The 288,358-nt window shown below is 38.9% G+C and overlaps 5 protein-coding genes across 9 annotated transcripts; 3 read left to right on the top strand and 2 right to left on the bottom strand.

The window, feature by feature from the left end:
• The first annotated feature begins 45,896 nt into the window (after positions 1-45,896).
• On the top strand, positions 45,897-79,603 carry LOC144048437 (transmembrane protein 132D). Of its 2 annotated transcripts, none has more exons than XM_077560386.1 (9): positions 45,897-46,482; positions 54,030-54,909; positions 60,952-61,089; positions 67,403-67,589; positions 70,304-70,447; positions 73,576-73,781; positions 73,948-74,212; positions 76,728-76,919; positions 77,008-79,603. In XM_077560386.1, exons 1-9 carry the CDS (start codon positions 46,410-46,412, stop codon positions 78,325-78,327), a joined length of 3,405 nt encoding a protein of 1,134 aa, XP_077416512.1. In that variant the 5' UTR covers positions 45,897-46,409; the 3' UTR covers positions 78,328-79,603. The 2 variants fall into 2 exon arrangements, with proteins under 2 accessions (XP_077416512.1, XP_077416513.1); XM_077560387.1 differs by lacking the exon at positions 45,897-46,482 and adding an exon at positions 48,188-48,244.
• glt1d1 (glycosyltransferase 1 domain containing 1) lies at positions 79,294-100,439 on the bottom strand. 2 transcript variants are annotated; one of them, XM_077560391.1, is made up of 12 exons: positions 99,989-100,439; positions 95,916-96,067; positions 95,685-95,790; positions 94,996-95,047; positions 94,027-94,063; positions 91,639-91,695; positions 85,559-85,657; positions 84,551-84,600; positions 82,471-82,514; positions 81,975-82,095; positions 80,623-80,721; positions 79,294-79,835 (listed from the first exon to the last, which is right to left on the bottom strand). In XM_077560391.1, the coding sequence occupies exons 1-12, from the start codon at positions 100,054-100,056 to the stop codon at positions 79,689-79,691; spliced, it is 1,032 nt and encodes a 343-aa protein (XP_077416517.1). In that variant the 5' UTR covers positions 100,057-100,439; the 3' UTR covers positions 79,294-79,688. The 2 variants fall into 2 exon arrangements, with proteins under 2 accessions (XP_077416517.1, XP_077416518.1); XM_077560392.1 differs by lacking the exons at positions 94,027-94,063; positions 94,996-95,047; positions 95,685-95,790 and having other exon boundaries at positions 99,989-100,436.
• On the top strand, positions 100,393-120,846 carry slc15a4 (solute carrier family 15 member 4). Of its 2 annotated transcripts, none has more exons than XM_077560388.1 (9): positions 100,393-100,719; positions 100,936-101,564; positions 103,089-103,381; positions 104,579-104,720; positions 104,870-104,950; positions 107,165-107,345; positions 109,483-109,641; positions 112,520-112,678; positions 119,167-120,846. In XM_077560388.1, the coding sequence occupies exons 2-9, from the start codon at positions 100,980-100,982 to the stop codon at positions 119,316-119,318; spliced, it is 1,752 nt and encodes a 583-aa protein (XP_077416514.1). In that variant the 5' UTR covers positions 100,393-100,719; positions 100,936-100,979; the 3' UTR covers positions 119,319-120,846. The 2 variants fall into 2 exon arrangements, with proteins under 2 accessions (XP_077416514.1, XP_077416516.1); XM_077560390.1 differs by having other exon boundaries at positions 100,396-100,719; positions 100,936-101,042.
• Positions 120,847-127,259: 6,413 nt separating this feature from the next.
• LOC144049361 (transmembrane protein 132C) lies at positions 127,260-261,672 on the bottom strand. The gene is made up of 9 exons (XM_077562228.1): positions 260,886-261,672; positions 239,641-240,529; positions 208,461-208,607; positions 173,733-173,919; positions 151,570-151,713; positions 142,765-142,973; positions 136,392-136,665; positions 133,742-133,933; positions 127,260-128,777 (listed from the first exon to the last, which is right to left on the bottom strand). Exons 1-9 carry the CDS (start codon positions 260,929-260,931, stop codon positions 127,611-127,613), a joined length of 3,255 nt encoding a protein of 1,084 aa, XP_077418354.1. The 5' UTR covers positions 260,932-261,672; the 3' UTR covers positions 127,260-127,610.
• Positions 261,673-271,156: 9,484 nt separating this feature from the next.
• Positions 271,157-278,323, top strand: asb6 (ankyrin repeat and SOCS box containing 6). 2 transcript variants are annotated; one of them, XM_077562474.1, is made up of 7 exons: positions 271,157-271,292; positions 271,783-271,917; positions 272,029-272,201; positions 272,611-272,717; positions 273,403-273,511; positions 273,999-274,085; positions 277,190-278,323. In XM_077562474.1, the coding sequence occupies exons 2-7, from the start codon at positions 271,808-271,810 to the stop codon at positions 277,903-277,905; spliced, it is 1,302 nt and encodes a 433-aa protein (XP_077418600.1). In that variant the 5' UTR covers positions 271,157-271,292; positions 271,783-271,807; the 3' UTR covers positions 277,906-278,323. The 2 variants fall into 2 exon arrangements, with proteins under 2 accessions (XP_077418600.1, XP_077418601.1); XM_077562475.1 differs by having other exon boundaries at positions 271,172-271,292; positions 271,803-271,917.
• The last annotated feature ends 10,035 nt before the right edge of the window (positions 278,324-288,358 follow it).

The raw sequence follows: 288,358 nt of genomic DNA, 5'->3' as shown, positions 1-288,358 counted from the left end.
CAGCATATTGGGTAGTTGACAGCCTTTAATAGAGAGAAAGCTTCCTCAGATGACCTGTGGCAAAACATGAAAGCAAACAAAATTGGCTTCATTGAAGTCAAATTTAGACATGAAAGTTTGTTTATGATTCTTCATTTACCAGGATGTCAACAAGGTGTGAAGAGATGATTGAGGGTACAGTTGCAGGATTGCACGCCCTGTGAGGGACTGACTTCATCACAGTGACGATGTTTACATGCGGTCAAGAACACTATTTGAGTTTTGAAAGCCCGAAAAACACAAATATGATTTCTGGGTTACTCGAATATTTGGTCGAATAAAAACGATCAGAATACGTTCTTTGAAAGGAACATTTGTGTTCTGTGCACGCTCTATTCACAAGGAATGTTGGTCTTTTGAGTACAGGAAGTACTATATACGTGGCGGCCATCTTACGTTGCCACCTGCTAAGTGAGCCTTGAGTACATTGATTTCTCAAGGGCATATTTGTGATATTTTCTGTCTCTGTGGCGAATATGCCACAGAGTGTACATATACACTCATATGTATGTGTATAGGTTTACGCATTTGGCATGCAACCCACTGGAAATACACAAGCAGAAGTAAACAAAGGCGGAAACTGACTGCTTTTTTAGTGTGGTGAATGACATGAATATAATGTATTTTATTGACGGTAGAAAGAAAGAAGCGGGAATGACGGCTGTTTGCATAATGACGTCAGTGACTACGTTTACATGCAGTCAATATTCGGGTTAAGGTCTGAATTCCGTTTTCAGAAACAATCGAGGTAACACGTTTACATGTGTGGCGGAAAGAACTACTCCCGTTTACATACTCATTTGTGCTCAATTGGAATAACATGTTCGGACCGCGACGAGAGTAAATAACGTTATTTCCGCTTTTAACTTACTATACGTTCAATAAAAGACATATTTATGTCACTCCCCATGCTAAATAAAGTAGTCGGATTCCCTTCTCGCTCCAGAAGTGTGGTTCTTTGCTGCAAGCGTCATGTTTGTTTACAACGGCTTGAGTATTTCCTGTGGGATACTCGCCAGAAGCACGGACTCATATACTTGTATTTACTGTATGTGTATATAGACACAAACTGTGGCGTTTTCGCCGTAGAGACACAAAATAATGTGAAAATGCAGTGGGTCAATCAATGTATCCTTTAGCGAGTAGGACTGAGCTGCGCATACAAGTCGTAACTATATAGACCAAAATTCCTTGCAAATCAAATAAGCGAAGAAGAAGAAAAGAAGACGAAGAAAAATAGCAAGCATGCGCACAGCGAAAGACATTCCGAATGCGTTTATATGAGCAAGAATTCTGGTTGTGTTAGGAGTAACCCAGGGCTTTTATTCGGGTTTTACATGGCCTTACAAAACCCGAATATTGCCAATTTTCGGTTTTTAAAAGGGTTATTGCCTGCATGTAAACAGTGCGTCACGGTTTAGATCGGGATATTCCAATTGATCACAATTAGCATGCATATGGGAGTATAACTCTGTCCACTCACATATGTAAACAGGTTATCCCGAATGACTCAAACCCAAATAATTTGACATTTGATCTTAACCCAAATATTGACCACATGTACAGGGGAATCTCGGAGTTCAAACGTCTCGGAGCTCATACAAATCAGACTTCGAACCAAAAAATTCCTCAGAGTTTGACCTCATTCTCAGAGTCCGCGAACACCCAAGCAAAGCCGAACATACCTTGAACGGTTAGCCGAGTGAAGCCAAATGCAAATTTTACAGTAGTCGAGACGAGGCGCTGCTCATTTTGAGTCAAAGCGTGAACACTCCCGGAGGAGCTCCGTACATTCACGAGTGCATTTATATTTGTCCACGACAAAAACAAAAGTGCCAGCGGCAGCAAAGAAAAACAAAATGCTACGAACCACGGTGTATTTAAGGAAGGAGATAATGGACTAGATGCCACGGACTTCTGACTTCCGGGTTTCACACATCGACGCCGTTTCCAGTCGCGTTCCAACACTCCTGCCCCCCCCCCCCCCCCCAACCGCACGCTCAGTGCGCAGTGCGTCTCAGCTCTTTGAAATGCTTCGGACAACTTAGACAGACACACTACACACTCGCACCCGTCGGCGGGAACGCGCAACTGAGGGGCACAAGGGCGGAAGCGCAAGCACTGGGATGCGGCCCACACGTCGCAAACAGCAACCACAAACAGCAACCGGAAACAGCGTTGATGTGTGAAAACCAGAAGTCGGAAGTCCCGTCTCCTCCATGGCATGTACCCCATTGAGCCGTTGTAACTACCGTGACTACTTCCGGAAATACTAACGCGAAGACCCCAATTAGCTGTTCAACAATGTGCCTGACATTAAACAGCACATAAACAGTCGAACAATATGCCCAATGTACAATACACTGAACTAAAGCAAGCATTGACATAGCAATGAGGACAGGGTCCGTACATTTGCGAGTGCAATTTTTCATCCACTGATGCCATCACATCACAACTAAAAAGTTTAAATACCGTACAGGGTGTACATGTGTTTACATAAAGGGAAATTAAATTAAATTAGAGATAAATTAAAATATATATTTAATGTTTTTGGAGCTTGGGAACGGATTAATTGTATTTACATTATTTCCTATTGGAATTTTTTTTTCGGAGATTGAACAAATCGGACTTTGAACACTTCACAGGAACAAATTGTGTTCAAACTGCAAGGTACCACTTGTAAACGTAGTCAGTGAAACCTGAACATGATGAAAGACCAGAACCCGATTGTTTGTCATCCTGATGTAATTTTCCTTATTCTGGATCTTTTGCACATTCTTGCACATCAATCTTCATCCACAGAAGAACACCGAAGCCGAGATGTCAGACAGTTGAACAGAAATCTCAAATGTCTGTCAGCCGACACTGGGGGCTACAACGACTGACAAAAAGGAACATTCTTTGTTTTCGGCATCCAGAATACATTCCAGTTTGCAATTGCATATCCATCCTGCTCTCCTCACCTTGCTGTTGTGAGGTGTAACACCTGGCTGACCTGAACGGAACCCGAGTCACACGGAGGAAAATGTCTTTTAATCTGTTTGAGATATTGTTTCATTGCTGTAAGCGGTCTTACCTCATCTATGAGGCTTCATCAGCAGACAGGGGGATCACTGTGTCTGCAGGCATTCCTCGGGCTCAAATATCAAAACAGCACTAAATAACTTGTCATTCGCATTCCTCACAGCACGGTGTGTTAGTGACATTAGTGCATGATCAAGCATGCGGGTCAAATATTGTGACTTAACTTGGAAAGATATCAAAAGTCATGTGTGGGAGAATATGAAGTCAAATAGGAGTCATGTAGTGTCAAGAAAAAAAAAAGTATAATGCTCTACACATAATTTTTTGGGGAAAACATTTTACTTTCACAAATGAAAGTTCTTGTCAAAGCAAAGCGACAGCTGTTGGTAACCCAGTTACGGAATGTGCTGATGGGCTTTATTCCCTCTCACGCTTTTATTGCAAGTGCAATGGCTCTTTGACTTCTTTGTATGTGGTGATCAAGACGTGTCCCAGACACAGATACCCAACTTGGTATCAAGTGATTCTACATTGTGTCTTCGTGCTTTCTGAGTGATCAAATGAGGAACCTTAGACATGCTGAAGAAAGGAAGCCACTTAGACAGAACTAAACTTGTCTCAAACTGAGCTGCTTGGCATGCAACTTCATTACATCCTGTTTGATATGCTTGAATGTATTCTCTGAATCAAACTGGATGGAATCATTGGGGAATGAGACTTTTCTCGTCCTATCAAATAACTCGTGAAAATCTGTATCGCTATTGCATGTGTTAACTTTGTATGTGGGTTACAGGTGGTATCGGTGTTGGGAAAGTTAATTTTCTATGCAAACTAATTCAAAGTTCAGCTCACAATTTTTTTTAAATGAACTAGTTCACTTCATAGTCATATTTTTTAAACAATTTTTTAAGTAAGTTAGTTAGTCCCAAAATGAACTAGCTCTTTTTATTTAAGGACAATGAGAAATAATATTAGTAGGAAAGTAATATAAGAATAATGTACACTAAAATAAATAATGCATGATTTTGACAATTTTAAAAGAAAATAACAAAAAACAAAGACAGCTGATTCCTGTGCATGTTTGCCTCTTGTTGCCGTGCGTGCATGGAGTACAATGGGATAGAAGAAGGTCACATTTGAGCTCTGTTAATGCAAATCGTTTGTCACAGTTTAGGGAAAAAAATTGTGCCTTTGAGTAGTGTTATCTTGCCAAACCATTTGTGTGTGAATAGCCATTACTTGAAGGGATAGCACTCCCGAAGTTGATACTAATTTCCTGTTAGCATTTGAATGGGATCCGCCATCGACTTCCGCATTAGCGCTAGTGATGTCATTGTTTTATAAACGAAGCATATTTTGTATTCAAATATACGATGTGTGTATTTGTTTATTCTTGTGTGTTCCTCTTAGGGGTGGCAGAATCGCATAGCATGTAGCGTTTGCTACGCAAGCAACACACAGAGATGCTGTGAGTTACATCGGGCAAGCTAGCGTCACATTTTGATGACGTATGTGCTGGCGACAGATCGGCGCCACTGGCTTGCCAGATAATGGCATTTCCCGCCTAATTACGGCCTGTTTATAGTATCTTTACTTCAAAACTTCATTTACCACAGAATGAGCTTGTTCATAGAAAAATGCACTACATTCAGTTCACATTCGCCCCAAAATATAAACCAGTTTATGAACTTTCGTTCATTGAACTTGTTTATTTTGTCATAGAGGCTTTATTCTGTCATATAGAATTGCGCATTGCCCTAGCTGGAGTTTCTGAGTGACACTTTTGTCAGTACGTTAAGGTCTCTTAGCCGAGGTTTCCCTCAGTACGCTGAGGTTTCCTATCCCTCCTTTTCCATACAAGCTGCATTCCGTGTGTTCTGCATCCAGCCCTAATCGAGGTCCTTAGCAAAGGTTTCCATCTGAATCCAGTCCTGTTCTCTGATGACATTTTGTTTTTATGCATAAAGACTCTGTTTTCCAACATTCGTGTCTTCTCTGTGTTTGGACCCAAGTTCTGCTCCTCCTCACACTTTACCATCAAAGTCTACTGTATATTCACTATACTGCCACTAGGTCAGGCAAGGGCACATTAATACTTACATGCATGAAATTACAAATCCAAAGAAGAAGGATTTAAAATGTGATTTAAGCTAAAATGTGGGAAAAAAAGCAAAGTGCATTGTTTTTCTTTAAAAAAGGACACCACCAACCACTGACTTAGTAGAGGGAGTCCTCAAGTTATGGCAGAGTAACCCGAATTTTGATATTTACATCAAAATACTTTGTACAGTAATCTTAAAAAACATATTTGCGCGACCCGGAAGAGCCGGAACCAATATTTCATGTTTTCCGCACGGACATTCATTGCTGACGTAGGCAGAGCGCCGATAATTCAAACTTAAACACGGAAATGTGATGCGCCTGATGGCGAGCCGACCTGTTAATGGAGGTAACAACAACACAACTTTAAATAACTTTAAAATGCCGTGATTACTGTGGGAAACTAACTAAAAAGAAGCTGCCACGGGCGAGGCACGAGCGCCGTAAAGTCGAAACGACGTAGGTTGCATACGACGTAACTCGAGGACTCCCTTTATACCTATTATTCTTTTCAGTTGTTTAACAGGTTTGGGTAAACGTTGTTTTTTTTGGTTGTTGTTTTTTTAGCTACCATCTTCTTATCAAAAATCCAAAGAAAAAACTCGGAAAGGCTTTATTTTTTTGCCCATATGCTTTAATGACAATGGCCTTTGGGGGAGTAACAGGTCTAAAAGTGGAGGTTTTAGAAAAGACGTTGTGTCACGCTGGTAAGATGTCATGTTCTTTTAACTCTTTTAATGCCAAAAACGTTAAATGACGTTTAGTAAAAACCTACGGAGGAGCGCCAAAGACGTTAAAAGACGTTCACCAAGTTTTTTTTTTTTTGGGAAACGGGTGGATGAAAGCCTTGGCCAGCTGTGCTGAAAGTATCAAGCAGATCTAGTTAGTATAATGCCTATTTTTGGCCCCTAGATGGCAGCGATGACTCTCTTTGGACAAGATTGGGTAGGCGTCAGGAGAAGACGTGAGGCGGAGCTAGAGTGTTGAGGGGACAATGGCTGAGGAAGCCATAAAGGCGACCGGTTGCAAGCAGCTCACGCTTGAGCATTTTTTTCAAAGACGAAAAGCATCGACCAATGCTAAAGAGCACATTGATGACGACGATGATGATGATGGTGACTCCGAGGTTGACGTCGAAGTTGGAAGCGTTGACGCGGCGGCTATGATCACGTCATAAAGCCTCACCGGCTAGCGATGCTAACGCCGGAAAACGCGAAGCACAACCGAGCACGCTCAGGCGGACGTTCAATCGGACGACGAAGAGTACCCCGAGTCCAATGCATATTCATCAGAGGAGTGGGTAGAGTCTGAACACGGAGAAGACACTGTTTATGGACTACGATGTCACCATGAATGGAGCGGATAAGATGGATCAACCACCCGGTATAGGAACTGAAGGACATGAGGAAGCCAGACGTAACACCACCGTAACGTCACCGTATCATGATCCTGAGAGTAGACTTGATGGCAACATGGCCAAACACACACTGCAGTATATACTTGCTATTTCCCGGAAAAAAGAGCCAGCAAAAAAGTGTAGCGTCTGCAATCGCAGTGAAACTAATCTGTTGTGCAAATCCTGCTGCGTCTCCTTGCACGCAGGGGAGTGTTACAAAAAGAAAAACTGTATTTGAAACATCCACACAATTGTAAATAGTACCACGGTTGCACACATTTGTAAATAGTTTGCGAAATTGTTTTGTCAAATTGTTACACTGTTGAATGTAAATAAACGTATTTTGCTATCAAAAAACGTAAAGTAAAGCACTGTTTAGGTGTTTGTGGCATCATTCATGGGGAAAAAAATGTGTCAAATTCACTAGAGTGCATGAAATAATATCGTTTCACAAAAAGCTTGATTTCTCCGTTTTTTGTTTCAAAACAGAGCTTTTGGGTGAAACTAACCATTTTCTATTGTTGATTACTGAAGAAAGGAATAAGGTAGAAACAAACTTTTTTTTCTGATGAAAGATGAGAGTCCAATCTTTCATTTGTTAGTATGTGTGTTTCCATAGTCCCAACACAAAATTTTCTGTGGACCTTGAAAGATCAGTCAAAATGCTTAAATCGGCTGGCACTGACGGCATCCCTTTCCTGAAAACGTCTGGCAGTCAAAGAGTTAATAGATAACTAAGCTGTCCTGCCAACCTACCCTACTTGTGGAAACAGAGGATAGTAGGGGTAGGAATCTTTGAATGTCTCACGATTCGATTTGATTTTTGGGTGTGCAATTCGATTCAGAATAAATTTTCAATTAAGAACGATTTTTGATTCAAAATGAGTTGATTGACAATGATTTTTGCTTCAATTCATAGATGTGCAAGGAATTGTAATGATCTACTCCAGTCTGACTCGCTAATGCTAATAAGCGCGCTACTCGCGGCACTTTTATCACTCAAAAGGACGGCTCCACGCTGTAAAAAAAAACAACTTTTATTGGAATAACTTGATCGTGACTTTTTCCTTCTACTCTCTAATGTGGTTACAACTTAACAGTGTATCAGACCTCGTGCAACAACACTGCCCCTAAGTGGCCACATCTGGTATAGCATGAACAGCGCTCCCATTAAAGGCACACACAAAAAAAGGGAAGACAGTATAAGATAATTCAAATAAAATCGATAAAATCAATTCTGAATAAATGAGAATCGCAATTCTTATAATAATACATTTTTTGGGCACACCCCTAGAGGATAGATCCGAGATTACCCTTCCATCCTTACAGTGGAGAGAAATGAAACATGCTGCTTGGTGACAATTTGCTTCTTGTCAATGGTCTGCCTGTCTTTATGTTGCTGGGCTCACCCGTATGTCCACATTCATATCAGAAGGGTTGTGGCAGCAACATGAAAGGGATTCGCCAAAAGCTGTGACTGGGAGCGTCCTGAAACTGAAATATCATCTTATATGTCAAAACTACAGAGGCAGAAGTGGTGAGAGCACTCAAAGCAGTGAAAGATAGAGGTTCTTTGGTTGAATCCTGCCCGGTTGTCAAAGCATTTCCTATTTATAATTGTAGTATTGGGTCAGCTCCAAAGGAGATCTGGGGTCAGTGGAATTCGTGTTGACTCTCACTCCTGCTAACCCGCTTGAACTACAGAGAGCTGTCAGTTCTCACCCTGTTTACACAATGCTACACAGATGTCGACCGCCTGTGACACCCAAAACAGCCCTGACGACATCATCATCCCTTTGGTCTTCCTCTGCAGGCAAATGGGAAAGGCGTAGATCATCCTGACGTCTCTGCATCTGTAAGAGATGAAACCAACGCCAGCCGCCATTTCTGACTGAACTTGTCTTATCCCACCTAAACCTTAATTACTGCATTGTGACCACAACACCTTAAACTTTATGCAACTGTGACGACACAAAGTCCTAAAGTTGAGTTTTACCTGGAAGTCACCAAGCAGTGTAGTTTAGTTATTCTCACCATTTTTTTTTTACCTTTTCCGCATGATGTTACGACTACTGTGGGGTGGAAAGACAAAGTAATCTCTGATGGCACTACTAGTAAAGAAACCCTTCTATGTAATGTGACCAAGGCAGAATGATTGAGCAAACAAAATGAATGACTTGAATGAGGATTTTCAGAAACCAGTCAAAATCTGTGATAGTGAACACTTCTCCTTTGCCGAGATAATCCATCCCACCTCACAGGTTTGCCATATCAAGATGCTGATTAGACGCCATGATTAGTTCACAGGTGTGCCTTAGACTGTCCACAATAAAAGGCCACTCTGAAAGGTAAAGTTTTGATTTATTAGGGGGTGTCTGGACACCCAGAAAACCAGTCAGTACTGACCAGTTTTCACATCAGCATCTTGATATGGCACACCTGTGAGGTGGGATGGATTATCTGGTCAAAGGAGAAGTGCTCGCTATCACACATTTAGACTGGTTTGTGAACAATATTCGAGAGAAACGGTGATATTGTGTATGTGGAAGAAGTTTTAGATCTTTGAGCTCATCTCATAAAAAATGTGAGCAAATACAAAAGTGTCGCGTTTATATTTTTGTTGAGTATATATTGTAATTCAGATGTTTCTGTATTCATTTGTTAAGCTTGTAAATTGGGTGACAATGTTATCTTCATGTTAAATTAACTCATTCACTGCCATTGATGACTATAGACGTCAAAAATGTATTTGAACTTTTTCTATTAGTTTAAATTTTTTTCCACTTTTGTTAACAAGAGTATGAAAACCCAGAATTTTTTTATTGTACATTTAGAACAGATATATATATATTTTTTTTTTTATTAATTGTGAGTTAACTAGTGAAGTCATGCAATTAAATTATGATAAAAAAATGTAATCGCCTGACGCCCCTATTATAGACTATATTATTATTTATTTATTTTTTTACATCTGTTCTAAATGTAAATGAAGAACAAATGTTTTTTTTTTTTTTTAGGTTTTCGTACTCTTGTTAAAAAAATTGGGGAAAAAATGTTAAACTAATAGAAATAGTTCAAATAAATTTTTGACGTCTATAGCCGTCATTGGTAGTGAATGAGGTAAAGACTGTAGGTACTGTAAAAAAAAAAATGCTATTTCATTTCTTTGTAAGCATATAATTACAGATGGGGGGGGGGGGCATGTAAAATGTCTCCTGGGTGCCACATTGGGTAGGGCCGTCCCCTTTACCACAATAAATCACTTTGAAGCAATGGCAGTACTTTACATTTTAACTGGTAAGTTGATTCAAAAATACACATAGAGTCAAGTATAGTTAACATGATTATTGATAAGATTACTGATTAATTAGCTTTTCTGTTGCGGACTAATGGCACACAGATGTGCTGTTTTAGTGTTAAAATGGACAGTTTCTGCCCAAAATGGTCTCGGTTACTGGATGATGAGCTTCCCTGTTTTTTTAGATCTCATTACAAGTTGGAGTTGGACCAGAGTCACAAAGAATCCACCTACTTGTGAGCTGCGCTGCGCAAGGGTGGGGGCCTGTGGGCCACCACTTGCTCAAATCATTTTCATCTGAACATTATTCTTGAGGGCAGCACAGACATTCATGTGTTGACACACATCACAAGTCTTAAGAGTTTGGGTTCCTTTGTTTGATGCCCTCTTTGTTCTATCTTTTTTTGTGACATTTGCCGCAAGGGGGAAAAAACATATTTGGAGTTTAATTTTGATATTCCAGCTCCCATGGGAGATTTGGGAGACTGCAACAAAATGGAATTCATTTGGATAATTGGTAGAAAAACAACTCCATAAATCACTTCAGGTTGTCACAGTAGGACATCATAACATCCGGGTGACATATCTCATTAAGATTGTTTGCTCACTGGCCTAGTTTTTTACTGGAGAAATAACACAATTTCATTATATCGTCTGCAGCCACCATACCACAACACCACAAATTTTGGGGGCGGGAATTCTACGGTCCTTGTCAGTCAAGGGCCCATAAATCAGCACTAGATTTCCCCCGAGTTATGGAACCATCAGTATCACCTTCACTTTATTAGGCAGACATGCACAATCATTGAAATGTAAAAAATAAAAAAAAATAAAATAAAAAGATTGATCTTCTTTCTTTATAAACATAAAAACGATCACTGTTAGTATTGTTGACTGTGGTTGTGTAAAACAAAAATGCATGATGTTGATTCCCAGTGTCAGTTAAAAATGAACATGTTAAAAGCAACTATGACTATTTAATGTCTTGTATGCAAACACTGCAGTTGCGTGTCTGTTGTTCCTGCCCACCCATCAAGCATGAAATTAAACAACTAAGTAAATCCTTTACCTGTATTTTTCTAAAAATGTCTTTCTGCAAGCCTGAAACAGTGGTGTTAATTAACATAGCCACTACCCCTACACCAAGTTTCTCATCCAATGACTTGGCAGACATGCTGGGTGAAGTTTCAGAACGGAAGAACCATTTTGGCAAGGGGCGGGGGCCGAGGCACAATGATATCAAAGCCAAAAGGAGCTTCATGGTTTAAACAGTGACCACTGCTAGCTAACAGCGTAACTAGCATTAGCTTCTGGAAAACAACATTTTGCTTAGTTTTTAGATATGTAAATGTAGCCTACTATTTTGTGTTCTCATTTTTTGAAATATAAATGTAATGTTACTTTTTTTGTTTTATAATCTCCCCCCAAAATTTTGTGACTGAGCAAATTCGTATAACTTAAATCTTGCTTGAACCAAGTTATGACTTGACTTAACTTGCTTGTAATTTAGTGGCGACTGGAAACTCAACTTGACGTACTTCTTTTTGTTTTTCTCCCAGTAACTTTCAACTCAAATTTATTTTAATCGCAAAACAGTCTCAATGAGCTTCACACACGGAATATGAGTTATATGCGGCAAAATCCAGCTATTTTTATCTATCTCAGAGGGCAGCCATTTTGTCACTGAGCAACTGTGATGTCATCATTAGTCGACAGCAAGTGTCAAAATGGCCACCTTGTGATACTGATAAAAAAATAATAATAATTGCTTGAATTTGCTGCTTAACTCATATTCCACTAATGCAACCGTATTTAGACTAGTGGGGCTGCATAGTCAAGTCAAGTTTATTTATATAGCCCTTAAGAACATATAATTGTAAATTTTTTTTGGGGGGGGTTCCCCTTTTAACTCTTTCACTGCCACTGACGTTTAAAGACGTCAAGTAAAAACCTACGCTTCACTGCCAATGACGTCAAAAGACGTCATCCAATGATTTTTTTTTTTTTTTTTGAAACGGGTAGAGGAAACCCTCCCGCATGTCTGGTCAAAGTTTCAAGTCTGTCTGTTGTGCCTAAGGACTATTTTTGGCCCCTAGAGGGCAGCGATGACTCTCTTTTGACAAGATCGGGTGGGCGTCAGTAGAGGCGGAGCTAGAGCGTCGAGCAGGAGATGAGAATGGAAGACAAAGGAAAAATGGCGGCCGGTCGCGAGGAGCTCACACCCGAGACGTTTTTTTCAAAGACCAAAAGCATCGCTGAAAAAGCACATTGTTGACGATGATCATCATAGATGATGAAGATGAGGGTGACTCCGTGGTTGGAAAGCATTGACGCGGCAGTAGAAGACGTTAGATGGAGCTAGATGGAGGAGGGAACGGGCAATGGCGAGCGTTTGCAAGCAGCTCTACACTTACAAGACGAAAGGCATCGACCAACGCTAAAATAGTGCATTGATGACGACGGTGATCATACGCGATGATGATGAAGGTGAATCCGAGCTTGACGGCGAAATTGGAACCGCTGACGCGGCGGCTATTACGGTGTCGTAACGCGGAGCGCAACCGAGCACGCACAGGCGGACGTTCGATCGGACGACGGAGAGTGCCCCGAGTCCAATGCATATTCATCGGAGGAGTGTGTACAGTCTGCTACTTGCTTTTTATTCCCCGGAAAAAAAGGCCGTCAAGAAAGTGTAACGTTTGCACGCAAAACGGACCGATGTGAAAGTGAAAGTAAACTGTTGTGCGAGTCCAGCGGCGTCTCCTTGCACGCAGGGGAGCGTTACAAAAGGAAAAACTGTATTTTAAACATCCACATAATTGTAAGTAGTACCACAGTTGCACACATTTGGAAATAGTTTGCGAAATTGTTTTGTCAAATTGTTACACTGTTGAATGGAAATAAACGTATTTTGCAATCAAAAAACACTTTTTCATTGTTGGTGAAAGCGTTTTACAGAAGTAAAGCACTATTTAGGTGTTTGTGGCATCATTCATGGACAAAAAGAAGTGTACAATTCACTAGAGTGCATGAAATAACATCGTTTCACAAAAAGCTCTTTTTCTCCGTTTTTTGTTTCAAAAGAGAGCATTTCGGTGAAAGTAACCATTTTCTATTGTTGATTACTGAAGAACGGAATAAGGTAGAAACAAACTTTTTTTTTCTGATGAAAGCTGAGAGTCCAATCTTTCATTTGGTAGTATGTGTGTTTCCATAGTCCAAACACAACATTTTCTGTGGACCTTGAAAGATCACTCAAAATGCTTAAATCGGCTGGCAGTGGGGACAACCCGTTTCTGAAAACGTCTGGCAGTGAAAGAGTTAATTTCAATTTTCCATGCTAAAAATTGCACTGAGGTTGAAGGTCTAGGTTTTGATACAATTTGAATTGAGCTTTATTTTAGCGGTGTGCCAAAAAATCGATTCTCATTTAGTACAATTCAGAATCTATTTTAAATGTCCCAAAATCGATTTTATTTAAATTATTTTATACTGTCTTGCCTTTGTCTGTGTGTACCTTTATTTGGAGCGCTGTTAATGTTGTACCTTGTACCCGGTTTGGCCACTGAGGGGCAGTGTGGTTCCACGCGGTCTAATACACTGTTAAGTTGTAGCCACATTAGAGAGTAGAAGGAAAAAGTCACGATCAAGTTATTCCAATAAAAGTTGTTGTTTTCAGCTTGGAGCCGTTCTTTTGAGTGATAAAAGTGCCGCTAGTAGCGCTTTAATTAGCATTAGCGAGTCAAACTGGAGTAGATCATTACAATTCCTTGCACATCTATAGATTGAAGCAAAAATCATTGTCAATCAAATCATTTTGAATCAAAAATCGTTCTTAATCGAAAATCGATTCTGAATCGAATCAAAGATTCCCACCCCTACTTTATTTCCAGAGACATCCTGATGCTTTGCGATATTCACATGTGGTTGTGATGGCGCTACAGGATGAACAGACCCTCTATAATGAACGTGCACATGCAGCTTAAATGTATGATTTGTGTGGTGCCAATCATTTCATCTCTCCCTACTGGCATGTAATAAGTCAAAGCATTAAAGTGATGAATCAAGATCTCATTAACTATCAAGGGACCTACTTCAATCGGTGGGGCAAACAATAAATGGCATCCTGTTTATTTGAAGCGATTATACTGGGTTTGTTCCCATCTGCCTCGTGGGAGGAAGTGGAGTCCTTGGTACAGATGCTGTTTGTCAGAAGTCAGAATGGTGTTGCAGCAGCCAGCCAACGTACACCGGCGGTGATTCAAGCAAACTGAAATAGAACAATAGATCTTCCAAGCCTGTATCCCATTTCACAGGGAACACTGTCTAGTTTGTTCCATTTTTTTTCCATAGGCATGAAAGACGAGTCATTCTTCTATAGCATAAAGCACTGTGCATATTTGTGATATTTTAGTTATAGTCTCTTTGAAGTCTGTTTGACAATAAAGATGCTTCTGCATAGCCTCAAACAATTTGTTCCATCTGAAGGATTTATGATGCTGATGAAATCCTTTAATACCGGACTGAATTTTAATGGGTTACATGTATACAGTACATTTATGTTCCACTCTGGGATCTAAATCAATCCTGTGGGTCTACTGTAATATCCTGTGTTTTGAACATTATGTTTTTTTTCTGGTTTTATTATAGACATGATTGAATTCAAGTCACTTTGCAAATGCCATAAAATAGAACGCATAAATTGTGCAATGACAGTACTATCATTGTTTTTTTTTTTGGGTCACTTTGATAGTTCTGTTTATGATCCCAGATGTTGGCAGAGGGGCGCAATCCTCCACAAAAGACGATTGCAGCTGTGACTGCTCTGTTCCGTGTTCTGCTGCTGAAAAAAAATGAGCTGGCAAGCTGAAGAACGGTTCCACATCAGCTTGTGGCAACCTTTTCTGCTTTTTCTCAACCAAAACAAGTTTTTGGATTACGACTAGCTCATCTGTCAGTGTAAGCGTCATTTACATGACTGTAAAAGTCATGTCAAAAACATTGATAATCAAAAGACAGTTTTGAATGAGTTTTGTTCCAGAAGATTTTATGTTGTAAAATTTCAACATCAGTCTAAGTTCACATTTACCAATCCCGCCGAACGCAAATAATTTGTCACATAGTGTGTCAGGTTTGGTAGCTACATTTCATGAGTATGGCCGACCGTAGGTCAATAGTTGCTGTGATTGAATTTGAATCGCCAAAAAAGAGCATTGCAAAATCACAGATCCATATGCACATGAAAAATACATATGCACATGTAGACTGATAGAAGTCAATTACTTTATTTCTCATCTGTTCTTGAATTTCTCTCTCTCTCTCTCTCTCTTTTGTCTTGCAGCCTTTCGAGATATTTGCTGTCTTCATTTTGTCAGACAGTTTCTACTTGTGCGATTTCTTGTTTGAACAGGTCTGGATATAATCAGGCTTGGGTGTGGTCAATGAAAATGAGCTCATGTGACAAGCTGCAGTTAAGGGGGGAAAGCACCCTAACACAGCACCTGTTAGCTTCAAAAAAAAAAAAAAATTGGACATATAAAATTAACATCTAAAAACGGCATTTTTTTAGTTTACTCGGTTTATCTTTGTATGATATATATTTTTTTTCAAGTATATAATTCAAGTATATTATACTATGTACTGGTTTGCCTCTAATGCTAAACAACATGCTTATCAATGTCATCAAGCAATGTTTTTTGTTTACTTTTGAATGGAATGCATTGAGGTTGGACCTCGGAAGTTCCAAGTGGGTTATTTCCTACTATCCTGCACTGTGGAATGCAGTATAAGGCATGGGATGATGAGGATGATTTTGAAAATGAGAACTATATCAAACCTTGTGTTTACCAAGCACTAAAGTTTGGCTCGGGGTCATTTATTTTTTCTTAATGTTTTATATTTCCACATTCAAAAGGGTACAGAACTAACTGATATGGAGGGAACGTCACAAAATGTGCCATTTCAAAAATATCATGGCTAAAGATACAGCGAGGAGGTTTACATCATATTGTATGATGTAATTATATTTATATACTGCAGCTGATGCCAAAACAACCCACAATGTCAGATACCATTTATTGCTTATACAGGCCTAGCTTGCCCACCACATTCTGACCTGGCATCTGCTTGTGAACTCTGCACCCTTTATGGCTCCACTGTATTCTGGGTCCTTTTTGCACAAATTATATGACATGTGTGAATGGATCCGTTTTAAGTGTCCCTCAGGAGGAAGAACTATAACAGCCTGTTATGGCGGACGAGAGATGGCCCCGGCAGCTTCTTACCAGTTACCACCGATCAGCAGTGAAAGAGTAGCGGGAGCCGGAGGCGGCAGTGGGAGTGGAGCGTCTCTGTAATTACAACATGGTCCTAAAAAGCAAATACCAAGCCCTAGCAACCTCAACTGGGAGACAGAGAGAAAAGGGGGTATAGTGCAGAGGAGGGGGTTGAAAAAAAAATAGGCAAGGAGAGTTAAGAAGCGCCACAGAGAGAGACCCCGCAATGACCCCGGCTCTCCAACAATCGTCCCCTGCCAGCTGGAGCCAGGGTTAGGAGCGAGAGCGAGGGGCCGGGCGGGATCCCCTCCGATTTATGACTGACTATAAGGCCCCTGAAAGAAACCCAATCACCCAGGATTCCTGCGCAGCATGACTCTGGCTGGAGAGAATAGATAGCCCAGGAGAGTGTGGGACCGGGGGCTTCAGCGGCGGAGCCAATGGTTCATATACAGCCACTGACACAGAGGGAGACTGCTGCGGGGAGGGCCGGTGGGCATTGGCTCCATTATGAGCGGCTCTCCACATTGAGCATGATATCATTACACTGCGCCGACATCAGATGACTGCCCAAACTCATCGTCTGAACTCCCTTTGTCTAACATATTTCACAACCTGGAATAACATGCACCCGGTTAATTGCCCTATCTGTCTAATTAGTAGAAATGTAATGGTTATTACAGTTCAACCTGCTATCAGTGTCGAGTGGGAAAACGAGAGGCAGGCTGAGAGTAGGGCATGAAAAGAAAGGGAGAAGGCAGCTGTCTTTTAAAGCGGGGTAAGCCGCGCTCCGAGCTACCCCGCTGATCCATTAGCATATCTGAATGATCCTGTTCCTGCACAGCCACCACCACGCTGCAAGGTGGCACATCTGAAGAAGGCGCCCTTTGAATGCGCTTGCAAGCTGGGGAAACTCTTATTTTTCAACCCGTTTGAAAATCCGGAGACAACTTGATATTTGAGAAGCCAACAAAAATAAAAGTGCGAGGAAAAGGGAAAGAAAGTTTCATATTTTGAGGAGGACAGACTTTTACAAGTCATTTGAAGCTGGATACTTAATAATTCACTTGATGCTACAAGCGGCAGTATGGAAAAAATACTCGTGCACAACAACGGTGTTCATCACCTGTGCATTGTCAAAGGAGAAGTGTATGAGAACCTCCGGATTAGGAAGCAGAATTCAGCTTTTATTAAAGGCACATTTCAAAGCAAAACTATGTCAAATAAGAATAAAATAACCCTTTAATGATCCTTCCACATTATAGCAGCACACAGAACATTGACAAATTAAAATAGAACTGATAACCTGGAAATCAGTATCAGATACTGTACATACAGCATCTTTTTAAACAATGTCCCACGCTGCTGTTGTACAGTCTGATGGCGGTGGGCAAAAAGTAACACCTGTAACGCTAAAACAGGAAGTCAAGTCAAAAATGTTCTTTACAATACAAGTAATATGTTCTATGTGGCCCCACTAGTCTAAACACGGTGTTCTGATTAATATAGCATTTGTGGAATATGAATGAAGCAGCAAAATCCACCTTTTTTTTTTTTTTTTTAGCTATGTCAGGGGCCGGCCATTCTGCCACTTGCTGTCGACTGAAAATGGCAAAATGTCCGCCTCCTGAGATAGAATTGGCTGGATTTAGCTAAATTCATATTCCACAGGGTTAGGGTTAGGGAGTGGGAACACATACAACATATTATTGTAAAGAAAATGTGTAGGTTGACTTCCTCATTATCCATAACATTATCCATTTTGTCACAAGCTATCAACTGGCAGTGTGATGTCATTTTCAGTTGACGACAAGTGCCTCCTGAGATGGACAAAAAACGGGTGGATTTTACTGCTTAGTTCATATGAATCAGAATGCTGTGTATAGACTAGTGTGTGTGTGTGTGTGTGTGTGTGGGCGCTGGGCCGTTTTTGACTTGACTTCCTCTTCAATTGCGCGTGTAAACATTGGAGTGTTGTAAGAATCTGTATTTTCTTAAACAACAATCGGTAGAGAAAATGGATGGATGGAATAATAAACCATTTCAAATATGCTGTGCTCACTCTACAAAAAAAGCTGTGCAACTTGCAAACCATTACGTGCATACTGTTTTAAAACAGGTTTGGTTGGATCCCTTGATTTTGTGCGGCACACCCATTTATATGTATCATCGTATTTGCAAGTAACACTGAACTAACGCCTTTGGATTTTGATCCTCATTCTATTTGGTAAATGTGTCAGAGCTTAGTCTTTCCCCCTTTTTTGATCAGCCTTGAAGTTGGTCTCCCTTCAGCCACAAAGCGGGCTTCTATTGACTGGTTCCAGGCAGCGTATTGATGGTTCCATAATTTGGGCACAGGAACACAAAAAGGCAAACCCCCGCTGGGCTCAGCACGACAGCCCAGTCAGCAGGGAGGCTTGCATTTATTAGCCTGGGAGAGGAGCTCCTGCGGAATTAAAGCATATTCACCCGCCCATTGATCTCTGTCATGAAAACAATACTCGCCTCCATCTTTGGCAGCGTGCTAGGCACTGCACGCTCAGGGGTAATTTGGGGGCCACAGACAACCACAGACTCCAAGTTTACTATTTAAAACTGAGAGGAACAGCATAATAAAAACAAAAAACATACACAACGCCGTATTAGATGATAAACGCCCCTGCCTATTTGAATTATGCGATGGTTGGGAGATGGGGATTTTAAACTATGGCATCTACAACATTTTCAATGTTATTGTGGTATCCAATCAATTTACAGGTGGAGGCGGTCCTGCCTGTCTGTTTATTGCCTTATAGGTCAGGACTCGGCCTCATGCAGCTCACTGAACTTCCTTCTTCTTTTTGCTTTGACCTTATAGTCATATGAAAGAAACTCTGGCTTCTGACTCTAAAAGGGATCTCGGTCAAGGGTAATATGTCGGATACAGGCGAGCAGGAATTAGAGCGGTATGTTTAGCCATCTTAGTCTCTGCTAATCCACTGATAAGAGTCTTCATCATCTCCCAAAAAGATGTAGTGTGGAGTGGCCACGTGGCAAGAGCACGGCTTCTACTATCTCCTGCGTGATTTGTGGCATATGGCATATGGAGACGACTCAAGACCTGTAATTACGGCTTCCTTTAGATGCTCTGTGATCTGAAGTCCACATTTGTGGATGTCTGAAAACAGTTAAATTCAAGATTTCTTTGACTTCTTAAGTTGCGTTTTTACAGGCTTATAATCATTGTTAACACGAGGATGTGAATGGATGTCTGTTATAATTCGCCAAACCAGAATATGGTCAAAAACAGATATGATGTCATGGCATTATGTGCAAAGAGACAATTGATTCGTACAAGTTGTGTATTGAATGACATATTAATGGTGGAAAAGGTTAAATGATTTCTCTTGGTCTTGTTTTGTATATTTAAAAAACGACATTTGAACAGGGATCATTTATTTTTCACAATTTCAGCATGTGGCAACCTGTCGCTCACATGAGGCAACCTGAGGCCTCACGCAGAAACACATGTAAGGACACCTAGCCTGGACATTTTGTGTACTCAATGTTATTGTTCTTCCCACTCGTTTATAATGAAACACCAGTGCATGATAGAAATCAGTGATGGAAAATAGCAAAGTACAAATAGCCTTCTTTGTTACTCTAGTTTTTTTTTCATGTATGTGTACGTTACTTGAGTATAGTATAATTTATTTTAAACCCTATATTTGAAAACAGATATCTGATATCTACTTTAAACTCCTTACTTTGTCAAAATAGGCAACAGTGAAAGTCAAATGCAGTAGAGACTGTGAATTATTGAGAATCTTGGGGTCATACCAATCATGCAGTGAGTGATATGGAGGAACATAAACCAGGGAACATTAATGACGTTGGCCCAATAGATTCAGGAAAGCAAGCTATTTCCCATCCATGGCCTTATTTTAGAGAATTGTTTCATGTTGTGGTGAATGTGTTGGTTTTCTGCCAGCTCACAAAAAAACGCAAGCTTCTGGCGTTTAAAATCTGTCTAATCTGGGGAAAACACACACACACACACACACACACACACACACACACGTATAAGTAAAGAAAATCACTTTTTTTTCATTTATCATGAACTAACTAGTATTTTTGCTAATCAGTTCACAACAATAGCAAAGCTATGGGAATCCGTTTTGATAGTATAAAAGTTGAGCCGATGATAGCTCATGACAACAAAGTGCAACAGGATTTTGTTTCCTTCTCAGAATGAACACTATTTATAAGTTAACAAGGCAGAAAAAATATTTTTCTTCTCTTTGTCAAAGTCAAAACAGGCTGTTCATAACAAAATTGCAGTTTAGCTTTCTTACTAGTAGATTTAAGTCTGTACTTTTTTTTTTTACATTTACCTAAGTACAAGAGTTGAATCATTACTTCCACTTGAGCCAGTGTTTTTCCTTTTTAATTGTTCTTCGTATATGGTGTGAGTACTTTTGCCACCTCTGATAGGGATAACTAAAAAGATTTGCAATAATTTACTAAGTGTAAGCAATCCCAGCTGTGTGCAATTCATACATGACATACGTACGTGTGCTATAATAAATGTGATCGTGCAGTTATTGATGATGACACCACCACCTTGCAGACTAAAAATAAACCAAATGAAATGAAATGATTCATAAATCAGTGAAAGTTATGGGAATGCAGTTTTGTGATGGCAATCACAAACATGCACAAGTGCAAGTGAGTGTCGTGCAGTTTGCGTGTGGGCCATTTCAAAAGAAGCAGTTTTAAACTTTTGTTGTTTGCCTGGAATCATTTGTGCTGATATTTTTGGGTCGGCGCTTACGTCCAGTGCACTCTGACGTCCATTTAGACAAGCAAGTTAAGAAGGGCATTAGAAAGTAAATTTCAAGAACCTTTACTTTGAAAAAGATGAATGGTTATAACGACTTTTATCAATTTTTAGCTAAAAACTATTGTTTTGTAAACAACTTTTACTGTATAAAGCCAAATGTATTATATTAAATACAAGACATTTTGAGCCCTCTATTTCATTAGTAGGCCTATAATTTTTTTTTTCCCATTAAAACCCTTACCTATATGATCTGACATGCATTGCACGGATAATCCGTTAGAGGGCAGTATCATCCAGTTGATGGCTTTTCAGCGACCTACATATTAATAGTGGGAAATATTTTTTCTGATTTTTGGAAATACTAATGTTTTCGATATGTCTGTTTATTATTATAATGTTTATAGTTATAAATTTACAAATTTAAAGCATTGTGACCGGATGTATCAAATATGACACAAATCAAAAGTCATACGTGTAAGTTGATTTTCTTTTTTTCTGGTCAGCTCCTAACACACAGGCCGCAATGTCAACACAAGCCACAAGAAGACAGTGAATGTCACACTTCACACATAGAAGCAATGCGTCTCATTATGCCACCTAGAGCTTCTTTTGTCAACTTGGGTTTGATGTGTGGAGGGGAAGGGTTGACGAAGACTCTGTGGCCTGGTATGAGGCCTGCCGCTACCACCTTTGAAGTCACTGTCGGGACAAGGTCTTTCATATTTACAGAAAAGAGAGGAAAACTCAAGGGATCGCCATGATTGGCACACTGTTGTTAGAGCAATAAATGGCTGGAGCTAATCACCGCTTGCACCCGCCCCGTTCATCAACCCACACGCACCCCCAGGAGTTTTGAAAAGACTGCTTTGCACGCACATTTTCGGGCTTCTCTAACATGAAACTTCCTTTAATCTATTCTTACAAAAAAAGCCATTCAAACATCTTACATAAATTATGCTCTTAGCATTAGAATCAAAGGCATATGCCATCCATCCTCACGCTTTCAGTGAACTTCTTGATAGACAGTTATCAACGCTTGCATTATGGGCTGGGTATGTGTCTTGCAATTCCAAAGACGACTTTGAAACTTGACTGCATCATTCCTGACTCAGAGAACAAAGTCCCAACCCATCCCATCGTATTTTTTATTTATTTTTTAATGGAAGGAAATACTGTGTGGGGGGGAAATTTATGCTACAAAAAGGACAAAATCTCAGCTCAGCTGAGTGGGCTGTTTTTCTGTGAAGTGTGCAACAAAATACAGCATCTAGCTAGCTAGCTAGCAAGCTATCTTGCTAGTGATCTCAAAAAGACATGTGAAGACTTACAACCATATTTCTCCTGTTGCCACCCTTCTATTGTCAAGCCAAATATAAGTCAACAACTAAAGGATTAACTTGTGTAGCTCCACTATAAGTTTGATTACTATCCAGAATTCGTTGAAAGGTTAAGGCTGATTTATATGTTTGCAATGCTGGGGAGTGCACAGCTGTGTGTACCTACACCCATGTTGAATAGATGCTTCGACAAGCTTTTTGTTGGTTCAACCAGAAAAGAAATGTAAACACTCATAGTTGCGTGGCCTTAAATATAATGTCCTTTACTGTATATTTTCAAATTATACATCCATTCATTTTCTTCTTAAGGGTACACTGTGGACTGGTCAGCAGCCAATCATTCTGTTGTCTAATGTCGTGAAGGGTGCCTGAGTAACTGTCAGTAAAGTAACAGTTTTTAAAATTTATGCCGACCACAATAGTGTAGTAGGTCCCTAATAGCCTGGCAATCCACACACACTTTCTTTAAAGTGGGTGTGGACAAACTGGCGTTGGCCGCTGTTCGTCTGGTTCCAAACGAACCTTGCCATCAAATTTGTTTATTTGCTGTGACATATTCTTCGTAAGCAACATCACTCTTCGTTGTGTAAGTCATTACAAAATGGTGCGTGCGAGAGACAATAGTTTATTTCCTTTAGCATTAATCTCAGTTTTAAATGACCACAAACACATAGTCATTAAAATCCTCAGCAGCTGACGGGACTGGAAGCATATAGTGTATGAATGGACGAACAATGCTGCTTCCTCGCCGTCGGGAGAAGTGAAGCCACCAGCGGCCTATTTACATACCACTCACTAAGGCCACCTAACTTGAATACTTTGATTTTCTCTGTGTCGTTTTTTTTTTGGTCCCTATGTGAAGATGCCACCAATAAGACTGGGAAAAGCCCTACAAGCACATTTCTACGGTGAGAATAAGCAGAATACACCAACTACGGCATCTACACTAGGTCAAAATACGTAGGAAGTGCACAGAAGACGCAACTTCCGCTGATTGATTCTTTCCACAGTCTGTGTTGTTAGGTTTACCCCGCCTCAGAAATGCACTTAATAACAACTGCGTCCATACTCACTCTCTAGTAAAGCGATGAGTCTGGTTTCCAGGCTCGGTACATAAATGTTGGTACTAGCAGAGTTGTCATCACTGTCCAATAGAAAGCATGTACGGTCACTCCTAATTTTGTAAGCACAGAAAAAAAAAATCTGTTTTCTTATGCTAATAATAATTAATTTCTCTTATGATTGTAAGATCTGATTTTTTTTTCTGTTGCAGTATAGCTGCTGTAGATCTTTCTTTAATTATGATCCTTTACTTGTTTTATTTATAATTTTAGTAATTGTTTTTTTTTGTATATTATTCTGATTTTAATGAATTAGTGTTTAAAAGTTGCTTATTGCCTTCTTATTTCTGTGAAGCACTTTATATTGCCTTTCCGTATGAAAGATGCTATAGAAATAGTGCTGCCTTGCCTTGCCTTTTTGCTTCTGAAGGAAACATTTACCTTTTTGCTTCTGAAGGAAACATTTACATGTACAGGTTCTGTGTTCTACTTCCTATCTTTATTTATAGAATACTATATGGTGGTAATTATTTTTTTCAGCAAAATACAATATTGAAGATGCTTTGATTTTGAGATTTAACACTACAAAACAGTGTGTCAACTGTTTAACCTTATGCCTATGGAAGGTCATGTCTCTGTAAAACAAAGGATTCGTTGGTAAACAAAGGAGCGGGAGCGGGAGCGTGAGAGTGTATATGTGTCTGACAATGGCTGTGTAAACAGACTCTGCTCTTATCTTTGTTCAAATAGTGTGGAAAAGGAAAGTCGGGGCGGACACAAACGGGAGACGAGCTGGGTAAAAACAAAACCTGGTACAAGATAATGAACAAGGTCAAGTGTGCACTGAATGGCTCAGTTCAGTAAGAAAGGGATAAGGCCCAACCTGCTGACAAGGTGTGTGCAGCTAAGGCGACTGTTCCAACTGACTGAGTTGATGGTGTCTCTAACCTGCAGCACCACCTGCTGGAGATGATGAACTACAGCACGTGCTACTCAAACATCAACGCCACCTCTCCTCGAAAAAACAAAATAAATGGGAATCTAAAAAAAAAAAGTTGTAGTTGAACACAGCTGACTTTTGCAGCCAGATTGGGATCGATTCACGCTCAGTTAGAACTATTGGTGGTGTGAATGTGAATGGCCTGTCTTGTCTCTAGAAGCTTACCATTTCAGGGTGTAGTCTCCCTCTCCCTTCCCACTCGTCAATTCCCTGACCCTGATCAGGATACGCTGTAAGGAAAATGGATGGAACAAAATCACTCATACACAAAGACTGACTGACTTAAGTTCTGTCAAGATGGGATCAATTTTCTGCTCAGTGAATATGTGAATATGAAAGTAAATACGGCAGTTGTTTGTCTCTGTGAACAAAGTGAGTGGGGCAAAATAGACCAATATATTTGTTGACTTAAGTGTGTAGAGTCACTGGCCTGAGGCATCATTAAAGGTCTGTTGTTGTTGTTTTTTAAATTAATGATTGAGGTTTGAATTTTCAAACATTCTCTTCCTAATAGACTTGTAGCCAGTAAATGAATGAAGGTTTTCCTGGAGACACTCCAACAATGAAACTGCAAGTATCTCTTTTGCCTGCTTTGATTTTCTTCTGTTGCTTCTGTTTCTGGAAAAGTGAACTTTAAAAAGGCCCCAAGCTCCTCATCTGATGCTGAGCATGACATTTCATATGATTTCAAACGGCAGCAAATAAAGTGTGAAAGGGCGACAGGCTCACAGCTTACTCTCACAGAGCATAAAGGATAGGATTAGTTGAAGGCTATCTCTGATGTGTCACTCATCTTCTTGGAGAGAGGAGGAGAACACAAGATAAAACGTCTTTTGGTGGACCGGCAAAGCCATCAAGGAGAAAGAGCGCTATGCTTCAGTAGATATCTGATACAAGTGATCCAAACACTCACCTCAATCTTGGGCTGGAACTGTGATCTCATGCTTGAGAGAAAGAGATGAAAAAACAAAACCTTTGGAGAGTTTCTAGGCCTCGGTTAGTATACGCTGAGGTGGGCAGGGTCAGCGGAACATTCGGACGTCCGCAGGAATGATCACTACACTGTATATGGAGACTGAAAGACAGCCACGTTTAAAATAGGAAAGATAAATAGGAATAGGAAATGGAACATTGGCTTCCCAGACGGCAATGCGGATAGAATTGTCATGTCTCTAATACTACTTCCGAAGATGGCAAGCCAATCACAGTCAAATATAAAACAATTACAATTATTATTGTTGATTATATTTTATCCCAGTATGAGGCCGTGCATTTGGTACCTTGGCCTTCGATGGGGAATTAACCGACTTAATCCACCTTTTAATACCACTATAATCTTGTCACAATAATAGACACCATTACTTTCGTTCACCCTTAGTAATAGTCTGCAAAAATTGAATAGACTAGATATGCTGTGCTACATACATCAGAATCTGACAAATGTATCTGAAAACGTGACAAAAACATTACACATTTAAATAAAACACAACATACTCACCAGAGATACTGATTGTTAAATGTATTAATGTGTGCAAATGTAAAGTGAACAAGTTTTGCTCTGAAGAACATCAGAGGACGGTAAAATGTTAACGTCATTGACAAGCATGTGAGTTGGCGCTGTGAGAATGAATTTCAAATCTGACTAGTTAGAGTAACAGTCCGTTGCTATTAATTCAAGTTTCAACGACCACAACTAATAATTCTGAATCTGAAAGTCAATTAATCTTGTTGTTGTTTTTACACTCTAAAAACAGTTGGGTCAAAACCTCAATTGGGACAAAAAGGGACCAACCCAACGTATTTATTAAACCAAAAAGTTTGCTGAAATAAGTAACACACAAAACAAAACAAAAATTGGGTTGTAAAAAAAAATGTATTCATTTTTTGCTGTCAAAATGATTTGGCCACAAAAGAACCCAAAAGCCAGACAACCCAAAATATTGGATTTTGTATTATTTTTTTGACCCAGCTTTTTAGTTTACACGCATAACCCAAAGAACTGGGTCAGTCCCCCAAAATTGAGTTGTTTTGTGGGTTATCCATTTGACCCAACTTTTTAGTTCAAATAAATAGGCCAGAATGTTGGGTAGGCCCTCATAAAATGGATTGTTTTTTTTGTTTATTTGTTGGACCCAACTTTTTAGTTAAAAAAAACATAACCCAAAATGTTGGGTTGGTCTCCCAAAAAATGTGTTGCTTTGTGCGTTCTTTATTTGATCCAACCTTTTGTTTTAGAAGAACAAACCAAAATATTGGGTCGGTCCCTTTTTGACCCAATTTGGGTTATTTTTTACCCAACTGTTTTCAGAGTGTAAATTGAATAGATAACATTTGGATTACTGTATGTGCCGAAAATATGTCTTCTTCAATAATGGACAAGCATAGTACAGCATAAGGAAGACTGAAAGTGTACTGACAATGTTCAAAAGCAGAGGTTCAATAGAAAGTAAGGTCATATGTCATATTTTAGAATTCTGCATTGAAATATGCCCAGTTGTGCTCGCACCAAACACAGTTTATGAGTAATTAAGACTGTATATTTATCAGAATCATCTTTATTGACAGTTGAAAACACACAAGGAATTTGTCTTTGGTAGTCTGAGAAACTATAGGAACTGGGGTGGTGTGGATTAGTGGTAAAGTAGTCATCTCCCAACCCAGAGGTTGTGGGTTCAATCCCACGCCATTGTGACCATGTTGAATTACCCTTGAGCAAGTTACTGAACCCCCAGTTGCTCCTCATGCTGCGTCATCAATAAGTGAATGAGTAGTAAATGCAAAGCGCTATGAGGGCCTTGCAAGGTGGAAAGCGCTATATAAATGAAGTACTATTTACCACTATTGCAGCAACAGTAAACTAGAACAAATTGGTAATTTAGTGCATAGTACATAGAGTTGGCACATTCCTGAGGAGAACCATCCCCTTGGATGTAATTATTATATTATATTATATTATATATACAAAATGTTTTCTGGTGAACTTTTTTGCAGTGCTCTTGCAAATTGTTACTACTAAGCTTCATGGGATTTTTGTTGTGTGTTTTTAAACATAATCTCTACATTTGACTTTCTGATTCAACCATCTTGTTTCTGTAATAACTTGACTCAACCAAATCAAATGTAGCATCTCAAATATAATCAGAATTTAGTTTCAAACATGATGGAGAGGCAAAATAAAGAAAACAAACTTTTTGGATCTAGTGTTGCCATCTAGTGGTGGCATACATTACATCCTCATTTCCACAGGTCTAGATCACAGACATGCGCTGCATGTACTACATGATCATTTTTTGGGGATTAATCCTTCGGTAATATTCACAAACCTTTAGTCTAACAAGATGTACGCATGCACAAGCCAAGCAGATAGGACCTGGCACTGCAGGTCAGAGATGGAACATGAAATCTTTGCCAGCGCTGTTGCTCTAGTAGGATTAATCGGCTGTAGCAGGGGCCCTGATGGGGGAAAATAGTGGGGGAAGGGAAAAAAGGGAAAAAAGAGAAGGAACATGGATCACTGTTCTTTATCAATCAGACAATCAGATGCTGTGGCCTCGTTCTCCTTCTCAATGCCTAAAACAGATAATAAAAGGGTGCAGACCAGGCTACATCCTGGTTCTCAAGTCCACCATTGCTTTATAGATGTGTCCATTTTCTAGAGCATTTGTTCTCATTTGGGTCGTGGATCAGATAGATGTCACATGAAGATTTTTGGCCGTAAATAATGAACACTTTTAAGATTGTTGGCACGGCCCGTTTCGGACCCCATCATCACGACAAACTTTTAATTTACCTCAGGCCAAAAGGCAATCTTAGAGGACATTTGATGACATCAAATAGTTGGGCATTTGACGTCCTTGGTTGGAAAGGGGCAAAAATCGGGATAAAAACAGCTTGATTGTCTTTATGTGTGTGCTATTGAAAATGGATGAACACCAAATGGTGGTCATGGATATTAACAGTGATGATGATGTCACAGTATCACAAATGAGTCATTGTAACGGGCATAGTCTGTTTTTCATCGTCTAAAGTTTCATTTTTAAATTTCAATTCACATAACATAAGTAAATCTCCAGCAATGGTCCATCATGGGTCTATTTTTTAGGATGTAATCCTGACCGATCTAAAGATGCTGTTGTCAAATCTCTGATGCTGCTTAAATTTTAATATCTATAACAAATCCTTATGTACTCCCTCTTCAAATCCAATTATGCTCTAACATGGCTCCTGACTGAGAATTTTGTTTATTCGTGAGTTGATTCCCTCTTTTGTCTCACACAGCTGGGTTGCTGTCTTGATCAAACGTAGCAGTAGCAAGATTAAAATATAAATATTGTAACATCCTGACAAAAGCACTGAGAAATGGTTTCTATCAATTTTCTACACTGTTTGTACCCATTCTTAATGTTCCAGCATTTTATTCCTCTTCCCCTCACACTGATTTAGAGTATGCTTTGGACCTGTTTGGAGAATTGACCTAATCTTTTGCCTCACGTTTTGGATACCTCTGCCCAAGATGACTGATCGTGTGTTTACTGACTTGTATTTGGGTCCAACCATTTGTACTGTTTCTGACACACTTATGGAAACAACAAAAACTGACTCTTCTTATCCCATGTGTGTACACAGCAAAATCACCAATGTTAGATTAACACTGAGAGTGTAAAATCTAACATTTGTGACGTAAATTTGGAATTGTCAATTAAGACATCTAGATTGTGACAATGTAGAATGCTGTGCATATAGGAGAAGACCGCATTTAACTGTCAGGCTGTGGCTAATGCTATCAATGGTACGATCAACAAACAACAGCTCTTCATTTGCATGACCACATTTCTGAGGTGGAGTCGTAAATTCAATCACTGTACAATGTTGCCCTTTGATTGACTGTTGACCAGTCCAGTGTAGTCTGATTTCTGGTCAAAGTCAGTTGGGAAAAGGATCCTGCTCCCCGCAAACCTGACACAGATAAGGTGGGACAGAAAATCAATGGATATGGTATTGTTGCAAATGTGTCCGGCAATTTCAACATGGCCGACACGGTGCTGGAGTTTCTGTTTCACAGTCAAGAGCTTCTGGGTTGGAATCTCGTTTCAGTCCTTTTTATAACGTACTGAGTATTTGTCAACATACACAGACACACACACACAAGATGAGCCTGAAAAGACGGTGAGCACGTCTCACATGATTTCCCAAATGCAGGCTGCAAGTAGCAACTAAACCACAAGATGGCAGCATTGCAGCACTGACTGCAGCTGATTCCATTCTATTTAGACATCCCTCGGACACTCACCTGATTATTTGTATGACATAACATGATGATTACACACGCGTCTTATCTGTCCGTTCACCTGCACTGTTAGATTGCCAAGGTGCCTGCCCTAAAAACTCCTCGTGTGTTCACTGTCATCCTTGTAAGAAGAAAAATCTAATAACACGGCTGACTAACTGCTCAGTCTGCTTGTCATGCTGTTGTGAGCTTGGTTGAAAGAAATATGCATGAATTAAAGTTGAATTCTAGTTGTGGGTCGTCAACTCAACCTTCCTCTGGAGATGAAAGAAGTTGAACTTTTGGAACAAGAATATTTGTTGTAATCCCCTGGACCCGATTGCTGTTTGCCAGGTAATTCCTACAACTTGGCCCTATCAGCAAAGAGGAATTTAGGTGTAAAATGTGAGGCCCCTCTGGTCTTGCACGCTATTTTTTTTAGAAACACTCCGGGGCAAGAGCACGGTGTTTACAGTCTGTAATGCAGTTTCTGCTTCTGCTATGTATTACAATCTCATTTTTTTATTTTTTTATTTTTTTTAAAACGTCAATCACAGATTAGCAGACATTCAATGGTGAATAAAGTCCAGTATCCAAAAAGAGACCGTGCCATCCGCTTCCATGTGCTTCCTGGAGCATGAGCGAGAAGCTTATCATCTGTCTCCTCATTTCATGCCCCGTGGAAGTAAATCAGGATGGAGCTGTCATTGACGCACCTCCACTACTACACAGCACACTTACAGCAGAGTAGGGAGAAGCAAAAATGTAACATTTCTATTGCAAGCTTTTCAGAGGAACCTGAAACCTGAAAATGTCTTCTAAACTGAGATAACTCTTCCAATATCAGCAGCTAATGAGGCAGAAAGAGAAGCTGTATCAGACAGACACTATCATCTCTGACTCGCACGTATTTATTTATTTTTTTTATGTGCAAGATAAGCTTGGTCGGAGGTCACAAAAACGTGATAGTCTGACCGATTTCCAGTGCTATTTTTGGCGTGTCGTAAATCTGATGGCAAGCCGTGGTGAATCGGCAGCAATGTTTTTTTCCTTTCTTTTGGCTCGCAAGGGAAATCTGTATTTGCTGCTTAGGAGTTGAACCGCAAAACACTTTTACTCCTGGTGAGAAGATTACTCTCATGTTTTATTGAACATTGCCCTCAGCACCGCTCATCCTTGACAGTCTGATTCCAGGATGACCTTAATGTTTAACCAATGGGGTGTTGCAATTCACTTGACCCCTCCCGTAAACCTCATCAGCCTCATAGGTCCTTTGGGTGGCCTTTATAGGCCACTCTGGCAGTGGATTCATATCTTTGCCGGCCGTCATAACTGTCCTTGCACTTAATTAACCTGTTATCTTTGCCCTTTAGTTCACTGTACAGACAAGGCGGACTTTGTTGTGGACACTTGATTACCTAGCGTTTAAGTGTCCTTTTATTTACTATTTTTGTTTCACTTTTTTTTTCTCTATGCCTTTCAGCTTGCCGCTACTGAAATAAAACATATGTCTTGTCTCCTTGTTTTGTTCCCAAATCTGGCATCCAAACTGTTTTATATTCCATTGCCAAATCAAGTTATCACAATAACACTCCCATTAAAAAAATTAATAAAAATTTGACTTGTTGGCACCTCTTGGGAACAGATGCAAGATGGATATTATCCTTGAGAAAATTGGCAATCTTATTTTGGAAAGTTGCTGTATATTAATAAAGAAATAAATGATGCATGATTGAGATTAATGGAAGAAGTAATAATTATAATCGGTAGGGCTGCATTATTTAATTTGTATCTACTGCATCATTGATTTCCCCCCCTCAAGACGATTAAACTGTAAATTAATGAGATGATAATGAATAAAATATAATCATTGTGAAGACACAATGTACTTTTAAATAATTGCCTGAAACACATTAGCTTCTCCTTTTTGGGTAAAACATGTTTCCATAACTTGTTCTCGTCACTCTTTATTTTGAAGGCATCATTTATTTGTTTAACAGAAAATGTCAAATGGTCCTCATTAGGTCCAAAAAAGACTCTGGGTTGAAAATGTATTCACATTCTAGTCAGAATTTGTTTGAACAATCTGCAAGTGTCTTTTAAGACAACGCCAAGAAGACACACAAAGGTGACATGTGACTTTTCCTGTTTTGCCTCCCTTCTGTGAGGTGAAACGCATTGAAAAGTTCACTGTTTTGATGTTTTCTTCTGGAAATACATTTCTCCTGCAGAGAAGCTTTGAACGTGTCTCATTTTAACAGGCATATGACAAAAATCAAACACACATCACATTAGGTGACTCAATTCCCTTCTCAATTCAAACAATCTGAGTTGATTTATGCATTTTTTCCCTATTTGTCAAGACATGTAAACATCAATTGAAGCCTCAGTCAAGCGTGAGCAGCAATTTTCATGAGAAGTGGTTGCTGTCACCCTGTTAAGAGCGAAGATGCTCTCGTGTGTGTCATGCACAGCCCCGTCCGTCCCGCCTCGGTGAATCTGATGTCTCCGTTGTAGTGTTGGGATTACTCCAGGGATTATCAGGATACTGGCAGCCCACATTGATGGGACACAGATGACAGTTCCCATCATGTTGTCTCCCGCCTCAACCCTCGTTACTCCCTGGTTGGAGAGCGGCACAAACAGCAGATTATATGCGTGTATAGCAGGCGAAGAAGTTACACATCACCCGGTGGAGATTAGGCTAACTCTTCTTCACCCCTCCGGGGGGAATCACAAGTGTCTCTCGTGGCCCAGTTTGGGCTGGATTAGCAAAGGCACCGCCAGGGAATTGGTCTGAAAGAAAATGTACTCTATGCATCAACTTAATTTTCCCCCCCCGCCAGACGACACTGTTTTTTCTTTGTTTTCAATATATTTTTTACATTGAATACAGAGTAATGTTTATATTGCAAAATAAATGGATACAAATAGTGTTAAGGCTGACATTAGTCAAACTGTATAATTTTCATTTATTAATGAGAAGTTTGAAAGAATAATGGGAACTTCTAGCACAAGCTACAGTACAGCCTTCTATTAAAGTAAACATTGAAAGAAATATGCCTATATTGAGGGACTGTGAATACTTTTGAAGGGGAAATGAATGGAAATAACAACATTTTAAAAATAAAAGAAGAAATGTATCTCAAAACAAAACATCTCACAGTCTTTTGACACGTTCTTGTGTAATTTGTTATTTGTTTACCCAATAAAATGTATAACATGAAATTTGATTAGGGCATGTTATTTTACAACACATTTTGCCAGTCATTACAGGCAGGAATATGTTTCCGCTTTGCGTTCTGTGGTTCAGGAATAAAAAATAAAAAATAAATAAATAAAAATAAAACCATTTTTTTTAGAAGATGGTTATTGCAAATATTGCAACAAAAGTCTGCATTTTAGTTGGAAAATTTAATGGATTACAAGTGAAAGTTGACAGAAATAGAAATAAGGAATTAAAGTACAGTGCCCTCCAAAAGTATTTGAACTGCAAAGTCGATTCCTTTGTTTTTGTTCTATACTGACGACATTTGAATTGAGATCAAAAGATGAAAATCAGATAAAAGTTAATAATTGCAGCTTTTATTTCATGATATAGTCACATTCAAACGTGTTCATCATTTCAGGACAAAACACCTTTCATTTGGACCTTTTCAATTGAGTTAAAGTATTGGACCGGATTATTAAATCAATTTAAAGTGAATACCATTTAACATTTGGTGGCGTAACCCTTACTTATAATAATTGCATCAAGCCTGGGACTGAATGACTTCACCAGACTGTTGAATTCTTCATTCGAAATACTTTTAAAGGCCTTGACCACAACCTCTTTCAGTTCTTGTTTGTTTCTGGGGGGGGTTTCCAGTTAGACTTCTCTTCAGAAAATGAAATCAGAATTGTCTTTATTGGCCAACTACGTAGAAACACACATTCAAATTTGTCTCCGGTTGTATGAGTCACTCAATTTTTGCAGAAACAATCAAACATTTATCATCACCCCATCTAATTGGGGTGACATTTGTTCTCTGCATTTAACCACTGAGGGGCAGTGGGAAGCAGGAGGGGCTTGCGCTCAGGGATCATTTGGTAATCTAACTCCCAAATCCAAACCGTAATACTGAGTGTAAAGCAGGGAGGCAAATGGGTCCCATTTTTATAGTCTTTGGTATGACCTGGCCGGGGATTGAACCCACAGCCTCCCAGTCTAAGGGTGCACACGCTACCACTAGGCCACTGAGCTGTCACTGACTGTTGTCTTTCACAGCTCTCACAATGTTTTTGCCACCTGCTGTTGATACCCTTGGCCGACATGTTGGATGTCTGTTGCTCAGTACTGTACAGTACACCAAATTGTTGTTTTAGCTTTGCTCAAGGTTTGTGCAATAACACTGATCAGTTTTCATTTCTCAGCTTCAAAATGTTTTGCTTTTCTCTTGTAGAAAAAGCCAAAAACAAGCAAAATCTAATGTTTAAGCAAAGGTAACATCGGAGCAATTAGAAACAGCCCTCAGTCATGTTCCAATACTTTTGCTCACTTGAAAAGTGGGTGTGTTCAGACAAAAGGTGCTCTGTCCCAAGTCGAGAAACAAAAGTTGTAATTCTGATCTTTTGTCTCATATTCAGCTTTTGATCTAAAATCCAAATGTCTTCAGTACAAAAACAAATGAATTGACCTTGTCATTTCAATACTTTTGGAGCAGACTGTGCATGTGAGAACTCTACACATTTGTAGCAACAAAGCCTTAGTACTGCATTACATTACAAGGCTGACTTTCTATCTCTAAATGTGTTTAGATCGATAAAGTAGTCTATATGTGCACTCAGAACCATAAAACTAACGACTTCTAAATGATGGCAAATAAAATGTTTTCATTGCAGCACATGTGCGATATTTGTGGAAAGGGAGAGCAAGACATGCACTCGATTTAGATTCTATTCCTTTTTGACAAAACTTGTGGTTAGGGCGCACTCAAGATGGTCAGGAACTATGTCCTAATTTTAGAGCCATCGGTTGCGACTGCTTGGGGATCTCCCATGATGCACGTGTCCATCTCTTCGCATCATTTACTGTACCCGAGAAGGTTCTTCTTTCTCTCGAGCTACTGCCAAGGTTATTTTAGTTAACTAAAACTAACAAAAAAACTAAAACGAAAATCAATTAAAAACGAAAATAAAATAAAAACGAAAATACTTTTAAAAAACGATAACTAACGTGAAACTACATTTTATGTTTACAAAACTAACTAAAACTAACTATAATTATAGCAAAAATTTCCTTCGTTTTAGTAATAAATTGAATGCATGAGCCTTTGGGGATGATTTTAAATGGGATTTTAAGTTGATTAATTTTGATATTAACTGGAATAAGGACATTTGAAAGTGTCTCACACAAAAGTGACGTCATCTAGCAGCAGCCAATAGAAAAGCACCTTCAGATGACGTTGCTCCCATGGTGTTTTTTCAATATTGCGCACAAGTTATGCACATTTTTTTTGTTGCTAAACTTAATACTGAAACTAACTAAAATCAAGCATTTATGAAAGAACTAAAACTAATAAAAAATAACAGAACAACCTTGAAAACTAATTAAAACTAAATAATTTTAAAAACCAAAATGAAATAAAAACTAAAATGAAAAATTACAAAACTATAATAACCCTGGCTACTGCTGCCAAAACTAGATGCATGGCGAACTAGTGGTTAGCACTCATAATCAAGAAGTTCTGGGTTCCAGTTTTGACTTGGCACACCTTGTGAGGAGTTTGCATGTTCTGCTAGTTTAATTGGAGACTCAGACTAAGACTTAGTTGTCCATTGGTGTGAGTTGAAGTTGTTATTTGTCTATAACAGGGGTCTGCAACCTGCGGCTCGAGAGCCACATGTGGCTCTTTCATCCATCTGCTGTGGCTCTCTGTGACTTGGGAAAACGTATTTCATCTTAAATTACTTCCTTCATTTTTCAAATGACATTCTAAATTGAAAGATTATGGTGCATTGGTACCATTAAAATAAAACAAATCAAAATATGTGTCACAAGCGCCAAAGTACGACACCCAACGCCACAATTTATTGAGCTATTCAACCCCTGTATAGGCAAATCATGTATAAAGATAAGAAAAGGGTCTGAATAAAACAGACCATTTAACATTACACCTACATGAAATATGTTCAAAATAAATATGCCTCACAGATGGCAACTTGCGATCGCGTGTGAAAATGAAGGTGATGTGATGTGCTGACGCCGACACTGAAGGTTGAGTTTCAGGAGAAAAAATCACATTAACCAGGTAAAATACAGATTGCTTTGTGAAAACTTTTGTCCTTTTTTTGTTTTAATTTTTTTTAATTTTGTTTTTTTTGGTTATTTTGTCTGCGTTCAGTTTCATCTCCAAAACATTATTTTAAAAAAATAAATACATTCTAAATGGACATAAGTGTGTTTCACATAGCGACATTATTCTTTCTTTCTTTTTACCTATTATTATGAAAATATGCGTTATATCTTACATCTCTAAGTGAACGTATCTTTTTTTTTTAATTTGAGATGACAGCTGACAAAAGTCTCCCGACCCAATCAATTGCAATCAGAAGACAACATTTTTGATACGCTGCAAGTGGATAATTTAAGTCTGGCTTTCATTTCATGAGGCTTCTTTTTTTAAGAGTACAAAATGCTTTTGTGACGTGCAGAAATAACATTTTGTGTTCCCCGTAGCAGTTCTTTGATTTCTTTGAAGTCTTTATACATACTATGGCTCTGAGTATTTAAGCTTGTCGACCCCTGGTCTGTGTATGTACCCACTTGGCTTGCAACCAGTCCATGTCCGCAAAAAATGACCATAGACTCCGGCTTACCCACGACTCTAAGACCAACTGTAGAAAATAGATGTATGGATTTATATTAATGTTAATCTTTGGTATAGTTCCATGTTTCATTCCACCATAGCTTCACATTTTCATAAGTGTTCTCTGATGGCACCACTTGTAAACCAACCTTCCATGTCATTTGACCAAGGCAGAGCAATATGACAAAACAGGCTAAAATGATTTGTTTTTTGCAGGGTGGAACAGGAAGTCGACTTTGGCGTCATATAGTTTGAATGTGTGAAGTTCTCGTTGAAATGAAGATGCTTCATGAGGAAAAGTTTTTGACTGCTTAACCAATTAAGCCTTAATTGGTACATATAAAGGTACCCTAAAGGCTAGCATAGCATATTACCATAAATTGTAACTGAGCATTGCCTACCATTTAGTGGTCCTTTTGGCGACTGAAGCTGTTTGACTTACAATCTGTTAGGCAATAATGGATGGTCTATTTCCTTCTTATCTAACTAAGAAGGCTACGAGCTTGACTTTTTTGTTACTTGGATTTATGGCATCAGCGTGCTCTCTTGGCATTGAAATGAATAGCGTGCTGTCAGTTTGCTAAGCTAGACATTCACTCAAACTAAACTCACGATGATGATCAAACAGGTACCTCTGCCGGCACAACCCCAAACACAACCAATTTGTCATTGTTTCAGTTTCAGATCACAAGAAATGTTTTGAACAATTTACAGAAGCCAATGAATCTTTTCTGGTCACTCGTCATTTTACAACTATTATGACTTTACATTTGAATGGAATATTATACTTGCGCATGTAGTGAAGCTCCTGTCGCTCGAGTCCAGTGAAAGAATATAGTGCCAAAAATTCTTGACAATAATTTATTATATGTGACCTTACTAGTCTTAACATGACATTCTGATTGATATTTTTGTATCCATCTCAGGGGGCGGCCATTTTGTCACTTGCTGTTGACTGAAGATGACATCACTGTTGCTCAGGGCTCAGGCAACGACCAATCACAGCTCACCTGTTTTTGGAAGCTGCACTGTGATTGATTGTTACCTGAGACCTGAGCAACACTGATGTTATCTTGAGTCAAAAGCAAGTGACAAAATGGCCGCCACCTGAGATGGACCAAAACTCATATTCCACAAATGTAATATTAATCAGAATGTCATGTTTAGACTACTGAGGTCACATATAAATTTGAAAATTGTCAATAAATGCTTAAGGTTGACTTCCATTTTAACATTTTGTATGATTTCCAATTAAAACCTGATGAAAACACACTGTAATTGATATATTCATGTCGAATCAACCTGTTCCCCAGAGGAGCCTTGACCACCAGGTTTTTCAAAACAGTTACGTATGTTTGCTCAGTCCTCTGCTTTGCACCCTTAAACCTTTCCAGACTTGCCATTAATGTTCTGGAGGAGCCTGCAGCGGCTGCTATAATAGAAAAACCTCCAGTTGCCTCCTGCCTGTGAAGGACACAAAAGCCATTTTCTCTGTGGAGATAATAGGTAGAATGCGTCCCGCATATCAAATGTCTCTATCATTGTCGTATCCACGGAAGAACATAGACTACCAGAAAAGAGAGAGAAAAGAGCCTTAGCGACGTAAGCAGAGAGATCATTATTCATTGTAAGCTGAGGAAGATACACTTTTTGAAGGTTTAGTGGGTGAAAAAGAACAAAATCCTTGTGCAAGTAGAAGCATATCTAATTGCAGAGCGCAGATACAGTTTTGTGCAGTCTGGTTGATCTGCAGATTTAATGGGCGCAGTTTGACTTGGCGAACGTCGTTATTCTTATTATTATTATAGTCATATTCGACTGTATGCTGTGGTATGCGTCTTTTCGCCACAACCCACCACTCACTGACTGAATGCATAGCTAGTTTAAAATGCAACTGAAGGCTGAGTGTTAAATATTAACATAATGCCTTTTGAGTCAATTAAACAACTCCAGTAGATTTAAATACTGAGAAGCCACCTCAGAGGCACAGAAAAAACAAATCAAAACCTTTTGCCAACGCTCTTGAAATAGCTTAATTGAGGCCCAATTATTTCATGATTATATTACACAATCAGACCAAGACCAGACGTTAGACAATCACGGTAAAATTTTGATTTTGGTCCCTCTGTTGCTTTTTTTAATTTTATTTATTTATTTTTAACATCTCTTTCAACCCAGGCAGTGTGGGAGACTCACGTGAAGAGGAACAGAATTTGAGCCTTCTTTATTCTCTGGTTCCTCATTCTCAGTTAGTATCAATTTAAAAATAGATTTTAAGGCCTCTGTGAAAATTCAATGCAGAGTATTCTGAACTTACGGGGTCACACTGGGTTATGACATCATTATGGTTTATTAGTGTGCACGGTGCTGTTCGTACAAATTCTGTTAATCTCAGAACTGCTTTCGTAGAGCCGAGAGTTTTCTGCTCTTTCCTCTTGCGGTAAACACCAAGCAACTTTGTTACTTTATTAAGTTGCTGAAGTTACCTCAGCAGGTTAAAAAAAAAAAATCTCTCTAGATGTTGCAAGTCGACCGCAATTCTCGGGTTCCCCAACCTGCTGAGACCTGTAGAGAGCATCATCCTGCCATATACATAGATGTGTAATTCACTTTAAAAACTCTACAAATGATTTACTGTAAATGAACACTGTACTTATGGAGCGGGTTACACCTGCACATATTTAGAATTTTCTTCCCGATTAATTGTACAAAAGCGCATTTCTGCCACAACAGAAAAAAAAAAAAAATTTGGTTCGTTTTTGTTTTTTACTTCTGGTTCAAGTCACTGGTAGAGTCTTTTTTGCATCTTATAAATGGAAGTTGCTAGCTACGTAACTATGCTGCTCTTCTATTATTTTGTCCCAAAAAAATAAAATGAGATTTCAGACTTAAAAAGAAGACACTCAGATACTGGTTTGTATATGCAGTGACTGGAACTTAAAAGAATGGCTTTATTTTTTGTTCTGCTGGGTGTTGAAGCCAAACATATGATATTTTCATGGGACACTTTACCACATTTTAATTAAATGAGATATTTTTATATATTCACGTAAAAATGTGAAACTTGATTAATGTTATTTAGTGATACACTTCTGTACTTTTGCCACTAGATGTGAAGACAATAACATTGTAAAAAAAAAAAAAAAAATTTTTTTTTTTTAATGATAATGTCATCCCACTCAGTGACCTATTCAGTCAACAGCAGTTGACCGGTCCATTCTTTACTCAAACTCAGCTAGTTTAGGATTCCGCCTTGTGCATAACTAAACATCACAGGCGCTATAGAACGTGGATGGATTAAAAAGAAGGGGGAAATGATTCTGGTGGGGCAGGCCCCTAAATGCTGACTCATTGCATGCAAAATCCTCACAAAGAGAGGCCTTGCTTTAGAGCAAGCCAATCTTTACAAATCCATATACAACGATGAACGATAGCTTACAGTTTACAGTACAGTATGAATAGACCATGCAACAACACAAATAAATTATTTTACTTCAAATGAGCACATTTAACCGAATACTAACTCAGAGAGAACCAGGGGGTCAATCAGTTCAAAGCATCCAAGTTATATTCGAGTCTATATTATATGAAACTGACTTTGAGTTTTCTTTCTGGAGAATGGCAATGAAGACATTAGAGAGCTGTATGTGGCTAAATGCGCCTAAGCAGATGCTACATCCATGTATCAAGCAGAGGAGAGTTGCACATTGAAAAAAACACATTGCCTTCCTTGTGGCACTCGCATCTATCACCGGTTTATGGCTGCTCTTCCTCCACTTACGCTACTCCCCTGTGACATCCATCTGTGTCAACACAGCAACTTGCATATATCCTCAGGCTTTATTTAGCTGTCTTGTGGTGATAACATAGTCTGCTTTTACCGTGTGTTTTCTCCGCAAGTCAATGTGGATGTTTCTTACAAGAAGGAAGGTCACAAAATAATTCCCCCCTCCTCCTCCACAGTGTTATATAATGAAAAATGATGGAGAAATGCGTGACACTCCTGGTAAGTGATTCGCGCCATGTGCTACATCAGGTGACACAACAAACATCTTAAGCTTCACCACTTTAATAAATGATTCACTTGACAGATTATTCCGTAACTAGGACCTTTTTTACTTACACACAAAAGCAAGGGAAACGTGCCACTGTGTGTTTTTAGATAACTCTATTAGAATGGCATGTTAAATACGCAATTTGGAGAAGATATTGAGACACTGACACTGAGCAGTGTAGCCTACAATATATGAGCATACGCAGTGCAAAATAAACCCTTTTCCAGCCCGATTTGGCAGCTGATTCACTTTTTTAATTCGGGACGATTTCAAGGCATCGATTGCAACGAAAAGCGGAAAATGAGATGATTTTCTGCTACTATGATGTCGAACATGAAACAAGTCAAATGACAACTGGATTTCCTATTTGGAGTCCCTTTTCTTCCCTCACTTTAACTTATTCACTGCCATTGACAACTATAGACGTCAAAAATATATTTGAACTATTTTTATTAGTAAAACATTTTTTCCCACTTTTGTTAACAAAAGTTTGAAAACCTAGATTTTTTTTATTGTATTAGAACAGATATAAAAAATTGGGATTAATCGTGAGTTAACTAATGAAGTCATGCAATTCATTCTAATTTATGATTTTGTTAAATAATCTTTTCTTTAAAAAAAAAAGATTATTAATTTTTTTGTGTAAATTAGGGGCATCAGGCGATTAAATTTTTTTAATCGTAATTAATCGCATGACTTCACTAGTTAACTCACGATTAATCACAAATTTTACATCTGTTCTAAATGTACAATAAAAAAAACTTCCCAGGTTTTCATACTCGTGTTAACAAAAATGGAAAAAAAATGTGAAATAGAAATAGTTCAAATGAATTTTTGACGTCTATAGCCGTCAATGGCAGCGAATGAGTTAAATTGTCCTTTTGCGTGTATACAGATTGTGTACCTGTGTGTCTTTCTTTGTGTTGTCAACAAAAAATGACACAAACACAATTAAGCACATTTTTAAAAGCGTTGTTACCTTGAATCCAAAGATAACAGAAACGTCTTGTTCTTCTGTTAGGTTTAAAACATGCACTATGACACCTACAGGACTGGAATGAAGTCATGATCTTCAGGACGATCATGATGTTATTGCAACTCACTTATGTGAGTTAGGATGCAGGATGACCCCTATGCAGTCTATGCCCCTGACTTCAGGAAGACGAAAATTAAGAAAAACAAGGAGTTTTTCTTCGTTGACCAGTCTCTGGTCTCTACTTTTCTTTTTTATTCATTATTTCATAGTGTTTGATGGGGTTTAAGTTGATGAGTAGGTCATGTTTTTTTTTTTTTTTTTTTTTTTACAACTAGCTCATCTAAGCATGCCTTTATGCGCACTGAAAGATTGCAGTAGCACAAAAGATCTGAGAAAAAAATAGGAATTAACATTTGGAAAACTATGATCTAGTCCAGATGTGTCAAATTTAAGGCCCGGGGGCCAAATCCGGCCCGACACATCATTTAATGTTGCCTGCAAAAATAATCATGTGTGACATCTTCCATGATCCTTACTATAATCTGTATCGAAATCTTAAATTGTCATGTGTAGTAAAAAATGATGGCGAGATTTTGAAAAGAAAAAAAAAGTTACCTTATTTACCATTCAATATAGCCAACTTGAACAATAATTCAACAAACTATTATCCTTTGACTTCCGATTCAAAAAACTACTAAGACATCAATTTGGTGTCTATATGTAATAATATGATGAGATTATAAAACTTTTATTTGGTTACACCATCATAACGACCCAGTGAGGTAAACCGTAACTACAAAGTGGTCCACGACAAAAATGAACTTGACACCCCTGATCTAGATCAACCCCCGAATGAGCCACAACCTGAGGCCATTGAGTTTCTAGGGCTTGATTTCATATTATTCTTTTTTTTTCATACATAAATGGTTGTCTTATAATTTTAGGTTTTTATTTGTTGAACAACATTGTGGACGAGCAGTTTGTGGAAGTTTTCGTGAAATCACAGTGCCTATGTGGGTCTCATCCGTGAACTCATTCATAAACATGCATTATAAATTAAATTAAAAATTTTCCATAAGTGTGATTGTGAATACCCTTTTCTGTATGTGTCCTGCGATTGGCTGGCATCCGTTGAAGGTGTACTCCTCCTTTGACCCAAAGTTAACTCGGCTGGCCTCCAGCTCACCCCCACTGTTGGATAAGCGGTATGGAAAATGGATTGATGGATGTGCATGTGCCACCGTCATCCGAAGGTGAGCGGCAAATAGAAACAGGAGTGGATGTACGTAAAGTGGCACACAGCAGTTGTACAGCACACTGGGCAACCTGAGCACACAAAAGCTGCTGCTGCTGCTTATCAAAGTGCTGCAGTGAGAGAGAGGAGCTCAAATAGGCACACAGCAATAGCTCGTGGCTGTTGTTGTGACTCTCATGATTGTCCGTTCATCTATTTTCTGTCCCGCTTAGCCTGATTAGGGACGAGCGCGAGCTGGCTTCGCGGCGGGGTACACCCAGGATTGGTCACCAGTCACACTCACATTCACATCTGGAGTCTTCAAGTAACCGATCATGCATGTTTTTTGCAATATGGGAGGAAGCCACATACGACAGACCAAACCTCAGAAATGTGAGGCAGACGTCTCAATGACTTCAAGTTATGTTCAAAAGTGTCCATATGCAACTAAAAGATAAACTGGCAAAACAGTTTGTAAGTCTTTTCTTAAAAATAAACAAAATGAAATGTTAAAATAAAAAAAAGAAGGTAAAAATGTTATTTCTGTTCAGTTCTTCTACATGAATCTTACTTCTTACTTCAAGCCGATAGGTGGGAAGGCGTGATCCTCCGACAGACATGCTGTAGCAATTAACAACATTACTGATGTGCTTCTTATTATTGTTTTCATAACAGCAGATACCGATAAATGTATATTAACCCACACAAGCATGGGAGGACTCCACTCACAAATGAGAGTCAAACCCAGAACCTCAGAACTGCAAGGCAGATGTTCTAACCACTATTGTGCCATGCTGCCATTGTGGTGTTGTATGCTGGGTAATTATATCCAATGCATCAAGTGGCATTCGGCAATGAAGTCACACATTTATTTTAATGAAATACAGTAAACCTCTTGACCTTGGATTTTTTTCATCCTGTTAATTCATTCCTGACTTCCACCACATACGCTAAATTTGAAAAAGTGTTTACATCCCATTTGAGTTGCACTTACATATGAAACTACTTAGATAGTTGACGAAATAAGGTAAATAACAACCTTACATTTCTGACTGCCAGAAAACTAAAGTCAACTTTGTCTTCACAGTACTTATTTATGAGCTCCTTTGGCCATCAGGGGGCACTAAAACCCACCTGATGCTCTCACAGCGAGATTCTGCTTTACTGCCTAAACGCCAACTTTTTTTTTTAATTTAAATTAATTAATTAATTAATTAATGTATTTATTTTTACGATGGCTTGCATCTAAGAAACATCTATGGATAGTTATAATACTTATTATTTCAATTCTGGATCTCAAAAGAGATCAGTTTTAATGCTGTAAGAATGGTGCAATAAGGACACAATCTAAATTGGTGCCACCTGTGGATGAATACTACTGTGCTTTGACTTAAGTGGGAGAAAAGTCAAATAATTCTCCATCAAGAAAGAGATGCTATGAGTAAATGTGCTCGATGGAGATTTGGGAAAATCAGATAAGATAAAATAAAAAAACAGTGTCTCTCCATTAGGTCAACAGGCACATTCTGAATGGGACATGCAATTTAAACATAACCTTGAATATCGCATGTAGTTTTGCTTCACTAGTACTGGTTTGCTACAGTTGTCTTCTAGTGTACAGAAATGTAATACAGAATGGTGAAAGCAGTACTGAAAAACATAGTTCTACTAGTGCGCCCTCGTAATGTTGCTAGTGCGTCCAATTGTCCTACTCATGAGGAAAGAGTGTACTAGTACATGGACCTTAAATTTGATTTAAGAGAGTCGAATAAGTGAGGAGATGGTTACCTTGCTTTTATTATTTGACTATGTGATATGCGCGGAATACTGTATCACAAACAATAGGCTATAACCACATTAAACCTATTGTTACATTACTGTGAAAATGTTGAGTACAGCCCTTACATTAGACACCGATACTGAGTAGGCCTACTGATACCGGGCATCGATACTTTGTATTATTGTCATTACTTCTTTCAAGTTTGATTTATTTTTTAAATGCTGATTTATATAAATCAAAACATTGTTTAAAAACAACATTTTTATGGACCGTTGAGTACATTTCACACAAATATAACGGGAAAATCCAAGTTCACTTTGCCTGAATGTGTTTGTGCTGCCGTTTGCTGGCACGATTTTATGTAAAAATGTCAGTGCCCATACTGAAATGCGCATTGGTAGTGCATCCCTCCTTAAAACATTTTGAAAAGTGATGCCATTTGATTTCATTGTGCATGTGTGATTTCAATGTGCATGAATAGCAAATGCTATAGCAAAAAAAAAAAGGATACATGACTCATTTAGCCATCTTGCGCAGGAAAAAGTTAATATTTTGTCTATAATTAATTTGATAAGTTCATTATTTTTAACAGAAAATTACATCAGAGGTGAAAAGGTGAAACCGGTAACGGCTCACCTGTTTTCTGGGCTTAGTCATGTGACATTTGCAAACTGAGCCATTATTGGTTGTTATCTGTTTCCTGAGCCCACGTGACGTCATCTTCAGTCTTCTGTTTTTAAAGGTGTTAATTGAACGTAAAAAAAATACTGAAGTTATCACATTAATTACAGACAAAATCTAGCAGTAGTTTTGTGCCTGACTCTTTCCTGGATGAACACATTTATTGATATATAATTAACATATTATATATTTCAACCCTCATATGTGATTAAAGGACGACAAACATGTTTTAATCCCACAAGCAGTAACAGAATGCAAATTCATTCAAGAGCTCCTATCGACCACTCACACCCACTCCGCATATTGACTGCACCTCATTTAAAACAATGTAAGCTTCAAACTGATTCATTTTAACTTAATACAACTATAAACATTTTTATTTTATTTTTTTTACAACAATTTACAAGCATTCATGCGGAAGAGCGTGGCTTCACCATAACGACAGAATGAATAAATACACACGAGCGGGGGAAGAACAAGATAACAAATCAGAATAAGTGTCTATATGCAACAAATAAAGTATGAAGAGAGCACTTAGATAATGGCTGGATTGTCTAAACCATTTCTAATCAGCCTCTTGTATTGGAGCCAGTGGGGAAGCCATAGTGAAGTGGCTGGCTGAGGGGGAGCCTCATTAACGTGCGATCTCCCACGAGAAGACAAGAACTACGTCACGATTGGCTCTCCAGTGAAGCCACGCAGGGTTAATCCTACCAGCTGCGCAGTGGCCGTGCTTTCCCGGGCGGATGAACAGTGACAGATGATGACATTAGTGCCCTGGGCTTTGAGCTCAAGACACTCGCTGATCTGCTGGCAGCTCCGCAGAGTCCCCGGCCACGTCGGCGCACTGGAATTATCGATCTGGAGCACCTGAGGAGAAATACATTTACCTTCGAAGTTTAACATCCATATCGGAGCAGCCTTTCCTGATCTATTTTGAAACCCAAGGATTTAGTCAGTCTTGGTCTGACGCCTCAAGGAGCGCCATTTCCGAGGCTCGTTTCGCGCAACTTTACGCACGGCGGCGCCACGGATGAGCGGATCTCGACGTGCCTTCCTCGTCACCTGCGCAACGCAGGATCACAACAGGTGTGATGGCAGGCAGTGCGCCACGTGTACACATGGATGAACACGCAAGCTCCGCAATTTACTGAAGCAGGAGCGAACTAGCGAGGCTTGAAAGTTCTCTCGAAGGAAGAGTCGCGCCGGGTGCCAAAATGAGCTGTAACTGCCTCAGTTGGAGGATTTTACACCTGATATTTGCCACCTTAACAACTGTTGTCTCCCAAGGTAAGACTGCTTTGTGGGACAATAACAGTTACACTTTTAATTAAGTCTATATGACTTAACGGGCTGGGTTTCAAAAATGGACCAAAAAAAGACAAATAATAGCAATGAATGAACTGTTTATTTTGCGCACGTTCCCGAGTGAGGGAGATTGTGATGTCATGCAAGCCGAAAATCAGCTTTTCCTACAAGTCTAAATAATAGATAAATGTCCTCATTTGTGACACAAACTTACATCTCTCGCTGCAGTGATACAGCATTTCAGCGACCTTACTTACACATGTCACACTGTGTCAAAAGCTATAATTGCACATAAAACATTGAACATGGAATAAGTAAAGAGCGCAATATTTAATGTATTGCAACTTAAACCATGCCTAATGTATAATTCACAGCTTCTCTATGGGAAGCAATAATTTCCCCTGTAATATGTCTTAACACACGCACGCGCACACGGCCACGTTCATGAGGGGTGTGGGTGGTGGGGGCAAATCACAACAAAAGTCAAACCTAATGCAAAAATATATTTTCCTAATGGAATCTGGGTTAATTTATATGGCTATAATGCCAGACAATAATGCACTGCAAAATTACATATTCTCTAAATCAGCTTTAAAAATCTTATTGGGCAAGGCAATCTCGTCCAATCACTCTGCAAGCTTAAGCCCCACTCAGACTGCCTCCCCCTCCCCTTGCTGTTTATCTTCTCCAGCTTCTCACTTTGCAGCCTCCAAGGGTGCATGCTGTTTGAGCACCATATACATCATCTTATTTATGATTTTATAAAGCACCTGCTAAAGCACGTAAAAAGATCTATGTAGAGTGTATAAGGCTGTCAAATGAGCGTTTGATGATTCGAGAGGATTTGACTTGTACTTTCTGTTATGTTTTTCTTTTTGAGAGCATCAAGACTGTTAGTGCATGATTTATAATTTATGGCAACAACAAATCAGATGTAGTATCTTCAAGTCAAGCCAGGATTTTTTTTTTTAAATACTTATTTCAACAGCTCATATAAATGATCATAAACACCCAACTGTCACATTACATAAACAACCTAATAAGATTCAGTAGGCTATACAAGAGATTTTACAATGATTATGCTCACTTTGGATGCACACTTTTAGACATAAGAAAATAACACTATCACATTATTTTATTAATTGTTGTGATCTAGTTTGCTGTTTTACAGAACTGCACTCCATCATACTGTGAGCTGTTTCTAATATTTTCCCCCAATTGTGTTAAGTAAGGTAGCCTGAATTAAAAGAATCAACGCTCAGTTTATGTCACTACTGAGTGACAATGTCTTTGGAAAGCAGTCATCATTTACTGCATTTATACTGCATTGCACAGTACTGGTATGCGCTTTAGTAGTGTGCATTCAGGCATTTCCGCAAAACACCCACATTGAAATAGCTTGTCAGTGGTTGAAAGAGGAGAATAGATTCACAATAAATTTAAACTACTTTTTTTTTTTTAATACTTTTTTAAATAAAGATTTTACCCAGTTTGTAAGTGTCATGTTTGGGTTCTGTTTTTCCTTGCGTGTCTCCCTTGGTCTTGTTAAGTGTAATCCTGCCCTTCCTCGTGTCAACCAATCAGTGCCCTCAGCCACGTGTGTCTTGCCCCAGGTGTGTCTTGTTGTGTATTAGTGTGTGTATTTAGTCTCCTGTCTCCCCCCTGTCTGCTTCGATACATTCTGTCATGTGGGTAAAGTTTGGTGAAGGACCCAAACGCAGGGAAGCAGGGCAAGGAGGCAGAGGTAACGTTTAATAATAATAATAAAAAAAGGGAATTTAATTATACAAAACAAAAGAGAACTCCAAATGGCAAGTGTAAACAAAACGTGGAGAGGACAACAAGGCAAAAAAAAAAAAAAAGGGGCAGCATGACGGAAGAAAAATGACAATGAATCGATGACAGAGGGGAGACCGGAGACTAAATACACACACTAACGACACAACAAGACACACCTGGGGAAAGACACAAGTGGCTGAGGGCACTGATCGGTTGACACGAGGAAGGGCAGGATTACACTTAACAAGACCATGGGAGACACACAACCAAAATCAGAACCCAAAAATGACAGTAACTAGCATGGAAAATATTTCTGAACTGGTTGATCTGGAATTGGAAACGAGATGAATAGAAAACAGCCATTAATATGGGGATACAGTATATCGGTATTTCTTTAAAATGTATTTTTTTTGGGGGGGGGGGGGGGAGCTTATCGAAAGTTCTAGTGATATTGGTACCTCGTGCTGGTTTCTGTCAGAAAAAAGTGGTTGGCTACTGAACATCCCTAAACTTTTAATCGTTCTATTGTATAGAAACTTTATTAAGAGCAAAGTAGCATCTTTGCGCGTCCTCAAAATGACTGATTGACAGCATGAAAGACACATTTGTATCCATTGTATCTGTATTAGCTTTGAAAGCAGAGATTTGTTTTTGTCTGCAGTGATGCTATTGGGAGTCAATTGGCGTATGCCAGCTGTTTGCTACATATGGCGAAAGCCATTATGGCTCATTAGAATTCCCAATGCTGATTCAAGGTTGTAGTTTCCAACAGGCTAACATAATTATTGCAATGTGAACATTGCTTAATGAAAAGATAAGAAGAAGAAGAAAAACTTTAAAGAAGGAAACGGAAATTATTTTTGTATTTTTTATCTGCCCTCCAGGGCGAAGTATACTGATATGCAAAATTAGTTGTTGATGTGCAACGTTATTTGTAAATGCACCTGTGAGAATTAATACATCATTGAATAAACTTTCAACTTTTCCCGGGCTGCATGATTACTTACTCTTTTCCATTTTAATTGAAGAGATTTAAACTAGGAGTGAAATTGTTCAATGCAAACAAGCTGCTGATACAGTACCCACCTGAATCTCAGTTTCTGGACTGTCCACTCCAATTCAAATAGACAAGATTCTGCATTTGTTTTTATCCATGTAACATTTTCGTTTGGGATCAGTACAAGCTAAGTAGCAGCTTGTTTTCTTAACCCCCGTGGGAGATGTTATGTTGTGCAAAACAGGAGAGGTGGCTTTCAGTTGCTGTTGTAACTTGTGCATGGCAACGCTGAAGCCTTCAGACCGGGCCAAAAAAAAAGAGGAATCTTCTGGTCTTCGGAATATGACAGATATGAGAGATTGGAGCCGCTGGGGCAACATATTTGCGCTCAGGTTTGTCAGATGAAAGCAACACTCGCATTTCCCACAAAGTGGCAATGAGGAATAGTGCTTTTTAATCTTACACAGAATATGATAAATACATCTTTGGAGGGATTTTGGAAACGGTCCTAAGATTAATATTGTGATGTTTGTGCATTTGAAAGTAGGCGAAGCCCTGATAAGGGCACGTACATGCTGTAAAGGGAAGAGGTTGCATGTTAAGTACCTTGTTGCACTGCATTCTCGCTCGGGAGACGGCGACCCCGTTTATATTCCTCTGGCCAGAGATGCTGCCAGCTCTGGTATTAAACTGCACATCTGTCACTGTGGGCCCTGTTGGGCTAAGTCAGGACAACCTTGTTCCCAGCTTCCTTCTCTGTCTCCTTGCACTTTTTTCGACCACACACCGCAAGGTGAAAAGCAAGCCGGGGGGGGGGAAGAAGCCATTGTGCTCTTCTAAAGGCTTGTGGGCTGTCACGAGGGTGACACATACAGTACTGGCGTGTCCTGTGAACTGTCAGGCGCCATCGCGGGCTTTTTGGGTGAGTCGAGATGAAAACCGGAGGTGAACGCGGCAGACGAACTACTTAAATGTCAACTTCCTTGGAGGGGCATGATGACTGAGTTTGACACAGAAAAGCTCTGAGCTTTCATTCACGCTTTTGGAGGTTGACATCCTACTAATGCACAACATTTAGAGTTGTGATGCATTTAAAGGCAGATTTGTTTGGGTGTGAGTTGCCTCCAATGCTGCGTTTCAAATGCAAATACCATGCTTAGTACGGCTTCATCCATTTGATGTTAATCTGCAGAGTAAACACCACTGTTTTGTTCTTAATTCACTAAGTAAGGAAATGATCGGTTCTGTCAGTACAGACATAAATAAAATGAGGCTGTTCGATGCAGGATACATTTAAGCGCTAATAGCAGATCACATATCAGATCATATATTTACATGACTGGTTTGTTTTTACTCAAAAGCCTGTGTTATCCCTACTTATTTAATAAAAGGACAATCTGAGATTACAACGTTCATTCTGCAAAACACACATATACCATATTTTATTAGGTGCAGAGATCCAGTGCTAGAGCTGCATTTGTCAAATTATAAGTCAATAGTTTGTTAACAATAAAAGTTAAAGACAATGACAAGGTTGACAGCAATTTCAAAAGTCAAAGTCAAACTTTGTTGACATACAAAGCAATCGAAATTCCGCTCCTTGCTTTCCCAGGTGTCAGCAAGACTAAAAACAAGAAGACAGACAATAGTAAAGTGCTCACAGCTAAAGGAGTATGAAAAAAATAAAAAGCTAATATGTAAGGTGCAAGTGGTAAGTTACAGATGGCAAGTTCAACACAGGCACAGTGTAGCAGAATGTACAGGAATATATAAATCGCTAAGTATTTGAAACCTCTCGAGGCAGTGCATCTTGAGGAATATTTTGGCACAAGTGGTGGTAGAGGTTATCAGTCAACAATAGTAATCAATATGGCCAGCGAGGCTAGGACAGTCCATTCAGTAGTGTGCAAAATCGCATAACGCAATTTCGATGGCAAATGCAAAATGTTTAATATGATTGTGAGAATTAGGCTTTACAAGATCAGGGTTTTTCAGCGATCAACTAGTTTGAGAAAAAAAAACAACTATTGAAATACATGTGGAGAGGTGGGGGGCTCATAAAAAAATGCTAATAAAAAATTAAAATAACATGTAATGTCTTATTTCGCGGAGCCATCGCGCAGATTAAGACATTATGGCCAATCACCGATTTTGCATAAATAATGCAAAATATCGTCAAGCCGATCAGATGGGTGTAAAGTCTAATGAAAATAGACAAGTCCTCCAACAATAACGACCATATTGGTCGTTTTACCACGCACCAAAATACGACCTAGTGTCACGTATTGTTGTTTAGCGAGCTCTATCGGCCATGTTGAATGGTGCAAAAATCCAAAAGTTGAACTCGAACCCTGCCCATCTGATCAGAAGACGAATATATAAGTCCAGCTTTTGGCTTTTTGCGCTATTCAACATGGCCGATAGAGGTCGCTAAACTAAAACACTTGGTCGTAATTTGGCACATTTCCAAAACGACCTAGGTGGTCATATTTATTGGAGGACTGTCTCAAAATAGAATATATCTGACCAAAATAACTCATTTTATTTAAAAAAAACAAAACAAAAGAACTTGTGGTCAGTAAAACCATGGGAAAAAATATTTAACTACTTAGTATACACACTGTAGTTAGCAGAGTAGTGTGTGCGGGACATGCTAAAATCATGTACATCCAAATAAAAAGTTTAGAATAGGGATGAGCAAGTACCGATGCCAGGTATCGGTATCATACTGATACCCAACCTTATTTCAAGGTATCGGTAAATACAATGGCCGTTTTAGGGAACTAGAAATTAGAACAATGGAAAATTACCATTAATTTCATATATAGATTTTTCTTTCAAATTATCTGTCAGAGTGTGCAATACCACTTTTTCTCTTACCAATACGAGTACTCACTCCTTCAGTAGTCAACGATACCAAGTAGTGATACCACTAGTAGTTTTGATACATAAAATTAAAACAAAACAAAAACAATGACAACGGAGAAAATGAGACTTGAATGAGAGAGACTCAACGTGCTGGTATATGTGCAAACGTTTGGCCACTTATAATTAAACCTCAGAGTTTGATTATTCTAGCCCTCACCAAGCTTTATTGCATGAACTGAGGCTGCCTGCTCAGGTGAGAGGTGAAACATCTTCTAAGACAACCAGAACAGTCCAATTCAATGCGCTGAGAATACAATGACATGGATAAATGAGACTATTATTATCATTATCATCATCATTATTATTCACTATTATTATGCAACATTTTCATGACGACTGCATGAAGGCGCTTTTCAGCGCTACTGACCCAGTGACTCATATACTTAGTTATGACCATGCAACTCACAATATGCCTACTGTATTTGATCAGCTCAAGTGTCTTAATATTCCTCGTCACACGTGAGCGTGGCCTTCACACGATGCTGCTTGTTTTTGATCTGATGGCTATTCACAGTCCACTAAGTGAATCTGAAAATCTGTTTTAATCCCGCTATATGATGGTTAACTTCATCTTTGAGCCAGATGTATCAGATCCCACCTTCAACCAATCCCCTACTCCGCTGGCCCCTCCCAAACTCCGTTTGCACGCACACACACAGACACAAAGAGCAAGCAGATCATATGTGTGTGTGAGGAAACTAGGGCAGCAGAAAAGAAAGAGAAACTATGGAAAATGAATCACTTGATGAATACAGTTTAGACATTAAGTAAACACATTTACTTGAAAAATTACGTTCTACCAGAATTATTTAAGTATTCATTGTTGTCTGTGGGATATAATTTGCTCCCTGGGTGATAATTAGCAGAATCCTGTAAAATGCTGCTTCATAAACCCAAACATAGTTTCTTGTTATTTGCTTCCCATTTGCAATCATTAACTTCTGACTGGGCCTGGGTATCAATTATAATTTCCTCAAACGATTAAATTTTGATTCGTAAGAGTTCAGTTTGATTTAAATTCGATTTTTTTTTTTCTCACCAACACATTTCTGGCAAGCAGGTGGATCGGAGCAAGGGATATCATTTCCCTCTGCTCCTGATTTTAATGCACCACACACACACACACACATACTTGTATGTACACTGGGTGGGGTCACAGGGTGTAGGGGTAGAGTTCGCCAGTTGGTGAGCTGGCAAACTCAGTAACAGGGTTAGTTTTCACTAGGCACGCTAGCGTGACGACCGGGACCTTTCCCCGCCGGGCCTGGGGTCTCCCGGTGCTCCCTTCTCCCCAGGATTTCTGGAAATACTAATATGTTTAATATGTCTGTTTATTTTTATATTTTTGACAGTTAGAAATGTACACATTTACAGCATTGTGACCGGATGTAACAAATATGACACAAATCAAAGAAATTGATTTAATTTTTTTTATTTTTATTTAAAAAAACATTTTTTTAAAGGACAAATAAATACTCTATTTACAAAGAATCTGATTTTTTTCTCATATTTTTCATGGTTCAGGCTTTACAGGGTGAACAGTAAATGTCAAGAAAACAGTAAAATACAAAAAAAAAACACACACACATTGGCCCTTAAAATCCTATTTCCTTATAAATTTATGGGAAAAAAAGAGATTAAAATAATCTATTCATGGTTTTATGAAATACCAGGTTTGAAAAATAAAACAGATTCGATATCAATTGATAAATTTTTGTCCAGCTCTACACCTGACAGTACCCTTCGTGAACTAGATTAGTCCTTTTTTTTTCTAGATAATGTTTCACAAAACTTACTAATAGATCTTTTTTCCTTGACTTTCTAGAATTCAACACTAAGGAGCTGAGTGACACAAAGAGCCCAGTGCCTTTCCCCATCTTCTTGCCAGTCAGCTATGAGGTTCGGGATGCTGATTACCTCTTCTTAAAAGAAGCGGGTCAGGACTTCATGAGGAATTTCAGCATGGAGAGTAACACTCAACCCTTCGTTATCTTGCGAGCAAGCCGGCAGCCAGCTGTCAACGCCAGCTACGGCCCCATGTCCACAGAGCAGCTCGTGCCTCTGGATCTGGTCCAGGCTGTGCAGGTCTTCAACGCCCCGGACGCCTTCACCTTCAACTGGAAGATTCAGGCCTTTGTGCTCACGCCTCGGGTCTTCTCCAGCAAGCCTAAAGTACGGGTGCTCTTCTACGTGGCGGGAAGGGACTGGAACAGCCAGGAAGGAGCTGAGGATGCGCTACCATGTGTGACAGTCTACGCCTTCTGGCAAACCCAGGAGGTGAGATGTTCCTGTGCCATGGGAGGTGAGAGGGGAACTTGCATGGCTGAGCTACTACCTTTGCCTGGCTGGTTCGGTCAAGGTTCTGAAAGCACCAGCAGGGAGAAACAGGAGCCACCAGCTGGGAATCTCGTGGAGCTCTACTACCAGGCGCAGCCAAAGGTCAGCGGCGAGTGCAGCACCCTGGAAGGGAGTCGTTGGGGAAACTCGCAACAACAGCGGGCGGAATATGTTCCCGTCACTCCCATGCAGAGGATTGGCAGTGTGCGACTCCTGCAGGTGCCTAAAGGAATGGCCACACTCTCTCGACTCAAACTGGGCAATTCCATTGTCATACGGACGTCCTCTAAACCGCTGAAGAAGACCGACATCGCCACCTTCTACATCCTCATGGCCAGCTCGGCTCAGCTGACTAACTTCACTCTTAGGTAAGATTGTGGTTTCTGTTGCCTTTCCATTGATCCTGCTTATCTGGATGACGTGATTCAGAGCTCAGTTTTTAGAATCTTCAAAAGCTCATCTAGTATTCCCAAAAGCGAGCCAGTCATTATGAGCACGATAAGCCTCATGCAGCGCTTTGAAAACAATGGAAAATTACAGGAAATCAAATGAGGCATTTCTTGGAAACTAAGATTGGGACTTTTTTATTCTTCCTGGAAACGAACATTATTACATGCAAATTTCATGAATTCATTTTTGAGTTTGCACAGCCTGATGACATTAAGGGCTTAAACGTCATCGCCTTCAAGATTGACACGGCTCAAATGAAATCCCGTAGAGACTTCTGTTCATTAAAACTCTACTTGAAACCGTTTGCTGGGACTCTGGTAAATCGTTTAATGTTGTTGACCTTATACTTGGATATGGAGATTACCTGCCGCACTGCGCTGGAAGGCTCATTTCTCATTTGGAAATGCATTACTGATTGCCGAATTGTGAAACAGTGTGGAACCACACCATTATCGCTATGACAAATTTTGTGATGGAGGTGTGCGTTTTTATACCGAGATTTTCAAAGAAATGTAGCCCACACCTTTCCTAAAAGTTGATGCATATCCATCAAATCATCACAACGTTTTATGTGTGACTCATTAATCTTGCAAGGAAAAAAGTGGAACAGATTTACAATGCCCAGTACGACGCAAGACTTCTTAGCTATTGCTTGATGTTGATCAACGAAGAACCTTTATTCAGATTCTATTAATAGTACCAATGTTTACATCAACAACAAAATGTTGGCAACAATTAAGAAGATAAGTGTTATAAGCAGCCTTACAAAAATGTGACTATAGCATTAAATGTGGATCTTAGCTAATCCAAATATGACATTATTTATGCTAAAGCCATCTGCTGTTTACCAAATCTACTATTTGCCAAGGCAAGGCAAGCATCAACAAATACAACAGTTAACCACATTCAAAAACAAAGTAGAGAAAACAAAAGTAGCTTTAAAAAAATAAAATAACATACATTGACAATGTTAAAGCATATTATTTAAAGTGTAAAGAAATAAGACTCGTAAAAAAAACATGAAGGAAAGGTACAGGGAAAATGAAAGTTTTTTACAATCGGGGCTGACTTTTGACATCTGACGTCTGCTGGCAGCTTATTCCATTTGCGTGCAGAATAACCGCTAAATGCAGCGTCCCCATGTTTACTTTGTACTCTGGGTTCCACTAATTGACCCGAGTCTGCAGATGTCAGAGCCCTTCTGGGTTTATATCCCATCAGCTTTTCTTTAATGTATTCAGGACCCAACCATTCAGTGATTTATAGACCAGTAGCAGAATTTTAAAATCCATTCTATGTCTGACTGGGAGCCAGTGTAATACAAAATAAAGCCTTTAGGACGGGAGTGATATGCTCTTCTCTTTGTTGTAGTCAGAACCCGAGCTGCAGCATTCTGAATGAGCTGCAACTGTCTGATGCTCTTTTGAGAGAGGGCGGTCAGAAGACCGTTACAATAATCAAATCGACTGGAGATAAAAGCATGGGTAACATTCTCTTGGTCTACTAGTAGCACATAGGTAAATAGATTGACTGGCTGTCTAAATGTGTGGAATGGCGTCACAATTTGCAGTGTCATCATGTTCCACCACCACAAAATAAAATTCTCTAGAGTTAAAAGTTGCCCTTTTAAAGGTGACAGGATGCAGCTGGATGATGTAACCGTTAAACTACAAGCATGACTTTTTTGATGTCCTTTATCAAAGTAAACCACACTGACATGCAAAGATGGTTCTATTATTCCAAACACCAGCTGCATATATAAGTGATTAATGATCTGTCAAGTGGTGTGAAATGAATTTAATGAATTTTATGCCTCAGTCAATGATTTACTTTGTTTTGCATATGTATTTGGATCATGCACTCTAAAAACAGTTGGGTCAAAAATAACCCCACTATGGGTCAAAAATGGACCGATCCTCTACTTGGGTCGATTTGATCCTACTTTGAGTCAAGAAATGGGTCTAATTGATCCATGAAGTGGATCGGTCCTTTTAAAAAAAAATTTTTTAATCCATAATTGGGTTACTTTTGACCCAACTGTTTTTAGAGTGTGTTAGGCTGCATATAATAAAGAGTTGTCTTTATTTGTCAGGTGCTTCAGCATACTGGTATAAGGTCTAAGATCCTTATAGACATTATTGGTGAGACTATGGTGTTCCCAAAGTCTGTTTGTGTTGGCTTCTGGTGTATTTTCAGAGTGCATCCAGTTAGTTGAAGAAACAATCAATGCATCCTCAAAGATAAATTATGTGTGTGTTACCAACATCTCAGTGTGATCACATGCTTCAATAGAGGTGAAGAGGTGAGAGGACAAGAGGGCATTCATGGATTATTTATACATCTGCAAATTATTGCTCCAGTCAGTCACTTGATTCAATTGGGAATGACAGCATGCATTGATTCATCCTTTGCACAAAAAAAAACAAGAAAAAAAAACACCCCAGCTGTAATAGTAATATTTTTTTAAAACTTGAAAATAGATCCAGTATATTTCCTCTTTGTTTCAAAACAGTAGTCACCGTCATTAATTCATTCACTACCATTGATGGCTATAGACGTCAAAAATTCATTTGGACTATTTCTATTAGTTTCACTTTTTTCCCACTTTTGTTAACAAGAGTATGAAAACCTAGATTTTTATTTATTTATTGTACATTTAAAACAGATATAAAATTTGTGATTAATCGGGAGTTAACTAGTGAAGTCATGTGATTAATTACAATTAAATTTTTTGCCCCTAATAAAAAAAAAGATTAATAAAATAGGGGCGTCAGACGATTCAATTTTTTAATTGTAATTAATTGCATTACTTCAATAGTTAACTCGCGGTTAATCATACATTTTATATCTGTTCTAAATGGACAAGAAAAAAATTATAGGTTTTCATACTCTTGTTAACAAAAGTGGAAAAAAAATAAAACTAGAAATAGTTCAAATGAATTTTTGACGTCTATAGCCGTCAATGGCAGTGAATGAGTTAATATGATATGACATCATCAACATTCAAAGTCCTCTGTACTTTGGGTCCTTCTTTGATAAAGACTATAAATTTGTCACGGCCGTATGACTTGTACTTAAAAATAAGACATTATTTCCGTATGGTCATCAAGAGGCCTGACATTGCGCGAGTAATCAGTTCCAACAGGAAGAAGCCTAATCGTTTATCTATGTGACAAATGTGGCTTTTACAACCATTTTTAGAGCTGTGGCGCTTGCCATCTGGCAGCAATGTTGGCATAAACGGGTTCTCAACCCCCTAAACTGCTCCATAAATACAATAAGCACGATGCTGATAGCTGGCCATCAGAATGGCTAAACACTGGACGTTTGCCTGCATAAATGATTGCATCTGTTCTTTACCGTCTACTTGACTGGCCCTGCAGTGATGCATTCACAAAAACAGAGATGGGGACCACAAATAATTTATGTAGACGTGAGAATAATTACAAACCCACTGTAGCATCTTGAAATTAGCCTCTGTGATGAAATGATTTTAGCGCATTTGTACAACAATAGAGATCTATGTTGTATTCAGTTTTGTGTGTTTGTTTTGTTTTTTTGACTACATATTTTTGGGCTGGCCAAACTGTAACATAAAAAAAAAATAATAATAATTGGGCAGTGGTGCTCTTATATTTAACTGAGATTTTCCATACCAACAATTTATTGTTAGCATTACACAATACTGTTCATCTAAAATAACAACACCAAAAATGTATATTAGGGAAAATAGATTATTTTCAATTGTGTAAAAACTGTTGGTGTATTTTAAACCAAGTATGTTAGCGTGCACATGCAGTGGACTGTTTCAAAATTCTGTATTTGAGAAGATAGAAGGTGAAACAAGGTGCCACTCATGCCTTGCCTGGTCAGAAGTGAGATGGATGGCAGGTGCAGCACCTGAGAGCTGTTTTTCCTCGCACACTGTCAGCTTCAGTCTCCATGGCCATCCATCTTGCCTGCCCTGGTGCCTCCCTCTGCTTGCCGCCTCCTCGAGGCCCACTAACCAACGCCATGGACACTGCTTCCTATTCCCCACCGCTCATAAAAAAACTTCTCAAATCACAAGGGATTTTATTCTTCCCAGGGAGGGAGAAAAGGGGAGAAAGGGCGGATAAGTCTTCTTGTTGCTGTCACTTTGTATTAGTTAAATTCTGCTCCTTTCGGCTTAATACACAACCATGCCTGGCTTGCTTTTCTTCTTTTCGCATTAAGTCCTATGAAAATGGCATGAAAACATTTTTTTTTAAGCACACAAAAAAAGGAGGCTAGATGAGAAAAATACATTGTTTCACAGGAAGCCTTACTTACAGTGCATTCCCTAAATACCCACTTTATTATTATTATTATTGTAAAAAAAAAAAAATTCAATTCAAATATTATTCATAAATAATATTCAATAACAACAGTCACACATTTTATACAATTTGGTCAGTGCTTTGATCTCTTCATATTACCCAGAATGCACGGCCGGCGGCCATATTGGGAATCAAACTCCACTAACAAAACGTCATTTGTAGGTCATGCCTTGTAGGCTACGTGTGTCATTGTTAGCTGTAATAGTCGGTTTGGGGTGGGGGGCTGGCATCAAAATCATTACAAACCAGGGATTTGACACCCTGTTGCAAGGCACAAGCATCACTGTCGGGCATCGATTAGCATTCTGGAGTGTCACATTTAAATGCAGACGTGCTGTTGTTTACCGACGTGTTTACTGTTCAAAGTCTTCAACACCCTGGACAGCTCTCGGTTTGTTGTTTGAAGGTTTATAATTTACCATTAGGGTGCTAAGTTTGATTGGAATGTCTGCCTTTTACTGTAAAATAGCATTAAGATAGCTGACGTTTGTTGTTTATTCAATTGCTTTACATGATAACACATTTAAAGGGGAAGTCAACCGTAAACATTTCTCGACAATAATATGTTATATGTGACCTCACTAGTCTAAACATGAGATTCTGATTGATATTACATTTGTGGAATATGAGTTATGCGGCAAAATCCACCCATTTTTATCCATCTCAAGGGATGCCACTTGCTGTCGACTGAAGATGACAACACAGTTGCTCAGGCAACGACCAATCACAGCTCACCTGTTTTGTTTTTTTAAGCTGAGCTATGATTGGTTGTTACCTGAGACCTGAACAACTGTGATGTATTTTTCACTCAACAGCAAGTGGCAAAATGGCCACCTTCTGAGACTGATAAAAACTGCTGGAGTTTGCTGCTTGGATTGACTTCCCCTTTATGTTCATTTGCCTCCTACATCACGGTAACACTGTTAAACTGACGTGGGGGATGTTGGTGGGGGTGGGGGGTATTTAGCAGTGGCTCTCCTGAAGTGGAAGCATGCAACGTCATTTCACAATGTGATGATAGAGCAGAAGCCTGCATGCCAAGTTTACTTGTCACTTGAGACCTCCTTTTGAGTGCAGTACAGCTGAACATTCAGAAGTCACACACACAAACACACAAATGTGCAAAGAAACTTGGCACAAAAACATCTTCAGGTTACGTTGAATATTTTAAATTGAGAGATAATGCGTTGTCAAGGAGCACTGTGTCTACTTTATGCTGGACTTGCTACAGCTATACTTGAACCATAATTGCTGTTGCTTCTAACACAGATTACACCCCCGGAGAGAGTCATAATGTGATCAGCACTTAAGTCCCCATGATTATCTGAAAGTTTCAGGAATAAACCGCACACTGTAGCTTTGCATGCAGATGAAATACCAGGAAAAAGGTTGCTCTGGAAGGACTCTTGGGAGTGAGCCTTACTGTGTCTTTTGGGTATTAAAGTACCATTGCGCTAAGATGTCACACAGTATTCCATTTTGATGATGGCACAAAGTCTAAATGGTCAGTTATTTCCTTCTATTTCATTGGCTCTCAACGGGGGATGTTTTTATTTATTACATTCTTGACCTTTCCATTTTTGTTTTCTTTTGCTTTCACAGAGCAACAATAAAGACTGGCGTGACCTTTCGTACAGCAACACCAAGTAACTCTTTACTGTGGGACATCACACTAGATACGGCTGCAGATGGAGCCATCTCTGTTATTTGCCAGAGGAAGTCTCCCATTTCTGGAAAAAGGTAAGTCTGACTATTTTCCACATTGCACTTGAATATCTGTGAGCTGCTTCATCAGTTGAAATTTCCGTTGCCTAAATAAACAAACACTCCAGGAGTCCAAAGGGAATCTTTGAGAAGCTGTGTCAGGCGTTAAAAGGAGTTCTTGTAATGTACCTCTTGCGGCGCATATCACTGTTTGTTTGTTGGCAGCTGTGGCGTAAAAGACAAACCACCTGTCCCACCTGACAAGAGCCAAACACAAAATCTTACTGTCCCAGGAGACCATCTCTTACACTCTCAAAGCACATAGTGTTTGTAAGTGCTGCAAAGTGTCAAGATCTACTTACTTTTCCTCAACACTCACATTACAGAAGTTCCAATACCCCCCCCCCCCCCCCCCCACCCCAAAAAATCACATTAAACGCATTGTTTTGCTTTATGGCAATTATTCAGCTTGTGAGGAATGTTGAAATGAGATGAGGTGTTGTGTTGGAGAGCGCCTGGCTCACAATCCCTGTTGCAGTTCATCCCAAAGGTGTTTGATGAGGTTCTTCCACACCGGACTCATCCAAGCATGCCTCCTTTATAGACCCAGCTTTGAGCACAGGGGAAGTCACGACACGCTACAACAATAAATGGCCTTCCCTGAACTCTTTTAAGTTATGAAAATACAAAATGTCTGGTGTGCTATTTCAGTGGAAATTAAGAAAGGTTTCCATGCTTTTGTATGGTCTTTCGACTATGAATAGCAATAATGTTACACATAAGCTTTCAGGTGGCACTTAACTTGCTTTTTAACCTCGATAAGGGGCATATTCTCCCATAGGCATAGGGCAGTATTAAATTCTGGCAGTGTGATAACCATGATATATCACAGTATTAAAATTACAGCTCTTTTTTTTTACAATATTTGAGTAAATAAAACCAGATTTCCCCCCCATTGAACACAATCTATGTTATTTATTCATTTTCTGAACCGCTCTTTAAACACAATATAGACTATTTGGTACAGAAGAAATGCGAACCATGTTAAGTATAAATAAATAAATGTTAACATTCTTCTTAGTCCCAGTGTCCCATCACTGGTGAGGTATTTTTAAAACAGACCCCTGGGCTACTCATGTTGTCCTTGGGGCTAACTAGTACACACCGCCGCATTTTTTGTTTTTTTTTAGGACAATGCACATGAACAGAGAAAAAGGCATGTGTGTTTGCAGTGTCTCTTTCATCTTGCTTACTCCTTCCGAAGAAAAGAGCTCATTACGGGTGACAGCCAGCATTAGCGGTTATTGAAACCTTGACTTTTTAAATCCACGGTAAATTGTTAAACCGGTAATCAGCCTATGCCTATTCCCCTGTTTGCTCTCAACTCAATTTCTTATATGTACTTTCAAGGTGCCGCAATTCTCCCGTCTAGGCTTCTGACACACCCAACACGCGTAACTTGGAAATTTGTGCGCAATCCCCAAGGAGGCACGATTCGGTGAAGTCTAAGTGTGGCCCTAATTTCCGGATCGTGGAGTTTTCATGAGACAGTATTTCACACTTTGAATATGAATGAGCCAGAAGTTACTGATTCTACTCTATACTGATTCTCACCGGTGATACTTGTGTGTTTTCAGAATACTGAGCACATGAGTGAAATTTTTTTGGGACGTAGTTGTAATCAATGCTTCACCTTCAACTCCTTTTTCCAATCAATACAATATAATATCGTCGTCGTAATATAGTTCTGACACACATACAGCCACCCACCGCCTCCCAGCATTGCACATTTTCTGATTTATGAGCACACGGGGGAATATGCCTCTAAATGGTTCTGCAACAGTTTAGCAGATTCAGTTGAGTGCAGCTCTAGCTACCTAAACAAAAAGTTCACTCAAATGTTCAGTTATTTTTTTTGTACCAAATGTATGCATATTGTATGCAAATGTATTATCTGGAATGTACAGTACCATGTCCAAATAAACTAGCGGTAAACTAAATGTAAAAATGTAAATTGGTAAAAATCAGGAACAATATGTGCTAATAGTTGCCCACTAAATGCTCTTAAATATGAATCACATTGAGCATATTGTAGTTTCCCTTTATGTACAGTATTCACATTTTTTATTCATGCAGGCTCATTCAAGCTTACCAGTATTCCTCCAAAAGAGCTCTGCTGAGGTTCAACGGAAACTGCAAGATTAATTCTGCCTCTGAGAAATACGAAGGTCTAATCTGTGCATGAAGGTTGGCACTCGGGGAAAAGACAAGTTGCGCAGAAAGCCGAAAGAAAAATAATTTGTAATACTTTACACCTTGAAAAGAATATGAAAAGGCATAACTATAGCAGTAAATCTTTTTCATGCATGTTTGTGAATTTTTTTTCAGGTCATACTACAAAAGGGATACATCATGGTTTTACATTTGACCTCATTACGTTGTTTTCTCCATTCGGCATGGATAAAAACATTGTTTACCACAACTTCTTTATGGGTTAACATATAGTTCATTTTGACTAATCCCGTCATGAAACAAACAGATCCCCTGCAGAGTAACATCACACCACAGATGGAATTCCCTCGACTTTGTGTCTCTAAATGCATTTGCAGTGTCCTTGCATTTAAAGCTGATTTATCCCGCATCTCAGTAGTTTGAGCTTATTGTTAAGGACAGCTACTCACAGACCATAAACAAGATGCTGTGGCTGCTTTGCGCTACAAGCTTCAAAGAATGTGAATAGAGCAGCCTCATCCCATTTGATACACATCTGTGTTAATGCATACTTAAGGGGATAGATGCATGCTTATGTCAAGTCCATAGCTTTTCTTGTTGTGATACTTCATTAGAATTACATTATCTTTTAATACCAGGTCTTGGTGCAATATGCTGAGATTATTCAATTATAGTAAGACCCTGTTTTTTCTTTACTAGAGCCAGACACAATGAATCACAGAGTGAGAAGAGAGGGAATACATAGCTTTGCAGTTGTTGTTGAGTTTGGAACTAATGGAGGATTAACAAATGATCACTGGTGTTTTTCCATATTGTTATTCTTAAGTAGGCCGGTGGTTAGCCCATCAAGTTCATTTGATGAAATAAACAGTGCGGTGGGTCTGATTTTTTATTATGCGAGTGAGTAAATGTGGATTAATAAAATGGTTACAAAATGTATTTTTTCAAGGGTCCTCCTAACCCATCATAAAACTTCTCAATACTAATTGCGGTTATATATTTTTCCTCAACCTACCATCGACCACATTACGCGCATGCTTGTGTTTTCATCAACAATTCTAAGTAAATTTTTCTTGTTCATTGTTTAACCAGAAATTAATCACACAATAGGAACTTTGCTACATGAGAAAATTGAATCTATAGCCAAGTCACCATTCAGGCTCACATCCTTGAGAAGCCATTATACAAAGGTCACAAAGGCATAATGCTTTGCTGCTGTACTCCAACCAGTTATTATTCCATACTTATTTCACAGTGCCAGATACTACAAGCTCACTGCATTTTATGCAGGTGGTAGCCTATATATTTTTCAAAGGACCTGCAGAAGAGCATCATTTTGTCTCATGTAGTCGTAGCATTAAGTCTTTACCTTTGGACATACACAAATAATTTCCTGAAACATAAGAATTCAATTGTTGCCTAGGTCCCCCCCCCCCTTTCTGCTTACAACTTATAATGTTTAAATTCACAACTGTGATTCATTCTGAATGCATAGGCCTAAATATTTTAGCACGTTACTGTATACATTTATTAGCCGATTTTCTACCAACAAGCCCAATATGTTTGAGTTCTGGGTAAAGGGAGTTCTTGGTTGTAAAAGTTTCGCAGGGAATTTATAATGATAATTGATGACGCATGAGCTTGATGAGCCCAGCCGATGTAAAAATAACGCACCCCCAAAATTGGCCAATCAGCCTTGGTCAGTGCATATGGAGGATCAAAACTGCCATATAATGACAAAAAAAAATAAACAAATGTCTAAAAGTGAAACAGTGGACAAGATAGTCTGTCATTGCTGGAGCTCTCCAATGCAAGCTGCTCACTCGACCAATGAAAGGCAGTTGGCAACGGCGGGGTCCAAACCAAGACACGCTCAGGACACCCCCTCATTTGAATAACATTTCCTCCTGGCAGACCGTCTGCAGCATGAAATAAATGTGAGAGCAGAGCATTTTTATTTTATTGATTGATATTTAATTCTATTTATGTATTTATTTTTGTATTTATTTAGACATTTTTATTTAGATTTATTTTTTGAATCTCGTCTTTTATTTTTGTATTTATTTTTACTTTTATTTATTTATGCATTATGCATATTTTTTGTTATTTGTAATTCCATTAATATTTATTTAATTTAATTTTTAAATTATAATTATTATATCTGTTTTTATTTTCACTTTTAGTCATTTATTTTTATTTATGGCAGTTTTGGTCCTCCATAAGTGCAGCTTAAAGTTCCAGCCTGGCTCAGCAAGACCCAGCTGCTGCCCCCTGGGGATGTGAATTACCCCGGAAATTGTTGTGGAAGGAAAAACGTGCAAACTGAATTTTACCAAGGTAAATTGAAAAGTTCTCCAAAAGTTCCAGTGGTGGAAAAGCACCTAATTGACTGCAATGTAATTGATATTGCAAGTTTCCTTTTTTTTTTTTTTTTTTTAGCTTAGCAACATTAAGGAACTTTTAAATCTTGATAAAATATGTTCATAACTCTTATGATGAAACATCGACTTACAACTAGTTGAATGGCACATTTGTCATGGCCTGAGAGGTCTGTATTGCTTTTAGTGGCACTGAGCAACTTTGAGTAGGGTGGCAGGAACCAAAAGAAAAAGTGAGGCTACTTGGACTTGAGTCAGGTGAAAGGCACGGTGGGGGAACACGGTACAAAACCAAAGTTAAACATTTTTTTTCCAACATCGTTATATGACATTGCTAAGACACAATTAAATGCATTACCTCATCGCTAGTCATCCTTCACACAGCCACTAGAAACAGAAATGTCATTTTGATTTCAAGATTTTACGACACTATGCACTGTTCTCATGGACAATGTATGTGGTCGCCCATATGGTGCCACAATAATCAACGAAAACTAAAGTTTTGCTTTAAGAGCCAGATTAGAAATGTGGTTCCTCCTCAGGACCTGTAGTTGATCAAATACAGTAGCCTTCATCATCAAGTGTTCACACATTAATTGAACTCGCAAGCAGTGATTTATTATAAACATTAAATCCCAATGAATAAAATATGCATATAAATAAGAATACATTTTACTGGTGACTCATCCATCCATCATCTACCGCTTATCCGAGGTCGGGTCACGAGGGCAGTAGCTTTAGCAGGGAAGCCCAGACTTCGATCTCCCCAGCCACTTCAACCAGCTCCTCCGACGGGATCCCAAGGCGTTCCCAGGCCAGCCGAGAGACATAGTCTCTCCAGCGTGTCCTGGGTCGTCCCCTGGGCCTCCCGCCGGTGGGGCATGCCCGGAACACCTCTCCAGGGAGGCGTCCAGAAGGCATTCAAACCAGATGCCCAAGCCACCTCAACTGGTCCCTCCCGGATAACCGAGCTTCTCACCCTATCTCTAAGGGAGAGCCCGGATACCCTGCGGAGGAAACTCATTTCGGCCGCTTGTATCAGAGATCTTGTTCTTTCGACAAGCCCACAGCTCGTGAGGGTAGGAACGTAGATCGACCAGTAGATCAAGAGCTTTGTCTTTCGGCTCAGCTCCTTCTTTACCACAAAGGACCGATACAGATTCCGCATCACTGCAGACGCTGCACCGATCCGCCAAACACAAATCCAGTTCCAAACAGAACAAAAAGCCAAAGGTTAAAAGTGCAGAATATATTCCTGCAAAAATCCTTAGTGTTACACAACCGTGCTTATCTAAATAGGAATGCACGTCAGTGGTTAAACAATATCAATGTAGGCACTTTAATGTTACTACAGAGTAGCAGCCAATGAAACAAAATGAATATCTTAACAAAGACCTGCAGTTTTATTTAAATGACTTCCCATAGAATTAGTAAAACATTCAAAGGTAGGAAAGATGCATTACATTTCGGTAAGGAGTTGGATAAAGATGTGGATAGAGGAATTTGTTTTCACCTTTTAACATCATTCTGGCATCAATGGAACTCCCCACCGGCAAAAATCATAATGGAACCTTACGTTTGTTTGTCATCCTCCATTAACCGCAAACAGCCTGCTAAGTACCGAGCAGATGGGCAAACACAAACAGGATTTTTTTTTTTTTTGGGGTGGCGGTCTGTGCTCTCCTGGGTTACATTCAAACTATATGCCAGCCTAATAAGATCTGTCCTTCCGCTCTCAGACTTGAAGGCAGTCTGCTGGAAGTGCTTCAGATGGACTTTGAAGTTGATGATCTGAACAGCCCTGTCAACAGTCAGGTGATCATATGGAAGTTGGAGCTCCCATCCAAAAATACAGCCAAGACTGAAGGAGCAATGACCATCTACACCACTCAGAGAGACTTTGTCGGCCTGGCCCCTCTTATAACGGTGAGTTGGCATCAGCTTGCATGTCACATTATGAACCAGTGTTGATATTACTGGCGATAACGTTTAATAATAATAATAATAATGCATCAGATTTATATAGCACTTTTTCAGACACTCAAAGATGCTTTACAATGGAATGGATACATTATTCATGCGCTCACACATTCACACTGCGGTGGCGGTAAGCTACTTAAGTAGCCACAGCTTTCCAATAATTCCAAAGCTTGGATGGCATCCTTTGAGCATCAGCAGCACATGAAAATATATAATGCACTTTGCTCTGATCCATTCCTGTCTGGCTGACTACGCTTTGGACTGTTCAGCAAATGGGTTCTATTTTAAGCAAAGAATGACCTTGTGTTGTTGACTGACAGCTAGCTGATGTCTTTCTTCTGCATTCAGACATGCAGTAATGTGGTCATCCGCTCCTTGCTTCCGTGTTTCATTTGCTTCTATTTTAGTGCTCAGCCTTGATCGTGCTACCTTAAAACTAATACAGTGGAACCTCAGAGTTTGAACGTCTCGGAGCAAGCTAAGCCGAACGTACCTTGAAAACGGGTAGCCGAGCGAAGCCGATCAATGCCGAATGCTCACTTTGCGGTAGTTGAGACTATGCACTTATAGTCAGATCGTAAATACTCTCGGAGGTGCTCCATACATTTGCGAGTGCATTTGGATTTTTCCACGACAATTTTCTTTGCAATGGGCTCAAAGAAAGACAACAGTGCCAGTGGCAGCACAGAAAAACATACAGTGCTACAAACCACTGCGGAATTAGGAAGGAGATTATTGCACAGTTCTAACTACCGTGACAACTTCTGTAAATACTGGCACGAGGACCCCCCTTAGCTCTTCAACAATGTGCCTGACGTTAAACAACGCACGCAGGGACCGCTTAGTAGTCCAACAATATGCCCAATGTAAAATATACAAACTCGGCACTGAACTAATGCTAGCATTAACATAGCATTTATCATCCACTGATGCCATCACACCACAACAGGTAAGCTAAGGTATTTTTATTGTTTAAATACTGTACTATACTGTAAATGTAAAAAACTAATAGAAATTAAAATAGGAATTCTCTGTTTTTGGAGCTTGGGAACGAATTAATTGCATTTACATTATTTCCTATGGGATTTTTTTCCCCCGAAGGTTGAACGCTTTGGACTTTGAACACTTTGCAGGAACGAATTATGTTCAAACTCCGAGGTACCACTGTACATAAAATCATAACTTTCCAATAAATTACATGGCTTTGAATACAATAGCATTGAACCTGATTTGTCCATTTGAACCAGTAGCCATATTGGGTCATATTCACATTGCTGTCTGAAGAGCCTGAAGTTATGAAGACACGTTATCCCTATTCGTGAATTTGACATAGTCCATATCTATTAAGGATTACAAGTTGACCTCAGGCGGTGGACCAAACATGTGATTTGCTTCAGTTAGGGGCTGTACATCTGCTTTTGAACTATTGTAATGCCAGTCACAGAAAAAATAAAGACAAGTTACTTCTGCCTCATTTAGACCAGTTTTACAGTTCAGAGACAATCATCCATCTGCTTTATTCTGTCCTCTGGGTGAATTTCACTGATCATTCATAGAAGCCGACCCGGCTACGCTCCACTACTCTCAAACTGTCATGCACGTGCGCACTTACACACACGGCACACGATTATTTCAACTTCATTTGGACAACGTGATTTTACACAGGAAAGACACACATCCATCTGCTTCAATTTGATTATTCATGACTGCACGCAAGCATTTGCGTCATGCATATATTCAGTGAGATATTAACAATAACTATTACCTCCCACAAATTGCTATTCCCTCTATGACTGAATGTGCTGAAGAATGTTTGCCAAGTTTCAGGAAACAAATGAAAAAATAAAATAGCATGTTAGTTGAGCCAATAACATTGCGTTGTCAACACTCAAGATCGGTCAAAAATAATAATAATAAAAAAAAGCGGACCTACTTGGGGTGTGACCAATTATATCGATTTGTGAAAAGCTATAAAATTAACCATATCTGAGGTTTCTGTTAAACAAAAATCGTATGCAGGGCTGGACTGGCACAAAAAAAAAAAAACGGCCCTGGGATTTTGACGTCGGCCCACCGGCCCAAGCCAGCCAGTTTTGTCTCACATGTAGTTCTGCCTGCCGTTGACGTTTATTGATGTTTCAGTTTGCTACCTATATTCAAAATGGACTGGCCCTTCTAAATTGTGGGCCAGTCTCTTGTGGTAAAATGTAGGAATATAATCATGAAAAAGCACTGCAACGGCCCCAAAAGAGGCCGGCCAGATGGCCAGTCCAGCTCTTATCACATGTTCCCTAGTTGCTGTGAGTGGTATAGGAAAGGCGCCAGAGCAATTTGATTTAATTTGTATGCTCTATCACTTGCAACACACTAAGGTCCTCTCGCAAATTCTGAAGACTTGTATGACGTCATTAATGATGGCCGTTTTATTGTAATACATCCATTATTGCAATAAAACCACAAAAAGCCAAAGAAAAAGCAAAACACAAGCATGAGGTGATATCACACACTGCGGTGACACCCCCCCCCCCAAAAAAAACAAAACAAAACATATGCACAATAAAATGAGTGCGCATGCTCAACATAAAGATCCTTTGCTTTATTTATTTTTTACCAGGCAGCCTTCCAAAAGACTGATTGTAGTGGTATTGTTTCCATTGCAGGACACTGAGGTGCTGAATACTGCAATCCTGACCGGAAAAAAAGTGCTGGTGCCTGTAAGAACTGTCGCTGTGGAAGAAGATGGCCTGGTCACTGATGTTACTGGATATACAGAATGCAGTTCTACTGATGAAGATGCTCTCAAGGTATGGTTCAATCAGCACACTATTTCAAAAATAAATAAATAAAAAATCAGGGTTCAAAATTAATTTACTTTCTTCCCTGATGCAAAACTGGTGACCTTATGTGACAAAAGAAAAGATTATTCACGAGAATGGCGGGCCATGTATGTGACAGCAATGACAACAGTAGACAAATATGTTCTACCAAAGTCACCTCCTCTCTCCATCTCTTTTCCACTCAGTAAAACAAACTGTTAGTCGGGCTTCAACGCTATCACCCATCAATCTCTTCCTCAATGAACAGCCGTTGAGCTAAATCGCTCAGCACAAATTACCTTGCAGTCTGCCACACTGCTCTCTCATCCTGTGACTTTTCCTTTTTATCCCGTGAACCTGGGCATGGCTGACTGCCAGAAACGGGCTTTTTTGACTGATGAAATTGAAAGTCAGGGCCTATGACTGTGGGGTTACAGAATGTAAAAAAAATACATTAAAGAAGGACAATGGACTCCAGCCTCAAGCAAACATATTGTACGCTTTTGATGATACAACGTGTTAAAGAGCTTAGGCAAATGTTTCTCCCTTGTCCCTCACTTGATTTTGTTTCATGGGCTGAACTCAAAGATCAGTCTTTTTCTATATGTACACAAAAGGTCTAATTCTCTCAAATGTTGTTCACAGATCCTTTCAACAAGGGGCCATGATGGTTGTTGATGTTGATGAATGGCACATCAATGGGACTTAGAAACACTTTACAATATCTCTGTGCATTTAAAATGCCATCATTAAAATGCACTTGTGTGTTTGTCCATGTCTTAGCCTTTATTCGCACGCACCACATCTGGTGAACATTCTTAGGCTAGAAACCTGGTGGGGCAAACCTGACCCAAACAGACAGTTAAAAATAAATAAATAAATAAATCAGCGAAGAGCGGGCGTGATGTTAGAAAAGTGACTTGTGGGCATCTGCTGCATATTTTTGACCTAGTGCAGTTTCCATAATTGGTGACATATTTAGCATTGTTACCGATGAAATGTGCATGTCGTGCATCTTCCAGTCTTATCACATGTGCACATGTAAAGTGGATGGATTATCTCAACAAAGGAGAAAGGCTCAGATTTACAAGTGTAAAGTAAAAGTAAAAATAGTGGTGTACAGTATTCTGCGTTTAAAAGCGTTAGTTGTAATACAAACAGGATTATGCATCAATGTAAAGAGAAGGTCTGTGCACTAAATCATCCTACGTGGATTGTTGTTCTAATCCTTGTATTGCTTTCAGTTTAATATCTGGCCAGACAGCAGCTCCAGTGAACAATATTTCAGATAATTCTAACATCTGGCTATCTTTTTTCCGTCCGCAGTGACTGAAAAGAATCAAATCTGTTGGTGCTAAATGGGAAGGGTTCGGTTATGGCATTAGCATTATAGACAGGAGATCAACAGGTCATCTCACGAGTTGTTTGGAGTGTATATGTGGACTGTTTTATGGATTTGTGAGTAGTGATGGGAAAATTAAGCTTTATGAAGCACTTGCAATTTGATGGTGCTCTTGGTTTATAGACAAAGGCTAGTGCAATGGAAATTGATTACATTTCCACTGCATCTTTAAACCAAGAGTGTCATCTAGAGGAGTCAAAAAATATCACTGTAAGTGCTTCATGAAGCTTAATTTGTCCATCATTATTTGTCAGGTCAGAAGTGAACAACCGATACTTCATTAAAAGCTTCTTGTCTTGTATGACTTGTCAGGTCTTTATGGTGTGACTCAACAATTTATCAGGGTTGAACTGAATTTGACCAATTGCTTAACTTTGCTTCCTGATAGAATAACAGAAGATTCTTTCAACCTTTAAAATATATTTTCAGTAGAAACTACAGCTCTAATTATCAGGGAAAGCATGCCTTTCAGTCTGGATGTACTGCCTCATGAAACTAAGATAAAATTCAAAAACAAATATAAATTGATGACACAAAAACCCATGGCGCTATTATTGTTGACAGAATGAGATTGTGACCAAGAAGAGTGGGCGGCTGCCACATTAAAATATATTCCATTTTAAATGATGTTTTGAAGTGTTATTTGAACAAGGCTCCAAGTTCAGTTTAAGCGTGAAGCTCTTGGATGACGTTCTCGTTAAAAAGAAGAAATGAACAAAGTGTCTCAGAATATGGATGAATGGATGACTGCATTCACAATGAATTAAAATATGAGGACTCCATACAGCTTGAAACACTTAAAAACAACTCCATTCGTGTCTATTGATCCATGCTTGCATTAGGAATTCTCCATCACTGCCACACTGTAAATGCACTATTTGGATGGAATTCATGCATGAGATTATTTGTCAGGAAGTTAGGCCATAGCAGGATGACACACAGTGACGTGGTCATTTAAAAGCTTTAGCCGTGGACACGGGGGGGTGCAGGATGATTCTGAAATGCACTGATGATCCTCTCAAAAATAGCATGTGCACATGGCAGCACACCGTGTAGCCAAGTGCTGGATTCGTGCAAATAAGAGCGAGATTTGCTATTTGTATTCCTCCTTAGGCTATCAGTCAAAGTCACATTATTTTTTTTCCACTCCTGTGTGCATTTCCAGAGGCTGGTGACTGAATTTAAATGTGGCGTTATAATTATCCTGTTTGTTGTGAGCGGTGGCTGTTGAGAGGACCGACGAAAAGCTCCTGATTCATGTCTCAGATTGTCCATGTGATCTTTTTCAGTAGTAGCTTAAACTCTCCAAGGTCACTTTTGAAATGATCATGTAATGAATGCACTTGGCTGTGAAGGACTGATGTTGAGCGCGATATTTTGATTAACATAAAATTGCAATGCCGCATCGTCCCAAAGCTTTGGAGCAGTGATCATCAGAGTAGTTTATTGCAGCTAACTGACATTACAATGGTATCACATGCAGTGTGAAAGTGCCACAAGGACATTTAGTGTGGTGAGAATCCACCATTTGTTAAAACATTGACATTTATGAGCTTGTTTGATCGTGTTTGTCATTACTTAAAGGACATAACCCCCACTGACAACCTGGTTGACTATGGCTGCAGTTTGCTCAGAAAAAAAATAGCTGGATAAACTCGTTGATATAATCAAGACATCACAATGATAAAGTATCCCTATTTCTCTTCCTCTGCAGGTCTCGGACAGGTGTGACTATGTTTTTGTAAATGGCCAAGAAACAAAAGGCAAAGTCAAGATGGTGGTAAACTTTACCTACAGCTACCTCAGTGCTCAACTTGAGCTGAATGTGTGGATGCCCCGACTCCCCCTTCAGATCGAGGTGTCAGACACCGAGCTGAGCCAAATCAAAAGCTGGAGGGTCCCTATAGTAACTTCCAAGAGGTGGGTTACACATTTGTGTCAGTAAAAGACAACCTTGTTTGCCCTCTACATGTTATGATATGATGTTCCTTGCATTGCCTTAATATTCCCTCAGATCCATCCAAACAGAATCAGATCAAATCTATGAGCAAATTATCTAATAGTCTGTGTGTTTTCTATGTCTCAGATCTGGCTGGAACGGTCAGGTGGATGAAAAGAAGGGAAAGGGCTGCACATTGCAGTATCAGCACGCCCTGGTGCGTGTGCTAACCCACTTTGTGGCCGAGAAGGCGGACCCTCGAGACTCTAAGGCCTATTTCCTGGGCTCTGACTGGCTGGTGGATGTAACAAGACTTGTTAGATACTATATGAAGGTGGAAGATCCTCGTGTGGCACGGCTGCAGGGGGGGAGGGTGCTATCAGGCCAAGACATTGGGACCACTGCCATCCAGGTAACTAAGCATGAGCATCAAAACAGTAGGCCTATGTGAACCCCTGAGCAGGGAAAATAGTGTCAATGTGTCTGTCTATTAAAGGGGAAGTCAACCTTAAACATTTCTTGACAATATGTTATATGTGACCTTACTAGTCTAAACATGACATTCAGATTCATATTACATTTGTGGAATATGAGTTACACAGCAAAAATCTAGCCATTTTTATCAATCTCAGGGGGCGGCCATTTTGCCACTTGCTGTCAACTGAAGATGACATCACAGTTGCACATGGCTCAGGCAATGACCAGTCACAGCTCACCTGTTTTCTGAAGCTGAGCTGTAATTGGTTGTTACCTGAGACCTGAGCAACTGTGATTCATTTGACAGCAAGTGACAAAATGGCCGCCTTCTGATATTGATAAAAACTTCTGGATTAAGCTTCTTAACTCAGAGAGGTTAGAGGAAAGGAGGAGGAGGAAAAAAAAAAAAGCACCACAGCGGGTCTCGAACCCACACCCTGTTGCTAATGGGGCAAGCGCACTATCCACGCAGATGGCACAGATGTTTTACTTTACACAGCCAATGGTTTTTAAAACAGCCAATTGTCATTTCATTGCACTTTGCCATTGCAAATGTGAAGAATAATTGATTGCTTTGAATTCATTTGGTCAGAATGTTTATTGATAAAGGCTACTTTTGTCATTATCCCATGGTGGGAGGTCTCAGAGAAAGTGGCCGTGCGTTTAGTCCGTAGAGGCGGTGCGGGGGTGGGGCCGCACGCAATGACGTCAAACCGTGCCAACAGCTCGTTTTCTCAGGTTGGGAGGGGCTGGTGCTTGGAGAGCAGAATAACCTAGAATTTCTCATACAGGGGCGAATGGAGGAAAACACAACTTTGGTCATGTTTTTTTTGTGAGGAATTAGTATTTTAACATGGCTAAAAGCTCCAAAAAGTTGATATTTCATGTTGCAGTCCCTTTAAAATGTCAGCGGTGCTCCTGTGACTGATGGTCCAGTGATTCCCTGAGCAGTACTGAAGTGTTGGCTAATTAAAGTAACATCAAGCAGCAAGATAGTACTTAACTTTGTTAAATCACCCTTGGCACAAATTCTGGACATTCTCTAGTTTTAGGTAAAGAAAAAAGTGGATGTTTTTTTGGGGGGGATTCTTCATACTGCATATTTTCTCATGGATCTCTCCAGCCCTGGCTCAAGCAACTGAATCTGATGGACATTGTAGCAAAGCACGGAAATGGCCAAGCATTTTCCGCAAGCCGCTACAGTGCCATTCTGACTGACCGACTGACATGTTTCTTACTTGCCTCCATGATTCACATAGTATTCACCGACTTGTGGGCAGGACTATCATGCAAGGGTAGGGCCCTAGATACTGAGGTCTGGGTGGCCTTCATTTTGGCACTTATGATCTCTACGTAGCATTTTCCTGGTGACATAAAGTAACTTAAAAATAAGCCCATTGAAGGAAAAACATGTATTGAAGCATTGAGGGGCCTATTGAGCAACATTTTCAACAGACAAATTCTGACATCTTTTTATTTACAGATTGCTCAAAGAAAATGTTCATTTAGGGTATACAAATATGTTTTTGCTATTCCATGCAATTTTGACATAATGGTGAAACGCAAAAGTAAGCTCAGTAGTAGAGCAGCATTCCCGGGCCTGAAACAGCTGTCAAAGTGGCTTATGCAAATAGAATTAAAAGGGGACGCTGAGAGCAGACAAGACCATGTAAAGTCAATTACAAAGTAGGGATTATGAATGCCAAATAGTTGTTTATTCCTAGAAGACACGGACGGTGACGATGCAGTCCTGGATTCACAATTGACTATATCACTATATGACTATATTTAAAAACATATATATTCTGTCTGTAAATTTCCGGTGGGTAGTGCACGTGCACACGAGACGGTCAGACTTTCTGTACTAAAAAGACCAAGATTCCTTGTGAATAGAGTGTACGGAAAACACAAACCAATTCCACGTTCAATCAAGGCATTTCGGTCACGTTTACATGAACAAATATTTGTGTTAGAAAAGGGGTAACCCCTAGAGGTCTTAGTCCATATTCGTGCTTTTGCGTGTGGTTACATTGCCTTTTAAAATCCAAATATTGCCAATCTTCAGGGTTTTGGAAGTGACTGACCAAACATAGGCTCCTTATTGTCCGAAATTGATTAGAATCTTGACAACCTTGGCCCTATAATAGTCTTTGAATCTACTAAGATAATCATATACAAATATTAATCTTTGCTCACACAAATGTCGACAATGTATCTTTATTTGATCATGTTTGTTGTTATATTAATATTTAACTTTTTGGGAGTTACTGGGCTAATCTGGGACCTCGGGTATCGAATTTCGTGTCTTATGTGTAAATGTGTGTTGGCATGACAAAATTAAATTCCTTAAATATGACATATTGGCAAGTACATAAACTGACCCCACAACACATTTACAGCCTGATGAAACAAACTGTGCATTTACGGTATGTGATATTGTTCTGCGACAGGTGTTTTCTCCACTCTCTGACACAATCTTGGCAAAAACAACAGTGAAAGTCACAGATGAAAAAGTGAGCATTACTGAACTGGGTGTCCAGATGGTTGCAGGTCTCTCAATGACACTACAGCTCAGCCCAGGAAGCAACAGGGCCATTCTGGCAACCACAGCTACACAGGAAGTTCTGAGGTTGCCCCAACAGGTTACATTCTCAATCAACTTAACTCCAGCATGACTGAATGGTTGTTCCAAAACACAATAACAATTTCTTTTGTTTTCTCTGCCATTAGGAAGCCATGGTCAGTGCATGGGTCCAGTTCAGTGATGGCAGCCAGACACCTCTTGACATCTATGATCCTGCCTCTTACCGTGTGATGGTGTCATCCTTGGATCAGGGCGTGGTGTCAGTACGTGGAACCCCCCCAGCTGTGGTAGCAGAGGGAGAGGGTGAAGGAGTTCTGGTCCGAGTGGAAATCTCTATCTGTGAGGCCTGCCAGAAGTCTAAACGTAAAACCACTGTAACTGTGGGCAATGGCAGTCTTAAGGTCAAGTTTCAGATGAAAAGTCGACAACCAGACAGCAATAGCCGAAGTTCTGACAGCACCACTGTCAGCAAAACCACAGAAAAAAAGAACAGCGGTGGGGACTTCAGAAATGATGGGGAAGAGATTGAGAGTGACAGGGAGCAAAGGAGACCATCACAGGTTCCTTCACGCATCACAACATCAGCCAAAGACGAGAGTCCCTTGGCGAAGACCACAATCAAATCTACAGAGAGGACGTTTATGACCAGCGGCAGCCTTGGAGGCGTAGGGAAACCTAGCATTTCGGGAAGCAGTCCCACCAGCATGGTCAATATCAGTATGATGAGCAGCCCCGGTGACAGCAGTAAAGCATACGGCTCTGACAATATGATAGTGGACAGTGTTCGTTTCACGAGTACTGTTAAGGCTCCCGGTAACCTGGTCAACTCCAATAATATTACCACTAAAATTGTTGTTCCTGGACAAGAGTCAGTGGAGGTTGAGATCAGTGGTGAGGAAGATATGTTGACAAACAGACCCCTTACAGACTTAGAGATTGGTATGTATGCTCTTTTGGGGGTCTTTTGCTTGGCCATCATGGTATTTCTTGCCAATTGTATATCATATGTTGTGAAGTTCAGACATAAGAAGTCTCCGTCACATAGCCAGGAGCCTACAGGTCACAGGCATGACTGGGTGTGGCTTGGTACAGATGCTGAACTAGTGATGAGCGTCCCGGGAAGTCCTGTTCAACAAGACTCGCAGACGATGACCACCGTGATAGACATTGGGCCTGATAAAACTGCTTCACTGTCCAGAAGGCCCAGTTGCCTGGCATCAGTCACAAACTCGCCTATTAGCTGTGTGGGCGCCTTCAGGAGCAAACCATTGCCCGCAGAGTCGCTCCACTCACCAACCAGCAAGAGGAAGCGAGTCCACTTCACCACTTTTTCCACAATGGAGCACCAGCATTCGCCGCGTCTCTCACAAAGGGAGAATGGACATGGTATCCATTGGGTTGGGAAGGAAGACAGTTGTGAGGAGGGACCCCAAGTGCCCGTTGCAGAGCCCCGGGACAGTGTATAATAGTGAGTCTGATCAGATCTCACATTGCAGAAAATGTGGCTTTGATCACCTCAATGCCTTTGTTGACAAATATGAGATGGACAAAAAACACAACCCTTTTCATTACCTGCAAAGGCCTTTTAGATGTACTGTACACATACTGTATAATACTGTTAATACTGAAGAAATGAGCCCATGTCCTACTTTACACAATGAAAAAGCCACCAAATGCTATGCTGCATGTGGATATCCATGTGCTATTCTTTAAATGTTTGCACTTCCTAATGACCAACATACCTTGCAGGCATTGACGAGCTTATAAAATGAAATCATACAGAACCCACATGGGTTTTAAATCCATATGATAGTCACAAGTAGAGCTAGTAGCCATTTTTTTCCTCTTTATAATTTTGTATTTTGTTAACCCACTATAAATTTGAAATGTATTTGGACTGTTTTTATCTGAGTAATTTTAATGCGCAGCATTTTGCAAAGTACAAAAATGTTCATGTGTTCATAATGGTGGTCAAATTAAGCGATATGAAGTGCATTATGTTAAAATGTGTTCCAATGTATTTAATCCAGGATGCTACTAGATGAGAAAGAACCACGATTCAGGTCATTAACGCTGTAAAGTTTAATGTCAAAAGTAAAAATGTAGATTAATTAATACCTCTGTATGTCAATCAAAAATTTGAATTTTTTTTTTTTACCCATGCAAATTAATAATTGTGGCAGATCAGAGTGTTACAAAATGTATCCTAAACTATGTTTTATGATTGAAGTGTAAATATATTTTATAGCTGCAACAAAAAATATACTTTATGTCAAAGCAGATGTTGCTCCTGTGCTTTTGGAAAATCCTTGTAACCCTTCAAACAGGCACTAGCTGACTTCATCAAACAAAAGTGGTTGTGCACAGTGTAAACAAAATAAAAATCTGAATAAGAAATACAATTAGAAGTCAAATAATAAAGAGACAGCGAATGGAGTGCACCAACATTTATGTATCTGAATAAATAGTACAATATCAAATGTATAAAGTACATTACATTTTGCTGTTGTATTGATTTACAGTTATCCCTTTGGATCCAAGTACGAATAAAAAAAATATTTTGCTACATGTTTACAGCATGTTGTAAATTATTACTAGTATATTATTATTGTAAATACAGCAGTTTATGAGGAATCTATCCACCAATGAAATGTGTCCTTAAAATTCCCCAATCCAGCCACATCAACAGTGTTTATGAATCTTAACACAATGTGATGTCATGCAAATGAGACAAAAGAAAAATCCAGCAAAAGACCAAAACCCATACAAAAATATTCATGTTTGTGTAGACATGCAAAGTAAACATAAGGAGTTGATCAATGTGGCCTTAGTGCAGCGTATCCACCAACCTCTGGTAGGTTTCTCTCTCCTGTTTCAGGCTGTGATGCTTCACCACGTAGACTTTCCCATTCCTTATAACTCTCTCTCTCAGCTCATGATCTGACAACAGCCTCTGAGACTGATGTACAAATTCCTGGCAGGGATAAAGGCAAAATTAATCTCATTGACTGCCAATGGACACTTGAGGCCTGCCATTGAAGTTGCCTGAAGAGGTTTTTAAGCACAAAGCCTTATTACAAGACATGAGAGTAGAATGCAGATAAAAGTATTTGCATTGATTAAGTAAATACTTCAAAAGGATTGAGCTATTTGGAGCTCCAGGCCCAAATCAAGCCCAATAGACTTTTTCGGTTGATCCTATAATGGCTGTCACTTGCAATTTTCTTATGAAGAAAATTAAAAAAAAAACTGTCAACTTTGAAGACCATTACCTGACCATTACCCACCATCTGTCACAGAGACCTGCTGGGTGGGAGGTTGGGAAAAAAACTAGACCAATTAAAATGTGATCAATGCTTAGTGAAGCCACCACTACTTGGCATATGGTGTATCCACACTGCATTCCGCGGACCTAATGGCGCAGCAGACTGAGAAACACTCCAGCTCAGCCCATCTCCACTAACGTGAGGCGAGGCCCTACGCCCAGTCACCACCCGTGGAGAGGGCTTATCTCCTACTGCTAGCGTAGAGTATCTCTCGCAAAGCTATATCAAAATTTCAAATTCCATTGACTTGTGTGACTCTACTTTTCAATCCCAGTTTAGCTCCTCTGGTGAATTACACAAATTGCAATTGAAGTACAAACTGGGTTAAAAAGGCTGAAGTTAAGAGACTGTCGGACTGAAAAGATAATGTTTGAAAAGAAAGGGACACGCTCATTGCCAGTTGTGGCTTCAATGCTGCCTGCTTCTGCTGGATACCTGAGGGGACGAATATAGCAGACCGGTGACCTCATGTTGAACCACAGCTTTATTTCCTGGAATATCCCTGGCCACCACAGGTAGCCCCAGATCCATTGCCTGTCGGAAGGACAAAGCAATTAGATTCTATTGTCGGTGTAGGCCCAGTCCAGTTCATTGCTAGCTTCCTCACAAGTACAATATAGTACTGCATGTTGTAACTGCTTGTGTTGTTAAAGAGAAAGTCACAAACTGTCTTCAATAATATGTTTTTAATGGTGACTCCACAAGTCTTCTAAACACATTTTTTCTTATTAACAACACATTTGCGGAATATGAATTAAGTGGCAAAAGCCATGTTTTTATCCATCTCAGGGGGCGGCCATTTTGTGACGGACCTGAGCCTGGTGCCATGAGACACTATGATGTAATTTTCATTCCACAGCAACCTGACGCTTTGTGGCAATTTCAAGAATGTTGTGCTTGAACTAACCGGTTTCCCTATATGTATTTCACTTTAAAAGCAGTTTTCTTTTTAATGGTGACTTTTGTGCTTCTTCGTCCACCATAGATTTTCGGACGTGTCTAGTTTGTCAAACAATTGTAACGTATACTCGGATGAGCAGGACCTAAGCATCCAGACTGCACTATTGGATATATGTGTGACTTATATCCACATACGAGTACTGTTTCTATTGACATGAAAAAAATCAAATCAGATGTCACAAAATGGCATAAAAAACATTACGTAGAAAAAATATATATGATCATTCCACTCCAGAAAAACAAAAGGTTCAGATCCATCATTATAAACCGAAGATTAATATGACATACTTGGCCACGATAAGTGACGGTTTCATCAAGGACATTGGGGAAAAAAATCAGTTACTCTTTTGTACTTGCTGATGCCGATACCACTGTTTTAATGCAGTGTATCTCTCGATACCCGCATCGAAACAACACTAATATTAAATGTGTGTGACACAGAGCCTTTGTTATGCTACCATACATGTTTTTATGCATGTAGTGTCGTGCTGGATATGCTGACTCTTGTCACATTTAAAAAGCATACCTTAATGCGAATACATGAAATTGGGGAACTTTTGGGAAAAAGCCCCACAATTTAATTATCCTCCTTCAGAATGAAGAATTTGTGTCACCTCATGCCTTCAGCAGGTTGTTGAGACAAACACGCCAACATCGTAATCCAACTTTAAGCCTACAATGGATTGTCTTAAGTGTGTTGAGAAGAGATAAAGTGGATTTGCTCCATCATCACAGTGTTAGTTTTGCATTATCAAATGTGTGATGATATGTTCATATGATCATGTGATTTGAGACACAATTACCCCTGATGCCTATAAGTTGTTTACCTCCAAGATGGCTGCCGACATGCCCTCTGAGATGGAACTGTTGACCACAGCAAAGCACCTTTTCATGGCAGCGTGGAGCTCCGGCTGGCTCCTCTCCCGGGCTAAGAAGACCCCTGCTGTTCTGTGGAAGCAGTGACAAAGCTCAGTTCTGGCGTGACTCAGGGCTCACAAAAGCGTGAATGATGGTGAGCAGGAGCGACAAGCTTAGGGCAAGAAACACGACTGCACTACTTGTGAGATGACTACAGGTGAAATTCTAACCAAAGAGTTGTGGTGAAATGTTATGGCCTAAAACAGAAAGGCCAGGCCAGATCATGAAGTTGGAGGATGTGAAAAAGTGACTCTTTAGATTTGCACTCATTTCAGCTTCCTTTTAGCTTTTTTTTCTGCCTATGCGGTCAAACATTTCAGGAGAAACAAAGTCACTTTTTGAGCAGTTTCCCAAATCCCTTTTATATAGTGTGCAACTGACTATGAAAATTAAATGGGCACTTACCTCTTCACAACAGCTTCAACTTCATCAGTAAGCACGGGATCGATCTGGCAGAGACAAAAGCTTCATAATCATTAAGAACGCACGGAGGACAAAATAAACAATGATACGATGGCTTCTACCGAAGAGCAAATCATTTTCTGAAAATCCTGTTTTTTTCCAGAGATTGGGGTCAGTGTAGGGTGGATGGCCAATCTGATTAATTGCAATGTGGGATTTGTGTGCATTAGCTTAACCTCAGAAAAGTCACATATCAATTTAGGTCAAAGATGTTGCCAAGCAAGTTTTTTCATTATAGCGTATGCCATGTTTAATTAAATCGAAACGGAAGTGAGTTAACATTTAAGAGTATAAACACAGCATTTTAGCGTCCTACCATAATCTAGGATTTAGCATTTATAGTTGTGCCAGCAGTTGAGAGTTGCATGAAAGTGCATAATAATCGAAGAAGAATCAACTGTAACAAATATAGGATTAGGATTACAAAATTGTTTTTCCTACAACTTTGTAAGGGCATGTAATGTGAAGTGCAGTGACAGAGTGAGATGCATCATCAGTGACAAATCGACCTGAATTTTTCATCCTGGGAATTTATACTGCAATTTGAGCAAAACACGCATCATTTGGAGAATCACGTCCTTTTTTTCTTTCTTTTTTTAGATTTCACAGTTACCTCATTTGACTACGGAGCCCCCTAAAGTGACATGGAGGGGAAAAAAGTCAAATATGTTTCTCATTAGGACAAGAAACGTTCTCATCCTAACAAGAAATCTCTTTACATACGAGCGGTAACTTGTTTAGCAGACTGCAAGACTTCAGGCGATTTAAATGTCTCTCAGACAACATAATGGTGATGAATTACTAGTAAAGCAACAATGTCCTTATAATAATGGCACAGGTGAAAATATAACCAAACTAGGTCCTACACTGTTATTCTCCATCAGAAATGCAAATGAAGTTGTAGAGTCTCCCATGCTAGCATGCAATGGACTACTTTGTCGTCCTAACAAGAATGTTTTTCGTCCTAATAAGAAACATTTTTCACTTTTTTCACTTTAGGGGCTCTGTATTATGCAGTTTGATGACTTATCTTGACTTAACTGCGAGAGCCCAAAACAATTGTAGCCAAATGTGACATTCATACAAACAAAAATGTTTCTCCTTTTCATTTCTCATAGAAACAAACAAACAACCTTTCAATGTGATTCCGGCATCTTGAGATGAATCATGCATCTCTGCTTCAACTGAATCATTTTATCATAGGGGACAATTTTGTGGCAGGAGACAGTGGATAAGCCCTTGGCCATGTCTAATGGTGTTGTTTTCAAGAAGGAAAAAATAACTTTTACTTGACACTAAGGTTTAAAATGGAGGAGTCAGAGAAATACTGTACACTGATGTCATGTCAAGCAGTTAGGGTAGAGATGAAGACACAGTGAGAAATCAATGAATGAACAATAGAAAATGAAATCGGTGAGAAATAGAGCAGCTTAAGTGGCTGCTGCTTTCCACGGATGCATGACTTTGTGACTTCACAATTCAGGACACTAACATTACCGTGCTATGAGTTTTGGAAAAATAAACATTGCATTGTTTTTTTCTTTTTTTTTTAACATGAAGTAATACCATATGAAGGACAGAAATGATTTGTGAGGCAGGGCAACATGTGATTTATGTCATATCACATGTCAGTGCATGTGCAGATAGATCTAGGCGCATCCATCCGTGCTGAAAAAAATAAGATAGAGCCCTACTGTATACATGGCTAGTTAGGTGAGTGCTCATCTGAAATATTTAATAAGCAGATGGCAGTTTGACACAAAAGGGAATTGAACAGGCACTGTGCCTGATGACTCTCAGCCTGTGTGAAGAATTACAGTGCTCAGTGCTGCATACAATTGCAGTTAAATACTTATAGCAGTATCTCCCCTACAGTATGTCCAATTAGCAGCTGCCTGAGGTCCACTGGCTATGTCTCCGAGTGATAGCAGCGATATGTAAAGTCATGATACAAAGAGAAATATACACTTGACTTTTGTTGCAGGAAAAACACACAACTAGACATTTAAGTCCGTGCACTTACCCTTGGACCAATTATAACAAACACATTCTGGGGATTCTCACTATGCCACTCTGTAAGAAAAAAAACCCCAGTCAATTTGGAGAGAGGAAGAACAACACCTCAATCTTTCTGTTGTCACAAAAAATATGAGAAAACTGAAATAAAATGCAGCACCTCTGGAGACATTTTTTAGACCATAAATTAGCGTGTCAATAATGTTGATTCAAATAAAATAGTGAGTGAATTGGGCTTCAGTACGGTACGGAAGAAATGGCCCAAGTGTGAGTGTGCCCTAAGAATCATGGTAAATGTAGTCAAAACCGAATGCAAGCTGCTTCTGGCAGCGCTGTTTGTTTTCATTTAAAGACATGAACACACTTTTGCGTCTTTAATGATCGATAGCTGTGTGGAGAATCAAAAGAAAGCAAGTACTATAATCACTCTTGTTCGACAGTTGACGTGAGGTGAATTTAATGGCCACTCACACAGCAGGAGATCTCAAACATCCATTGAAATACTCATTAAAGGTGTGAAACAGCAATGACTTGTATGTGAGAAAATTGCAGGGAGTAAACAGTTGATATTTGTTTGACGCACCAAAATCAGAACAGACGGAAGTCAAATCAAGTTCCAGGAGATACACATTTTTTCGGGTGTTACTACATTACCACAACACCGGAACCGAGCAAAAAAGGTGAGTGCATTCACTAGTTTGGCACTGTTGAACTGTCAACCAAGATAGCATCTAGCATTAGCTAAATTATTAAAACAGCCACCAGACACCAGGTTGACTAGCGAGTCCCGACTAAATCTAGATAGTTCCTGGTGAGAAATGAGTGTATATTTGATTTTAAGATAAATTGTTGTGTCGCGGTTTTAAATTTTTGAAGATCTAGTCACCCTAAATGTAAATGATCCTAAAACCAAGATTTGAAACAACATTTAAACTCATCCACTTAAATTCAAGGATTGTGATGCCAGAAGTCCTCAGTTTAAATAATGGTGAGCAAGTTTCAGCGTATGATGTACCTGAAAAACTTTCCACCAAATAGAGAGGGTCCTTGACTCTTCTGAGGCCACAGATCAGCAGGAAGACGTGGAGCCGTTCCACATGCCCACCACTTACACCTGGAAAGAGGCCAGACACAGAACGACAGTGCTAAAATAACAAAACACTGCATAATGAACATCCGAAGTACTGGCAGGTAATGAAAGTGATACATCACCCAAGGTCATGAAGAAAATAAGACAGTAGTGACTAATGTGTGTGCGCAATTCCTTGATCAGAGTTGTAATGCTCAGCAGGGAAATTGGGAGACATGGAAAGGCTGTGGCCTAATCAGTGTAAGTCATAACTACACAGCCACAGCGCGACAGTGTCAAGAGCAGCCTTGAATTGCTGGAAAAGAAGTAATGCTGTCAAATTGTTTGAGGAAACTACTGAGTCAGCACTTTGGCCAACGCGTCCGATGTTGGATGCAATCCAGAGATTAGAGCCCAGCTGGAGAACAATGCCAATGGCTACTGTTCAACAGCTGACCTTCAAAAGGCGTAAATCCTTAGAACGCGACCACACACACAGTATGGTTGACACACATTTACATGTACGCACACAAACACAAACACACACCTGTATCAAGCTACATTGCATGCACTATTCGAAACAGTTCAAGCTATCATGCAATAACAGTTCAGAAATTCTGCACACGATAAGAACCCTTTGACAAGTGTAAACGTTTGACTTATTGCTATTTAACTTTGTCAGAAATAAATATAAAATGGATAGCTGCTACATGGACTTGCTTGATGTGTTTTGGTTCATTACAACAATAATTTGCAAACAAGCTAATTGTGTATGTCAGAGATAAACGTCTGCCTATTAACAATCGAAAGTGCTACATATTTCCCTTGATTTTGGCAAGAGTCCCTTGTAAATAGCCCACACTATTATGATACCCCAAACTCACACATGCACATGTTAAAAGTACCATGACGGTCTGGAGAAATCCCCTGCTGCCAGTTAAGTCCAGATCAGGAGGATGAGGCAATACTTTAAAGCTATTAAAGAGGATCTAAACGTGACAGCGTGGAGTCTGGGCATTGACCCTGATCCTTGGAGCCTATTGTCAGTGGAGCGCCGCATTCTCTTGGGAAGTCCTTGCATTGACGTATGTGATGAAAAAGCACATCAACTTACACCCAAAACACCTAAATTCTACCACCAGAACAAGGTGAAAGAAAATGTTTTTACTCAACCTTTATTTATTCAGGTAAGACAATTGAGAACAGCTATTCATAAAACATAGCAAAAAAAAAAGCAATTTTTTTTTTATACATGTATACCAAATTGTACAATGTGATGCAGTTATTTATTTACCTAATACTTGACATTACATGATGAGTAAATGCACAGACTAAAAAGAGCTGCAACAATCAACTACATAGTATGCCTCACTAACTATTTAAAGGATTTGGGGATTAGGTGTGTTTTCTTTTAATATTTGTTGTAGTGTTTCAGTTGTTTAGGGCAGAAAATTGAAAAGAAAATCAAAAGCAAGGTGTACTTTGTGTCACGTGAGGTGAGGAATTACCCAAACTCAGGCAAGGCACTAGAATTGGGAAACGGAGTATAGCAGGGCTGGATTCCGCAAAGTTTGGACCCAAACGCAGACAAGACACGGGGGACTTGAGGAAAACACTTGACGGCGAGAGCGGAGCTTCATGCATGGAAGCAACCTCAAACATACCGATCAGGGCTGGATGCAGAACACATGAAAGAACAGCTTGCATGGAAGAGTTGGGATGAGAAACCTCGACAAATGTCATTCAGTAACTCTCGCAAATTGCTAAGGTATTGCACAATTATATGACAGAATAAAGGCATATATGATAAAAAAAGAGTGACTAATAAATCATCATAAGTGCCATAACTGCATAGCAACTACAAATATCAGAAAGGACTAGACAAACTAAGAATGGCTAATACATTGTCATCATCATTAGTGACATAGCAACTACAAAAATCTCCACGTGGGACATAGCAACTGACAACATTATAAAACAATGACCCTATGACCCGACCCCAAGAAAGTCACATATGACCCAATGACCCAACCCATAACACAATCATAATACTTGGGGAACAAAGGAGTTAATAAAACTGACTAAAATGTAGCGTGCGGGTGATGGTATTCAAAGTGAGTAGAGAGTGAAGATAAGGTCTTGCCAATGAGTGTTTTATAAATAAACATGGACCAGTGAATTTGTCTGCATGAGTGAATAGAGGGCAAATTAACCAAGGAGTACACTTCAAAGTGGTGAGTGTTAAAGGGAGCACCGATGACAAAACTGATTTCAGGATAGTATACATACAGTATGGGGTCTATCAGGTGGAAGAGAGTTTTTCAAGCTAATCTATATACCGGTACCTGTAGTGCAGCTCCATAATGTAGAACTGGGAGTAGGTAAGAGTTGGAAATATAATGGAGACCTGTCAGAATGAGTAAAAAGAGTAAAAAGCCGCAATTCATTTTCTCAAGGAAAAATTGTATAAAAAAAAATAAAAAAATCTGCCAGTCACACCACCTCCCCCACACTTTTGTGCAGTTCATTGAGCTCTGTTTTTGTTTGCTTGCCTTTGACTTCAGAGGGGCTTTTTGAACAATCCCTTGATGCGCTGAACAGAAGATTAGATTGGGTATGTGTGTGCATGAAAGGGGTCCTTATTTGAACTGCTAAAATTAATCTCTCCCTCGCTCCAGTCATGCAATATGGTTTGCAAGGACTTTAAAAAAAAATGACACCGTATGTCATTGTAAGAGACATTTTTGGCATAGTGACAATAATGAAAAGCTGTAATCAGGTAAAACACTGTGTAATTTGCAGACAAGCTAAAGTGTTTGTCTTGGTTGCTAACTGATGCCCATTTCAACCATCATGAGAGATTTGTTTGCATGTTTTGACATACTAAACAAAACAGGCAACAACTTATTAAAAGGACAGACTGATTCACGAATGACAGATAAGACCATATAGATTTACAATGTGAGTCACTATGCATGACTTATATTGTTCTAAATAGTGGTTGTTCTGTTATCAGGCATACACACAGTCAAAATATCTTAAATAACTTACATTGTAGTTCCATTTATATGGATCACTTGCAACCAACTACATGAACAAGGTAACGTGAAGTGCTTATGTCCCCTGGCCTGCAGTCCTTTAAAAACATGCATACTGTATGTGCTTAACAGGACCTGGACTGAGAACTTACTGTATGTCTACTCCTAAATCTGTGCCTTTGGGAAATTATGGCCCACACCATATCATATACAATAGTATCATTCAGGCAAGACTGCGCTCAGAGGAGAAGGCTCAAATAAAATGTCCTCCTGCGTCCAGTCAATTTAGCAATGATTCATTTATGTCACTAGCAACGGATGACTGACCAGCGAAACCAATCTAAAAAGAGTGAGCCCCGCTGCAAGTGTGTGAGACACAGATGGAGAATAACAATTGACACCAGGTTTGCACTAATGGATTTTTGTTAGGTTGCCTTTCAACATTTGTGGTAAACTAAAAGACCAGATGCTTAAGACTATATACATTCGGCACTTTTTTAGCTGACATCCTCTTTTGAACTTTGACCACAAAGTTCAAAAGAGGATGTCATGAACACTTCAACTGGTAGAGATCAGTCACCCAATGACAATTTGACAAATAAACAATATTGACAGTGATGAACACAGGACAATGACAGTACAAACACACTGGTAGATTTTAGATGATAACAGCAAAAGCAAAACAAGTCATAATATGGTGCCTTTCCTTAGAACTACCGGTAAGTACTTGCGAGTCAGATTTCAAGATGGGGAAGAAACTTAAGGCAATTAGTATGACTTGCACCAGTTGTGAAGTGTGGTGACAAATGGCCCAAGGCTGGAGAGCTATTAATCAAGTGCACAAAACACTGGAGGTACCAGGATGGATCTCATATGCTGAGTCCAAGTTAACCATGCATAAAGTATAAAAATATTTAAATTGTACCTAACAAAAGTATTGTATTGTAATGGCAGCAATTTATATTTTAGAACTATTGTGATGTACCATATACCTGTTAATTATAGGCTTACAGATGAGTGTAAAAATGTTTCCATAATTGTGTTCTGAATAGAGCCTCTGCTGCTTCCATTTAGCTATCTAACAATCTTCTACTGCTTATCCTGTTTGGAGTCTCACGCGAGCTGGACCTTATCCCAGCTGACTTTGGGGGAGAGCAGCAAATATAGAGAAACAACAATCCACACCTATGGCCATTTAGAGTCTTCAATTAACCTTCCATGGAATGTGGGGGGAAACCAGAGTACTGGTACTTTTAAATTTGGGCATACTCATATTCACAGGTGTCAAACTATGGGGTAGAGGCCACGGACTTCCAACTTCCAGGTTTTACACATCAGCGCCGTTTCCGGCCACTGCTGGCCGTGTTCCAACACTCGCACCCACACCGAGACAGACACTACACACTCGCAGCCTCACACCCGTCGATGGGAACGCGCAACCGAGCGGCACAAAGGCGGAAGCGCAAGTACTGGGATACGGCCCACACGTCGCAAACCGGAAATCGAAACAAAGTTGATGGGTGAAAAACCGGAAGTCCCGCCTCCTCCATGCCATATAGTCCATTGGCCAACATTATCATATGTGGCCCGCTAAAGCAAATCATGTGTGTCTACTTCATAATTTTTGCTCAAAACCGTAGCAAAAAACGCAAACAGTCTTCACTTTTATTAATGCAGTGATACTGTAAGCATTAATTAAGTTACAAAACCCATTTTTTTAATGAATTGAACAATAACTAGCCTGATACCATTTTCCTTGACCACAGATTTCAAAATTAACTGGCCTGGACATAAATTTTTTGACTATATGTAATACGACGAGGCAATAATACATGGTTTCATGAGGGAATTAAAGGCCATCTAGGGAAAACCATAACTAGCCTACAGAGGTGTCAAATCAAGGTGCACAAAGTCTAAACCCTGCCCCGGTTTGGCTTTAGCCACATGTGTTTCTACTCAAACGGTTTGTTTACCTGCCAGTTGAGTAAAAGCACCCGTGGCAGGGTTTTTGCTTTTTCTGGACCTGGATTTGACACCTCTAGTAACCCACAATGTGTCCAGCAACAAAAAATAATTTGATACCCATTAGTTTTGAGTTATTATTATTATTATTGTTGTTGTGTTTATCATTATTATCGTGCTGCGTAATGAAATACCTCTCAATCAGTTTAATTGCATTTTTCTTTAAATTGGCCCACAAAATATTTTAGTAGACTTTTAGGTAATTTTGCTACTTCAATCATTTATTACATCAATGAAGAAATGAAGCTATACAAATTGCAAACAAAAGCCATGACATTACTTCCACTGTGCATCACAGTTAAACTGGTCGGGTTCATGAGCCAATTTTTTCTTTCTTTAAACTTCAATCTTTTTGTCAGCTTGTCTCAGCACTTATCACCCTTCTTATTTTTCTTATTAATAATCACCCGATAGCCTCAATCCCGCAAACAGTACCTGTAGATCATGCCACCCTTTCTTCTGCCCTCTGGAGGTTGTTGTTGATTTCTTTAACAGTTGTTTTGGGGTCTTTCTTTACAGCTCTCAAAATGTTTCTGTCATCAACTGTGGTTGTTTTCCTTGGTCTATATATTTGACATCTGTTATTTTAGTACACCAGTATTCTTTCTTCAAGGTTTCACAAGAGAACTGTTTTGGAAAAATATCACTATCAGTTTCAATAAAATTAGGAATTTTGACCATCATCAAAAGCTCAGATGCTCTTCATGGTAGGCGAGGCAACAATTGGCTCCCGTGTAACTCAAAGCCTTTATCATGTCATGTCAACATAACCAATTTTTACCAGGCAAGGGCTGTTTTGTGAAGTTTTATTTCATATTTTACAGCCCACATTAGGGATAGGAATAAGATACAATGCATATTTTTCTGGCAGATATTGCAATTTTGATTCAATTTGCCATTTTCTTCAGCCTACAGTTTACAAAACAATATTTTCAACAAAGACTGAACAAAAAGAAAGAGTGGTACCTGATCTCCGTAAGAATTCAGACCAGCTGAAATCTTCTGCCGCTTGGGTCTCAATACCTTTAACAATAATGCAGATAAAGAACAACATAAATATCATGAAGCAGTATCTACACATACAGTACATCTAATCAAAACACATTTAACAACTTGTGTATTACGGTACAAAAATAACCGTACAAAGCATTTGCAGTTATACTTACATCATCATATCACAAACAAACTTTGTTTGACGATTATGGGACTTTTATGTTAAAAACTACTTAGGAAGTTGCATCACCCACAATTTTCCTAAGGACTGATTTAAGCAACAAGCAGGTCTGCAACTCCCTAATTTTGGGGGAAATACACCTTGTACCACCTGTTGCCACGTTTAAATGCCAGGCAGTATGACCTAAAAAAATATATTTTTTTGTTAGATCATCCCATGTCTAAAATTTCACCAAACTTGAAAACATCAGGTGGTGAAACCAACCAAAGTTGTTTTCAATCACAGTTAAATGTGTATGAATAGTGTAGGTTTGTGTGCCTTCTTTATTAAATTGATAATTGAGCCATCTAAAATACTTAATTTTGCTATTTGTAACTGTCAATCAGTTCAGGGTGTACCCCACCTACTGCCCGAAGCCAGCTGGGATAGGCTCCAGCGCCCCCCGTGACCTTTGTGAGGACAAGCGGTTAGGAAAATGAATAGAAGGGTGGATGGATGGAATTTTTAGGACATTTTAGCTATTTTGCTAATGTTTCAGTAACAACAGATACAGAGCATGACATTCAGTGTGCTAGGAGAAAATAAATCTGTCCTTTGCTTCTCAATCATAGTTACGTTTCAGGAAATTAAAAAATATCCATCTTGTTTGGGTTACCAAACAGTGCTTCGTTCAATTTGGTATTATACCCTATATTGTTCTTTAACACAACAACACCCCAAAATTCAAATTCAATTGCAGTTTTAACAGACTAAAAAAGCTAATTTATTAACACTGTGATTGACCACAATGATAGAATAGTCACTGGGCACCGTCCCTGTCCACGCAACAGCCAGTTGAAATAAACTTGTTCATGTGGCTACAAACTGAGATCATTTACACTGGTTGAGTAACCCAGACTGGGCTGAGTTAAAGAAATAAATAAATCCTGGAGTCAGACGAATCTCTTTCGGAAGCTGTTCAGTAAACACTTATGAATTGTTAATAAAAATTTGTTTGGTATAATTTTTGCATGGAATGTATTTATATAAACATTTTGAACAAGATCTCAAAAACACTAGAGACAAATGACTAAATCACATTACTATTTGAAATGATTTCCCCCCCCTCCCCCCAGCATATTTCATGTGATAGTGTTGTCAGGTGGTACAACCAATATTCATCTGATGGTGCAAACAAATTAAATAATAAATGAAAAGGTTATAGTGACCAAGTAGTAATAGCAAAACTGTGAACGGGTGTTTAATGTGCCCAATGCACAACTGCCAAATGTTATGTAAATCACTGAATGCTAACTCGTTATCATACCAATAATTGTTCCGGATATAAACAGAGTTGTTGCCGCTGCCAGAGGCTTTTATGTTTTCCCTCTGCTTCCTAAAACGCTTTAATTAAGCACTGAGTGGGGAACTCGGGAGGTGGGGAGCACAGCAGGTCCTCCATAACCCTCTCCCCCTCGCGTATGTGTGATTACATGAAAAAGAAAACCAACTGATCCATTAGTAAAGTGAAGTGAAATGTATTAAGTACAAATATAGTTCATTCAAATACACAATGATTCAACTGAATTTTTAATAGGATACTAGAACACTGATATACTAAATAGTTGCTGCCCAACTTTAACTCCTTTACCAAATGTAATTTTGTTTTGTAAGAACAAAAGATCTTAAGACATTCATGAACGATCTCAAAAGTAGAACAGCTACTCCTTGAAAAAAAATCTTGCAAGGAAGTCAGAGTTGTGCAGTTCTAGATCCAAGTATGAATGTCAAATCATGTCAAACTTACATGTAAAATCTGCTTTTTTTAAATGTATGCATGCATTGCGTTCATTAAACAATCATATGAGCAGCTGCCAATCTCTCAGCATCATTTGATCACACCAACACTTAACGAAAGTGAATAAGACATATGCTGACACAGCATTATATGCATAAATACAGAAGGGAGTACAATACTGTATCTTAGAGGCATTGGACAGAGTTTGATAAACAAAGCTCATAGCAGGAAACAACATGGTGAAACGACTTAAGATGTCCACCATGGCATGCTATCCAAACGTAAGTCTGCAACTTAGCATTGGTAAAAGCACGATAACGGGAAAAAAGGTAATATGAGATAATTAATGCAGAACTTGAGTGAGTCAGAGATGCAGATGTCTGACATGAATGTTCTAACTTACCTTGCGGCTGAACAGAGATTTTGCTGCTCTGGGAGTGCTTTAGGGTGGGGTCGGGGTCACAGGGGGCAGATAGAATTAGGTTAAAAATAGCACTAGGTGAAAAAATAAGACTCGTTTGCCTTATTTTTGCATTTGCATTTAGATCGCATCATCATTAGGTACAGTAACTGCTTCATACTATGTCTGAATGAAACGACAGACCAGGCAATTATCTTGTATTGTCAAGATTTTCTGGCTAAATTTGTCTTTTAAAAAGATAAATATTGGTAGAGTAATTGGAATTTCTACATAATAAATCAAGAGTAGATGCGAGAAAAAAATGACATGTTATCACACTGAATCCAATAATGTGTTTTTTTTTTCTGTCAAGTAAAACGAGTGAATGTGTGTCCTGTCAACCTATTGCTAGCACAAAATGACAGATAAAACATGCCGCAAGCCTCAATTTGCAATTTATTGCTAGAATGTAATCGGAAAATAAAACAATGTAATATTGTTTTTAATGCCAGATTGGCATGGGGTATGCAGCCTATTGTCTGTGCAATAAAAGCCCTTCTGTTATCTTTATTGAAGTAGTCAGGCTCCTGCTTTGTTGATGCGCCATAAATGCAAATAAATAAATAAACAGCATTTTCTTTCACTATATAGTGGCTTGTAATGTACTATGAGTAGTCTAAAGTCTATATTTGATCCAAATTAAAATACCATCTCTGGCATTCATTTTAGTTACATATTTATGTTAGCTGTACCTTTGTGGAAGCATGAACGATAATGTATACAAACAGACAGACAGTAAACATAGTTGTGAATAATTTAGCACATGAATAAATCATCTTTTAAGAGTGAAATAGTTGCAACTGGTTGGGCAAACAAAAGATCCATCGGACACAGAATAGCATTGAAGCAATCACTGCACTTTAAATGTTGCAGATGGTCCAATTGAATAAAAAAATAATAATACAACCCTACCAAATATAGCTGAGCATCTTTTTTCAGTGTGTCTGTAAATGCAACTGCAAACCTGTTCAAAAAAACACATTTTATTATTAGGTATTTCAGTAAACTACTTGGTCATAAACTAGCCTTAAAGCCCCGTATAAGCAGCAACAGGAGATGAAATGGAAGCAAACAATATTAAAATTCCTCGGTTGGGGGGGGGTCTGTGATTTGAAACACAAATTAGGTAGATAGAAGAAAACTTGAAAAAAAAGAGAGAATAATAGAGATTAATTTGCATGTGTGAATTCCATAAAGAGGCCAGTAGGCTATGACAGCATTTCATAACCAAGGTTTGCATGTCAGAATACGAGAAGGAAATTGCATAGATTAAGAGGTTTTCTTCCTTCCTGTCCAAACTTTACACAGGGCAGTTAGATTTGCATGACATACCTTCTGTCTGTTTGTGTCTGAACACAATAAGAGATTATTGAATACGAAAGAAAATAACTGACTTTAAATGAAATCAAAGAAGAAAAATGAACTCTAGTTCTAATGCTTCTGTGACCCATTACTACAAGTCAATGTACTGCAGCCCCAAGAACAAGGTTTGCGAGGCCAATCACCTAGTTTTCCACTTTTTGCTCACTGAGAACATTTTGTGTGATGTGTCAAACCAAAAATGCGATTCATAGATTCACATTCAAATGGGGCAATTTCACCGTGCTTTAAGTAGAACTTTTTCCATAACCACACGTCTCGTCTCAACTTTCACATCTTCATTGATGTCTGTTCCACCAAAGATAATGCCAAAGGGTACTTGGATGTCTGTTTTGAAGGTTACACAAAAACAGATTTGTTCAGGCAGATACGGAAAAGGAAACGGGTTTCCTGATCTTTTTGATGGTTGTACTGGATGACACAATAGAATGAAAGAGAAACATGCATTTTACCTAGCAGAAGTCTGCCTGCTTTGAATAGATGAATGGCCAGTGCACCCTCAAATTGAGGATTTCGTGATAACAGGTTTGCCACGTCAGAAGACGACTCAAATTCCTCTGCATGTCTGAGCTCACATGTGTGTCCTGCCGATTCAATGTAGGACCTAAAAATGAGGGGAATTAAATATGTACAGCTCCATAGAAAAGTATTCTTAATTTCATATTTTCTTCACATACTGAATCACATTTAAATGCTTAGGTAGGATCATCAAGGCAATCTTAATGTTTCACAAAGACAATTAATTCATAAGAATGCAGTATATAAATGATTGTTTTTTACTCCGGAACAAAAGTCCAGACCTATCTGGCCCTATGTGATAAAGTAACCTCCCTCCTTGTTAAATCATGAGATAACGGCAGCCAACTAAAACTACTGTAGAGTGAAATGGCGGCTAATCCAAGAAGTCACAAAAGATCCCAGTACAACATTCAAAGAAATAACGTCCTTACTGGACTTCATTAAGGTCAGTGTTCAGAATGAACCATAAGAAATACACTGGGCAAACAATAACAAAAGTTTTAAGTTGAAACCCACTGCTGACAGAAACTAACACGAAGGCTTTCCTCCCATTTGCTAAGAAACATCTCGATGATAGCCAAGAGAAATATACTGTGAACTGTAGAGATGAAAGTTCAACATTTGGATGGCGTGTGGCCCATTACATATGGCATTAAAACAATTTAACATGGTGTTGTGATTGTCTGGGGTTGCTTTGCTCATTTAGGACCTGCATGACTTGCTGAGATTAATAGATACATGAATTCTGCTGTCTACCACAAAATCCTAAAAGTGGATGTTCTGCAATCAGTTTGTGCCCTGAAGTTCAAGTGCTCTTAGATTAAACAGGGGACAACAACCCAAAATTTACCAGAAAATCCACCTCTGAATGGCATTTAAAAAATTTTTTTTTTTTTAAAAAAAGCTTAAATCCACTTCTGGATTTGAGTTTAAATTACGGAAACAATTCAGTAAAGAAGAACATTAATTTTCATCGATGCGAAAGACTCATCACAAACATTTGATTTTCCTTAATTGCAGCATGTTCAACCAGTTAGGGTATTCAGGCTTTACCCCAGCGTTTTATTAGAACGGGCGGCCCACCAGGCTGCACGTAAAAACGTAATTTGCACTTCAAAATCTTCTAAAATCCCACATAACAGATAAATTAACAAGAAAGCAATTGCTGACTAAAGTGCACCATCTATTTCATTTGCTCATTTGACATTAAAAGTAAAAAAATTTAGGGCGAGTGACGCAATTTGAAACATCACAATAATTTTAAGAAGCCCAATTGTCTTGGAGCACACCAAGGAATTTCGGTCCATATGGATGTGTTTGTGGATATTTTTGGCATAAACTTGTCAGCTATTGGAAGAATGGGCTCTCCGGACAAAATTAAAGGATTGATTGTAACTGTGGACATCCGTACCAGAACATCAAAGTTGATTTTGCTTGGGTGAGTAGTACTGACATGTCTTCCTCATTAAGTATATTGCTTGAATCCGACAACAATTTACTATCCAAAATGTGGTGTACCACTGAGTTTTTAGTAAGTTTTTAGCTCGTGGTAGAACATAAAAACAAGTGATTTTGCAAGCTGACGTGACTCGCCGCACGTCCCTGTGCACCAGCGTAATATTGAATGTGCAGACGGGGTCCCCTCAATTATTGGAGTGATCCATGTCTAACTCAGTAATGTTTGTTTGCCCCTTACACCAACATAGCACTTTTAAATAAAGAAAATTTATGTGGTCGCGTCTGTCTCATCCTCACTGTCCCTAATGGAGCGGTCATCCCAACTGCTCGCTACTTGAAATCACCACGGAAGGAAGAAAAAAATGGTGTGCTGATCTAGTTTACTTTGCTTGTGGTTGTTAGTAAAACAAATAAATTATTGTGTAGTTTTGTAGTTTTGACCACGAGCATGAACCATGCTACGTAAGACCACAAGGTCCACACTGAACTCAAGTCATGACGTGGATGAATTTGCTTGAATGCTACTACTAGAATGTCATCAACCATTTTGCACGGAGATGGACCGACCATGGAACCCAGCTATAAGCAGAAACAGGAATTCAAAAAATGAAAATCTGTCAAAAATATGTACTTTTGGAGGGGACTGTAGCTGGGAAAGCTTCATGAACATTTAAGAAGCCAAATTATTCCATAACTTTAGTACTAGTGTACATTGCATCAATTTTAACCATTGTTTACATTTTATTTCTGTTAGGTACTGAAAGTGTGAAGTCCGGATCAAATTTGAACAGGAGAATCTATTTGAATAAATGTGCCCCTTGTTTCAACACAGAATAAGTACAGTGGCTTGTAAAAGTCTTCATACCCCTTGAACATGTCAACATTTGTCACATCACCACCACAACTTGTATGTAATCTATTGAGATTTCATGTTGTAAACCAACACAACGAAGTGCATAATTGTCCAGTGTAGACAATTGGGGATGCACCAAGACCAAGACCAGTATCTTTGCTGATACCGTTCGTCTGCACTCTTACATGGACTCACAAAAAAATGCGGCAACAGAGGCGGTTGCCCCATGAATTGTGGCGGTAAACCATCCAGAAAGCAATTTTCTGTGTGTATCATGTCCACAGCAACTTCTCCCAGGACTTTCCTGCAGGAAACATACGTACTACATAGAATAATACAGCTGAAAAGCACAGTACTCGCCAAAAACATTCTCAAAATGGCCAGTGCATTAACAGAAGCATTTTTTTCAAACTGGCTCACATCTAGCTCAAAAAGCCTTTCGCCGATGGCAGGATCATTAACTTAACTATGACTGCGGTGGTGGGATCATAAAACAAGACTGAGTGACATATTTGTGTGAGTCTGCCTTTTCTGACATGAATGTCATCAAATCGTCTGCCTTTTCTGACATGAATGTCATCAAATCTAAGTTCACGACCAGACTGACAGATGAGCATTTAACTAATTCAATTGGAGTGAATCTCAGCAGGGACACTCCTGCATATAGTTCTATGGTTGAATAAAAGCAGTACCAGTTCTCTCACTGTCTGAAAGGTTTGATGTTTGACAACGGTTAGGATGCAGCGTGCATAATGTTAGTGAATATTATTTGAGTTTTCAAACAGGAATGAATGTATTCAAATGCACATACTCTGTATACAACAAAATAATATAGTACTGGTTTATCTGTTTGCACAGTGTAAGTCCAGTACCAACAAGCATGAACTGCAGATGAAAAATAGCCTTTTGGCTAATTCTAGCATATTTACTGAATTGTTTATTAATATGTACTGCGCCTGATACAAATAAATCTAAGCACATTTACTTATGCTATGGAAAAAAACAATGTTAAGAAGTCTTACTAAAACGTGATTAGTTCTCCAACAGTGTTAAAGTAGCTCATAGAAGAAGAAAAAAACTGATTTAGAACAAATTGCATGGTTGAGAATCTGTGGACATGAAACGAAAACTGCTGTTTAGATGTGTCTATCCAAACTGTGTGTCAAATATTTTGCCAATTTGAATGGCAAAATGTGTGCCAGTGTGTTAATGACGGTGCAGCTTCAATTGCAATAAAATATGGTTGTACTGTAAGTATTGCTCAGAAAGGCTGAACACTTTTGTACGCCACTTTCAAATTTGTATTAAGGAAAAAATAAAAACAGATGTTGGTCCGTCAACATTAAGTACTAACACTAAAATTAGATTTACGTTATTGGTGGACTACTGCCACAGTTAAGTTCAAGGGGTATGAATTCCTTTGCCAGCTGTAATTTATTTTGTATTAGAGTGCCCGTTAGATAGATTAAGATAATAAAGTTCCCCTCATTTTTGAAGCACTTCCGTATCCGTACACACTACCTGAAAGAGTCACAATCAGAAGCACAAGAAGCAGTAGCAGTGTGGAGAAACCAACTTTAACATGCCTGGGTTAACAATTAACTCGTGAGCTCTGCTCCATTGCTTAATGCGGGCTCACCTGAATTATCAATGCATCACCTGAAAAAAATAATTACTGTAAAAGGGGTGAATTACCTGATTCGCTCAGCCGTGGTGTGGTTCCCTGATTTGGGTTCGAGACAAGCAATAAATAGTAATTTCATTTTTTTATCCCAATAATGGCCTAGTATACACACATATGCGTCAGTAAATATGAGGGGGACGATAACCTGTGCGTGCTAATACTGCAGACTAGCCAACCTGATAAAACACGTTTCCTGGTGGCTTACTCATTACTTGGGAATTTACTTAAGACTGTTTGTGTCCGTCTCAGATATGCTTCCCGAGAAACACAGCTTCGGAAACAGCTGACTCTGGGCGAAAAATGTTACGGTTTGGTTTCCCCTTCAAAACTGCACGCTATTCAGGCGGCGAACAAAAAAAATTGAACTATCGCGCATGCTCGACGTTTCTTGCAAGCTTATCGCAGCAGCAAAGGTGGCGACATGAAAAACGTGTATGCGTGTAAACTTGGAAGTTCCACTTCCTCTTTTCGATTCTGTGGCGTCAGAGGCTTCTTAGCAGATACACAAACGACATGGATGCACTACCCAGCAGGAAGCATGGTGTAGCGCTTGTATTATAAATCGCTTCTAGAACCACGCGCATATCCAACAGCTTGTTGACTGCTTGTGTGTCACGAGGTAGTGCTGTGACACTTTTGGTCGACTTCCATTCTCCATTGACAAGTAAAAAATTGAAGGATAAATACCGTAAAGGTTAATGGAGCTAACCCACCCCTTTTACGCGTGTCAGTAATATTGAAGGTAATGTATATCTAAACTCGTACCGAACTGTCAGTATGCTAAAGTTAGCTTACGGTTCATAATAAGTTGACGACTGTTATGTGCCAACATCAACTTGAGATGACGATGTATAATGTTTCTCTCATCTAGGCTATTTAGATAGTTAAATGTCGACGCTGTTTAGCAGTACGAGTTGATTCGATCATTATTAAATATGGCTTGTACTCTTCGTTGCAGGACTGAACTCTGTATAAGGAAGGAAGCTATCAGTTCAGTAGACGATGGCTATCGACAAACATACCAACGAGAGCACCCCTCTCTTGGACTCGGATAATGGGACAAATGTGAGAACGTCACCCCCATCAGTTTTCCAGGGAAGAAGACTAGCATGTGCTGCTATTTTGCTGGCTGAATCATTGGAAAGGATTGCATTCTATGGCATCACATCCAACCTTGTCCTCTTTTTAAATGGTAGTCCTTTCTATTGGGAGGGCACACAAGCCAGCCAGGCTCCTCTGATGTTCATGGGGGTAACTTACTTGATATCCCCATTTGGAGGCTGGTTGGCTGACGCATACTTTGGGAAGTTTTGGACTATTGCCTCAAGTTTGATTTTATACTTTATAGGTATTCTATTTTTTCCTTTCATTTCAAATGAAGACACCAGGGTAAATATATGTGGCGAAGAGGCAGCATTTCCAGTGCAACCTGCCGAGTGTCTCAGCACAAACAGTACCCTTCCCAGCAATGTGACCTGCCCCATCCGTGCAGCCTATTGTGGCCCTGTAGTTTACAGTGGACTTTTTTTAATTGCATTGGGTGTAGGGACTGTCAAGTCAAACATCACTCCATTTGGGGCAGATCAGGTATAGTATGAATAGCATTTGTGAGTTCAAACTAAGTATTCAGATACTAATTCCATCCTTGTAATATCTCTAAATAGGATTAGTCTTCTGCTGTGGGCCTTCAGTCAGACATGTGATTTACTTTATCTTTGGCATGAGGGTTCACTTAGACAAGCACATCCTTCACCACAGCCAGTTAATTGTGTTTTACACGCACACAAACTCACAATCACATACATACATACATACATGAGAAAAGAGTATGCCGATTATGGTGGGGAGAAAAACCTTACTGCAAATATACACACTAAATGTTGAAGAAAACAGTAATTGTCTTTCTAAACATAATCACACCAGCCATGAGTACATTTCCACAGGAGGGCTCATAGCATTGCCTCAGATCGGCTGCTTCTGTGCTCATTACATGTTTCTGAATTTGTGTTTGTTGATGCTTTTGATCATGAACCAACCAACCCACTGCCTCAAATAGGACCCTTATACTGCAGGGAAACAAAAGAGAAACTTAAACAAATATATATTGGTTTGTTTTCACAAACATAACCATAATGGAGATCAGTCAGACATTTGCGTATAACTGATTGCCATTAGAATGATTAGTCGCTAGAGGCATAAATGTTCCTTTTGGTGGAGCCTTGGAAGTGTATGGTGTCACTAAACGATTTAAAATTGCTTTATGAACTTTATACTTCTGTTTAAAACATTTTTTGACTTGTTTTCTGTTTAATCTGAAGCCTAGTGAAAATAACAGTAGGTTGAATTGGAATCCCTTCTGTCTAGTCAGTGTAGTTGTCATAATTACTCATTTTGACATGCCACACAACAGCATACTTAACATACACCTCCATTCAGAGAAATGGAATAACCAAAACGTCATTCCAGACAACAGATAACAAGCAACCCACTGGAAAACAACAAACTCCGTGAAGAGATAATGGACTTCACACCGCCTACAAATTAAAAGTTGTACCAGTAGTTGGTATAAGACTGATCATATTGTGGTCAGAGCACATTTTTAACTCCACGTGAAAACAGTAATGGAACTCCACAAGTTTTGTAACTCCGAACCACTGCCTCTTGTTTTTCCTCCACTTTATCACATATAGATAATATATTTGTTTCCTCCAAAGGTGTAGCTCCATGTGGGTCACTGCTCTCACAAGAATATTATCATTTGCTTGCACAGTGAACCGAATGTACTGTTTTCCATTTTCAATACTGATTATGCTATAATCGCAGGCTACTTTACCATTTCACCGCTCAAAATAACCCAAATGTTTTTACACAGCAGATGTGAAGTTTTGTCTTTTTGAGTACAGTAAGAAGATAAAGCTTTATTTGATATACAGTATACTGTAGATGTTTGTTCTTCTTTTTTTGCCCAATGAAACCACTAATATTTGACTTACTTGCCACCTGCACAGTTAATTTATTAGAGGACACGGGCATTTGTATGAGGTTGATTTTATGATTTATTAATACCAGTGTACCGTATGTGTAACAGTGATGCTTTGTTGTTTCGAATAGGTCAAAGACAGAGGACCGGAGGCCACACGCCGATTCTTCAATTGGTTCTACTGGTGCATTAACCTAGGTGCCATCTTTTCACTGGGAGGTGTGGCCTATATCCAGCAAAATTTCAGTTTTGAACTTGGCTACATCATTCCTACTGTGTGCCTTGGGATTTCCTTCCTTGTTTTCCTCCTGGGCCGCACAGTTTTTATCACCAAGCCTGCTGATGGCAGTGCTTTCACCGATATGTTCAAGATACTGAGCTTCGCTTGTTGCTCCTCAAAGCCCAAGGAGCCTGATTTGCTACGGTAATACGTTACCTTTATATGTCTTAATAGAAATGAAAGAGCTGTATCATTTGACTGCAGTGGGGGTGGTAATGTAACAAAGCTAACTAACACGTCTCTACAACAGAAGTTTGTGTTTAAAATAATGCACCTAGGCGCAGTTAAAACTTTATTTATAGCTCATTTGAGCCTGTGTTTTCTTCTGTAGCTGACATCTTAATTTTACTCTAGTGCAATGTTCTTCTAACTTGCATCTGTTTGACTAAAATCCAAAACTAGTTAAAACTGAAATGTCCCAAAACTTGACACTGTATCTTAATTTACCATCCCAGTGACTTTAAAGAAAACCTTATTAAACCATTTCACCCGAGATGGTGATTATAGGCTTATAAAGTCTGTTCCATCTCTAAAAGCACTTACTTAAAAGTAATATTTACTGTCAAAAAATACAAACCTCAAAGTTGGGACATTGTGAAAATTGTAAATAAACACAACAATTTTCAAATATTTTCAACCTATGATCAGTTGAAGACATTACAAAGACATGATAATGTTCAAACAGAAACGTAATTATTATTTATTTTTTTTTAATTTATTTTTGTGGTTGGGGGCAAATATGCAGTCTTTGTCTCTGCAAGGCATTCCATAATAAGCTGGGACAGGGTCATGTTTACCACTCTGGTACATCACCTTTCCTTTTATCAACATTTAAAGGGATACTTAACGCATTGAGCCATTTTCAGCTGTAAAAAAAAAAAAAAAAGTATTTTGTCCAGAATTAATTTGATAACTTCATAATTTTTCTTGTACAATTACATTTTTTTATTATTATTTTTTGCACACATACAAACATGGTTTGCCAGGTTGGGAAGCAAACCCACGCCAACTTGCATCGTAGGCAAGTGACGGTACCACTACACCACCTGGAGCCCTAATAACTTTAAAACTAATTTTTCCACTTGCTGTCGACTGAAGATGACATCCCCCTCCCTGTGTTGAGGAAGTAGGTAACGACCAATCATGGCTTTCTGGGTTTGGTCAGCAAATATCTTGTCTTTGTAATTTGATGACTGTAATATAGGTTGAAAGGGATTAGCAAATTGTTGTATTTTATTTACCTTTTATACAACATCCAAACTTAATTTAAATTGGGGTATGCGCATTGATCCTCTTATACTGTTAGGCACACTTACAATTTGTATAATTTTTGTTTTATAGAAACAAACCAACTCTATTGGAGGGTGCCAAAGTGACCTATGGAGGAAAATTTCCAGAAGAGAAAGTGGAAGAAGTGAAATCTTTGGTGAAAATCCTACCAGTTTTCTTCGCCCTTATTCCATATTGGACAGTGTATTTCCAGGTAAATTGAGTTTAGAAGTGATGAGATGTATTTTGTGCAGTGGCAAAAGTGAGTCTATACAAAATGCAAAGAAAGCCCTGCCATGGGTAAACACAAGATTGGGTGAATAGAAACTGAATGATCTCATGATAATCTCCCTATCATTGCAGATGCAGACAACATACATTCTGCAGGGCCTCCACCTAAAGATTCCAGTTGCTGCCTCGAATAGCACTACTGACTCCCACGCGGTAACTAAACAATAATTAGTAAAACTATTATACATTATTTAGCAAAGATTGGATATTTATACTAACACAAAGTACTGGATGCGGAAAAATGGGTAGTGGGTTTCCCGCAAAGCGTAGTTCTAGGCTAGATTGTTCACATTTGAAACTGTAGGTCACTGACACAGTGACAGCGGTAGGTAACAGCTGGAGGCAGGCAAAGGTTGTGGTAATGCCTTGGGGATTAAGTCAGAACTTTACTTAACAGACTAATACCTTGCAGATTAGCAACCTGTCTGCAGTTGGAAAACTCCACGACAGTGCCTCCATCTGACGGCTCTCGATTAATAAGTCAGACATATAGGTTACCTATGTTTCCATCTTCACATACTATGTTATATGATGCGATGTTGGAAAGATGAAAATGAGGCATGTCCAGATACATCGGCAGTCTTGCTTTCTCATCTATGACGCAGAATTAAAGCATACAGAGAGATTGTATATTATAGTGCAGCTGTTGTTTCAGGTACCGTTTCAAGAAACTGAGTGATTATAACAAGTAGAATGGAATTTGTCAATCAGTTTACCTTAATATTTCATCAAAATAAGGTCTAGTCTTAAAGTTAATGCTGACTGCTGGTAATTGTATAAAAACCACCAAGGGAGATTGTTTTCTGTTTCCATAGACATTATACTGTACACGCTATCAAAAATGAAACCCAAACTTTGTTTGCTACAAGTCTTGACACTTCTCAAAATCAAAAGGGAAACGAGATTTGATGCTGCAGTGTTTTTACTTCCTCACCTGACACAGTTCAATGGCACAACTGAACAAATGAGATCTATTCAAGGAGACAGAAGGCACTGAAAGTGGAGCTGCAAGCGAATGAATGCATTGTAATTATTTATGGTGCGTTACATTCAAAGCTAAATGCAATTGTTTCATCTTTTCAGCTACTGTGTGTGTATCTATCTTGTTCTGTCTTATCATCTGTCTAGCTATCTAAGTGGTATTAAACATACAGTAGATGGATGGATGTTATATACAGTATATCTTATTTTGAGGCAGGCTGGAGAATATAGAAAGGGTATGCACTATGCAGTTTTTGTGCTGTCAATATATTTATTAAATGTATTCCTGAGTGCACATAGTGAGCGCGCCACTGCCATCTAACCACAATTTGTGTTACTCCTAACTGAGCAAATCAATTCAATCACTTGCAATGCTAACTAACAAACAGCAGTTCAAGGTTTAGTGATCTAAAAATAGACATACGGTATTAATATGCATTCCCCTGCTGTTTTCATAGATATAATAGAATATAAATCAGATTCTCCTTATGCATCCTCATCCTCTTTGCACGAAACCCACGCTTTTCTTTGGGCCCTCTAGTGAATACATATGCATGAGTAGGAACAGAGCAATTTGTCATGTACTTTTGCAGCAGAGTCAGGCATGTACATTACGATGTTAAGCACATTGCTACAAATGGAATGGAAACATTGAGAACTTGAAGAAAATACTGCATATATGTCTGATTTTTCATCATCCCTCAATACATGATTTGCAGTCACTTTTTCTTTTTTAGTTTACGTTATGTGGCCAGTCAAATGTATACATGATACTTATATACAATCATAGAATTTAGCTGAGTTAAAAATTGCGTCTTGTGCATTCAGTAGTCTTGTTTTTACCTCATCCTAGAAATTGCTGATATAACACAATGGATAAGTGAAAGGGAACTCATTACTGATACATGGTTTTATTTAGAAAATAAAATTGATCCATTTAAAAAATTATAATATGCTAACAATAGACAAATTGAACAAAAATTAGTTTAGCTTAGAGATACATAATTGTGAACCAGAGGCGCACCAAACCTCAGATGACACTGACATTTCAATTTAAATGTTTGCAGGTTTTTTGTTCATGGTTCAAACTTCTAGATGTGCTTCATAAGTACAATTTGATTTTGTGTCTGCCTGGTTGGTGGTGTAGTATTTCACAAAGTTATTCTTTTGATAAACAGAAATGTTATGGCAATGCATCCAGATGTGTTGACATGCAGTGCAGTTTTCAGTCACATTTAAATGTGACCACCTGGGGGTGCCAAAGTAATAGTAAGCCAAAAGTGCAAATTTAATCAGCTGTTAGACTGTGACAAAATTCTCCACAGCTTTCACACTTTATTGAATTTTGTACAGTTTTATCTCATCTATTTCCTCTGAAACCTCCAGATGACATTTCGCTTCCCGGCAGCCTGGCTCACCATGTTTGACGCTGTGCTCATCCTCATGCTGATTCCTCTTAAGGACAAAGTGGTAGACCCGATTCTGAAACGGCGTGGTCTGCTGCCCTCCTCTCTGAAGAGGATTGCAGTGGGGATGTTCTTTGTCATGTGGTCGGCTGTGGCAGCGGGTGAGTACACAAAAGATATGTCCTTTGTGCATTCCTACTTATTTCTTATAAATTGATCTGGGGAAACAAATACAAATCTGGATTATTTTGTGTAGTTTCAAAGCACATACATGTGGGAAATACCTCCACATTCATGACTATAAAAACGTGATCCTTACCGCAAAAATTGGGACTATGGCACCAACATTTTTAATGTGTTCTGTATGATAAATGATTTAGTAAATATGTTTTGTCACAGATGGATGAATAATCCCTAAATGTGAACATCCATCCACTGGCAGGCTATATATGTTTACTTACTGGAGCAGTTGAGGCATTGCACTGTGTTGACCTGAAGATTGCATCCTTGCCACAGAGTCATTTTCAGTTCTAGCCTGTGGATTATTTGAAAGTGCAAGTCCAGCATGTCTGGGGAGAAAGCGACTGCATTGATACAGCCAAGCAAAGAATTTTGAGAGAAACAAGCCACAAGGCACATTTCTGAATAAACAAACACATGCAAGATGTTAAATTAATTTATAATTGCGGCATATTTTATTAATGGGTACACCTGAGACTATAGGTAACGAGCATAGGATGACAATCTGAACAAAAATGGATGACATGCGATGCGACTTTTGTTTTTGCTAGAGAGAAGTGTTTTTGATATTATGATTATAAGAAGTGGCCTGTATCTTTGTTCTATGTTTGGATGAAATTGGGAAGTGCAGAATAAGACGTATTGCTGAGGGAGAATATTCTAGACTATTTACCATCAGTGATGGTATGAAAGGTGTATGAAGAATATGTATCTCATTTTAAGGCATTTTCTTTTCAGAGGTCATTGGCATTTCTAGATGTAAAGATGTTCAAACAAATTCAGTTAGCTGAAAGACCATTCTCGGTATCTGCTTTTATCACCTCACTTCTTTGGGGGAAAGTAAAGCTCTTTCACAGCAAAATAAATTCTGAGTATTGCAGCGAGCAATTCCTGGGAGTGGAGAGAAAGGGTTTATGAGGGAGCAGAGGTGTGGGCATTGGTCACAGAACAGTGAGTTTACACACGAGCATTATGGCTGGATTCAGTCACTGGACAAAGTGATGACATGTTGACAATAATGAACTTTATACTTTCTATCCATCCATTTTCATTCTATTCCTCACTAGGGTTGTGTGCAAGCTCGAGCCTATCTATCCTATGTGCCCTGCGATTGCCGGATTGCCAGTTCAGGATGTATACCGTCAGCTGGGGTAGACTCCAGTACATCCGTGACCCCAGTGAGAATAAGTGGTACAGAGAATGGATGCAGTCTAGCACATTAAATCTTCAGCCTGCAAGTCTCTCATAATGAAATGGTTGCAGGGTAATTTCATGGGGTTTGCTGTTAGGCATGGAGAACAAAGTGGGGCCTCCAATGCAGTACAAGAGGCCTCCAAAAATCTGCCGGCCTGCAGAGAACCATTGATTTATTTTATTTTTGTTTGTGTACAAACTGAGGGAGGTTGAAGAAAAGCAGGGCTCACACTGCTTATGAAGTATTTTTTGTACAATATCTTGCACTATACCGTATGCTTTTAAAGTGTGAGTTCTAATGTGCTTCTTATGGAGCTCAATTGCCTTTAGATGTCCACTACTAGGGATCATGTTGGGCTGTGTGATGTTTAGCAAGGAGGGGGTAAGCAAGTGTTGTGCGTTTGTAGTGAAGGACTAAGTCTCTGCAGCCCAGTCGCCGCATGGACTGAGATAGACAGCTGGTATTATTGCATGGTCGGATTACAAGACTACAACTTTTCTCCAAGTGCAGCATTAAGTGTAGTTATGATATGAGGCAGCCTTTGGGCGTTATCTACAAATACTGCAGCTGCTGGTTGCATGATAATGGCCATCAATTAAAGTTAAAAATGCAGTAGTGGTTGATGATCTACTTACAGTAGCTATTTCCATAAAGGAGTTCTAATAGCAGTTATAAATACAGAAGGATGTGGATGTGATCTTAATGAAATGGATGAAAATAATCCAAAATCGCTGAGTCATTAAATTGGCAGTGAGGCCACAGTGTAGTACCGGCCGGGTGTGGGTGTGTTTTGTTGTTGTTTTTTTGCTTTCTACTTGTACTCACATTTGCTGTCACACTGCTTGTTTTTGTCTGCCCGTCAGGTATCCTGGAGACAAAACGCCTGGAGATCATCAAAGCAAATGGTCCCATTGATCAAGTGCTTGGCAACGTAGTCTACTATGCAGCAGATTTACCCATTTGGTGGCAAGTGCCTCAATACGTGCTGATAGGCATCAGTGAAATATTTGCCAGCATTGCAGGTACTCAATTTGGTGCTCCTGACCTGTTCAAGCTTTAATTTCAGATAAGCATAATGAAGTGCTAACTACCATTCTGATTCACTGAAACTGGATTGTCAGCTAAAAGTGACCAATATTGTCATATCCTCACATACTCATGTTATCATATTAATTACAGCCACCATGACTCCTATTAAGGACATAATGTGCTTCAATACAGGAGGAGATTTTATGATTGCCAGATGTTAAATGCTACTCTTAGTGCTCACCCTGTTTCACTGCAGCTGACTAGGTCTCCCCTAACAATCTCTTGGGCATCCACAGCAATCAGGGCTTATGACATATGCCCATCCTGTAACGCTGCTTTGTCTTTCAACCATCCAGTTTTATCTAGTCACCTGAGTAGAGACAACAAGGGCCTTCAAGAACATAGTGTAAACTAGTTTTACAGCAGAACTTCTATTTTTAGGTAAGGAAAAGGATCAAAACAGATAGCCAGAAGGACTAAGGCACATATTTTATTGCAAATTCGTTGCCACAAAAACTGCATCAAAATTATGTACCATGCTCAGACTGAGCTATTGAATCCTGATTTTTTTTTATATAAAATTAATGATTTGTAAAATTTGTATGTAGCTGGTGTAGGTACTCGTCCATCCCTACCAATCTCCCTCACTCAACAAGGCTGCGTTCAGACTGCAGGCAAATCGGATTCCTCCTCAAATCCGATTTTTAGGGCTGACTGTCCAGACTTTTTTTTTTTAGCAAGTGTCCAAATCCAATCTGGCCCTGTTCAGACTGAGCCACATTATTGACCCATCTGACAGGTTTCTGTAGCGGCGCCCAACGCGTGTAGTGTTTGGCGTCATGTGACGCTGTGTACCGCTCCATACTTCCCGTTCCTCGCAAGCGCGTTAAGCGGTTTTCTTTTCTTTTCTTTCTTTTCGTTCTTTACTTTCTTTTCTTTTCTTTCTTTACTTTCTTTTCTTTCTTTCTTTATTTATTTAAACGACTGTATATCTATGGCTATGATCGGGCACTATTTCGCTATTTCCGGTTGCGCATGTGAAGCTCTGATGGGGTAGAGCTCGAGACCGGCTTTAGCGCAAGTAACGCAAACTGTCACTGTATTTCCGGTTGAGCATAACAGGAGCCGATGGGGCAGTGGAGCCGTCAAGGCGACCGAGCATGCGAGGAAACAGCCGGGCACCGATTGGATATTGACAGCGCGGGCGCATTGGTTTTGCACACGTAGAGTGACGTCAGGACAGTCAAATCCGTTCCGAGTGTTTCAAGCTGATCAGACTGAGACACATCCTGTCTAAATCGGATATGAAACTACCTCCCACATGTGGTCTCAATCTGCCCCTCATAAATCGGATTTCATGTGCTTTGTGACTATTCAGACTACAAAAGAGCCATCCCCATTCAATCTGGATTTGGGCTGCCAGTCTGAACAAGGCCTACGACTTATGAAACTCTTGTAGAAGAGATCTTAAATGACTTTTACTCCCCTGGCTAAATAAAGGTGAAATAAAAAATGTCTTTGCATTTTACTTAATTGCCATTGTTTAGCTTTAGCCCATTGTGATCTGACCGAACCCTCTTGATATTAAAATCTATAATTATAGTGCATGGATGCAAACCTTTCTCCATAGATGAAACCACTAGAATCTGAAAAGTGCGTCATTGGACTGTTAGACAGAGGGAGGGTTCATCTCCAATCCAAGCACAGATGAAGCTGTACTTCCCCAAAATCATTAAAAAAAAATTATCCCTGTCTCGCTCTCTCTCCATTCTTTAGCGCTTACTTCAAGGAGAATAGTCTGACAGAATTGTGACATTAAGTATGGTGAATGAAAAGAAATGTTTTCCCTTAGTCCTCTTTAGTTTGAATAAACCTGACAAAAGCCACTGCCATCAAACATATTCCCCTGACTTAAAAGATAAAAAGGAACATTTATTTGTTTGTCATGCAGGTTTGTTTTTATTTGTTGTCTTGGAATGATCCCTGACATTTTGTTTGCAATAAAATCATTTTTACTTGCTCCTTTGTAAGAAAAAATGTGCAGTGCATTTGAAATCTTATGTTTGTTCAGCTTTTATTATTTGGCTCAAATGGTTATTTGGTTCATTCATGGTGGACATGTCAACATCAGACATGATCTGAAAATGTCCTCGCGATATCTTACCTAATATTTAAAATTTGTGGGGTTTTTTTTTGCTGCACACATTGAGTTGCAATCAAAAGGTTATCCTTGGATACAAATCTACCATTGACAACATCTACAAAGGTTAGAGTTTACAATGCTCTAATCCCAACATTTTTGTAGCCCCTTTTCCAATGCATGCATAGGTATCTGTGAGGAAGTTGTCCATAAAGTCTTAAATAGCAAACCATATTCAACCACCATTCTGTAATCTCCCCAAACAGATGTAGCTATTGGGCCTTATTTGAAAAATCACACGAGGTGCCATGAAATTATCAATGTCAGCTTGCAGGCAGACAGGTCTGGTGCTGGAAAATAAGACTTCCCACCACCTCTCATGCTTTCCGTCTTTCTCTGCAAGTGTGATTTATCTTCCAGAAATGTGGTTGTCTTGCAGACTATAGCATCGCATAGCAGATAGCCAACCGAAGAGAAATTGAATGAAAGGCAGGCAATATACAATTTCAAAACTGTTGTGCATGTTTTTAAGCCTCAAATGCTTCAAGAAACATTTATTCTTCCCCAGACAATTATTACCAATTGATAATTGATTCATCATTTATTGTTGTAGATCCCATCTACATAGCTACCTACTGTTGCACACATCCTTACAGTCAATACATCTACCCGCCAAGCAACCTACTGTTTTCATTCACACTAATGAAATAATTGTGTTCTCTTTTCTGCAGGACTGGAGTTTGCATACTCTGCTGCACCCAAGTCTATGCAGAGTGCCATCATGGGACTCTTCTTCTTCTTCTCTGGGATAGGCTCCTTTGTGGGCTCGGGTCTGTTGGCCATCGTGTCACTCAAGGCGATTGGATGGATGTCATCTCACAAAGATTTTGGTAATAGCAGGGGCACATTGTATAGAATATATATTGTGGTAATATTTATTTGTATTTTGTCTTCATGATCATACTCGGTATTAGAGTAATTCAAAGTAATCAAGTTACATTACTTTTATATTATAGTACTTGGATTACGTTACTAACTAAATTTTTTAGCAGGTAACTTATAACTGTAACGGAATACATTTAAAAAGTAACCCTCCCAACCCTGCCTCTAACTTAACTTAAACCTTTAGGACAATGCATTCTGGGAACAATATATAAATATATATGCAAAACAGGTAGATATAACACACCCAGAACTCATAGGGGCAAATGTTTCTGTGTTCCATTTCCATTTGTTTTTTGGAACCATATATTTACAGTTGAGACGCGCTATTTAGAGCTGACCTGCAAATAGCGAAAATATGTGTATAATTGTTTTTCAGTTATAAACCATGATTTTACTGGTCCGGCCCTCTTTGTAATATATTTTCCTCTATGTGGCCCCTGAGATAATATGAGTTTGACACTCCTGACCTTTTAGAGGTATATCAACTCAGGTTGCCGAAATGTATTTTACCAGGATAGGACTTAGAATCTTCAAAGCTTGTGGTGATTTAAAATCCACTTAAGGAGGTTGTAAATTAGTTGTGGAAAGGGTAGCAAAACACCCGGTGCAGTTTTGTTGTTTTAAGGGAATTTTCCCATAATAAATAGACATGTCAGCCTAACGACGCAACGTTGTGTAAATCTGTCCAAGTGGCAGAATGAAGAGAGAGATGTTGGTAGCAGATTGATGGGTTCCTACAATCAGAAGGTTGCCGACCCGGATCACATTTCTCTGAGCAGGTGGTAAAGTTGTAAATAACATACCCGCAAAAGCCTAATAGCCCATTAATACAGTGTGCCTCACGAATGAGTGTGATTTTGATTATGTTAGCACTGGAAGGTTGGTTACACGCTTCATAAATCCCATCAGTTTCTCATCTTAGCTTCATTTAAGGGGCAGTTAAAGTTGAGCCAGATTGCCTGAAAGACATCTTTTGTTTGAAATGGAACAAAACATCCTCCTGGCCACAAATAAAAAAAACAAATGACACAAAGCTTAAGTATTAAAGTAGGGTTAGGGTTAGGAATTGTATAGTATGTTTTGTGGCCGTTTTCCACAGTTTGTAAGATGTTAGTGTATTGAGTCTTCTTAGCTGTTAAGGTGGAAAAGATTCAACTCATTTCCATGGCTTCAGGCATAATGGTGTTCAGTAAACAGCTTCCTAGGTGAACTGTTCGGAGTTTTACTGAGCCGCACTGGCCTGAAGATAGATGAGGAACATTAATCACAGGCCGGGGGTCTGATTACACCTCTCTGCTCAACTTGAGTAAAGCTGTCCCTTGAGCATTAACATGGAGATGGAACTGCTAGTCTGGCATCACACGGCTTGATGCTGTCACTCAGTCTACACCTGCTCATCCTGGAAAAAGTCAGCTTGTGTGTGGAGTGTTGCATTTAAAAGTTCCAATATCAAAAGTGTCTTTCCATCATGTTGGAAAAAGCTGAAATTCCATGTTTGATGTTGTTGGCAGGTATGTTTACAGAGATGCAATCCATCATTTTGCAGACAGTTTGGATGTTTGGATTCGGAGAACTTGCCTTTATATTTGTAATAGTACAATACATTCTGCTAATACACATGTTCACACAGACCAACTGAAATGTTTGGGTACCAAGTAGGTATAATAAACATTGGTGAGGTTAAATCTTCAACATATATTTTTATTTTAACTGCATAAATTAGAATAACTATGTTCTGATGACTTTTTCTAGCTGTGTTCAGTAATCTGAATGGCATAGAGAAGTACATTTTTTTTTTTTTTTTTTTTTTACTCTGTTGTAGCTTGAACTCTGGAGGGGACGTCCCTAAAAGTGGACCAGTGCTTTATATTAAAAAAATATATATACATATATGTGTATATATATGTAAAACATTTAAATAGGGGCAAGTAAAAAAATAAAATAAAATAAAAAAAGAGGGCAACAACAATGTATTATTATATTTGATAGAACTTATTTTATATCTAGTACTAGTACACAGACCATCCATGTATTTTGTCCACTTGCACAATATAATGATACCCAGTCAAGAAAAACATTTTACATTACAAAGATAATAATTTAACATTGTGATTGAAACTGCCAAAGAGGTATTCGTTCAACAATATCATACTGAAATTTGTTCCTAATATATTTTTACTCGTGTTAACTGAGGTAACCAAAATATTCTCTCATGATGCTACTTTACCGTTTTGTGTCATTGTAATCAACCATAGTAATATATATTATTAATCCTTTTTTGACGGGCAGTCAAATTTGACCATCATTATCTCTGTAAAAGCAAAATATTTGATTCATTATTGGGAAAGTAGTGATAATAATGTTGCGACTGTTCAGAGTATTCTTTCTGCATATTGTCATCAGATTTTTTTTCAGTCATTTCCACTTTTAAAACTTTAAATTAATGTGTAAAAATGACTGCTTATCTCATCCCACCAAACATTGTTTCCCCATATGCTTTCTGTATTATAACTCCCTCGTGCCCTCCAGTACAATCCTTTTTTACTTTCACAAGCAGTCTGTTCAGCTTCACCTTTTACACTTTGCGCAAACGTGTCCTTCACATACAAAGCTTTTGTTTCCTAAAATACCATTTTCTGCATTTAATTTGAAACCCTTTTATGTTGCTGAATTTATTTCCGAATGAGCTCTTTTCTCAGCTGTTTTAGTCCCACGATGGCAAATGGTCTTTCGTTTGACCAGTGTTCAAGTTGTCAATCTAATATCTGATGTCGAGGACTTTTTTTTTTTAAGGACATTCAGAGCAAGATGACATTCGCACATCCCGCTGAAGCAGTTTTGGGGTCACATTGTGCAAAATGTCAGTGTTTTAATGGAGGCCTTTTATATCACAATTGGCTAACTTAACACAGGCTATATTATAAATGGAACTTCCAGTACAAATAGAAGACTTGGAAGGGTTTAGAAGGTGGTTTTCAGCACAGGTTGGAGGGCCAAACTAGTCTTATGATAAATTGAATGACTACAGAAAATTACAAAATTTATAGCTGGAACCAAACATCCATTGATTTCTGCAGCTCAAGGTGATATTGAATGTGTTAAAGCATTAAAATGTTGAGTCATGACATTTCTGGGTTTGGATCAATTGATCTATTGTCAAATGTTAAATTGATATTGACCACTTTCTTCTGGGTTCCCGTGGTCAGGTGAATTATCACGCATTGAGGCTCACTGTGGAATCACCACTACCTTGAAGACCTGTCAAATATAGTAAAAATAGTAAGGCCTAGTCCTTGTGTAATTTGGGCCATGCTTGTGTAATCGCCTGGCTGGGGTCCCTTGTGGGGCAGACTAGAGTATTTAAATGTAACTTCTAATGTACTGCTGACGAAATTAGAGTTTGAACATTTAAAAGCTCTCAAGAAGAGATTAAAATATCCTCAAATGATTTGTCTCAACAATTTACACAACAGATCGCAAATTGGTCTTAGCAAAATAGTTCGATGAATGTTTTCCTCTTCAGCACTAAGAATATAGCAGTTTGCCAATTAAGACTGCAGCAGTTATGACTCTCTTAAATTAGTTTATTGAATGCTAATCCAATAGTCTTAACAGCAAATGTGCTCCCCATTTCCCACCATTTGTCTTCTGTCAATCGCATTGTTTTACGTTTCGTAAATTATTTACAGTTCTTTGTTATTTTGGTCCACCTGTCCCAATCTAAACATTTGACCAAATTAAGATGACAGAATTAATAATGGCCTGCGACAGATTTTTGTCTCTGCCTGTTGTCTTTTCTGAATGCTGTGGCACTTCACAGTCATTCACCAGCGCGCCTCAAAGATCAAATGGTTCACGCGCTCTTCTGTTGAAGGCGCATCGGCAGAAGCGTCGGTTGTGTACGCTGCATCCTGTCATCCCAGATTTTCTTTCTTCTATTGAATGTCTAATTATCAACAAGGGTGTGCTCACAACAGAGAGACTGGCAAAATAACCTTGTGCAAGCACATTGCCATGTTGTGATGCCCTACTGAGATCAACTGATCATGCAATGCTTGAAGATCTCGTTTCATACGACTTAATCCTGTACTTTGATCAACAGGGTGTTAAGTCATATACAAGAACATGAAGGTTTTTGTGTTAGCACAGACTCTTATATGACACCACGCCTCCGATGCGGGGAAGTGAATATTAGCGTGGTATGCCTGCTGCATGGAAAACATGTGTGACACAAATAGTACATATTGCTTGTTGGAGAGTAGCCACCTTGATTGGCTAGTCTTTGCACAACACATTTCCATGCCTATGGCAGGATTACTGTGAATAAAACTATTACTACAAATGTTGAAAGGTTTTGCTGTGGAATTCAAGAAAATAAGTATAGTTGTATCAAAAATGCTATGCAAGAGTATCTCCTATTTTTTGTGAAACTCTACATGTGAAAATTTGCGGTTAACAATAATGATTATATTTTAGTTAAGCTATTCCGCTTAAAGAGCTTCTCCATACTGGTATATAAACCATTAAAACAACAAACAAATGATCCACACCCAACATTAAGGGCATCTCACATTATCCTGTCTGCATACGTATGGAAGTCATTCAATGCACTTGATTAGCCAAAACAAGGCCCTATCCATTACTGCACTACTGTCAGAAACGGTAATTAAAGGCAAATTATTAACTTCCATAAGCACAATGAACAAGGCAAGGCAAAACTTCCTTGTAACAACGCTATCCTCAAAAGTAAAATGTGTTTTTTCATTGATGACTATTTGGAAAAGGCAATTTAGAGAAACCTCAAGATGGCCTCCTGTGCTGTATTTAGTATGTATATTATATGTAGTTCAAATTTCTGCATCATTTGACAAGGCAATGTATAGACTCAATTGTAATGAGCTTTAAGAGTGCAATCTCTGCCGAGTCGTACACAATTACATTCAACAAGTCAGCCAAGTCAACAGCACAAAGTTGGTTCTGAGCAAATAGCCAATCATTAAATTGTCAAGAAGCTCAAAGTAAAGTTTTCTGTATCCTGATCCAAAGACTCAATAATATTTGTTCCTGAGACATAAGATGCTCACCTCATTCGACAAGTTCTATTGTTGAACACATTTAACATGCATTAGACAAATGACACAATAAGATGATAGTCTATTGACATCATTGTGCTCATAAGTTTACATACCCTAGTAACTGTACATGTACAAAAGCTAAATGTCGCCTAATGACACAAAAATGCTATTTCATTAATTCCTTTATTCAACCATGTAAGAAACTCATGCTATGAATCGTCACCAAAATTAACATGCACATCTCTCTTCATGTCAACTTCAACCTCTGAAAATATCAAAACCATTGCCACAGTATATTAGATATTATGGACATTAAGCTTTTTTTCCACCAAACAGTTGTGCTCATAAGTTTATATAACTGTATGGTATGTAAATTTATAAGCACAACTGCAAAATAGTCTGTCCCAGCTAGCAGTTTCATAAGCTTTAAGGGAATCTTAAACAGTTTTATTGTAATTTATTAATAATCCTCTTTCCATGTATTAGCATCATGATGGTAAATAGGGAGAAGTTGCCACCACATTTAACCACCATCAAGCTTGAGTTGTTTTCTCCAACTTCATTTGTAGTGACAGCTCCACTTGGAGAAGCTAATAGGAGTTTTCTGAGCAAGACAGAACATCGCCTTGGGGGGCTTTACATTTACATTGACAATATTACATGACAGAAGCAATCTACTGTATATACAGTATCTACTCACAGGAGAAGCTGTGCCTGAAGCACAGCTTCTTACACAAATTAAATATTTGTTTTTGAATATGCGACTACAAACCGGTCTGTCTAAACCACCTCCAATCTGATATATGTCCAGGAACTAAAGATTTACGTGTTGTGTCCACCTCCCATGTACCTTATTTTGACCATATTTGTTTTTTTCACTGTAGCTTTGATGTAAGGTGGGTGTTTTTTTTTTTCTTCCTTCAGTTGAGTTTGAGAAATTGAATCAATTCATTTTATTGTCCCATTCTCAGGGGAAAACAAGTATTGCCTTTAATAGGTATCAAAGACGCTCACGTTGACGCGTATGTTCTAATTCTTCAGTCATGACTTTGTTGTAGCTGAAAAGAGGGAGATGAACCGTATTTGTTTTTGAAAAGTGAGTGGAAAAGTAAGAAGCCAGCTTGCTGAACGGTACCACCTGACAGTCTTGTCTTTGCCGAGCCTCTCGCTACAAAACTGAATGTTATCTGTCAAAAACGTTACTGCGGTGTTCTAGCGGAGGAACATGGCAAGACGACCTCGTTTGATCTTCACAATTTACCTGTGTCATTTTGTCACTCATCCACTCTGTTAAAAAGTGTCACAGACCTGAACTTGGGAAGAATAAAGACTCTTGTTTTCTCTCACCATCTCTCTAGGAAACATCAATGACTGCTCACTGCACTACTACTTCTTTCTCCTGGCCGGGATTCAGGGCGTAACTCTTCTCATCTTCCTTATCGTCACTTTTAAATATGACAAGCAGAGGGGCCGAGCAGGAAGCCAAAGACAAAGGCACGTCTCGTCTTGACCGTGACACATGGACACCGCCTGCTTCCAGTCTAATCAGCATTTGAATACGTGCTTATTAGTCCAATTCTTGCCTTCTACACTCACTGGAATCCAGAAGTGTTTATCGTGTCTTTTAGTGGTTCTTTAAAAATGCATTCATGAGACTGCATAGCTGGAAAAGCTCCACTGCAAAATGTTGAGCCGAATGCAGGAGCTATGTCGTGTCTACTCTTATGTTTACTGTGTTGCCTTCATTTGCACGAGACCTGCAATGGTGCCAGAAGATTACAGTGTAAAGAAGTCAACACACCCCAGTCAAATGCAGATTTTGTATTAAGAGTTCAATCATTTATAATCTTATTCGCCATTAATGTGACCTAAAATCTATAAACCTGTATAATAATAAAAAAAAAAATCTTTATTTTTTTGACTTGTGATGTCAAAATGTTGTTTCGGCTGGGTGTCAAGATGGAAGAGTCATCTTACAAAGAAAAAATGAAACCAAGGTTGGAATTTTTTGGCCATACCGTTCTGCTCAACACCAAAAGAACACCATTTTCTTCAACTCGGAACAAGTCAAAATGGAAGGAATCGTGAAAGTTCCAAATATTAGTGTAGTGCAACCACAATCTCAGATTAAGAAGTTGTACACGTTGTAGGTCACATTAATGGTGGAAGAAGTGTAGAAATGATTTATCTCGGTCTCATTTTTATGTAACAAAAAAAACATGCTTTTTATATCAATTATATATTATTTTAAAAAAAAAATGCTTATTGTAGTTGAGCAGTTTTTATTATTCAGCAGTGCATTTTCTAACCACTTTTTTTCCAGAGCTTGAAGTGATCAGTATTTAGATCTTTAAAATGAGTGACCATTCTGTAAATGATGTGTTGAATGTACTCCTAAATATACTTTAGAAGGGCTATTGGAGAGGGTCAGGTACCGACAATATGCAGAAAGGGGAACTTTCAAATGCAAATTATGTTTTGCAGTTTGTGATTAAGGAGGACCTCATCAATGTTCACATTAAGATTCTTGTTTGGGGAGACATTGACTGCACACGTGTTTATATATTTCAACATTTCTTAATTTTTTATATTTTCGATCTACTAGCTATACTGAGAGCAAGATGTTAGAATGTCCATCCTCCATGACTCCAATGAAGCCTTAAAGATTATTTTGTTTTAGGGGCGTAGCTGCAATAGTCAAGGTCAGTTTGATGAAGAAAGAAACCGTTTGAAATAGATGTTGAAACTGGAACTCAAGATGCCATCAGAAATACTGTATTGGAAAAAGGCAAATGTTGATACAAGAAATACATCCACAAGCGTAGGCTTTTTTTTCTTTTGACTGTACAGGTATGTGTTGCCACAACTCCCTCAAATTGTCTCTAAAACATCAGTGTTTACTCTCTTCATTTAAAAATGCCTTTTGAGAACTTGCATCACGGTTAATATCGTGGCGCTAATGTGTTGCATTTGTAAAACTATGTTGGCCTTAAGCATCATTTTTGTTTGTGTTGGATCCATTAAACAAATACAAATAATCTTTGTTACATTGCTTTACTTTTTTTTTGCTTCTATTCCCTTTTAGAATTCTAACAGTATAATTGTCCGTTAAAATATTTCAAATTGAACCAGTTGTGCTTCAGTCCATTTGCCATTTGATCCTTTCCAACTCGGAGTGTCCATTGATTACTAACTTGCTGGATGTAAACAAACATGTTAACTCAGAACGTCATGGTAGGGGCATTATGAGACATCATTGGGATGAAGTCAAAAGTGGAGTAATAACATTTTATATAGCAAATACCCCCTTGGGTAAGCAAGCTGTGGCGTCCATGGCAAAGGGTGTAGAGACGGAGTTTAGTAACCAGAAGGTCGGCTGTTCGATCCCTGCTCTCCGCAAGTCATGTGTTGTGTCCTTGGGCAAGGCACTTCACACACATTACTTCCAGTGCTACTCACACTGGTGTATGGAAGGTGTGAATGTTTGGTGGCGGTTGGAGGGGCCGTAGGCGCACACTGGCAACCTCGCTTCCATCAGCCTGCCCCAGGGCAGCTGTGGCTACTTAAGAAGCTTACCGCCACCAGAGTGTGAATGTGTGAGCGCATGAATAATGCAAACCACTGTGAAGTGTCTTTGAATGTCCAAAAAAGTGCTATATAAATCTAATGCATTATTATTATTATTATTAAGCTTGCAGCCACAGTTGGGAATTAAACCTATTCTTGGTTTCATCAGATACAGATTGAAAGAAATTTGTCACCACAAATCATTTTTCAACACAAAGCCTTTAAGTGACGAGGCTCAGAGAGGGCTCTTTCCCGTTTAATATGGTCAATAAGTAACTGACTGAACAGACAGCATGATGTCTGAAAGTCACATTAATGCCTCAGGCTCAACAACAGAGTGTGGCAGATGAATATTGGACAAATGGATATGGTCATAGAGGCAGAATTGCATGAAAACATCACTCCAGTTATTCTTAAGAGGCTTTGTCTTTAACTCAACATTTGAACTTTAAATGACATTCCCAGGGCCCATTGACATAATGTATATGCTTTTAACAGTAATTGTAATACTGACTCACCTGTCTAATAGAGACAGCAGATACTGATGACAACATTTCTTCAGTAATTGGGGGATTAGTGGGTATCAGCAGCACGTTAATTAAGATAAACTACTGCAGATGCAATGTTTAAGAATATAGCCGAGCAGACGTAACCATTATGTATGCTAATCGCTTGCATTTACAGAGGCCTAATTATCTTATCAGAGCTGTCTTTGTTCATCTGCATCCCGGAGGCTTTTTTCTCCGACTGGTGAAGGAGATATCGTCGAGAGTTATACAAAAGATTCAAAGTAGTGTTCGTCGAGTCCTCTTCACAGAAAAGTGCTACTTTTGTTGCTTGAAAGCCAATGTGATGTGACTCTTGATAGACCACAATGATACATTTCAAGGGAAAATGAAGTAAAAAAAAAATAAAAAAATCCTTTACAATAAGTTCTGTGCGCACCTGCTAGTCCAAACACAACATTCTGTTTAAGATTGTGCTTGTGGAAAATGAATGAAGCCGTATCCATCTCACTGGGCAGTCATTAGAGCAGGATTCTGACTATTTTCAAATTTACGAAGTATGCTTTATCTGGATGGGGGTGGTTGGGGGGTGGATTCCATGTTTCTGTGAATTTAAGCCACCCTCAGCTGCCAGTGAATCACACCTCTTTAGCGTTTCGTGTTCATTCCCAGTTTATGCGCAGTAGCTGTGTCAATAGTCTGGACGGGAGAATATGCGTAAATGAAAAGTTTGCAAGCCCAGGCGCATTAAAAAGGACTTATGTGGGAAAATGGTCCTCTGTGCCCTGCAATTCAGCCCTACCTATTCTTAAAAAGAAAAGAAAAAGAAAAAAATATATATGTGGCAAACTTCTTAACTTCATATACACACATGCAGGCTTGGGGAGTAACGGAATACATGTACCGCCGTTACGTAATGAGATTACAATTTTTTTTTTAAACTGTATTCCGTTACAGTTACAGGAAAAAAACATGTAATCAGATTACAGATACATTTATTAAAAATGGGGATTACTTCGAGGGATTACAATTTCTACAATGAGAGAGAGTGTGAAAGAGAGAGAGAGAGACAGAGCGAGTGGGACCGTTGCTACATGTCAGGGAGGTGACTAGTCGTGTCCTCCACACCCGGGCAGTTTGAAAAAGCTTCACGTGACAGGAGGAGGAAATAGCGACCGGTATTCCCTGGAATTTACTCGAAGTGAAAGTTTGAGCTTAGAGTCCAGCGGCATGCTACACACTGTAGCTTCTTGCTAGCTAGCCCGCTAGCCTACAACCATAATGTGAGTTACACCTTCCAAACAAATCTTCCTCCCACCAATTCACTATTTAAACATCATACACAACTTATACACGGCTAAACTTGTGACTAGGATAAAAGTTCCTCTATCTATCTATCTATCTATCTATCTATCTATCTATCTATCTATCTATCTATCTATCTATCTATCCATCCATCCATCCATCCATCCATCCATCCATCCATCCATCCATCCATCCATCCATCCATCAAACTGAGAGGTGTGGTTGCTTTCAGTGACAGTTCGAAAACAATGGCCTTCAATCAATCAATCAATCAATCAATCAAGCAATAGCCTACATGCTTTTTAATTTCACAAGGATTTTTGCTATTTGTAGGTTGCCGGGTCCATATCACCCACAAATAGCAGGGGCACATTGTATAGAATATATATTGTGGTGATATTTTTCTTTTTTTCTTCATGCGCATACTCAATATTGGAGTAACCCAAAAGTAATCCAATTACATTACTTTAATATTATGGTACTTGGATTATGTTACCAACAAAATTTTTTAGCAGGTAACTTGTAACTAACGGATTACATTTTAAAAGTAACCCTCCCAACCCTGCACACATGCATGATTTTCATTGTGGAGCTTGACTTCCGTAAGAAGGCACAGGCCTCAAGATAAATATATCTCAACCCCTTACCATATTCGTGCCAGGTGACTTGACTCTCGGTAGCTCTCTGACCTTCTGTTGTGTTCCAGCAGGCGGAAAACACCCTGATTTGTCTTGTTTGATACGTTGCTCCATGCACAGTCCCACTGGTGCTGCAGGACTGATAGTGACATGGTAGATGGGGTTCTAGCCTCAGCTGCAAGAAGGGTTTAGACAGCAAATGCAATTGTGTTTTTGCCTTTGGCTTTTAGAGTCAGGCCTGATATATCTTTAGGTGAGTACAGTTGCATGTCTGCTCTCCAGCAGTCAGCAGGAAAGGTTTGCTGGTCATTTGAAGTGTTTTTTTTCCTTGTCTGATGATACATTCGAATCTTTTCCTTGGCGTATCAGCACTCGCTGAAGCTGTTTTCACAGAATGCTCTTTTAAATATCTTTGTACTGTAAAAAGTTTCCATTTGTTTGTGTATGTGCATATGATTGACTGGCGACCAGTCCAGTATTTACACCACCTTTTGCCCAAAGTCAAGTGGTATAAGCTCCAGCTCAACCGTGACCCTAATGAGGATATGAAGTATAGAAAATTCAGTCGATGCAATCGTGTCGTTTAGGGTCAACTTCCAGAAAATGCAATACTTCAGTGAAGAAGATGTGGTCTAAAGCTTTGTTTGAAATAATTGCATTTTGTGATTGCCAGTGACTTTGCCATCCTTCTTTCTGTGGAATTTGTAGTTATACTAAAGCTGCCGTGCGTGCACTTATTTTAAAAATGGCTCTGGAGGAAAGAAACAAATCAGGCAGTGAATCATTTGGAAATTGCAAACACAGACCACAGGGAGAACTGCCAAGCATTAGTGAGAGCTTGTTGTACTCACATCATTAATTTCATTAAAAGTCCATTTAAGATTGAGGCCTCGGGGAGGTCCTGTTCACTTTTATTCCAGGGAAGTCTAGATGTAGCTGAGCAAATGTTCGGTTTCCATCCTCCAAAAATGGAATCATTATTCTCCAGCGCTATGTTTTAAAGCAGAACCCCAGGGGGTAAAGACGTTGGAATGCTTTATTCTTACCTGAAGATGTTAAAGCCACCGGTCGCAGTGATTTAATTGCAGCCGGCCCCCCATCCATCATGCCCCTTGCGGCCGACACTTAAATCCTCCCAGACCTCACAGCGGCGCTCCTTGCCCTTCACCGTCTGCTGGTTGAGCAGCCACTGTCCCAACACTGCACATTCTCTTCATGGGTGCTACTTTTGCACAAAGGACAAAATCTTTTTTTTTTTGGGGCAGGCTTTGTGTGTGTGCAGTTTTCATGAGTATTCACATTTGGTTTAGACTTTCAATAGGTGCATATTTTTCTTTGCAGACAGTGTTTTGCCAGGGCAACAGCGTGCAACAAAATAAAGAACTTCCCCCTTTTTTTTTTTTAAATCGTAAACGTTTTCTACCAAACCGTCTTCAAACTTGATCAGATATATTCTGTAGGAGGAGTTTGTTAAAATATGTAGCTTCATGTAGCACTTGCAATATTTGTTTACTCCTCTAGATGGTGCTCTTGGTAAAGATAAAGGCTAGTGCAATTAGAAATTGATTATTTTCCACTGTATCTTTAAACCAAGTGTTTCATGAAACTTCATTTGTTCATCACTACAAAGTTTTCATTCTTGTTCCTCAAAAATTTGAATATTTTTACGGAAAATAACAATATAATAATAATAAAAATAATGCTTTAATATTTATATGGTGTTGGGTTAACACCCAAATAGACCTTTTAGCATATTTATTATACTGAAATGCTTTCTTTAAAATACATTTTTTTATTATAGTTTATCATTTTGTTAATGTTTTTGGTTGATAATGTGCTTAATTGCAAGAACACTGAAGGAGATAAGAGAGAGCCAACAAGCTGCTTGAACTAATTAAACGAGTGCAAAAGAGGCCGCAAAACTTACAAGTGTGTTTGTTTAAGTGCGTATACATGTGTGTGCATGCGCGCATGCATGCGTGTGTGTTTATTCCCAATTATCCTCACACTAATGCCTGCTAAAGTATCTCAGGTCTCTCGTCATCCAAATTGTATTATTGTGAGTGTTGCTGATTAACAATCTGAGCCACAACTGCGGCAACAGTTAACATAATGGGAACATTTCTCGGCTTGATGGAAAATAACACAAAGGCAGAAAAAAACAAAATAGTTGACACCACTGTGACGGTAATAACGTTGACTGAGAAAATACAATTTTTCAGACGGCTGCGTTTGTTTGGGACATTTTGAAAGATGATTATTTGTGCAGTTATGAAAAAAAAACGTGCTCGTAATTATCCCTCTTTTCCTTTCTTGTGAAAACTTGCGAGCACACGCCCAGTTTGTCCATCAGTATGCTCTCCTGGCAGCTGTGGGCAGAGGTTAACAAGACCTTAATTGGTATTTTCTTCAAAGCTCACAAAACTCAGGGGCAGCATAAGAAATGTCACATTACCATGTTGCCCAGCCATTAAAAAGCCCTTCAATGCTCTGGCTGTCCTGTGAGGACTGATTTTTAAGGACAGGGTTGCTTTAATGGCCACTGTTTTCCTTCATTGGTCAGCAATAAAGGACTAAAGCTGTTGCCGTGTGGCTAAATTGCATCACATAAAATACTCTTAACGCAAGCTTATGCGTAATTTGGTCCCCATTCTCAAGCCCTCTGCTTACAAAACAGCAACAGTTATCCAGACAAATGAGATGTTTGAAGAATAAACGCTGATACACACTCTTGACATTGTTGTGTATTCCTTAAATGTTATGAAAATACAATATACAGAGCAACGATACAATGCTTTGTAAGAGGTTGTACACTTGGCCTTGTTTGGGAGGATGAGGAACAAAATATTGTGCCTATTTCTTTCCTACATGCACACATTTCGTTTGACCTTTGATTTTGCTTAAACAGTAACAATTTTGGTAGTAGAAATTAACTCATTCACTCCCAGCCATTTTCACTGAAGCAAACCCCTTCGCTCCTGGCTGTTTTACTGGATTTTGACTGATTTTGCAAGGCCCACATAATATTTTGTTCTATTGCTATAAAAACATGGAACCTACCAAAATAAAGACTAAAGTCTCTTCTTTCACCAGGAAAAAAAAGCATATTTGTATCTGTTTCAGTTTTGCAGTAATTGCCATTAGAATATTGCCAAGTTTCATCATTAATCACAAACCTGGGAAAAATAGCTTGTTGCAACATGGCCCTGGTTGATCTCTTATACTCTGCTGCCACCTGCTGGCCGTTTTCGTAATTACTACAATTTCTTTAAGCGACCTCTTCAGGTCAGAGGCTGCATCAAAGCATTCAGTATGCTGTAGCATAAAAAACAACAACATAAAAATAGGCCTATGAATACATTTTTGTGACCATGGCAATATTTAAAATAGAACGTTTTTAAACGTTATTGGGAGCAAATGAGTTGAACCAAAATGTTACACAACGCTCCAAAACTGTTTAATGTGCATAAACATTCTGAACATCTAACGTTTCTTTTAAATTCTACATGCCATCTGAATTTCACAGCTTCATCGGCAGCAGATCATTACAGGGAAAGTTACTAATCCTGTAATCATGAAACAAAAACTAAGGAACAAAAGAAAAAAAACGCCACCAAGTCCTCATTCAATGATGTTTTTCATGTGTCACATTACATTTGTGGCAAAGTGACAAGCCTTTGGCAGGTTGGGTAAGGTTCTCTATCAAATGTCTTGAGTTCCGTTTAAATCCAAACCCACTTTCCCCTGAAAGGCAAAAGGGTGAGTTGTTATGAGTGCATCAATGTGTTATGCCACCTCTTTCGAAGCACTGTCATTTAACCTTTCCATGTAATTGCGTAACTCGTTGGAGTTTGCGAGCGCCACGTCCTGACACACCCACTTAATGTCCTGGTTGTGGCATCGGCTCAGCGTGCTAACAGTCGGGTAGCCGCTGTCCGAGGGCATGGTGGTGAACGTGGTGAACTGCACTCGCTTCCTCTTGCTCGTCGGCGATTCTCCCTTGCCTTCCTTGGCCAGGCAGCCCGAGTCGGCCGCCCGGTGCACTTGGCTCTGAACGTTCTTCTGGGCCGAGCCCCCGTTCAACAAGTGGCTGCCTTCCTCCAGCCCGCTGCTGGAGTCTATCATGGAGGTCTGCTCCTCCTGCTGGGGCGACAAGCTGATTTCGCTCTCCAGCAGCTCCACCTCGTTCCCCAGCCACACCCAGTCGTGGGCGTGGTTCATGTTCTCTTGGCCCTCGATGGACAGCTCTTTGTGGCGGTATTTCAATGTGTAGGAGATGCAGTTTATAAGAAAGACCAGGATAGCGAGGCAGAAGACCCCCAGGAGGGCGTACATGCCAATCTCCAGGTCTGTGAGACCACGAGCGGTCTGTATGAGGTCGTCTTCCATGTTGCGCCCACGGGGAAGGTCCACTTGAGCAGGGAAGTCGGCAAAGTCTATCGGCATACTCTCACTCCCATCACCAGAGAGTTTATCCCCATTGGGTCTACGCATGATTGCGCTTCCAGTCGTGGTGGCCCCAATCAAAACCCCTTGCTCCATGTCAGATATTGAGCTGCCATAGTAGTGGGTGTCGAGCCCAATCCTGTCGGGTGAGGGCGGCCTTCCTCTGCTCTCCATCTCCTCGCCATCAGTGCCGTAATCATTCCCCCCTCCCCTGGAGTTGTCGCTATAACCAAACTTCACCTTGACATTACAGTTGCCCGCCGCCAGGATACTACGCCGTTTGAATTTCTGGCAAATTTCACAAACGGTCATTTCCACCCTGACCAGCGGGCCTTGGCCCTCTGCCTCTGTCACAATGACGGGCCATTTCCACGAGGGGTTCTGCTGCACCGTCACCACGTCCTCATCCAGGGACCTGGCTGTCAGAATGAAAAAGTCGGAGTTGTACAGGTCTAAAGGAGCCACAGAGCCGTCGCTGAACTGCAACCAGGCACTGATCAAGGCCTCCTGTGAAAACACCAACACACAACAGTCAAGAGAAAGAATTTAACACTACCTTAATACAGTGTGGTACCTAAATACAATTACCAACGTAATTTCATAAACTGGCATATAGTGCTGAGCATAAATGAGTACAGCTCAACATTTGTTTTTTGTTTTTATGGGCTACTATACTACAAAATACTCCCACAAATGCGGGCCATTGATTGCAAACAAGATTTGTTAATTAGTATACACAAAAAGTCATTTTTTTAAAACAAATTTGTTAAAGACAGTTTTGCACAAATAAGTAGACACCGAGAAAAAGACTGACAACTTGTTAATTCCAGGCCTAGCAGACATGTTTCTATCCATAAAAGTAATTGAGGTCATAGAAAATACTAGATGTAGTCATTTTTCTTATGGGATGCATTCATTTTTTGCACTCGTTAATTTGATTAAAATGAAGATTTTTTAACCTATGCATTATATTATCAACCTTACTTTCATGCTGTGAGTTAACAGCATATTCTACAGAAAACATTTAGTACACAAATTTGGAAATTGTTCTTATGTTCATTGAGATATTGAACAAAATCTTTAAATTTTACTCATATATGCTGACCTCTGTATACTTGACTGACTAATATACACTTATTTTTCACTGTAAAAAAAAAAAGTAATATTACTTGAAAAAAAACAGTAACGTTTTTTTTCACTCAGAAATTTAAAGATCGGAGAGTTTTGAGTACATTTTACCAGTTTATTACAACAACAAAAAAGTTACTCAAGCATTGAGGAACAAACTCATGACCTTCAATTTGGGAGACAGCCACTCTGCCACCTGAGCCACTCTTGCTGGTGTGTCCAAAATGAAACCAAAAATTGGTTTCTTGGATGTTCAAGAATTCTTACCTGACACTATCAATATACTAGCACACAGCAGGAGAAGCATGGCTCAGGTGGTAGAGTGACTGTCTCCCAAGCTGTAAGCTTTTAATAAACTGGTAAAATGTAGTCAAAACTCTCCTTGTAAAATGTCCTTAGAATTTCTGAGTGAACAACCCCCCCCCCCCCCTCGCTAGTAGTCTTTTTACAGTGTATTAATAATGTGTTCAATATTACTTTCCCCTAATACAAGCCTGCCATATTGCCTGTGTGTTTTTGAGTCATATTACACACACCATGTTGATGTTCACCCCCAATAGACGTCATTTAGTTGCACACAACTGTATTTTTAAACACAAATACATACTGTTTTGTGGTGACCAGTAATGCCAGTAACGCGTAACGCACAAATAACGACTAATCTTTTTTTTTTTGCTTTTTCTGGAGAGCTCAGTATTGTTCATTCGATTTGACATGTCATCATTGCTCTCCTTTTTTTAATTTATATATATATATATATATATATATATATATATACAGTATATATATATATATATTTTTTTTTTGTATGTGGATGAGTATGTGTATGTGCGTGTGTGTGTGTGCGTGCGTGCGTGCGTGCGTGCGTGCGTGTATTCATTAGTTCACCTAAAACCTATTAAAAAAAAATCCCATACTAATAATATAATATAATAATAAATTGCCAAATGCAGAAACATCAATGTAAGTTATCACGATGTGGTGGCTCTCGCTAACAGGCAGAATTAAGTAACCAGAATTAGGTTAAAAAATTCTACAAATTCTTCAAATAACGACTAATCTAACGCATTACTAGTTTCAGTCAAGTAATAAGACTGCAGTTAATCTTCTAATATCAGCAAAAGTTACTTTAAATATATATTTTTTGCTTTTGGGAGTACTGTATTCAAATCGGCCGAGGGAGTGACATCATCGTTTTTAGCGCATTGACTACTCACATATCCATAAAAAGAAATGTAGGAATGAGTCAGAGATATTCGTGTTTTCATGCTGAAAGAACGGTCGCTATTAAGGCTATATAAGGTTTATTGCACAGTTTGTGTTATCTACAAATATTAGCTCTGATAACACTACGTCAAAAAAACAAAACAACAAAAGTGAGCGCAATATGTCCCCAAATTATTGTCATATTTATAAACAATGCTCATTGTAATTGTTGAGTTTTGCCATTACATTAGGACTTAAATATGTCAAGCAAAAAAAGACTGCCTTTAAAGTTTAATTTAATAATGTATTTATGTTAAGTGAAGTCAAGGAATACTGTCTTTTTATTCAGTTTTAATTAAAAACAAGTAGCCCATTGACATTAAGGGAAATCCGTAAAAGATTACTTAAAAAAAAAAAAGTTAAGCTATCGATTTTATTTTCTCATTGTTAAATCTCACTGTAAAAAATGCACTTCCAATTAAGTGGCAAAACCGGTGTATTTTTTATGTCAAGCAGAATTGTCTGTATTTGCCGAAAGTGACTATTAAAGTAACTTATACTCTAACTTAGTTACTTTCAAAATCAAGTAATCAGTAAAGTAACTAAATTGCTTTTTAAAGGAAGTAATCAGTTAAGTAACTATGTCACTTTTTTTTTTAGGGTAACTGTGGCAACACTGATGGTGACCTAACAGTAACACAGTTTTTGGCACAATACTGTTGTGTGGAATCGTAGACAAAACAATATAAATGGAAGTTACTGCTTCACATCGACTTCAAACCAGAAGACTTTGAACATGATGATAAAGAAAATACATGGTCTTTCAATATTCTCTGAAGTGGAGGAACAGAGTGGCAAGAAACGTGAAGAAGTAGTTCAGAGACGAGGTTTGATGGGGAGATCAAAGCGGCCACAATGACGCTAGCTTGGGGAAATGAGAAGTGGAAGCAAAATATGATTTGAGGGCCAAGTTGGGGATACAAGTCATATTTGGGTACAGAGACTGTGCTGTTGCAATTGCATGCACTCAGATTAAGCTGCTACTTCTATTAGCTGCCCAAGGAAACGTATTTGGTCACACTCTCACTTTCAGGTCTTGACTCAAGCGGGTGAGGGATATCTGGAGCAAAAAAATAGACAGCACATGCACATTTGCAACACCCTTTGGTTAGTTGAAAACAAACACTGAAACATCATTCTGTGGAATTATAAAGGTTCACGTATAGTTTATTTGCCTCACAACGGGTTTGCATTTTAAGACATCTGAACCATGATCTGTATCAAAAACGGTCTTTGAAAATATAATATTTCTTAGTTTTGATTGATGCTAGCAGGGAAACATTACTTTTAACTGTCAGCATTATTATTTAGTTAATTAACTCATTCACTGCCATTGACGGTTATAGACGTCAAAAATTCATTAGAACAATTTCTATTAAACATTTTTCTACTTTTGTTAACAAGAGTATGAAAACCTATATATTTTTTTATTGTATATTTAGAACAGATATACAATTTGTGATTAATTGTGAGTTAACTAGTGAAGTCATGTGATTAATTACGATTATAAATTTTAATCCCCTGATGCCCCGGTATTTTTTAATAATCTTTAAATTGCGTCAGGCGATTAACATTTTTAATTGTAATTAATCGCATGACTTCAACAGTTAACTCACAATTAATCACACATTTTATATCTGTTTAAAAATTTAAACTAATAGAAATTTAAACTAATAGAAATAGTTCAAATGAATTTTTGACGTCTATAGCCGTCAGTGGTAGTGAATAAGTTAAGCTAAAGGTCACTTTGCACACTGAAACATCCATCCATTCATCCAACCATCCATCCATCCATTTTTGCTTGTCCTGTTTATGGTGCTAAGAAAGATGGAGCATATCCGGGCTGCATTTGTTGCCAGTCAATCATACATATAGAAAGACAACCGTTCATAAAAGAAACAACAACCAAAAAAAAATCACATCTTCATATTCAATTATTTAGTGATCCCTCAAATTGGATCCTGCTTATTGTGATCTTCCAAAGACAAATCCCATCAAGGGAGACAGGTTTCCGCATTGACTTTACAGACAATCAATCCAGAAGGCCCCTTTATTCATTTTCATGCCATTCCAGAAAAAGACAGCTTGCAGCATAATGGGGAAGAATTCAGGTGCGCATAGTGTGTTCGGTGCACAATTCACATGCACTGAACAGGTCTATGATGAAGGATCACTTGTCTGTTCATATTTTTGCACACGTTTATTGCCCAGTGACTGCCTTTTTGCACTAGCGAACAGCATAATGTGCTACTTTATAATAAGAGCTTTGCGTATTGCAAGCCTAAAACAAATTTTCTCAGTGAATGTCAGCACGCTGTTCTTGCTTGCAGCCTGATGACGTCCTGCCTTGACATTCTCCTAATCATAATTATAACTTTAATTCCCCCCTAATTAAACTAAGTGCTTAAATAATTACTGCTTTCTGTTGAATTAGAAGCACGATTGTTGTCGGAGAGAGAGATTTGTTTTTAACTGCCATGGGAAAGATGAGCTTTAAAATGAGTCTTGATTTTGCACAAAAAGTCATTCACAATTGATTGTTTTAGTATGCGGCAAAGATACATTTTGGCGATAGTGGCAAAAAATCCAACATTGTTCACATGTTTTAGGAGACTGGGTGTTTTGTTTCAAAAGACTTGTACACAGTAAATTTTACTCTAGAAAGATTATATTCGGTCCCAGTCTAAACTTGAGTAAACTTTACACTTGGAAGAGAATAAAATATATATATTTTTAAAAATCACTCAAGGGTTGCGGAACGATCGCAGAACCTTCAGGTTGGGAGATGGCCAATCAACCCGCTGAGCCATGTCGGTCCGAGTGTCCATCTCCCATGCTGATGGTTGTGTGACTGTTCCTGAACCCTTGAGTGATTTATATTTTATTATTTTAATCATATAGAATATTTTACTCTCTTCCGAGTGTAAAGTTTACTCTGCTTAGACTGGGATCGAATATAGTCTTTTTCAGAGTAAAATTTACCCTACAAAATGTACTGTGGAGGCCATATATTTTGTAATAACTATTTTGATATTACTTTTTGTGAAGTTGTAGTCATTGCATTGCAGTGCTCTGACCTGTTTGGGGCTTTGCAGAACCTCTTGTGCTGTCGTGGTTGCGAGAATTGCTCTGTTGCTTCCTGGACTGAGCTCCAGGCTCATGGACAGTCCTGTGACCAACTGGACCCCCAACTCTGTGATAGTCACTTTGTCCTCCACCACCGTGATGGTCCTCTCTGCCAGGATTGAGTCTGACAGAGGAGACAGCACCTACCACAAGACAGAGACATAGTACAGCGAGTGCAAGAAAATTGTTTTCTTTGGCGTTTGCTGAATATAAATTCTCAATAAATCATAAAAGTGCCACGACTACAGCCTCTTCATGACATATTTTTAATTTCCTGTTGTAGACTTTGTGGATTTCTTTCTGTGAATAAACCATCAGAAAAAACAACTATGGCTACACAGAAAAAAAAAAACCTATAAAAACGTTGTCAAAAGAAAACCCAGACAGAAATAAGCCAGTGTTTGATTGACGTGCGATTCCTTGCAATGGAAGGCAACAGCATCACATCAATGACCACTTAGCTGTGGAAACGTCTCCGTCTTGAAAACAGCAGATTAGCGTGAGTTATAGGTGATTTAAGAAAATGTCTCTCCAAGTGTTTCATCTCACATAAAAGGCTCACAAGCCGGTGTGCAAAATCCAAAATGATACCCAAAACTACTTTTTATTCCAACCGTTTTCTCAAGCTGCGTAGCTCAGACAACAACTCTGCTTGGCTGCCGTCCAACCTCCAAACCTCCTTCAGGTAGGAATCAATTTCTTTGATTCATACTGGTAATCCAGAGAGGAGACACACTTTAACCCCAAATCAGAGGCAGGCAGTCACACTTTGTTTATGATGAATGTTGCGTGACGAAAGTGTAACCTTTATTTCCTCCATGCAGATTTACATGAAAGGATGTTCTTCTGTCAGTCTGAGGTGTGCGACAAGCAATCCCTTGCGTCAACTCTTGCGTCAACTCTTGCTCATTTGTGTTTGGTGTGTCAAAAGTGAAACAAAGAAGAATTCACCAATTAGGAAGCAGATTCCCTTCATGTAGATTTTATTTGGAAATGTGACACAGTTGCCATCGATATGCAAATGTCAAATGGGAGGCTGGTAAGTCCAAGGAAAAATACGGCTGTAATAAATTCATAATGTAATTTAGTAAAGAGCAGTATACTTAAAGGCGTGCTTTAATTTAAAAAAGTTTTTGTCAAATTTGTTAAACTTGTCACAGTTGTCAGTATGACCAGGCAGGAATACCTCTCTGGCCCCATTTTGTGCCTGACAAAAACAAGAAAATATGACTGAGGAAGTGTCACTCATTTGACCTGCACTCTTGGGTACACTCATAGGAGCCTATCCCTCATTTGCATTTGTGATTTGTGAAGTGAGAATTCATTCAAACTTGCTAGCAGTTTTAGCATTTCAAGCGCCCCCTCTAATTATGTCATTTTTCCATTTTCAATATCATTGGACTTAATTTTTAGGGATGTTCGCTACTTTTTTTGACCGAAACCGATACAAGTAATCAAATCTTCAGTACTTACCAATACCGATACCAAGTGCTGATACCATTAGTACTTATGATAGACAAAATTTCCACACAAACCCCCCCCAAAACAAAACAATAACAGATCAATTTTAAATAATGACCTATATATTCCAATTACAGGGAGTCCTGGAGCTACGTCGCACGCGACTTACGTCGTTTCGACTTTACGGCACCCGTGTCTCGTCCATAGCACTTTCTTTTTCGTTAATTTCCCACAGTAATCACGCCATTTTAAAGTTATTTAAAGTTGGGTTGTTGTTCCCTCCAGCAACGGACGTTCATCGAGCAGGTCAACTCGCCCTCAGGCGCGTCACATTTCCCAGTAGCTCCACTTTGCTGTCCGTCAACAAAGAATGTCAGAGCGGAAACAACACGAAATATTGGTTCCGGCGTCTTCCGGGTCGCGCAAATATGTTTTTTTTAAATTAAAAAGTCCTATATTAGCGTCGGAAATAATCGTATCGGCATGTTACTTGTTAATACTTGCTGATGCTGATACCACTGTTTTTATGCAGTATCAGGGCCTCTCCCGATACTGATATCGGATCAACACTAATCGATACCCATCGCGAGTACCGCTAACCTTGACATCGGCCTGAGACCGATACCTGGTATCGGTACTCGTCCATCTCTAATAGTTTCACCTTGAAGTACCAAATACAGTGATGCAATAACTAAAGGGAGGAGCTAGCTAGCTAGTAGACAGATGGATTTACTGGACCAAAGCGAGAAAAACACACTGGATTCTACCGAACGAGGGATCTTGAAAGCTGAAGTAAGCCATTTTAAACTAAAAAGAAAAACCTGTGTGCAGGTTAACGTTGCTGTGGCAACGCACCGGTGTACAGTACACTCTGGTTCAATATATATCTCATGGACATGTCTTCTAAAGAGTGAATGAGTGAGGCTTTGCAAAGCGCTTTGGACACTGTATGAGGTAGCTAATGTGCTACATAAGTGCTCCCCATTTAGCATTTTGTTCAAATTGGCTTTTTCATTTGTTAGACTATGAAGTGTTTTTTTTGTGTGTGTGTGTGGGGGGAGTATTTGTATCATACATTTGTGTTTGTATATTAAAATGTGGTGTATTTTATAATTTATTTAACGCTACTGCATGACATACCTGTATGGTGGTCATTCCCACACCGCGCCCCACAAGTATCCGTCGGTCCAGCAGCTTTGCGACCTGAGGGTTCTCCACCTTGACAAAATCCCAGACTAACTCTGTTATGTCCACCTGCCAATCCGTCCCCAACATGTAGCTGGTCTGGCTTCTGGGATCGGCAGATTCAGCAACAAACTGAGTCAGGACTCTGACCATGGCGTGCTGGTACTGCAGGGTGCAGCCTCGTCCTCGTCTGTCTTCATCATCATCATCCTCACTGTCCCGTGTGGACCTGGCAAGTACAAAACAGGACTAATGTGATTATTTTGGTAATGGTGACATTCACGAAAGTTACTGTGTTTGATACTAAGGAAGAAGCAGAATCTGCTTCATTCCATTGCTTTTTAGACACATTTTAATGACACCTGACAAACGTTCACACGCACAGCAGGCGAACATACAGCGGGATGATGAAGACCAAGAAATGTTGTTTTCAAAACTGTAGGAGGATCAATGCAGTGCATGATCATGCATAGCATTGTTCTTCCTCAGCATCTCACTGATGTTTATCCTTCGATTTTCTAGCCTTTATTTTTTCATCAATAACGGAATTATCTTGGAGGACAACAGTTGTCAGAAATCTTCAGTCTTGGTTTGTAATATTTGTGGACCTTTGTAATCATAAAACTGCTTTATCATTAATATATGAGATGAAATAGTCTCACCAATTATAGTTGTATCACTATTTCATCCTTTGTCTCAGTATTTACACACACTCAACCATATAGACATTAAAATGGCTTTTTGTGTGTTATTATCCACTCTTGAGAGATTTGGAATTCAAGACTCATTTTACATGCAGCTGAAGGACAGACAGAGATCCACATGGATAATAGGGAGTAGGAATAATTTCACATCCACTAAGGTTCAAGAGCAACAAGTAATCCAGCACAGAAGCGGGACGAGGCACAATACGAATAATTTTTGCATAGTGCAAAGATCAAGTGTGCTTTTGAATTTACCAGATGCTCAAACACGAGTCAATTTGACCTCGTGTTTGAACAGATGCTCCCAAAGCTGTCTGGAGTATAAGAGCAAAGCCCAGCACTGATTACCTTTTCAAGCAAAACAAGACAATTTTTATGCTATAAATTGTGATTCGTTCCGCAGCGTCAATGAAATTATCAATGGGACAAGAAGCGAAAGGAGAAATGCAAGGTCCTCTTGCTATGTAGTGGGGATGTGTTGGTGCAGTAAATTGGTTTGTAGAGCAGCTGTTTCCTCTTTACAAAACACTTTTGAGTTGTCTCAGGGTTGCAATTTCTAACACTGAATTAGAGATGCTTGTTGCTTTAGCTTAAAATAGCTGATCTGTTGTCTCTAAGCAGGCCTGCATGACACATTTATTGCATATTCATGAACGTTAACTCTCCTACTCATGATTTTTATGTCTTTTTCCTCACAAAAAAAGGAATGGTGTTCCTAATTCTGAGGCACGGACGTAATTTGTTTTTCTTCTCATTACATCATGTTTGTTATTTCAACTGAAAGGGGCTTTTCTTTTCTTTTGTTTAACCGATTTGCTAAAATAGCTAAATTTTACTTTGCACATTTTAAAATAGACAATGATAAACAATATTTGTGATTTTGTGATTTCCCCCCATTTATTCTACCGACATTATCATGAATCAACAAAGAGGGAAACAATTTGCCATCTGAAACTTATCAAATCAAATCAAATATAATCTATCCAGCACTTTTTATACGTAAAATGCAACTCAAAGTGCTGTGCAATTAAAACATCCAAACACAACATAAAAGTAAAACCTGCCCCATTCCTCAACATCATCAACACGCACATACACACAACCTGAAAAAATATGCAAAAATAAAACATAAAAAAAATACATGGCGTGGCACAGAGAAACCATGTGAGGAAAAACACCCTGGGGGAGCTCAGACACACTAAGAGGGATGACAGCCCAAGGGCACAGGGAGCGCCGCCATCCCAGAGAACCCCGGTCCAGATTGACTCCAGGCTCTACATATGGTGCTGTGCCACCCCCCTTAACCCCGCCCCCAGGGCTAAACTAATAAACTAAGATAAAACCGAAACTAATAGAGAAAGAATACTTAAAATGAAGACCAACCTGGTTCTTACACTATTTTTTAGTTTTGACTTAAGAGGATATATTGCATATTAACTCATTCACTCCCAGCCATTTTCATAAAAACAACCTCCTTTGCTCCCGGTTGTTTTACTGGATTTTGACTGATTTTGTAAGGCCCACAGAATATTGTGTTCTATTGCTATAAAAACATGGAAATTACCAAAAGAAAGATTAGAGAGTCCCTTCTTTCATCAGAAAAAAAGTATATTTGTATCTGCTTCAGTTTTTGCAGTAATTAGAATGACAATTTAGCTCAGTTTCATTGATATTCACATTCCTGGTGAAAAAGCTTGTTGCAACATGGCCCTGGCTGATCTCTTATACTCTGCTGCCACCAACAGGCCGTTTTTTTTAAGATCAAAAAAAATTGTTTACCTTGACTAGTTTTGGCGTCGACTGCAGATTTGCACACTTTTGTGGGCATGTTGTATTATATTTTATATGCTACATATATAAAAATATAATAGACTAATATAGAATATGAATCTAGACATTCAAAGACGCTTTACAATGGAATGGATGCATTATTCATGGGCTCACACATCCACACTGTGGTGGCGGTAAACTACTTAAGTAGCCACAGCTGCCCTGGGGCAGGCTGACGGAAGCGTGGCTACCAAAGTGCGCCTACCGCCCCTCCGACCACCACCAAACATTCGCACCTTCCATGCAATATATGCAAACATATACAGAACATATATATATATATATATATATATATATATATATATATATACACACACACACTCAAATGCATGTTATTTTGGTAATTGTTATTCAGTCGGGTCTCATTTTGTTTGAATTGAATTTGATGAGACAAGGTCTAAAATAAGAAAAACAGATTATTTTAATGGTACAACGGAAGGAAAAGAAGCTCAGTCTAACTATTTTTATGAAGTGTTATGCTTGGGTGCTACTTCTACACAAGTTTGTCGTCTGTGAGGGCTTATCTTGTCTCCATTTTGACAAGGATTAGGGAGGGAAGGGGTGAGGCATACATGTAGTGCCAGTCATAAAGTGAGAGGAAAGCTTTTGCAACAATCTGACTAACGTGCCTGATGTTTCTTATTTTCCCTCAGTGCAGCCACAGCTTTGCCAGCAAGTTCCATCGAATTAGTACCAGAGCTCCTTGGCTCACTTGCGTCTCGGCTTGTGAAAAGTGGACCATTGGCCTTTCTCTCCAAGAGACAAAGTGTTACTTTAAAAGGTCATGCCTGTTACCCTCTGATAAACAAAGACAGGCAAAGGACAAAGAAAACAAGCAGTTATGTTGGCATCAACAATTATAACACACCCCGGCTGTCCCTACTGATAAAGTCAACCAGCACACCTCTGGGAGTCCTTTATTTTCATCCCTTCATCCATTTTCTATACCGCTTGTCCTCATTACTGTCATGGGTGCAGCTGAAGTCTGTCCCAGCTGACTTTGGGCAAGTGGCAGGGAACACCCTGGACTGGTCGCCAGTCAATCGCAGGACTGTCACTTACTTCTGTCACTAGAAGGGGGGCACAAGTAATTAGCACACTGGTGCACAGGTCCAAATGTAATTAGAGCAGAGGTAGACTTATATTTTTTTCCATCAATTGATGCAATTTGTCACTGTTAGGGTAGAGGTGTTGGCAGATGCTGCTGGTGATGAGCCCCCCATATCTGACCTCGATACTGCTCTAATAATGTCTTTCCAACTGATGACTGAGAGGTGCAATGACAGGCCACCTTAAGATGGCTGTAATGACAAGCTGTATTGCACTGGTCAGCCATTTTCTGATCACCCTCGAAGTGTCAGTGGGCTTGAAGGTGGGAAGAGACAGCGCTCATCGTTCACACCTGCTATAATTCAAAATACAGTAGTTACAGTATATCACCAGTGAAAAAAGCAATTATTACTGTCTGAAATGAAACTAGTTTTTCCTCAGAGGACAATTATCCAGTGGCATGTGGTGTATTTGGGTCGCGGGCCTTCAGTTACCCAATGGTCCCGATCCACTGGCCCGTGGCCCAGTGCCATTTCGTATCGGTCTGCACAGAGAGACCTTTTTTATTATTATTTTTTTTTCAGCGCATATACGTCAGCCACGTCCCTACCTTCATCGCTCCGAAGAGGAATGTGCGTCACCCGCCTCAGCCACCGCCTCAGCAAAAAGTCCCCAATGGGCAACAATGTGGAATATAGGTCAGCAAACCTCTACATCTGACCTCCATCCCTGTTTGGCGATTACCTTCTGATCAGGTTTTTAAAAACCTCAATAAGACCGCTTTCATAAGCACACTCGGAATACATTGGACATTGGTTTGTGTTTTGTGCATGCTCTATTTGTAAGGACTCTGGGCCAAATCCACTAAGAATGTACTGCATCCTCTAACAGCGGCAAAAATAGCTTCACATCTGCACCTATTAATTAACGTCCTATTCACTAAGGATATTGCTCTAATGATAAATCATCGCAAACACGGCCAGAAAGTTTGACAGTTGGGAGCAAATTTGCGCCTGATTTACCACACATGGCAATGGATTTGCGCCAAGAACACGGCAGTTTAGTAACAGTTGCGAGAAAAGTGAAATTAACACAAAGCGGGCTTGAAGGTGCAAAAGCGTTTTCCTCATTTAGCGCCATTAAGCTGTGGACAGGATGACATCATTCATTCATTTGATGTTCTCAAAGTACAAATTATTGGCGCGATCATGTTTTAAAAAATATATTTTCAGAGGTTGACGTGGGCATATAGTATGCATCTGTCACGTGCAAATGATCAGATGTAAAACAACAAAGCAAATGACCTCATTCACGTACACGCAATAACCACTGGCGCACCGGGGGTTTGTGCGCCTGGCACACAAACCCACCGGAAATACACAATCAGAAGTAAACATAAAAGGCAGCCAAGTCTTTTATTGATTGTAGAAAGTTAAAAGCGGAAATGACATCTATTTGCGGAATGACGTCCGTGAAGAGTGGTTTAGATTGGAATATATATATATATATATATATATATACATGCTCATGCAACTTATTCTGAATGTTTGAGAAACTTGAATTCTGACTTTAACGCAAATATTGACTGCACGCAAACGTATTCAGTAGGTAAAATGCGGAGATTGTGTTAAAAGTGAAAATCCATTTAAGAGTTAGCATTTGAAGCCCCTGACTGCACAACACTGCAATTATCATGTAGGGCTTACTGTATATTACTGTGAGCTAAGAATTGAAGATAGTTAATTTGATCATTTCAGGAATTAGCCACATAGAAAAATTCTACATAGAAAGAAGTGGGTAAAATAGATTAGAATTGGTAAGGCACAGAAAAAAAAAGAAAAAGAAAAGATTTGAGTTTGGCTAATTTACCCTCTTTTGCTCTTGTTTTGGAAATAATTCTAACTTTAAAGGTAGTGATGCTAGATTCCAAATTGCTAAATGAGCAATGTCTGATTTGAAAATTGCGAGGTCCTACCTAAAAAAAAGTGTGGAAGAATGGATAAAGCTGGTGTCACCTGCTGTTGGTGCAGTGCCTAAAAGTGGCTGAAAAAGCCTACCACATGCATGCAAAATGTGATAAATCATAAATACTAAAATCACAATGAGTTTGAGTCAAAAGATTTGATATAATCTGTAAGTTTTATTTATAGGCCAAATACAACTGTTTGTATTTTCTCAATCAGGCTACATTGACATTCTCCAGTGGAATTGAGTTGGACTGACATTCTATTGTACTTTTCTTCTGAGAGTTCAGGTATCTACAACTTCACAGCCCTCTGGAGCGCAGCATTAGTTTCCGGGTTTAGCTAAGTCCGCACTGGTCCATGTTGCTAGCCACTTGTATTTTGCCTTTTGAATTCAAGTGAATCCAGGCTCATGCATAAAGTTTTTTCTTTTTTTTTGCCTGCCTTTGCTATTCTCACATCCCTGTAAAACCAGATAACATTTGATCATAGGAAACATTTGACATTTACCATCTGATATCCTTTTACATTCATGTAATTTCTTTGAGTGATTGGAAAAAAAAAAGGTCTGTTGAAATTATAACTGGGAACTCATCATTGATTTTTTTTTTTACCACAGCTATTACTGTCATTTTGTACCGCATGTCTATCAAAACTGGTTTTGACTACTAAAAAGAAGTGATGTACACGGAATCAAATCCGCACACACACCACATCAATTTTGTTCAAGTCGGAGGTCACCCAAGTGTCAGTTAATAAGAACATCTTGCAGCACTTTACCTGGGATTGCTGGCCGTGATGGGCACCCGCCACCCTTTGATCTGGCTCAGTTCTGTGTCAGACACTTCGATTTGGAGGGGAAGCCGAGGGATCCACACGTTGAGCTCCAGCTGAGCACTCAGGTAGGCGTAGGTAAAGTTCACCGCCATCTTCACTTTGCCCTTCATCTCTTTGCCATTCACAAAAACATAGTCGCACCTCTCTGACACCTGCAAAGGAAGAGGAGTAGGGTCGAAGAGTGACGTTATTTAAAGTTCATCTTTTGCACTAGAGCGGGGGATGGTCTGAAAAGTGTGGCTAGTCCACCCTCCAAGTTAATCGTAAGACTTTACACTCCTGAGCGCTCCCGAGCGTGGCTACTTTGAACAAGATGAAAGGTCCTCTATCTGCTCCACTCTTAGTAAAAAATGAAGAGAAAAAAGAAGGAGGGCAGAAAGGACATCTTTGAACCTCAAGGAAAAAACAGACTCTTCTTTTAAAGTTGTGCTTAAAGCTAAAACAGCTAAAACAGGTACCAACAGATGGGAACTGGTAAAAAGAGAGCCGTTGTCTCTTGATAAAATGACCAAACTCAAAGCCATCTGTTTCATAAATTGCTTTACAGAAAGAATGGCCAGTCCAATTTCGTGCTACAGAAAGATGCAACTCTTTCTCGCTTTGGCATATTGTCTTTGAACTCTCTCTTGGCTTCGTTCCCACTTATCCGGAATCCTATATTAAAAACTTTGATAAAGCCTTGCAAGCACTACAAACAAATGACACCTCATGGGGTATTTAAAAAAAAAAGCATGCACTCTTCCAGAGGTAATTAATCAACGAGGCAAAACCAGATATTGCTTGTTTTCTGGCACTCCGTCAACCTCATTGATCCTATTAAATGGCAACCTTCTATGACTTGAATTAGACGACCGTTCCTCCACTGTGCGAGACTTTGTACAAACAGCTATTCATCAACACACTTTGGCACGACATCTGTCTATCTCTCTGTGACCGGGATGCAAACTTTGTGGTTGTTGCCTTGCTGCTTCCCACACCTCCACAACACTTCTACAGTGTGGGGAAATACGGTGTGTCATTAGCAAGGCTGCGCCTTATGTTCAAACGCATCTTATGTTATATACGAAGTTATGAATTCAAACTTGCTGTAGTGAAGAGAGAAATAAACCATACATTAGTATAATATTACTAATAATAGTATTAGTAAGTTATAATATCATGACAGGTAGCACCCAAGTGAATGGCTACACCAACTGATAGCATACTTATTGATATAACAAAATCAATCTTCATATAGCTGGTGTTCGGCCGAAACCTTGTACCTCTAAAATAGTCAAATTTCAGGAGATCCCAAAAACGACGTTTGTTCAACCATTAACATTGCATCATTAAAGAGAGGAAGCCATTTTCAACACTAAAGATTGGTCAATAATTTGTAAAAAAATAAAATAAAAATGACATCAACACGTGGGAACTGACCAAAAGTACAGAAAACAATAAAAGAAAAAAGAAAGAAAAAAGAAAGCGATATGCAGAGTACAATATTATTATTCCGAATAAGATGTTAATATAGGCATATCGTTACCATATAACACATTTTTGTATTACTTACTGACAATCACCCAGTTATAAGCAGACAAATCCACCCATTTTTATCCATCTCAGGCAGCCATTTTGACACTTTCTGTGAATGGAAAATATCATGGAACTGTCACGGCTCACCTGTTTTCCATGTTTGGTCATGTGACGTTCACAAGTTGAACCCTTTGGCATTGTGATGTAATTTTCAATCCAAAATGGCCGCCCCCGAGATGGATTAAAACGGGTAGATTTTGCTGCTTAATTCATATTCTAATGTTCTAATATTCCACTAATGCGATAATAATAATCAGAATACCGTGTTTAGATTAGCCGGGTCACATGGAACACAATGTTGCGAAAAACATTTTCTACTTGACTCCCCCTTTGATGTGAACATTTCATTCCCAAGATGAATGATCTTTCTTTCTTTTTTTCCATCCAGCCATTTTTAGGAGACTTTGCTTTAGGTCCTAGGTACTCAAACCTATTCCAGCTTTCTTGAGGCGGGCACACCCTGGACTGGCTAACTAATGTATGCCACCCAGCACTGCAATCAAATATGGCCAAAGAGAGTTATTCAATGAAGCTTTTGAACATTTCTACAAGGGAGGTATCTCTCCCTTGGCTACAGCCAGTCATGGAGAAGATTGGACGCTCGCAGCGTGAGAGACTGTTTGAAATGATAAAGATGTCAAAGGGGCCCCTGCGTCTTATCACAACTCATTGTTCCGCTCACTGTACTCAGTCTGCTGAGAGTTAGTGTACCTTACACTTAATAATGTCCTTTCTGTGACTCTCCTGGCGGACTGAGTCACAAAATTCTTGAATAACATCTGGCCAAGGGCATATTGTGGTATGAATGACCACTTGAATGAATCAGTTGTCTTGATTGACTGCCACTTGCTTTGATAGCTGCAAGTTGTTCACTTAGAAATAAAGCCCTCTCTCCCAAATCGAGAACACAAACTAATATTTTAAAGTTTAACTGCTAGCCCAGCAGAACTTGGTTGCTAACCAATATTAAATAATTCATGTTTGGAGTCTTACAAGCCATTTAAACATTTTCTTCTTCCCCACACAGTAAAAAAGATCATATAGAGAATACAATTTTCTGGTGATTAGCATTCATTTCTCACTCATCATTTCACAACTGCTTTCACTAAAACTCAATTAAAAAAAGAAATCAAGGAAAGTAAAAATAAACAACCCGGATAATGTGGTAATTCGCACACACACTCTTATGAGCTAACTGGTGATGTGGCCATATTCAAAATCAACCAATTGCATTTAGGTACATGTTGATTTTTTAATAGGTGTGAGCACACACCTCCCACAATTTAATGTGCCTCCAATTAACCCCATATACAGTTTGTCTGTTCTAGTAGGCTTTTCCTGATGTCTGTGTAGGCACATGTTATAGCACAAAAGACATCAGAAGAAGGGTACAAAATAATTTCTAAGACCTTAAATACAAGAACAGTGAAGACAGTCATCAGCAAGTGGAGAAAATATGTCACCAAAGTGAGACTACTAACAACTGGACATCCCTCCAAAGCTGCAGAAAAGTTGTGAAGAAAAGTGGTTGGTGAGGCAGATAGGAGGCCAACAGCAATATTGAAGGATGAACAATTTGGCATTGTCTTCATATTTCTGGACTATGGTGAAAAGGTGGAAGCCTTATCTGACAGAGAAAAAAGCCTCCGGGCCCAGCTACATTTGTAAAAACAGTTTAAATCATGTGGGGAAATGTTGTACAGTAGGAGAGACCGGGGATAGTTGTATCACTTTTTATACTTTTAGATCGTTCTTGGAATCAATGCATCATATATAAACAAAAGTAAGTATATTTTTTGTATTCATGTCATTTTCATAACTTGTGTCAGTCCAGTTATAAGCATCAAATAGAGATAGTGAATATGTGACATGCTTCCCCCACTGATGGGTGAGTTGTCACAGTATATGGGGTAAGATGTCACACGAGATTTTGCAACTCATAAAACCAGAACAAAATTATCATCATTCTCCTCTTTTTGTTTGTTTGTTTCTTTTGTTTTTACAGCCAGAGAAATTGTTTATCATTGACCTTGAAAATTTACCATAGTCATTGAGCAAACCTTAACATAAAATATTCTGAAATAGATTAGCGTGCTTAGGAACTGCTGGCATGTAGGTCATAGCTCTCAGCCTCAAATGCCTGTTTTGCTTCTCTTTTAAACTGGAAATGTGAGATTTAAAAAATAAATGAATAAAACATTTTGGTTGTTGGATGGTTCATCATGAAACTTAAACCATTTCTGACGCGTGGGCATACTGTAGGTCCAACAACTTGAAAATCTATTTTTAAATAATGAAACAAAACCTGGCAAACTAATTTCTTCACTCTTCAGACTCAGAATTTGAAGAACAATTCTGGCATACGTAAACCGAGTTGCCAGAGGTGCATTTTTCATTGGCCTATTCTTTGCATATGTGACAACAAACCCCAAAATGACTGAGACAAGTTGCCCCAAACTACCATGTTGGCTAATACTTGCTCAAGTTTAAATTTAGCTTAAAACAGAGCAGTGACTGAGGCATGACAAGATGCCTTAATCTCTCCTCTAACGAGTGCACATGATTTGCTGCTAGAATTGATCAATGAACGACATCTGTTTCAAAATATATGAAGTTGAACATTTTTACTTTTGGTAAAACAGATAACTGGCAATCATGCCAGCTCACAATGTGCCTAACCATTTATACGAAGACAACTAGTATTTTACTTTTTCGTTGTGCCCTCTGGAGGAGTGGAAAATTGCAATGTGACAACTTACCCGTGATACAATTAGCCCCAGTCTCCCCTACAGTGAAACAAAGGTTGAACATTTTGGCTATAATTCCAAAAGGTATATTTGACACAAACACAAGACAGCGTATCACCAAAAGAATTCCATACCAACAGGGAAGCATGTTAGTGACATCATTATTATTTTTTATTCAAGCTCACTATGTGAGGACGCACTGAACAAAATGTGTTTGTTTTTGCAAATGAGAAAAGCCATTTGCCCCTTGGGCTAACTTTACAGTTATTAAATCAAAGAGTGCAATATGTAGATCAGAGAAAATGAGATCAACCACAGTAAATCAAAAAACACGGTGGTTCCCCTCCCTTCGATCTATTTCTGCATTAATAATATAAGCGAAAACAATTGTGAAAAATATGTCAGCTGATACGCAGTACATACCACTTCATGTGTCCTGCTTACATACCTCCAAATCAGACTATTAACATACAAATATGTGCCGCCTCTTTAATCCTTAACTCAACCGCCAAGCACAATGTGAAGTAGACAGTCTCGGTCATTCCATTTCACAAAGAATCGTAAATGTCCGGGAGGATCCACTGGCACATTAATCAGACACATTAGTCAGCTAACGGGAGAATACTTACAACGCACATTAGGGCTGTCTCTGGATCCAGCCCAGGAAATTAACAACGCACCAGACAGAGACAATCCATGGCAGATATGAAACAACGGGACCAGACAGCATGAAGGTGGGCTAAGGCTGTCTTTGCCTTGACAGAAGCAATTAACCACTCAGACTCATCTACACTGGCAACACTGCTCACTTCAATGCATTAGGTGCATGTTTAGTCCATGGAAATGGTGGTTGGAAGAGCCTCTTCATACAGTATAATGGCAAATGGCCAAATCCTTACACAGATAATAACACACACAGTAAGAGTGCGACATTGTACTGTGAACAGCATGACTAAAAATTAAAAGAGGCAGAGTTAATGAACAGGATTAATCAAACAAGGGCCTCTTGGGATTTTAATGTCTGTTGATGAAACCCACCAACCCTTTTAAATGGCAGTGGAAGGATGCGCAAACCTGCTTTCAAACAATGTATAAATTGTGGAAATAAGCTAATATTTGATATGTGCCAATTCAAAGATAAATAATTAGGTAATTGGAAAATTTACTATCAAATATGGTGTAATGTAGCCTACTCCTTACCAGAGACTGATTCAATTAAAACTATTTATTTCCCTCAGTATGACCTTTGTAATGCCAAAAATCACAATTTTCTATACAGATATTCCAAGTATTGCATGGCTATCAAAACGGGGCATACATGAAATTATTCTGACCAATCAGAATCATCCTTTCAGTATTAGCCTAGCAAAAAGAATGTTTTGTTTACACCACAAATGATTATATTACAGCCTCTTACATATGTGCAATGATGTAGCTGTTAATTAAATCTGCAGCTACAGACAACCCCAAGATTTCTGTTGTCATGATGTGTTTTCCTTGTTCTGCTACATCTGATTCCTTTCATTCATTTTTTTTTTTTACTTCTGTCATAGAGCCGTCACCACCCCCTCTCAAGAAAAGCATAAAAAAAAAAAAAAATCATATTAATTCTAACAGGGAAGCAGTGTTATTTTTGACAGTAAATTTTTGTTTAGTTTTAGATTTAATCTTTTGACTAAAATTTAATTAAAGATTCAGTCATAATTTAGTCACGCGGTTGTTTTAACCCAATTTTAATCGACAAAATAAAAGAGCAATTTTAGTTGACGAAAGAAAGAGCAATTTTAAATTTCAAATTTTGTTGATGTTTTCCTTCAGCATACATTTAAAAAAAAATTACAGAACATTTTAACATATATTTGTAACTGTAGTTTAAAGGATCTTTGTGCAGTTTGTCACTTTTTTTTACTCGTGACCGCCACCTCTGGCCTAAAGCACAACTGCAGCATCTGCTTAAATAAAAGTGAGTGTGCTCAAACAAGTAACAAATGGAGTCGTCAACATTAAAGAAATGAACTGAAGATTGAGATCACCGAGGTGAAAAGTTCCTCCTTTGTGCTGTGGGGATCTGTTCATTGTTAGAAGATGTACGTTAAAAGCTAAACACCTACATTATATCAAAAACTGTCAATGTATGCAGTTATGACCTGTGCAGCTTTGTCCACAGATTACTAAACTTTTGCTTGCCCCGCATGAAATACTAATGAAAACAAACAGTGTAAAGATATGATGTAAAATACGAGACTTTTGGGGCACTCAGCAGAAGCGCCACACTTGTCTTTTCGATGTAAGGCTGTTTATGCGAGGGGGCAGGCTGGATGCAGTAGTTTATACGCTCGGTCCTTGAGCTGCCAAAACTATAAATTTGGAAAGAGGACTGTTCGTGCAAAATAATGAGGCCAGGGCATTATTATTATCTTCACGTCAGACAAGATTTGTGGAAGCAAGACGAAACTCTACAGAGGTTAAAATGAACGAAAATGTGACCTTGGGTGACCTTTCCTTTTGCAAATTCACTACGATCACAAGGCCACAAGTGAGTGCGTCATTTTATGTGCACAGTGATTCATTATTCAGGTTTAATGTCACTATGTGTTTCCATTCACGGAGAGCAATGAGCATGCAGGATGAATGCTCTGACCCAAGATCCCACAGGCGGAGCTGCGACTTTTTCCTTTGCAACATCTTTGCCGACAGTTTAATTTCCCTGCGGAACTCTCCTTAACAATCCAAATTCCCATATTGGGCATGATGAAGTGGATCCGAGTGACAAAATATCCTCTTTTTTGACTTTGTGCTGTTATAGCTTTTTAAAGGGCATTACTTGAACTTGATCTGCCTCATCATGCTGTCCATTTGGAGACTGACAGTTTAAAAAAAAGCCAAACTAAAGTGGAAGGAGCTCTCTGCGCAGCAGGGTGGCACATCAAGATGCCGCTGTGCAACTTCTTAACCACTTCTCTCACCAGAAACACAGCCCCGGCACTGTTTCGCATAGATTATTCAGGAGTTTGTGGGAATCTACAGAAACAAAGTTGCTGATTCGAGGCTCAACTTTCCTCCGTTGTCAGGGATGGGTTGTGTTGTTGAGTCTTGTGACCCAGGTTTGAGAGGCCCTCTAAAAATACGAGACGACTGGAATAAGCTGTCAGCCGTGAATGAATATCAAACACTCTTTCATGTGCTTTCCTGGTGTTTGTTTTATACTTTCAGAAGAATTTAGACAGAATTGCTAAACATAGAAATCATTGCATCTGCAACATATTGATATCAAATGTTTATCATTGGTATTTGTCAGACAATGAATACATTTGTTTTTGACACTTACTGAGCTGGGTTTGATAGTGACAAATTACTGAATGTAAGATGTGTTAGTATCCGGTATGCTTATGTTATACGGTATATTTATCGCTGGGGTCGCGCCTATGCCACAATTTTGGTAAATGTCATACATACATACACACAAATCTACACTACTGACCCTTCTGTTATGTTAATTGTATTTGATTAGAGGAAAGTCTTTTTTTACTAGGGGTGTCAAAACTAGTGCATTCATTTTGAATTAATTAATTAATAAAAAAATGTAACACGTGATTATTGACTGCCCCTTACTTGAAAAGCCTGTATTTGCGGAAATTCCAGTCGTAACGCGGCAGACACGTCCGCATCAAAATTTATCAGTAATAAATTTAAAACGAATGCATATATTTGTGGAGACTGGGGTCAAATTGTATTTTACAATTTAAAAAATGTGTATAATTTCACAATTTACTTAATGTTAAAGAAAAGATAGTTCTTAATATGAAAAGAAAAATACACTTTGCTGTCACCAACATCCTACAAATGCAATTATGCCATCTAGTGGCAGAAAATGACCTCAACACAAATCAATATCACACTAATTACATCAATCTTATTAATTTTAACTCAATCATATGAATTATTAACAAATTACTCTCAATGACTAAAAGATGCAGCCATATTTCTATTAGTTTAATTTTTTCCCACCTTTATATTAACAAGAGTATGAAAAAATATTTTATTTTACATTTTATTGTAAATTTAGAACAGATAATAAATTTGTGATTAATAGTAAGTTAACTATTGAAGTCATGCGATTATTTACGATTACAAATTTTTATCGCGATGACACCCTACTTTTTATACAACTGGCATTTGATGAAAACAAACTGTATCAAACATATAGGACAGAACATGTAGAAACTCAAATGACAAAATAACTAGAGTTAAGGAGGATCACTATTGTGCCCCGTAAATCTGACACAACAATCTTCTAAACTAAATATATACTTGTATATCATGTTTGCGGCACTAAGGTGGTGTAAAAATCACATAAATCTTTTTTTATAGCAGAAAAATAAAACTTATATTTCATTATGGAATTGATGAGTATCATGTCACTAACCTTGACCACATCTTCATCTGTGGTGCGACACTGCACTTCTTCAGAGACATCAATAACGGAAGCGTCTATTCCGACGGTTACCACCTTCACAGGGACAGCAACAGTCTTCCCAGTCAGGACTGCTGTGTTTAAAATTTCAGTATCCTATGGAGGCAAAACAGAAAACATAATTAATGCAGTAATAGGAACACATTTGCCAGGTCTGGAATCAAACAGTATCAAGAATTTAGAGCTGGCAAGATCAGGCTCTAATTAATCTTCTATTGATATTTTACATTTTATTTTAACCTGCATTGCTCAGATTTGTGGGGTTCAGCGAGGAATATGAACAGTTATGCATACATCGTTAATATTTAAGACAATAATTATGAATACTTGTTTTCCACCTGCTACGATAACCTCAGCCAGTAAATTCACAGACATTGTTAGTGTGGCAATTTGAATGCTAAGTAAATATAATTATAGATTGGATGATAACGTTTAATTTAGATTTGACTCAATTAGCAGCAAGTACATAATTCATGTCTTTTTGTTTGCACATTTTCTGTGACTGACTCAGACATCACTCATAGAGTCATAAAGCCAGTTAATGTTTCCTGTTAAGCGGTTTGATCCAGCTTGAATAGATGATTTCTATAGAGGACGTCATTTTAAAGGGCATCTTTTTGTGAATTGCACTAATTGGGAGAATGTAGACATTTTTTCGTTATTGGAATGAGATTCCTATAGAATTTCAATGACACCTCAAGAGTTTGATGGCTGGAAGTAATATACCGAAGAGTAACACGGGAATAAAGAATAAAATGTAGCAAGTTTTACGACAGACTGTTCCTTATATAATTTATTAGTGAACTTAAATGATTATCTGTGATAGGGTGTTACTTGAATTTCAAATCTGAATCATTAAAAGCTCAAACAGCTTTCTTGAACAGTAGCCTTGTGAAGGACCACCGACAACCAAACCCTAACCACGTGTTCGCATTTGACCTTAACCACTTTGCTTTTCTTGTGGGAAAAAATATTGTCGTAAGAGAGCAACATTTTTGCCAGATCATCAAACAGGACTTATTTTAGTTCACTGTGAAAAAAACCCTATAATATATATATATATATTTTTTTTTTTACACAAGTCAGTATGCCTAAGTGCAATTGAAGCAATGCTCATTTTGCTATCAAATCTGATTCCAAAATTTACTGTATATTCTAACTTGTAGCAGTTCATATGACATTTTTCGCGAGTAGATTAGCGCGGTTACAATAAACCTGGTAAAGGAGTGCACGCATACATACACATCTATGCTAGTTGGAGAATTCAAAGAGCGTGTCACTTCTGCCATGTATTGACGCCTCTTTTCTCACAGGCCTTCTGAGTGATCATTCTGCTTCCGGGCAGACTAATACCCTAAAGCATCCATCTTCTTCAAGACCCAGGGGCCTCACAGTGTTTTGTCCCTGTGACTAGGTTGCTATCACAAAGCTGGACTTGTTATTGTTAAGTGCTGCAAATCTCAAAATGACTTATGGCAACACAGAGAATTTGATGAGAAGCAATGCAAAGAATCTGATGCAAATAAGGAGAGAATACTGAGCCTATCAGTTTTAATTGGGGTTTCTAAAAAGCACAAATGACAGCATCAGTTCTTTAAACACTGTCAGCTCTGCCTCATCATTCTGAACACAAATCTTAACCTTTAATCACCCATGCCCACATTTGCACACTGGGGTTGTCACAGAAGATAATGAGGGCCCATTAAGTTATGTTTGTGGTAACATTTGCTCTTTGCAGTCACCCACTGAACACCGATTCAGTCTCAGAGAAATTACTCCTCAATTAAGTGGCCGGCTATATAATTCTCGGAAGCACGGTAATGTCTGACCTGAAAGAATGCTACCAACAGACAACCTGGAACACGTCTCTAATGGAGTAATGCTTTCAGGATGCTCTTAAATTGACAGATTGTACTGTTTTTGCTCTTTTCTGAGGAGTTTCCGGCACTCTTCTTTTCGATTGAGAATCTTCGTGCACAATAAAAATCAAATATGTTGACATTGACAATCACAGTGAAACATTTTAAACACAAAGCTCTTACTATTTTGGGTTCACATACAATTTTCAGGAATCTGGACCCAAAAATATATGCAGTAGGAGTATTTGTAGATTAAAAAAAAAAAACATTTGACACTATAGATCTTCATGTACTAGTTGGGAAACTTGAGAAATATGGAATTAGAGAAGTTAACACTCAACTGGTTGACAGATTATCTAATAGGAATCAATTTGTGCAACTGGGTATTACTTGTGGAGTCCCACAAAGGTTGGTTTTGGGACCAAAATTGTTTATTATGTTCATAAATGACATTTGTAAGGTTTCGAAAATCTTAAAGTTTGTGCTATTTTCAAATGACACAAACATTTTCTGTTCTGGGGACAACCTGCAGCAGCTTGTGGAGATGGTCACCAAATAATTAAATCAACTTAAAACATGGTTTGATTCAAACAAACTTTCACTAGATCTGAATAAAACCAAACTGATGTTGTTTGGAAACTGTAAAATGAATACACAAATAATACTGAAGATTAATAACATTCAAATTGAACAGGTTTATGAAAACAAATTTCTGGGTCTGCAAAGCCCATATAAAACATTTTGGATTGTTGGGAAAGACCAGACACATTTTGTGACATATATTTTGTATTGTTCATTAATATTACCATATATGAATTACTGTGTAGAAGTTTGGGGTAATTCCTACAAAACCACAATACCATCATTATGCACACTGCAAAAAAAAAAGCCATAACACGCCGAATTTTATTTTATTTTTTTAAATTCCGCACACTAAAGCTTAGGGATCTGGCAGATTTTAAAACTGGACAAATAATGTATTGGGCAAATAATATAATGCTGCCCGGCAAGATGCAAAAAATATTTACACATAGAAAGGGGGGTTATTATTTGAGAGGGGAAATGAAATGTAAACAACATTGTGCTCGCACAAAACTCACAAAACGTATGTGGATTTCGATCTGTGGAGTGGTTTTCTGGAATGGTCTTGAGGGAAACATTAAAAGTAGTACAAATATTTGTCAATTTAAGAAATTGTATAAAAATTTCATTTTTGCAAAATATACTAGGGAGGAATAAAAATAAAAAAAGTGGTTGAAAGTACAATTTTTGTTAAGGCATTTATGAATAATGAGTTAAAGTAATAAGTGAGGTAAAATCAGGATAGGATTAGATAAGCAGTTGCTTCATCCAATTTCATTTCGAACAGTAACAGTCTTTTCTTTTGTAAATACATTTGTTTGTAAGTCATTACTATTATTTATGGAGAACGAAAACAGTAAAATTTTATCCTTGTTTTGTGGAATAACTTAAATGTCTCTGTTTGTTATTTGTTTTTGACACAATTGGGACATTATGCTCTTTTGTTTTATTGTCATTTTAAATGTTTCAAATAAAGTTGAGTAAAAACAAATATGTCATACAAGTTTTGGACAGTGAAATTATAACATCAACACATCAGTACACATTACTAGATTTTATATTAGTCAGCATCAAATGAGTAAATCTGTGTGTAATTTGTTTTATTTCATTGGCTTTTTGTGACACTTAACCACCCCCCCCCCCCAAAAAAAAGGACATTTGGCCTGGCTTCGATATAAGAAATTGATACAAAAATAAACTAGGGGTGTCAAAATTAGTAAGTTAATTTTGAGTTAATTTAAAGTTCCTTTAACACGGGTAATTTTCTTAACGCACAATTAATGGCCGCCCCTTACTTGGAAAGCCTGTACTGAGGGAATTCCAGTTGCAACACAACATATTTTGCATGTCAAAATTTAGCAGTCATACATTTAATAATAATGCATATATTTGTGGAGACTGGGGTCAAATTGTGTTTTACAATTTTAAAAAGGTGCATAATTTCACAAGTTACTTCATGGATAGCTCTTAATATGAAAAGAAAAATGCACTGAGCTGTCACCAATGTCTTACAAATGCAATTATGCCATCTAGTGGCAGAAAAATTATCTAAACACAAATCAATATCACACTCATTTTTATATTTTATTGTACATTTTATTGTACATTTAGAACAAATATAACATTTGTGATTAATCGCGAGTTAACTTTTGAAGTCATGTGATTAATTATGATTTTTTTTTAATTATTGCCTGACCCCTAAAATAAACATAACTTTCTTTTGTGTATATAATGCTTTAACATTTTACACTTGTCTGCCACTGAGCAACCAAAGCCCTAAATCATCAATTTGATAGAATCTATTTTGCATTTGACTGAGAATACCATTAACTGAGGCAATAGGTACAAATTTATAACAAAAGACACCACAAAGAGATTTTCATTGCACGAAGACAGCATAGAGCATGAAAGTTCTAATACGACATGGAAGGATGTACTGTATACCCATCCTTTCACGCTCCCTTGAGTCAATTCTCCTTTAAATGAATTCTTCATCTGCCGGGATTTCCAGAGGGTAGTCTATTATAAATGATTTGGTAAATGGTTGAGAAGTGGTGAAAGCCGAGGCTAATGTTAGATTAATGCGGCTGAAGATGACCCAGCAGGCTGAGAGCAAGCTGAGAGCGGGGCACTAATAAGCCTCGGTGGGATCTCACACTGATGCATCAATGGGCCACACACCAAGACATGGGCAGCACAATTAACTGCAAAAATGGGCACTAATGAGTGGAGTTGGCAGGGGTTCCCATTCAGCGCTTTCTGAATGAAAATGCAATAACACTGACGCCTGTGAAGGAAATAATTTTACTGCGAGACTAGAGTTCAAAGTTGCACAGTTCACTAAGTAATAGATGATGGTTTACATCTGCACTGCATCACGGAATAGCTCACTGTCATAAACTATTGTTATTTTTTTGGGGTGAGATTTGTGTCACACCATTTCAGTCCCATTGTTTCATGGAAATGATGATTCTCTTGGTGTTAACCCCCCCCCCCCCCCACCCCACTACACACTATTGTTTCCCAATGGATATACCAAAAAGTAGTAATTGGCCATTAGCAAATGTAATTTTTTTTCCAAACAGACCCGAACCGTACTACTTGAATTTGCATAGATTTAGAGTATTTTAAGGTATAAGCACACTTTCCACATCGCTTCCTTGTTTGTGCTGCTCATCCCAGCCAATGCACCTCACCGTATTAGAGATGTCTTTGTGTCTTGTAATCTGGGGAGAAGTGGCTGTCTGCTTTATCAAGGATCTCTTTTTTAGCATTCAGCACACCGCGGTTGCTGGTAATGTGTTCTGGGCCGTAATTTCTGCCGTGTCTCGGCTGGATCTGAAAATAAGTGAGATTTATGGTGTCAGCCTGAGTGACATGGGCAGCATGAGAAATAGCAACACCGCCCAGTCTGGTGTCGTGATTAGCTTCTCCTCGTCCGTTGTGATGCAGCTGCACTCTGACCTGGCCATCCTGGTTTCATCTGCTATAAATGAGCAAACATGGCAGAGCCAGAACTTGGATTAGAACTTGTGCTAGAGCTATGACCTCGCGGACGGGCTTGCTGAATTCGATCACAAACTCAAAGAGCTACAGTTTAGCGGCATATTTCACAAAATTCACTACACTTCCTTTAATTTCAAACATGTGTGAGTTATATTGGGATAAGCAACCTTTTTCCTGATTGGTTGTATTGATGAGTCACTGTTTGTAGTGGAGAACAGAAGAGCCATTTTAGGCCAAATGAATAACAAAAAATCTGTCTGGAGCCGCAAAACATTTGAAGATTGTGATGAGCGAAAAAGTGTGTTTATGTTAGTCTAATGTACTGAGGGCCCAAGAGCTAGTTAGAGCTGCATCATAACAGAAAAATATGCAGCGTCCACTACATTTAAGATTCCTTTTTTTTTGGGGGGGGGGGGTAATTTTTCATATTTTAACACATTTGTAAACTTTTCTGCCTTTTTCTCAAACGTCCACCGTTTTTGGCAATTTTACGGACATATGCTAATTTTCTGCCTTTTTCCTTTCTTTTTTTTGACATTTTAAGGCTTTTTTTATTTTTATTTATTTTTTACTTTTTTCTGACTTTTTTGGCAATTTGTGGACATTTTATGTAATTTTCGGGGTTTCTTCTTTTGTTTTTCGACATTTCAGATGTACTTTTAAACATTTTATTTTCTGTTTTTTTTTTCATATAAATTTTCTGACTTTTTCGCAATTTTGTCTACATTTTATGGCACATTTCAGGATTTCTTCATTTGTTTTTGAATTATGTGGCATTTTCATGGACATTTTAAGGAAATTTTCTGCTTTTCCTCTTCCTTTTTGGATATTTTATTGTCACTTTTTGGACATTTGTATTTTTTTTCTCCCCAACTTTTTCATACCTTTCATCTCTTTTTCTGAAAATTCAAAAATGGACTCAAAACATTTTTGAATATTTATTATTTTTTAAAATCTAAATAAATTAATTGAAATAATATTTTATTTAAAAAATTAAAATAAATATGTAAACAAATATTAATTTCTACTAGTATTTTTTCTCATATTTATATAAAAATACAAAGTCTCTGTTATCTAAAAGGATTGGAATTTAGTGCTAGCCTACTTTCTTAACCACAGCTGAGCCACAGCAATCATTATATCAGGAATGAATTTATTACCTGCCAGTGTTGCATGAGACTCCTTCATTGAAAACTTTAGTACAGACTCAAAAAAAGTCCAGGTAAAAAATTAAATAAAATAAATAAACGTTACATAAAAAAGATATAAGAGACACATAAACAAACCATTCACAACATATATTTACAGTGTAATTAGTGGCGACCACTTCCACACACAAATTTAAAAAATCATAAGACCTCAGAGGAGATTAACATACCAATGCTTCCAAAACTTGGACAAATACTGTGTAGGGCTCAACTCGATGCGAGTCAAAGCCATGATTATGGGATTCTCTGATTTGTTTAGCCGTCATATAAATTCATACATAATATTTCTCAACATGGCTTGCAGTGTTAACGCCTGCAGCCAGCCGCAAACATATCGCTGGCGCTACACCAACATGATCTCCTTAACAGAATTCTAAAAGCATCATTATAAGTTACCTGAAGTTTTTGCAGGCTTGTTTTTGGTGTAATGTGACCACGAATGTGCAGTATAGAGTGGGGTGGTGTGCTACCGTCACGCTGTCTGTACATGCACCAAACGTGCGGTGCAAACTGATGGCCAAGGTACTTATTTTTGGTCATGCATCTCAAATTATTGCCCGCCAATTTAAATGCAGGAAACATTAGATCTTTGTCATCCTTTGTTCTGCAGATCATGATCACCCAGTGTTACAGGTGTTCAGGCCAATTTTCACAATACATTTAGGAACACCTCTACTACTCACTTTGGCAAACAATAAAAAAATGATTAACCCGGTCAAAAGCCTTTAAGGCATCAATAAAACTCATTAAAACTGAGGAATTCTTATCTCTATACGTGTTTACAATTTCTTTTTAATGAATGTCTGTGCCATGCTTAGCTTTGAAACCAAATTGATGATCGGTAGAGGCAATAATCTCTACAATTCTGTCCAGCAAGATGCTCTCAAAAACTTTAGACAAGACGCTGGCAAGGGCTATTGGTCTATAGATATCAGAACAGCCAACTTTTCCCGCTTTATCCTTAACTCATTCACTGCCATCGCCATCTATAAACGCCTAAAATTCATTTGAACTATTTCTATTAGTTTAACATTTTTTCCCCACTTTTGTTAACAAGAGTATGAAAACCTAGATTTTTTTATTGTACATTTAGAACAGATATAAATTGTTTGATTAATCGTGAGTTAACTAATGAAGTCATCTGAATGATTACAATAAAAAAATTTAATTGTTAAATTAATTAAATTAAATTAAAAAAAGAAGAAATGATTATTAAAAATTAGGGCCATCAGGCAATTAGATTTTTTATTGTAATTAATCGCATGACTTCAATAGTTAACTCACGATTAATCACAAATTTTATATCTGTTCTAAATGTACAATAAAAAAATCTAGGTTTTCATACTCTTGTTAACAAAAGTAGAAAAAAAATGTGAAACTAAATGAAATAGTTCAAATGAACTTTTAACATCTATAGCCGTCAATGGCAGTGAATGAGTTAAGAAGGCATTCAATTGTTGAAGATGTATTTAAATAATGAGATAATATACACCTGTGAGCAAGGGGCCACATCTGTACCATAAATCTGTTATACATACTTCACAACCCTTGATGGCATTTTATCATTTTTCATGTCCTTTCAAGAACAAATGATATCAAATAAAATATGACAAATGTTTGGCTAACGGGCAATAAATGAAATATTTTCACTTCTGATCAACAGCCCCATCCCTTGATGATAAATTATAAAATAGAGAAGCAAAAGGACAGTAAAATGGGGCTGGAGGAGATCTGCTTATGAGCTTTGGACATTAAACACAAATCAGACCGTGTCCCAGCGCTTTTAAGATGACCTTCCATCAGTTTTCCTCCTCATGCACAACGTGAAACCTCTACTTCCTTATTCCAGTGAGTGTTTAATTGGTCAGAAGTAAGACACATGGAAGAGAGTGGGAATAAAGAACATGGAAGCCCCATGCGGAGTGATACATCACTGCATGACAGCACATTGAAGTAGTCGTGCTTGCAAAGAAGCCAACATGTTGCCTATTAATGAGTCTCTCTCTTTGCTCCACAGTATTCCCATTTCTTCCGATTGGTGCTCCTCCAAGGATAAACCCGTTTTCAGCTCCTAGGATCTAAGTGGCTGCAGTCAGCATATGGCTCACAAATAGACCGGGCTGCCTTATAAAACAGCTTAACCTGCTATTCAGTAGCGGACAGTGCCCTGTCTGAGGTACATGCCACTAAAGAGACCCGAGCTGCTCATTACTGCTGAGCAAGGTAAGGAGAAGATTAACTTAGTACATGGCCAGACAATGGTCGGTTTCAGAAAGTAGCACCAGAAGAGGAGAGCTAATGAGGCATCAAGATGATCATCACATGAACAGGAAGAACTGGCAGCTCTAAATTAGCAGGTGTGTCAAGGTTCACTATGGTGAGTGTCTCAAGCAAGAAAGGGACATCGCCGAAAGGTTGCCTAATTTCCCATCGTAGTTCACCTTAAAGGCTAACCATATTATTTTGAGAATGGGAGTGAGATGAACTGGTGTGTCAAGCCGCATGTACATTCAGTCACTCAAAAGTTGTGTCTTTCATTTTAACGTCATCATAAAGTTTGAATGTCTGCTCATTTGTCAACACATATCATCGCCAAGATTGAAATGAATGTTTCTCATTCAGGATCGGCGAACCATTCTTAACACAAATCAGTCCCCTTAATTACCCCCACCCCAGAACAATTATGCAAAGTCATTGCCAGAAGATCATAGCACGAAGCGTTTCATCAGCTTTCTCTGATGTCATCACAACACCCTGGGGGTATTTTTCCTTTTGTTTCAGAATTGTTGATTGTTATTATAATTAGATATTACCAGCATTATAGTCAATAATTGTATTTCTTCGGATTGCAGCTTGTGATTACGTGTTATTTAATTCACTGCCATAAATTCATTATATAAAAAAAAGATTATTAAAAATTAGCGGCGACAAACAATTAACAATTTTTAATTGTAAATAATCGCATGACTTCACTAGTTAACTCACGATTAATCACAAATGTTATATCTGTTCTAAATGTACAATAAAAACTCATTCTAGGTTTTCATACTGATACATAGAAACAGTTCAAATGAATTATTGACGTTTATAGCCGTCAATGGCAGTGAATGAATACAAAAAAAAAGATTAATAAAAACTTGGGGCGTCAGGCAATTAAAATTGTAAACGTAATTAATCGCATGACTTCACTAGTTAACTCATGATTAATCACAAATTGCATATCTGTTCTAAATGTACAATAAATCTAGGTTGTGGGTAAGTAGGAATTTTTTTTTAACGAAATGAAATAGTTCAAATACATTTTTGACGTTTATAGCCGTCAATGGCAGTGAATGAGTTAATAATATATTTTCAAATGTAAATTGCAATGTTCATGGCGTGAGACTTTACCCCATATTACTGTATTCAGTATCGCAAGGTCCCAAAGCCTCAGAAACAACTTTGTATCCTTTTCCAGACTGATAGATTTCAAATTCTTTCTTGTTCTTTCCTTTTGATCGTAGCATAAAAGGTTTGTTTTGTTAGATCCTTCAATTTATCTGACAGGTACTATTTAAGTGATTTCTTGATTCAACAAATCTGGTTGTATCAGGCACATCTAGTGTGTCATGATCTGTGTTTTTGCTGATTTGGTCTAGATTATATCCAGTTTTAGAATTTTCTCCCCGTGTCCCTTTTTCAAGTCTCTCTCTAAGCTTTTGTGTCCGCCTGTTGCCGTTGGTCTTTTGTGTCTTCCAATTAGCTTCCTCAGTCATTCATGTCTTGTCCTTGTCTCATCAGTTTCCTTTTATTTCGTTCACTGGTTTCTCTCCGTCATTGTTGGTTCATTGCGTCTCGGTCAAGTCACTTTGAGCCTTTTCCTAGTGCTTTTGACCTTTCTTGATTTAGTCTTTTCATTTCTCCCTGTTCCTTGGTTGTATTTTTGTTCTTTTGAAATGAAATACATTTTCATGCAAATGATTTTTAAGATAGGTTTGAATTTTTTTTAAACATGATTTGGAAACTCAATTTTGTATGTACTTGCGTTGTCTTTGTGAGATAACCAAATTTATTTTATTTTTTTAAATAAATAAAATACTGTCATCAGAAAACTGTCTTTTCTGTCTACTGTATGCGTAGCTATCGTTTTCTTACCTATAAACTTAGAGCTGAAATATCTTCATTCATTCATCTTTTCCACTACGTTATACACTTTATACTACACACTTAATATTTTATTGTCACTAGGTTGATTCAGCTGAGTGAATGTAATCATTTCAGTGACATTTCTGAGCAACAGGTCAAAAAATAAAAAGTTTGTTGAAAATAAGAAAATGCATTGTGAGTGGAATCTAGGGCTTATTAGATTCATTGGTGAACTTGAAATTCATGCAAGTTCTGCTTTCACTTCAAAATAAAATGTGTTTCTGGAATGCTCTCAGCATCAGTGAGTTTTTGAATATTGACATTTCATGGACGGTATTGATGGTTCAGTCACACCAAACTGCTCTCCAATGTAAATGAGTTTTGAGGGACATGATTTATGGGTAAACTTTGCAGAGAAGCATCATAGTGACACCTTGCTGACATGACAAATGCACCCGCAATTATTAATTCCGCTCTACTTTGTAGTCTGTGTACATTAAAAAAGCTTGTTGATTTCCCCTATTTTTATGCAGTGTTTGCAAACTAGCGGTGAATATACAGCATAAACGTGCATGGAGGGAGTTAGTGTCTCAAAAAGATAGTTTGTAGAATTGAGTGCGGGTTGGTGCGGAGGCAGTAGGATGCCACTCTCTTGATCCCAGTGGCAATGAATTGCACCTCATGCTGTGAAAATGAGCATGTGAATAAAACATAAGTTCAATTGGAAGGAGTACATCGTAAGTTTATAGGACAAATCCCCTGCAATTCTCATGAATTCCATACCTGTAATGCACGTGGATCAACGTGTCAGGAGTGAGAGACCCTTGTGAATGTCAACAACGGGGGGGTTTATCTGAGGCGGAATCAAGGTCAGGCACCAGGGACACGGACATTTCTCGCCTCACCTCATGAGTGAGAGCGCTGCGGGGGCTCGGGGGAGGGAGGTGCCTGGAGCTTTGGCTGATGCTGACAATGGTACAGTGATGCCTCAGTGGTGCTCCTGCTGATTTGCCCATCGAGCCTGGGCCCAGATGCCGGAAAACAACTATTCTCACACAATTCTTGCTCATTTCCAGCCCACTAACTATTTCGCTCGGTCGATCGAAAAAGAGTTCTTCACCAATAGCCAAGCACGCTTCTGGGTTACGACCTCCTGATCCCTGGTCGGATTTCTTCACCCGGCTCTGATCGAGATCTATACTGCCAGTTTAGCTTGATTTAGCTTGGCTTATCTGCCCTCAGGACATAGACCTCTCTGAGTGGGCACAAAGGTCGGCCTCACTTTAGAGTCCATTACCACCAAGAAATAGGCACTTCTTCCCAAAGCTCAGCGAGCCTGGGCATACATCAGCGTGAACACAAGTGGTCTGTTAGCAGCAGGGAATCAGATATGTGGTAGAATGTGTTTTTATCAACACCAGCATTCTTCGTACCTGTTTTTTGTCCTTCAGTCCAAACATTTCTCAAAAGGTGAAAGAACAGAAAATCGACTAAATTGGCAAAACAACACCATTGAGAGATGATTACTAAAAAGGCTTTCCTACGGGTACACAACTGAGCTTTTTTCTGTAAATTGTTGAAATGTAAACATGTAATTTTGAAGTATGGGATGTTGACTAATAATTATTTGCTGTCAATGATTGCAACTGGAGCAGCAGAACCAATTGAGTGAATCCTGCAATCAAATGCCAAACAGGGTTTGTGGGTGTAATTTAAAACATAAATCCATAGATTCACTTTTGCACTAACAAAAAAAACAAAAAACAAAAACATGTTGGCTTCTGTGCCCTTGTAGTTCACAGTGCAAATACGCATATTTGCAATCTACTTTTTTAGGTTAAAGAAATTGGGTGTAGACACACTCATTTTTTCAATTATTATGCTGTTCAGTCTCAAGCAACAACAGGAAGACAAAAGGATGAGGTTGACTGGTTTAAGTATAGGATGGGTGAGTTTATTTCATTTCATTTTCATTTTTGTATTTAACTCAGGCAACACATTCTAATTGACATTGGTAACAAAACTGTAAAGAAAAGTACATGCTGCCTGAAAGGGAGTGGGAAGAAGAAAACTTCTAGAGAAGAAGAAGAAGAAGAAAGTTCCAATACTAGGTATCAGTATCGGGCCAATACTTGACCTTATTTCAATGTACACATGACAAAGGCCGATAGCAATATCAGGAACTCGAAATTAGAAGGAAAAAAAATGCATTATTTTCATGCAATGTTAAAGAAAAATGCTATATTGGGGTATATGTCATTGTTTTTTGTGGAAATGTTGTCAAAATTACTAGTGGTATCGGTACTTGGCATCAGCATCAGTGACTACTCAAGAGTTATCGGACTGTAAAAAGTGTTATTGAACATCCCTTACATGGAATGTGGGACCCTGTTCAAGTGAGTGCTTCTGTTACATTACATTACTACACCACTTATGAATGAATACAGCCTAACACTTCATAATCACCCTCTAATCTTGACTGCAGGAATTCCGCTGAAAATCCCACTTGAAGTTTATCCATCAGACAAGTATTGAATTGCATTGTAGTAACACTGTGAGTCTGAAACAGCATGTGCAAGCCACTAATGGACCGTAAAGATTATAAACCTGACAGGTAAGATGCGCAGTGGTGTATACTGCGAAAAAACATTGCACAAAGTATGTCATTGTTGTTTTATATGCTACATGTCTTCTGGATTATCATATAGATGCTTGTTTGTATATCTGCCGATGTTTTTGACAAATAGCTTTCATGCGTTCACTCTCCTGTGTAGACAAGATGTGCACCGCAGAGTGAATGGAATCCTGGAATCAAATGAGACATTTCGTCGGCGGGTGTTGATCGATGACTTTACCATGGGAATGCAGTAGTGACCGCAGTCATGATGTCTTGTTTAAGGATGCATTGGAAGCCGCATGTGAACACCAACGGCTGCTTTCACTCGTCCTCATCTCCATGCATGCGCAGCGTGAGCCAGAGAGCACAGTTTGGTGCCCGGGCTGGAACAGGAAGACGGATGTGTCCAGATATGATGAATGTCTTGTCCCCCTGCTCCCTCTCCATCATCACACATCCACAGCATGGGTAATGATGATGAGGGCAGGCTGGACAAGAGTGTGTTACTCTACAATGGCAAAAGATAATGGAGCAGCCTCCTACTGTGCAGAGGAATCCGCTCAGACATCCAATTACTGCCTTTAAGATTCATCTCGAGATGACCTAAAAAAACACAGCTCCTTCAAGTATAATGAAATGCAGCAACACATGGGGGCGAAAGGTGAGCAGGGGGGGCGAGTCATCTGTAAATTGAATGTTTCTTTGTAAGGACAAGAAAATGGCATAAAATAGGGCATAATTAAAGAGAGCAGATTAAACGAAGGCAAGACGTGCATACAAGATAAAAAAAAAAAAAAAAACTTCGGAGGATGTGTACGCAAATTTGCCACTTTATAATGTCGCAAATTTGTCACTTTATAAAGTGGCAGATTTGCAAGGAAAAAAACTCCAAAATTTATGAGAAACACACATAGCGTACTCGGATATTTGTGCCAATACTTTTCGTTCGGGTTTTCAAATAAGGAAATAGAAATTGCTTTAGCAGAGACTAACCATATGATGTGAAGTATTTGCTCTTTGAAACGTTGGGTACGGCGAGCAACAAAGGCGCTTTGCGAAGGTCCACATCCTGAGGATTAAGCATTTAAGTTAATATGTTAAAATGTATATTTGCTTGTACATTTATGTTTCCAAAATTATTATTTACACATTCATATATTTTGGTATTTTTTTGTACAAGTAGCTAAGTTGATGTGTCAAATCTGCTGATCTCCGTCATTCACTTGCATTTACCTAGTATGTAAGTATGCTAGCTTCTGATTGATTCGTGTTAATCAGATAATAGGGGATCAGGTTGTCGCTCTAGCTGCCGTGTATGACAAGTAAAGTTTAAATTAAGAATGAATCCGTCTCCATTGTCCCTTTTCATTTTATAAACAGTGTCCCACATTCACATTAGTCTATCGCTACGCTACGTGTATTTCTCGTACGTTTCTGAGTTTTTCCTCGCAAATTTGCCAATTTATAAAGTAACAAATTTGCACTAATTTTTTTTCACAAATTTGCTATATACGTATACACATATATGGTTGATTTCTGACACCACACAGGAGACACTCTTTAAAGTTCATTTTTCAAAACAGTGCTGCTGCTCTCCCAGAGGTGTCACTTGGTGGTTGAATTGCAATCAACTATGTTGGTCAAGCAATCAATTCCAGCAAGGTTGCACAAATTTATGAGCCATCGTGAATTAAAGACAAAGTATAACATAAATTCTATGGAACCTCCAAATAAGCCTCATATTAGCGGTAGTCATCAGTTTTATTGTGTTACCGTCTTTAGAGACACAGTCAGTCATGAATCTTTTCTTCATTTGACAAGATTATTCCAGGTCAAAACCATGATTTAATTACAGCAGCTTTTTCATTACGACAAAACGTCTGTCTATCTTATTGGACTAATTAGTGCTAATCACGGATAAAAGGACCTTCTAGAACGAAATCAGAGAAGTGTTTTGTCAACAGATGCCTTCAGCGAGCTTTGTGAAGTCTCAGCTCTCAACTTGATTAAAAAAGATTGAACAATCTTTTGTTTCTCCGTCCCCACTAGCTCTGGTAACACCAGCAATCTTCCAAGTCCTTCATCTATGAGTGCTCAAGTGGTCCTTTCTTTACTCTATATCCTTTTTCCACTGCCAACCTCAGTAATTGTGACATTATTGTTCCACTTCACCCCCCTCAAAAACAATGTTTGGGGATTAGATGAAGAGTATGTTTTATAATTACCTCACATGTGATGTGCAATATAAAGTCAATGACATTACTGAAGAATGACTGCAGCGTTGCCTACATTGAAAAAGTAAGATGATTTTCCTGGTCGAAACTAGAAGTGAAAACAATTGAAGATCAAGCTGGAGTTCCTTTGAGGTGTTGAGAGCGGACCCTGGCAGGATGTCAATAGCAGTAGTTCTCTGTTGTTTCTGGATACCTAATCAATATTTAAAGCTTGCCACAATGAATCTACAGACTTGAGGTGATCTGGAATCTTTGAAATTACTAAAGGATTTAAAAGTGCAATGGTTCTGTGCTTTCATTTCTGCCAGCATGAAATTGCAAGGGAAAGAGTTACTGACTTGATTGACGTTTGTTTGTAAGGTTATGCAACAACAACAAAACGTCCCATAGAACCTTGCGCGCTCAGATGAAATGGGAATAGAAGAACATATTTTCTCATTTCTGTTTGATCCTAGGTTCGAAATATATATCCGTCCATCTTCTTAACCGCTTGTCCTCACAAGGGTCGCGGAGGGTGCTGGAGCCTATCCCAGCGGGCTACACCCTGAACCGGTTGCCAGCCAATCGCAGGGCACACAGAGACAAACAACCATCCACACTCACAAACACACCTATGGACAACTTGGAGTGTTCAATTAACCTGACATGCATGTCTTTGGAATGTGGGAAGAAACCGGGAGTACCCGGAGAAACTTTCTAATAGTCCCTCTCCTAATAAAGACGAACTTTTCGGTTATCCGGCACTATTGTGACGTTGCAGTTAGCTTGTTCGCTATGCCCTGAAAAAGCATTTTCATCTGATGTCAGAACAAATGTGTGGACAGAGCTTCATGCTGCTGTGGCTGCTTTAGAGTGCCTCATTGTCACGGCAATTAGATTTTTTATGATTTTTTTTTTTAATCATTCAAATTTAGCAGTGTTGCTAAAAGCTCTCTGTGGTTTACCGGAATTTAAAGATTTTTGTATGATGAAAGTTCAAATTTGAGTTTGTGTGTGGGTTCCTAACAGTGTAGGCCAATCATTTCCATCAATTGCCTCGTTTTTGTCAGATTGCTTCTGATTGCTTAAACAGCTGCTTTCTACCAAATACTCAACATGTACTCAACATTTGTATAATTTGTTAATAATTCAATCTTGGGGGAGGTCGCCCCTCTACTGAGTAGTATCCGAGTTCCTGTATTTGCACTAATGTGTAACAAACATGTTTCAGCATAAATATTTGATGATTACATGCACTGGCCAATCACATTTCATACACCATCTCTCTACTGCCTACCTTCACTCTGTTCCAATTACTTCACATATCTGTGCAGAGATCTGTTTTCTATTCCAATTTCTCTTGTTCTCCCTTCAGTGGGTAGAAGGTGGTGATGGTGGAGGCAGACGCGTGTGTGTGAGAGGTTTGACGACTGCTCTTACATTAACTTCCTTTCAGCGAGGAGCGTAGCAGTGTGTGTGTGTGGGGGGGAGTTATCCGAGGGCCTTTCATGCCACAGTGATCCCAAGTAATCTAATTCCGTCTTCCCTTTTTTCGCTTGTGTGCCTCTCTCATTTTGCTGCATGCAGATTGCACAAGTCTAATGCCGTGTATGTGTGTGTGTGCGTGAGTAGGAGTGAGGGACAGAGGAGGGACAAAAGGGGACAGGAGGAGACAGAGAGAGTTAATGAGTTCTGAATGTGTCTGCATGTTGAAGTAGTTGTGTTGTGTGTTAAGTACTCTGGAGTAGATGCAGATACTGTGCACCTTGGGAAGTTCAAGTGTCAAAAGAAACCCTTGGAGAAAGTGTGCAGCCATATGGAGAAGTAAAATTAAATGGAAATGTTGCATTGCAGTGCACATCTTGGGGATATGGAATGGGTCAGATTTGAGGGTAAAAAAAAAAAATCATTATGCACCTGTAATTTCTGACGGGAAAAAAGGCATTTATTTCTAGTGGATGACACACTTGGTCACTAATCCACTATTTGCGGATATACAGCATTAAAACATATAGCAGCGGATACAATGAAAAAAGGCCCCAGAATTGAACCCTGTGGAACGCCATACGTTCCATTATACGTGAATTCATATTGCACATATTCGTGCTGCCTCCTACCGGCTTGGAAGATTAACATATGACTGGTTACTTGTAATGCAGCCGGAGGGAGCAGTTGGTCGGCGGTGCACACGCTGCACGGCAATGTTGAAAAGTATCGATTCTTGCGTAATGGATCGATACTGCGGATCGGGCAGAAAAGGATCGCGATATATTGCCAAACGATATTTTGTCTCAGCCCTAGTATTCAGTAATATTTTTTTTTACCTTTATACCAGAGGTGGGCATCGAGGGCCAGAGTCCTGCAGGTTTTGCATGTTGCCCTTCTCCAACACAGCTGATATATGATCAGCTCATCAGCAAGCTCTGCATAAGCCTGATAACGATCCTGTTGATTGGAATCAGCTTGTGTTGGAAGTGAGAAACCTCTAAAGCCTGCAGGAGTCCGGCCCTCGAGGACCGAGATTGACCGCCTCTGCTTTATACTCTATAAAGGACTTGCAAAATCTTGTAGGATATAAGTTACATTAAATCTAATTATTTTTTCTTCACAGTACATATATAACAATTTGTAATAATCATATTCAATACATAACTCCCTATCCCCAAATTACCTGTTTCCGGGGATCAGACAACAGACGTTTTGGCAAATTGAAATTAAAATTGACAGAAGAAAGCATGTTTACACAGTTCTGTAGAAGATTCTATACTATTTATCTTTATGCCCTACAGCTTTTGTGCCACCAGCTCATGTGAAAAGAGAGTATTGGGTCCTTTGAATCTTTACAACTTGTCCTGGGTCCAGATGTTTATGACTTTATAGTGCCAACATAATGAGCATTTTCATATCGCCAACAAGCCAGATGGTTGGTTTTACAAGTTTGTTTTACAAATCCACCTGGCAGAGAGCCAATAAAAACAGTTTGCAAAAGAGCAGGTTCAAGTGCCAGAAGTTTGTTGTCTCCATGCAACACAGATGTGAAGCTGCTCTCACATGCGGTGATGAGGCAACAAAATATTACTTCAGTTATTCACAGGCAAGAAATGCATGACATTTTTTGGATTAGTTAGGGTTGCAAAGGTCAAATGCCGACACCACTGTGTTGCCTACTAATCATTATGTGGCATTTTGTCAAAAGATATAAATTAGATACACATTTCATTTCACTAAATATGTTCCAAATATGTGTGTATAAAAATTAAAAGGAGGTTGAACTGTACTAATCTTTTTAGCCATACTGCTATTATTCTCAACAGAACTACCTGCATACACCGTAATAGGGCCTGATGAAATTGCTATATTTGGGATATACAGTAGGTATTCTTTAAAATATTCTCTCATTGTTTTTTTTTAAGAAATGTTATTTACAAGTGGTATCGGTTGAATACTCGAGTTTAACTACTTGTACTGGTATCGGTCTGAAAAAATTGCTATCGAACATCCCTAGTATATACTGTGTATTCTCTGCAATGGCAAATTAGAAGACCTTGGTGAGATGTTTGTGAGATCTCCTGCTGTTATTGTTATTCACAGAGGTGGTGGCATTTTGTGTCAGGTTACATGCCACGTGGAAATGCGCAGCCCTGATGAGACTTGAGTGTGTCTCTAATCACATCATTAGCACAGCATTTTCTTATAAAGAGTGTCTTGCCTTCAGAATTCTCTCTGAATTCAGAGTACAGACCATGACCAGTTAAGTCAAACGTTTAATGGACTTTTTTTTATTACTATTAGAAACTGTAAAATAAAAAGATATTACTACTTTTTTCCAATATTTACAACATGACAAGAGCTGGGATTAGCTGCAGTATAGTTCTGTGCCACATTTTACTGGAAAATTTACAGAATCCAGCCATGGATATGGATCGAAAACAGCCGCACCGGTGCCAATATTGGAGGTGATAACAAGCACCTGGACCCAAATTAAAGTAGGCACAGGGAATATAAAATCCTTCTGTACATCATCTGTTATAATACACAGGAAGCACTATTCCTCATATTGGAGATCTGCTCCCAGATTATCCTTTCCCTAATTGATTTAGCCAGGTTTAGCAAATGGTTTGTAATATCAGATAACTAAGACGGATTGTGCCACAATGATAAAAAGAAAAAAAAAACTGCATGATTTATAGTAAGCCATAAAATCCCTCCTCAATGTAGAATGAGGAGAATAATAAGAGTGAAAAAGCAGACAGTGTTGGTATTGATTGATGACTATATATTTGAGACATGGAGTACGCTATCATTCAAGGAATTTATTTTACAGATTCAATAGTGGAATTACTTCTGTGTCTATGTCCTTGTACAATGGTCCCCTAAAGCTAGTTAAATATATACTTTATGAAAGGTGTAGCCGTTTCTCCTTGAGCAGAAAATCTGAGCCATTGCTGGAAATTATTTCAAATAATTGTGGCTGTTTGCAACCCCCCCCCCCCTCTTTTTAAGCAGCAAGAGTGGGTGCATACTATATATTCTTAGAGCAAGCTGGCAGTTGATTTATCAGTGACATGAAAGGATGCGAGCAAAGCAAGTCGAACAATACAGCATTAAAAGCGGCGTCTCAATTATCCTGAGAACGCATCGATGCTGGATACGTCGCATTCTTCTGCATCCAGGAACAGCCACCCACAGGCGTCTATTATCTTGTACCGCTATAGGCACTACTTAGAAAATAACACTGCAGTCAGGTTTGTAGTATGCAGCTCCGAAATAGAAATGGAAGCTGGCTTTGTTTTAGTAATCAGTGCTGATGTCTTTCTTCATGTGGTCGATGCTGCTCATTTTTCATCTGAATGCGCCGCATCGAAATCACAAGCTACACTTCCCTTGATCGCTCTACAAAGCTCCAGTGACGCACCAAAGACTTGCCCTGTGAGCTTCAATCGTTAATCCACGCAACAGAACCCGCTTTACCCTGCTGAGGGAGACGGAGCTACAGGCTTACCCTCCGGCCAGAGCCACCCCCGGACCCCATCTCAGGCATAATGGGACCCAGAGCTGGAATCTCTTCCTGTCTCGCTCCTAAACGCACTCTCACAGAACAGGATCTAATTATTGCTCTGTCGTCACTTTGCATTTGTCAGGGGGAAAAAATCAATAATGTCTGGATTTGCTCCTCAGAAATAACTGTACTGTACCCGCTTTGAGTCAGAATAGTGATGATTAGACACTGTTGTTAAATTCCTGTGAATTGTATTTTTTCAAACATGTAGCTTTTTGCAGCATTGTAACATGAAATTTACTTCATTGAAAATTTCCTTTGACAAATTTCCCTGTCAATAATTTCCCTGTCAATAATTTCCCTATATGTATTATCTTGTAAGGTAGTATATCATTTCTGAAAAGAAAGCGAATGATTTCTCACAAATCTGTGATCACAAATCTATACTAAAATACTATACAACAGGGTTGCCACAGTTACCTTGAAAAAGTAACTTGATTATTTTACAGTTTCTTTAAGTTAGATTATAAATTACTTTAATAGTTACATTTAACAGTTACCGACAACCCTGCTTAACATAAAAATGTGACCCCTGGTTTTGACTTAATTAGATTAATTGTGTTTTTAACAAGTTTGCTTTTATTAAAAATAAAATAGATAGCAAACTTTTTGGCTTAACAATTATTTTAACTTTACAAAATTATGATTTTTTTCAGGATTCCACTTAACAAATATGCTACTTTCTTTCAATTAAAAAAAAAAGAAGAAAAAAACTGTCTTTCTAGACTTAGCTTCACAAAAATTAATTTCAAAAATAATTTCTAAAATCTTATTTAATTACGAAATAGTGGCTTTAGGCCTACTTGCATCTTGAAAATGTGAATCGTTCTCCTTCCCCTTTGCTTTTCATGGAGATGCGATTGCGCTGAAAACGATTATGTCACTGCCTCAGATGTGAATGTTAATTTGAATAGTGCATTTGATTTGACCAAGTTCAACACCAGAGTTTATCTTTTTTAGTTTACTTATTTAATGTATAATTATTTGTCTAGTGACTTTCGTGAGTACTACTGTTAGGATACAATTAATTTCCAATACTGTTGCAGAGAAGTGTGTGCTGTGTTTATTTAAGTCTTGTGAATTTTTGCTCTCCCAATTTGAATTTGCACTAAATTGAAAACCTTAATTTTAATGCTTATACTTTCCAACCAATTCAGTAAATTGCCCAAAAGGGTTAACTGAAGTGGGAGGGGGCAGGCAGTGGGAAGACATTGCTTTAATATGTCACAAAAAGTTATATTTCTGGTTCTATGGAGGTCATTAATTTAATTATATCACTGGTACCTTTCTGAGGTGGCAAGACAGTTAGGAATGGCTGCATTTAGATGCCCACTGAGGTGAGGTTAAATGCGTGCACATTATTGTAAAGTATTTTTTGTAAAATTCCAAATAAATCATCCGTTGTAAAGCTCAACGACCACTTTGTGTGCGTGTGCGTGACCTCACCATGGCCAAGGGCACGATGCCTGCCACATCCTCTTGTGCCAGTCGGATCTCCGTGTCGGCCTCCTGCGTGGCAGAGCGGCTGGCCGGGTATTCCACCTGCCACGCCATCCAGCGGCTGCCCGGCAGCTCTGGGAAACTCTCGATTTTCAGATCCACCTGCAACACCCTCTGAACTCCTGTGTCCTCCCTAGTAGAGTGCAGAAAAGAGATGGTGCCAGTTAATGATGAAGCACAGCGCTGGGATGTAAATGATCAGCCAGAGTGAGTGTGTGTGTGTGTGCGTGTGCGTGTGTGCGTGTGTGTGTGTGTGCACAAACATATCCTTGTTCAAAACACCCTAATGATCTGTGACATTTTTTTAACAAGAGAGATTCTTCAAAATCCTTTTGTGTTCAACTCTCAGGACATTGTTCAACTTTGCGGAATTATATCACCTTTCTATTCCATTTCTCTCCCAATTGACCATGCACTGTAAACATTTTATATTTTGCGGCTGCTCCTTAGAGCTCTTCAAGGCAGTACTTTATACCTGTCGTTACCCCCAGTATAATGCTGATGCTGGCTTGTCACAGGTGCGCATTTGCCATAACAGAGTGTAAATACACAGTGTTCCTCAGTACGATCTACGACTGCCCTGAATTAAGTCAGACGAATGGAGAGCACTGATAATAAAAAATCCCCATAGTGCTATAAGTCTTGGGTGTTAAATAGCCCGCAGACAAGAAAGGTCAGCTTTAAATAAAGGTTGGGGGAGATGGTACAAGATCTCATGCTATACAGTACATGTCAAAGGGCCAATTCATTTCCAACATGTTGCTTACAAATAGCAATTTGTTGCAAGAAATTGAATGTGGACGCTGTGAACTGCAGCTGCAGCCTTGAAATGCCAAAGGGAAGAAGTATATGACACCGATTAATACATCATAACACTTATCATGTAATCACAAGATATCAAACAAATATGCTCCTTGGGGGCATATAAAGACGATAACAGACACTAAGTACTTTGAGATGATGGATGTCATATCATCATTATCATATCATGCCTCCTCTGTATGTGATTTTATCTTTGATTTTCCTTCCAGACAGGTCTATTTATTTAGCATCATTGCCAGGAATAAAAGTATGCATCAGTGCATTGTTTGTAAAAACTTAACAAGCTCCTCAGCAATCCTTATGTTAACTCAAGGATTAAAATAAATTCACATAACATTGTGATTTTTTTCCTGCAATAGTATAGCTTCATTCTTTTAACGGTTTAAAAAAAAAAAATCTAAACCATTTTAAAGGCACAATGTGTATAATTTCGTGGTGAACTAATAGAATGCAACTATTTTGAGGCACACGCACTACGGTGCCTCAGAGAGAGACCACAGATCACAAGGCTACCAACAATTACTACCAATAATAATTTGGATTGAGCGAGCGAGCCTGCAGCCGGGCGAGCTGGAGCGGTGAGCAAGAGTGGCTAGCGAGAACTTGCTGGAGCGGCTAATAAGTGTGGCTAGCAAAAGCTAGTGAGAGCAACACAGAGGGAGACAATCATGGGACTCAGCGACAACCACCTGCAGGCCCCAGCTTGGGTACAACACTAGCTGCAAGCACCACTAGAATGTAATTACTGTATGTTCGCAACATTTTTCAGAAATATGGCGGCAAAACATGCTAGCCTCCTGTAAAGTGCGGTGTGATATATGTAATATAATTAGCGATTATGATTTTTTTTTAAATGCGTTGATGTGAGAGAATAGATTTTTTTAATATTGCTGAAATTAATAGTATTTTTATATGAATTAATTATTAGTTCACCACTGGAATATTACACATTGTCCCTTTAAAAAACATAAGCACGAACATGAGTAGCTATAACTTGAGTATTGTAAAGTCATGGTATTGGTCTACTGCAGTTTTAGGCAAACATGATGTAATGTCATGAAGAGAGGAAATTCACATTTTGAACATCTTGGAAAGACAACAGTGCAAATGTACTTTGTAACATCTTAAATTATAGATACAGACCTAAAAACACGAAAATTATAAATAATGGAAAATGTTTTGTTCTTGTAGATTCCAATACTGTCTTACACTAATTTCACATGATTCTCATACTGTTCAGGCTTACTTTAAGGGAGTGAAATTTCTGTTTGGCAATGAAGCAGGAAAAACAATATTTCACATACAACAGGAAGCGTATAAATAATAAAGATGACACGCACATAACTTGTGTCACGTTTCATAACAGCACAGCGATTAGAAAATAGAGGGCCATTGTGCGACCTCACAGACTTATATAACTGCTCCACAATGGTGCAAAAGTGACAGATGATGCCCTCTGCTTACAGACCAGCTAAAGCCAGAAGTTTTGTCAGGCAAAAAAAAAAAAAAAACATGTCTGGAAATAAACCTATGAGCACTACAGAGTCGCTAAAACCTCTGTTAACTATCAGCTTGAATGCCCTACTTTCTCCAGCACATGTAGACACACACTGCTTTGTGAATATTGCAGAGACGGAACAAGAAAAGCCGACTGGGAAGAGCAAAGAGATTTTATTGTACTATAACTATGCTGTATTTGTTTTTTTGGTGTTGTTTAGTTTAACTCTCTGTAGGATGGCAGAATGCTGCAAACCAACACCATTTCAAATATTATGCTATGGTTAAACACAAAATTCAGTGGAGTGAGAAACCACTGCTAATGATGCTATGTTATGTAAACATGTAAAAAATAAAATCACCTTCTTTGGTAGTGGGTGACATTAAAATACAACAGAGACAACATCAGTGGGAAGTGCATTGGGGCAGCAGCAGTCAGTGCTGGCTTTCCGTATTTATTGTGTAATTGAGTAGTGAATTAATTGCTAAATGTATATGTTTAATGTAAATAAATTGTGCCACAGTACCGACAGTCTTGAGCAATGACTTTAATGTATGTCGGCATGATTTCCTGTTCATGTTCACCCCACTCTCCAGGGCACGATACAATCAGCCCCTAGTTTGTCATTCAAACAGCCTTGGGGATGCGACTGGCATATGACAGTTTTTCTATTGGCAAATAGAGTGTTTTCAGGTGTAGATTTGCATCATATTGTGCCACCTTACTATGTACAAATTTGTTGTGCCCATTAGTTCAGGCTATACAAAATAAATGAGTTCACTGACATTTTAATGGAGGTGTCTTAAAACCCAAAGCTGCTGGCAGTGAATCTAGATTGCCAATAATTTTGGAAACAGATGGCAAAAAGAGGAAGAAAAAAAACACGTTTGCCACACATAGAAATCCTAGTGGTTTTGTTTGCCGCACCTGACCTTTAATGACATGTTTCATTAAATAGAACCTCGCCTGAATGGTGCTCATGCAGAGACAGACTCCCATGTGGCAAGAGCCGACATCCTCCCTCCTAGTAAGCTAACCACACAGCCTCCTTGGGGAAAGTGTTAATTTTGCTGTCACTGCAGCATGGGGTCTAATTCAATTAGCAACAAAGAGGCCATGGATGCATGCCACGCATCTGGCCTCAGTCCGATAATTATCTGTGAAATAGCTGTGGTTTGACTAAAAGGGAGGCCAGGCGAAGGGCTGGCTTGAAAGTTCAAGTCGACTCTATGGGTTTATATCAAACCTGACGCGTCAACAAGAAAAACATGGTTTGGTGGTTAAAGCATATTTTGAGATGAATTAATAGTCACAGCATGGTGGAGCACGGAGTTAGCACCTTAGTCAAGTTATGTGTTCGGCTCAGGTCTTTCTTTGAATGTGCATGCTCTTCCTATGCGTATGCGTGTTTTCTCTTTTTCATTACAAAAAAATACAACTGAGGTTTATTGAAGACTCTAAAGGGTCTCCATATGAGTGTGAATGTTTTTGTTTTTTATTTGTCCTGTGATTGACAGTTAATCAGTCCAGGGCATGCCCTGCCTGTCACGGTAGAAAATGAATAGATGGATGGATGGATGGATGCTATAATAGAAAAGCAATTGTCACTTAATGTTTTCTTTTCTCAAATTATTTCCAAGTAAGAATGCAAATCTTAAACATTGGAATTTTCTTGAAAATACAATATAAGTATATGTGCTTTATAGTCAGACATAAAAATAAAAAAAAAAAGTTGCCAATTTGAGATGACAAGGCAGAGAGTTCAAAAGACCCGAACTTAAATTGCAAAGACTTTATCACCTTTGGAGACCAAATGTGATTCAGGGTCCCATTTGGGTTAGGGTTAGGTTAGGTTAGGTTAACCCGAACCCGTTTCTCTCAGGCAGTGTTCGGTTAAATACAGCAGCAATAAGCAGCTCCAAAATATAGGCAAATAACTGACTGTTTAGGGCTTTATAAACAAACAGAATCATCTCAAAATCAATGCTCCCACTCACAGGATGCTTGCGAAGGACAGCAAGAAACGGTGCGATGTGCTCATATCGGTTTGTGGAGGTCGTCAAGTGGCAGTTTTTTGAATGTATTGTAGTAAATGGATATTTTTGTTTAGCTGATGACAGTATACAATGCATTGCAGTAATCTAACCCAGGTTCAACGCATGGACGACATTTCCAATATCAGCCCATCTATAAAGGTGGACCACAATCTTTTTTCTTACTTGAGAAAATGTATCATGAGTATTCACCTATTTACTGTGTCCATCATTCAATTAAATCAATTCTTGAAACAAATCAAACAGACCAACTACTAGTATAAAACAACTGCTGAATAATCTGCTTTTAACAGACTTGGATGTATTTGTACATTAAAGGTTTTTGGCAGACCAAATGCATTGTCAAAAAGTTGTTCACCTTCTGAAATCAATCATTAGAAAGTGTAAAGACCAGGAAGGAGCTCTTTGAGGTGATTCAGATTCATATTAACCTTGGAAAAACTCAACAGGCCTATCTTGAATCCAAGCTGAAGAGTAAATTTAAGTGTCCAAAAGAATAAACAGTCACAGGAGAGACTTATTGGAAAGGTTTCCATTGAGAAGATTTCTCCACAGAAAGCCATAATTGAAAGAGCTTCTTTTGTCTCAATGATCAAACTCGTTGTGCCATTGTGACACTCCTTGTTTAATCCCAACCGCAGAGACCAGAACTATCTGTCCTCCACATTCAATTGGCTTTAGAGAATAAGACAGGGTTGCGCAAAGAGCTTTTGTCTCAAGAACAAAGTGACAATTTAAGATTATTTTCCCCTCCATCTGCTGGTGGTATTGCGTCAATAAGAATTTTGGTTAAACTATTGAAGGTCAAGGAAGGTCCTGTTTGGTATGGATCAATTATGTAGAAGACACTTTGCGCAAATACCACGGGGTGCCTGGGACAATTCTCAGCAGGCAGCACTCAACTGTGTAGATTTACAAAAACATAAAAACAGAAATGGCAGATGAAGATGACAATGGAACCAGAAGAAACAATGTGCACGACAGTGTGAGTGCACGTGAGTTGAGTGCTCACCAGCAAAATCCAAATGACTTGTAGAAGGAAAACTTTAAATTTATGGGTTCAGTGGTGCTTGAAACTCGACTGTTGACATGCGCTGTCAACTGGAACCAGCAAAAAACAGCCAGTAGAATAAAGCCGGAGCACACTATATACACGCACACACACACACACACACACACTGACACCAGCAAAGCACGGTTTTACATTAACAAGCATACGCAAATGTTAGCTGGTTGCGCGCATCAGTGGTCATCTTAAAATTTGAATAACCAGCCAAAATGTCCACTGAGACACAACACAGCACACATAGGATATTTTAGGGTCAGGCTTCCGGATGTGCTAAACGTGTCGTATCAACTAGACGGGCGTTCAAAAACAATTGCTGCCACGATAATTTACAGTTCTCTCCACCAAGTACCAAAATGTGAAGAAGTGTTACGGTGTGGGCATCTATGACTGATAATAAACCTTTTGCCTGAAGTAAAATGGGACTGGTTTCAACTCCTTGCAACCCTGAACAGGATAAGATGCAATTTGATGAAATGATTTTAGTTGTGATACGCTAATTATAAGTGATTTGTCTGCTAAGGGCCACAAGTTGGTGGCCCGTGCCATTAGCTCACGCCATTGAGCACAAAATGAACAGCAGCAAGACTCACAAACAAGCAGCAACTGAAAGGTGACTGTAATAAAGGCATGGTCAAATTATTTAATACGGTTATATGCTACAATTAATAATGGCAGAAAGGATAATGCGATTACAATGTCTATAATTCCTCAAATTGTATCTAATCTCTCAATCATGGTCTACTTACACTTGTAAATCACCAATTGTGCTGAAAATATGCAACTAGGGTTTAGACGACTTGAGATTTTTTTGGGAGGGGACCTAAACACTAGACGCCAGTTCCCCGTTTGAATTTTAAATAAAATCAGGACTAGACCAGTCTGGTATAACTTAATCCACACTAATCAAATTGCATCCTGAGTTGTTACTTAATTTGAGATTTACTACAGAGTAATCAAGTGGGACACAGGTGAGGGAGCCTGGAATGCAATATTTCTGATATACAGTACATGTGTGTGTGTGTGTGTGTGTGTACTTGTACATACTACATTGTGAGGACCAAAATATGTCTTTAACCAACAGATTGAGGACATTTTTGTGAAGTGAGGACATTTTGGCCGGTTCTCACAACTCAAGACCTCTTTTTGAGGGTCAAGACATGGTTTTAGAGTTTCGGTTTGAATTGGGTTATAGTTGAGGTTAGGGTAAAGAATGGGGGTAGGCAATCATTTTTGATGGTTGGGGTTAGGGGAAGGGGCTAGGAAATGTATTATGTCAATCAGATGTCCCCACGATGATACAAAGACAAGTGTGTGTGTGAGTGGAGAAAGGGAAAAGAAAGTGTTCCAAAAACTTAAGTGAAAGTGAGAAGATGCTTTTGACCCCCGGTGCCCCCATCTCCCTTTCTGCCCCCGGTGTTCCGTCCCTCCACGCGGCGGGAGGTGGGGTGGGCGCAGTTGCCCTCTCCGCTCCGCTGTCCGGCCCCTCTTCTGCACTGATGCCTGGGTACGGGGGGTCCCCGGTGTCTGGGGGGCCCTGAGGTGTTGCGCTTGCTCTGTCCTGCCAGGGGTCGACGGCTCCCCTCTTTGGTGGAGATTTTCATGCATGCCAGATCCACCACACCAGCATCTATCGAAACTCAGACACAATCTGCTTCTTCCTCTGGTCGTTGAATTGGTGAAGGCTGGTGTCTGTGGATCTCACTCTGCTTCGTCTGTCCTTCCTTCCTTTCCTCAGTCTCTCCTTTGTTCTCTTGAGGTCTCCCTGATTTGTTGGAATTTAGATGTTTCTGGGATTGGTGAAGGACTCTGGTTGGTGGCCCGGTGGGTGGTGGGTGGTGTCTGGTCGGTGCTGGATTTCACTTTCCTTTCTTTTCTTTGGTCCTTCATCGGGTCTCCTGACGGCCTCTCGACTCTGGCTGGATTCTGAAGTGTTCAGTTTAGGTGAACGGTATGGGATTTTTTAATAGGTTTAAAAGAAAAGAAAAAAAATAACCCCCAAAAAAAGAGAAGATGCTTTTGAAAGCAATAATTTCAAAATACTACAAAATGTACGATAAATATCATCATTCAGCAACAGAAATGGAAAAAAAATGAAACACACGGACTGTGATTTTAATTAAATAAAATTCAAATGAAAATGTTACCAAGACCCTCCAACAACTTCTGGAAAGGTTTATTTTTATGTTTGCTTGATACTACTTATCAATTACTATAACATATGTTTTCTCATATGAGACACACACAAACACACACAATCAGATTTTTCATATATTGCCTTGTAAAAGGGAAGGAGACGGAGAAGGCCATGAATTTGATGGTACAGATGGTTGGTTGCATAGGCCCACAAAATGAATATTACAATCACTCACATATGCCCACACACACACATGCAGACACCATTAAAATTGATATTAGAAATATTCCATTACAGGTTTTCAGGGTACCCTTACCTGTGTACAACTTGATTACCTATGTCAGTCTGAGACGCTGCAGTCTGGAACTAGTAAATCTCAAATTAAATATAATCTCAGAAAGCAATTTCATTAGTATGAATTAAGTTAAACCAGATAAATCTAGTCCTTTAAGTTTTATGTAAGATCGTACAGAGAATTGGGCAAAGATGTCCAAATTCTCTGTTGCATTTTAAAAATGCATATCCTTTTTATTAGCTGCTGTTTACAAAGAACACAAATATATTAAGTATAAGTATTCATTAAAAAATAAATAAATAAACATCACATCTAACTTCATGCACTCACTTATGTGGGCAACCATTTTTAACCCTAACTCTAACCCTATCTTTCAGAATTCACGAGAATGATAAAGTGATGTATATTCACCAATTTGGGCTTATCGTTCAGGTTTACTATGAAAACCATACAGAGTTTGTAAATATTTAGCAACGACAAGCTATTGTATGTATTGTTGCTGTCGGGTGAAATCCTTGCATCTCCGAAATCACTCCCTTTCTGGAAATCAAACAACAGCCATCTTACTTGAATTCTTCTATTATATCTGTTGTGCATAAACATCAACACAAAAACACCTCAAAATTATGTTCAATCACTAATTTAATACACAAATGTCGATTAAAATGGTAAATTATAGCAAAAATGATTTGTTCTCAACCTATTTTCAACAATTAGCATAATAATGGGTAATAATAATAATAATAATAATAATATTCTGTTCGTGTCCTGTCTGGTCCTTTTCCTATTTTATACTTACTCACAGGGTGTAGCACTACTCCAATATAATGCCGTAGTAGTCAAATAATATAGTTTGTTTCTCTTACAGTGTCCCATATTTACTTGTTGATCTCTATGTCCTCTCTTTTGTCTCTGTCTGTCTTGTATTAAACCAAGTTCTGTCCGACTGCAATTTCCAATAATCACTATTACAATAACTATAGTCATCGTAATGGCACAATGTTGCGTTAGCTATTGAAGCGTTGCAGGGCACTGCTGATCTATAGAATGGAAAGTCTTTATTGATGGAACTCTAAATATGCCTTCAGTATTCTGATTAAATTATTTTTAATGGATTTAGCTCATACAAAAAAACATGTTCTCCTTCAAAGTAAAGCATGTTAGACGGAACGACACACGTCTCACTAGCAACAACGCATCCGCTATAGAAGGTGTTTTCAGTGTGCTACATTTACATTTAGTTATCTCTGACATTCACAAGTACTCCATGCTCCATGACTTTACAGTCAGCCTTAGACTTAAATGTCCCACTTATTTGGTTCCACACAAATTTACAGGTTACGCTTAGTGAGTGTGTCAGAAATCTGGACTGGAGAAGGTAAAAGTTATGCAAGCCGGGCTTATACACAAATAGGAGAATATGGTTCTCAGTCGACTAGTTTGTAATATGTTTTACTTCATAATACCCGTAGTACATTTAATGAAGTAATGAAGTATACCTATTAAAACAGGATGGATTTTAAAGGAAGTGTAGTGAATACAATTCCAAAACTTTCAAATGTTTTTTGTTGCCGTTATTATTCAAAGAACACCCTCTATTGGTATCCCAATGTTAATAACATATTAGAATGCTGTGCTCTTTCCAAAGTACAAATTAAAAATATATATTTATTTATGTCATGCACGGATGTTCCACTATTGTATATTTTGAATATTCTAAACAGGTTTCTCTCAAACAAAGTGTTTCTGTGAAATGCGCATCGGGAGGTAGAAAAAAGCCAGAGGGCAGAAAATTGGGGTTTGCACAGTTGAGGAAAGAAGGTGGATAAGCACCTGTAGACTCATATCCCCAAAGGACCTTTTCAATTCCACCTTTCCAGAATAAAAATAAAGATAGTGAAGGCAGGAGATGAATGTGTAAACTTCACCTGAAACATTGTCAAATAAGGGCAAGGCAGAAATGAGAATGGTTGTGATGAATGCGGGTGCACTGGCATTTGAGGCTTTGCCGGTCCTTACTCATGCAGACACGTGGATGTTTCAAAGAAGATCAGGCTTGATAAACATGACCTTTTTTAAACTCATATGTGTAAAGAAAGCAAAGCTGAAGTTAATCTTGCAGTTTGATCTCATGAGACATGGTCTTGTCCCAGGATGGCATTACAAGCAGGTTAGTGTCGTCTTTCAACATGTCGTCTTCATTTAAAAACGTCATCCCAAAGAAAGACATCTATTTTTGCTGCAGTAGTACTTTCTTGTATAGTGGGTTGTCAAATCCAAGTTTATTTCATTATAACGCTGCCTCTGAATGCGTTGGTTTGAAAATGCCTGCGTGAGTGTTTGAATCACGTAGAAGATTGCTATATTTCAGCATGCTGAAGTGTTTTCTACATGAAGGCTGCACTCAATAGCTGAAGATAAAATCAAGCATGCTGGCGCATCCCTCATATTGCTACCATTTCCTCCAACATGCTAAACCAATAACATTGATTATGGAATGTCAACTGACATTCATTTACAGCACTCTAAACTGGCTCAACCAAAGAGGAGATAGTTACAAGATAGTTACGACTGTTACGAGAAACTCCTGCTTTAAAGGATAAAGACTATCTATTTCAATATATTTCTGGAAGAAATATCATGAGATAATGTCTTAAATAAAATAAAAATACATTAAAAACTATCAGAAGGGTTTATAATATGTTCTTTGCACCACAACTAGTGATTACATGGCATTCTGATTAATATTGTGTTTGTGGAACGTGAACTAAAAAGCTGTTCTTCCCCATCTCAGGGGCGGCCATTTTGCCACTTGCTGTCGACTCAAAATGACATCACAGTTGCTTAAGGCTCAAGTATAGACCAATCACCAGCTCATCTGTTTTTTAAGTTTGGTCATGTGACATTCGCAAGCTGAGCCATGAATGGTCGTTACCTGAAACATGAGCAGCTGTGATGTCATTTTCAGTCGACGGCAAGTGGTATAATGGCCGTCCGTCCATTGAGATGGATAAAAACGGGTGGGATTTTGCTGCTTATTTCATATTCCACAAGCACAACATGAACTAGAATACTGTTTTTAGACTAGTGGGGCTGCAACATATGTACTTCGCCTTTAAGAAAAGAGAAATGTAAAAAAAAAAAAAAAACATTATAAAAATCCATCAATTTTCTACAAAGAAAAGAAAGGCTAACAATTACATTAATTATGACCATTGAACTTTTTACATGAACAGTTCATCAAGTCAGCCTACTAGGTACTATACAGGTTACTGGTCGACAGTATGTAGTGATATTGAAACTGAATGCGTCTCCATCATAACACCAGTACATTTGTAAAATCCTATGGGGAAAAGTGTAAATTCCATATAGAGTTGGATAAAGGCATATTATGTTCATCATGCAGTTTAAAACATGCTTTACCTGTTACACATGAGATTTCAATGTAAAGGAGAAGAAATGTCATGGAATAACTAAACCAAAATCATTTGTTGTATTTTGTTCCTCAACTTGCCTTGAGGGAAAACAGGCCACGGCGGCTGTATTAGTCCATCTTAAACAGTATAGCATACCAACATACACCATACAAAATCTCATCTTGGACTTAATGAAATGCACCACGCCAACAACTGCCTAATCAAAACTAAATGCTTTTCCACAGTGCAACATTAGGGTCCATCAGTGGACGTATAGGCTCCAATGGTGTAATGGATCCCTAACGAGGATAGTTATCATCACGGGTGACCTCAGACCTGCGGCAAACACTACTTCCCAGACAGCTGCACTCAATATTTGTCTCATTTAGAGGGAAGCTATCTAAATAGCACATGGCAATGAAATAAATTGCTAGTTGTTCCCACAGTTGCAACCAATTTTCTGCCCAAAGCCGGATAATAGGCTTTGACCACTTTGGGAGCAACATGCAGAGATGCTGATATCTCAAACATACACGCACTAGGGGGCAGCAGACACTGAGCCGTATGTGTGCGTGTGCGTGCGTGCGTGTGTGCAAATTCTCATTTTGAATTTAATGACTGCAACACATAAAAAAGAAAAAGGAAAAAAAAAAGCTGTGGCCGGTGTAACAAACGACTGGGAAAGTTGAGGAATGGTAGATAATTGTTCCCTCATTTTTTGGTCACACACAGCCATTGCTTATCTTTCCACAGGGTGGCAAAACATATGGTACCAATGATCTGATCATTTCAAATCTAGAAGTCTTAGCTATGTCAACAATGGTAAGGCAAAAGGCACCAAGGTTGTGTAAATCCTTAAAGACATCTAATGACACCCTGGAGGCACGCAAAGAGTCACAGCACAGGTGCAAGGACAACATCCCCCACGGGCATATAATGTCATCTTCAGTGGAGAATGAATTTTATTTTAACACACACGCACACACACAAAAACGTTCATCAGTTGGAACTAGTATCTTGTCTTTGTAGTGTACTTATTTGAATATAGGTTGAAAATGATTTGCATAATATATATGCATTCTTTTTTTTAATTTTCATTTCATGCAATGTTCCAAGTTCATGGGAAATGTTTTGGGGGGATTTTTTTTTTCCTGCAGAATTTTTTTTTTCCTGCAGAATTTTTTTTTTCCTGCAGAATTTTTTTTTTGAAGTCCAGAGCTATAATATAAGTGAAAATGTTTGGACCATTAGAGAGGGTGTTTAATAAATAAAACACAAGAGTTCTTGAAATTACTGTTGGACAATCTCAGCCAATTTTGATTTGATACTGATTACTTGGGATTTTTTTGTGTTTTGTTTATAACATATTAGTGACAGCAAATTAAATGACTTAATGTTTTGTTTTTGTTTTTTAATAAAGGAAGTAAAAGTGTAAAGCTCCAAATGGCACACTAGACAAATCACCATTACATTCAATACAATGACATAGCCAGAAGTGTCATTAATAAATGCAAAAATTAACATAAATATGAAATAAATAAATTTGAAAAATGTTGGGGGGCGGTGGGGGCTTGGTCAACAAAATCACACTATACTTTTTCAAATGAGCTATAACTTTGGTAACCAGGATTCTTCATTAAAACAAATGTGTTGACAGAAAAGTAAATAAATAACACTGACATTCTTATTAAGTAATATAATTATAAAATAAAAATAAATAAAATAAAAAATAAATAACTTTTACTTTTTAATTGTACTTTCATTGTATAAGACTCATGTCCAGGAACAGCAACTCACATTTTTTCATACGGCCTGTATATAGTAAGTCATCCTAACAATTGTGGAAATGAGACGTTCACTTTTTTCATGTATTATTTAAGGTGCATTTGGAAATACAATCTGTCGCCCTAACTCTACTCTGTGAGTGTTCCGTGAGGTGGAGTGGGCTCTCTTTCTTTGAATTTACGAACACTTTGTTGTCAAATCCATTCAGATCCCCTGGCAGTCCACAACTCTTACAACATGCTTGTATAACTTTCATCTTGTCTTGCCTGACATTCTTACGCTCCGTGTCACCAGTCAGAGTAGCCACAGCGCACTCTGTCTGAGCACCCCCAAAGAGTGGCACAAAGAATAACCGAACTTTGGTCAAATGGTCATAGAGTAGCAGTGCATTTCTGATGGATGATTCCATGGAATCAATATACCCGTCACTACTTGATACACAGTATAGAAAACAAGCCAACTGTAAAGTGCATTCTCATAGAGCATATCCCCATCATCCACAATCTACCAGGCAGTCTTTGTCTAATAATCTAAAGAAGCTTGTATAAAGAATTTATTGCCATCGTTAATGGCAAATTCAAGGTAATGACCACAAGAGAGGTGAGTCATGCAAAGGCTGTGTGGGCATGACTAACTTATTTGTACCTCAGGCTCAATTCCCCATGAATCACATGCGGGGCTAGAACAAGTCAAACATGCTCAAGACCTACAGAGCTCCTCCTTAACTGTCTCAATTAATTAAACAATCAAAGAGAGGGCTTGCAGCAGTCAAATATTTGAGTGCTGCTAATCACTCAAAATTCACTTTAATATTTGGATCAAATATATTTTTGTTTGGTTAAAGAAGTAATTGTGAATACACCAGAGAAAATAATACATTTCCCTTAACCTTCGTCTTGTGTTAGGGTCGGCAGCGACCCGTTTTTAGGTTTAACATGCATAAAAGAACCATATAAATTTGTTTATTTCATCAAGGCTTTTTGACTTTGTCAGGAACCCCTATTTCAACAAAATAAACCCAAAAAAAAGTTTTTTACTATATTCTAAAATGCTCTGGTTGAAATTGTTACATTTGTGTTGTTAGGGTCGATTTCGACCCAGTTATAAAAATAAGATTATAAAGCAATAATTAGAGCCAAAACTGGATTCATAATTGCACTGTCAGCCAACACACTGATAGCCAGCTCCTCTCCCAATCCTGTGAGCTGTAGGGGATTCTCATTTTGCCGTGTTTTCCAGTACACCTGCACAAAAACAAAACTAACAGAGATGGGCATGTCCTGACATGTAAGGTCAATTCATTCATTTGAAAGGTCATTTGACTTGCAGAGCCTTGCGATTGACTGGCAACCAGTTCAGGGTGTACCCCGCCTACTGCCCGAAGCCAGCTGGGATAGGCTCCAGCAACCCCGCGACCCTTGTGAGGACAAGCGGTAAAGAAAATGGATGGATGGATGGAAGGATGGATTTGACTTGCAGAGTGCACATCTCCAATTTGCAGCATACAAACATGAGAAGAAGATTTTCAGCGACCCAAGTTCTGGATAATCTTTTTGATGAAAATGAGGAAGAGGACACAGTTTCTGAGGAGGAAGACAATGTGGAGTATCAACCAGAAGACACAGACATATCTGATGAGCTTGATGAGGAGGTCACTGGTGGTGAAGCGCCTCTCACTGAAAGATTCAAATCCAAAAATGATAAGATCTTTTGGAGCTCAGTACCTCATGATGTACATGGCAGGGCAGCTGCTGCAAATGTCATAAAAATGACCCCTGGAATCACAATTTGCTGTGACAAGAGTCAGTGACATCAAGACATGTTTCGAGCTATTCATGCCATTGTCACTAAAAAGATTCATCATGGCTATGACAAACGGTGAAGGAAAAAAAGTCCATGACGACATGTGGAAAGACATTGATGAGGAATATCTGGATGCTTACATTGGTGTTCTTCTTCTTGCTGGAGTGTACAGATCCTTCAATGAGGCCACTGGCAGAAATATTTTCCGGGCAACAATGTCACTTCAGACCTTTCGAATGATATCAAGAGTCCTCGGATTTGACAACCGAAATAGCAGAGCAATTTCTGACAAGCTTGCCCCCATCAGGGATGTCTGGGAGAGATGGACGCAACTCCTTCCACTGATGTTCAACCCAGGGCCAGAGGTGACAGTCGATGAACGTCTTGTCCCTTACTGAGGAAAACGCCCCTTCCGGCAATACATACCCAGTAAGCCAGGGAAGTACGGCATAAAAATCTGGGCAGCCTGCGATGCAAAAACCAGCTATGCATGGAAGCTACAGATTTACACAGGCAAAGCTGCGAGTGGCATTCCTGAGAAAAAACAAGGAAAACGTGTGGTCCTCGATATGACTACTGGACTGCAGGGTCACAATATCACTTGCTTATCATTTTGTGTTTATATTAAAGTTCTACTGCTGAAAAAATACTTTTTTGCATTTTTCTTGAAGTAAATATACATGGGTCGAAATCGACCCGTAACACCATAGATGTTACTATAGTCAATGATATTTAAATTAATAAATAAATAAAACAAATTAATTTAAGAGATGTGTTCTAATAGCCCCCAGTAATAGTCAGGTAACACAACAACCTTGTATTTATTTATATGATTCTCTTGGTGTTTATTTTATCAATTTTTTTTAATTGAAATCAAGGGGTATACTGACAAAAAAGGTCCAGAAGCCCACACCAACAACATTAAAACTAATATTTTCATGGATAAGGAAGCCTAACAAGCCAACCAAGAGATGAGAAATAAATTGGATGATATCTACTTGTTTTTAGTGTATTTTACAGCTGATTTAAGACACGGGTCGAAACCGACCCGTTAACATAAGAGATGGTAACAGAAAGTTAACACAAGACGAAGGTTTCCCTTAAAGGATGTTTGTTCAATTTGTCACTTGTTAACGCGTGACTGCCACCTCTGGCCCAAAGCATAATTGCAGCATCTGTGTCAGGCTCGTCCATGGTGCGCTTGCGAGTACGTGCACGATCTTAAAGTGACAGTTGACAAACGAAGACATGACTTCAAATGAGGTAAAAAATTAAAATAATAACTCGACGCCGAGATTTGGGATTAATTGTGGATCCATTGCACATTCAGATGTGCTTTTCGCTTCCAACTGGGGGGACTCGACCACCGGCAGTTCTGATCAGGTTTGTTGACAGGAAGAAAAAGATTGCTCTTTTGAGAGATAGTGACAAGCTTAAAGGTAAACATGACTACGTCAACAAAAATCTCACTAAACGAAATGTTGCCATTACCAAAAGGACGCGACAATTGAGAAAGACTGGACTTATCAAGAAAGCATGGACAAAAGACTGTCGGATCTTTATTCAAACAAAAGAAAACTCATCTGCTCGGAAGAAAATACGGATCGTTAAGAGAGTGGAAGAATTGGCGGAGTTTGGGAGACAATAACTACAATCAGTAAATCACATCATTAAATTGTGGATTATGTCTTACCCAAATGAATTTATTGTACCATATTACTAATTAACCCAAAACTGGAGTTGCTTTGATGTGAACAATGCAAATATAGCATATGATTACTTGCTGACACTGCCAATGTGAACTCTTGTTTATACATCTGCATTGATAAAATGTATTGCTGTTCCTGTAAGAATGTAAACATTGTCTGGCTCTATTTCTGTTTGGACATGTGATGCAACATGCAAGGCTGCCGTGATAAGGTTGTATTGCGGCTGCAATTAATCTGCTGTCAATATTCACAATGGGGTTGGTGAATTTCGAGGCTACTCTGCTCAGTAGGTGGCCTTAGTGAGCGCGAAGGAGTATCAAGATCTACAAGTAAGCATCATCGGATGCTTGCAACTGGTGCTGAGCTGACCAAAATGGAGTGAACATTGCCGTGGACGCAATGGTCCGAATGCAAGCAGACCTACTCTTCTGGAAGCCACAAGGTGTGTGAAAGCTGATCCAAGGTCAGCGAAGACGCTACTGGTGAACGAGAGAGCATGCGCTCGCCTTGGCTGCTCGCCTGGTGGGGTGGGCCTGTTGGCGGCGTCTGGGGACCGATTTACCAATTCCAAATGACTGGGGCTTGCCACAGCTTACACACGGACATTCACTCAAGATGAACTGAGTGAGGAGTGTGCAGACACAAGTCTGGGATTGATGGATAACGATATGAATCAATTACTACCATAATCAATGTATATAACTGATGCGTTTAGTAAGAATCCATAGGGACAGGTTACTAACAAGCCATGGCTTCTTCCCGTCAGCCTTTCTTTCGTATATAAATATTGCAAATGATGTGATGTGATTAATGTAACCTGTAATAATGTGTCCAAAAGGGGGCAAAAAAGAATAAAAACAAAACAAAACAATATTCAAAGTGTTTTTCCAGTTATATTCTTTCATGGAAGATGATTGTTGACCACAATCTTTGGAGTAAAAAAACTGAAGAACATAACATATTCTCTACGACCATATGCCCTTTGACATGGTTGTGTGATCATCCGTCCCTTCATTTTCTGGAATGTTTATCCTCTTCAATGTCATGGGAAGCTGGAGCCTATCCCATCTGATTACACTCCACTGCACCGTCAATGACATGTTGGTCAATAAAGGTTAAATAATTTGTTGCCATCTCACACATGAATCACTCCAGCAGTCGTCCAATGGATTGCTTTTGCATGTCCAGTATTTATTTTTCTTTGCACAATTTAATTGATTGACAGCCACTAGACAGTTTTCAGCAAAATACAATTTAGCAAATGTTTTGGATTTATAAAATCATCAGTGTCCACAACTGAATTCTATTATCGAGATGACCATTTTTAAATATTTCACGGTAACTCGAAAAGAAAAAAAAAAACAGCTTGAATTTCCTGTAATGTATTTTTGTTGAATGTTAAAGAGCGCCGAGAATGACACAAACATTGCCGCTTATTTTATAGTTCTGGACTTGAAATTTATTTCAGCAGTAAGAAAAAAATACCCCCACAAAATGACCCTGCTGACATCAACGCAGGAAGGAGGCATGTCAAGACATACTGTTTTCTTATTTGTCGGTTGTCATTTTCTAATGAAACAGAAAGAAATGGGATGGACAAAGCAGAGCGGTGAAATTTGCAGCAAATACTTTAAATGATTCTGACTGGGAGGAAGAAGTGTTTTGGTTGAAGTTGGGAAGGAAAAGACAAACTTGAACAAGAATCCATGGCCACCTCCCTCTGTTGTGGTGCTACCGAGCATCCGTACAGCTCCTCGTATTCGGCTATCGTTGGAAACCTCCTTGCGCGTACATCATTGTCCCTGTACTAGGACTATGGACCTAATGGCTGATGCTGATATCTTTCGGTTCTGTGAGGTTGGGTTTTTGTTTGATTTGGGGTGTTATTGTCTTTTGTCTGTATGATTAGTGTTTTGTTTTGTGTTCCTTGTCACTCCCCTTGTTTCGTCATGTGTAACCACCTCCACCTGTGTGTGTCTTCCCTTCCCCGTGTGGTCAACCAATCAGTGCCCTCAGCCACGTTTGTCTTGTCCAGGTGTGTCTTGTTAAGTAATTAGCAGAAGCCTCGTCCAGACGGAAGCAAAGCTGGCTTCGTTCCTCAAACAAATCTCGTACACACAGAATAATTTCAAGACTTGCGTGTGTCCAAAAAAAGACGCTGAGGACGTTTAACGGCTGTAATGTATATGCCAAGTCTAGAGTGGTGCTGTAGCGCAGCCACAGGGAGTAAACAGAAAGCGTAGAAGAAGAATCAGTGAGGAAGGCACTTTTTTCTAACTTTATTGCAATCTACAGTACAAACATGGCTTTACAGGTATCAAAACATGAAAAACACAGGAGAAGTGACAATGGCGGGTGATTCAAGTACAACACCGCTTGTTGAACGTGGGAATAAAGAAGCAAAATATTTTGCTGCTAAGGAGGCTGCGCAAAACGACGCGAGAATTGGCGCATACGTCATCAATCTGCGACAATGCGTCGTCATCGCGCTGCGACCATTACGTCATCACTGGAGGAGTATCCTGCATATGGCGTCCAAACGGACGCGTACGGGGCGCAATTTGAATCTTTCCACTCTGGAGCCCGGTTTCAAAAGTGATCGGTTTCAAGCTCCGAAACCGCGCCATCGTGTGGACGAACAGCCTAAATGGTAAAAAACTTGTGAGGATACATTGAAACAGGCTTTTGTGTGGACGGGGCCTTAGTTTGTGGGGTTTGTTTAGTCAGTGTGGGTGCATTGTTGTTGTCACGCCCTATTGGTTACCTTGTCTTGTTAAATTCCTTTTTTGACTTCATCCCTGTCTTTCGTTGCTTCCCTGCACTGGGTCCACAATCGCGCTCTGTGACAGCCCGGTGGCAGTAAAATTCCAGCCGCTGAACCCACAGAGCTAAGAGGTTAGCGGCTTAATGGAAGCCGCTAGCATCATTGCCAGTTCTCCTTTAGAATTGACATGGAGATGCAATCAAAACCGCCGGTTGACAATGGTGAGTCCGCTCAGTCCTGGTGAGGTTCGAACATTATTTGTTAATCTTTTTGCTGGCTTTGCCCTCCTCTTCCTCAGTTTCTGCATTCATAGTTTCAGTGTTACAAACAGTTTCCAGTTGACGCCCTTATCCAAGATGGTTTATTGCCAAAATGCTGATTAGACAGCATGATTATTGCACCCTACTGCAGATTAACAGTAGATGAAAATAGTTTGAGCCAAAAATTAAAGCAATGTGCTGCATTTTTAGCCAATAACGGTGACGGTGTTATGTTTGAAAAAGTAATTAATTCATTGCACCAAAAAAAGTAACGCTATTAGTAATGCTATTTATTTTTGACGTTCCTCCCATCACTGCAAGCACATTGACGCACACGCAATAGAATTTTTGTCATGTGATGTTTGAATTTGTGTATATATTTAAAAGAAATTTGAGCAAAGTGCACATCACAAGCCTTTGAACTGACAGATCTTTCATTGATCAGCAGCTAAGAGCTGTGACATGAACATGAAATGGCAGTGGCAAACCTATATGAAGCAATTTGTGGAAAAAAGTGAGGGAAATGAAGTAGGGTGAACTGCCTCCAGAAAGCCAAGAAGCAGAAATGAGACATTGATCCATAATCGGAAGCACTCAGACATGAAATTTGAAGAATAATTAAAGCAAGAGAGCTTTAACGGCCTACATTTACATATTCAGCACAGTGTGGATCACTGTGGCAGCCGCACACCAGTCCCTGCAAGAGATTGAGCGCTGATTTGGAGAGAGTTGAAGGGTTGAGTCAGATCACAAAATGATAGACTAACAACGAGGGCCTAGAATGTCGGGACAGTTTAACATCAGCCACTTGGATGGCACTGTGACTTTTTTTTTGTGCCACTGACAGAGACTATGGAGAGGAATCTGTCTGTCTGTCTGTCTGTCTTTATTTATCCATTTGACATTTTTCCCAGCCCTACGCACTAATGATACTTGCCTGCCTTTTGGCTGGTGAAAACCTAGTAGCCTACGTATATGACACGAGAAGCAATAATAATAACCAAGTTTTGACTGCTTCATCCAAATTGCGCATTTAGTATCAAATTTAAATTGAACTGGAAATGTTTTTTTAATTGTTGAGACACTCAGTACATATTGCTATTAGGCTAATTATGTATGTCAGTTTGTTTTGTTTTTTTCTCCCCCAAGTGCCTACTGAGGTAGACTTTTTTTATTATTATTAATTATATGTGCATGCACTGGTCAGAGTACTTATAAACGTTGTTTGAGAAGCCGTAGCAAGCTCATTATCTTGACCATTTTTATTTTTGGTATAAAAAAACAACAATTCTATGTAAAGCCCCCTAGTTAAGATTCCAGATGGTAGCGCATTGATTTTGCAGGTGAGAAATATTCAAGCCTTGGCACGTCTCCACCCTGTGAGTGCTGTTGTATAAAATTGCTCCTCAACCTGCATCAGTATCAATGTGGATGGCAGTGAGTGTAGTGTCATTGTTAATCTTGTGAGTTATTGGATATGTTTTGGTTGTGACCTTCACAAGGACAACTGATATGAGTGTGCACTTAGATGTTTACTGTGCGTATGCTGTAAGAGTGAACATGTACAAAGTGTCACATCTAATCTGGAGTGAGTCCACTGGTCCTGCTGCACTGAGTCACTCAGACTCCCGCTCCTCATCGCCTCTTTTGGCCTGCTGAGGTGTACACATGCTCTGATTGCATGTCAGAGCTGGTGAATGTTGCTCAACAAGCAGGAGGCTGTAGCAGAGGGCTGCCAAGTGTGGCATCTCTGGTGTTCTCAGCTCGAAAGAGTTGTTTTCGCTGTTTTAAATCTGGTAGACTATGAATGACAGAAGTGGGAAGAAATAGGATTGGATGTCAGTGTCACCGAGCACAAGTGCTTCAAGTCAAGAATGCGAGACAAGCATTGAACATGCCGTTTGTCTTCGTGGCAGATTAATTCTTCCTTGAGCTGGCGGGGTGCAGGAGCACGGTTTATCAGCATCTCTTTGGGGATCAGTAACTTATTTTGTTTTGTCTTACCCCAAAATAACACCACTACATTTCTCAACAACCCTTTGAATAGGTATGTAGTACACATTACAAAAAACAAAATTTGGTGGAATAGACGTTTTCACAAATGCTAAGCCAAAGTGAGGCTATGTGAGTAGTACTCTAAAGTAACATACTGTTCATACACTACAACATACTGTAGGTCAGGGGTGCTCAGGTTCGGTCCTCGAGAGCCCCTATCCAGCCTGTTGTCTGTTTCCCTCCTGCAACACAGCTGGATCTAATGATCAGCTCATCAGCAAGCTTTGCAGAAGCCTGATAACAATCCTGATCATGAATCAGGTGTGTTAGTGGAAAGAAACATGGAAAACAGGCTGGATAGGGGCTCTCGAGGACCGAACTTGAGCACCCATGCTGTAGGTCTTTACATATAACGTGTGTATACAGTACGCTGCTGCATTTTCATGAAATAGAATATCATACAAAATGGCATTTTTCAATGCCGTATTTCCCCAAAAAAGAATGAAACAATGAATTATGACTCATTACACACTGTGAAATATTTCTTGGTTAATTTTTATAGCAAAGATTAAGATTTTAAAATGTCACTTTGTAGGTAACAATAAATGTGTTTTTTGTTTTTAAAGAAATTAGGTAGTAATTGGCCTTCTAAAACTTATTTTCAATTGATTTCATTAGTTCAAGTCAAAAAGTTATGTTAATATTTGATCTTAAAAATTAATTATGTACAACTAACAATGAAATGTTTATGTACAATGTACAATGTGAAATGTATGTGAAATGTAATGGGGCGGCACGGTGGTTGACTGGTTAGCACGTCTGCCTCCCAGTGCAGAGGACGTGAGATCAAGTCCGGGCTTCGCCCTTCCGGGGTGGAGTTTGCATGTTCTCCCCGTGCTTGCGTGGGTTTTCTGCGGGTTCTCCGGTTTCCTCCCACATTCCAAAAACATTCATGGCAGGTTAATTGAACACTCCAAATTGTCCATAGGTGTGATTGTGAGTATGGTTGTTCGTCCCTGTGTGCCCTGCGATTGGCTGGCAACCAGTTCAGGGTGTACCCTGCCTACTGCCCGAAGCCAGCTGAGATAGGCTCCAGCGCCCCCCATGACCTTTGTGAGGAAAAAGCGGTTAAGAAAATGGATGGATGGATGGAATGAAATGTTTAATGATTTTTTTTCTTGATAGTTTGGATGATTGAAACTCATAGCAAACATTTTTTTTTCTTTACCCTTTTAGAGAAATGTTAACACTACATGACATGTAATTTTATGGAATAAGTTTTAAATGTAGAAATTACAATATAATTGACCTTCTGAAAATGATATATATATTTATTTATTTATTTATTTTTTCTGAGAGAGCTCAGTATTGTTCATTCGGTAATCTTACCGAATTCGACATGTCATTTTTTTTTCCGTTTTCTTTTTTTTTGTATGTGCATGTGCGGGTGTGTATGTGCATGTGTGAGTGTGTACTCATTAATTCACCTAAAACATATTAAAAATCCCATACCGTTCACTTAAACCGAATACTTCAGAATCCAGCTAGAGTCATGAGATTGTCAGGAGAACCGAAGAAGGATCAAAGAAAAGAAAGGAAAGTGAAATCCAGCACCGACCAGACATCACCGACTACCCATCGGGTTACCAACCAGAATCTTTCACCAACCCCAGAATCATCTAAATTCCAACATTAGGGAGACCTCAAGAGACCAAAGGAAAGACTGAGGAAAGGAAGGAAGGATAGATGAAGCAGAGTGAGATCCACAGACATCAGCCTCCACCGATTCAATGACCAGAGGAAGAAGCAGTTTGTGCGGTGGATCTGGCATGCATGAAAACCTCCACCAAAAAGGGGAGCCGTCGACCCCGGCCAGGACAGAGCAAGCACAACCCCCCAGGGCCCCCCAGGCCACGGCAGCACCAAGGCACAACCCCCGGGCCCCACAGGGGCCACCGGCCGGAGAGCAAACCCAGGAGCATGGCCCGCGCCCCAAGCCCTTTTATATTTATAGTTTCAGTTCTTGTATTGAACTACAAAATAGAATAACATATTGTTCTACTGAAATACACCTGCAGTACTAAATTCTAGGAGAACATTCCATAAACAAAATATATGAAGTTGTTATATTGCTGTCTTCTACTACAGGACTGTCATTATTGCAAGAGTATGTTTACTTATGTGGAAAAAAATGACAATATAATCACTTGCAAAGCAGCTCTCCAAACACTGGTAGCAGTAATCTAATCTCTCCAAGGATTAACCTCTACCTCTGAGAGCTGGATATTCTCTCATAAACCTTAATAAATCTGAAACACATGAACTCCTAGGGACACATGCAAACCTCAATCTGTCTCTCCTCTGTTGCAAATAAAAGCGTTTAGCACATGGTACTGTCAACATTCGCTGCACGAACGCCAACAACAAGCAATTCAATATTTCTTGTCACTGTGATAAGTTGTCTGGGACAGCATGAATACACAATGTCTTGTGAAAGAGAAATCTTTTAGGAACCTTGTGTGCTAAACAGCCCAGTGTCGCTATCAGTTGGAAAACCATTTAAGGGGAAAAGAATGAGTTACCTTTGTGAAGTAGAAAACAGGACACTGTGTAGAATCAGTGGAGTGATCAAGGCACATGTGGCATCCGCTTTTCAGACTATACAGTGTTCCCTCCACTTTACGCGGGTGACGTGTTCCATGATTACACGCGATAGGTGAATTTCTGCGAAGTAGAGGGCGAGTTTTATTTTAAACGCCTCTTTTAAGCCATTATGAAGGCCCCATGCAGTTTCCACAGTTCTAAACACTTGTTACACTTAATAAATGTAACTTTTAAAATGCGAAACGAAGAATACCGCCGCTGTAATTGCTTATGCGGCTTCCGGTAGAAGTTCTTCTTCTGTGTCCTCCATCAAGAAGTAGTAGTAGAAGAAGCAGCAGTAGTCATGGCTACAATGCGACACAGGATTCTGCTTAAGGTAAATTATTTTAGACTAAAAAGAACAACTTTAACGTAGGTTTTAAGCGGATGTCTTATCATCCTTGTGTGCTGCGGAAGGCAGAGCAATCCGCTCAAATTAATTTCTGAACATAGAACATAGCCTATAATAGTAGCTCGTGCTTCAACTCTTTACTTTCCTTGTACTGCCAGACGAACCAGGCTCCGGTATTCAGTTTTTTGGGGGACTCTGAATTAGGGATGCACAATAATGCTATTTTCAAGAGATACCGATAAACCAATAATGTGCCGTTGAAAGTACCGGTGTCGATAACCAATAAGTAAGCCGATAATTGTTTGCAAAATTAACTTGAATACAACTATATTTTCAAGTCCTACTATAAGTTTAACATGTACAAATACATTGAAACTCAAGAGACCAAAGGAAAGACTGAGGAAAGGAAGAAAGGATCGATGAAGCAGAGTGAGATCCACAGACGTCAGCCTCCACCGATTCAACGACCAGAGGAAGAAGCAGATTGTGTTTGAAACAACAAACTGCTATTGAAGAAGTGCATAAGCCGAAATAGCTAAAGTATGCTAAAATATAGCAGCACAGGCAGAAAAGCTGGGTTGCCATGGTGTTCCCTGGAGAAGTTGGCGGAAGGTTTGTTGCAATGACTACAAGCATGCTCCTGAAAACAATGGCGGTGAAATGACAGGCCTTATGCCAAACAGCGAAGTCACTTTTAGAGGCTGCGGAATGAGGAAGCAACTGGCTGTGGTTCAAGAGGAAGGACTTTATGAGATAACTGCTGAGGGAAAACAACCAGGTGTTGCTGTTGAGCCCTCTAGAGTTGTTGTGGGCCTAAATTACGAAACACAGAGGGTGGACGAGCCCATTTGATCACCCCAATGATATTTTTACCCCTCTCCCACTCAAGACATCAAGATAGAAACTGTGCTTATTATTGGAGGGTTTGCACCATTAAATCCTATAGCCTCTGCTTTAATTCAAATAAAAGCAACCAAGACATAGAGAGTTTAAAATGCAATTTGCATGTTCTTTTTTCATCACGCTTTAGCCTGTGGCTTCAAGTATGATTCCAAGAATGACGCGTCAAATCCCAGCTGTCACAAACAAGGTCTGATTGCACAATCATTCTTAAATTATGACATGGATTTTTTAATACAACAAAAATTATATATGTTTGAAAATTAACTGGAAAATAAGTGAACACAGTCCCAAATAACTGGTATCTATGTCATGCTTATTTTACTTAAGGGAATTATAGTCGTCTACTTGCATTTTGTCTGTAAGCTCATGCGGGTTACTTCTCATGCTGATAGAAGGAAGGAAATCACAGTGATATCAGATATGATTCACTTAAAAAAAAGATGAAAAGGAGAGAAAAATCTGGTCCAGGAAGCAAATCTGAATTGAGCATTAAAGACTTAAGACACATTCTAAAAACAATTCCTCACTTTTGCTTCAGTAAAGACATTCCATTATCAGGGAAGATTGGTACAAGCATGTATGAATGTTATGAATCTATTTGTTGCACCGCATCTTATGCAGAAAATGTTTGCTTCGTCTTTTTATATTTGGAAATGGGGGGAAAAAACTGTAAGGTATTGGCCAAGCTCACTTGTTATTTCTCTCACTTTGAAATAGTTTGCACATAAATGTAATTTAAACATTTGCTTCCCAGGAAGAGTAATGCATTTTCGATTAGTACACTACTGTTGGCCGTGCTGAAAGACAAAAAGAAGAGCCTCGCCTCCTCGGAAGTGGACAGCACTTTTGTGGCTGTAATGAGGAAACCGCGGTGCCAGGCTGGGTTTGGTGTGGTGTGGGCGATTAATGAAGTGGTGACTCGCCAGGGAAATCCATCTGCACCTTGGCACTCTTAATGAACTACTAGGACCCAGACATGGCACATTTACTGAGGACTCCACTTATAGCTTACGACATGCTGAGGAAGCAGGACTGCCTTTGTTTCGAATGGGCCAGCCTTTAATGGTGACAAAGTGAACTTTTCAATCTACTAGAGTGCACTCCAGCCAATAATATGTGCACCACACATAGGAAGTTTGTCCTTTCCAATAAAGACTTATTTAGATGTTTGATGTATAAAAAAGAAATCATCAGAGGGAATCTATTTTTTTCATTCTCATTCTCTTAGCAAGCGCTAATCCCGTTACACACATCAAACATTTTATATGGTGCCATGTTACAGAATGACAAGTAGCAAATAACCCCTTCCCCTTGTGAGATTTGAATATGTGTGATTGCAGATTGCTAAATCCCCCATTCAGCAGTATACAGCTGCTTTCCATTTTCACGTGACAGGAATGTGATCTGATTACAAAATCAAACAATTTGGTGTTTGTGCTGTACAAGCCCTAAATTGATGCTTTGCTGCCCAAGTTGGGCATTATACGCTCACCCAAAAAGTAAAAAAACGGACAAGCAAAGATATATTTTCATCAATAATTGGCATTACCATGTAACGAATACTGCCAGTCACCTTCAATTATTAATTTTTTTTGTTCTCCCTTCCTCAAACATTTCGCTCTTGGACATATGTGCGAGGTGAAACCTGGGGGTTGAGGTGAGAGATAACACCCCCCCCCCACACCCCCAACCTGTTTCACCCTCGCCAGACAAGGCCAAATGTGACTTCTACCCTTTTGAAGTCAACCGTCGCCCATGTCCCCAGGATGTTAATGTTTAATTTTCACCGCCAGAACCACAAGTTTATGGTACTAAAGTGTCTTATCGGGGGCTCCATCCTCTCCCCTGTAGAGTTGGGGAATTAACGCAACAGATAAGCCCCATACCAGTCGTTTAGTTGAACCCAGTCACATTCCAGCGTTCTTGAAAGTTACATGTGACCACAGCGCCTTCAAGTGGGGACGGTCGAAACAGCCCGCACTTGGAACACCTATGACCCACAAAGCAATCTTACACATTTCACCTAAAAAATAATTCATCACATACAAGTGAATGTGCGCACAACTGAATGTTTTACACCATGTATGTTTTGTTCCGCAAAGAACGAAATTACCTCGTGCCGCAGGATTAGTCAATATGTGTAACAATAACATGTTTTGCCTGGAAGAACTTGGCTTGCCAGCCTGACCAAATTTTAACTCTTGGACTGCCAAAAACGTTAAATAACGTTTAGTAAAATCCTACAGAGGAGCGCCAAAGACGTTAATTATTAGTTATTCATTTTTTTAATAATTTGGAATTTAAGAAGTCTTGGAGTTGAGTCAAGTTAAAGTTGGAGGGTGGTTCTCCTTTCCTGAAACACGCCCCGGCCCAACTTTAAAAAGCGTGCGCGGACTATTTTTCTCTCTCTCGTCTTCTGCGGCTGTTCCTGTTATCTTCTCTTTTTCGTCCGTCTGGCCCAGAAAAGACAAAAGAACTTCCCACGTGGCAATTTTTCTCTAGTCCAAGAAACGACCAAGTGTCTCAGACTTGGCAATCGTGCTTGTAGGCAGTGTATAGAAGCCGGCACGCGTCCGCACGGTCAGACGGACACATCCCTTTTGTTTGTTGTTTTCATTTTTTATATTTTCTTTTTTTTTTTTGTGCTCACCCCACCTCGGTGACACCAACTTTCCCGTGACCCGTCAGGGCCCAGCCACTACAGTTGAACGGACATGCGCCAGTCCACTGCTCTCCGACTTCCCATCATGGCGAGAGCGGGTCCAACGGCTGATCTCCCTCGGGACGCAGACACGTAGCGAATTTCGGCTTCAGGTGATTGGCCAGCTGAGACGCGGATCTCCCCGCGCGCCGAGAGGACAACTCCGGCTGGAGCCAAACGCACCTGAGCCGAGCTGTGTCACGCGCGTCCGACTGCTGAACAATTTTTCCTAATTTTTATTTTTGCCTTGGGTTTTTTTTTGGAGCATTTTTTTTTTCTTTCCTCTTTCTTCTTTCTTCAACCGATCGTCCCTCCGGCCGCTCGACCCACCTCACTCCAGTAAATTGCACGTTTTATGAGCAATTTGACATATCGCTGGTATAACTTCCATTTCAAACATCTCCCAGATTTGGCAAGTCAAACCTTTCCTTTCTACCTCGTTAAATTGTTCCTTTCTTATTTCCATTAGTTCACTTTTATTTTAATTTTTTTCACCGTATGATAGTTAGGTAGACAGTATTGTGATTCTGTATGTGTGACCGTAGTGAATAAATGCATGTTGTTGTTTTTTTAATCTAGTTCAGTCTCAATCGTGCTTGTGTCCGAATGGATTAGTAATTTAGTAATACAAAGAACCACAAACTTTGAATGTGGTGACTTCAGATTATGAATAAATAAAAGAGAATTTGGATTTTATCCGTTGTGTTTCTCCAAACTGAAAGTAAACAGAGCGTGGTGCCCCTATAAGCGGTTGGGGAAATTACGACTTCCTCAAGCGCTGATCAAATTACTAATTCGTCCAAATGACAACATCAATTATCGCTACAACCATAGAAGAAAAATTATTTAGGAAAAAAAAGAAAACTGTATGTTTTTTCACACTATGAAATTACACTGCAATGCTAATTATTAGTTTTTGTGAATACAAAATAATAAAGCAAGTGTACAATTTATCACAATCTCTTGAGCTATCCTTTCAACAAAAACTTAAAACTTACAAATTTACCTATATTAGCCCATAATCCTAACTGCTCAAAGCGAGAGAAAAGTCGCGTTGATTGCTCAGGGTTATCTTTTTTGAATGCTGCTGTCTACAAGATCCTAATTGATTGTAAACAATGTCAGCGAAGGATTCCTCATCGAATCTGCGGAACTAATCACTAACACTAATCCAATGAGGTAAGTGATGTGAATTTAGTCTATTTGTTTGAGACCTCTTTTGGCTCCAAAGTGGCCCGTCAATTTTCATGTTGCTTCAAATAATTTACTACCAAATTATGTGTAAATTGAATAACTGGTTAAAAATATTTTTGTGATTGATACAGCACCACACCAATAAATTTACTGGACAAAGCAAGCTGACAGCAAAATTGAGCTTGGTATCATCTGAAAACAAATGTGTCATTATGCTGATAGGAGAAATTGCAACGTGGACATGCAGTATACTTGTACGATGTCAACAACAAAAAGATATGCTGGGTATTATACTATCTTATTAGCAGGTCTGCTGTTTAACTAAATATATATTTTTTCCCCTTAACTTTCATATCTAAATAACATTACTGGAAGTATGAAGCTGAAAGTGATGTTCTGCAACTTGACCGGGAGAAAAAGCCACACATAGCAATCCCAGTCCAGTGAAGTTTGTGATTATATTTGATAAAGTATAGATACAAATTAGTGTTTTAATAAACTATACATAGTTTATCAAAACAAGACGTGCCTCTTAGTCCATGCTCGCAACATTTTCTGAAAATGAATTGTTTGGATTTCCTGAACTCTCTTTTCTTTCTCTAAGCAGCATAACCAGTCTGCACGCTGTAGCAGTCCTTGAAGAACAAACAATGACCTTGGAGTGTCTTTACAGGACTCAATGGCACCATTCAGGGAGAGAGGCAACAGAGAGAGAGAAATTTGCATTAGAGTATATTAGGATGATCCGAGTATCTGCAGTGGTGAGAACAGATTCAGTGAGATTATAAATAATGCTTTTTGATGACTATATGCAGTTATTCACAATTTACTGTTAGTCCAAATTGTGCCTGGGTATTAATTGAATTCAAAACCTGAGCCTTAGCACCTCAGCAAGAACAAAGAATGACGTGCACACCAGCTTTATTTCGAACGAGGACAGTGTGGCATAAAGCATCAGCTGTGAATGACCAAATTAGCTCAACTGGCATTGGAGCAGCTTTAAATCACTGAATGAACCTATACACAGTGACCCATCTGTTCAATTGTGTGTGTGTATGTGTGTGGCGGTGGCTTGCAGGATGAAGGGTGACATAGGCTACACCCAGGGTCCTATTAACTGCCCCAAAGCAATTACTCAGCATCATTTGGACTTGTCAGAGTGTGTGAATATTCTGTGTGTGCGCACGTGTCTGCTGATAAACGAATCATTACTGATGAACTACAGTACAACGTATGCTAGCTGGTGTCATTAGTTCAGCCACTAACAGCTGCCCACCCTGAGGCATCCTGTTTGATGTGTAAGTAAGTTAAGCACATATCAGCTCACATTGCCCTTCGAAGTCAAATGGCAATTTAAAGACCAAACAATCCAAGATATACTCACCATGGAATCTTGTTTCACTTAAATACCACATTGTGGGTGGCCTGAATGTGAAAATGGGTTCCCAAAGCTACACACAAAAAGCTTTTTCAAAGGGACACTGTGTACTACTTAACGCCACCTAGTGGTGAATTCATAATTCATTCATTTTAATAAAAAAAAAAACCTTATAATCTCAATAATATGCAAAAATATCTTATTATCTTTTATTACATAAGTCACACCACGCCTTACAGGAGGCCATGTAAAAATAATTTTAGTTAGCCTCTGGTGGTGCTAGCAGCTAGTAGTTCGGTTTCCATCCACCCATTTTTATTCAAATTTTCAAGAAATGCGAAAATAAAATTGAATTCGCAAAAAAGTTTTTACACATAGAGTGGGTAGATTTTGAACCGTATTGAAAATAGGGATGTAACCATATCCAAACATCATGATATGCTATTACGATATTGTGGGAAGGTTGGCAATACAAAAAAGGTCACAATATTGTAAAAAAATAGCTCATATAAAAAAAACACAATATTGTACTTTTGTACATTACAGCAATGCATATAAACAACCTATAATCTTTAATAACACTTAATATTGAGGCAGCTGCTAAAGCACGCCACATATTGAGTTCCTCCACATAGTGACTCGGTTCACAAGTATATTACGTTTCCCTTCATTTGACCAATAGCATGGATTTTAAACAAAGGGCCAAAACATGCTGTATGAAAATTAAACTGCACTATAAAACTAACAACCAGAGGACTACACAAATGGAAATCACACAAATGGAAATCAACTTGACTTTTTTTTAAAAGATGTGTTGCTTTTAATATTGTGACATGACGACGGCGATATATTGTGGCAGTTTTAATATCGCGATATTACGGTATTGCCATTTTCATTACATCCCTAATCCAAAAAAGGAAAATGCGAATTTTGGCTATGGAAACAGGTTTTGCGAATAACCGCTGGCAAGACCGGATACACGTTGCACGCCATCTCAGGCATTTTGGTGCTTCAAAAATTTAGCATTCTATAAGTTCACCACTAGGTGACACTAAATAATATACACTGCCCTTTGAAACAATGATTTTATTGTTTATCATTGTTGCTTTTTTGTTTATGTGCTGTTTTTCATTTACTTTTAGTCATGTTTTCAAGTCATGCATTTGAGCCCAGTTCACCATGGTTCAGCTGAATCCCTAAATGGGCGTGTGCTTTCCATGTGGTGATTCTGAAAAACAACACAAAAAGTTTTAAATTCTCTTCTTGAGCTGCGATTTAAAAGGCACTTTTGTGTTTTTGAACGGAATACACTGTTTAGCTCCACTTTTGATAACTATTTGTGGCTGGCTCCCCAACAGCAGGTGCCAAAAAGTAAATACAGTACTGATTGTTTATTTTGATATCTGTCAATTAAATAAATTATGACAATACGAACACAAAAATGAATGGGTTAAAACATTACTTTATTTATATATTATTTATTCACATCTATGTCTAACGTTATTCAAGTGTACAGAGGTATTGGTTGATGGTTACAATACAAAATAAATAACTCAACCAAGTTTGTTTGACCTACAATATACAACTTCCACACAGCCAGTCTTCCTTTCATCCTTAAGGAGGGAGCCATGACAGCTCGACAGATGAGATAGCGGCGCCTAATCCCTTCTAAAAAAGCCTCATTGTAAAGACTGGGATCAAATAGGGAAAGACGAAAGAAAGTAAAGCACCGTGCTTTGTATAGCCGTCACGAGACAGGTTTGTTTTTCTCTCGGCAGCGACTTTGACAACTGTAGGGATTAAGGAATAGTCCACCGTAAATGGCCTTAATGGTTGGAATAAGACTCCTTTCCAATCAATACAAAATAATTACACGACACAATGAAGCACACATGTACAATGGGTCGCCAAGGGTGAGGTCCAAACACAGCACAGAGAATTATCTCTACAACTAGAGAATGAATTGTAAAGGCAGACTGCCAAGTGGTTGCTGCTCACTTCTGCAGTTTGCTGACGGCTTCTTTCTGTGCGTTTCACGATGCTGCAGCTCCACTCAATGTCATGCCCATGCCTGGTGTTGGTGTATTACATCCACAGGGGTGTAAAGGCCAACAACTATCACAAATCACAGCCCTCTGACAAATTTGACTTGGCACAGAGAGTTTGTGACATTTTAGGTGAAAACATGTTTATTCTTATGTCAATGAGAATTCAATCACATCGGACAAGAAGGAGTCATGTGCTGGCCAGGCTCCTTCCAAATGCAGCCCTTGTATAAGAAAATGTAAGCAATCCTAACTTAAACCTCAAACATGACTCATTCTCAGGGAAGAAATTTACTTCCTGATGTAACAGTCCAAGTCAATAAATTGAGGTTTGAGATGTGTATAAAGCTGAGTCACACTGACACGTCACAATGCATTTTGTGTAAATAAAGATATGTCATGTCGAATTAATTTTCTTGTTCTTTGTTGGCTTATTTGTTTCAAGCCTGAATCATTCAGCGGCATATTGGTCAGTGTCATGTGCTGTGGCTTTATAATCATTTCTGGTCAATGCAGCATGTCTAATCACATCACACAGGATGTCTAATCACATCAGGAGACCGACACAATCAAATTACATCCCCTGCACGCTGAACTTACTATAACTCACCACATCATCACAATTTTTGATGACACATCCGCATTCTTAAGTATTTGGTTTTCACATTACGTCAGTTTAAACTGTGGAAGCGTAACAGTGCACAGGCTCTCGAACCACTCGTTAAATGTGTCTCTTTTACGTAAAGACTACTAGACTGCTGTTCGTCCTACAATTAAAGACACCTAGGGAGTAAATGGGATCAACTCAATTTCCTTAGTCCAGTGAAATAATAATAAATAGTAAATGGGGCAGGGTCAACCCTGTCTCGCGCAAGAAGCAAGGTTTGAATTGTCCCACATTGATCCAATGTGCTAATAATAAAAGCACTCTTCATGTAAGGAAGGCAGCAACAAGTCATATTGGTCTCTTTAGCAAATTAGCAGTCAGTGATTTGTTAGATGTACTATACTGTATGTGACCAGACTGTGACTTTTTTTTTTTAACCAACATGGAGTTGACAATGACAAACAAAAATAATGTAATCTACATGGCAAAGTCAGCTGTGCCGATGTGAAGGGACGTGCATATATCCTCCCACTGCATCCATTAGTCGTTGGGTGAGCATAAACAGTAGGTCCATCCATACATTCCTGGTCAGGATCGCGGGATGCTGGAGATTATCCCAGATGACTTCTGGCAAAAGGCGGACTACACCCTGGACTAGTCGCCAGTCAGTCGCATGGCACACATAAAAACAGACAACCATTCACATCCACATTCAAAGAGTGGGAACTGAACCCACGCTGCCTGCACTCAAGTCAGAGAATGTTTTATTTTTTTATCCACAGAGACAAGTTTAGCAGATGATATTGGTAATATGGTGTTTAAATAGAAAAGCTTTGGGTGATTTGTGATGGAAAATAAGTTAAATATTTACTTACAAGGTGCAGGGCTAGCCCGCTAGCTCCCCCATGAGAAACCAGCAATCGGTTTGATTTTGACAGCTCACTATGTAAATGCTATTTAAAATGAATAAGACCAGCACACCCACAACCCTAGTGAGGATAAGTGGTTCGAAAAATTTATGAATGAAGTCCTCCTGTTGATTTTAAACAGGCCACTTTTGAAAAACCCAACACATATTCAGTAGCCTATGTGCTTTGTCTGAATGGCCAACAAAAAAGTTTCCCAGGAAAAGCAAACGTGGTCGATTGGGCTGTATGTGACCAGTTATCCAAAAGGTTGCTTGACCATTTGGTTTGAGAGAGAGAGAGAGAGAGAGATTGGGAGAGAGAGATTTGTTTTGTGCTAACCTCTCCAGATCGAAGCTGGACTCCTTCCTGTGGCAACGGAGGGTCACTACACGGTGTCCTTCACTCCTCACATCCTGGCTGACGATCCACTGTGTGGGGTTGCCGGGACGGGCCCCGAGGAACGTCATTCCTTCTTTCAACTTCACTCTGTGGAGGGAGAGTGACATCTTTATTCATCTGCACAACATAATGATGCCGACATACTAGCAGAATATTTGATCCATGCATGACCGCTGAGACCAGAGCGCTAATGCTCCTGTCTAGCAATACATTAACCAGATGGTTGTTTGCCTTCAAAGGCTGTCCCAGATGCTACATTGGCTGTCTTGACATCCTATTTGATGAATGTTTTTTTTTTACATTATGTGTTTTATCAGCTTCATAACCAACAATAGGCTGTGCTTTTAAATTAAGTGTAAGGCAGTGTAATGTAAACATAGAAAGAGTGAAACTGATCTGTCAAGTACATTTGCTGTTCTAAAAGTGATTTAAAGGTCATGTTGAATAAAGTGTTCTGTTATGCTGTTGTGGGTGTTAGTTGTGAGATTTAAAAAGAAAACTGCAGTATGACAGAAAGGTAAATTTCCTAATAAAATAATAATAAAAAATAAACAGGTTAGACCAGAGGTGGGCATCGAGGGGCGGAGCCCTGCGGGTTTTGCATGTTGCTCTTCTCCAACACAGCTGATATATGATCAGCTCATCAGCAAGCTCTGCATAAGCCTGATAACGATCCTGTTGATTGGAATCAGCTTGTGTTGGAAGTGAGAAACCTTTAAAACCTGCAGGACTTTGGCCCTCGAGGACTGAGATTGCCCACCTCTGGGTTAGACTAAAGTAAAAATAATAACGTTACCTTGCTTTCATCTTGTATGTGTTCCTGCAATTCAAGCTGTATTATAAATTGCATGTCTGAATGAAAATAAAACAACATATATTCCCCTCACAAGCCAGTTTCTTTATTTGATGTAATGCTGTCCATTTAAATTGTGCTGGTTACTCTTGTTGTGAAAATGTGGCAGATGGTTTCCTTCCTGCAGATGTGTACATGTGCCGGTAATTATATTTCTGTGTTATAGTCTTTCTAGAATGGCTTGATGTAATTTTTGGCCAGCTGCTTCTATTTCATTTTTGTGTAAAAAAAAGAAAAAAGAAAAAGAGTGCCTATAAGTGTTTACAAATGTTATATATTACTATAATATATAATATATTTTGTGATGATGTCGAAAAACAGAAGTGTGAACATTTTATTCTAGTGCTCAATAAACAACAATCTTGTATTCACACCTAATCCAGATTGTCATCAGAATTTCATTTGCTCTTCTGTGGCTCATGCACCAGACCACTAAAATGTATTTTCTGTGGAATCCTGGTAACTTGATACATTTATCCATCCTACAAAACAGAAATCAGAGAGCTATAGTGGAACACCAAGGTGTTTTGGGATAAAACTCCCCTTTGCTCCCTTTTGCATTTACACTTCATAGGAAAGCTAAACCAAAATCAAAGTGTGCTCTCCTCCAGAAAAAAAGAAATTGCAATCCCAAGATACTTTTAAGTCAATGTACCTGTTCTCTTTAGTCTGTATATAGACCTCTTCTGAAGCTGAAGAGTCACAATCAGGGCATTCTGGATGCCAAGCATCACATAGCCCAAGGGGAAGGAAAAGAGGTGTCAGCCCACAGAGGGGAAAAGGGGGAGAGATGTTAAAAAGGCACCGACATTTAGCTGACAGCTTAAAGTTACACTCGATCCAACTCCGCAAAAGTGTCAGCAATCACGGGTAAACCTGACAGGGCTTCATCAGTGCAGCTGGAAGTCAGAGCCAAGCTGAGTTGAACAAAGAGAGTGAATGTGGCTACCAAAAAGGCAATCAGAGAGCACAGTGCAGTTCACTCTTAAATCTAATGCCAAAGCATTTTATAGCGACCCGTTCTTCGATAAAACTGTCTCTCAACTGTTTTAATGGCCATCCTTCCTTACAACTGATTGCATGCTTGGAGAAGTTTACTTAATAGTCCTGAGATAAAAGACTGTACCGCCTGTCAGAGAGACGGTTAAAAAATATGTCATGACAACACAAGTCAGATGGGCCCCCCCACGTGTGCGACCTGGTACGCCCAAAACAGTGATAAATTGTTATTTGTGTCAATGTTTTTAGCATCATCGCGAAAGCTATAAGACTCTTTGCATCTTTATCTCCTTTTGGCAGATGTGGAAAAGAAGGCATAGACATTCAGCATAATATTTGAACCCAGCTACAGTGAGATGGTCAAGAACCTGCTTCACTGTATTGTGCACATTGGTGAAGACGGAGTTGTGATCTATAATTCGCATTTGTATTATCTGCACTAAAACCTTGATTTGATCAAATAATGATGCAAATTTGTCCGGAGGCTGCGCTATGTGAGCTACAATCCCAGCAGCAGACTCATCCCTATTCTCAATGAAATCAAGCATTTTGACCCTATATTTGGGGCCTGTTGGGAGGGTCTTGCGAACATCACCCACTGCTTTGAGAGTAAGGACATCTTTAACCACATCTTATGACTTTCTTCTATTTATAGATTCTTTTTTTTAATGAGAATTTTTGAATCAGGTGAAATCTTTTGATTAAGGTTCATCTACAGTCAGCCCCATTGTAGCAGAGGTTGTGTTTGACTTGTATGAAACATTCCAGCTGCAGTAACCTAGAGGGGAGAAGAGGATCCCACTTGCCTCTTTTATGATATGAAAGTCAAGAAATTATCACTAACGCTACCTTATTCATCCAGAATGTGAACTTTTTGACACTGAATAATAATATATGATTGGAGGTTTTTAATCTAGGGACTGTATATAAGCTATATATTTAGAAATCTCACAGTTCCTCATCACAATTTGTATAATGTGTTAAAAAATGGTCAGATATTAGGTAGAAGATCATTCATTCCATCTTAATTAAATTAAACCATCCTAAACAATCAAACGACAATACTCTGCTAATGTAAACTCTGTCCATACACTGACATGTTATTGTGGCAAAAGCACAACCAGATAGGAAACTAAATCAATTGTAGCAATAGCATAATATGTCATACCGTATCAGCTTCAGAGATGATTGAGTCAAGAAACACTGTGACACCAAGGCATGGCTCTTCTGTGTTCATGCGTGTCTGCAGTGTTGCTCTGGATGCATAACGCTTGATGTCAAACAGCCCAGCATGAGTGATTGCAAAAACTCGCCAACACACTTTACAATTAGCTTTATGATCATCTCCATTTACGCTGTATAACCAAGGCTGAGCCTCTTCCAGGTCACGTTTGTATTTCTGCAAACATTTGCTCTTTTGTGGATGTGGTGGACATTAAAAAAGGAAAAAACAGTGGGAGTGAGCGGCTCCGCTGTGCGGCTCCACTTCAAGCAACCGTGAAAGCAGCAGCTAGCCAGGTACACACAAGACCAGAGCGGGGCTCCTGCGTATCCCGCATTCCAGCTAAATCGATTTTGTGGCTTGAATGTTTCCTGTGTTTTATAATTAATGCCTTATTGTCAGATTTATTCTATGAATGAAAATATGGAACAACCCCCATTCCATATTGTTTCAATACAAAACACATTTAACGGCTAAATAAGGATCAATTCTGTTTTTTACGGGACGGGTGTTAACCCTATTTCACCTCAGTGGCCACACCACCTCACATACTGCGTGAAGGGATCAATGACCATTTTCTCTCTAAAAAATCCACTGAGGACTAGCATTCATAATTAGTACAAACTTTCTGTTTTATTGTGCCATCTTACAAAATATACAGCAAGTGTGCACTGTAAAAAAAACACAAAAAAAACAAACAAACAAAAAAAACAGGCAGCTGTCGTTACCAGAAATGTTCTGTATAAAATACAGTGCAAATGTAAACAACTTTATTTTAGAGATTTATTTAATTAAATTTCACAGAACAACTTGTACATTACACTGGTATTTAATGTGTAATAAAACAAAACAAAACATGGATGTTAATTTGACTGGTATTGAATGTACAATAAACAAAATCTTAGGAACTTTGCCATAACTGTCATCACCTTTTTCGGACAGTCACGTGCACTTTGACAGTCGGTGATTCGGGAGCTGTGGCTCCATTTTGTCTTCTTTTTCGTGAGGTGTAGTGTCTGCGTGTTCGTGTCATGTTGCGTGTTCTTCCCATGTCCAGTTTGTCCATTTATTTTGTTCAATGTGCCCACTTATTCCATCCCTCCCCTCCTCCATGTGTGCTACCCGCGCCACAACATCAATTATGAGCCACCTGGCGCGTAACAATTGGATAGTGCACATCAGACAGATCAGTTTTTCTACCAAAGCCGCCTCAAATTCCGTCTTCTTATAGCCGGAAAACTGCTGTACCATCAGGAGGATATTTTTGGAAAAGAAGCTGATTTCGAGTGATCATTTAACAAAGGCTGCTGGAAGGTGTGTATTTGCTCATCCTGCACTGCAGCGGGCAGTCAGCTGCAGGCTAATCTGCAGATCAGAAAATAGGCAGATGCAAAGCCTTTCATTCTAAGCACATCAGCAAAGACTCTTAAAACTCAACAGTAGCATGGCACCGCAAATGCACTCATATGTGCCAATACACATCTGACAAGATGTATGTCTTAAACATGTATCTGTACAGACACATAGGAACATATGTCAAGCTGTGACAAGGCAAGTTCTCAAGAGCATTGCCTTTGGCAAGAGTTTTACTGTTGCACTTGTTTTTCCTCCTTTTCAAATGTTTTCGGTGTTGAGAAAATCGAGGGAACTAAAGAGTTGTATGCCCAAAGGAGGTTTTTACACAAGAAGCTGAGCTGAAAGCTGTGTTGTTCATGTGTCCGGGTCGTAATGTTAAATGTTTCATATAGAAAAGTCAGCAAGTACACAAAAAAATAAAAAAAAATAAATAGAAAAAATACTTTACTTCTCCACATGTTTATGAAAATATAAGTATGGCATATTTTACGGTTAAGTTGTGAAGCAAACATATGTATGATAACTGTGAGCAAAAGATCACGATATTAAAATTACAGCTCTAAAATATCACTGAAGCTCAAAAACTTTGGATAAATCATTATTTCAATTGAACCCAATCATTTTATTTTTAAACAAAATATAGACTTTTTTGTACATAATGAAACATGCATACCATGTGTAAATAAATAAATACATAAATAAAAACATTAAAAAATAAGCAATGAATAAATAAATAAAAGCATTCTTCTTCTGTTTTTAACTCTGCTTAGTAAGTCAGTGTCCCATCACTGATGCACAATTTTTAGAACAGACCCGTGGGCTACTCATGTTGCCCTTGGGCTTTTCAGGATAGTGTACATTAATCAACATAGCAAGAAGGCATACAGTCAATACTGGAGCACAGTGCCTAAATCTCTATTTTCTCTGTGTAGGGTATGCATGCTCACCCCTCCCCTCCCCTCCCTGCTCACCTGAGAAGGAGGGGGGGAAAGCAACTGACCGCTAATCATTAACTTCAAAGATTTACAATAGTTAGAATGTTTTCATCTCTGCAAGAAGCCAACCTCCAGACCTAAAACCCAGTTAAAACTTCTGTACTGTGAGCAAGAGGATGGATAACCACAAGCCATCAAATAAGCTGTGCTACTCAAATGATCTAAATATATATATATATATTTTTTTTTTAAACTTGGAATCCGGGTGTAATGTTGTTAATTGTACTCAACAAATAACTTCACTAAATTACTATGAGCAAAATTAGGTCACTTTATAATATTATGAATATAGTAATATAATATAATAATATAAAAAAAAATAATAATAATGAAATAAAAGCTGACTATTCCTGACTTTAAAACATATTGGTCAATATGATTCTAATCGATGACTGATTTGTTATTTACGACTGTACTGTGTCACCTTTAAGTAACTATGGGTTCTTTTAGGGACAGCTCATAATATTCAGTATGGTATTAAGTTCTTACTGCTCTCCTGACCTCATGGTTATTTACACCAGCCATGTGCATCATTTACGTGTTTCCCTCTCCAAAGGCGCGCAGTTGGTAAAAGATAAGCTTTGTATCACGGAAGCTGCAACTGACACGGCTTGAACAACACAAGGATTTAGCATGCACACGTCGAACCGCTGCCCTCCATGCGCAGGGACTCTGTGAGACACGCTCAAGCCCATCTGCTGCTTATGGACGCATAAAAATGGAAAGGTGCATGTGTTCATCTACATAATTCCACTTACATCTTTGTTCAAACAAACTCACAGAATGAAGTAAGAGTAAGATCTCAGCCATAAACAGATCCCATTGCACTGGCATTATTTAACCTGTACAACTAAAACTGCAACTATATTTGTATGAGAGAGTAGATGACTGTAAAACATGTTTGGAATTGTTTATTTTAGGTTAATGGGGTCAAAATCATGGCCCGGGTGCCAGATCTGGCCTGCTACTTCATTTTATGTGGCAAATCGTGTGTTGACTTAATGTAATGTTTCTTGCTAAATCCAAAATTGTAAATAGTCTTCACAACTATATAATTGAGATTATTTTAAGCAATTTTTTGTTACCAATCCCCAACTGAAAAACAACTTAACTTTTTTTTTTTTTTTTTACTTTCTTCTGATTTCAAATCTAGTAATCCATCAATTTGTTGGTATATGTGATAATATAAATTGATCATGCATTTCATAACTGCCCTCTGAGGGAAACCATAAGTACAATATGACCCGTGACAAAAATTAGTTTGACCATTGTTTTAGGTCATTTTAATTTTATAGTAATTGATAATGTTATCAGAAGTTAAAAAAAAATGCTATACAGTGTAAAACAGAGGTCACCAACTCTGGTCCTTGAGTGCCCCATTCCAGCATGTTTTAGATGTTTCCCCTCCTCCAACACACCTGATTCATATGATCGGATCATCACCCAGCTCTGCGGAAGCCTGATAACACTGATTGTTTGAATCAGGTGTGTTGGAGGAGGGAAACATTTCAAACATATTGAACAGGAGGACTCTGGTAAACTCTGGTGTAAAACATTGAGTCATAGGTCAATGTTTAGATAATTATTCTGTCAGTAAGTGGCTTTAGCATTTGATGTTGGACGTTCCTGAAAATGTATTGAAAAATAAAACTAACATCTAATAAATATATAAATAAAATAAAATATGTGTATTATTAAATTAAAATATTAAAATATTAAAATATTAAAATATTAAAATATTAAAATATTAAAATATTAAAATAATCAAATATACTAAAATAAACTGGGCATTTTTATACACAGGGAAATATTGGGCCCCAACTTCAGACCAGAAATGTGAGAATGAGAGGCTCCCATGTGCCACCAATAGCCCAATTTTTTTTTAGCCCTCCTGCTGCTCTGTGAGACTCCAAATATTAACCAATGACCCATGACAGTGATTTTGTGTCTCATCATTTTTGTGGCAAAAAGTAAAGGGAGTCTAATGATGTTGTCGACCATCAAGGCACTTCGGGATGTTGACACATGCCTTATTAAACCTGGTTTATACATGCTGCCATTGCACTGCCACTGAATCAAATTAAGATAAAAGGATAAAAAAAAGTGCTGCAACGCTTATGTCTCACACTGACTTAGTTACAGATTTCTGTCCTGATGGAAATACAAGGGAATGTTTTTAATGTCCCACACCCAACTATGTGTGAATTACTGAGTTTGTCCTGGATCTGCTCAAAGGAGAAAAAGTAACAAATCTGACACAGCTTCTCTAATAAAAACAACAACACCAAATAGCTTGACTAGAGTCCAAGTGCAGAGTGCAAGGCCACGTGAACAGGCAATAAGTGAGTGAGTACAGTAGCTCAGTACTCAGGTAAGAGAGCCCCCCCCCCCCCCCCCCCCACCCCACCGGCTCTCTGGGACTCCTCGCCCAAGGCTGCTCCTTTGATGAAAATTAGCTGTCAATCATCTGATATACAAAATTCATCTATGACTCAATGACCTTTACCGAGGAAGCAGTGAGAGCACGTCCCGCCCACCTTGGTGACACATCAACAGACTAAGAGATAAAACAATAACATCTTTGTGAGATGAGACAGCGAAGAGGTAACAGAGAGGGCTGCAAGAGGTGTGCAAATGGCTATAGCTATTTGAACTATAGCATTGCTGTGTTCCTGTTACAAAAGCAATTGAGCATCAAATGGATTGAATGAGCTGCAAGCAGACAAGTGGGCCACTGCTTTACATCACGACAGCTTTGCTATCTCTTGTATCGAACTGTCTTGTTACCAACTTTTTGCGAGCTTGAAACGGCACGAGCGGGCCTTAAATATTCATTTTGAAGACTCACAAGGTAGCAGGCATCAAACCCGGCCAGTGATGGCAAGTGAAGTGGGGCTGCTTCTTCCACAGCATTGGCTGCCTGTTCTTTCTGTAGAGTGGCTGCACTGGCACTTTTTTTTTCCTAACAAGTCAAATGAGATTTGAAAGAGACACCAGCTCCTAATGCACAACCACAGAAAGCCACGCACGGCCTGATGTAACATTGAGAGTAAATATAACAGGCTATTAAGGAATCAAATCACATCTGCAGGACTGACACCTAAATTACAGGGACTCACTACACTTGCTCGCCCTTGTTTACATAATGAATAAGAGGAATACTTTTTGTTACTACTGTAACTTGGGGGGGAAAGTCAACCAGTACAGTTGTCTTCCCCTATTCACACATATTTTTTTTTATTCGTCTTAATCCCGTTCAAGGTCATGGAAAGCTGGAACCAATCACAGATGACTCCGAGTGAAAGCAACAGACTACACTCTGGATTGGTCGGTAATCATTTCAGGGCTCAAATATATGAAAAAAATGTTTCAAACTCAGATTCACATTGCCACTAAGTGGGAATTGGGAATGTACCCCACGCTGCCTGCACGGCTGTCATACAAATGACAATGATTGAATTACTGGAAACAAAAAAATAAAAAAACACACAAATCACAAAATGTTATAAAATTAGATGGATTAACTGGAATCTCGGTTAGCGAACAAAATACAGGGAGTCCTTGAGTTACGGGCGAGTTACGTTCCTACGCTGGCTATCCAACCCAAAAAATCTTTGCGCTGTTTGTCACTTTTTTACTCGTGACTGCCACCTCTGGCCCAAAGCGTAACTGCAGCATCTGTGTCAGGCTCGTTCATGGTGCGCGTGCGAGTACGTGCACGATCTTTTTTTTTTTTTTCTTCTTTCTGGGAGATCTCAGTATTGATCATTTGAAATGTCATCATCATTGTTCTCCCTTTTTTTTTTTTAATGTGTGTTTGTGCGTGCGTGCGTGTGTGTGTGCGTGCGTGCGTGCGTGCGTGAGAAAGAAAAAAAAAATAATAAGAATTCCCATACCGTTCACCTAAACCGAACACTTTAAAATCCAGCCAGAGTCGTGGGGCCGCCAGGAGACCCGAAGGGGGACCAAAGAAAAGAAAGAAAAGCGAAGCCCAGCACCGACCAGACACCACCCACCGGGCCACTAACCTTCACCAACCCCAGAGACATCTAAACTCCAACAAATCAGGGAAACCTCAAGGGCCCAAAGGAGAAACTGAGGAAAGGTAGAAAGGACAGACGAAGCAGAGTGAGATCCACAGACACCAGCCTCCACCGAATCAATGACCTGAGGGAGAAACAAATTGTGTCTGAGTCTCGATAGATGCTGGTGTGGTGGATCTAGCATGCATGAAAATCTCCACCAAAGAGGGGAGCCGTCGACCCCCGCCAGGACAGAGCAAGCGCAACACCTCAGGGCCCCCCAGGCCGCGGCAGCGCCAAAGGACGACCCCCGGGCCCCGCAGGGGCCACCGGCCGGAGAGCAAACCCCGGAACAGGAGCGCCCCCCACCCCAACGCGGCCCGCGCCCCCAACCCAACGCAGCAGGACGGGGCACTGCAGGCCCACCAGGCACCCCACCGGCCCACAACCCCCGCTCCCCCCACGACCCCCCCACCCCCGCCACCCACCCCAACCCAGCCCCAACCGCCCCCAGGTCCCCAAATTAAATATCACAAAACAAGCTCACAGTGGTAGTCAAGATATCAGATTGCTGCATGCTCCCTCCTGCCCTTCAAGTATACTTGAGTTAAATAATACTTCTGCTAATAATGCCACATAATTACTGTATGAATGGCTGAGAACCTTGAAAGTGGAAAAGTGCTTTACAAATGTGCATTTTTTTCATGTTGTATTCACCCATTCTGCTTGTAGCTTCCCCAAAAGGATTCAATCAAGGCTTCTTCCAACCTCATCCCTCCTCTTGGCGGGATTTCACTAAAAGCCCTTTCCCTGAGACTCCAACTTCCCCTTGGTTTCCACTTCAACCTTACCCAGTTTCCACCATTCAACTCTGGCCCACTCTCAGCCTACCCCACAGTGAAGCAATTTTTCTCATCTTAGGAAGATAAAACGCTTTTTATCATTGATTCTGTCTCCGTGCTTTTCGAACCTCTGCCTGCTGTGCTGAAGTGATGCTGCTTAGCACCCAACAAAAGAATGAAGCTGCTGTTGCTCTGATAATGTGTCCAGATGCCGACACAGTCCGTGTCGACACTTCTACCTTCCTGTGGTAACATCAGTACCTTATAAAGCAGTGACACTCACAGCAAGAAACTGGTAATTACGATACGATATTATGATATTTTGATTGCCTTACTTGAAAACCTTTGATAAAGCACCAAAGGACATCATTTAAATCACTCGTGTATATATATAATTAAAAAAAAAAAAAGCAATAACTTTCTGATTCTACACTTACGAGTACCGCTGACAATTATTTGGCCCCAAATGTAATGGACTGAGTTCATTATCACCAGGGCTCAAGGCGACCTTTGCCTGTGCACTTCACAGTGCATTAATCAGGCTTGATTGACAGGTGTCAGAACCTATGACAGGCCAGGGGACAGTGCGTTGAAATGGGCAGTGGATGTTCTGTCCTTGTCCGGCGCACAAAGTCAAAGAGCAGAGGACAGCCCATAGACTAACTCACCTGTCAGAACTCACCGTGCAGCTCTCCAGGCACAAAACTCTTTGTCATTCCACCAGGAAAAGTGTCCTTCCTACTAGGACATAGAGCTGTATACACAGACGTGCAATGATGCACTGCAAAATCTGAAATCTTAAGTAAGATATAATTTCTGAAATTTAACCTAAATTTGCTTATTTTGCTTTGGCAAGTTATTTTTACTTAAAAAGACATTGTCAAACAAGATCATTGTGCTTATTTTAATTACTTAATTATCGTTATTAGTTTCAAGTACTGTGATGCCTAAAACAAGCATTTTCCACATTTTACTAACCAACATCAAAGGCCCTGAACTGGGGTTTCATAAATTGAAATTTCTTATTTTTAAATTTTGCATAATCTAGTAATAAGATAAATGGGGAAAAAATACAAGTATAAAAAACAATCCGACAAAAGTGCAATATAGCTTTTTAAGTGGTTGGTTTCGTTATTTTTACTAAGCTCATTTTTCCCCGTTCCAGTTTCAACTCAGTGTTCTAGTGATAGAGTGCCTACTTGAAGGTTGTGGGTTCAATACCTGGCTGGGTCATAGCAAAGACAATAAAACATGTTGGATCATAGCAAAGACAATAAAACATGTTAACTCCATGCTTGACACTCGGGCAAAGTTATCCAAGCGTAAAAAAAATACTTATGTATTTTAAGAAAATAGTTCTATATCTTCCAGCTTGAAAAAAGTCAATATTACTTGTTTTTAGTCTAATAATACTATTTTCAAGATTGCTGTGGTTGATATGGGCATAAGTATTATTTTCTTATTATTCAAAATCTTACAGGTACATTTAAGTACAATTTTTCTGGCTCTGTTGGCAGATAATTTTGCTTATTTGAAGTTATAATTTTCTTTTTTTATTGTATTGTTTTCTTTAATTTTCTACGGTTCTTTTTACAGTGTGTGTGTGCGTTCGTGTGTGCATGTGTGTGTATTTGTGTCTGTCTTCAAAATGACAGAAACAAGCGCATACATTTGTGATTACATTTCACCTGCACTACATTATACAATTTGTACGGTAGTTGTAGTAGTAGTACAGCGAGCAACCCTTGAAATACTGTAGCAACAGTGTTGTGGGGTTATATATCAAACTCTACCAAGAGTTATAAATGGGTAAGAAATTGTCTTGAGGGTTGTTTGTTGGCAGGAGGTTTATGCAAAAACTACAGAACACAAATGATTACTAATAACTGAAGTGTTTGCACGGGCATCTGATTAGGATGATTGCTGGACGCCTGGTGCAATGTTCTAGACACATCCCACAAGTAAGAGGCCTTAAGGCCGTATCCCACTAAGGGCCGTACATTTGACTCAGTTTAGAGTGGGACTAAACAGACTCAGTTTTAGAGTAGTATTTACACTTGCGAGTGAGAGTAAAATAAAGAATTGAAAAGTAGAATGAAATAACATAAATAAAAGTAACTCAAGGGTTGATGAACAAACTCACGACCTTCAGCATGGGGAAACAGCCAATCTACTCCCTGAGCCACACAGCTCCTGCTGTGTGTTAGTATGCCGGTTGTTAGCTGGAATCTTCGTAACTCCATTTTGATCTTGGATGTAAGCAAACAGTAGGAGTGGCATAGCTCAGTTGGTAGTGTGGCAGTCTCCCAAGCTGAAGGTTGTGAGGTCATTCTCCAACCCTTGAGTGACTTTTATTTGTATTTTTTTCCAATTCTTTATTTTACTCTCTTTCCAAGTGTAAACATCCCACCCGCTCTAAAAAGAGTCAAATCTACTCTAAATATAGTCAAATTTACTCTACTGAATTTACTGTGTAGAGAAGGATGATTTCATGCCAGAGTTTGTTCAAGCTCGCAAACGTTTGCCAGACTTCCGTCAGTCTTTTTGCAAGGAAATTTTGAACATGTTTATGTTGTGACAAGAAAAACTGTTGGCGACCATTAAAAGTGTTGGCGAACGTCTGGCAAAAGTCTTTGCAACCTTGAATGGATCCTAACGAAAAGCCGATATCCGCTACTCTCGTAAACAGAAATGTTTGCCTGTTAGTGGAACACAGGCTGTGAATACTTTTATAATATTCCCAAACAGATGGTTCTAAATTTCATGTTCACTCACTCTAACTGATTGCGAATACTGTTGGTATCAGGGGTGTGGTGACCATGGGGAATTTGCATCAGGGCTTTTTTTTTTTTTCTGGAAATAGAAAGAGAATGGTGAGAATAGTTCCTTGTTAGTATGTGTCCTGCAGTTGACTGTCAACCAGACCAGGTTGTACCCCACCTCTATGTCGAAGATTTCAGATCTAAAATTCTTTCACATAAAATGTTCTCTCATCTTTTTGATGAAAAACAACTTCACACACAGTTAGCTAGTTGACTAGTTAGCGGTCGGATTAACCAGATTGTTGGAACGTTATAGTTGTTGGATTAATGTTACGTTATAGCTATATCCATCCATCCATTTTCTTAACCTCTTGTCCTCACATGGGTCGCGGGGGTCGCTGGAGCCTTTCCCAGTTGGCTTCAGGCAGTAGGCGGGGTACACCCTGAACTGGTTGCCAGCCAATCGCAGTTCATAACTATAATTTACTTTCTCTTTTTTTTACCTTTCACTATTAATCCGCCTCCTGTCTGTCCCATGTGATTTGAAAGGGGGGGTGTCACTTGACTTGACTATGTGTCACATGACAGTGTCACAGTGACAGATTAGCAGACACAGGATTTTACAAAATCATATAATTTTCATTTCATCTTTGTTCATGAACTAGAATGTTCACAGATTTTAGTCCAATTTTTATAAGTGAAGTACATTTTTGCATTGTCTTCATTAGTCGACGAAAATGCATACTGATTTAGTCCCAGTTATTGTTCATTAAGGAGGGTTTAAGTCTAGTCTAGTCTTTTCGTCCGGTAAAAAATGTGTGCTGATGAAAATATTTTTGTTTGGTTTTCATTAACGAAATTAACACTAGGGTCCCACTGCCCATGACTTTGGACAAAATAAGCAATACTGCAAATAAATACGGATGGTCGGAAACAGTCTATTATATTTCTGTACTGAGGCTACTGTTTGTAACCTGCCAAATTCAGAGAACTGCACATTATTATTTTACATTTTAATCAGATTGTGGCTTTTGGACGACTTGTTCAATTTCTATCCACACTGCTATGATAAGCACTAATGTTTGAGGCGTAGCTGCTCTGATTAATGCTGCTGATTTTGAAGAGCATATCGCCCGAGGGTTTGGTAAAGCAGTCCTTGTAGAGAGGTGATCAAAAAAATCCATAATCTCTTTTCTTTGCCTTCAAGGTGACATCTGTTTTAAAGGAACTCTTATCTGTGCTGATATAAAAGGACATTCTAAAGCCATTTTACTGGCTTTTGTTGCGCGTGTGCACAAGAGTGCAATTTTGTGTGCGCATGTAAAGGCGTCCTCCGTTCCACTTAGAAAACCACAGTAAATGATCACATGAAAAGTTTCATCTGAAAGCTACACACGGGAAAAAGCTGAATATCCATCCGCAAAAAAAACACCTTTTATACAGACAAGAAGTCAAAATAGTCTGATGTACTTCTGAAAGCATCATTCCTAATCGTGAGTCTCTAAGTCATTTGTTACTGACAGTTTCTGTATTTCAATTTCACCCCCTTTGGGGTTATAGATACTAAAATAAAAGCATAGCATTTTTAGTTTGGCTATTTCCACTTTCTCCCAGGATGGACATTATTCCATTTTACTGGAGTGCAAAAGAGGCAGCCTTATTGCTACCTCAATCAGTCTTTGTCCCTGTGCTCGGCCCAGCCAGTGGACAACTCACCTGGACTGCTCCTTTGGACCCTCCCACCACCATGGGACAACTATCTCCCAGTATCAGCAGGGAGAGTGATGGATGACATGTGGAGGGAGAGTGAGCAGGTTTTCTTGGAGCATGTCAGGTTTCCTCCCACTTCCCATTAGTCTTCCATTTAGCCCCCCGCCGAGCCGGCCACTGTGATCACGCACTCACACGTGACTATCTGGTCAATGATGAATCCCTAAGCTTTCTGCAGCAGGGGAGGCCCGCAAGATCTGGAAATAAGGCCACCATGGTTCGTCTCCCTCAGCCTTTAGCCACTCAGACCAACCATTTTGCTTTGCTTCCCCTTGCCCAATGTCAGATGATGCACATTGCTACACAAGGAGTATCATTCATGTCTGCCCAGTCTGGTAAAAAGGTCAACTGCAGTGAAACAAAAGCCTTAAATTGCAGGCAAAAATGGGAACGGTCTTATCATGAAGACACATCTACAAGGAAGGACTGTGGTCACAAGCACATCCATCTAAATATCTACTGGCGCGGGAGTGGTGAAACCATTTGGATTAACTGAAGCAGCATTGATTGAATAGATAAAAGGGAAGAAGTAACACACAGAAAAGATCTTAACAAATAATTGACTGCCATTGTTGATCAGTCCCTTGTGCAGCACAACACGGCTCTGACTTAGGGTGACCAGATTTTCTAAATTAAAATCGGGACACTACAGTTTTGCTGAAAATCAAATATATACAACATATTCTCACCAGGAATTATTCAAAACAAATTGAATCGCTACTCAATCTGGTTGTGTTATTACTGTAAATAATGCTAAATGCAATACACTAAATACACTCACCATTATACAGCCATTTTTGCTCGGCCCCAGCAGCTATTAGAAAGAAGCTGGCTGTGCCGTTGAGCTTGCACCGGTACCGCACTGTAACATTGGAAATATGCTGCCAGAAAAGCTCAGCTTGCATTGGGCCTGACCGGCAACCGCAGCATTAGGCTAGTACATGGATAAGGAACTCTGGTTCTCGAGAGCCACTGTCCTGCATGTTTTCCATGTCTCCCTCCTCCAACACAGCTGACTCAAATGATGAGGTAATCAGCAAGCTCTGTAAAAGCCTGATAACGAGCTTGTTCATGAATCCGGTGTTTTGGTGGAGGGATACATGGAAAACAGGCAAGACAGTGGCTCTTGAGGACCAGGGTTCCCTACCACTGGACTAGTAGAACTACATTTCCCATGATTCTTAAGACACGGATGCATGAAGTATAGTTCTGTTAAGACGAAAACACGCCTGCTAGCGATTTGCAATTCCTTTTTAATTGCTTTATCATATGAATCACTATGACAGTTGAGGGATTGATGTGCATGTGGCATAAACAGTCAGTTTGCTGACTGAATTAAATAAAAAAAAATATATAAAAAATTAAAAAGGGTGCAACGGGACCTGCACAAAAGTGGGACAAAACAGTGGGGCTGGCGAAATCTGCTGGGACTTGGCACACAAGACTCAAAATCGGGACTCTCCCGCTTAAACAGGACGTTTGGTCTCCCTTTGACCTTTGACAAGTGCTCGGAAAAGCAGCAAATGAACACAAATAAATGCCTAAGTACAGTATGTGTGAAAAAATGAGACTCATGAGATACTCAAATCACAAGTGCTTAGTAAATGTGAGATTGTTTACTACTTCCAGCAGACAAAAATGTGCAGCACTCTTATCTCCATTTTTTTGCTTGATAGAGTAATGAAGCTACCGCAGGATTCAATTATTATGTTGAAATTGGTTGTTGAAATAAGATTTCAAAGTGCAAGCCAAATATTACATTATTCCATCCTATCTTCCTGGCATAAAATCTTATCTTTAAGTACTTTCACATTCTAGCTCTCTATTTCTTTTACAGGGTCACATCAGGTTAATAACGGTTTCTTCCGCAGATTATTACAGGAAGAGGAGGAGGTAATGTAAAGACAGGAGCTGCAATTTGATAATGCAGAACTGTACTCTAATTTCCATTTCAGGAGCCGGTAGATATTAAAATGATTTATCAAAATAGCAAACCAGACAAAAACCAATAGGCAGTATTTTTCTTACATGGACAAATATTGTTAGTTTCAAACAAACAGGAAAACATTTAGCTCTTTCAAATGTTCCATTTGGGCTCTACAAGCAATAAAACACACATTTTAAGTATGTTTGCTATGTACAGAGTTCCCTTGATTTACAGAATAACCTAATTCAAAAGTAAGGAAATATCACTTGATGACAGTCTACTGTAAATTTAAAAAAATTTAAATGAAAGCCCAATGGTATGAAAGCTTCCTAAGACAAAATGACAAATTAAATGATAAAATGAATCTATTACTACAATATTTAAATTTTCTAGATGGCGTTATAAAACACTGCTTCACTTTTAATGCTACAACTAATCAAATTTAACTTTCAATATAATGGAACCATCTCCACGTTGTCCCCTCTCATTAGACTCAAACAAATGCTTTCAAACTATTATGTATATTTATGTCAGCGAGAGAACCCTGTTGATTATGACTGATGTCTGGAACATAGCTGATCCAGCTGGAATCAAAGGTGCGTGTTCCTTGCGAATGCTAAGATGGCCACCTTCAAACATTCATGGATCATTGTTTGATGTCATATAAAGAACATTATTCATTTTTTGCTTGATTTGACCAACAGGGCCATTAATTTGTTTATTCATCATTGTGAAAACTGATACTGAAAAGACAAAGATTATAAAACAGTTTAGAAAATAAAATTGTTAACATGAACATTACTATTAAAAGTGTATGCAGTCTTTAAGGCCTTTTGAACACCTTCTAACAAAGTGTGATCATGACAGTGTCCCTTTCTGGCTGGCCACCGATTAGCAGGCAAACCACGACTACCACCAAAGGTGTTTATGCGTCGGCCTTGAAAAGGTCTGTGTTGCGCCCGATTTGTATTTGGAATGAATAAGAATAAATTGTTTAGTGAAATGATTGATGACAGCAATAAACCCAACAATTTTAAGTATTTCACTGGTGAGGAATTATGTTAGCAGAGAATAAAGAATTTTTACCTTGTGCTGGCAGGGACCAACGTACGAACCTAAATGCAAAACAAAAAGTTTGTACGATAAAGAAATGTATTTGTTTTTTGGAGGATGACCCAAGGCACACGTGTTTGACAACTGTTCCAGACAATGTGGAAGAAAATCAAATGAAGTGCTGGCACTGAATTTTTTTCTTTCCCCACTGACAAAAGCATACCAAAGACACAGCCTGGTTCGGTTGTACGGGTAGAAAAAGAAGAGACATGGCCTCAGCCAGAACCCAAGACCAAAAGCACTTTATCAACCTTATGCACTTTATTATTAGCTGTTTTATTATGGCGTTTTATTACTTTTTTTTCCTTCAAACTTTTTATTTGACCATTTATGACTGAAACATCTTCTAATTAGCAGATTGACACCTTAGCTGTACTTCTGCAAGCCTCTTTGGCCATAGTTTTCAGATTCGAATTTCCCGCCCTCTCCTTCTCTCCTTTCATTTTTCGGCCACACGTGGCAGTAGCGATTCGACGTTCAATTTCCTGCATTGAGCAGCTTTAAGTGTTTAATCAAAAAAAGGAATTTGTTGTGAGTTACTGGGGTTGTTAATGATGTGGAAAAACTGCAATTTTATTTTTAGGCCATATTGTCCAGCACTAATTAGTTTCATTTCAAATGTGAATAAATAAAAAATAAAAAAAAATTGATCATCACTTGTCAAATCACTGCACCGCTTTTTAATAAATGGCAAGTACGAAGGAATCTATTACCCTATGAATTTCTTCCATTCGCATACAGTAATATTTACCTTTTTAAAATTAATGTATCTTTGTCAGTGCATTACTGTAATGTAAAGATAATGCCGGCTATTTTACTGCCACAGAGAACGTGTGTGAATATGCTGTTACTATCATGATCGTTATTTTTCATCGTTACTAGGTGAATGTGGAGACTGTGAAAATGCTTGAAGGTAGACTAGCACTAAGTCCATTTAGCATTTAACAAACCCCTCTGTCACTTGACTGCATGGTATGTGTTGTGATGTGGGTAGCTCTGACATTTAAAGGGAAAAACAAAGACTGTGTGAGTCGAACCGAACCCCCCCCGAGGGACAATAAAGAATTGTTTTGTTGTTTCATACATTTAAATAACAGTTCACAGCAAAGAATATAAATACAAAAACAGAAATGGTTAATTCAAATACAAGTGTGTATTTTTGTTGATTTAAATGTTTTGATATAATTCATGAATAAATTGCCATTTTAGAAAAAGGATTGTGACAGTTATAAAGTCTGAATTTAAACATGACTAATGTCTTTGTTCAATTTTCGCATGCAGTTAAGGTTTTATACCAAGCCAAATTGGCAGGTTCAAATAGTCTTGGCAAGTAACAAATGGATTTGAATGGTTCCCTAAACAATATATATTTGCATTCACCGACTTTGTACTTCCATGCTTTTTCCTCTGGCAATTACATTTGGTGCAGGCATTCATGCTCTTCCCAGCATGACTGGTAATCACATTTCCACGCAGCGCCATCGTTTGAGTCCCTTTTTTTTCTTTTCTTCTGGAGATTTTTGAGTCCCATTTTAAAGCCATACATTAGAATACAAGTTATCAGCTGCACTCAAAAAAGCTACACAATTATCGAACGTTCAAATGTGGGCTAGTCCAAACTGTGTGAGATAATGTGGGTTTTTCTGCTTGTTGCTAATGTCACTGTCAGCATGTTTGTATGCAATATCATGCTGAGCCTATGAAGAAGCTGGCCTATCTCCTCCTCTGTTCACAGATAAACGTCTTCGACTGAGAGAAGTAAAGGAAATTCAGACACGCATCACTTAAACTTGCTGCAAAATCATGTCTTCAGTTACAATGTAATCAAATCCAAAATAAATTAACCTAAGGTCTTGTCCAGCATTCATCTCCTGGCAGGAAATTAGGATCGTACCACATACAATGATTCTGATGTAGACAATGATGTCTCATTATGTTAATGAACAGACGGATAATAAACAAAACAAATTACAAGCAGCTGTTAATCAACAATGGATGCTTTAGTCTTTATCTTTGCTTCGTTGTTCATTATACAACTTAAAAAAAGGGGGGGGGGGGGGGGGCTAAATTAAAGAAGAACTAGATACCTCATCAGACAAAAGGCAATTAACATTCAAATTAGCAATATATATCATGTTGAGTGGGAAGTTACCACTGTATTTGTTTCCCTCAAATCCAATACCTTTATCATTATTTAGCTTTTAAAATTAAGGATTATGTGGGTTGGGTAGCAACTACCAGAGGTGGGTAGAGTAGCCAAAACTTGTACTCAAGTAAGAGAAGCATTACTTCAAAATAATATGACTCAAGTAAAAGTAAAAAGTAGTCATCAAAAAAATCACTCAAATACAAGTAAAAAAGTATTCGCTGAAAAGGATACTCAGGTACTGAGTAACTGCTAGAACATTAAGTCTGATTAATTTTAAATAAACAATGTCATCAGATAGACAAAAACATAAAATTATGTGCAAATGCTGGCATCTTCAAATCACTAAATCAAGAATAAATAAATAACTTTTTCAGCTTGTTGTGTTCTAACTTCCGCCATGGTGCTAAAGCAGGCATGCGCAATGAGTAGTGTCCTCTTTTTTTTCTTCTTTTATGCTTGTTTCAGAGCTTAACGACTCACTTAAGTTAATTGTTTGATTGACGCTGATATGCAAAGATGACGCTCCCTCCAAAAGCGAACGCTGGCGCTCCGGGGTAAGGGGGGCGTTTGGGGCATTGAACGGGTCTCTATAAAGACTCGGTTCTCATCGTCACATTGAAGAGCCATTCAAATGACTCGATTCGTTCGTGAACGTCACATTACTAGTGTCCGTGGAAATGCTCCCACACAGTCAGTCAAGCGGAGCGCTTACGTGAAAATACGGTAAATCTAATGTATGAATGGGGCGGTGGGTAACGACTCTAGTGTAGCCCAATATAGCGGAGTAAGAGTAGCGTTACTTCAAAATAATATTACTCAAGTAAAAGTAAAAAGTAGTCATCAAAAAAATCACTCAAGTGCAAGTAAAAAAGTATTCACTGAAAATAATACTCAAGTACTGAGTAACTGCTTGAACATGAAGTGTGTGTGTGGGGAGGGGGGGGGGGGTTGAACGGGTCTCTATAAAGACGGGGTAAGAGAAGCATTACTTCTTCACACATTTACTAAAGTAAAAGTAAAAAGTATTGTGTGCTACAACTACTTTCAGAAGTTTTTTTTTTTTTTCAAACAGTTACTCAAGTAAATGTAACTCGTTGCTACCCACCCCTGGCAACTACCTACTATCAACAATTTAAATTCAAACTGGAGATGAAAAATTCATTAAAAGTACATATTGAATAACACTGAAACACCAAGGGATGATGATTAATTATTAGATGGACACTTTGTACATTGCTCATCTTAGAACTGAAGATAAGCAAAAGAAAGCAGATTGAATAAATTGACCCATTTAATAGCTTTGAAGAACAGATTATTTTAATTCTCTGGTGAAAAGACTACAGCTGTGTTCATGATGTAGAACTGTGATCTCCGAGGCACTCACTGTTCTTTTCTCAGTATATTCAGTAGCAACAACGAGGGCTTAACCTCTATTAGCCCTCCAGCAAGGTGTTTGATGGTGCCATTCAAATATTGGTCAATTATGGGCGCAGATGGCAGGGGAGACAAATGTCCCTCCCCACCTCCATGATGAATTTACGGTGTCCTCGCACTTTCGCCGAAAAAAACGGATACAGTATATTTAAGTTAAATACACAGCAGTAGCCACAAGTGCGAGCACATGATGTTGAAATTTGAGCTTAAAAGCATTTGAATTGAAAGGTTCTTCACTTCAATTTGTGATTACAGTGGTTGATATTGTCTGGCCAGAAATATATACAACTGACTTTAAACACAATACTTAGTCACGGTGCTGAATTAAATACACCAACAGTGCATGTTGTCCTATGGAAGAAAATGAACCAAATGAAATCATTTTTCTAAGCTGCAAAAAATATTAGCTGAAATAAGCACACAATCATGGAAGATCACAAACTACATGCAAAAACAAACAGTAGATGAAAGTAAAACCACAACCATTACAATTGAGTGCTTTCATATCACATACTTTCTGCAGTCTAATGTCCAGTTTTGGATTATTGCGAGGATCAAGTTAAAATCTAAATGAAATGGGAGTACAGCACTATTTGTGCAATTTGTGGTCCTAATGCCAATACCATCAACTCAGTATAGGTTACTTCTTCAAAATCAACAGGTTGAGAAGCAACAAGGTTCATGGATTGAATCTGAATCAGCACTCGCTTATTTGTGTTGAGTTTTGACATTATGTCTATGCTGGTACACTCGGCATCCAGTCTGTGGGTGTTTCTCTGCTGGATGCATTAAGTTAGATGAGATCAGCCACGAAGGCAGTGAGAAAAAGTATAAATTAGCAAGCAAGGCGTATTAAAATGAGTGGGCCACAGAATGGATTTCTGGGGGATACCACGTTATTGTAATTGTAAAAGACACTCACTAGGCAAAAGATCCTGCATAGCATCTGACTTCCAAAGTGGGTGCAAACTGGATTCTTCATCCAAACAGATGTGTAAACTGATTTACTCACCAGGCTCAAATGTGCAAAATTGCAGTGCAGTTCACTACACATGTTCTGGAAGGACTTTATGCAAATAGATGATTTAGCAATGGACCAGTAGTACAGAGCAACATACATTATTTTTTCTCTCTCTCTCAACATTCCACTCGAGACTGACTGCAAGGGGAAATGTAGTTTAGCACAATTTCCTTCCGTGCATTTAATTTGCATAGAACTGCCTGCACTAAGAGATTATAATTAATTATCAATACCATTTTACATCTAGATTGCTCACATAATTATACCAGAAAAAAAATCGAATTATGATAATGACTTTAATATCACTTGCAATATTTAAAGGCCACCGTGTCCAAAGTGCTTTTTCAGGGTATTTTTTTCCGTTTCAACAGTTGCATGATCTACTGCTGTGAAAAATTGTCTTGACTCATTAAAACACTATAACCTGCTCATAATCTAGGAGACCATTTTTTGCATGTTTTTTTTTTTTTTAATCTTTACGCTTTTACACAGGTATTTTGAATGTGTTCCACAGAAGCAGGCATTGTATACAAATTATTCATTATTTATTCTTGCCTTTAAAAAAATAATAAGAATGAGGACTGCATTCACTCATGAAAACACTGGCTTGTATAAAATTCAGTACACTATTAACAAACCCTAACTATTATTATTGTGGACATCACATATTGTCTCCTGGAAAATCTGAATACAATTTTGGAGTTTGAGTACAGCACATTCAACACAATGCATAACATTTTCGCAACCATGTAAGCCATCACAAATAAAAACTAAAATATGAAGCATTCTGTAAAGTGTTTCATTTTAATATTTTTTTATTTCATGCATGGCTAACTGAGGTTCAAGGGGCAAAGGATGATCACCATTCTTGCATCAACAAATTAAAACGATTTTAACATACTGAAGATTAACCTGACTAAGATAGGGCCATTAATCCCCTCCACTCATATCCATTCACTGGACTTTATATTTAAAGCCATAATACACGTTTAAGGATAGAAAATGTGTTATGTAATCTGCTTTTAAATACACAGCCTTACACTCCTAAATGATGTCACTTCTCTCCTGTGGTTGACATGCATGACAGAGGACCAGACACAAAATTTAAACGTACTGACGATATTCAGTTTGCAATTAAAAGTAGCAAGTGCTTAATATTCCAACCACCAGTCTCAATAGAGAACACTAAAATATAGTCTCAAACTTTTTGAATGACAAAGCATATAAACTGAGCAGTGAGTCCATCAAATTAAATGAGGCATGCCACATTAGTAGGAAGTGTAGAGAGTAGCAAGGCAGCATGCTGGGAATATGAAAAGCCAAACTCTGGCAAGATTTTAAGCAACTGAAAATATGTGACATTAGTAGTCATATTATAAATCCACGTTATTCTGCATAACATTTGAGACAACTTGAAATAAAAAAAATTTAAAAGCACTTGGAGGAGTATCACTCTGGCAACGTGGATGAGGTGACAGACTGCACTACTGACTACCTCAACTTCTGTATGGATGTTGCTGTTCCTGTAAAAGAATAAATTTTAAAAAAATGTAGACTAAGCTAATTTGTAAACAACAAACTCTGGATTACGAGTGACATGAAAGACCCACTGGAAGCCCAAGCATGTGCAAAAGGAACTAGTCCAGCCAAAGGAGCAGTACAAAAGTAGTCCAGTGGAACCACGTTATAGCAGAGACTGACCAAAAAAGCAAATTAGAAGGCAAGTTAAAAAGCTACAGAGTAAACACCACACAGACCCCTTCAAAGTGGAACGGAATTACAGCAGTACAACACTGCATATGTCAGACGAGAGAAGGGGTCAAAAGCTAGCATATTCATTTACAGCATAGTAGCCTATAATAAATATGACTGTAACATAAGCAATGTTATTTGCTTGTAACATAAGTGCTGAGTTTGGATATTGACTTTTGAAAGCTGTACAATAAATGTTCTAGATGTTGTTGTTTATATCTTTGCTGATACAACTCATTTAGATATACTCTCACTATAATTCTTATAGGCCTACTACTGGTTTATATGGTATATGGTAATATATGTACTATTACCATGAAGGGATTACATTTATACTGTGATATGAAGTTTAGGCCATATCACCCATTATTATTATTGCTTTTTAACCAAAACAATCTGAGTTCAATCGACGGGTACTTAGGCTACGTTCGTTCACACTGCAGGTCTTAATGTTCAATTACGATTATTTGGTGAAATCCGATTTTTGGGATAAGCATTCAAATTCCCTATTAATTATTCTGCAGTGTGAACGTTATGTGTCCCCAAAGTGAACAGCATGCGCAGAAGAAGATACGAAGTCACTCACAACTCTGTATTTGCGGAAGTAAATATGTATGGTCCAGCGTGTCAAGGCCACGTGGACTGTTAAAAGTCTGTCGCCGGGGCTTATATTTTTATGAGTGATGCGGGAGGAGGTAGAAATAATATTTTGTGAAAATGAGGCAAGCCTGTTCGAGCTCCTCATCTCATGGTGACCTCTCCTTTTTTTTTCTCCTCCCACGATGATGTCACATCATGTTCATGAGTAATAACTGAGCCGTCTGTGTGTCTATATTACTAATATCACCACAAATGTCAACTTTATGCTTCATGTTTCAAGTGGGATTAAATTAAAGTCAAATATAAAGTCACAACTGTTACTCAAACCAACTTTGCCGTTTTACGAATGCCTCCCGAGTACTTCCTCCACCCTTGTGCAGTGCATATTCGACTTTTGATGACGTGATATATGCGATCTGGCCGTTTAGACTGTGGTCGCATTGCAAAAATTTGTATACGTATCTGATCTAGGACCAAACATGAAAGCGACACAGGTCGGATATGGAAAAATCTGAATTGAACCGTTTAGACAGCCATAAAAAAGTCAAATACAGGTCGCGCTTGGGCAAAAAAAAAATCTGATCTGGGTCGCATTTGCCTGCAGTGTAAACGCAGCCTTAAATCGATCTAGCCATTTTACTGCACCACAAAGATGTGAGATAGTTAAACTCGTATCTCAAGTCACCACTGTATATCTTCATTCAATGTTCCTTCTTGTCAAATAAATAAAACAGATGCAACCCAAGAACAGCTTACCAAAATAAATCTAGTTACAGCACTAAATTAGTTTGAACAGAATTGTAACACTTGGAATATTTGCTGCTTTCTAAGCATCAGCCTGCTCACGTCACGTTTGTTCTACTTCTCTTAAAGGGTAGCTCAACAGGAAGCTAGACTGTCTTGCTCCACCCATCCCTCACTAAGATTTGAAATCGGCGCTCAAAGGGGGTGACGGATGGGTTGTGAATGGGACTGGCTGTGATTGACAACGGCAGTAAACCTACAATCTAAATAATGTCCATACTACGAAAAGCTATGCTAAATAAACTAACCAAATATTGTGCTAATAAATCACTAACCTGAAAATGGGTTTAAAAGTGTTTGCAAAACACTACTAACGAAGGAGGCGTTTAAGGAGGCGTTTAAGGAGGCGTTTAAGGAGGCGTTTAAGGAGGCGTTTAAGGAGGCGTGTACGAGACGAAGCCGGTGGGTGGCAGAGTGACTACCGTAACACTACAAGTGACGTAGCAAGCGACTTCTTCTGTAATAAGAGGACAAACAGCCAAATTGTGAATATCCCAATGTTTAACCTTAGGATGGCGCCAAACACACGGTTTTTGCCCCAAATTCAAGCTTTCAACAAACATGCAATAAACTGTCAAAATAATGACCACATGTAGACAGCAGTAGAAGACGGTTTAGTTAATCAGCAAAAAAAAAAAAAAAGAAGTTGATTTAATGTTGAGTACACCTTTAAGAACAACACTCTTAAGAAAAACATAAAAAAAACAAATGGTATGGTAATTTAAGCAATTTTGCTTATGACCTTAATGTCCACAAATTGTGTGACACGTTTTTACACCATTTTACAAGCTTTAAGGTATATACTCATGCTTTTACTTGTTTAAGTGTACTAAAGGAAAATAATAAGTTTCTGGCCTTTAATTTTTGTTAAAAATGTGTCAAACCTGTGATCGAACGAACCTTTTGAGAGTAGCAGAAGGTCTGACTGATTGGCTCCAGCAATTCAGAGCTGCCCAGCTAACAATGGCTGTCACAGAGCTGTGTAGTACACATGCGATAATGATGTTGTGAATGCAGAGATCAAAGTCGCCACGCTCTGCTGATTAAGTTTCCTAACGAACGCATATGCAAGGACAGCCTTATCACCGAGGCCCACACAAGCCTTTGCATATCTGTCACTCTCAGACGGCCAACCTGTGCCCGCTATGTTGTACGCTGCCAAATAAAAACACCACAGGCATTCCCTCGGTGGTCAGCCTGCTCAATTGACTCGTGGAATAAATCATTCACGTCCTCTCACTGCTAACCTTTTTGAAAAAGAAAAAGTTTTACACTGAATCATTTTTTTAAGAAAGTTGATTATTACATGTTTATGGAAGGACTCTGTTAAGATGTTACGTGTTTTACCTTTTAAGATATAAATATTCTTTGGCAATAAAAAAGAAGAGTACACGTGCATTAGCCTCAAAACATACCGAAAGTCGATGCTTTTCAATTTGCCAACGCAGAAACGCTCAGCTTGTTTATGTTTACATGGGGGAACAAATTGACTTGACCCCTCACCGCAGCGTCTCCCCTGAGTTATAAATGTTCTAAACCAGCGTAATTAAAATCAGCTTCAGTCATTACACTAATGGACATGTATTTTAATTAATCGCATCCTTATTTCTATCATATGTTAATTACCCAGATAATTCTAACTTCTCTGTGCCCCACAATTACCCCCCATGAAGCGTCTCCGGGACATAACCCGGGAACCTTCTTTTTCACTATGGAGTTAGCATTTAATTGAAAAGATAAGAAGCACCACTCGGTTCTGCTGAAGTTACAGAGAAAACATTTACAACCATACTTGCGCGCTTGCACAGTTGGTTCACCTGCACAAACTGATGACCTCCAAGCACTAGAATTGACTTGAAAATTGGTTTCACAAAGATGGTTAGCTCAGGTTTAAAAGTTTTTAATTCTAGCAAATATATTGATAATAAGAGAAGCAATAAAAAACTGACTAGAACTGAAAAAATATGTGTGTTTTGTGCAACCATATAATGATTATACGTTTGTCCGTCCATCCGTCTTCAATTCCGCTTATCCAGGGTCGGGTCGCAGGGGCAACAGCTTTAGCAGGGAAGCCCAGACTTCCCTCTCCCCAGCCACTTCACCCAGCTCCTCCGACGGGATCCCAAGGCGTTCCCAGGCCAGCCGAGAGACGTAGTCTCTCCAGCGTGTCCTGGGTCGTCCCCGGGGCCTCCCGCCGGTAGGACATGCCCGGAACACCTCCCCAGGGAGGCGTCTAGGAGGCATCCGAACCAGATGTCCGAGCCACCTCAATTGGTTCCTCTCAACGTGGAGGAGTAGCGGCTCGACGCTGAGTTCCTCCCGGATGACCGAGCTTCTCACCCTATCTCTAAGGGAGAGCCCGGCTACCCTGCGGAGGAAACTCATTTCGGCCGCTTGTATCCGGGATCTTGTTCTTTCGGTCACGACCCACAGCTCGTGACCATAGGTGAGGGCAGGAACGTAGATCGACCGGTAAATCGAGAGGTTTGCCTTTCAGCTAGATTATACGTTTGATTTATCATAATAGGTTTACCAGAAGTGGGCATTCCATCTATATTGACGGAAGGTCGGTCAATCCGTCAATGACACAGCGTTTCCGTTGTATTCTTTCAGCAACGGCGCAACACCTCTCCTAAATCCGACCCGCCACTCCTTTGAGTCAACAAAAAAAAGTGTGCCTTTTGTGTGCGAGGACTTCCGAAGACATTATCTTTCCAGCTAAGCTTACGGTGCAAATTTTGCTGTGCCAACGCGCGTTTCTGATTGGTGAGCGGGTTTCACGCTCGTTCCTGGTTGGCTGCTTCCTCAAGCCACTGTGAGTTTTATTGAAAAAGATAAGCTTTTAAATGAAAATCAATATGGGTTTAGAGAAAAACGGAACCACCTCAATGACAATCATGGAACTCTTAGAAGCAATATCTACTAACATAGATAATAAAAAATGTACTGTTGGAATTTTTATAGATTTAAAAAAAGCATTTGATACTATAGTAAATTCTATAGTAATGAATAAATTAGAAAAATATGGCATTCAAATAAAAACCAAATATCAAAATTTATAGAAACATGGTCTACGTATATAGACTTTTTTAACCTAATTCTGGTTACTTAATTCTGTCTGTTAGCGAGAGCCACTATATCGTGATAACTTACATTGATGTTTCTGCATTTGGCAATTTATTATTATATTATATTATTAGTATGTTTTTTTTTTTAATGGGCTTTAGGTGAACTGATGAATACACACACGCACGCACGCACGCACGCACGCACACACGCACGCACATACACATACTCACCCACATACAAAAAATATATATATATATATATATATGTGTGTGTGTGTGTGTGTATATATATATATATATATATATATGTATATATATTTAAAAAAAATAAAAAAAAAGAGAAAAAAATCTTTTTTTATTTTTTATTTTTTTAAAAAAGGAGAGCAATGATGATGTCAAATCGAATGAACAATACTGAGCTCTCCTTAAAAAGGAAAAAAAAAAAGATGGCATAAGAGGTTTGGCATATAAATGGATGAAAAGTTATTTGGATAGTAGATATCAGTACTTACAGTTTAACAATATACAATCAAAACACTTGAAGATTACTCATGGAGTCCCCCAAGGGTCTGTGCTAGGCCCCAAAAAACTTTATAAATATTGTGTCTCAAAAATATTCAAAAGTGTCTTATTCGCCAATGACACAACTCTCTACTGTTCAGGAGAGAACCTGAAGCAGCTTAAGACTACTGTGGAGTATGAATTTAACACATAGAAAAAATTGTTTGACATGAACAAATTATCACTAAACTTAAATAAAACAAAGTTTATAGTTTTTGGTACTGGACAAACCACACAACACGTCAAAATTATTATCATTATTATTACCACATCTGACCTATTGTCTGGGGAAACGCATATAAAACAAATACCAATCCTGTTTTCAAACTGCAAAAAAGAGCCATAAGAATTATTAATCGATCAAAATATACAGAACCAACTCATTCTCTATTTATTAAATCAAACACAATGAAATTTTACGACTTTGTTGAATTTAAAATAGCACAAATAATGTATAAAGTACACAACAATCTACTCAGGAGCTGTTTGAAATTAGAGAGAGTCCTTCTAACATAGTACAAGTGTCTACAAAAAAATTAAAACAAGAAAAAATATTAAGCAAAGGTGTGTTTCTGTAAAAGGTGTTAATTTGTGGAATCATTTTCTAACTGAAAAAATTGTATATATGCTGTAATTTCTTTGAATGTATCGGTATGAGCGTCAAGGAAATTGTATATGTGAGTGTGAGGATATAAATGTATTATGGTATATGCCGATGAATTTCATGTACATATGTTGCTGACAAATGTGCGTATGTTAAAGTGCAATTGTATATATGACTAGGTGTATACATTCTCTTTTGTTGAATTGCATTAACCTTATCATTGTATCAACATAAAACAAATAAGGGGTAGGGCGAGATACGTTTTTAACTTCCTCCTACCCCTTTTGAACATGTAAACTCTTTTCTTTCTTCCTATTCTTGTTTTTCTTTTTTACTTTAACATATATTTTATACTTGTAATGTGTTTTGTCTTTTCTTTATGTTTATATGTTCAATAAAACCATAAACCAAAAAAAATGGCTTAACGAGAAAGCGAATAAAAAGATATAAAATAAAACATCAGACTGCAGTGTGACCTCCTGTCCCCTGCAGTTCTTTTTGTCTACCCTGTTTGGACCCCATCTTTTTGGCGACGTGCAGCGGGCGCGGAGATGACCCGTACTCTGGCTGCAAATGAATAAAACAAAATACTGCTGGTGTTGTGCCAAAGTAGTTACCCCCGGGAAAAAAAACACTGGCTTCATTACTAAACAGCCGCATGGCAACAAGACTGACTCCGATAATGACGAGGGGGAACCTGGCATGTTTGATGGAGAAATTGCTCAGCTGTTCAATTCGGATACTTGGATGGATTTGTGGATGAAGACCGATCATAACGTGAGTACATTGTTAAATAGCAAGCATGCAACCCAATAACGCGGTGCGCTTTATGTATGGGTTACATTAAAGAAGCCCCCCCAAGGCGACCGGTGGATAAGTGTTCGGTTAAGTGTTCGTCGGTATTCCGGGCTACGTGAACCAATTACCTTGTTAACGCCGGACATCTTACAATAACAGCCAATCAGACACTTCTGTTAACTGATTTACTTAATTTTGTGAGACAGCTTCCTTGTCATCCACATTCACTATTTGATCAAGGGTAGAATAATATTAACCTTTCTTCGCAGGCAGCATTTATGAGCTGAGCTAAGATCTGCTCAGATGAAGTGGAAAAAAATAAAACACCCGCTGAGAAAAAGAAAGTGCAATCAGTCTGTGTCTAATCATTTATGATACAGAACAGACCTAAATATAACACACACCTGTGTCAGACACTTCATAACAGAGAGTAAGATGCTTCGTAACACAAAAAAAATTCATCCTTACCTGAGAGTGAACGTCTCCACAGAAGAATAGGCTGATACGGTGACATAAGCTGAGACCGTTTCTCTCTGACTGACTGGTGTGGCAGGCACCAAAACCATAAAGTTATGATCCAGTCTGTGTTCCGCCAATTGGAGTGGAATGGAATTCTGGTAGAGCCTCACACCGCCGATCCTTCTTAAAGGCGTGGAAGTATAGGTGCCAAACAGCCCTTCCTGGCTTGAGCGGAGGAAGTTTTCCTTCTTGGCCTCCTCTGAATGGCACTCACCGCCTTCTGTGGATTGCAGGATGTAGTAGAGCTCCACTGGGGTGCCCTCAGACGCGTCAAGGTTCTTTTGGCGTCCCGGCACGACACTTGGGGGGCTGAACCAGCTGGCCAAGGGCTCCAGCTCAGCCACACAGAGCCCCAACTCCCCTTTCAGCTGACAGGTGCCGTGCACCTCTTGGGTCTCGTGAAACGCAAACATGTGCACACAGGGAAGCTTGTTGATGGCACTGTAGTCATCCCAGTCCCTGCCTGCAATGTAAAATAGAACCTGAACTTTGGGCTTGGCCAGGTGGATCTTGGTATTCATGATAAAAGTCTGAACCTTCCAATTAACCGTAAAAAGTGAAGAGGCAGGAAAGGAGCCCGGGTTCTGGAGAAGTTCTAAGGGGACCGGCTGCTCCACAGAGAGGGGCCCATAGCTGGAGTTGACTGAGGGCAAACTCCTGGCCTGGTAGATGAAGAAAGACTCCGTGCGTGACATCAGGCTAGAGTTCCTCATGAAATCTTGATTGCTTTCCTTTAGAAAGAATGCCAAGTCCGTGTTGAGCACCTGGTAGGTGACGGGTAGGTATGTGGGGATCGAAGTATATCTCTGCAATCCCTCTACCACTCGGCTGTCGGCCACTGCGAGAGAGAGAAGAGAGAAGTTGAGTCAAAGCTACAGTATGAGCGGCAAACTTCAATAATTACACATTAATTTATACGATGAACAATCAACAATGTTTCAAGACCATAATTGATATATTTCTGTTGGGATTAGAATTGGTTTTAGTCAGAAGATTATTGTTCTTGATTCTTTTTCATTACATTTTTAGGCTGACATAAGTATATAAAAAAAAAGTTTAATAGCATACACCTGAAAAACAGGAAACAACATGTACTAAAGTGAATCAAGTATAAGCAACACAATCTATTCATGTTCTTCTTGTAAACACGATATTCTCAAGTTAAGTCACACTGTTCCTGGACAAAATTCACTGTGTTGTTTTAAAATACTTTAATTGACATACTCAAAAAGTACCCTGAACCAGAAATGCAGTGCATCAACCAATGAAAAATGTAATTTACTTTTGTTCCGACTATAGAGGAGCTCCTGAAAAAGTATTAAGTTCATCAGTTTTTTTTTTTTTAATGTAATACAGCTCTATTTCTTCGCTAAAGATAACGTAGAGAATATATATCTAAGGTTGGTCAATGGAACCCAAGAACTTCTAAGAAATAATAAAAATGACCCTCGTGAGGATAAGCGGTACGGAAACTAGATGGATGGATCTGTTGAACCAAAACTTTTATTAAATTCAAAAAGTTGAAAGACACCTGAAAACCTGTTTAAAGAATATAAAAAAATTCCATAGAACTAAAAGTTGAATTCAAGTTGAATATTGACCTTATTCTTGAACGAAATGTAACAAGCAGCAGTTTCAATGTGTTTGTTGACAAGAAGAATTGTTGTAGGCATTGTGTTACATTGCTAACAAATGCACAGCAAGCGCAAACCCCGACAGGAACAAAGACTTGTCTCAGCGTCCCAGGGTAACAACATCACTACGTTTATGTCTGAGCCTTCAAGTCGAAGGGAAGCAAAGTAAAGCAAAGCAAAAGGCCCCTGGCATCAAGACGTCAATGCCTTTGTTGTAATTTACTGCCTTCACAGTAGATGTAAACTGTTTGTATACGCACACACTCTAAATACACAAAAAAACAGGCATGAAAAAATGGTGTGCCTAAACCTGAGGTCTATTATGTAACATTAATTTCAGGAACATTGTGTAGCAACCACAAATGGCGTCAAGGTTTTATTTTTAGACCCAAAATTTTTTAATAAAATTACCTTTTGAAAGCATTAAATCTATGCTAATCTGAAACCCCACTTTTCAGCATGTGACCAAAAAATCATTATCAAAACAGTAATGAAATTCTTAGAGTGGTGGACCATTTTTTAAGCTCTGCGGGGCCGCTGTGATAATACTCTGACGGTATAATGACACCAGCAAGGGTAGAAAATGATCCAGTCAAGATGAATCACCCTGTAAACTACTTCAAATTACAGCACAGTGGTACAGAGAGGAGATTTTGTGTGTGGAACTTATTCAAGAATTTAATACTTTAGTCAAACTGCTGAGCCTGCCTATTGTGACGTTAAATGTATTCGATGCATTATAAGAAAAAACAACAAGCTGCGTCTTGTGCATAAACACAATTTAAGTCTGTCCAAAGGAGAGAGATAAATGCAATTCTATAAGTCTATAGTTTGAATCACAATGCTGTACTGTATTTGGTACTCCTTTTAAATAAATAATAACACTGCATAAAAAATATACAAGATTGGCATGAATATTTTCTAGATCAGTCTTCGCACTGAAGATTGGTACCATTCATTTTGTCCCTTATGCTCCATATGTGTGTTTTTTTTTCCTTTCTTTTTTTCTCATTTTGGTAGACAACTGGGTAGTGCTTTGGCCACACAACTTAAAGGGAACACCATACACTACTAACTTTTAAGATTCCAAGAACAATACCTGAATTGCCACACTGTGTTCTATTAAACCAGGGGTAGGGAGCCCGGTCCTATTATAATATATATATATTATATATTATATTATCAGCTCATCAGCAAGCTCTGTAGAAGCCTAATAACGATCCTGTTACTGTGTTGGTGGAGGGAGACATGGACGAGAGGGAGGACAGCGGCTTTGAAGGACCAGGGTTCCCTACCCCTGTATTAGACCACTCTAAAAACAGATTTGATCTCACTTTGCTACAAGGATATTTGGAGGTTTTTCTGTTTTTGTTTTAATCACTCTTCCTCACAGCCTTGGCTTTTAAACAGTTTTATCAGGAGCTCTCATGGACCAACTAAAGGTAAGGTTATCCTCTACTGGTTGTAGCCTCAACAATTCTCAGTGTACAATCTGCTATAGGCATAATAGACTTTCAGAAGTTTAGTTGGTAGCTTAACGCATATTTCATTGGGCAAGCAATGAGGATTCTTGCTTTAAATTGTGGCTACTGGCATTTGAACATTTTTTCAGCTTTGTTTTGACAAAATCACAATCAGGTATTTGCTGTTGCAGAGTCTTGCAAGAATCATCCTGATTGCTTTTGCTATATATGTGAATGTGTAAAGTGAAGGATTATATTTAAGTTTTGTAATATTTTGCGTGTCCAAATAAATCAAAGATGAGATTCTTGTGAAAAGGGTCCTTGAAGGAGAATTTATTACAGAGATCTCTGGTCACACAATTGAATATCACCAAAGCAGTGTCATCCAAGAATGTGTGTCCCTCCCCTCCAGGAGACACAGCCCTTTATTACAATCCGAGTTTGTATAAAAACGCCTCTTCTCCTCCCATCAAATACGAAAATCAGATTACATTCTCACAGTATGCTAGGTTGATCTTTCATATTCAGACAAAACACAATCTCAATATGCTAGCTTGCACTTTCTTCACTTTTAGACGAAACAGGTTCTCAGTATGCCAGCTTGCACTTTCTCAAAACAGAATCTCAGTATGTCAGATTGAATTTAGAAGGGAATTTAGACAAAACAAGATAACAGATAGGTTAAGGTCGAGTTATATTGAGTTCAACATTACTTCACCTGCTCTACACATCTATAACTAAATTCAAAATGGTTAAAATATAAAATAAAGAATTAAAACTGTTAACAAAAGTAATTAAGTAATAAAATGATAACTTATCTTCATTATTGTATGACAAGTAAATACAAGTACTTTACCCTACTACCCCTACTTTAATATGCCTGAAGAACTGTACTAAAATCTGATTTTCGTCCAAAAGAAGTCGGCTTTCTTCTCTTAAATAAAAAAGAAAGTCAAATAACAAAAAGACAGGATTGTTTGGATTGTACATCCAAAACTGCCCCTGAAAATGTTGATGTCTAGAAATTATTTGAGATGCAGACAAGTGTAGTACTCAAAATAATTTGCACCGTATGCTTCATTTAAAAAAAAAAAGAAAAAGGATAACAATTAAAAAATGTTAAAGTGGCTAGGTCTACAAAATAATTTGTAATTCATGTTTCATTTAAAAAAATGAATGAAAAGTGGAAGTGTATATGCAGTAATTTCAATGTCCATTATAGTACATGTCACAGAGCGATTGAAAGCCATTTCACCTCACGCATAAGCAAACCTTATGAAGGAAAAGACCTGAAAAAATGACCGTGAGACTATTGCCACAATTTGAAAATAATATTTCTTGAAAATATCCAAACACAAACAAACAGTCATAACGTTGAATAATGTTAAGATGACTATATTAGGTACAACCTTTGTTTGGGATGAGAACTGAAAAGGTCTGGGCTCAGATGGTAACCTGTAAGCCTGCAGTCAAACTAGTAAGCATTCAGACTTTTTCCATTCACTGCTGTGGCAAATTTTATGACAGAGCACTTTGCAAACACGACATTGATATGATGTCAATGCATGGTTTTTCAAGCCATTGCTGTTCAATACTTTATCCAACAATTGCTAAAAAGGATGAAAAAATAGACATTTTAATGTTAAACATCAAATCTAAAACAACCACAATATGATGCCTGTTAACTTGTTCCAAATAAATAATTTTTGAATGCAGCAAATGAAATGTTAAATATTAAAGGCACAAGTTGAGAAAGCAGTTGTATTAATTATACATATTAGAAGATACCACATTTGCTATTCATATTTTTTAAACAAATGGAATAATAGCAATGTAGCACAATAGAAATAAAGAGAGAAAAATGTCTTATTCAGCATACAAATTGTAATCCACAGCATACATAATTAAATTAACTTATTCTATGGAATTTAATTGTAAAATAATAGCTGGGATAATGCTGAGCCAGGGAAAAAAATCAAATAGTATATGCTCATCTCATTCTCTTTATGTTTATATAAAAGGACTCCCTACTGCACACAACAGTATTTAGAAATTCATATTTGCTGAAAACATTGAAAATGATTGTTTTCCTAGATTTTGGTGCAGCTTTGTGAGAGCATTGTATATAATAGACACATAAGCATGAACAATTTATCCATAATTGCAGGAAGTCAAGCAATTATGGTGTCTGTGTACTGCATCACAAGATTGCATTGGAGCTGTTGTAAACACTTCCAAGTTTCCGTATTATAGGCTAGACACTGTCTGAAAATAAAGTTACTCATCCGATAGGGACAACAACAAAAAATGCAACTACTTATCAAAGATAATCCTGACTGCCATTTAACTGGGCAATGTGATAAGCCCACAAAGATATTTACTGTTGGTAAGTGTTGGTCAGATGGGAACAAGGCAGGTCTCAAATGAGTGGTAGCTACCAAGCATCATATAGACTCACTTAGGTCAGCTCTGGGGGATTACATGAGGTTACATTGAGCTAAAATGGGACTGATGGAGCAAAAATAAAAAAACATCCAACTAAGACACACGCCAGGGAAAGAGGGCCATGTTCCTCCTTCTCACTTCTAAAATAAGTGGACACACAGTGGAATAGCTGCCTAGGTGGCTGGCTGGTCAGTTTCTGCTTCAATAAACATGCCAAGAGGAAAGGCTTGGAAACGTAACAGAAATTAGCAGAAGTAAATGGATAGCTTTCAGGTGTAAAGAGAAAAGACGATGTATGTTTAGTGTTTACGGTCTCAAATACACACATGCGGGCTTCATATATATATATATATATATATATATATATATATATGCATACACATACTGTACATAAAAAACACTAGAATAAAGTGTAATTGCACATCCACTACAGTAGGTGGCAGTGGTGCTCTCATTGCTATAGAGTGTGCAAAGAGTATTAGCTCATTAGCAGATGTATGCTTTTTGTATAGACAAATGATGAAATATGTTATTTTTCCCTGTCGGGGGTAGAGAGCGTAACAACAAATAATTGAGAAGCACTAGTTTATGTCATTACTGGACTGTCTTCAGTTTTGAACAATAATCAAAAGTGAAATTTTGTTTCCCCCCCCCCAGATTGTCTGAATGTAGTTTTTTGAACAACTACACTGCAAGTGCAATGACAGCCAGAGAAGACAGTTTTAGGAATGAAGGATGAGCAAAAGTTCTCTCATCCCATTAAATCACCTACATCATATTTCTCACCATTTGCCATTAATAAGGGTTATTGAATTTGTGACTGTGCGTCAAGAATAATAAATACAATATTTCCTTCAGGTATCATTTGGGAATGATTTATGCTTTTGAGTAGTCGAGAAATTCAAGAAAAGAGGAGTGGGGAAAAATCAATACATGACCCAGTATGGTATTACTTCTTGCCAACCTCCATAGAAAAAGAATCACTCAGGCAGATAGAAGTCTGTGGAGTCCGCCTTGCTGATAAGTACAAGGTATCAAGGGAGAAGCTAGCCCCATAATGAGAAGTTTTGAAAGGAGAACGTGCTTCCTAATGTTTGACATGAGCAGAATTAAATGTGCACTTATTGCTCCTACTTAACGTTCATCTTAAATGAGGTTGTGTGTGTGTAGATGTTGGCAGGCTGCAAAGGGAACTGGAGGGACTGTTTGTTGCCTTGCCCCTAATGGATGGCCACATTTAAGATGCTAAGAGCTAATAAAGAAAAATGGGCTTTCGCCTTCTCTTGGGGGAAGGAAGAGCTATTTTGAGTTCATGAGAGAAAGCATCATCTCGGGGATTAAAGAGTATCGACCGATGAAGGGTAAATACTGCAACACTGAGCCACTGGCCTATTTGGGGGAAACTGGATGGGAAAAAAAGAGGAACCGAGAAATGGCATCACTGTTAGTGGCTGCTCTGGTCAGTGGGGGTGTCATTAAGGGTTTTCTGAGCAGGACCTCCAGGTGCTGTGATATGTCTGGAACAGTGTTATCACAACAGTGGATGGCAGAGTCAGAGGCAAAAGCCCGGAGCATCCCGAGGACAACACATCCTTTGAGCCACCCTGTGTACATGGCTGGGGGCCAAAGGGGTTGAAAGTATTTGGCTTGCATGGTTGAGACAAGCAAATATCTGTGTGCCAATCAGTATTCCTGCGGCTAGGCCAGACTCTAAAACATAAACTGTGCCCTGGAATTAATCTCTTCTCCCCCTCACATGTGCTTTGATTGCAGAACGATATTGTAAATCAGGATGAATAAAGAGGCATCCGAGTCATCTGGCCTCTTCGTGAGTGTACTTTAACCATGAGTGAATTGTGCTAGTAAAGCATGTAGACACAAATCCCGCTCAGTTAGGTTCAAGAATATACTGGAATTACTTGGTAAATGGGATTATAAAGGAGGATTACATCACTTTTGGTCAGTATGTCACAAAAAGATATACAAACAATTTGGTGTAATTCTGTATGATGCTGTGTATTTTCCATTCTATAAGAATCACTACAGCAGTTTGACATCATGTGGGAAATTTTGTTGAAACTGCTCCAAATCAAGACATTCAAATTACGCAAACTTAATTTAAATAGACTGTTTGTTACTGCGGATGACTGTTTTGGATTGTGAAAGAGATGCTGATCTCTTGAACACAACATCTGGTAGCAATATGAGTTTCTTAGAGTACAAAATCAATCAATAAAAAGATTTACACTGGATGATAAATTATTTATGAACTATTTTTACTTTCAAAATGTTAAAGCCCAAACCACAAGGGACTGGACGGATGATTTGCTGACAAATTGAGGATTAGTAAAATAAGGCAAAGAATTATAGAGATCCAATCAAAGTCCTCAATATGCTAGCTACACATACACACATAGTCACACATCTGTAGGATGGTCTTTATTTAGGTCAGAAGCCCGCAACTGCAGCCAAATTAAGATACCTCACAAATTGGTTACCTCCACAAATTGCTTGTTTTCATTGGTATGGATGAATTGATTTCTTGGTTTCTTTGCTTGCCTGCAATTTTTCTGTATATTTTTTTTTTAACCGTGAACCTCTGGTAGTCATTTTAGGACACCTCATTCTTTGGTGATTTTCCATGAATAGATGACATTATAAAATATCAATACAGACCCTTATTAAAGAATAATCACGTTGTGAACATTCAGGCTGCTATGTAGCTAAAATTGTGTAAATCCGTACTACGGCATTACTTCCTGTCTTTCACGTTAGGTTCTGGTAGTCCTTCTTATTCATTTTGGTAACATTCCCTACATAGAAGACATTGGAAAATATCAATACTGACACTGTCAAGGTGGGGTTGGAGGACCCAAATGCAGGGATGCATGTTAAACTGAACACGATTTATTTAACAAAAACACTAACAGGGGTACTGGGTAAAACTCTAAATAAACAAAACCAACAAAGTTCTGAAAAGACCAAAAATCAAAGTAGCACCAAAACACAAGAGTTGTGACTGTCAATGATCCAACCCAGACAGAGGGGAGACAGGAGACTATACACACACTAACGACACAACAAGACACACCTGGGGCAAGACACAAGTGGCTGAGGGCACTGATTGGTTGACACGAGGAAGGGCAGGATTACACTTAACAAGACCAAGGGAGACACGCAACCAAAAACAGAACCCAAACATGACACACTACTCAATAACTTTCGAGTTATGGCCATTCAGGGTTACAATCAAACTGCCGTGTTAGCTAAAATTGCATTCACAATTCTTCTACAAGCTCAACTGAGGCAAATCCACACCATGTTTTTTGGCAACACACATTCGTGTTATAGCTTTTTGTAACATTTCTTGGTGTTGTTTTTTTTTTAATTAAAATCCTAAAATCATTGTCCCGAGTGAGTGTGTCGAAAGCGGGTGGTAGTGTGGCCAAACGTCCTTCTTAAACTTTTCAACTCAACTAAATCAGAAACTGTAATAGTAAAAGTTTTGCGTGCACCTAATTACACATTATAAACTTGGCAGCAATTTAAAAAGTCCTTTTTGGGGGGATATGGAAGAAATTATGTATTTGAAGAAATGACTATACTTTGTTTTTATTAAGGTTCTTGATCAATGCTGCTCTGTCATTGAATTCAAGTGAACATCTTCCATGATCTCAGAGTGCTCTTGTTCTTTTGTATCGTCTATTTAGTGTGTGTGCACACGTTCTCCAGCGTATGGTATTTGCACAGAATAATGTCCCAGCAAAGTCTTTGACAGCAGATACTAACTTCCCCAAAATAAGTATTCTAGTTCTATTGGCAAAAGATCCAAAGATACTAAAGCAAAAGCAGATAAGTGCTTCTTATTGAGATTAAATCAGAGAGAAAAGTGGAGCGCTTTCACTCACCATTGACGGAATAAAAACATCTCCAGCCAGCCCGCAATGCGGGACACACTTTTTTTCCACAGGCTTCCCGTCCAGCTGCCAAGATGAACTTTCCTTCTGTGATTGACAGTAGCTTATTATCCAGCTTAAGTCGTCAGTAGCGATCCAAGAGGACAAAAGGATTCTTCTTCAGAATAGAGAAGAAAAGCTTTTTAATGTGATAGGGGGGGGAACTCCCATTGAAATGGAAGATGATGATCATTTCATGGATGCTGTGTATGCTACTCTGGAGAAACAACCGAAATCCCCCTCTCTGAGTTTTTCTCAGCAGGCCAAACTAAAAGATCATGATTTTTTGAGGAAAACTAATGCGAGATTGAAAAACAAGCAGGGGGGGAGTCACATTATCAATACTATGAAGCATCCCAATGATTCTCTTGCTGTGAAAATCAGACGTGGTGAAATCCACCCTAATTCAATTCTCTCTATGTGTATGCTATTACACCGAACTTAGTCATATCATGGCGATAAAGCACTTCAGGCTGGTAACTTTTCTTTTAAAAGTACCCACGGAGAGCAAATCCACAACACCATCACTCATTGCTCTATTATATGCAAATCCACAACTCAAACAATGACATCAAAAGATATATTTTATGGGGAAAACAGTTCAGGTCCATGTGCTGTGCAGTAATCTAGTTATATTTCTGACAAGCACAAACTGCCAGCCTTCTGAGCTACGTCTCCACATATTGCACACTCTCTATCATTTCTTTGCCTTGGGAAACAGTAAATATTATGATGTGACAGCAAGTTATCGTCTATCTCTTATCGCCGTTTTATTGTGCCAGTGGAGTCATTCGGCCCAGGTTAAAGTACTTCCTGGTGTAAAATATGTCTGTCTGTATTGCTTTGACACAGCTTCTTTATAAATTAGTCAGTGGGCTGTAAAATGTGCTATCAAAATGCCAAAAGCCTGTATGCCTACAGTGGGCACAGGAACATTTAAAAAAATTACCGGACAGCATTTGGAAACGTAGCTACGAAGACTGCTTCCTTGTTGCTATCACTATTTTATTGAGTTTCACTTTGATTTAATTGAACTACATCAACCAACAATCTGTAAACTCATGGTGAAAAACAAATCTGGTCTTATTTGGGTGGCTAATATATTGTAAATTCATACATATATGTCACTATGAAGGAAACTAAGAGTGTATTGTGTTATACAGCAATAAGCTCATAAAAAGTGACATTTGGCTAAGCAAGCAATTAAATGACATAAGCGGGGTCACAGAATGGCAAGCAAGTTGCTGCAGTGAATAAAGAAAATTTGAAGCATTTACCTAAATAATTTCTTAAGATGTGAGTATGTAGAATTAATAATCCTTTTGGTTCTTGTTACTTGATGCTAAAAAAAATAAATAAACACTGGTGTGTTCAGGCAAAAACGGCTCAAGCTCCACCTCTGTCTGTGTTTTTTTTTGTGGGGGATTATTTTAGGCACAAAGGGTTTAAATTAACACTAGTAAATATAAAACTAAAAGAACTGGACTAAAATGAAAAAGGCGTGTGGTCTGGTTATTTTTTTTAAACCAATCTCCCATATCTACTTTCATATAGACTGCGTGGCTCTCTGCACTGATTTTCAAGGGAATGATGGAAACCACTTGGATTGACAGGAAGATGACTGCGTTCCCTCCCACGACGCGCAATGCCCACTTAAAATTGTGCTAGTCTAAGAAAATACCAAAAGAAACAGAGCAGCAAATGTTTGTTTTGTTATTTAATATCAAAACCATTCACTTCCATCTTAGGGTTAAAATGTGAGACCTTTTCAAAGTAGTAACATTCAAATAACAAAATTGCTTGAACCGATGAGTACTGAATCATCTGTACAGTCGAAAGATTACGTTACTGTAACCTATTTCTTTAACTGTAATAGAATGGGGTCAGCACAGTTGGTCGCTGATGAAGACTAATAGTCAAAGATTTCAAAAATCAATATACATGAAATCTAATCTAGTTATGTGTTTGGGAGATTGCTATCAAAAAGGTTTAGAGTTTTTTGTTGTTGTTTTTTTTGCACTATATAACACATACAGTATTTAGGGCAGATTTATTATCATGAGTTGTGGACAAATAATTTTGGAGTAATCTGACATTCTGACATGGAGTGACACATACTTAAACCCAGCAAAGAAATTACACTTTTCAGGCTGTTATGTATCCTGTCAGGGCCGGACTGGGACTCATTTTCAGCCCTGGAGTTCAGGGCTCAGACCGGCACACTTGAGTTCACGTTTTAATGAACATACACAATTTTACAGTTAGTGTATCAATGTCAAATAAATGAGCATTCCCTCCAACGATATTCATATTGCATTTGATCAAAAATCTCATTTATAATCGCATACTTTTACAAGAGCATGATCAGTGTTTATTTGAACAAGTATGTAAATATAAACTGGGCAACGGGACGAAAAGCGACGAATAAGCAAATGTATATTAAATGTGATAAGATTTGACAAGGCGCACTTACCAAATGCAGTTAAACCAGCAAGATTAAGGCAGCTAACACTGTTTGTGCTCTTATTTTGAAATGTGTTCTCATCACTTATGGTGCACTACTGAGCTAACTAACACGAACTTGAAGACAGTGAAGGTAATCAATAATCATAGAGGCTTTCCCATCATGCTTTTTTGCCATTACCAGTAACACTTGTGACTGTGTTATGCCTCTTTAACGTGTTATTTTTGTACAGATAAGGTTTACCATAGTTGCAGTGTTATTGTTTCTATTAGTGGATTAAAGTTCTGCTACTTTTGGTATTAAATTGTTGTAACTTGTTGACACCCTCAGTAACAAAAAAAGCAGGCAGGCAGTGATATTTATGGCCTATGATTGAGACATGGATTTACAGTTTATTGTCAATGATGTAGATGCTCTTTACTTATAAGTCTAAACTAAACGAAGGTGTGGGCAACTGCGTTTTTTTTTTTTTTAATTGAACCCACAACCCGAAATAAATACCGCCCCCTGGCGGCCCACCGGGTATTGTCCCGCCACGCTAGATGGCCCAAGCTGGGTCTGCTTCCTGTGAAGGTCTTTGGTAAATGACCAATAACAAGTTTCCTCTAATCTCAAGGTTCAGAAACTCAGACAGTTTTAGATATTTCTGGAATACCCCCCTTTTTGCAAAGAGTATATTTGCAGGCTTCCTGACAGGTCAGATTAAGAGGTTTTTAAATAAACCTCACCAACTCCTATCTGTGAAAAGACTAGATAAGTACGGCAACTGACAAGCTTAGGAAATTTATATGTCCTTTATCCTTTCCTCTGTTCCCTGTCCTTGGCATGGGTATTGCTAAAATAATCATGCCTACTTAGCACTACTACCCCTCTGTCAAAGAAATATAGATCACACTTGTGTTAATCCCAGAGAGGCTGTGCCTGTGCATGTGCACATGGACAGTCTAAAATGACAAAAATGCGACAGTTTCTTCACTCTTACAGGCTAAATTAGCCTTACTAAATAAAATTTGCCATCGGGGATAAAGACTAGATTACATCAGTCTGAATTTCAGAAATCACCACAGCAGCTAAATATCGTATTACAAGTTCCTCAATCCACGATACCGCCTCCTCGGAGAAGAGAACGAGCAGGAGAAGCATGAAAAGAGACAACAAAATGAGTCACAAGCAGCTCAACAGGCCAACAATCACTTTTAGGTTGCTTTATTCGCACTTATCTTGTGCAAGGGAATAGTTTGAATGTCATTTGAGAAAACCATATCAAGATCTGCCATCTTGTCAAATGATCTACACGAGGGGCATTTTAGGCTGACAAACAATTCTATGTATGTGTGATTGTAAATGGGGAAAGAAGAAAAAACATTTATACAAGTGTAAGTTCTAATCATTGCTATTTGTGTCACATCCATTTGGCTTGGTGTGACTCTCCAATTTGTGAGAATTTTTCAAGCCTCTGGGATGGCGCAAGAAAATTATCGTAAGATGAACAAGCAGAGACCAGATACACGGACTGCCAACACCCCTCCTGGCTTGGATGGCACCACTGAGCACCAAATTGCCAGTGAGTCATGTTTCAAACACTGATAATATTGTGACTCCATGAATCTAAGCATCCTTCATCATCAACACTGTGTACTCCAGCCTGGGAAACTCTGAACAAAAATGAACCGGTAAACAAAGCTGAACAGTAAATGCAAGCTGACCAAATGCAAATATAGGGCACTAAAAAATCCCACTGAAATTGTGATAGCCAAATCCAAAGCCAAATTACTTGAGGACTTCATCGTCAATAAATTACTAATCACAGCACATCACAATACCTCCATAACCCCAATGCCATTATTAGCTCTAACTATACAGTTGTAAGAACCACGCCTCACTTGCCGAAGCTTTGAGCGGCACATCAGAACATTTTGATTGTACGCAAAGATGGTACTTTATTGCTAGGTAGAGATTAAACACTTTTGTGACCAAAATGACCAGTTACAGTATCTGTCATCTGAGTCAAAAGATTTGACGTGATAGAGGCTGTGCTTCGTGTTGCTATACAACAAATTTTGCTCTTGCACATGCCACTGAATACGTTTATGCTTACTGTATGACTTTGGAAAAGGAAGCTCATTAGAATTGAGCCACGCCTGCCAGGCTAAGTTGTACTGATTATAGTCCAAGGTGTCTATTACCATCATACTGATTAGTCACTAGTGAATCCATCAAGGCTAACTGGGGATGCACACATATAGATAATTGCTTTCTAATTACACCATGTACCGATGCACACTCAAAATTGTTGTAATTTAGATGATCATAATTAACATGGAAATTTTAAGCAGAAGTAAATAAAAGCAAAATGTTGCAATGAAATGCCTGGACTGCTCGACTGACAATGGCAACTTCTTTACATTAACTCATTCACTGCCATTGACGTCTATTTACGTCAAAAATTCATTTGAACTATTTCTATTAGTTTTATATTTTTTTCCACTTTTGTTAACAAGAGTGTGACAACCTAGAATTTTTTATTGTACAAATTTGTGATTAATCGTTAGTTAACTATTGAAGTCATGTGATTAATTACAATTTAAAAATGTAATCGTCTTACGCCCCTAATTTTTAATATTTCCTTTTCTTTTCTTTTCACATCAGGCGATAATTTTTTTTAAATTGTAATTAATCACATGACTTCACTAGTTAACTCAAGATTAATCACAATATTTATATCTGTTCTAAATGTGCAATAAAAACATTTCTAGGTTTTTATTCTCTTGTTAACAAAAGTGTGTGTGTGTGTGTGGGGGGGGGGGGGGGGGGACTACTAGAAATAGTTCAAATGAATTTTTTACGTCTATACCCGTCAATAGTAGTGAATGAGTTAAAGAGAGTTATAACCAGTTAATTAATTGGATATTTATTATAAAATGTGCAGTGTCAAGGCACTTTAACTCTGTATAGACTTTTTGCATTTATGATATTTGCACATACGAGTGTGATTCATCCGAATTAATTTTGTTCTCTGTGAAAATGTGAACGTAAATGGCTGCCTGTCTCTATACAGTGTGTGCACTTTTGCTGGTGACCAGTCCAGGGATTAGTCAGCTGGGATATGCTCCACATCCCAGTAAACACTGAACAAGATAGGCGTTATATAAAATTGATGGATGGAAGGATTGATTCCCAGCTCTGATTGTTTACTGTCAGTGTCCTTAGGAAAGACAGTAAAATATGAATTTACCAGGGTTGTTGTCAGAAAACAGGGTCCAGGTGTGTGGTATGTGAGCCCAAAGCTGAACTTGTGCAAAACAAGTTAAAAATGATATATGCTTTAAATCAAACCTACCTACAGGGTGCTATGAATAAATAAAGACACCGGTAGTTTACTCAGTTCTTTGCTCGCAAGAGATTGTTGAAATTTGCGGTCTTTTCTGTTGTTACATGTTGGAAAGATATTCAGTTAAAGAATTGGTACAAATGACCAATTAAATGTAGAAAATTGCCTTTGAATGGTGAACAGACGGAAACAATGGTTGTAAAGTAGCCAACAGTCATGACTGGTTACTTTTGAGACACGGACACCATCAACTAAGAAGTTTGCGTCGAAAAATACAAAATGTCTGCAGTGGAAGTGCACATTTCAAATTCTGCTGAACCACGCTCAAGAATACAATAAAACAATTGTGGAACCAGTGTTAAAAAAAACATATCCATTTATTGTATGGTCACTACCAAGAAAACTGGACCAGTACCAGGTCGCCGCAGAACAAACAAAATATTGTTTTTGTTTTTTTCTTTTAAATGTGTAAAAACTCAAATTTGAAAAAAAAAAATCTATTTATTCTATTGTATGGCCGCTACAGAGAAAACTGGACCAGTAGTACTCGGTCGTCGCAGAATAAACAAAATGTTTTGTTTTTTTAAATGTGTACAAAAAAAAAATGGAAAAAATTATCCATTTATTCTATTGTATGGTCGCTACCAAGAAAACTGGACCAGTACTCGGTCGTCGTTGTTTTTTTTTTGTTTTTTTAAGATTATATGTTGGAATAAGACAATTGTAAATCATCAGTGGTGCCTCGTAAACACAAAATGAAAGGACTGCAACAGATTTTTTTTTTCTTCCTGCCAACGTACGGTCACATTATGGACAGCATTAAACTCGATTAATCAGTATTGTGTTGTGATTTCAATCTGTCAGGTTAAAGGTAACAATTGTTTTTTAAAGTGATGCATTTTCAGGGTATAAAGGATTAACATGGGGGAATCGGCATGTCACAAACACTAAGTAGTCGCAAAGGCTGCTATTCACTGTTCAAACTACACTCACGTACATACAACAGAAATCTCAGTCAGGTTGTTTATTTTATCTCCGCATTATATTGGCAATATTGTAAACAATCAAATCTGGTGATTGATTTCAAAGGGAAAATAATATTGACTCTTGACTCTCTCAGCCTCAGCAGACCATGTTTTCTGAGAAACCCGCCTCTAGGTCGGTATTTCAAATGAGAAACAGTTCCTCGTTAAACAAAGGGAAATATTTTCAGCATATAAAAAAGTGCATTATTTAGACACTTCAAAAATACAAATGGTAAACAATAGGATGTGTTGCATTATTAAGATTCCGAGATGCTGCTGCATGAGCACACCACGTTGAATAACAAAGAAAAGCACAACTACCATTTCAACATGCTCTCGACAATCAATCAGCCCCACCGCAAAGAAGTCAATGGGCCTTGACAGTGTGTACCTGTCACTTCATTGGCTCTAATGCATTAGCCTCTAATACCTCTGATAGACTGCGACAGCTCTGCACACATCCATGAGTTCTGCACTGCCAGATGTCTGTGATCACCAAAATCAAGACTAGAAAATCAAAAAGGACTAGAAAATCAATCAAGTTTTTTTTTTAAAGCCAATCTAAGCCACATTATCATACCTTGCTTGATATAAAAACATGCAGCCACCCATTTGTGACACCCCTTACCTCATTAAGGCTGTGGGTGACTTGGGGCCCATGCCAGCTGACTTTAGGCAAGAATCAACAATGCTTATTGTGGTTATAGTTATAGTATAGTGGTAATAGTATATAAAACTGTACATACTGCATCACACCAGTTATATCTGCTATTTTGTTTGTGTACAATTTACTTTTGTTGAAAATAACTAATACTTGATCTTCGGTATCGTGTTTGATTTGTTTTATTTGGTTGGCTCTACAGCTCGGTAGAATAAAGATGTCCGCTTAAAAAAAATGACTGTATGGAAATTAGATACAATATGACAGTAAAAGCATGCAGATATAATTTGCAGAATCCACTGCATCATAATTTAACACTGTGAAGAAATTATATTACCAAAGGCACATGCAGTAAACAAGAAAACCAAAAACAATATAGAAGAAAGCAAAACTAACTAGTGAAGTCATGTGATTAATTACAATTTAAAAAAAATAATCGCCTTATGCCACTAATTTAATAAAAAGAGAAAAGATTATTAAAAATTAGGGGCATCACACGATTACATTTTTTAATTGTAATTAATTGCATGACTTCAAAACATTCATTTGAACTATTTCTATTAGTTTCAATTTTTTTTGAAGTCATGTTATTAATTACAATTAAAAAATTTAATCGTGTGATGCCCCTAATTTTTAATAATCTTTTCTCTTTTTATTAAATTAGTGGCATAAGGCGATTATTTTTTAAATTGTAATTAATCACATGACTTCACTAGTTAACTCAAAATGAATCACTAATTTTATATCTGTTCTAAATGTACAATACATTTTTTCCTAGGTTTTCATACTCTTAACAAAAAAAGTGAAACTAATAGAAAAAAAAAACTTAATGTTCAGACAAATGAAAATTAGAATTAATATAGCCTTTTTGCCAATTAAACACTTTTTAAAGTAATGCAACTTGATTTGAGGAAATACTCCCCTTTTCAGATTTGTAAATTTAGAACAGGCATTTCTGCCTTCAATTAACTCATTCACTGTCATTGACGGCTATAGACGTCAAAAATTAATTTGAACTACTGTATTTCTATTAGTTTCACTTTTTTTGTTAAGAGTATGAAAACCTAGGAAAAAATGTATTGTACATTTAGAACAGATATTAAATTTGTGATTAATTTTGAGTTAACTAGTGAAGTCATGTGATTAATTACAATTTTAAAAAAATAATCGCCTTATGCCACTAATTTAATAAAAAGAGAAAAGATTATTAAAAAATAGGGGCGTCAGACGATTACAATTTTTTATTGTAATTAATTGCATGACTTCAAAAAAAATTGAAACTAATAGAAATAGTTCAAATGAATTTTTTACGTCTAAAGCCGTCAATGGCAGTGAATGAGTTAAATCAGTTAAGATTCAATTAACTTGGTTCAGGCTAGCATTCACACCATGGGGTACATACTGTAGGTTGAGTACCACACCATCAAAAAAAAAAGTAATTTAATTTGCTTCTTAATTAAATCAGGAAAATAAATGCAACACGGTAGAGTGCAATGTACTAATAGCAAACATGTTCACATGTGCATGTATAGCAGGACGTGGCATCCTGGTAATGCAAGAATAGTTGGGCAGTAAAAGCAAATGTCACCTTCAATCAAAATTTCAATAAACTATTTGTCTGCTTTGAAGTGCAATGTTCTAGCAAGCTGTTTTTAAGCCCAGCCTTTGTACTGCCTTTTCTTTTCCCATGCCGTTGGATCTGGCTGGCTGTGAACTCATGAAAAGATTTATCGGGACAACCTCTCCAAGACAAACTAGTCACTGATGAGAGTGCACGCAACACTGCATCAGCATGTTTAATTATTTCAAGGAGCCTCATTCCTCTCTAAAAACCACAAAAGACACATTAATAACCATAACACACACAGTGATTTCCCTGATTTCCTCTCCCGAATGATTAATTCATTCATTGAGTTCATGGCTCTAATAACGACCCAATTACCATAGGGCAAATGGATTTAGTGGAAATAGTATGGAATTTTATAATGATGACGTGAATTTAAGGAAGGGGGAAATTTCTCATTGGACTCAGTGAATGGAAAGCAACAATGCAGGCTTCCCACTCCCACTTTAAGGATAATGACAGTACAAGAGATTCAGCTAAGTGTCCACCTACTCAATGTGTTTCACAAAATCGTTAAGGCAAAGCGAGCAGATTGACATTTAATCGTGAAGCAATTGTGAGAGCCTGTAGGGGTGGCGGTGGCTTACCCATAAAGACCTGGTTCGGGCAATGGAAGATTTGAGACATAAGTGAGTGTATTTGTTTTTGTCCATGTTTACAAAAACAACAGACTCTTACGGACTAAGGAATGAGGAGGCTAGACTGGTTGCTGGAGAGATGCTAAATATACACCTGATAGAAATGCATCCCCTCCAAAAGTATTGGAACGGCAAGGTCAATCCCTTTTGTTTTTGTTGTATATTGAAGGCATTTGGGTTTCAGATCAAAAGATGAATATGAGACAAAAGTAAATGATATTTTCATCTATCGTCATCTTTTAGAGGGGACTGTATGTATGAAAGATGACCAGTCCATTGATATCAGAGGAAAACTCGATTGTGCATACTGTATGACTGTCCTCCATTATCAATGCGTTAAACTGTGCAACAGCTAGCTGACAACAACAGCAACAGAATTTTATGTCATTATCTGTCATAATGTCTTGTTTTCTCAACTGAAGCTGAGGTTGTTCCATCGAATAAGTACCGTACAGGGCCGGACAGGAGGTGGCTTTAACGTACAAGGGCTACGGATTTAAAAAAAAAAAAATTAAAAAACCTTCCATGGAGAGAGTCCCTGCGGCTACATAAACTGCTGGTGTCTTCTGAAAAATCCTAAATCATAAGCCATATCCAGATGCGCGAGGGCCGACAGCATGGGATGTGCACCAAGTGCTTAGAGATGTCGAATGACGGATATCCTTCCTTGATCCCTTTCTGGATCTTGTTAAGCTTATGGATAAGACGAAGTGACACAAGATTAGATATTCCGTTGAGGAACTCGCTCAACCATTCTTCTATTAAATAAAAGAGATGAACGCTTTCTTTTTTTAATCTACCAATGTTTTTGAGAATACACAAGTTCGATCATCATTTTACTGGGCAATGTTTTCTCATTCGTCGTGCTGTTTTTCAAAACAAACAAAGTTGAATTACAATACCAGACAACTGCCCTTCCTAATTGCTGCTTGTTGCTCTGCAGACATTTTTTTTCTCTCATGTGGATTTGATGCTCTATCTCCTGGGACAATGTTATCAATTTTCATCACTATCTAGTGAGAAGCGTTGTCCTGCAGCTTTATGGCCCACCATGTCAATTAGGATCATACTGCGTGGTTACTGAGAAGGCCTTGAACTATGGCAAGAGTCATTAATAAACACTGAGTCAGCCCCCATCATACTAGAGCTGTCAAATCAGAGTCTTCAACTGTGAAGACAGAAGCATTCTCAAGGTGGATGCAGACAGATGACATGTCAGATGCAGTTAGATCATTTAGCACTGACCAGATCTAAAGTTGAAAGTAAGAACTTTGTTTTGGCTGCAAAGTTAAATAAGTGTTTTTGCACATGTGAGGGTTCATTCGGTTAGGAACAGTTGGGATCTTGCTGCAAACAACTGTGCCACGTGTTAACATGTAAAAATAGTCACAACATTGAACAAAGCATTTGTTCCAATTAATTCTTTAGGAGATGACAGGACTTAATTTGCTCTTATGTCTGCTTCTGGTTTTAGTCTGTCTAAAACTGCTCTCCCTTAAGGGGCGCCATGTGATTGATTCATGGTCATGAAACAGAAATTTGCATAGTCAGCAAGAACCGCACTGGGACAAAACCCAACATTAATATTCTTTTTCTTTCTTTCCCCCATTCAGTGATTTAAGTTGAAGGTCTCTAACTCTGGAAGTCTCTGTAAACTTTTCCAAGACAATATGTGGAATTCAGAAATCATTTCAGATGCACTAACGCCTAAACTTGTGTAAACATCAGAACAAATTGAAATATTCATGAGACGAATGTTGTGTTCAATAGCTACTGAGCTTCTTGGGGGCATGCAGACAGGTGCAAATCTAGGATGTTGCACTGCATACTGAGCTTTTAACTGCAAGGATTAACATTTTACAATCACAATTACCATTCAACCTTGTTTCTTTGGCAAATTTTAGAAGTCATATGTTGAAAATGTTGAAATGTGGGGGTTGACAATGTTCTTACCTCTCAAAAGTAACACCACGGACAGCGGCACAAGGATATGCAACATGTTGAGTGATGTGAGGGGAACTCACCCCAAAATAAAATCACGGCAAAATGTCTTAATTCAAAAGGGGAAAGTGTAATCGCTGCATCCTTCTTTAAAAAGAATAAAGAGAAGACGATGCAACGTGTTACAGTTAGACACAAATGCTAAACAAAACAATTCTAAAATAAACCATTATAAAATGTGCCTTGTTGGGTTGTTTGTCGTCCTCTTTGACTTGAATATGAAGAGAAGGAACTTGCACGCATTTTGGTGCCTCTTTGCATCATTTTTGGAAAATAAAAATGATTAAATGTCTTTGTGTCTAAGATCCCGGTGGTAACGTGTCCCGAAGAAGCAAAAGGTAAGAAATGTGTTGAATGGTCGTCACATCAAAGCATCACTCCTTATTTTGCGTAGTGGAAGCGTCCTGGTTGTCGTAAAGATGGTACACCAAAAAAAAAAAAAAAAGAACAGTTCAAGTCCAAACCCCATGCATAATACGCTTCCATGAAAGCTTTCATCAAGTCCGGATGAGAACTCCAGCTGCTCCCGCTGTATACGACGCAAAAACGAATAATGCAGCTTCCAACCCACTTTTGCATCAGGTGCCTCAAATATTCTAAAGTCCGACTTCACTACAACGTCGAGTGTGTGTGCAGCGTGCGTGTGTCGGCAGGTTATTGGCTCCAGCCACCAAAACGCGTCGGAAAAAGAGAAAGAAGGAAGCCAATAGCGGTAACTTGTACTGACACACATCGTGGGGGCGAGCTCTCCACAAAACAAACACACGCGCGCAAACGTCGAGTCTTCAATAGAACAATGGCGTACTTGAGCATCTCATTGAATTCAAAACAATATTGGACGCAGAAATGTCCTCTGTAATAATTTCATCATTTTGTTCATTTGCAATATGGTCAGATGACTCTGACTCTTTTCAGAGGAGATGGCAAACTTGTCCCGCCAAGTGCATGTACGTGCACTTCTTTGGAGGGTACTAGCGACCCCTTGTGATGTCAATGCTCAACTGACAATCGAGGCGTTATGGATGACAACGTCGTGGTTATCGTTCCAAAGAGGTGATGAAGATGAAAATTAGACCTCTGTGGCAGAGCAAAAGTCACTGCATTCATTTGAATACACGGTTGTTTATTTGAAAACTCATTATTAAGTTTTGTAAATTTACCAATAATTGTAGTAAATTTGTAATCTGATGAAAATGACAAATTAGTGACCGTGGTGCATGATGTTATAAAAATCCCCACATGTACTTTTGTTGGAATCATCATGGCAGGAATGGACACCATAATTAATTGGTTTCTCCTAGACAATTAAATAAATAAATAAAATGAAAAAGTACATTTTGGTTTAATACTATAATCTTCTAATTTAAATGATAATACATGATGACAAAAGCATTCATTACAGAAATATCAGATTAGATGATACACCAACAGCCTTTTTTTTCCCTCAATCACTGAATCTATTTTATTGGTTTCTCATGTGAGACTGCTCAGAAGACTACTGATCATTTAAGATTGAGAATATTACAAAATGGGTGCAACATACAGATTATTTATATCTCTAGTAATCCATTCAGCAAAATTGCACATATACCATAATGAGGATTTGGTAAATCATAAATGAACTTTACATAAATGGTATAGAAGATGGATGGATGGATGGATGGATTACTACTTTCCCCCCTTTTTTTAATTATATAAATTACAACCAGATGAGATCAGACTCTTGTGCCTGTACTTCTGACCTTACTTTTAACAAATCATTCAATTAGTTTCAGGAAAAATCAGGCATTTGCTTCTGCCAAGAAATGTGCAATTTGATGCTGGAAGCTTTCTGCAAAATGCATTAGAAGTGGGGGTTGCAAAAAGTGTTGACGGAGAGCAGTCTTCTTGCTCATTTTAGTGGTGAGCTGGTGGGCCGATATAGTCATCCAAAAGGAGTACAATCTGACACCCCAATAAATCCCATGAAACCCTGGCCATGCTGAGGTCCATTGAACAGCTGGAAAGCAAATAGAGCAACATACAGTGCCTTAGTGTCTTAGGTTACATCTTTAGCCTGCAAGTCATTAAAAATGTCTGAACTCCTTCAGTCTGTCCATATGGAAATTACATTCTGCAGGCCAAATTACCGAGGTGTTGGCTGCTGTAAAAACAAGCACATCATCCGTCCCCTGTCCAAGAAGGACCCACGCAAAGTCTTTGGGAAGAGCAACATGAAAGTATGACATCGAGTACATTGTTTCTGGCATTTAGATCGGAAGATTTCACTGAAGACTTTGATGTCCGGAAAAAGGTCTCTAGTCTGTGATGTCTTAGAAGCTATCATGCCGTGGACATCAACCCAAACAATGAAATGTCACACATGTAAGAATGCACAAAATACCTTTACATCCTTACCTGGGAAGTCTTATTTTTGTGCAAGAGCATTTTTGTGAATTTCATATCAAAAAATGACATGTGTATGTGTTTACATGTTATTGAATGAGCTTGTCACCAAACCTCTACATTACAATTTGGTACTTGGGATGGACAGCAGGCCAGCATCAGATGAGCACAGCATCAGTGAAGGGCTGTCGGAATAGAGGAGGTTGATACGGTGGAGCCAAGCCAAGGTGTGGAGGGATTTATAGGTCATTAGAAGAACTTTGAAGACTAGTGAATGTGTATGAGGGTGGAGGTGATGAGCTGCCAGGGCTTTGAGCGGGCGATAACTCTAGCAGTGGAGTTCTAGACATACTGGAGCCTCTCCAAGATCTTGCTATAGGCACCAGTACAGGACTCCGTTGCAGTAGTCTAGATGAGAAGTGATCAGTTAGTGATAGGCATAGTCATAAAATGTTTTTAAGGTGATGAAGATTTACTTGATGATGGATTTAATGGGGGATGGGAATGACTGGTTGGAATCCAGAATAATCACTAGTTTGCAGGCTTTAAAAAAAAAAAAAACAGTGGGAGATATTTCAACTCAAGTAGGCCTTATACCACCCATCAGGGAAAAGCCAAGACTATAAGGATAAATATAAGTTGTGTTGAATCAATCACACTCGATGGTGGAGTCCTTTGCCTTTACATACTTGGGCAACATCATTGACAACCAGGAGGAGATGGTTGCAGATGTCAAGGTAAGGATGGATAAGTTTTGTATTCCTCCAAATAAAAAAAATATTTTGAGCAAAAACAAAACCAGGCAACTATAAGAGTTTAAGAATCTTTAACTCCCACATAAAAACAGTTCGGTTTTAAGGAGCCTTGACATGGAGAACAACAATGGCTGAAATAAAAAATATATATATATAAATCTCCATTAACCATTGTTTAAGAAGAATCATCGACATTTAGCTTTGGATAAAACCTTCTTCAAAATCAAGCATCTATCACGAGACAAGCCCTTCCTTACCTGGAATCTCCAAGGGAGACAAAAGATGGGTTGGCCCAATAATCCTTGACAAAGGGATCCACCTTCAAGAAAGTGTGATGCATGTGGTCACGAACGAAGAAGGCTTGTGATCGAGTACTCAGAAGGTCCCTTGTCCATGGTCTATACCCCAAAAGGGTGTTAGTGATAATTAAGCAAGTTGACAGACTTCAAGTGAACTGTGCACTGAGAAGCTCTCAATAGTAATAGTAGTAGTAGTAATAGTAATCCTGAACAGTGCCTGAGTGTATTGTAGTTCACATTGCTGACTTTAGTGCAGCTGAAGTGGAATCAGTTCCAACTCAATAATGCTGTATTCACTTTCTGAGTTAGCGGTGGATAATGAGGGCTGTAGGGTACCTTTCACCTCAAGTCAACTAGTACAGATTTCAACTTCCTACCTTGACATATAGCCGTAAATTTGGATGAATGAACAGACAGAAAAAATTACTGCATGGGGTTAATCGAAGATGCCTTTTTGTAGTTGCTATGTTTCTCACCCGATGACCTTCAGTAACTCCCCGGGCCATACACTCCTCCTGTTCTTTGTATTCAGTCTAATGAATCATTCCATAAGTCTTTTGGGGTGGTATCCTTCATCCATGACCTTAACCAGCCGCAATAGCTTTTCCTCATGTCAGTGGGGGACAGAAGGCCCAGATTCATCACAACCATTTATTCTCCTCTCTTGGTCTATCTGATCTATGATAGCATTAATAATAGCTTCTGCGGAATACCCTGTCGCCCTCTGTGCCTTGCCCACCTCCAGGCCAGTGTAGATCTCCACCAGCCATTCGTAGGCCATTAAAACTGTATTTACTTATCAGCCTCCCTGGTCTGTCACTTCATTTTCAAGCCTGATGCCCAGAAGGAAGAAAGCGAGTGACCTTCCTCTGGCCTACAGTGCAGTGTGTCACAACTCAGAATCGTCTATCCTTCCATTTGCTGCCATCTTTCTGCAAGAAGCATCAAACAATAACGATGGCATCTACCATTATGTCTGTATATAAGATTGGACATTTATTTATACCAGCGATTGTGAACATCATTATAAAACATCAATTCATGAGACTGATTTAATCTGAAAGGGCACTTTTTCAGCGACAAAATTATTAATCATTTACATGCAAATTGGCATTTAACTCCATCCATCCGTCCATTTTCTGTACCACGAATCTTGTTAAGGGTCATACGACATTGGGGCCAATCCCAGCTGACTTAGGGTAAAAGGCAGTCTACATCCTGGACTTGTTGCCAGTCAATCACGAGCAGTGTTGGAACTAACGCCTTTCCATCCGTTACGTTACATAACGAAACTACTTTTTTTCTGTAACTTCTAACCTAACGCTTTACATTCTATAACAGCCCTATAATTATTGTACGAGCGTTACCCAAGTTACTTGTGTTACGTGATCGAAGTGAAAAGTACAAAAGTATCCGCTGCGTTTTGTGAGAGCGTGTGGTGGACTGTGTTCTCATACAAGCCTTGACCACATGGTTCTTGTACGTGAACACGGCACGTCCCGGAGAGGCTATTGATTGGTTAAAATACGGCAAGATGAAGCCCATTTTACGCACACACATACTCCGGTAACACGCTAACCAACACGCTGCAATGGCAAGTGCGCATGAAAGTGCATGCGAGCGGAGGTTTTTCACTGTGGAAATACAAGCACTACTTCGAATTCCTGCGGATAAAGGACGCCAGAAACAGAAAGCTAGAAAGGAAGAAATGGACAGATGGAGAGGAGAGGAAATTTGGAGAGGGGAACAGAGAGAGAAAGAAAGAGAGAGAGATGAGGAGAGAGAGATGAGGAGAGAGAGATGGGGAGAGAGAGATGGGGAGAGAGATGGGGAGAGAGATGGGGAGAGAGAGAGAGAGAGAGAGAGAGAGAGAGAGAGAGAGAGAGAGAGAGAGAGAGAGAGAGATAGAGAGAAACATTATACCATATATATATATTTGGAATATTGTGCAAGTCTTAAGACAGGTTTTTGGTTTTTCTCTTAAAAACCTCGGCAAATGCAGCAGCCTTATTGAAAAGCATCTCAGTGTACTTATTGAGGTTGAAAGTACTTTCTTATGTTCATCCATCTTTTTTATTTTATTTAAAATGGCCAGATGTGAGTTTTTTTTTTAAATAGTTTTGTGAAGCCGAAAATAGTTTGCTTTGTCAATGTTGACGATGTTTTCAGTTGATTATTATTATTTTATTCATTTCATATTGCAGTAACTTTTGTTTTGAAGGCAAGTTGATAAAAAATAAATATGCACGTTTTATTGTTCCATTTCATAGTGTTTGGAGGGAGTTGTCTTTTCTCTTACTGTAAGACAGAACAACAATATATATATATATATATATATATATATATATATATATATATATATATATATATATGGTAAAGTAATGTAACATAATTACTTTGATAATTGAATAACTCATAAAGTAATTAGTTACTTTTTAGAGAAGCAACTATAACTATAACGCTTTACTTTTAAAAAGTAATTTGAACAACACTGATCACAAGGCACATAAGGACAACCTTGAACCTTTCATTCTCACCTCCATACTGCCACTGAATGGTAATTGACCCCATGCTGGCTGCACAGAAGTCAGGTGAATGAACCGTTACACAGTGACTGGTGTTCAACTCAAGAGCCAAAATAAGCATCTGTTGACCTGCTGGATAGAAAGACATGGCGTGGCTCAGTATAGAGAGGCCGTCTCGCAACGCTGAGGTTGCGGGTTTGATCCCAGGCCAGAGTGAGTAAGTAGTAGTAGTAATAGTAGTAGTAGTAGTAGTTGTCTAATTTAGTGATTCCCAACCCCATTTGTTTGCCTTGAGAATTCATCATCGGGTGTGGTGCAGAAGCCGATGATTATTATTTATTAACTGCGAATAATGTATGTTCAGTTATAGTACATATGCCAGTGATGTAGAGTAATAAATAAGGAGAACAATTAAGTGTTATTCCACCAGATGGCAGAAAGTACATCAAACAATCTTCCCCTTATCCTAACTACGGTTGCAACTTCCAAGTGTACTGGAGCCTATTCCAGCAGATGTCAGGCGAGATGTGGCGTATACCCTGGAATGGTTATCAGGCAATCGCAGGGCACATAGAGACAAATAACCATTCACGTTCACTTTTACACCTAAGGACAATTTAGAAGCTTAAAATAACCTACATGCATGTTTTGGGAATGTCAAAATGTGCAAAATTTGCTATACAACCATGCCGCTACAGAAGGTTCTATTAGGGTACAATTAACCTGTTGATCCACCTATGGCTATTTATACAACGGCATAGGTCAAGGCACACACAAACTGAGTAGCTTTATTTGTGAGTAGTTCTACAATGAGACAAAAAACATAATCATTTCATTATATATTCTTACAATATGCCAATGTTGTCTACTGGCTATAAGATTTTTATATATATGTTTTTTTTAAATACATATTTTTATATATGTATTTTATATATTATGGTTTTGAATGTGAAAAGTCTGACCACAACATACTGTATATCTGTTTCATGTAGTGTTAGCACATTATGGTATGCACACAAAACTATATTGATTACTGTATACAAACAATTAGTGAAACATGAACTGCATCCTAGCCAATGTAGCCATCTATTTTCCTCATTTGGGTCTCTTTGAGCTGAAGCCTATCCCACCTAACTTGAAGCGAGAGGCAGGGTTCTGAATTGGTCATCATCCAATCATTTGAATGATAAACTGCCCATTTTTCCCCTCTGCACTCTACTTTTGAATTATTCTCACTGCCCAACAGAAAATAACTCATGAGAGACAGTGAAGTCTTCCTCCCAGAAACACTTATGTCTTATCAGCTTCAGCCATGGTCTACTTTGTGTCCTTAACTTCCACTGACCTTTAAAAGGGCTGATTATTTCCAGCCACAATCTTCACTCAGCAATATGCTCCCAACACAAAAGGATATTAGGCCTGGACCTGCTGGTCTGATGATTCAAAATCTGGTCATAGCACTGAATAGAACCAAACTAGAATGTTATCCCGCTCTATTATAATTTCTCTGCCTCCATCTTCACCTCACCATTGCTTTTGTAGCCACCTTTCACCCAAATGTGCAACTCTTTCAAGAGCTACTATACATGTTACCACATCTTAAAAGTACTTTGTGTTTGCAACAATTAAAGTCTCCTACTGTAGGTGCCTTTCAGGACAAATGACGTATATTTGCATTGGCAGAACACTTTGTGGTTTTGTAAATCTCAACATTGTGGGTATCCCACACTCTAAAAACAGTTGGGTCAAAAATAACCCTAATCTCATTTTACCTGTGGTAACCAAATAATCAGAGGTTGGAGTGGGTCATATCTATCACCTAAGAACAAATAACAGTGATGCCCCACTTCCTTGCACCCTGGAGAGGAAAGGTTAACCAGGTAAGTGATGGCCTTGTTTCACGAGAGGCTATTGCCAACCATTTGTGATTTTCCAACCAAGTAATTTTTATATATGTTTTATTTTTGTATTGATAGAAAAGGCTTTAATTTAATAAAGAGTCCATTTATTGTGGTCCTCCTCTGCAGTCAAGCTTATACAGAAGTTACTTTGTAGGCAAAAGATCAACAACATAATGTATTTAATTATTGAGTTTAATCCTACAAAAGAAAATAATATCTAAACTGCCATAATATTTGATTCCAATGGCCCGATACAGTACTAAGACAAATCAAATTATGATAAGCAGTGTAATGTGAATGAAACAGTGGCATAAATATGCGTTGAAGTGAAGCATACTCACAGCTACTGTGTTATACAATACAATTAAGTACTAAAATTTGGCTTTGGCTTTTCTGTTGATACGGTCATTTCCGCGTTTATTGTTGTTGTAAGATACTATACCTTCTTGTTTCTTGTAACTGATTCAAAATTCTACTGCATTTCTTCATTGGTAAAAAAAATTAATGCTCAAAAGAGCCTGCACCTCCTCATCTGCCCAGTTATTATAGTAACTAGCACACACGGGTAACGGTACAGCGATTTATGTAATGACTGCAGCTGATGAGAAAACAACACCCAGCAAGTTCAACCAACCAATCAGCGTTGGTCAGCCCAGCCCGCCCTATCAAAAGTTCCAGGTTGGCTGAGAATGATCTTACTGGCTCTGAGGTACTTAAGCCCTCGGGGAATGACTGAACCTATAGGTAATGAGGTTTAAAAAAAATAATAATAATAATAATAATTTAATATATATATATATATATATATATATATATATATATATATATATATATATATATATATATATATATAATAAAAAAAAATACAATAACAATGGGCCAACTCAACATCCCGCGGTAAATTGAAAAGTTCTTCAAAATGTTCGTATAGTGGAAAAGCCACTAAAGATGTGCAGTGTAACCTTCTGTTAGGCTACTTGTGACCACATCAGTGGAAAGATACAGATTTACCCAAGAAGGGAGAAGAGATTGATATTTCACTGGATGTCTTTGGCAGGCGTGCTCACAAAAGCTTAAAAATATATATCTGGAACTGATTCGGATAGGCGGCATGCAGATTATTCATTTAAATGCATTTATTTTTCAAAATCCCTCAAGAGGTAATTTAATTTACATGCCGATGCAAATACAAATGTCAGAGTGAAAGGAGCATGTAGAGGGTGCTCAGACCGGAACTGTTACCCTGTGGTTCCAAAGCCTTAGTCCTAATCGTAGGTGATCTATTGCATTAAATTGCATTATTAAATTTATTCAAATTCAGAAACAAATGCCCCCCCACCCCCCCTTCCCAAAAAAAAAAAAGCGCGGAGAAACAGAATGCCCTCTAAAAAAAACAATAAAAAAAACGCGGAGGAACAGAATGCCACTGAGAACTCAGAGAACTTCAGAAAACGTTTTATCACATATAGGTGCACTGCATGCAGCTGCTGTACTTATTTTCTTTCATATCCCCAGTTCAGACAGAACATTCAGCTGTAGGCCTTACAGCATTGCTGCCATCTAGAGGCTATGTATGTCTTTTTCAAGGATGCAATATGGAAAGACAAGCAATTGAACATTTAGATCATCAGTGAATTATTATTGCTATAGTCCAATATCACTAGGAGGTCATTATCAGGTGATCACAATCACTTTTATTTACTAGTCTTTGTCATGGATTATCTATCTATCTATCTATCTATCTATCTATCTATCTATCTATCTATCTATCTATCTATCTATCTATCTATCTATCTATCTATCTATCTATCTATCTATCTATCTATCTATCTATCTATCTATCTATCTATCTATCTATCTATCTATCTATCTCCAAAAGCCAGCTAGTAATTTAGATTCACTCAAGGAAGGGACTCTGGAGTTTGTGTGTGTGTGTGTGTGTGCGTGTGTGTGCGTGTGTGTGTGTGTGTGTGTGTGTGTGTGTGTCTCTCTCTCTCTCTCTCTCTCTCTCTCTCTCCTTCTCGCTCTCTCTCTCTCTCTCTCTCTCTCTCACTCTGCCGTTATGTGTCTAATGAGTAATGGTTTGCAACATAATTTTCTGAAGATGCTAATTCAATTTAGATAGTTTTTTTTCTATATATATGCGCCTTTTCTACGAAAAGTAACGCAAATGCATCATATATATATAGTATCGCATGTAAATGCAAACGCACCGCCGTAAACGCTCCCCTCGCGTTCTGTGCAATTGGATGTAGCATATAGGGGGTATATTTTAAAGTTTGTTTGTATGTTTTTACTGTCGAATTAGCGGAACTTTTATTTCAATGTTGTGTTTCTGTGGGGAACAAAACGGAACGATGAACACTTCCTGTTTTCAAAACGGCAGGCGACTGATCAAGTTGGGTACATGGTAGTGCAGTTTCAACTTCCATGACTATTATGCCAGTTTTTTAACGTGTCATTTGGACACAGCGAAAAGAAAACACCAAACGAAGTAAGATTTGACTAATACTTGATGGCCATGGAATTTTGTAACGAAAAACAAAGACATGGAAGATTGACATTAGCGTAGTTTTACCAGTGAAAGTTGAAAAGGGCGTGTATGTACAGTATGTAACCAAGATTTTATCTGCTCTGGTACTTTACACTGTAACATTCTAAATGTGTTTAGGGGGTTGCCAGATGAGTTATTGAAGAGTAAGATAGTAGTGATGCTTTTGGTTGCGATCGTACCCCCTAGAAAATACCTGTTTTGCGCAGATGTTAGATTTTGTTTGATATTTTACGCCCGACAGTCGTCGGGTTTTTTTCTCCGGGAAACGATACATACGGTACACATGTTCATAGCATGGCTTCCTAAATCATACATCTTATCAAATATAATTACACTTTATTTATACAGCGCTTTTCCTACATGAAATGCAACTGTATGTGCTTAGTGTGCCGTGAGCTTTTTCAAACCGTCAACTGTGTGCTCAATAAAGGTTGTGGAACATTGCCTTAGGAGCCATGCCTTACCTCCACGGCTTTCGAAGGATCATATATGAGTATCAGCCATTGGTGGATGCTGTCATGAGTGTGGTCGGGCTGGAAGAAGGAGACGGTAGTCACAAGGGCAGGTATGTAGGCCTTGAAAAAAACAATTCTCAAGTGTTTCTTGTCAGAACAGAATTAAGAACAAGGCACAGACAGCACCTCCACTGTTAAAATGTGCTGCATTTTTTTTCCAGTCCAGAAGTGAAGCGACATCTGTGCAGTTCTTTAGCGGAGCTTTTGGAGCGAGAGTCCCAATCCGAAGTGTTCATGGAAGGGATTAGCTATGCTCTGTTTAAAGTGGCTGAGCAGGGACAAGTGGAGGCTGCTGAAGTCCTTCTACGGTACAGAGCAGATCTTAATTTTGAGGGTAAGTCTATGCGGTATATTACTACCCATTCAGTGTTTTGTTTACAATACAATAACAAGTAACATGCCGATACCATTAATTCTGACGCTAATATAGGACTTTGGATGCAGCATCCTGTGTCTTGCTCATGCACGACATTCACTGATGTGTGACATGTTCACTGCATGCCAAGCTAAAATATCCCATTGGCCCTTGAATGGTCTGAACCAATGGAAGGACAGCATGTTGAGAAAAAAAAATGTAGATCTCGGTATGGTATCGGCATTGGCCGATACTGCAAAGCTGCGTATCAGAATCGTATCGGGGGCCAAAAAACTTTATCGGAACAACACTAAAAAATTTCCGACCGAAGAAGATGAGTTATGTACGGTCATTTAAAGTGTAATGTTTTTTTTCTTCAATTTCGCAGACCCAGTGTCGTTTTACAACCCACTGCATATAGCAGTTCTGAGAAACAAACCAAACATGATGAAATTGCTCATCGAGCACAAAGCTGACATGGAAAAAAGAGACAGGGTAAGTCAAATGATAAGACTTTCGGGTTTACATACAGTAGCTATTGAAATCTAATACCAGAGCTGTATAAAATGTTTTGTTAATTATCACAATTTTGGTTTGTGGAGGTCTACAACTGCCCTGCAACATACTGAGGGGTGTATCTAATATTGAGTTTACAGTATTTGGTATATGGCAGCACAGAGGTGCATGTCATCTACCTCTCAAAGTCTGTGGAGTTGCCAGTTCTTGCAGTGCTTTTGTGGGTTTTGCAAAAGAACTCCGGCATTGTGCAACATTCTAAAAGCCTGCATGTCAAGTAATTGAAGACATCCCCCTGACAGTAGGTATAATGAAACCTCTAAATTGCACACAGGGTGTGAATATGAATATTAATGTTTGTCTTATGACCTGGTGTTGACTGTGACATGTACTGGGTGCACCTCAACTCTCCCTGTGATAGGATAGGAGTCACCTGTGATAGGTTCCATCTCACTCTCTACCTTAATGAGGACTGTTGGTGTATAGAAAATTAATGGATGGTTATTTTTTATTTATGCATTATTGACAAAACTCATGTGTTGGATCAATCCTTGTGTCAGTGCACCTTATTTTGTGACCAAGTATGTATACTGTATTATATTTTATGTTGTTTGTAATTCATTAATTTTGCCCTAAAAATAATCTTTAATTGATCGCCCATTAGATTCATGAGAGCAGCCCCTTGGATCTTGCCAGTGAGGACTCGGACCGTTTACCCTGCCTGCTTGCATTGCTTGATCTGGGTGCCAATGTGAATGCAAGAGATAAACGAGGTACATTCACGCTAACCTCCTAATTACATGAGAACAGTATTTAATTTTTTTTGTGCATTTGCATTTCTGAAATGTTTTGGGTAGACACTAGACACGTTATCATAATGTTTCCCATTTATACAAAGCCACACACAATTGAATATACTGTAACTTGCAAAGTGTACCACAAGTGAACCAACTGCTACTCCTCCCATTTGTACCCGCACACATATTTTTGATAGTCTTCTCACTTTATTTCCACTTTGTGGGAACTCTATCAACCGTATAATCTTGGTAACACATGTACAAAAACAGTCCTGGGAATGATAAAGCCAATATTTTCCAAACAAACACTTTGAGTCCTGTTTTGAACACATTTTATTCACAAAAACATCCTTGTGTTAAAGGGGAGCACCATTGTTATTTATAAACAGTGTTGTGGAAACAGGTTTTAATAGTTATAGATTGATTTAGTTTACAAGTGATTGTTTTGACGTTGTCTTTGAAGGAAAAACCCCTTTGCTTCATGCCTTGGCAAGCAGCGATGGCTTAACTGTGAACAACACAGAGAGCATCCGGCTTCTCCTACAGAGAGGTATGGACCACACATTGCTATTATCGCTTGACCTTTTTTTTCATTCACTTAAAAACATCAACCCTTATGATACATACAGAAGACTTGGCAAAAGTTGCTTTCCTCTATGCGTGCTTTGGGAGATGAAAAATTACAGGATTATCATTTGTCTAAAATAGGTAAGGTACTGTATGTATGGACATGCTTGTTCAACCAAAATAGAACAGAGACAATTTTGTATTCCAACAATGTAAATAAATAGCAGGGTGTAAGTACACTCAAATTAATCCTGCATATTATAATTTCAGTTTTCTAAACTGTACCCACAGTTTGCTAATCTGTACCCACAGTTTAGCACGCCAATAAGAAACGAAGAAGAAACTGTATCGTCTCATGACATCGTGTTGGAAAGGATACTGTTATTAGCTCTCTGTGCAAAAATTGCCATAAAATGAATAAAAGAAGAAATACAAGGTGATTCTTTGAGTATACCACACCGACCAAAACCCTGCGGCAGCCATCACTGTCAATTTGTGACATTTGTTTTAGCTCGCGCAACAAATATGCTAACATGTCACGTGTAGTGCACACGAGCCGTGAATGCCTCCAATACAGTACAGGCAGTCCGCGAGTTACGTCGTACGTGACCTACGTCGTTTCGACTTTATGGCGCCCGTGCCTCGTCCGTAGCACCTTCTTTTTTGTTAATTTCCCACTGTAATCACCCCATTTTAAAGTTGTGTTGTTGTTACCTCCAGCAACGGACGTCCATCGAGCAGGTCTGCTCACCATCAGGCACGTCACATTTCCGTGTTTTAAGTTTGAAGGAGCTCTGCTGTCCATCAGCAAAGAATGCCGGCGCGGAAACACAAAATATTAGTACCGGCTCTTCCGGGTCACTCAAATGTTTTTTAAGATTACTGTACAAAGTATTGTGATGTAAATATAGACTTTAAATTCCGATTTAAGTCGAAATTTGGATTACAGCGCCAACGTAGGAACGAAACTTGGACGTAACTCGAGAACTCCCTCTTTCTTAGATCTGCAAACCTATACAGTATAACTTAAATAAGCAGCGACGCTGAAGTTGGCTCTACCGTTGCGCTCCTTTCTAATCGCCCAGTGTTTTCCAACCCTGGTCGTCGGGACCCACTATCCAGCCTGTTTTCCATGTCTCCCAATTCTAGTGCAGGTGAGGATCGTTATCTGGTTTCTCCAGAGCTTGCTGTTGAGCTGTCATTGGAATCAGCTGTGTGTCAAATAGGGAGACATGGAAAACAGGCTGTATAGTAGGCCCCGAGGACCAGGGTTGAGAAACACTGTATTAGCCTTTATTATAAAACCTAAACCACAGTTTCATTTTGTGGCCTGAAGATGGCAGTGTTTTCACAGTTTTGCATTAGTGAAGACACTGGTTTCCTCGTTGCCTACAGTTTTAGAGAACAACTGCTCTAACTGTTTTAACACTCTAACTGCTCTGACAGTTTTAAAGAACAACTGCTTTAACTGTTCTCATTTCCACAAAATCAAAATGGCATGGAGTTTCTCGCCTGTTTCACACTCCACACTACCCCAGTTTTCAAATATATCAAACTTTTATATATATATAGTTGAGTGTTCTTCTTCGTTTCTTATTGACGTTCTAAACTGTGGGTACAGATTAGCAAAAAAATCATACCCGGCAGGGCACCAGTGGGGCTGTACTGTACACATAAAAGGAAGTATACATGATTTTCCACAAAAACGGAGTCCCACGGCAAAAAACAAAAAAAAAAATACATTATTTTTCGTAATAAATCTGCAAATAGGTGAATCCACAAGTGTCAAACCGCTTGTGTGTGACAGTCCACTGTAGCAGCTTGACTTGTACTGAGTTATTTTCTTCACTAGGTGTGCAGAGACGAGGGCTGTAACATCATATGCTCACAATAATACTGGTCTATTTTATTTTTGTATGAATACCAAAATGAGACCTACATTGCTAGAGGAAGTTACCATAATTTCTCGAGAAACAACATTTTACTGCTAAAAAAAATCATCCAAAGTCGAGAGATAGTAATATAAACAAGTACACCAAAGTGTATTACATTGTATTATAGATTTTTACCAATACCTATTTTTATTGTGAAAAAGGTATATTTTCATGTGGGTTTGACATCATTCCCCCACAGAACGAAGGACTGATTACTGCATATAGGTGTAAAACGCCGGTCCTCGAGGGCCACAATCCTGCATGTTTTAGGTTTCCCTCCTCAAACACCCCTGATCCATCAGCAAGCTCTGCATACACCTGATATTGATCCTGATTATTTGATTCAGCTGTGTTTGGGGAGGGAAACCTCTAAAACAGAGGTGGGCAATCTCGGCCCTAGAGGGCCGAAGTCCTGCAGGTTTTGGGGGTTTCTCACTTCCAACACAAGCTGATTCCAATCAACAGGATCGTTATCAGGCTTATGCAGAGCTTGCTGATGAGCTCATCATATATCAGCTGTGTTGGAGAAGGGCAACATGCAAAACATGCAAGACTCCAGCCCTCGATGACCACCTCTGCTCTAAAACATGTCGGACTGCGGCCCTCAAGGACCTGATTTTGGCACCTTGTGTATTCCATGCGCAACGCTCTGTCATCTTTGAAAACACTCGGTGTGTAGTCGGGACTTTTTTTTCTGCTCTGAGGAAGGCTCGAGTGTTGACCAAACTGTTAGTAAGGTAAGAGAACCTCTCTTTACACAAGAAATACTTGCCTCAACACAATTCTCAATCTATCGAATTACTGTGTGGATAATAGTTAAAATTTTGAGCATGCAAATAAGAGAGGGTTTAAAACACGAGTACAAAAAAAAAAATCTGATTTTGAAGGGTGATTTTTTTAGGGTGCATGTTATTCTCGAAAAATTATGGTAGCACCACACCATGTAAGCCTAGTCCAGATGTAATATTTTTAAAATATTTAATATATTTTTACTTAAGTGCTTTTTAATTGTTTTTATTCTTACTTTTTTGTTAATTGATAATGTATTCTCAGTTGGGTTGTTGCTGGAGAATTTGGCTTTGCAAACAAAACAAAAGTCAGAGTCAAGCTGTTTCTCAAAACTTGAGTTCAAGAATGTGCACCTTCTGCTCAGGTGCTGACGTCAAAGCTGTTACTGAAGATGGCGAAACAGTTGCGTCCTCGTTGGTGTTTCTGGTCAAGGAGGCGCTAGACGCCAACGCCGAGGATGCTGCCGAAATGGGGAAATTCTGCCTGAAAACCACGCAGTTACTGCTGGCCCATGGTGTGGACCCCAGCTTTGATACCAATGACAGCGAGTCCTCCCTGACCCAAACAAGCCTGGAGCACTTTGACCTTCTCTTCCCCTTGGCTGTGCTGGTAATCCAGAGCGGAGCCTCTTTGTTTTGTGCCCACAGTGACTCCTGCTGGCAAGCTTCCACAATTATTTTCCAGCGGCTTCAGGCAGCCCTGCGGCAGTGCTCAGATCCAAATGATGCCTCTGAGCTCCTTGAGCAAGCTGAGTTGTTGCTGGACCTAGCGAGGGTGAACTACCCCACAGTGAGTCTGTATTCCAGGCTGGGTCCTCTTACGTTTGGGCAAGATCTTCACCCATATGCTCAAGCTCTACAAGATCTTTACAGCCGGGTGGTCATGCGTGATACTTCCCCTGCTGCTCTCAAGTGCCTTTGTAGGGCGTTTATTAGGGGCCACCTCAAGCCCTGGCCGCTAGAAGAGAGAATCAATGCTTTGCCATTACCAGACAGGCTGAAAGGATTCCTTCTACCCGAGCGCACATATGAGCCAAAGCCCGGTTGGGACCGTTTTAAACCCCAGCAAAGCCAACGCTGATCATCTGCTGTGCCACAATTTTGTTGAAATACATTATGTATTGCGCATCATCTACAACAGAAAAGCTTCAAAACATTGATGCACGTGGCTCCAATCTTATCATCTGTGTTTTTTTATCTTAACTTTTCAGTTGTGATTGTTGCAAGACTCATAAGATAAATTTATTGTAGCATCGCATTTGTGACTAGATAAACTAACTATTCATAGCGTCTCTGGTGTGTGAGGCCGTCCGGTGTGCTGCAATTATTTGCAAATGTCACCAGATGGCACTATTTCTCTATGGGGTTTTTACACTGCAGCCTGTTAAAGTAGTTCTAACACAATTGTATAGACCTACCTCCTCAGTGATTGTGATGTGAAATTAGTTTTCTTCCCACTTGAATTGAAGTTTGACTAATAAAAAGTCACAGACTGGTGAGGAAGCATTTCTGTTGCTACACAAAAATCATTTAGCAAAGTATTTTCAAAATGAGGTGGTGAAAAGGCAACATAACTACCTCCAATGGCTCTGGAAACCGGAGTGAGTATGTTTCATTCCAACATAAGCTGCCTAGTTAACTAAACACTAGTTAGCCATAGGGTAAAGTGTTCAAATTCGACTGCAAAGGTGCAGCAAGAGTGACTCATACAAAGATGCTTGTACTTTGGTTGGCTTTACGGTGACCATGTAGCTGCAGTGGCTCCTGGCGTGGAAAGTTTGACCAAGCATTCTTAATGCTCATGTTTAAATTTGGATGGATTTAGGGATGATTTCTTTCCTCCAATTTAGGTTCTCCTCGTTTGTCTCTGCTTTGACAACGGCACATAATAGAATCAGAGTAGGCTTGTGCATAGGTTCCATACGCTATATGTTGCTTGCATCCATGTGTGTGACAAGCAAACTAAATAGGACATTGTGTTACACAACTAACCCCTTCCTGACATTGCTGAGGCTGGAGTGGCTCCAAGGCTTGCAGGCGCTCCAGCTCCTCTTGGTTATCTAGGTCACAGCCTCTGAGGAGAAGTGCCTCAGCAGCAGCAGCGGCAGCAGCAGCGGCGGCAGCAGCCCTGCATGACACACGCTTCACTCTCCTGTCTGCCTCAATCTCCCCGCATACTCTTGACAAAACCTCAACACCGGCCCTGGCCGAATGAGAGGAAGGGAGGGGGGGGGGGGGTGGTTGCAGGAAGCACAATCTTTTAAAGATACAGAGATGACATATGTGGCTCACGCATGGAAATAGCAAAGCTGGCTAACATTTTGCGCAATATCACGCTGTAGAATCATAATCCACACAATCAACAGTCACATATGGTTTTTAAAACAAGATGAAGCAGCCTCCTTACACAGTCTCCACCGACAGCTTGAGGAAGGTGATAGAATCGAGGTAGCCCCCCGCCCCACCCTGCTAAATCTGTACTCTCCATCCAGCATTTATTGGAAAACAGTGCGGGTAAAGCTTGGTACTGAAATTAGTTATTGATCTATTCTCTCCCTGAAGCCCATGGGTCTTTCCACCACACCTGCTTGTTCTCTCACAGCCTTTTCTTACACTGCAGCCCATAACGTACAACCTTTTGATTCAAGCCCCTGCATGTTTACTACCGCTTTTATTTTCTCAAATTATAGTCTTCACAGACAGACTTCTCTCCACGATTAGATCCCAATTTAAGAAAAAGAAGAAGAAAAGAATGACTTAGTGTTGAATTTAAAAAGTTAATGTGCAAAAAGACTTCTGCCCGGGGAGAGGGAGATCTTTTATACTTTTTTGCTCTTTCATGTACACTTAAAAAAAAGGTGAACTGATTCATTTTCTGAAACTATGGCTGACCACAAGTTCCCCACAAAAATATTAACCTCAGTTTTCCTGTGGGATTGAATATGTGATATTGATATTCACAACACTCAAACTGCTATCAATAATTCTGCACTGCACTGCACTGCACTGCTTCATGCCAGAGGTATTTGGGATCATTATACTTGATCAGAAGACTTAAATTTACCAGGATTCTTTAGAATAAGGTAAAATTGTGTTTACGCAACACTGACAACAAGATCAGGCGTCTGACTCATTTTCAAAATGTAAAAAACAAAAACCTGACTGACTATGGAAAATATTCTTCATTCATCACTATCTCCATTTTGCCGTGTGTCGTTTTTAGACAGATTATACTCATTCAATAAATAAATAAAACTTTCTCTCCAAAGTGGGCAAAGAATGACTAAATTGTATACTTATATGGACTGAAATAAAAACATTCTTGACAGCAAATGAAACTTGTGGTGTAACTTATTGTAATTTATTAGGAAATAATAAATAGCTTTGTCAACAAATAAAATCCAAATTTACCATACAGACAATAAGTTCGGCTCTTGGTGAAATTTTAGAATGGACCTAATATCCAATATAACGTTAACAGATGAGTTGAATTGGACATTCTCTTAACTTTTGAATGTCCAACTGTTCAATGTTTCAGTACTTTTTCACAACTTGCAACAAAGAACTGATTCTTGGCTGGTTGGCGGCTGATTAATAAAAGGCTACAACAACAAACACAAATCCACTATGTATTTTTATGTTCCTATACTAGCAGCGCAAAGACCATAACAAGGGTAACAACAACACTTTTATATGGTGAGGTCACTAGCTTATGAATGATATAGGAAACACAAAAACTGGGGTATTTTGTAGATATAACAATAAATGTGAAGCAACATTTTTATCTAGCTATACTAGCAGCGCCCTCCTTAAATGGGCTAAGTTGGATAGATTTAAGGAGGGCGCCGCCAACATAACAAGGCACCACAGAACAAATATAAAGTCCATGAGTAACTCACTCACCATAACGCTAAATTAAAAGCCGTTCGCTGCAGAGCCCAACACACGTGGGAATCACCTGTAGCTGGAAGTCCATGCACCTTTCTTTCTCTTCTTCTTTCTCTTCAGTTTCTCCTGGAGACTAGTTGGGTTGCCACGGCGTTGCGATAAATTCAAAGATTTTTTGGGGGAGACCTTTTTGAAGACTTTTTCAAGTTTCCAGCAGGTCGCTGAGACATCTTGGAGATAACGAGACTGGGGAGAAGTCTCCGATCCCAGCCAGTGAGATAGGCCCTTTACCTTTCTATCATCCTCAAGCCACAAGGCAGGTGTCTGTATTTCACACCAAAGTCAAATAATGGTCATATTGTGTCTTCTCCTTTCGAAAAATGGTGCTAATCGCCTTTTGCTGATAGTTTTGCTTTTAGCCTTGTGCAGGTCAACAATTGTCCCTGACATCTTTTGTCAGGTCCACAGTATTTCCCATAGAGAAAATTTGTATTCCTGGCACAGGTGTGCTTTAAACATGACTAGGGGAGATTTTGGAGGACTTATTTTGTATTGGTAATTGGTTGATTGTGTGCAGCTGTGTGCCACATCGGCACCCGCTAATATGAAGGAGTGAAAATTCTGGCTAAAATGTAGGGAATCAAATGTCTTCTCCTACTTTTTATTGTGTGTATTTTTAACGCATTTTGTCTGACATTGTCCATTACTGTAAGCATGTAATACATGAGTGCATTTGTCTTTAACACAACAAATTTGCATTTGCCAGCAGCTTTTTCTTTGAAAACCACTAAACAACTAGCATTTTTGATACTTCTTCCCTCCTAGCCTAGCACTGACCTTTTTATGTACCACTACGTCACCAGCTGAAAGATATTGTACGTGTTCCAGGCCTATTCTCTTATAGATCTGTGCCTGAGCAGAATGTGCCTCACTAGACGTTGTCTAGACGCGGGATAATTGCAGACATCACTGAACACTCAGCTGCTGCCTCAAACCTCTTGGGACTTGAGGTGGACTTGAGAGCACCAGCAGTCAGTTAGGGGCTCACAATGCTCATGCCCCTTCGGACTGAGTACTTATTTGTTTGCTCGTATGAACGCAGTGTGTTCTAGTACGGAGGCAAGCAATGCTTCATCCTGGTGTGGGAGATTGGGAAAGAAACGAGGGAACGAGAGCAGGAGTTGAAGCACAGAGCACTTAGTGTTCATAACCGCAGATGTGGTGACTTCATCAGTATGAAATGCACCCCGTCCTATTGCACTTCTGGCGTTGATGGAGCACACGAGAATGATGGTTGCTAAAACTAAGATGAAACCATGGAGTTTTTTCTGGATCAGAACATGCTATATCCCCGTCCGCCTATACATTATGTGTTGTGAGATCATTCCTAATTATTATGTTGAAAGTGGAGCCTGTGACTGCGCGTGTGTACTGTGGGGGATGTTGGTTGGTCTTTCAGCATTGAAAGATGGCTGCAGGTCGACGGGTTCAACCAGGGCCTAGGACAAATCTCAGTGGGGGGGTGGACAGGTTGTAGGATAAATCCTGTTGGGACAGCACACCTTTTGGTTGAACTGTAGGTGTTGCTTCCTGACACGCATCTTTTATTCAAACTAACCACATACCGAATGTGTCAAATCTGGGCCCAGGAAGTAAAAACCCAGCCACAGTTGGGCTTTAGCCACTGGTGCTGCTACTCAACTTGCAGGTAAACCAGTTCACAAATTGCCCATCCTTGCTGCAAGGTATGTGCAAACAACAAATAAAGGCAATATAGAAAATAATACTACATTCAACTTTTAATAAGCTTTGCAGTGTGTAGCATTCCTGAAATGTTTTATGTTTATACTGTATATGATATTAAAAATTAAAATGAAGTTGATTCTCTGACCGTCAACATTTTTAGCTGTAAATGTTTAGTGCAATTTAAAATGGAACCAAAAACTATGCCTAATCATGTACAATCACAACATTGGAACTGGGAATGACCTTTCATGGGTAAGAATATTTCTCGGTTCTTGTTTTCAAATTTTCTGTATTAGCACATTGACCCAAGAAGTAAACCTCACGATAACCGGTCGACAAATGGGAAATTTATGACTTTCAGTTTACATGCCTTACATTTGATGGGAGTCATTGCCCCCAACTCGTGGCTAACTATCCAAAATAGCTGAGTGAGATGACCGTCCCTTTTCAACAGAATTTGAATCAACTTGCTTTTTAGATGCTTGTGTTGTGCTGCCATGAAAGGCAAGTTCTGTCCTGCATCACATTCCTCTTGAGTATTTTGGGTGAAATGCTTAAACTTTCGGGCTCTCTTGCTAACACCGGTTAGCTGTTGTATAGTTAGCTGCATATTTTACAGTTTCATTACAGTTGAGCCGGATTATCACGACTGCACGTGTCATCATGGAAGGCAGAAAAGAGTGGTTGTAGTGCAGAAGTGCACAATTGCGAATGCGCCCTGTGACATTATGGGGAAAAATATGTTTTTACCAGGGTTGGGTTTTTTAAAAATCGAACAATCAATATTGAATCATCTTTCCTTTTCAAGCCTGATATCGATTCATAAAACCATGAATCGATTTTCTTTTTCCTGTAAATTCATAAGAAAATTGAATTTTAAGGCCAATTTTTTGTTTTCTTGAAATTTACTGTTCACATGAATTTAAAAGTATTTTCTTACATTTATGAAAGACCTTACAATGCACTTTAAGACAATTCAGAATCTTTTAAATTTATATTTACAATTATTAGAATTGCCCTGCAATTGGCTGGCAACCAGTTCAGGGTGTACCCCGCCTACTGCCCGAAACCAGCTGGGATAGGCTCCAGCAACCCTCGCGACCCTTGTGAGGACAAGCGGTTAGGAAAATGGATGGATGGAATTATTAGAATTATGAGAATATTTTCATATCATCCTTGCTGATGTAACACTTAAGTGATTATGACACGTGTTACTTTCATTAATAAACTAAATAAGTTAATCAGTTACTGCCTTGATATTTAAGAAGAATAGATGTTCCAGAGACAGTGGACCAGCTCTACACCCTCAGCAGGATCCTCGAGGGTGCGAGGGAGTTCGCCCAACCAGTCTACATGTGTTTTGTAGATTTGGAGAAGGCGTTCGACTGGGTATGGGGTACTGAGCCCCCTGATACGGGCTGTTCGGTCCCTGCACGATTGATGTCAGAGTTTGGTCCGCATTGCCGACAATAAGTCGGATTTGTTTCCAGTGAGGGTTGGACTCTGCCAAGGCTGCCCATTGTCTCTGATTCTGTTCATAACTTTTATGGACAGAATTTCTAGGCGCAGCCCAGGCGTTGAGGGGGTTCGGTTTGGTAGCCTCAGCATTGCATCTCTACTTTTTGCAGATGATGTGGTGCTGGATCTCCAACTCTCACTGGAGCGGTTCGCAGCCAAGTGGGAAGCGGTTGGGATGAAAATCAGCACCTCCAAATCCAAGACCATATTCCTCAGTCGGAAAAGGGTGTTGTGCGGGATGAGATCCTGCCCCAAATGAAGGTGTTCAAGTATCTTGGGGTCTTGTTCACGAGTGAAGGCAGGATGGAGCGGGAGATCGACAGGCGGATCGGTACAGCGTCTGCAGTGATGCTGATTTTGTGTCGGTCCGTTGTAGTAAAGAAAGAGCTGAGCCGAAAGGCAAAGCTCGATTTACCGGTCGGTCTACGTTCCTAACCTCACCTATGGTCACGAGCTGTGGGTCGTGACCGAAAGAACAAGATCCCGAAATAAGTTTCCTCCGTAGGGTGTCCGGGCTCTCCCTTAGAGATAGGATGAGAAGCTCGGTCATCCGGGAGGGACTCAAGAGTCGAGCCGTTGCTCCTCCGCATTGAGAGGGGCCAGTTGAGGTGGCTCGGGCATCTGGTTCAGATGCCTCCCTGGAGAGGTTTTCCAGGCATGTCCCACCGGCTGGAGAGACTATATCTCTAGGCTGGCCTTAGAAGGCCTTGGGATCCCGCCGGTGGAGCTGGTTGAAGTGGCTGGGGAGAGGGACGTCCGGGCTTCCCTCCTAAAGCTGCTGCCCCCGCGACCCGACCTCGGACAAGCGGCAGAAGATAGATGGATGGATGACGTTCCAGAGTTAATATCAGATTGAATTGGATTGAATTGAATCGGAAAAAAATCTAAATGGAATTGAACTGAACTCTTGTGAATCTAAATCAAACCGATTGAGAAAATTAGAAACGATACCCAAGCCTATAGGTTTTAGCATTTTGCCCACGTTTTAGCAATGCGTTCTTTATCAATACATTTGAACTACTTTACTTAGTTAGTAATGCATACATTAGAACGACTTTATCAATACGTTCGAACAACATCGCCCAGTCAAAACTATTTACTAACCCATTGGCAGTTCCACGCTTCCGTAATTCATTGTTGACAATTTGATCGTCAACATAATTCCACGCTTCCGTAATTCATTGTTGACAATTTGATCGTCAACATAACCGTGACGAGTAAGCCAATTTTGGCAGGTAGTTTGTTTCGGAATACAAGCTTCTAAAACGGCTTGTGCGAGTGCTGCGGTCACCCAACAGAGTTGCAAGTAACCCTCATTTGGCAGGTTAATTGTCAGGTGTTATTGTCAAGCCCTTCCTACTTGAGTGAAACCTTTGGACAATGAGGTGTCTGGTGCTGTCTGGTGGGAGCTCTGTGGACCATGGCTTGTGCTGTAAGATGTGACTACAAATATGTCCAGAAAAGCCTAATGGAACATCCATCTATTCATTATCTGAACCGCTTATCATCACACGGGTCTGAACTTTATTTAGGGTTAATCAGTGGCAGGTGTGTGCTGATTTCCATTTAACAAGATTTGGAGGTGATTGGTTAATTCTGAACATAGACACATCACCGCTTTTAAGAGTGTGTGCACTCTTGTATAATATTAGTTGTTTATTTATACTTTACCTCTCCAAAATATTTCCTTTTATTTTCAGGTTCTGTTGGTTATAAGCAGTGTTGGGAACATTACTTTAAAAAGTAATAAGTTATAGTTACTCATTACTTGCTTAAAAAAGTAACTAAGTTAGTTATTGAATTACTTCATAATAAAGGTAACTCGTTACCAGGCAAAGTAAATATTTTCCACTCAAAAAACTCCAAAAAATGTTTTATCTCAAATAATTTGGATTTTTACATTTTTTAGATTATTATTATTATATTTTTATACAAGGAATTCAAATTATGCCCAGCCAATAGGGTGTTTATTTATTTTTGTGAATAATTATGTCACACAAATGCCTCACTCCATAATGACATATCATATAATAATAATAATTCATTAAATTTGGAGTGCTGATGTATCTTCTACCACTGCCAATTACTAAAGCAATCAGAATAATAATGAAAATAAAATAAATACTGGATGTATGGTGATTTGTGGCACATACAGTTGGTCATCTATAGGTAATTTGTAGCCAGTCCTAGCCAGTCCCTCCAGGATTTCACGGGCATTTTTTAATTATTATTGTGGGCTAAAATAATTAATAATAGATAAGAAAGAAACCACCAATGCTATGAAATATACAGTGCTTAATGTTATCATGGCCAAAATCATTGCCATAACTCCATTTCCTCAAATCATCAGCTTCCACATGATCTCTCTGAAAAACATTTGTACACTTTATATTAAGAGATGATTGTGATTATCTTCAGTTTTTAATCATACACATTTAAAGACATGTTAATTAATTGATTTACGTCAGAAAACTGCCCAACTCTAGGCTTGCATCATTCACAACTGCGCAACGTTTCTCACTTTAATTACCGGTTTGTTTGGTGCTCCCGACAGACCTCAACCCCATCGGCCTCCGTCAGTGTGATTTGCCGAGACTGGATATTTCTTTCAACACTGTGTTTAGCTTTCGTGAAATAAGAGAAATACAATTGTTGGCGCTATTAATTACACTAGGCGAGCGTGTCGCTATGACTTACCAAACACCGCTATCTTTTCTTGTTCGCTGTTATGGTTCTTGCCTGTGAAGTCGCAATGTTAATGGTTCTTGGTGGAACAGAATTGTCAACAAATCGCTCCTCATGGCGGCCGGTTTTCGGCAAATCTCTACTGTAATTTTGATTAATGCCACTCACGAATAACTCCCTGGCGAGATAAGTCCAAAAGGACACGCAAAAGAACACGCTCCCTGCGGCACCTCCAAAATAAAAGTCTCTAGCCTTCAAACTAATAAATGAATTGTAACGCAATGCATTTCACATACAATAACGATAACGGCGTTTCAAATATGGGGAATATAATTAGTTAGATTAGTTTGTTTATGAGAAGAAAAAAAAATGAGTTACCTAACGCCGTTAGTTTAAACGTCGTTATTCCCAACACTGGTTATATGTCATGTGAACAGAGGGAGTTTTGAACTTATTTATCTTGTTCTTTTTATATGACAAAAACCTGGCATTTGAAGAATATATAGACTTTTTACTGAGTATATTTTAAGAAGTAAGCTTACATGTTTTTTAGAAAGAAAAAGTAATTAAACCAATTTAGTAATGGTTATTGTGACTGACTGTTCCTACTTATGCAAGTTACATTGTGTTCCTCCACTACCCTGCATTTCTACCACTTTGTTATAGCAGCCTTTTTAGTATTTTCCGCAGTCTTTTCTTTTATTTATCTTTCCCCGATGTCAGACAACAACCGAGGATATAAAGTAACAATAGTGCTTCAAGCAAGTGTCCGTTTAAGTTTGTTTTTGGTCTTTGAGGGGGAAAGACTCCAAAGTGTTGCGCACTAAAAAGTCGCAGCTTCAACTCTTATTTTAGAAGCATACAAATCCACCACCCTCAACATTTCTACAACTGACGCCATTTCACAAATTCCAGACAACTGGCGCCTGAGTTCTGCCTCCAAGAAGGACATGATGAATAGGACACACCCTTGGTATGCTAGTGAAGGCTCGACTATAAGGCACACTGCAGCGTTATAGCCCAGATTCATTACAGTCTCTAATCGTAGCTCGCAGCTCTTTGGAGTTTATTTTTCTGTGCTTTTCTCTCCCCGTTTCATGCTCCTCGCCTATTTTTAAAGCTCAAATTTGAGTGAAATGCACTCAGGCACCAGGAAGGCGAGCCACAGCTCTTTCCAGTGCTGGTTCCTGATCCACCCCTTTGTTGTGGTCTATGCATGCCTGCTCTAGTCACATGACTGCGTTTCTATGGCAACTCGGCTTTGAGTAATCATTTGCGTTACGACCTTTATTCCCTTGAGGAAAGGGGAGGGGGAGGTTAGACTGAGCCTGTAGAAAGGGAGCAGGAGGGAAAAGGAAAGACAGGCAGAAGGGGAGCGGCGTTGAAGCGCACAGAAAGAAAATAGGCAAAAACAACGGCTGCGCAGGGAGAATGCGGTTGCTTCTTGCCTGTAGATTTTGTGTTTTATGTCGCTTTTGTTGTGCTGCGTGCCAGATTCTACCTCAACTCATTTTTCAATTGGAGCTAAAGACAAAGAGCTGTCACTGAAAGAGGCTGTGTACCTCAATTGCACCATAATGTCTGTGACTCACTGGGCGACGTTTGGTTTGGAGAGGCAGCAGGCATGTATGTTTTATAAGGCGCACACACGCACGCACACACACACGCACACACACACGTCCCCTCCACTTCTTCTC

Source organism: Vanacampus margaritifer, chromosome 3 (genome assembly GCF_051991255.1).
Source record: "Vanacampus margaritifer isolate UIUO_Vmar chromosome 3, RoL_Vmar_1.0, whole genome shotgun sequence".
NCBI lineage: Eukaryota > Metazoa > Chordata > Actinopteri > Syngnathiformes > Syngnathidae > Vanacampus > Vanacampus margaritifer.
Note: the sequence above shows the minus strand (reverse complement) of the source record. Positions and strands in the feature narration are given on the sequence as shown.

Bases quoted from the DNA above. Each gene is read 5' to 3' on its own strand.
- LOC144048437 (XM_077560386.1), top strand. From the start codon at position 46,410: ATGAGCTGTAACTGCCTCAGTTGGAGGATTTTACACCTGATATTTGCC. The intron at 54,910-60,951 runs GTAAGATTGTGG...TTGCTTTCACAG, and splicing joins CTGACTAACTTCACTCTTAG to AGCAACAATAAAGACTGGCG. The intron at 67,590-70,303 runs GTGAGTTGGCAT...TTTCCATTGCAG, and splicing joins GCCTGGCCCCTCTTATAACG to GACACTGAGGTGCTGAATAC.
- glt1d1 (XM_077560391.1), bottom strand. From the start codon at position 100,056: ATGAAATTACTATTTATTGCTTGTCTCGAACCCAAATCAGGGAACCAC. The intron at 91,696-94,026 runs GTAAGTTAGAAC...TTATTGTTAAAG, and splicing joins AATCTCTGTTCAGCCGCAAG to GTATTGAGACCCAAGCGGCA. The intron at 82,515-84,550 runs GTAAGTGCACGG...TGTCTCTGCCAG, and splicing joins TTGTTATAATTGGTCCAAGG to ATCGATCCCGTGCTTACTGA.
- slc15a4 (XM_077560388.1), top strand. From the start codon at position 100,980: ATGGCTATCGACAAACATACCAACGAGAGCACCCCTCTCTTGGACTCG. The intron at 101,565-103,088 runs GTATAGTATGAA...TGTTTCGAATAG, and splicing joins CTCCATTTGGGGCAGATCAG to GTCAAAGACAGAGGACCGGA. The intron at 103,382-104,578 runs GTAATACGTTAC...TTTGTTTTATAG, and splicing joins AAGGAGCCTGATTTGCTACG to AAACAAACCAACTCTATTGG.
- LOC144049361 (XM_077562228.1), bottom strand. From the start codon at position 260,931: ATGTTGCATATCCTTGTGCCGCTGTCCGTGGTGTTACTTTTGAGAG. The intron at 208,608-239,640 runs GTAAGGATGAAT...CTCCCTCCACAG, and splicing joins GTGGAGACGTTCACTCTCAG to AGTGAAGTTGAAAGAAGGAA. The intron at 133,934-136,391 runs GTATGTCATGCA...GTCTTGTGGTAG, and splicing joins TGGGAATGACCACCATACAG to GTGCTGTCTCCTCTGTCAGA.
- asb6 (XM_077562474.1), top strand. From the start codon at position 271,808: ATGCCTTACCTCCACGGCTTTCGAAGGATCATATATGAGTATCAGCCA. The intron at 272,202-272,610 runs GTAAGTCTATGC...TCAATTTCGCAG, and splicing joins AGCAGATCTTAATTTTGAGG to ACCCAGTGTCGTTTTACAAC. The intron at 272,718-273,402 runs GTAAGTCAAATG...ATCGCCCATTAG, and splicing joins ACATGGAAAAAAGAGACAGG to ATTCATGAGAGCAGCCCCTT.